This window comes from Cyprinus carpio, chromosome B3, assembly GCF_018340385.1.
Source record: "Cyprinus carpio isolate SPL01 chromosome B3, ASM1834038v1, whole genome shotgun sequence".
Lineage (NCBI taxonomy): Eukaryota > Metazoa > Chordata > Actinopteri > Cypriniformes > Cyprinidae > Cyprinus > Cyprinus carpio.
In genome coordinates, this window is record NC_056599.1 from 20,202,257 (window position 1) to 20,458,786 (window position 256,530).

General features: G+C 37.1%; 9 protein-coding genes across 12 annotated transcripts; 5 read left to right on the forward strand and 4 right to left on the reverse strand.

The window, feature by feature from the left end:
- Positions 1–3,272: 3,272 nt before the first annotated feature.
- On the forward strand, positions 3,273–12,325 carry LOC109107099 (E3 ubiquitin-protein ligase ZNF598-like). Its single transcript, XM_019120376.2, has 12 exons — positions 3,273–3,618; positions 4,787–4,899; positions 5,462–5,591; positions 5,673–5,884; positions 7,076–7,293; positions 7,380–7,497; positions 7,571–7,746; positions 7,827–7,911; positions 8,483–9,309; positions 9,384–9,528; positions 10,574–10,718; positions 11,054–12,325. Exons 1-12 carry the CDS (start codon positions 3,304–3,306, stop codon positions 11,411–11,413), a joined length of 2,844 nt encoding a protein of 947 aa, XP_018975921.2. The 5' UTR covers positions 3,273–3,303; the 3' UTR covers positions 11,414–12,325.
- A 3,124-nt stretch (positions 12,326–15,449) lies between these two features.
- LOC109046572 (synaptogyrin-3-like) lies at positions 15,450–19,054 on the reverse strand. The gene is made up of 4 exons (XM_019064333.2): positions 18,878–19,054; positions 17,323–17,557; positions 16,931–17,076; positions 15,450–15,684 (listed from the first exon to the last, which is right to left on the reverse strand). The coding sequence occupies exons 1-4, from the start codon at positions 18,977–18,979 to the stop codon at positions 15,481–15,483; spliced, it is 687 nt and encodes a 228-aa protein (XP_018919878.1). The 5' UTR covers positions 18,980–19,054; the 3' UTR covers positions 15,450–15,480.
- A 995-nt stretch (positions 19,055–20,049) lies between these two features.
- LOC109046573 (FAD-linked sulfhydryl oxidase ALR-like) lies at positions 20,050–22,262 on the reverse strand. Its single transcript, XM_042720153.1, has 3 exons — positions 21,922–22,262; positions 20,870–21,063; positions 20,050–20,751 (listed from the first exon to the last, which is right to left on the reverse strand). Exons 1-3 carry the CDS (start codon positions 22,129–22,131, stop codon positions 20,589–20,591), a joined length of 567 nt encoding a protein of 188 aa, XP_042576087.1. The 5' UTR covers positions 22,132–22,262; the 3' UTR covers positions 20,050–20,588.
- Positions 22,263–25,188: 2,926 nt separating this feature from the next.
- Positions 25,189–29,489, forward strand: LOC109046924 (developmentally-regulated GTP-binding protein 2). Of its 2 annotated transcripts, none has more exons than XM_042720156.1 (14): positions 25,189–25,271; positions 25,536–25,603; positions 25,842–25,940; positions 26,050–26,210; positions 26,903–26,992; positions 27,109–27,169; positions 27,262–27,352; positions 27,433–27,505; positions 27,750–27,840; positions 27,918–28,015; positions 28,099–28,264; positions 28,772–28,830; positions 29,078–29,131; positions 29,222–29,489. In XM_042720156.1, exons 3-14 carry the CDS (start codon positions 25,877–25,879, stop codon positions 29,306–29,308), a joined length of 1,095 nt encoding a protein of 364 aa, XP_042576090.1. In that variant the 5' UTR covers positions 25,189–25,271; positions 25,536–25,603; positions 25,842–25,876; the 3' UTR covers positions 29,309–29,489. The 2 variants fall into 2 exon arrangements, with proteins under 2 accessions (XP_042576090.1, XP_042576089.1); XM_042720155.1 differs by lacking the exon at positions 25,189–25,271 and adding an exon at positions 25,439–25,457.
- Positions 29,490–34,557: 5,068 nt separating this feature from the next.
- LOC109046925 (unconventional myosin-XV-like) lies at positions 34,558–72,600 on the forward strand. Its single transcript, XM_042720154.1, has 65 exons — positions 34,558–40,906; positions 41,735–41,817; positions 41,948–42,011; positions 42,261–42,370; positions 42,572–42,646; positions 43,190–43,280; positions 43,383–43,388; positions 43,933–44,036; positions 44,239–44,302; positions 44,407–44,520; positions 44,593–44,754; positions 44,875–44,988; positions 48,852–48,910; positions 50,335–50,458; positions 50,569–50,664; positions 50,763–50,894; positions 50,998–51,123; positions 51,224–51,301; positions 51,386–51,540; positions 51,663–51,708; positions 51,796–51,920; positions 51,987–52,104; positions 52,498–52,673; positions 52,751–52,835; positions 52,924–52,977; positions 53,089–53,170; positions 54,487–54,617; positions 54,770–54,865; positions 55,104–55,339; positions 55,422–55,600; positions 57,534–57,606; positions 57,850–58,041; positions 58,617–58,723; positions 58,822–58,910; positions 59,542–59,665; positions 60,437–60,637; positions 60,769–60,827; positions 60,911–61,021; positions 61,714–61,792; positions 61,871–62,012; positions 62,213–62,303; positions 62,422–62,572; positions 62,657–62,772; positions 62,874–62,933; positions 63,651–63,726; positions 63,825–63,940; positions 64,243–64,361; positions 64,461–64,602; positions 64,685–64,796; positions 66,111–66,316; positions 66,412–66,554; positions 66,665–66,737; positions 67,332–67,404; positions 67,516–67,589; positions 67,714–67,796; positions 67,891–68,021; positions 68,107–68,200; positions 68,288–68,366; positions 68,463–68,559; positions 69,184–69,344; positions 69,500–69,633; positions 70,789–70,922; positions 71,013–71,146; positions 71,735–71,875; positions 72,028–72,600. Exons 1-65 carry the CDS (start codon positions 35,372–35,374, stop codon positions 72,127–72,129), a joined length of 12,639 nt encoding a protein of 4,212 aa, XP_042576088.1. The 5' UTR covers positions 34,558–35,371; the 3' UTR covers positions 72,130–72,600.
- Positions 72,601–73,364: 764 nt separating this feature from the next.
- On the forward strand, positions 73,365–112,322 carry LOC109046926 (lethal(2) giant larvae protein homolog 1-like). Its single transcript, XM_042720157.1, has 23 exons — positions 73,365–73,622; positions 75,099–75,196; positions 88,191–88,272; positions 88,409–88,539; positions 88,649–88,792; positions 92,475–92,637; positions 92,964–93,099; positions 97,240–97,294; positions 97,380–97,534; positions 100,259–100,476; positions 101,012–101,079; positions 101,300–101,453; positions 102,234–102,338; positions 103,244–103,536; positions 105,147–105,300; positions 105,432–105,573; positions 107,343–107,626; positions 107,709–107,973; positions 108,072–108,186; positions 109,322–109,401; positions 109,687–109,810; positions 109,891–109,987; positions 111,363–112,322. Exons 1-22 carry the CDS (start codon positions 73,542–73,544, stop codon positions 109,967–109,969), a joined length of 3,126 nt encoding a protein of 1,041 aa, XP_042576091.1. The 5' UTR covers positions 73,365–73,541; the 3' UTR covers positions 109,970–109,987; positions 111,363–112,322.
- A 967-nt stretch (positions 112,323–113,289) lies between these two features.
- Positions 113,290–117,003, reverse strand: LOC109108770 (coiled-coil domain-containing protein 97). Its single transcript, XM_019121878.2, has 6 exons — positions 116,572–117,003; positions 115,718–115,870; positions 115,313–115,640; positions 114,029–114,268; positions 113,819–113,942; positions 113,290–113,604 (listed from the first exon to the last, which is right to left on the reverse strand). The coding sequence occupies exons 1-6, from the start codon at positions 116,668–116,670 to the stop codon at positions 113,478–113,480; spliced, it is 1,071 nt and encodes a 356-aa protein (XP_018977423.1). The 5' UTR covers positions 116,671–117,003; the 3' UTR covers positions 113,290–113,477.
- Positions 117,004–118,818: 1,815 nt separating this feature from the next.
- Positions 118,819–220,257, reverse strand: LOC109108771 (voltage-dependent T-type calcium channel subunit alpha-1H-like). 3 transcript variants are annotated; one of them, XM_042720158.1, is made up of 36 exons: positions 220,105–220,257; positions 219,492–219,650; positions 218,046–218,380; positions 166,723–166,834; positions 165,094–165,227; positions 164,627–164,724; positions 158,906–159,065; positions 157,343–157,655; positions 154,318–154,410; positions 152,827–153,607; positions 150,273–150,628; positions 142,712–142,863; positions 142,015–142,200; positions 141,683–141,800; positions 140,328–140,483; positions 138,763–138,850; positions 138,238–138,446; positions 136,675–137,052; positions 135,053–135,153; positions 134,828–134,945; positions 134,656–134,724; positions 134,382–134,566; positions 133,928–134,054; positions 133,719–133,844; positions 131,525–131,614; positions 131,204–131,417; positions 127,420–127,571; positions 126,885–126,994; positions 125,050–125,183; positions 124,878–124,948; positions 123,990–124,068; positions 123,294–123,415; positions 122,909–123,214; positions 122,099–122,267; positions 121,846–122,000; positions 118,819–121,758 (listed from the first exon to the last, which is right to left on the reverse strand). In XM_042720158.1, the coding sequence occupies exons 3-36, from the start codon at positions 218,354–218,356 to the stop codon at positions 120,769–120,771; spliced, it is 6,963 nt and encodes a 2,320-aa protein (XP_042576092.1). In that variant the 5' UTR covers positions 218,357–218,380; positions 219,492–219,650; positions 220,105–220,257; the 3' UTR covers positions 118,819–120,768. The 3 variants fall into 3 exon arrangements, with proteins under 3 accessions (XP_042576092.1, XP_042576093.1, XP_042576094.1); XM_042720159.1 differs by lacking the exon at positions 220,105–220,257 and having other exon boundaries at positions 131,225–131,417; positions 219,492–219,821; XM_042720160.1 differs by lacking the exons at positions 121,846–122,000; positions 122,099–122,267; positions 220,105–220,257 and having other exon boundaries at positions 219,492–219,824.
- A 27,974-nt stretch (positions 220,258–248,231) lies between these two features.
- Positions 248,232–250,770, forward strand: LOC109108718 (B9 domain-containing protein 1). The gene is made up of 7 exons (XM_019121821.2): positions 248,232–248,455; positions 248,547–248,615; positions 248,827–248,935; positions 249,410–249,506; positions 249,593–249,655; positions 250,163–250,230; positions 250,383–250,770. Exons 1-7 carry the CDS (start codon positions 248,393–248,395, stop codon positions 250,517–250,519), a joined length of 606 nt encoding a protein of 201 aa, XP_018977366.1. The 5' UTR covers positions 248,232–248,392; the 3' UTR covers positions 250,520–250,770.
- The last annotated feature ends 5,760 nt before the right edge of the window (positions 250,771–256,530 follow it).

Genomic DNA, 256,530 nt, shown 5'->3' on the forward strand with positions numbered 1-256,530 from the left:
AATGCTTGTTTGTATAATCTTTCTAATGGTTTTATTGTTGTAGAGTGAGTATTGGACCAGCTTATTAAACAATATGTTATGTGGGATAAAATCATGGAAAAGAAATATAATTTAGCAGCTTCTGTTGACATGAAATCTCTAATGAATCTGAAATTTGCTAGACTGAACTTAATCCTATTTCTAACTTTTTTGATGTGAGTTTTGAAATTGAGATTTGAATCTATGTATAATCCTAAATATTTATTATTCTGTGACGACCTGTAACCTTTCTCCAGATATAAAAATTTCAGGTTCTATATTTATATTGTTTTTAGAAAAAAACATGGTAACTGTTTTAGATATATTCAATTGCAGACAGGATTGTTCAAGCCAGATTGAAATCAGTGACATGGCCTCAGTTTAGAGGCAACTTCCTCTGCAGATTTTCCATAGGCCAAAATAACTGTGTCATCTGCATACATCAAAGTGTCACAGTTCTTACACAAAGATGGTAACTCGTTAATGTATAAACTAAAAAGAATTGGACCTAAAATTGAACCCTGTGGAACACCAGTTGATAATAGTAAGGGGGTGGAATTATATTGGTCAATTCTTACACTTTGTGAACGAGATAAAAGATATGAGTTAATAAGACTAATACATTTTGAAGAAAAATTAAATGCATGAAGTTTGTGCAGTAAAACTGAATGGTTAACTGTATCGAATGCTTTACGAAGATCTAAAAATATTCCTCCCACTATTCCTCCTTTGTCTATATTTGATTTAACCTTTTCCAGAAAATAACATGTTGCTGTCTCTGTAGAATGATAAGCCCTAAATCCAAACTGCATTGAGTGCAAAGGAAAAGAACTGCAATTAAGATGATTGATGATTTGTTTAGCAACCAATTTTTCAAAAACTTTAGATACTGTTGGCAAAATGCTAATCGGTCGGTAATTAGATGTAAGAAGGGAATTGCCACCTTTAAATATAGGAATGACACTAGCAATTTTCCATGACTCAGGAAATTTCCCTTGATCTAGTGACACATTGATGATATGTGTTAATGGACCCTTAATTGATTGACCTATTTGTTTTAGCATGAGTGTATCCATCCCATACACATTCTTTTGCTCTTGAAGACTTAAGCTCTATAATTGCCTTTTCCACATCGGATATAGTTACAGATTTTGGATATAGTGGGGGCTCAATTAACAAATCTGAAGTAATGACAGGTAAGTTGTTATATTTCACAGAGAAACTTTTAGCTATGGTATCCACAGAATCAACAAAATACTCATTTAGTGTCTGTACCACAGCAGATGGATCCTGCAAAAGCATGCCATTATTCTTTAGCTGTATTGAATTATTACTAGAAGAAGTTTTACCTGTTAATTTATTAATCTGATCCCAAGTCGCTTTTGAGTTTCCATGACAATTTTTAATAATTGTGATAAAAAAGTCTGCCTTTGCTTTTCGTAGTTGTCTTATCACTCTATTTCGTAATGAAGCAAATTTTTGTCTCTCACACGATAGTTTTGATTTTATGGCTTTTTTAAGAGCATTGTCTCTATCTTTCATTAACTGTTTAATATCATCACTGAGCCAGGGAAGTGAACACTTTCTATTTTTATGTTTAACTGTCACTGCACAATTCCTTAATTTTTGTTTGTAAGCATTCAGTAAATTTCTGACTAATTATTTCCAATTCATTGTCCAATAATAGAGTGTCCCAGTTCATATTTCTTATTACAGAGTGAAATTGATCCTGTTTGCTCCTAGGAATGCCAATGAACTCCTTTTTTTTTCCGGAATGAGCTACAAATCGCTTACTGGTTAATTTTCTTGTTATAAGCACCATGTTATGATCTGAAAGACCAGTTAACATATTGTACGATTTTGTAATCCGTTCCGGGTGATTGGTGAAGATTAAGTCAATTAAGGTGCTAGAATTGTTTGTAATCCGTGTTGGTCTTTTAACCATCTGGACAAGATTAAATCCATCCACAATTTGCTGCAGTTTTTTCCTTGTACTGTTATCGTCCCAGTGTAAATTAAAATCGCCCATCACTATAACCTCCTTTTTAAAATCACACTGCTTTAACATTTCCTTGAACTTGTCATAAAAATCTATGTTAGCAGATGGTGGTCGATATAAAACTATTAATGTGAGAGACATCTGAGGTGCAAGAGATAAATTTAACCCAACACATTCTAAATCAATTGGGGATTTCCACTGAATTTCACTGCACTGTATACTGTCTCTCACATAGATCATTACCCCTCCCCCTTTAGCATCAGCTCGATCTCTCCTGTAGGAGACGTACCCCGGAACTAAAAGCGCAGCAGTAGGGGAATTTTTATGCAGCCAAGTTTCGGATAGGCAGAAATAATCTATGGTGTTAATAATTTATGGTGTTAGAAAACTATTAGTGGTATCACATGCATATATATATATATATATATATATATATATATATATATATATATATATATATATATATATATATATATATATATATATATAATGTATATATAAGTAGGGGCGAGTTAATTTGGGTTGTTACTGATAAAACAAAGATTTTCTCAATAATGAGTGGTTGAGCCAGGGGACTGCAGTCAATACTACAATTTTTATAAAAATGTGATTACGTGCTGTACAGGAAAAAGTGTAAATGTTGTTACTTGTTCAGTTTCACAGTTTTTAGGAATGCTCTAATTTGTGTTACGAAGAAAAATGATAGAGAGTAACAGAGCTGAGAGTTAAATATTTAATATTATTATTAAATATTCTTTTGGTAATTAAAATGTTTTATTTTCTTGTGAAATTATTTTACTATATAATGCATATCAAGTGAATATATTATTTTTTAAATGATTTTATATTTTTTTATTAGATGAAATAGGCCAAAAGCCGAATTATACCATAATTGTATTATTAGTGATATGTGTAATAAATCATATTGTTTAATAAATTACTTTTGCTTATTAACATTTCATTAAGCCATGTTACTACAGGAATCATATTTTGATATTAATATAATTTACATATTCATATTGTTATTGTTAATACTACATTTATATTTATAATGCATCATATCGTTTATTATATTTGTATTCATCTAATTAAATCGTATTGATATAATAATATTTTAATATTAATATAACTACATGTTTATTAACCTTCATAATAATAATCAATCATATTAATATAATTATTATATTATTATTATCATGTAATCCACGCAAAGCTATGCGGTATAAAAGTCCGGTGTGTCATAATAAAAGCTCTTCCTGTCTACGGCTAGCCCGTCGCTCCCCACAATGCATTGCGCTGAACGATTACGCACACAGGAGCGCGCTTCACCCGGCCTCACCGCCCGTACTGTCGTCTACAACCCGTCCAAATCCCAGCGGATTACAGCGAGAAAACCCCCGCACACACAGCCAGTGCCTTCCAGCAGTATGGGGTCCAGCGCTAAGAGAGACGCGGAGAGCAGCTGCGTGCTGTGCTGCCAGGACATCGACCTGTTCGCGGTGGGGAAGTGCGATCACCCGGTGTGTTACCGCTGCTCCACCAAGATGCGGGTGCTGTGCGAGCAGAAGTACTGCGCCGTGTGCCGGGAGCAGCTCGACAAGGTGCCGCCGCCTCTCCTCCAAGGCCTCGCAGCTTCACACTCACTCACCGCGGCCTGGCTGCACACTCTTCTACAGGGAGCGGCCGTGTTTGTCGCGCCGCTAGCGGTGTGGAGAAGTTGTCAGGAAAAAGTTTAGCTCAGGTGTCATCTTTCACAAGTGAACTCGTGGTAGTTTTGTTTTTAGGACTTCTTCTTTTTGGTTGTAGACACATGTGGAAACCTGTTTTTGTTCAGAAGTGAGCTGGTTTGGTGTAGCAGTTGTGGTTTAGTGCCTGACGTCTCCCTGACAACCAGGCGGCTCACGAGCGTCAGCTGCCCACAGGGCGTCCTGCACGGCGCAGTTTACTGCGCGTGGGTTAACCTATGATTCGATTTATACATCACCTGAGAGGGGAATACATGTGATTTCTATTGATGTATGTGTTTGTTAGGATTGGACAATATTTGGCTGAGATACAACGATTTTCAAATCTGGAAGCTGACGGTGCAAAGAAATCAAAATAGTGAGAAAATCGCCTTTAAAGTTAGAAATGTCCTCAGTAATCCATATTACTAATCAAAAATAAAGTTAGGATACATTTAAAGTAGGAATTTACAAAATATCTACATGGAACATGATCTTTACTTAATATCCTAATGATTTTTGTCATAAAAGAAAAATCGATAATTTTGACCCATACAATGTACTGTTGGCTTTTGCTACAAATATACCTGTGCTACTTGTGACTGGTTTTCAGGGTAACATATATGAGAGGCAAGGGTTTATCAGGAACAAAGTTCAATTATATATACACACACACACACACACACACACACACATATATAATTAGACGTGATTTTGGGACAGCTCAGCTGAATCGTGCGGTTGTGTAATCAGCTTCAGATAACTCTCTCCAGCGAGTCAACGTGTGCTTCCTCTGACAGCCTGTCAACGTGCGACGTCATGTGACTCACGGAGCGCGCGCCTCTCTAGTGTGCCTGTTCAGCACAAGTTACATTAACCAGCGAGTCTGAAATTGAAAACATATAGGGTTAAGTCCTTTTTGCTTAATTGACAATGTTGTTCATGCTCTAGGAGGAGTGTTTCATTCTTAAAAAAATACTTGTTTTTCTTCTCTTCTGTATTTAATATACATATAATATAATTTTTTATTTTTCTGATTTTCCAGGTGGTCTTCATAAAGAAACTTGAACCCTTTGCCGCTCTGAACATTCATCAGTTCCAGTGTGAGAAGAAATATGACGTATACTTTGCAGATGGAAATATATATGCACAGTTCAGGTAGAAACTTTTTTCAGCAAAAATGATCCTTTTGACAATATCCTATATATTAATGTCTTTGCTCAGTATTTGTTTCACCTGAACATTCATTGTAGATTGAAAAGTTTTAATGTAAGAATAAAATGGATGAGAGAGATTCTGTTGAAAATAATCAAGGCAGGATTCCCACGTTTTCTTTTTTTTTTTTTTTTTTTTGAATAGCCACAAATTAAAATGTATTTAAAAACTATGCTTAAATGTTCCAGAACATATTGTATTAAAACAACAATGTAATAATGCACAGTAATGAACTGTGATATTTACCTAAATTTGTTGTGCGAATACTTAAATCTATAAAACAAAATGGCACAGACTTTGAAAACAGACAGTTTTGAATCATCTGATTGAATGTCACAGTGTAAACAACTCTGATGTCATCTTTTGGCAGTTTGTTTTGCCAAATAAAAAGTGCATTTAAGTCTTGACAATATCACATCATTGCAAGTCCTGTTTTCAGCTAAAAACCAACACCATTTGAAATTTGTTCCTTACAAGCTCTTTTTATCTTTTACAACAAATGCAGGAAGATTTTGTTAAATGAATGTCCACAATGCCCAGAACCAAAAGTGTTCTCCAGATTTGAAGAATTGGAGCAGCATATGCGGAAACAACATGAGCTCTTCTGCTGCAAGTTATGTGCAAAGCACCTGAAGGTAGAGTATTGCATTTTAATGAATTATTATTTTGTTCGCACACTCTTTATTCCTTCAGTGAATCGTTTGCTCTGTGTACAGATATTCTCATACGAGCGGAAGTGGTACAGTCGGAAAGACCTGGCCCGACATCGAACGCAAGGGGACCCGGATGATACCTCGCATCGTGGGCATCCACTTTGTAAATTCTGTGACGATCGATACCTGGACAACGATGAGCTGTTGAAGCACCTGCGGCGAGATCATTACTTCTGCCATTTCTGTGACGCTGATGGAGCTCAGGAGTATTACAGGTAAAAGACCAGTTCTGGTTCACTTTTTTTTTTTCTTGTTCATTTGGTTGTTAAACTGGTTTATTTCCAGATGCAACTCACTGTAGCTATGTTTACATGCACCCAAATGATGCCTCAAGTGAACTGAAAAACCTTTCATATAAACCCCTCAATCGTTTTAATTGAGCTCATCTTGAATACTTTTTCAGTCTAATTGAAAGGGGTGGTGTAGACCTGAAATCATCCAAAAAAATGAATAAATAAAATGGAAACATTAAGCATTTAAATGAAAATTAGTGGATGTAAACTTACCTAATATAGGGCCTATATAAAATCTGTTTCGTTTTTCCTCAAATCCTGTTTTCATTTTCTTGATTTTTTTTTTTTTTTTTCAAGGTCCCACTTTGTTTTTTTGTTTTTTTTTTTTGGGTTAAATTATGTATCATTAATTGAAGTAAGGGCCTAAACATTTTAACAACAGTTTTTGAAGGCCCTTTTACTCAAATTCTGTGTTATGAAGTTTCATGTTTTTGAGCATAATTTTTCTGGATTTCATTTTAATGGTTTATTTTTTTTTGATAATAATAATAATAGGCCCATGAGCAAAATGTGTGTATGTATGTATATATATGTGTGTGTGTGTATGTGTATGTATATATATATATGTGTGTGTGTGTGTGTGTGTGTGTGTGTTTTCATTCATAAATTCTGTGATGTCTGTTTAAATTTTTCTAGTTTATGGTATAACACAAAATTATTATCGGTGATAATCAGGCAAATAAGGCCTAAAACATTACCATTTTAATTAGAAATACATTCTGCAGTACATCAGTAATGTATTTCTGCCACTATCTGGTAAAGTTAAAAGCACGTTAAACCACATTTTTACTTTGACAGGTCACCAAAAAGGCCTTTAAGTTTCTGTGTATAACAATATTTTTATTCAGTGAATTGGTGAAATGCTTGTAAAATGATTCTCAGAGCAGCTCTGAAGATGAAGTTTATGTTCTCATATAGTGAGGTGGCAGATACTTTAAAAAAAAAAAAAAAAACACAAGCATCACTCATGCTTTGGTGTGTGTACTAACTAGGGCACTCATTTAGACTGAGACCTGCAGAACGTGCAGACTTCAAAGCAGTCTTTTTGCACTGTAATATTCACAAAATTTAAATGTTAATTCACTTAATTTAAGTATTATTTTTGTCCTATAGCGACTACCAGTACCTCAGCGAGCACTTCAGAGAGAGCCATTATCTCTGCCAGGAGGGCCGCTGCAGTACAGAGCAGTTCACTCACGCTTTCCGCACTGAGATTGACTATAAGGCTCACAAAGCTGCTGCCCACAGCAAAAACCGGGCTGAGGCTCGGCAGAATCGCCAAATCGACATTCAGTTCAACTATGCACCCAGACAACAACGCCGAAATGACGGTAAAGCTGAATTTGCCCTTTCTGTGAGTTGGATATAAATTAGGGGTCACATGCCTTAATCAAGCCCATCTGGATGTCTGTTTTAGGTCAGATAGTTGGTGGCGATGACTATGAGGAAGCGGATCGCTTCAGCAGACAGGGAAGACCAGGAAGAGGACGAGCCCCAGGAGGACAGCAGAATGTCAGGAGCTGGAGATATATTCGGTAGGTCCTCATCAGTGCTGCATTCTGACATATGAGAGAGCTCATGGAAGACTGAGAGAGTTGTTGTCCTCAGAGAGGAAGAGGACCGAGAGATCGCTGCTGCTTTGCGAGCTTCGATAGTCAGCCACCAGGAAGAGAGAAGTCATGTGCAAGAGAGAAGCAGTCAGAAGCCACGCAAAGAGGAAAAGATGGAGCCTGATGACACGAGAAACAACAGAAGCACTGCCAAGCAGACGAACGAAATCCAAGGTATGGCAATCGAAAATGTGGCTGTTTGTTTATTCATTTATTTGAAAGTTAATGAAATTGCATGTTTGAATATATTTCAGCTCGATCAGTGAAGAGTAATGCCTCTTTGGCTGGTCAGGACTTCCCAGTTTTAGGGGCAGCTGCACCTCCAGCCCCAGTTCAAAGGTGTGTTTGTCCTGTTTTTAGTAAGATGGGTCTCTTATGTATTTTTCCCCATGTAGGAATACTAAGATAATTTCTTTTTTAAAGGTGCTTGCTTGCTTGCTTGCATTTATTTTGTCCAGATATGAATTAATTCAGATTTGTTCAGTGACATAAATACACTGCCTTCTGTGATATTTTTAATGACTGTATTGAAATTTAGATTTTTGGGGGACATAGTCAAAAACGTCGGGCTGATATAATTGGGTCTTGCAATTGTTAATTTGAATAAAGCTAAAAAAAATGGTAAATGTTAGAAAAACTTAAACCTAAATGAAAATGAGATGTTGCCTTGGATCTGAAACAAAAAAAAGGTTGTTAATTATATCAAAGCTAAATAAAAGTAAATTTAAAAAAAAACTAATGTATACATTTTATAATAGTATAGAAATAATGCTAAACTAACACTAGCTTAAATAATTATTTCATAAAAATTGCTTGTGGGTATATGCAACATCAAGAAATGTGCTATTAAACATTGAGTTTAATTTAATCAGGTCAGTATTTTACAATGTCTGTCTCCCTATCATTGCAGCAAGATCAAACAAACTTCTGTCTCTCTGAAGGAAGATGATTTTCCAAGCTTGTCTGGCTCAGTAGTTTCCTCTCCAATGACACCTGCATACACAAATCAACCCAGGAAACATTCGTCCTTCCAGGAGGAGGACTTTCCTGCACTGGTCTCCAAGATCAAACCACTGAAGCCTCAATCAAACACAACATCAGCCTGGTCTCAAGCTGGAAGCAAACCTGCGGTGGTTTCCAATAAACCTGTGGTTCTGCCCACCAAAACAGTCTCTTCATCCATACTGTCTGCCAGTGACCCGCTGCCCAGTGGAAGTGTGCCTCAGCCTCTCACTGCCTCCTCATCCCGCCGCAAAAAGAAGCTCACTTCTGCTGAAACCCACAGAGCTCCACCTAAAGTCAGATGTCCGTCCTCATCGGATGACGAGGACCCCCAAACCGGTAAAACGGCTCAGGAAATCCGCACGGTACCGACTATGCTTGACATCTCCACTTTGTTGACAGTAAAAGATGGCTCATCTCAGCCCAACCCTAAAACCAACAAGAAAAAGAAACAAGCCACAGCTTCATCTCTGGGTTCCCCCTCACACACTCTTGAGTTCGTGTCCAAAATGGCTCACAAAGAGAACGTTCCCGAGACGAAGCCACCAGACAACAGTCTCCCCTCCAAAACAAACTCTTTTATAAATGGACTCCCGGAGAAACCAGCAGAAGCACTGTCCCCTACATCATTTCCTGAAAATATTCCTTCCCCATTAAAGCAGCCGGTAGCCGACCAACCTCCTCCACCCAAAGAAGAGGAATTTCCAGCACTTATCTCCAGAAAACCTCCACCTGGTAAGCCGGTTCCTTTCCTTAAAGAGGCAGTGCCTAAAAAGACATTGTTTTTAAGTGCGTACTTGTGTTTTCAGGCTTTAAAAGTGCATTTCCGTTGAAGAGCACTCCGAGTGTGGGGCCACCTCCTCCTCCTGGTCTTGGGCCTGCTGTCAGCAAACCTCCTCCAGGATTCACCGGCATCCCGCTCAACAGTAATGTGGAGGAATCGGATGTTAACAGGTCAGAGACTGTGATGTGTGCTGGTAAACGTGTGCGTGATGTGGGGGGAAGTGGTGTTCCCTGTTTTGAGTCACTGTTGTATTTTGAGTACATGAAAGTTGACTTTATTGATGAGAAACAGTGTTTTTAATAGTCTTAGGCCTGGTATTACAGACAGAGCTTAGGTTAAGTCAGGATTAGGCCATAGTTCAATTAGGACATTTAAGTTATAAACATGCCTTAGATATATAGTGTGCATCTTTAGACAAAACAATGAAACTGACATTTTAAGATCAGTCATTACAAGTTACTTTCAGGTAACTTCCATGTTTTTTTTTTTGTTTTGTTTTTTCTTTCCCCAGTTAAATTTTTAGCAGCTCAGACTTGCATTTTAGTCTGGGACTTGGCTTAAGCCTTGTCTGTGAAACTGAGGGTTATTATTATAAAGCCAGTATCTGAGAGAATGTTGATTTAATGCCTTAATACTTTTTGTGTTAAAGTTGAGGGGAAAAAGGGATGATGGGTTTTTTTTTTTTTTTTTTTGTCCACAGGCCAAAATTTGCTTTTCGGAGCTTTTTCTTGTTTTTTTGCAGTTCTCCTGAAGTGTCATATCAGTGTAGTTACAGTTCAGCTTATGAGGTTCATCTTGTTAGGAACTTTCTTTGACAACCAGACGATGTCCAAATACTGTTAATTACTCTTATTCTTTTCTGTATTGCCCTTTTTGGGTCTGTCATTTTAACATTTGATTTACATTTATTTTTCCTTACACTTCCATTAAATAATAAAAACAAATACAAGATATCACAAGATGATAATCAGAAATATCAGCAAATCCGCTTATCAGAATGATTTCTGAAGGATCATGTGACACTGAAGACTGGAGTAATGATGCTGAAAAAATTCAACTTTGTGTCCCAGAAATAAATTACATCTTAAAATATATTCAGATCTGATGATAGATAATTGTTTAAAAATTCTACTTTAATAATTTATCATCCATTAATGTACAAATAGAAAAGTGATTTAAGTGCTGTATCTCATTAGGCGTTGTGTTTTCTTTCAGAGTGACACCTGCTTTTGGATCCTACCTCATACCCGACAATTTCCAGCAAAGAAACATGGACCTTATTCAGTCTATTAAGAATTATCTTCAGAATGATGAAACCAAGTTCAATGAGTTCAAAAACTATTCAGGCCAATTTAGACAGGTAACTATCAGACCAAGAGCATTCAAATTCAGTTAATATTAGACCCACATAATATTATTATGTATTAGTTCTGCTAGTTTAAGCAAATTGTACCAATTCCTTTGTAATTAGTATGTAGTTCTATGAGCTTGTTAATTGAGACAACATGAAATATTTTTAAATATATTATTTCCAAAATACACTTGTCACATCCTGCATTACCCTTTAAAATGAACTAGTGAAGAAAAAAATCTGTTTAAAAATAGTGGAAACCCTAGAACCTATGATACAAACTCCCTCACACATACATTGTGCCGTTAATGTTTTCATTGATCTCTGATTTTCCTCTTGAGCAGGGTATAATACCTGCTGTCCAGTACTACAAGAGCTGCCAGGAGCTGCTAGGAGAGAATTTCAACAGGGTCTTCAATGAGCTGCTGGTTCTCCTACCAGACACTTGCAAGCAACAGGAGCTTCTCACTGCCCATGGAGACTTTAAGGCTCTTGAGAAACAGCAGCAGGGTTCCAAGCCCAAAAAAAACAAAAAGAAAGCCTGGCAGACAGGCACCTCCAGCAACAGCCTGGAGCTGGACTGCCAAGTGTGTCCCACCTGTAAGCAGGTGCTGGCTCTGAAAGACTTCAACACCCATAAAACCCTACACATCGGCGATGATGACTTCCCCTCTTTACAGGCCATAAGCAAGATCATCAGCTAGCTGCTAGCAGACGCACATCCACGGCTCTCTGTGACACAGGACCTGGTGCTGCACCAGGATAAAGCTGAGATGCTTGTGATAATGTTTACTCTGATTGTTCAGATTCTGATAGTTTTGTTGACACCTTTTATTCAAAGGGGAAAGATCAACCCTAAAAAAAGCAAGTGGAACTGTTACTGTTTTGAAGAGAAACAGGTTTAATCTACTTGAAAGTCGAGTTCTAATGTTGATTCATTTATTACTCCTCCAGTTCATCTTTTCATCAGGTTTTCCAGTGCTGTTAGCATGGTGTTTTTTTTGTTTATAAATTGTAAGGTTGGCTGCCTTTGAAAGATAACCTATTTATTTCAGAATGCTCCTTCCGTTGGATTGAAGTTTATTAATTTCTCATTTCTGTTTACAAACTCTACAGTGCAGAAAAATAAAATGGGTAATATATAACATTTCTTACAGTAAGCTACAGTGATCTGTCTACTGACTTTTGACAAATTTACATTTTTGAATGATTGTTTGTGTAAATAATTTGCAATTAAACAATCAAGCCAGGGAACAAAATGCACGGCTCAACACTCTTTAGGCCACATGTGATTGTCTTTACACGATTAAATCAGTGTGAGGACATTTCACCTGCCTTAAAATATACAGGAAAAACCAGAGGGACATTATGAAAGGTTGTCAGATGGGAACAGACTACGGAATGTTTTGTATAAAATACCAAATTGGTACAGTTGGGTAATATTCTTAGATTTTTGTTAAATACCATAGTGCTTGTGCCTCTTAAATATTTCTTCACACCCCCACAGACTTCAGTACGTCCTCCTTTTCTCATCTCTCTTTCAGGAAGTGCTGTTTGTGCCACAGCCTTGCGATGTGTCAGGACATATCTGCAGAATAAATGCTGGTCAAACATTATCAACCTTTAGATTAAGTTATTCCAGTTTGTGTATTTCATCTGTTTGTTTTGTGCAACATACTCGAAAATGTTAACTACAGAGTTATTCAGAGGAATCGTTCACACGAAAATGAAAATTCTGTCATTTTAAGAAGCCTGTTATTACATGGGATGCAAAAGGAGATATTAGGCTGTTAGGGACTGAGGACGTTATTGAACATTTACTTTCATTTCTCCATTCAGTAAAAGTGAAAGAGAGACTTTCTGTCAAACATCTCCTTTTGTTCCACAGGAGAAAGAAATTCATACAGGTTTGAACAATAGGAGGCTTAGAGGGTCATTTCTGAGTGAGCTACATCTGTCTTATTTGACATATGTTTTGATTGTTAGATTGGATCTTAAGGTATATTACTTTTCACATGCTCAAAGTTTTCTTTTTAAAGATGTTAAGACTTATTAAACTTTGGGATATATCTGTACAATGAACTATTTGATTTGATTAAATTAAAGGAATTGTTCCTAAAATAAATATATGTTTGATGTTTATTTTTTTTACCAGGAGGTCATAGATGTTGTTGTTTTTTTTTTTTTTTGTAGGAGATTTAGAGAAATTTAACATTACATCACTTGCTCACCAATGGATACTCTGCAGTGAATGGGTGCCGTCAGAATGAGAGTCCAAACTGATAATAAAAACATCACAATCAACAAGAAATCCACACAACTCAAGTCCATCAGTTAACATCTTTTATAGTGAAAAGCTGTGTTTTTAATAAGCAGATCCATCATTAAAGTGTTTTAACTTTAAACCATTGTTTCTGGCCAACATAATGAGTACATAATCCAGAATCACTTTTCTTCCTGTGAAAAAGTCTATCTCTGTTTAGTCTATCTTCGTCCTCTCATATCAGTCACCAACATGTTTGTTTAGAACTTTTTTGGACCATTTGAGCATGCATATTTCTCCTGATTCAGATTGAGAAGACTTTTTTTTATTTTATTTTAGCTGAAAGCAGCCGTTTGAAGTTAAAAACATCTTTAAACATGTAGCTTTTTGATTCACACGTCATTAATTCATGACTGGAGTCGTGTGAATTATTTGTGGATTGTGATGTTTTTATCAGCTGTTTGGACTCTCATTCTGACGGCACCCATTCACTGCAAAAGATCCATTTGTGAGCAAGTGATGTAATAAATGAAATTTCTCCAAATCTGTTCTGATGAAGAAACAAACTCTATCTTGGTTAGTTTTCAGCAAATGTTTTTGTGTGAACTATTTCTAATGTAGTAAGTTCAAAATATTACAGCGTCTGGCTTTCAGAACAGAAAGATCTCTTAATGGTGTGAGAGTCATTCAAAGAGCACATTACAGGTGATCCACTCATGAAAAACAGGTCTTTATTTTCATAATGTCTGGCAACTGCAGTCTGAAGACATTCTGACTGACAACGACAAATCTTTTGTGTACATCTTTCAATCACAAGATGGGATATATTGCCTGCAGATACAGTATGGAATATGTATTTAAAAAGAGTCATGGAAAAGGTCAAGGCATTTTTACTGATGCAAATTTTGCACTTTGTTCTTCAATGGGGTACAAATACAAAAACTAAATAAGGCTTTTATTTTCACATCTCTTCATCATCTATAATACTTTTTAGAGGTGCAAATTCTGATCCAGCAAAACATACCTCAGTGAATCACTCCGAAACTGTCCCGTAATATTGGTCCATGAAGCATTTTAACAGGAGTGCAGAGTTAAGTACAGGAAACACAAGACCCTGACCACTTTCACAAACATACTCCATTTACATGTATTGAAGTACTGTACAATCACTATCATTAGTGTATGCTGCCCTATCTCTGAACACAAAAACATGACCAAATCTACCACATATCAGACAAAGCACTGATGATGGTCACCAAACACCAACAGCCAACTGATGAATATCTGAAGGGTGTCCCAAACAAATTACTTTGCAAACCACTGGCATATGCACTGCTGTTTAAAAGCTTGAGGTTGGTAAGGTTTCTTAAGTCTCTTCTGCTCCCCAAGGCTGAATTTATTTGATAAAAAAATACACTAAAAACAGTAATGTTATGAAATATTATTAGGATTTAAAATAACTGCTTTCTATTTTAATGTAATGTAAAATGTAATTTATTCTTGTGATGCAAAGCATCATTACTCCAGTCTTCAGGATTCTTTGATGAATAGAAAGTTCAAAAGAATAGCGCTGATTTGAAATAAAAATCTTTTGTAACATTACCGATATCTTTACTGTCACTTTTGATCAACTGAATGTCTCCTTGCTAAATAAAAGCATTTGTTTCTTTTAAAAATGACACATTGTACTTACTAGCAATTTCTAATATTGAAAACATAGCAAGTGGTGTCATTGTCCGAGTTTGTAACTATATTCATAAACCATTTATATTAAAAGGCAGTTTGTGTTTGTATAACCTTGATTTTAAAATACCAACTGATTGTGGCTCTGATAAAAAACAACAAAAAAAAACAAAACATTTGTTTAAAATCTTTTTAGTGGTATTCATTTAATTTTTATATTCTGATATGGTCAAAAGTATTCACGCACTGTAAGCTACAAAGCTCCTTCCAAAATAAAATCTGACTCTATGTCGTAACACGTTTAGTGGCTTCACTAAATCAAACACTGAGTCAACAAACTTTTGATACATAAGACACCCTTATCTACAGCCGAACTTACCCTCTACTTACTTATCTACTTACCCTCTTTCAGGAAGACCACCTCTCGGAAGCTTTTAGTTGGAGAACATTTAAATGTGTCAAACATGTTTTGGTGATTCCATGTTTCAGATATTGCACTTTATATACAGTACCCGACAGCATTATGGAAACTTAATATATAAGGTATTGTTAGTGATGCATGGCACTTCATAGCTCTCTAAATATAACACATGCAACATAACCTTTTTCATTTATAAACAACACTGATAACCCTCAAACAGTTTCATTCCAGCTGATAAATTAACACGTAATATTCTGAACGAAAGTGAAATCACAGTCAACATATTCTTGTACAGAAGTTCACAGAACGGTACTACCTATGAATATAGTCACACCACTTCAGTTTGAAGACCAGTGCCAGCCATCCACACTGACTCCGACAGTGGACTTCTGCTAGGCACCGTTTCAGTAAATTGGCACCTGGTAGGTTGGGGCGTTGGAGTCCAGGTTTTCGGTGAAGGGTGGGCTCTGGTAAGTGTCATTGGGCTCGGTGCTTGTGACGGTGGGGTAGGGCTGGACGGGCGGGTTGCCGTCCACGTGCTCTGTGGTGAAAAGACTCATGTCGGTCCCTAGCATGTACTTCTGCACCGCTCTCACGGTCAAACCAGCCTGAGATACAGAGAGGATACAAAAATTAGTATCGAACTCTCATTAAAAATAACTACTCTCAACACCGACCACTTGTACTGAAGAAACCAGAGTTTGTTTGTTTTTTAACCTGAAGGCACTGCAGTCTTATTGGTGCCAGATAATTCTAGTACTTGGCATTTAGTTTTGTAGTTTTGTCATATGGCTAAAATTGTATCCTTAGCAAACATGTGGAAACATCACAAAACATTCAAAACATTATATAATTTGAAGGTCTTTTTGACGAAAATATGAGTTGAGTATCTATCATTCAAATTTATGCGGTTTGGAAGAAATTTAAAAAGAAAAATGAAAACTTCTATTCAACAAGAACTCAAGAATTAAATTGATCAAATGTGACAGTGAAGACTTCTATAATGTTGCAAAATATTTTTATTTCAAATAAATGCTGTTCTATTAGTACAACTTAAAATACCTTAATTTTTTAGCTTAGTTTTAATATTAAAATAAAATTTATTCCTGTGATGAAAAGCTGAATTCTGAGCATCATTACTCCAGTCTTCAGTGTCACGTGATCCTTCAGAAATCATTCTCATATTCTGATTTGCTGCACGAGAAACATTTATTATTATTATTATTATTATTATTATAAGTGTTAAAAACAGCTGTGCTACTTTTTTTTAGCATTCTTTGATGTACAGAAAGCTTAAATGAACAGCATTTATTTGAAATAGAAATCTTTTGTAGCATTATAAATGTCTTTACTATCACATTTGATCAATTTAATGGGTCCTTGCTGAATAAATGTCAAAATATACAAATCTTTTTTTTTTTTTAATCTTACCCCAAACCCTTTAAATGGTAGCGTATCATGGTTTACACAAAGACATTACAAATTAATAAATGATTTAAAAAATGGTAGTGCTTGTGTGTATTTCTAAACATGAATCAATGATGTAACAATTGCTAAAGATCAAGACAAGTCATACATTTCACTCTTGTTCAGTAACTGTTCACATCGGGGCACGCCACCAAATACTATTCTCATCCTCATCCACGACGGCAAGGGAAAAGGAAGTAATTCTATTATATGTTCCCACGTCCCCTGAGGGCTGAAACCAGTATGTAGAGCAAGCTAATGTCACTGAGATAGGTCATGATATAACAACTGAAATGCACTGTTCTGCATAACCTGCCGTTTCAGCTTTCACAAGGTGACAATACAATGTGTTTTCATTTCTGTGTAGAGATAGTTATGCTCATTTACCCAGGTGAAGATGGAGAAGAAGGAGAAGGTAATGGCAGCTCTTGCAGCATCCGCTCCCTGGTTTAAGGGCAGCTCATCTGGGGTGGTGCGCTGCCACTGGTTGGCCAAGAAGCAGAAACAAACAAACCACAAAAACGCCCAGAAGCCTGTAATCATGCACAAAACAAAACAATAAGAATATATTACAGCAATAATTTTAATAAAGTTTACTATACTGCCTCCCCCCCATGTTGTTTACATGAATGAATACAAAAAACATCTTAAGGCAATACAGTGCTGCTCAGTTCTGTGGAGATCATGAATCATCGCCAGACCCCTTGAACAACTCACAGCTTAAAAATAGCAGTCACAGAGAGAGTCTCAGTCTGTTTTGGCACGCTCACATTGTTTACCTGAAAACCCAATGTCCAGCATCACTGCCTTCTTCCTGTCTTTAATACTGCTGATTTGTTGGAACTTCATGTCAAGGATAATGAAGAAAATGCATGCTAGAAATGCTATGAGCCCAATGGTGGTTCCATAGTTGCAGGCATTGTTGTTCTTGTTGAAAACGCAATAGAGCCTCTGACTGCCATGGTTGACGTAGCCTTCATTTATTATGGATCCGAACACTACCATTGAGAAGATCTGCAAGGGAAAAAGTTACACCAGTTTTATTGATGCCCTTTTTTAATGCTAACACTGTTAAAACCATTATAAATGACATTACAATAATTCCTATTATTCTATGTTTAGGCAGTTGACATGAAGTGACCAAAGCATCTATCCAGTAAAATCTATCTATCTATTTTTTGGTGAAATAAATATTTCAATTACAAAATGAAAGAGAAATATGAACTTACACAGACACAAGATCCGCTGTATGACCAAAACAATGCTGTTCAATAAACATAATGTATTCTAAATAGACAACAACTCTTCTAAATCAACATTTTTTCCAAATATTGTTCTGTACACTCAGAAAAAAGGTACAAGATGTCATTGGGGCTGTACCTTTTCAAAAGGTACTTATATGTACTTTTAATGTACTGATACTTTTACATTAGGCCTACTGATTACTGAATGAATAAATATTTTTGTATTGTATTTTTGAGAAGATTTTGATGCCTAATTTTACAAGAAACAAAAGCCTTTGACTTCTGAAAGAGAACTGTATTGCACAGAGCTATGCTCCACCTGATGTGTTTGTCTGACGCAAACAACATCAAATGGAAGTAACAGTACATGCGCGTATAGTAACGCATCAACCAATCAGGATCGAGGAGCCGGCCAGAAGCAGACTGTGGCTGCGGCTCAAAACACTAGTGAGCTGCCTAACTAGACAGCACTTCTGAGCGACATACAGAATGATGCTCAACCACACGCGATGCTCAAAATGAGGCGGCGGACTATGCTTTGAGACACACTATAATGATGTTCAAAATGATGTTCAGAATTATTGCATAATAGAGAAACGTTCATCCATGACATTAGATTAACTCGTTTTGCTTTAATATAGGTAACTAGCCTCATATTGAAAACAGCCTATTATCTCTTGTTTCGAAGTCACGCCTAGTGATAGACCCGTGGATAAAAATAATACATAATAACACGCTATAATGGTATGGTAATGGTAATGCCATAATAAACCAAACAACAAAAAGATTCAGGAATGAGCGCGTATGTTTATATACATGCTTTTACGTTATCATTCTAAAAGAAATCACATGAGTGATCGTCACCAGAGGCAAAAACGCTTCATGACTTCAATACGTCAATATTTTAAAATAATTTTACACATAAACGCATATCTACACGAGCGTCATATTTCCCAGTGACATAATTTAATTATTAAATGAGCGCGTGATGAAAATGTTATGATTATAATACGTTCTGGGTTATTCTCACAGACCGCACTTGTCTCTTCTAGGACAGATATGATTATTTGTAGGTAAATAAACGTCTTACCCATGATAATATTCTAAGGATGGTCTGCGGCTGTTGGAGAAAGGCAACAGGGTCGAACGCAGCCCCGGCTCTCCCAGCACCAAATGAACCCACTCCGTCCATTTTCCTTCTACTGTTATTCAGGCTCTGGGCTGTGGGTCGAGGTAGGCACACACACACACACACACACACACACACACACACACACCGCCTGTCGAGGCGTGCGCAATCTCTCTGTGATTCTGTGTATTACATTGTCTCAACAGCAACATCTACCGACGACATCTCGTCCTCAGCTGGGAGAGCGCTAACTTCATACAGTAGGACTTCAGCTTATGGAGCATTTTGGGGAAGCATGCAGAATATTTAGTCAGTTCCATAACCAAAACAATATCACATTAAAAAGATAGTTAGCCAAAATCTATATGACATTATTTCTTCAGTATGAAACAAGATTAAGATATTTATAAACTGCTTATAATTAAAGTCAGTGGGGACACAAAAGAAAGTGTTGAAGAACATTAGGGTCCAAACGACAAACAGGCTTTAGTTCAGGTTTGGAACGACATTGTTGTGACGATCACAACATACTTCAAATGAATGAGTGTAATTCCTAAACAATCGTGCAGTCTGGCTTTATCATTCTCATCATAGTCTTAACACAAATGATAATGCATAGCTAAAATTAATTTTTCATGATAAGGAAAGCAATGTGACTAAGCTATAGCAATCGGGACATAATACTATAGCCTATCCTTGCCACATAAGCATGCAAATGTTTTCTTGATGCAACTGAATATGACCAAAATCATGTTCTTAGCCCTTTTTGAATTTGGATAATTTATCAAGACCTCTAAACCGTTGGTATTCAACTAGGAAACCACATAGCACACTTTCATGGAGACCACAATATGGCTTAAAATGATATAAAATAACACAAACAACATTACTCTTCACTGGAAACAAGTAATATTATAGAGAGAGGACTATTTTTTCCAGTTTGACATGGACGTCTTTATTACAAACATTTTTATTTTTAGTGAAATTGATTTTAATTCTGGAGTGGTGTGGATTATTGTGGTGTTTTTAATCAGCTGTTTGGACTCTTATTCTGACGGCACCCATTCACTGCAGAGGATCCACTGGTGAGCAACCGATTTAAAGCTGAATTTCTCTAAATCTTTTTTAATTAAGAAACAAACTCATCTACATTTTGGATAGCATGATGGTAAATGAATTTTCAGCAATCTTTCATTCTTTAACTATTCCTTTAATTGCCACTCCACGTTTCTGTCAATAACATGTTTTTAAATGAGCAGCTATCTCATTCTAGCAGAAATATCTGGGGGAATATTCAGTTATGGTTTTAAATTAAGGGATCTTGAAGTTAGAAATACTGAGAACCACTGCTCTAAACAAAGCTTTTTTGTTTCCAGCTGTCGCACAGATTTTTATAAAGCTCATCCAGTTGCCTCTGGGCTGTTCACATCCACTGAGAGCTCAATAATTACAAAATAATATGGGCCATACTCTTGTAGACAGCAATGCTTTTGATCAAAAGCACAATACAGAAAACTATACATGTGAATAAATCACTCTATCAATTAGTGCAAAGTCAACATGTATCATGTTTATGCATGACTCCTGAATGGCACTTGCAACGAAAAGGACAGGTCCACAGAATCAGTGTGCGGCTGCTTATTGCTCATGTTCATGATTGTGGTGGAGGTTTTCAGTCACAAGATCCATCTTTCCAGCCATCTCGCCATCGCTCATCCACCTTGCTGCAGTCAAACTCTGGCTTGCCCAATCGGATGTTGATGTCATTATGGAGGCGACACATCCACTGTGAGAGGTTGTGCCGATTGCTAGTGTCTGGTTGATTTGTTTTCAATCTGATAAGAGACAAGATCATTGAAACATATGCAACCAAACACAAATGTTAACTCTGCAACGCTTCTGCGGAAATGCTAAAGGACAAATATAAAAACCTCTACAATAAATGATGACAACCTTGATCTCAGGTCCTCTGCACATTCATCACATGGGAAAACCTTTGAGAAGAGGTTGATGAACTGTGTCATCTCCCCCTGTTGTTCTGTGGTCGGTGCGTCTGGATAATATGCAGCCATAGTGTGAAGAAAAGACCATGAGCTCCTGCCCAGTTCCTCTCTGTCCAGAGGGCATTCCTCCACCGCCCTGCTCTCCTGTTCAAAATATCTCATGACTGTTTACTGTCTAAGCACAACATTATTGTGTAAGAGACATTTACATTTACACACTTATATCTATGCATAAGGTATACATTTAAATCAGACTATGTGTTTCCTAAGAATCAAACCTATGACTCTGGGCTGATGCAATGCTCTGGCAGCGGAGCTATAGCTCTTGAAAAGTAACCATAACCATGATTAGCATTTCTGTTTTTAAACATGATTAGCATCTCTGTTTTTAAACAAATTCTGCAAACTATTTTTCTTAACAGAAATTAGGAGCACTGATTGATATTAATTAACCACAATTGATTCTGTGATGTGTGTACATCCCTAAATGAAAACAATAAAGAAATATGTTTTCAGTTTTCATCTTGATTTTGTATTTGTTCAGCACTTATATATATAAGAATTTATATAAAAGCTTAGTTATTTTATTATTCTATTTATATTTTATTATAATTATTAATTATGTATTAAGGTAATTAATTTAAAGTCATCCTGAGGCCCCCTTGAAAGTATGCTGTGGACCCTGGTTGAGAACCACTGTAACAAACTATGGCATTTTTATATATATATATATATATATATATATATATATATATATATATATATATATATATATATATATATATATATATATATAAACCACAGTAACTAACTACAGAAAAACTATAGAACAATTTTGAAATGTCAAAAAATCCAAACTTTTGCAGATACACTTTTTCAAAGCAAGTTCAGCAACGCTGTTTATTTTATTCAGTCTAATTGTGTTATCACAGATATTTGACTTCTCCTGACTCTGGGATGTGGTAGATTTAAAATGATAGTTGGACTGTCAGATCTGTTCACCTGCACTGAAGCGGAGGACGTCTGTTTCTGCAGCTTCATCCATGATTTAAAATCCGTACAAGCTCGGCACGGTTTCTTCTTCGGCTCTCCGGTAGTGGTCTGATCCTTACTCGTGCTTTCCTCGGGCGGTCTGCCAGCCACGGGGAACGGGAAGCCCTCCATACCCACGGTGTTACGCGTTGAGGACCGCGACCCGGCAGAAGTTGCCATGTTTAAAATCGCACGACGTGTTATGTACTACAAAGGTTGCCAGATCCCCGCTAAAAATAATCCAGCATTATCAAAACAAGCCTGAAACAAACTTCTTCTTCTTACTCGTTTTTATTAACTGATCGCAGTCACAAATTGAGCATTACCGCCATCTACTGAGGCAATGGATCAGAGACTTGAATCCTCTTTTCCCCAGAACAGACCTACCAGCACTCGAGCTTTCCAGTGTTCAGCTCCTCCAGCTACAGCACATGTCCCTCCAGCCCAGAGAAGACGAAGAGCAACAATAATAATAATAATAATGATTTATATTCTATGAATTAACTGAGTTATTTTCAGAAATTTAATTAACAGATATCGCCTCCTTCTGGATTCAAAATCTCTTTTAATGTTAATTGCAGCTCACCGTTCTTCAGGAGGTCATCGATTAGTTTACTTCTTTCCTCCGTATATCTATCACACTGAATAAGTACATGTTCTGCTGTTTCTCTGACTCCGCACCAGTCACACATTCCTGTTGGATGTTTTCCTATTATTTGCAATATTGAATTAAGTCCTGTATGTCCCGAACTTAGTCTTGAAAGAACAAAATTATTCTTTCTTCTCCCTCTTGAATTCCTACCTACCACTGGTTGTATTGAATATAGATACCTGCCCTTTTGCTCATTATCCCAATAAATTTGCTAAATTTTATTTATCCCCTTTTTAATTATTGACTTAAGTTCAGCTTTAATATACTGAATTTGCATATCTATATTTTCCTTTGCCATTACTTGTTTTGCTAATTGGTCCGCTTCCTCACTCCCTGCCATTCCTGTATGTGCCGGAACCCACAAGACCTGAACTAATCATCTTATTTGTATGCTGCAACATAACAACTTAAGGATCTCCAAGACAATATTGTGTTTCAGACTGCTGAGCATCCAGACATAATAAGACTAACCTTGAATCCGAGCATATTAGTGTTTTGTTTATCCCCATTTTATTTTTTTTTTATTCATTGTGATTTATTTATGTTTAGTTTTTTTTTTCAAATATTATCATGTTTTGCCAGAAGTGAGTCCTCTTCAGCATTCTGAATTCCTTCCTTTTCCTTCTAACTGCTACTGCACACTTCTCATTCCACTGGAAAAAAAAATTTCCACTCTCTTTCCTGTACTTTTTGGAATGCATTCACTTGCACCATTATGAATTGCTGACACTAACTCTGTATATATCCTTTCAATTCCTATACCTTCATTCATCCTTATCAATTTCAATCCTTCCTCACACATTATTTTGATGTTTTCCCAATCAGCTTTCTCATACTTCCATTTTCATAAATTTCCATGATTCCTTAACTCATTATTTACAATAGAACTAATTATAGGAAAATGATCACTCCCAATTGTACAATTCTTTAAAACCTCAATTTATAATTCCACCCAACGTATTTGAAACAATTGTTAGGTCTATTGCTGGTTCCCTACCTGTATGGCTGAGGCCAGCCTAAAAAGACAAAAGGGTCTGGCTGCAGACTTGCACTTGCACTCTCAGACTTGCATTCTCAGACTTGCACTCTCAGACTTGCACTCTCAGACACTTGCACTTCCGGTAGTGACATTACTTGCAGTCTTTATTTTATATTTTGTTCTATTTATTTTTTGTTTGAATCTCTCAACATTTTACAACAGCAGCCAGGTGGTGAAGACAAGAAAAAAGAAACTAAATTACGAAGTCACTTGCAATCGCCACTTGCACTCTCAGCTACCTGCGACGTCACTTGCAGTCGACACAAATCGTGCATGTTGCCAATGGAGACAAGACGCTGTGGTGATTAAACGATTAAAACTAAATTAGTAACATCACATACAGGGGTCCTGCAAGAAAAAAAAAGGCCCGCAAATCCGCGGCCACAGAACAGCAGAATATGAATGCAATGCGCAAAGTCTCTCATTAAGCGTTTTCCTCCCGTAGAAAACATAAACACTTAATATGGCTTAATGTATTAAGATGCTATTCAAATATCAAATTCAATATAGTTTATTAATATAACGAATAATGTACAAAACATGGCAAAACAGGCGCAAAACATGGCATAATGTGGCATAATAATAGACTAAGAAGATAAAGAAGAAACTCAATATGCTCCTTTTCATTATTAAAATATACATAAACAATATGTACAGGCAACCAGGTGAGCCCAGAATAAATGCAGCATGCAAAGTTTCGCGTTAAGCGTTTTTCCATATAGAATAACTGTCTACAGCTCTTTTATTTCTTTGTCTTTGTCCATTAAGCTATGTGTTTTATTTATAATGTTTTTCTACGGGAGGAAATGAAACGCTTAACGAGAGACTTTGTGCATTGCGTTCATATTCTGCTGTTCTGTGGCCGCGGATTTGCGGTTTTTTTTTTTTTTTTTTTTCTTGCAGGACCCCTGTATGTGATGTTACTAATTTAGTTTTAATCGTTTAATCACCACAGCGTCTTGTCTCCATTGGCAACACATACGATTTGTGTGGATTGCAAGTGACGTCGCAGGTAGCTGAGAGAGTGCAAGTGACTTCGTAATTTTGTTTCTTTTTTCTTGTCTTCATCACCTGGCTACTGTTGTAAAATGATGAGAGATTCAAACAAAAAGTAATCAATAAATAGAACAAAATAAAAAAGACGGATGTCACTAGCGGAAGCGCAAGTGTCTGAGAATGCAAGTCTGAGAATGCAAGTGCAAGTCTGCAGCCAGACCCTTCTCCAAAAAGACGCTCAGGACAGTCTACAGGCCACTGCTGCGCACCGTCACAAAAGCTTATCATTTGAACGTGTTTTTAAGCCTTGCCCATTATTTTATATTTAAAACTATTTATAACTATTTACAGTTTTGAGATCTTTTTCTGATGCCACTCTGCATCATCTACATAAATATTTTAATACAAGCAGTTTGAGATCTCCATGTTTTGTTGTAAAACCAGGGACTTGGCAACCCTGTGTATTTCCGAGGTGAATGAATCGTTATGTTGAGCCGGATCTTCTGATTGAGCGTGCTAACTTAAGCGATTCACACATCTGATCTGAATTATTCATAAACAGCGACATTTGCCTTCACGTGGCTTTATTAGAACGACCAATGGATAAAATGACGACGTAAATTATGGGCTGAGGTAAAAGAATAATTAAAACGATTCTTTGAAACGACTGTTCGATTGAATCGATTCGTAGAAATGAGTCATAATTGAAATCCATCCGCTGTTATATGTATCATAGGAACGTTTGTTGTAGCGCATGTCAATTATCCACAGTATGTCAACAACGGGTAAACATATTATAACTGGCATCGTACACTAAATTTAAGTACTATATTAAAATATATGCTCAGGAATTAAATATTAAAGAATTGTTTTCACATCGGAGCATTTTCTCCGCAGCACTGTCAGCCAGCGGGGGGGTGACGTCACCAGCAGTCCATGCCGCAGAGTTCGTGCCGCTTAAAACTGTAATTATCAAAACATTCACTTCTATATATGCACGAATGACAGTATCTAATACTTTCTGAAGAGTGGCAGTTATATAAGTAGCCGTTTGGCATAATACAGCTCAATCTGCAATAGTGTTTGTTAAGTTTGATAGAAGTGTCTGCTAGCTTAGCCTACTACTGCCAACGTAGCCAGAGAGCAGATGCTCTGTACAGTGCGACTGACATGCTTCATGTCACACTTCTCTGATGTTCACAGGCTTCACACAAGCAATATATCACACCTGAGTGAAAATGGGGATTCTGGAGAAGATAGCAGAGATAGAGAGAGAGATCTCTCGAACACAGAAGAATAAAGGTAAGCCGAGATTTTTCTTTAAATGTCCCGTCAAGTGCCTTTTTTGTTGGTTTATATGTGTTTACTCCTAACCAATTAAATCCTGAGTGCTTCCAAACTTGTTTTGCAGCAACTGAGTACCATCTGGGTTTATTAAAGGCCAAGCTAGCCAAGTACAGAGCCCAGCTTCTGGAGCCCTCGAAGTCAGCTGGAGCCAAAGGGGAAGGCTTTGATGTTATGAAGTCTGGGGATGCCAGAGTGGCTCTGATCGGGTTCCCCTCAGTTGGCAAGGTAAAAATTACAACATCTGCGCAACATGCTTTTATCTAAAATCTAATCTGGAAAAAATTTGGTACAGGAATATTTTTTCACTAGTAAAGTAAAAGAAGTACCTTTCAAACTAATGTATTTTGCCCTGTCACTGTACTACTGAACAACATTGGAAAAGTATTGTCACATTAATAAATGATAATATCCTGCAAGATAGAACTTTTAAGTTTTAAAGACATTATTTTAGGACACTATGCACGTGACTTTACTGAAGACAATGATAGCTGAGTTATAGATTTAGCTTCTTTGCATATATTATATCCACAAATTTAAGTTCATCAGCAGCAAACCAAATTTTTCTTCTTCGTCTTCTTCTTTTGAAAGAATTTAAAAAGGGTTTTTACACCATTACATCTTCAGTAAACAAGAAAGGAAACAGAATGACTTGAATGCCTTCAGTTTATATAGGCCTACTTTAATTTCTGTATAAATACAGGTCTTGCTTTCATGGTTTTTTTCTTTCTCCCTCCTCTTATTGGTATTTTTCTGTCTTATGCAAATTATTAGCTCTTATTTCTCTCTTTATTCTGTTGACAATGTGTGTACTGTTGTTAAATTTTGTGTAATATCCGCAAACATTTTCTATTATTATGTCAGTACTATATTTTTTGCACTAAAAAAGAGACATGCTCTAATTTATGTTGTTTTTGTAGTCTACATTTCTCAGTTTAATGACATCAACAGAAAGTGAAGCTGCGTCGTATGAATTCACCACCCTGACCTGCATTCCTGGTGTCATTACGGTATTATCTATTCCAAAACATTTTTCTTTTCTCTCTGTTTTTGTGTATATGTTATAAATGTTGTTGTTACATTAACCAACATGATATTGGTTTCATTGTTAAAAATTCAATTCTAGTACAAAGGTGCCAACATACAGCTGCTGGATTTGCCTGGTATCATTGAGGGGGCTGCACAAGGTGTGTGCATTTGTGTTTTAAAGAGTAATGTACATTGTTATGTGTATTGTGGCATATTAAATGTGTCCTTGTTCTGTGTGTTTGTTGTAAAGGTAAGGGCAGAGGTAGACAGGTCATCGCTGTGGCCAGAACTGCAGATGTGGTCATCATGATGTTGGATGCGACTAAAGGAGATGTTCAGAGGTGAGTTGGAGCAGTGGAGAATGTTTGCACTGTTTGCACTCTTGCTCTGTTTGTTTGACGATTCTTGTTTGGTTTTTTAGGGAACTTCTGGAAAAAGAACTTGAATCTGTTGGCATCAGACTCAACCGCCCCAAACCAAATATCTATTTCAAGGTCAGTGTTTCAGGTTTTTTTTTTTTTAATGTCAGAGTTTGTCTATAAACTAAAATGTCTTTTAAGTTCATATTTTAAGTGTCATTTATTAATTTGAATCCATTTTGCTCACTTCAATATAACATTTTTGTCGACAAAAATAACTGAGAAGTTGACAAGGTCCACTAAACAGTTAATTTTAAGTTGATTTTATGGTGTTTTTGAAAGAAATGTATTCCTTACTTGTGAAATATCTGTTTTTCAGCCTAAAAAAGGTGGGGGCCTGTCGTACAATTCAACGGTTCCCCTCACACAATGCTCTGAGAAGCTTGTTCAGCTCATTCTTCATGAGTACAGTATCCTTTGGCATTGTTTATTCACGGTTTCATTGTCTCTAATAATGAGCAACACGTCAACCTTAACCCGACTGCAGAAATCTTCAACGCTGAGGTTTTGTTCAGAGAGGACAGCACTCCTGACGAATTTATTGATGTCATTGTGGGCAACAGAGTGTACATGCCTTGCTTATATGTGAGTGTATATTCCAACCTGATGCAAAGCTTCTCAGTTTCAGCAAATTTAAAAGGATATAATGAATCTCTGTCTTATTACAGGTGTACAACAAAGTGGATCAGATTTCTATAGAGGAAGTGGATCGTCTTGCTCATAGACCTAACAGTGTAGTGATCAGCTGCGGCATGAAGCTGAATCTAGATTATCTCCTGGAGCAGTTATGGGAGGACCTGGCCCTGATCTGCATATACACCAAGAAAAGAGGAGGTAAGCTTTTTTTGCTCCTTAATTTTTATAGTGATTTAAGATGCTTTCCCCCTAAAACAGTGGTTCTCAACCTTTTTGGCCTCCTGTTGTCCAACACAATATAGGTTAATACATTTACGAGATTTCTGCTCTATGACAAAGCTGTTGTTTTGTATTAATACATTTGATTAATTAATTATTTGTTGTTGTTTTTTTTTTTAAAGCATTTTAATTAAGATTAGAGTATTTTAATTTGTTAATGATTTATTAGAGCTTTTAGTATAAACCATGTCTCTTTGGCGTCAAATGGGTTTTTTGGGGTTTTCATCCTGTTGAAAAGTGTTCTGGCGTAAGGTTCACATTTGAATCCATTTGAAATTTAACTCATTTAATTTAATTTGTGGAATTTCCTTTCAGAGATTGTCTTAAAAACTGGAAAAATAAATAAAAAACTGCATATGTTTGAATTTAGTGTTTTTATTCTTTACTCTCTTTTTTTAATTATTATTATTATTTGTATTGTTTTAGAACGCCCAGATTTCGGTGACCCTATAATCATGAGACGAGGAGCATCAGTTGAACATGTGGTATGTCTGCAACTTTGTTTGTGTGTACTTTGTAAATGTATTATGCAGTGGTCAGCCTGTGTTTAAACAGTCTGGATGTATATTCATATATATTCATTTTAGAAAACTATACACAGTAAATGCTGAAGTGTTGTCTAAAAATATATACCTGAACCTGTGTATTTCTATTTTATGTGCTATCTAACTAAATCATATATATATTTAGCCTATCAATCAGATTCATGGTTGTGCTTCTTATTTCTTCCAGTGTCACAGAATCCACAGGACATTAGCTAGCCAGTTCAAGTACGCACTTGTCTGGGTAAGATCCTTCTTCACCTGAAGTGAACTGTATATACTCTTGCTTTTGTTCCATGCTTTTAAATACCACTGCTGTGTTTTTGGGTCACAGGGAACGAGCACAAAGTACAGTCCTCAGCGAGTAGGACTGACACACATCATGGAACATGAGGATGTCATTCAGATTGTGAAGAAATAGAATCCAGTCTTCAGATCCACTACAGTATCAACAGAACATCTGATACATGCCTAACAGAACATTTTTTTGCTTGATGGAACGTCACGGAAAAACCTGTGATCAACAATTAATAAGTGATTATTTTCTTTAAGAAAATCATCTGCCTGGCAAAATTCATTCTAATAAATAATATTCAGATCTTTGTTTTATTTTTGTCGTTTGTAATACGGAAAACGTCTCTTTCTTAATAAACTAAATTGGACATGTACAGTGTTTGAGACTAAATGAAAATTTCAATTGTAGTTAACCGAAAGTGAGGATTTGTCTTAATAAACTGAACTTAAAAATATGAAACCTTATATTTTAGATATTTAATATTCTGCAATTTTATAGGGTGCTAACCAAACTTGTGGACTCTTTTGTGCAGCATAAGCATAACTAGATCGTTCTTAAGATACACAAGAAACAGCGAACGTATATGAAATCACTAGGATCAGATGACAAAGAAGCAATAACCATCATAAAGATGCCACAAAACTATGTTTGCAGATGGATTCCACCAACCCTGGGTTTGCCGTTTTTTACAAGCCTCTTAAACCAACATGTCATAGTCTAAAAAGATCAGAGTTCACTCTTACTTCAAGCACTCCAGTGGATCCATACTAGTTGAGGATAGTTCAAGAAGATACATGATGTTCCTCTAAGGAGCAGCAGCAGCAGCTTGTTGAATTTAAACACTCTACAGTTCTCGCCAGGTATGTTAGTTATTTTATTTTTCTTCGTTTATGGTGTTTTAGTTAATCATTTAAATCATAAAGGGTACGGTTCATCAGTAGTGACCCGGGTGGAGAGCTGAGGTGATGTTTTACTGCACATAACCAAGGGTCATTTACACGTTCACTCACACCGACATGAAACCCAATATATTAAACTTGCTGAGAGAGTTTTAAATGAAGGGTTCCCAGCATGAATCTTTAATTTATGCATAATTGTTTGATAAAATATGGTTATGTGGTGAGGACTTTCTCTGTATATGATTACAGCAGAGCACACTATTAAAGTTCAGCTCACAGCTGAAACATGGGAGGTGACTCAGAAACACTTACATGATGTGAACTGTTAGCTTTCTGTATTCATCTGAAAACCTAGAGCTGCCCACTCTATTCATTACAGAAAACTAGTATAATAGACGACATTAAATATGCATGCTGAGGCACTCGGGCTGTACACACACAACGGACAAGTTTGGACTGGGGAATTATCAAGCCATTGGGAGGCTGTTCCACTTCAGGCTTGATGGGCCTTTGTGTAATTAGCCTACATTTCACAGCGCTAAAATGACGAGCAGGATGACAAGAAACTGTTTTGGAATAACTTGAGGAGTGACGTTTCTACGCTGGAGTTGCTTTGAATGAGCTCGGATGGAAAGATAATGGTAAGAAGGACGAGTGCAGTGCCAATGCGCTACGCTTGTAAACATGACACTTGATGCTGGGGCCATATGGTGAAGTGTGTGTGGGTGTGTGTGTGTATGGCTGCTCTCAGAGCCCGTGCGCTTCAGCTTTTAATTCTCCATTCAGAATCATTTACTGCTTATCTTGAGGTTTTTAGAACCAGAACATAGAAAATAATGTCTTGAGTATTGCAGTCTGACATTGTGAAATGTAGCTTTTATTTAGCATGTTGTAACTTTTATTGAGCAAATGTGTTTTACTACTAGGCTAGTAATAAACTGCACGATCTCTCTTTAAGTTCTTGGTCACAGGAAGTGAAAATTGTGGAGTGTGTGCCTTTATGTAAGGAGTAACAGCAGTAGACCGTTTTGTGAGTTTCTTGTGAGGTCTTTCAAACAGCATTATGTTCTGACTAATATTTTATCATATCTGTAAACTTACAGTGTATTATATTGTCCACACAGTTGCTTTAATCGTGAAGTGGAAAGCATGGAGCAAGAGATTATGTGACACACATGACGTTCATTTCTCGTCTTCTCTAAAGAGCTTTTGCTGCCCCCTGCTGATGTACCAGTGCAATGTCAGGGGAAATGTACAAAATATAGTGGTACAACAGCTTGTCAGTGGAGAAGCACACTCATTCAGAGATACACCTACTATACCTTTAGTGCACCTTTTAGGTTCACCCCAAAATGAAAATTTGCTCAAAATGTACTCACTTTTAAGACCATCCAAGATGTAGATGAGTTTGTTTCTTTTTTAGAACAGATTTGGAGAAATTTAGCATTACATCACTTGCTCACCAGTGGATCCTCTGAAGTGAATGGGTGCCGTCAGAATGAGAGTCCAAACAGCTGGTAAAAACATCACAATAATCTACAAGTGATCCACACATCTCCAGTCCACCAATTAATGTTCTGTGAAAAGCTGTGTTTGTAAGAAACCCTGTTAAAAAACAGCATATGCTGGTTAGGGATGTTTTGAAGCATGGCAGCTGGTTTAAGCTAGTTTAAGGCCCTTAGTTGGTCATGAGCTGGTTTAAGCTGGTCATGTGCTGGTCCTAAACCACCAGACAAAAACATGAAACTTTTCATTTCACAAGACATTATCTGATGGACTGGAGTCGTGTGAATTACTTGTGGATTATTGTCATGTTTTTATCAGCTGTTTGGAATCTCATTCTGACGGCACCCATTCACTGCAGAGGATCCATTGGTGAGCAAGTGATATATTGCTAAATTTCTCCAAATCTGTTCTGATTAAAAAACAAACACATTTACAACATTTACAAAGTTGCAGTTTTTGCACATTTTCTTTCTCTGACATTATACTGATACTATATTGAACAATTATTGACATTACAAATATTGACAGAGAAGGAGCTTTAATAAATGAGTTTTTGTAGATGGACACTTGGTCGCTGCCTATGACGATGCATTTTCATCTTTGAAACTTGGAGGCAAGAACAACATCTCTGCAGCCACTGCCTGTTAGCCATTAGCTTGTAATAGGGGTCAGGGGGTTTGTTTACATACAGAGCCAGACCTTTTGTTTCTAGAATAACAGAAATTGTATACCTGCCGGTTTCTTAGATGTATATAATGCTTTTATGTCATGTAATGCATATTGTCGAAATCAGGAAACACGCAAGTCAGATTACCATTGCTTTTGTTCCACCACAGCACTTTGAGTAGATGACTGTTTGTATGCGGGCAGTTTTTAAATCTGAAAGAGGGCAATTAGAGCGAGGAACCATATAATAGATCAGCCCTTACATGAACATACAATGAGTTAGTCAAGCATAGTTAAATGCAGCACACAGAGAATGGATCTTATATGTCAGAACATTATATTACGATGGATAACTTTGAGCACCTCTTTTTGAAAAGGGTTCGGATGTAATAATTTTTGAAAGCAATTTTTACGGTAAGTGTTACAGCTATTAGCATGATTATGAAAATACTTTTACAAATTATTATGCTTTTATGATGTATATTTCTTGTAAAATGCTAGTTAGGACTACAATTTACTTTACTAAAATATTATAAATATTCATAAAATAAATAAATGGAGATGATTAATTTGATGGTATTATATAAATATCACAAGATTATATTGAAAATAAGTAGCCCTACTTTTTATTTAAAGCATTTATATTTGTATATATACTTATATATTCCTTTCATTATTTCTTTCAATATATGGCCATTTAACAATATATCTTGGACATTTGACCACTTTTCTATAGACCCCAGATGCCCTTTTTAGGATTTCCCTTCATTATTTATTGATTGATGGCTGGCATTGCCAAGCAAGAGGAGGTTCATTACGCTAATCTAACACTTTGTTTGTTTGTGCATGACAAAACTGCACTTGTGTGGTGTAGCTTAATTGTATTAATTTAGATAAATCACTGACACAATAACGAGAATGTATTTTCTTCAGTGATGCTGGAGTCACTTACCACAAAACAAACAATAATTAATTAAACATTAATATGAACAGCAAATAAAAGGTTTGTGGATTGAAAAGTAGATGTGGGCATATTTTAGAGGCTGTCGTTGCAGTCATTTGACATTTCATGTGGAAAAGATGATGTTTGGCATTTATTTGTTTGGTGTGAGACAATGCATAGATTAAGTCACTTAGACAACTTGCTTCTAACCATTTATAACACCACTGAAATTTAATCTAGTCCTCCCCTGAACCTCTTGATTGTAACCTTACCCAGCACTTGGTCTAGGCTTGGATTTAAACAGGTTCATTTAGGGTTTGTGGTATGCATTGCGTCTCGTCAGGGAGACAATAAGCTATGCATCTACACCAATATTTTTTTTTGCTTCCCTTTATATTTACCCTTATATATTAATATGTATTTAGTTCCTAATGAAAGTACTGCTGTATATATCCTTAAAAATTATCTGACTTTCGGAGTGCCATTTAATAATGAAACAAAACAAACCAACTTGTTATACTGATTCTTTATTTTGCATTTTATTACATTGATAGACATAACTGTTGTGCATTGGAAATAGATTGGACAAGCAGCTCATAATCTCTTCTTGGACTTGTTTCAATGCGTAACCGCTGAAAAGCTGACACACTGTAAGAGGCAAAATTACTCAACTTAAATTACACTGATATCCATCTCTTCTAGCAAGGAAAATGACAACCAAATTAAATCATGAAAAAATATGTTTTGCGCAAATATCACCTACATGTAATATCACATACATATGCAATAATTGCATGGGATAGTGAATATATGAAGTTAACAATGAATGGGGTCACTCTATATTTAGAACTTTTCCGATTAATATTTCATTATTTCTTAGTGAACTGAATACAGTCCAGCCATTAAGAATTAATCCCTAGCAGTGTCATGAACTCTGGAATATTAAGTGGTCAGCAGAGAAATAATCATGCATGCAGCTTAGTATGTAAATTTGTGATTCTAGTCCATGATAAAAACTGAATTTTCTAAAACCGGACATATTAAGGTACATATGTATCAGACACATGATAGCATTATAATAATGTATGTTGATACTCGTTTGAATTTTGTCCTGCTCATAAAAATATATTTAGAAGTGCTAATTACTCTCCAAAGTCATCCTGCCAATAAAGTGTAACATAAAACATATATCATGTCTGTCTAAACATGCAAGCTAAATATATATATTTTGTGCATATAATATACTTTTGCTCAATTTTATTTGGTCTAAACTATAAAAAAATTGTTATATCAATTCAGTTCATTCAAATGATTTCCATCTCCAATAGTTCTGTTAGATGGTTGATAATTTTACTTTAAATCAAAATATCATTCTGCAAGTCACTGCTCAATCAAAAAACAGAAAACAAAACTTGTCTGGCACAACAATATAAAATTACAAGCTTTTTATTTGTTTGGTATTCTAATAATATTAAACATTTAACCCACCTCAGATGTGATGGAGGAGACATTCCTCTTCGGTCAGTATCATTACCATACTTAAGTTCTATTTGGAAATGTCCTCAGACACAGTTTAGTAACAGCTCAGCCAACATGCATTATTTATATAGGAATGAGCCAAACAGCTAATGTTACCGTAAGTCAGTGTAGTTGATACATTTAAGGTGCCCTTCGCAACTATCACGGGGAGCCCTCGCATACTTTCGGACACATGCATCTGGAGCTCTTGAAGGACACTACCTGCAAAACTCAAGAGGACAAAAAGTATAACTGGAGTACTTCTCCCAAGGCATGAAAAAGCTTATATTCACGGATGCCCGTTTCGTCTGTGGGAAATCTCTTGCCAAAATTCGCACTACAGCCAAGGACACAACTCTGTCGGACATTTCTGAAATGTGAGGAATTCACCTGTAAGGTAGAGTTCTGAAAAAAGAGCTATCAGCATTTTGGCTTTTGTGTTAAGTGGAAATGCTTTTTCTTATTCTCAAAAGACAAAATTAGACATATAATTAATAACTTTTTTTTTGTGATGTAAGTGATCTACTTGCATTTCAGACTCATTTACGCTATGTTGAAGCTGTATTACACATTTGTATAACAGTTTGAGTTTTCTGTCACTGACCACCCATTTTTGGCACAGTGACATATATTGCATGATTTTTGGAGAAGGACAAAATGCCACCAAAGAAAGCAGACAAAGCTGCACCTAAGAAAGGTGCAAAGGGGGAAGCAAAAGAAGAGACAAAGGCAGCAAAAGATGACAAGAAAGGGGGTAAGGGAGGCAAGGGGAAAGAGGATCCAAAGAAAGGAAAAGGAAAGGGCAAACAAGCTCCTAGTGAGTCTGAGGAGGCCTCAGAGGCGGAAAGGAGTGAGGTTGAGGACAGTGAAGCAGTGGATGAAGAGGATGTGCAAAGTGAGGATGATGGTGGTAAAAAGGGAAAAGGAAAAGCTGCTCTGAAGGGAGCGTCCAAAGCTATGGCAGTAAAGGCTGTAGCTAAGCCAAAGCGTGGCCAGGCAGCAGAGGAAGGTGTTGATCCAAAAACTGGTAAGCGTGCCAATATTAAGGCTGCATCTAAAGCTGTGACAGGATTCCAACCTGAAGAGAAGAAGCCACAACTTCAGCTAGGTAAAATGAAGGACATAAACCTGAAAGGGGCCTCATCAGCTATGATGGGCTTTGCTGTTCAGGGTCAGGAGGATGTTCAAAAGAAAGATGATGCTAAAGCTCATTTAAAAGGTGCTTCTAAAGTTCTCACAGGTCTGACAGGAAAATCCCCATTTTTTTCAAAGCCTGCCCCAAAACAGTCTAAAAAGCTAAAAAGCACATCTAGGCTTTTCATGGGACTATCTGGCAGCAAAAAGAAAAAAGGTATGACACCAAAGGCATTACAAAGTACATCAAAGTTGTTTTCAGGTTTCGGAAAGTCCAAAGCTACAGAAGATGACAAAAATAAAAAAGAGGAGAGTGGCAGAACATTCTTATTACTCAGTATTGGTGGGAAGGCGAATAAAAATGCAGCAGCCACCTCTGGACTGGGAGGCAAATTCAAAGGCTTTTTTGGTAAAAAGAAAACTGGAGCTGCACAATTCAAGAGTAAAGGATGGGCTCTGGGGAAGATAGCAGGAGCAACAAACTGGCTAACTAGCAAATTCATCTCATCCAAAGCATCTAGACGACTAGGTCGCTCTGTTCGTTATGACGGGTCAAGTGTGGGGCGATATCAGGGCTATCAGAATGGAGGTTATGAATATGATGAGGGTGAGTTCAGCTATGAAGAAGATGACTATGTTCAAAGCAGTTATAGCAGAAATAATCCCCGGGGACGATATAGAAGCAGAAATCATGACAGCTATGGTCAGGGGCGCTATAGAGGACCACATCAGTATGACTACTTTGAAGATGACCAGGAGTATTATGATTATCCTGAAGATGAGTATGGATTCTATGATGAGGAGAACGAATACTATGATCCAGTGTATGAGGATGAGTATGGAGATGAGTATCTTGATGAAGATTATTATGATCAGTATCAGTATGATGGAAGACACCCTTATGGTTATTATGATGATAGAATGGACTATGGTTACAGGCACCAGAGAATCGATGAATTTGGATACCCTGTTGATGGTATGGAATACTATGATGAAATGGGTTATGCAATGGAAGATGAATTTGGCTACCTTGGTAATGATGTGGAATATTATGACTATGGATACTATCCAGAACAGTTGGTCTATTATGGTGATCAGCAAAATTATTATACTCACTATGATGGTGTTTCAGATGCCTACATGATGTATCCAGGTTATCAAAATGCATACAATCAAAACCAGTACATGTACAGCGGAGAAAACGCTGCGGTTTACACTGACCCTCAGATGGCTGTTAACCAGCCATTTATGTACACGGTGGAGGACGTCATGGATCCAACAGAACCCCCAGAAATGTACGGTAATGAATATGTTCAAATACCAACCCAGGGAATATTGACTGAGGATTCATTCAGATTTCCAAGACCACAAGTACGACTGTTTGGAAAAGAAAAACTTGAAATTTCAAGTCCAGTTTCTCAGATTCCCAGGAGTGATCTTGAGATGATTCAAGACCAATATGAACACCAGCCATTTGTTTCACCTATGAGCTTTCCTCTATATACGCCACAACAACCAGAAGCTGTACAAAGGTCATTATCTCCAGCCCCTATATTAATTCAGCAAGGACCAGCAACAATTATACCACCTAGTAGTCCCATTTTAACCCGATCACTCCAAATACCATCCTCGCCTGTTCTTCAAGCAAGACCTTTTTCGTCTCCAATACCAGTGTCACCTGTCCTAAGTAGACATTCTTTTGGACCTGTTGGACCCATGCCACTCTCAACACCAGCATCTCCAGTTCTGTCCGCAAGGAGATTCGATCCAACTATGGGTGATCCAGTCTCTCCCCATTTAGTCTATCCAGATCCCATGTTTCAGAGATTTGATTTTCCACATGAAAATATCCAACCAATAACAATGAGACAATTTAACCATCTCCCCTCACCACAGCTCTCCTTAAGACAAAGCAATTTTTCAACTCGAAGCAGTCCTATACCTCGCCAAAGATCTGATATGTATGAGGAAATGAGTCCAAGGTTCTCACCAAGGCAGTCTAGAATGTTTGGCCCACCTTCATACAATAATAATGCACAAAGGCAGTTCTCTCCTATCCAAAGGAGAAAATTTAGTCCCCCTTCTTCTCCACAACCATCCAGAAGAGCACCATCACCAATAGCTTCTTTAAGGGGAAAATCTCCAACCCCCCAGAGAAAGCCATTTGGTTCTAGAGCACCATCTCCTCTTGTTAATGGAAGAGAGAGTCCTCCAATGTCTCCACGAGGCTCAATGAGAAGAAGAAGTCCTCCTTCTTCACCTAGAGCAGCCCTGAGGCAAAGTGCTAGTCCTACCCCTCCAATAAAATCTCGTTTCAGGCCAATTGGTAGAAGCAATCAGGAGTCTTTGATGTCATCAAGATCTATGAGGAAAAGGTCTCTTTCACCACAACCATCATTACGGAGGAGGAGCCCTCCACTGTCTCCAACAATAGGCCAACAGTCACCAGAGGAGAGCTCTCCATACCCACCCCGCAGAGTCACATCTCCCATCCAAAGACCCCTGTCTCCAAGACCAATATCTCCTTTTGCTTCTAGACCTCAGAGACCTCTTTCACCATCACCATCAGCATTTTCTGGCAGAATTCAGCATGACCCACAACATCTGCCTACTCGTTCATCCACACGTAGATTCAGAGGATTTGGTGGGAACAAAGTGCCAATGGGAACAGTTAAGCCATCTCCTGTCAATCCAATTTTTCAAAGAAAAGGTCATCATGGTACTCCTCAAATGCACAATGTCGCTCCATTCAGATCTTCCATCCATAATGCATCCATGGGTTCAGGAGCTTTGAATCAAAGTGCTAGATCCTCCCCCATCATGTTGGCAAGACAAGGTTCCAGACCAGCAGTGTTTCAAGACTCTAAGAGATTTTTTCTACCTGGAACACCAAATCAACAAAGAGTTTTTCATAGACCTGTTGGGAGAGGGCGTCCTGTTGTGAGAGTACCAATAAGTCCTGTTCCTTTCAGGCAATCAATAAGAGGCCAGAGCCATCCCCTTGTAATGAATGCTCAACCACCTTTTCCTCAACGGGTTCCAATAAAACAGCCTGGAGTATCTTCACCACAACTCTCTGTGAGACATGTTCCAACCCCATGTCCATCACCTCAACTTTCAATGAGAGCTGGTTCACCAATGTCTGTACGATCCCCATCGCCGATCCTCTCATCCTCTATACAGAGAAATGCTCTGCATAATGAATTAATCAATCGTGCCTCACTCAGATCACAATTTCCTTCGAGTATCACTCCTCAGCCTCAAGTAATAACTGAATTTGCCCAGACAGTTCAACAAAGGTCATCTCCTCTACTAACAAATGCTTTACAGAACCCAAATCTTGCTGCCGCTTCATTCAGTTCACCTCTTCCAAGGTTTAAATCCCCAATGTCGCAGATCAACCGAAATTTATCTCAGAGCGCTTCTCCAGCCTTAACAAATGCATTGCAAAATCCACTTCTCCGTAATGCCACTTACCACTCACCTTTACAAATGTCTGCATCTCCTCATTCTATAGTGGCACCTCAAGAGGTTCAGGTAACCAGTCAGATTTCTTCTCCAATGCTCTCTAATGCATTGCAAAACCCTTACCTACGTAATGCATCTCTCACTTCCCCACTGCAGAGAAGCACATCTCCTTATTCTCCTGCAGCTACTCAGCAGGAACCGCAAAACATTTTGCAATCATCTTCAGCGCTAACCAATGCACTAAAAAATCCTCAGTTACGCAGTGCCTCATACATCTCACCTCTTCAGCGGAACACATCTTTATATGCTCCAGTGATGTCACAACCCGAACAGCAAGCATCCGTATTATCAAATGCCCTTAAGAATCCTAACTTAAGAAATGCATCCTATTCCTCTCCTTTACAGAAAAATCCTACTCCTTTCCAGCAAGCACAGGATTATTCCTCCCCTTTGTCAAATGCATTAAAGAATCCAAGCCTTCAAGGTGCCTCCTTTCGACTACCTGATACATCAATAATATCTAGGAATTTTGGAGGCCAAAAAGAGGAGACTACTACATCTGTTCTGTCAAATGCTTTGCAAAACCCTAGTCTCCGGAAAGCAACTTACAGGCTCCCAGATGGTACAATAATATCAAGAAATGAGCCAGCACAACCAGCTCCATCTCCCTCACTGTTATCCAATGCTCTTCAGAATCCTAACATTCGAAAAGCAAGTTACAGGCTTCCCGATGGAACACTTGTATCCACTAGCACTGATGAAGCCGCGGACACAACAAATTCCTCACCATACCTAGGAAGTGCTCTACAGAATATTAACCTACGTAAGGCCACCTATAAACTACCTGATGGCTCTCTCTTCTCTCGAAACCAACCAGCAGAACAGTCTTCTTCCCCACTTCTTTCAAGTGCTCTTCTGAATTCAAACCTTCGTAAAGCTTCCTACAGACTTCCTGATGGAACCCTTTTGACTAAGAGTTCTGAACAAGAACCAGAGAAATCAATTTCATCTAATTTGTCAAGTGCACTAAAAAATGTTGGTAAGGCCAACTATCGCCTACCTAGTACCTCTGGCCTGTTTAGAAATCCAAAACAAGAGCAAGCTCCCCCTTCAATGCTGTCCAGTGCCCTTCAGAACCAAAACCTTCGTAAAGCATCTTACAGATTGCCTGATGGATCAATTGTGACAAGAGGTCAACCAGCTCAAAGTGAATCTCCCACATCACCCTTTCTGGGAAATGCCTTGACGAACATTAACTTACGCAAAGCATCCTACAAGTTGCCGTCAACACTGGGACGTTCTCCAGAGGACCCAAGGTACGCAGTAGTGACCCCTCAGATTCAGGGCCAGTCTGGTGAACACTGGGCTCAAAATCAAATACTAGATCTTCATGAGCCAGATGATGTCTGGTCTTCTGAAAGAGTCCTCCCTCATCATACTGTTCAGAACCTCACAAAATGGTCCATGTATAGGGATGAAGAACTGGAGAATTTTGTCATCCCTGTGTTTCCTGGCCAAGAGACAGATAGCACAGAACCTGCATGGCTACCAGATAGAGAAGGCGAACCTCAAGGGAACTGGTATGACAAGGTAACATAACTGGCATATAGTTGCTTTATATAAGAAACTGTTGTTTAGGTTTTTTTTTTTTTTTTTTGTTGCTATCTAGACTTTACCTGTGAAATTGTTGTACACTACAAATAAATACACTAGAAAAATATCTGTGCCACTAGAATGATGCTATATTATGACTGATTTGATGCTTCAGATTAAATGATTAGATTAGAAAGACTGAAATTTAGGTTTAAAACTATGGGTCAAAAACAATGCCAGGAAATGTCAAATATCAAACAAAAATATTATGACTTGTTTATTTAGTGGATATTAGACAATATAGACTATGGATGACTGCATGGATAGATGGATGGATATTTTTTTTTATATAAATAATCAACATAAAATATAAATGACTGGGCAAACTCAAAACAAGAACAATAGCCACAGTGCACCAAAACACACCTGCCACGCCAGCTATATTACAAAAGCATACAGGTATCATTTCAACAGACCTTAGTCAGAGTAGCAGCATATTAAATTTTTTGACAGGAATAAAAACAATGCTGCGAGAGACAGAAATACAGTGTGTTCAATTGATTGTGCATGCCAGTTGTTTATGAAATATTTTACAAAAAATCTTTCAGTAGACAAAAACTCAATAAATCCATGCATGCCCTTGCAAAGACTATAAATCTTGTAAGCCTGTACCTCACAGCTTTATTTAAATCTTTGTAAAATTCAATATGACATCAAACCTGACTAATGTCTGTAAGGAAATATAGTGAGAAATACTGGCCTTATATCATGATTGGTTTACACATTGTTTACACAATATTTGTCTTTTACTTGAATGCTTTTTAGATGTACTCAATTCGAAGTCTGCCCACAATGTTGTACCGTGAATGTGCAGAGGAGGATGGCTTTGAGGACATGACACAGCTTGAGTATGAAATTACTGAATAAGATGAATGCTATTTAACTATACACACACACACATACAGTATATATGATAACTGAGATTCTGTGTTCAAATTTAAAAGAAAATGCTTTCGAAAAGAATAAATCTCTTTCCAGGGAGCTGCACGAAGGTGCTGTGTTACTGAATTTGAAGAAAAGGTTTGAACGCAATTTGATATATGTAAGTAAACTGCAAAGTCCACTGCATATTTGCGCATCTTAGTTATAAAGAAACACATAAATGTACTATTCATGTGTTTCTTTAGACCTAAAAATATGTTTTTTTAAATAAAATAAAAATAGTATTATACTGTAAAATGTTTATTGCTAAAGATTTTGTGAACTTTAAAATGAATAAAACTCTAATTAAATTAATTAATGAACTGTTATCCAAAACAGATTATGAACAAATAATTTTGTTTTCTTCCAAACTTACATTGGAAGCATCCTGGTGTCTGTTAACCCATACAAGATGTTCAACATCTATGGAACAGATATGGTTCTGCAACACAAAGGACATGCGCTTGGAGAGAATCCTCCGTAAGTTCATTCATTCATTCATTCATTCATTCATTCATTCATTCATTCATTCATCCATTCACAATATTAATTGAACAAATTAATTCATTTATATTTTTTGCACCACTTTTATAAAATGACATTTCTTATCAATGCAAGGCTAATTCCTTATAATGTACTTTTTTCTTTAATGTATTGTGCTTCTCCAATTTGTGTCTGCAGACATCTATTTGCTATTGCAAATGCCTCATACACAAAAATGATGGATGCCAAAGAAAACCAGTGCATTATTATCAGGTAGGATTTAGGTACACATTTGATTACTTCACAGAATGTAAGTGAACACTGTTCAACTAACCTAACTCATAATACTGTGGTATGGAAAGATCAAATAAAAGAAAATTTTCAGAATTCAAATGGGCTGATCTATGTCCTGTCACCTCAAGTAGTCTTTTACACTGATGGATCCATCAGTGTCAGTTCTACTTGACACAGCTGATCGCCTGGAACACTTTAAACCTAGCTCTGACGGAGACAGCTGTAAGGAAAGACTACTGATGTCTAGGCCATGATTGCACCAGCAGATCATGTCTCTGTGAAATGCACCCATGGCTGTTCAGAGTTGCTGGAACGACAGTCAAACTCAAGCATTCGATTTCACCTGTGTCTGATGATCAGACACCTAGCTCATTACTTAAGTGCATAGCAAAAGACAAGGAAATCGGTTCCTCACGTGCCAAGCCACTTTCTGTGCCAATTTAAAGTGCAATTAAGTAGTTAAACTGGTAATTTAGGGGGTTACAGTCATCATGTTGTTTGAATGTGCTTATTGCCTTTCAGTGGGGAGAGTGGCTCTGGTAAAACGGAGACCACAAAGCTAGTGCTCCGGTACTTAGCCGCAATACATCACAAACAGAACATCACACAGCAGGTATGAGTTACACTTATAAACTCTTTTAAAACTATTAAAACTGTTCATATACAATTTATAACTCATCTTTTTCTTCTATTTTACTTTTATGCAACAATACAGATTGAGGTATTGTACTTCTGTATGGCCTTCTGTTGTTTGTACCCTATATGTTGCATGGGATGTTGCACTTTGTGATATGCAACATGTGCAAATGTTATAGAGTATTAAAAAAGGATTAACATTGTAACAGAGGTGATGAATCATTTATAGAAATTTAAGTAAAAGGGCAACACAACAGCAAAAAGTGTAATGTTCATATTGTCATCATATGCACATTTTGCTATAGAAACAGTAAATATTAAGACTTGTCAAAGATTGTTTCTTTTAAAAAAGTGTATTTTGTCTTATTGCACGAACAGATTTTTTTGACAGGTTATAAACAAGCTCAAAAATAAGTGAAAAATATCCCCAGAATGCAGTAATACAATATACACTCACATTCAAGATATAATCTAGGAACGCATGTCTCATGCAGTGTTGCTCTTTTGAGTAAATTGATCTTGTTTTAAGTATTTTAGATAGTTTAACAGGATAGTACTTTGCAGTGTTGTACAAATTACAGCAGTTTATTGCTACATCCTTCACACAGTTATGTATTTATGGCTTACAGATTCTTGAAGCAACTCCTCTTTTAGAGTCTTTTGGAAATGCCAAAACCGTACGGAACGATAACTCCAGTCGATTTGGGAAATACATGGAAATATTTATGGAAGAGTAAGTTCATCAATATCAAGTCTCTTTACTGTGTTATGGATACACATAAGAGGAAGCACTTCTTCGGAGTGCATTTACAACTGAAAGAGGACAACAGGGTCAAGATTAACACGAGGCTAGTTAAAAGGCCTGTATGTTGGCGTACATGGGTTAAGTTGCAAATGACATATTAATGCTTGTCTGATTTTCCTGCTTCAAACAGAGGGGTAATCAGTGGTGCCATAACCTCACAGTATCTACTTGAAAAGTCCAGGATTGTGTTTCAGGTATTCTTTATAATGCTCTTATGGACATTTAAAAGTTCATCATTCAATAAACCAATTATTTGCAGAAATCTAAAATGTTAATTTCCTTCATTTTTATCTCTTAGGCCAAAGATGAAAGAAACTATCACATTTTTTATGAGATGCTTGCTGGCCTTCCTTCACAGCAGAAACAGTCTTTATACCTTCAAGACGCAGAGACATATTATTACCTCAATCAAGTAAGATCATTGTAGCAATAAAAGCCTCAAAAATTCAAAAGCGCCGCTGTTTGACTGCTCTTTTTGGTTGCGGGTGGAGACTGTGAGATTGTTGGCAAAAATGATGGGGAGGACTTCCGCAGGCTCCTCAGCGCCATGGAAATACTTCACTTCAGTGCCGAAGACCAGAGCGGTATCTTCAGGATCCTGTCTTCCATCCTCCACTTAGGAAATGTCTTCTTCGAGAGATATGAGGTACAGTGAAACTCAATCTAATGTATCCTGCTCACTTGGATTTCCCTCATGTTGCTGTGTTATGTTGCTCTTTTTCAGTGGTGCCATGAATTAAGTTTTTTTGACTCTATATCTTGGCAGACTGAGTCTCAGGAAGTGGCATCAGTTGTGAGCGCTCAGGAGATCCGAGTGGTGGCTGAAATTCTACAGATTTCCCCTGAGGGTCTACAGAAGTCCATTACTTTCAAAGTCACGGTAAGAAAAAACCTGCTTGGATTCAATGGGTTCAATACTAAACAAAACATTATCACCAGTTACATAACACAGATGCTAGTTTGTGTTTCTGGATATGCTTTATATTTAATTGTAATTTCTGCATGATATCCATTCATCCTTGTCACTAAAAAACTAATGTTAGTTTTTGTTTGATTTTTGTTTTATATTATTGTGTGTGTATGTGGGAATATAATGTGTGTTTTTATATCTTTTGCGTGTGGAGAAATATGTGTGTGTTATATATGTGTGTTTCCTTAGAACTACGAAGTATGTATTTTGAAACCACTGGTTTAATAAAATGAAAATGCTATTATACTGTAAATATTTTATTACTAAGAATTTTATGTGAAAAAATAAATTACATTCTAATTAAATTAATTATTTGAATGAACTGTTCTCAAAAGTTGATAATAAACTTTTGTTTCATTTCAAGACTTGCAATGTCAGTAATAAAACAAAAAACAAAACAAATAAACAATCCAGAACTCACATTTAACCACTTTTACATTTATTTGCCCATGTCATATCTTTACTATTATTTATTGACTGAATACATTTCATAGCATTGGATGATAAAATAAAGCAGGGATAGGCAACTTCGGTCCTGGAGGGCCACTGTCCTGCAGAGTTTAGCTCCAACCCTAATTAAACACACCTGAACAAGGCAATCAGTGTTTTCGGGATTACTAGATAGATACAGGCAGGTGAGTTTTTATGAGGGCTGAAGCTAAACTCTGCAGGATAGTGGCCCTCCAGGACCGGAGTTGCCTATCCCTGTAATGCTAAATTTATTTTTTCTCAGAACTAGCATTATTTTCTGAGCCATTTTTGTGTTAACTTTTACTAGATTTACAGATCATTTTCACTGGATGTAGGAAGTCAGTTTCCCTCAAACACACACAGGCGTGGTTCAGCAAAGGAATATGTTACACTAATATTTGAGAACCACAAAGAATCAATTTTGAACAAATGTTTTGTTTTTAAATGCTCATTTGAAAAGCATGCAGTCTTTCTCTATAACAGATGAACTGTTTTGTCATAATGACATTCATACATTTTAAGTGTGACTTAATGACTTGAGTGTCTAACCGGTTTCATAGACAAGGCTTAAGTCAAGTCCAAGACTAAAATGCATGTCTGGGCTGTTTTAACTGAAAGAACTTGCACTGACTGATCTTAAAATATGTCTGTTCCATTGTTATGTATGAAGATGCACACCAGTAGTGTGTTTATCTAAGGCATGTTTATAAAAGCTAATTGAACTATGGCCTAATCCTGGTTTAACCTAAGCCCTGTCTGTCAAACGGATCCTAAATATTTTTGCAGCCACTGCATATTGTGTTTCACATGAACTGGCACTGTTTGAGATAAACTGGACTCAAGAATATTAACAGGAAGAGTCAGTGACACAGCTCTAGACCTTGCATGACCTCCAGGCAGACCTTACGTCAAGGTCCCATTCCGAGTATCAACATACTGTTAGTAAAGGATTTAAAGTTACATCATTCTTTTCTTGGAAACAAAACTGTCCAAATGCCAAGACTGTTCAATTAGATAGCAACCACAAGACACCAAGAGAAAGCTGTGAATGGTGCGTATAAGCCCTGAATCCCTCAGATAGTATAACATGCCAAGTTGATTATGTAGGCCATATCACTACTGTGGGAACCGGTGTAACCCAGTCAGGGAAACCCTGGGCAGAAACAGACAAGGGGCCCTTGAGACATATCAGCCTCCCATCATAGACCGTGTTACAGTCCTATGTGTAGCAAATACCATCTAAACCTCTGCAGGGGTGCCACCAAGAGGTCTGACGCAGTATTACCCCGCCTGACCAGTCCACCATAAACACATTCAGCTTAGTGCTTGTACAGGAATTACAACATCTCCAAAACCCATAAAGGCTGTTCTACTGTGAATACACTGTGATCAAAAGGGTTGCGTAACAAAGTTTTACTTTCTAGAGTGCAACAGTGCTCACCCACTTTTTCAGCAGACTTAGTTTCAGAAGTATTTTTAGTTACATTGTTTAAAGTTACAAGCCAGGAAACAAGCCGTGCATTACAACATAACAACAATTATAACATAAACTTTGTTTTGAAGCCCAAAAAAAAGTGTTAAAATTGGACAAAAAGACAAAAGTGTAAGACTCTACTACATAGGGAGCATAGGGAAAATGACTCATCATCCATCATTTGCAGTGCTTCATGGGAGTGGGCTGTACAATTTGCTTGTCATGATTCTCTGATTGGTAGAAATTTCCCTGAAGAATCATGGGTAATGTTGTTTTTCACCAGAAATTTTGCTGTTGAACACGATTATTTAAATATTTGTTGAAATAATGTGGGCTAAAGGCTTTAACAAAAGCATGTACTATTGATTACCAACCTTGTTGGTCTTAGTATGTCTGTCTTTAAATGTTTTTAAGTTATCAATCATAGTAAAGGCTCCTATGAAAAAAAAATCAATGGAATTTTAATTTCTGGAGCCCCACTGTTGCACTCTATACACTAAAGAACATCTTAGTATAGATCTAGTAGTTATGGTATTGACCAAGAGGGGCTAACTCAACTATGCTAACTATCAAACCTTGACCTTCTGCATCAGTTAGCTGTTTACATAAGCTGATAAGATGACAGAAAGCAGCTACAATTACATGCTACATAAATATGCTCCTATTTCTTTCTAATTATGTGTATCAACTCATGACAAGACATGGCCCATAGTAAAATCTCTCAGATGTGTCAGTTAAAACAAATAGAGAACATATTTAAGTGACTGTTCCTATTCAAACCTGAGATATGTTTGAAACTATCCAGAGTTCCACACCAACAAAAGGAAAAGTCTTTAAAGTTCCAGCGTTCCTAATCCAGTATAGGGTCTGGAAATTAAGGAGCATCCAGGGTTTTTAAAAGAACAAGTTGTTTCCTTATGAACTCCATATATTATTTTCCATCTGAGGTATCTAGAGTTGATTCCTCAGGCTTCCTCTGATGGAGACCATCAACATATCCGTATTTTGTTTCAGCATCTTTCCTCACATCAGAGCCACATCAGTTCCTGATTTCAGATGTATCATCGAAAAACCTTTCATATGATCCTTCACACAGCATCTTGTTTCAGATCAGCCTTTGTCTCAGTTGGTCTTGGATAGAGCCAGTGCTCATCAATGTTCACAGTCCCATTTCCATGTTGAAATGTGCTAAGTCATTTAGACTACTACTCATGGCTGCTACTGTGACACCTCTGAGGGCTCCTCAAAGTAATTTAGCTAATTCTTTTCATTAGAGAATCAGGTACTACCTATGTAACAGGAGAGGACCATACTCAAAGTCATTTCGCTTTGTGCAACTGAATTGCACGGTGATCTCATGCTACCGGGTTTTCTTATCTGATGAAACCATTAAAGCCCTGCTTTCAGACATCGACACCAGAATTTTATCCTGCTAAGAGACAGATATATCCAAGTAAAGTGAACGAGAAGTGGAATTCTTCTACCACAACGTTAAACTATTTAAGGAAAGATTTTTTATTTAAAGGCCTTAATGTCATCAGTTGAAAGGGATTAGTATTGTCTTGCCACAGATGCCGGGGTGTGTTTACATTTACCGACACTAGCGCTGTAGGCTGCTCCTCTTAAGGGCCATATCAATTTTCACCTGCTTTCTGATGAGAGTGCCTTAGCAACATTTCATCTCAAAGAGATCAGCAACATTTGAATAAAGCTGGTTTCCAATGAAAGTGGCGTGTTTTAATGTAACAGAACATGTAAGTTTACTCCTTTCAGAAACTTTGCTACAAGTATTTCTGATTAATCTATAATTTTTTTTTCTTTTATACAGGAAACAATGAGGGAAAAGATCTTCACCCCCTTGACTGTTGAGAGTGCAATTGATGCCAGGTAGAAAAACCACAATGCATTTCTATATGCTAACCTAGACATTCCTAACTGCCAAAAATAAAGTATTGCTATATTTATTTATTTACTTATTATTTATTAATTATTTGTATATTATCTAAAGCTTTAGCCAAGAAAAAACAGTCCTTACATATTGTACAATCGAATTTATAATGATTTTACAACTTCTGCCAGTCATGGAATAAGCCACGTCCCTCTTTCCATAACCCGCCTCGGCGTATCCGGGTTGCAGTGTTGCCAAGTCCACGGTTTTCCTGCGGAATTGGGCTACTTTAACACTGTTGCTGCAGGTTGTTTTATTATGTCCAGGATTTCTATATTGCCTAAAATATCCAGGTTTTGGCTTTGGTTTCCTGTTTTCATACTTAATGAATGTAATGATTGTTTGACCAATAACATGCAGACATTGTATGTAATTGCCCAATTGTGGTGTGTGATTAGGTGGGATCTACAGAGAACGGTCAAAGCGATGCAAATACGTGTACATATTAGTGTTGGACTTAAAGCAGCACTGAGCATACCGATCGGTGTATGACATCAAAGTACCATGAGAGCGATTCAAAAGCACAAGAAGCCGTCCGCTCTCTAGAGCTCTCACGGTACTTTGTCATACAACAATTTGTATGTTGATGGCATAAAAGTCCAAAACATGGATATTTTAGGCAATATAGAAATCCTGGCCAGGACGTGTCCTGGGAGAATGGCACGTTTGGTCACCCTACAGTTGTGGTTCCAACAAAGTGGTTGCCAACCAACACACAGAAGTAAACAAAGGTGTATGTTTATAGTGTAATTTACAACAGCTTCGAACGTGGCTCAACCAATCAGAATCAAGGACCAGAACTATCCGTTTTATAATATTTATTTTACTTTTAGTTCTCTGTCAGAAAGAAACTCATTTTTATTTTACCCCTGGGAATGCGATTTTTACCAGGGGACCCCCCCCCCCCCGAATGATCCCTCTACAAGCCTTCTGATTGGCTACATGAGACTATAGGGCCATCACAGATAGCATCTCGTGATATGACATGATAATTTTCTGCATAATCACGTAAAGCAACTTTAAGTGAAGTTGTGTGTCAAGGCACACTTACTAAAATGAAATAAAAATGAAAAAGAATGCAATTTAGAGAAAAAAAGTTGTAATAAATAATAAAGGGAATTAATGAATTAATGGCTATGAAGAAATAATAAAAATGGAATTGAATAACTGAGAGAGAGTACTGAACAGATGTATTAGTTTTAAAATCAGTGTCATGAAAAGTTCCATTCAGGCAGACATTCAGAGAGCGTCATGCTTAGAGATGAAATGAAAAAAATTGCATGTAAGGTTCTTCAGAGTGTATTGTCTAACTACTGAGCACTGAGGTAATCAAATTATGGTAATTTTCTCCCTCAAACAACAGAGATGCTGTTGCCAAGATCCTGTATTCCCTTCTGTTCAGCTGGCTAACAGACAGAATAAATAGGCAGGTTTATCCTCGGAATGAAGCGCTTTCTATCTCCATCCTTGATATCTATGGATTTGAGGTATGCCGCTGTAACTGGTTTGCTCACCCCAGTAAAAGGGTTTGCGAATACTCTGTTGCTGTAAAATGTGGATTTCTTTCGACTGAATTCCACTTTTTTGTGCTTTGTAGGACCTTACCTTCAACAGCTTTGAACAGCTTTGCATAAATTATGCAAATGAGTACCTTCAGTTCTTTTTCAACAGGGTCATTTTCAAAGAAGAACAAGTAAGCTGTCTTTATTCACTCTAATCCTCTGAGAACCGTAGATGAGTAAATTGCTTGCGGTATGCATCTGAAAAACTATTTTCTTTTGAATATCAAAGGATGAATATAACCGAGAGCAAATCAGCTGGGAAGAGGTGCCTTTCTCTGACAACCAGGCCTGTATTGACCTCATTGCAGCAAAGCCACATGGGATACTCCGAATTCTTGATGATCAGAGCGGGTTTCCACAGGTGTCATTTCTTCTTAATGTTCAGTCAGTGTTTATTTATTCATCACTACTAGTTTGCATCATTTGCATTTTAATTATCCTGTTTTTGAATGAATTTCCTCTAGGCTACAGACCATACCTTCCTTCAGAAATGCCACTATCACCATGGCAACAATCCACTCTATTCCAAGCCAAAAATGCCTCTCCCTGAATTTACTATCAAGCATTATGCTGGGAAGGTCACTTATCAGGTGCATTTAAACTACTTGCCTTGAGCCATCGAGTATTTGAATTATTCCCTAATAAAGTATAAGTTGAGGAATGGCCCAAACTTTCTGTGATGCTTCACAGGTTCATAAATTTCTGGATAAGAATTACGATCAAGTTCGCCAGGATGTTCTTGACCTTTTTATTCAGAGCAAAAACAAGGTGAGAAAAATGATTTAGCTGCCATTAGCTAGGAATTAAAAGGCCATAATAAACCCTATGAACCTTGTCTCACTGTGGTTTTAGATGGTTGCATATCTCTTTATGAGCTATGCTGAGGCCCTCAACCAACAGAAATCCCATGTTGGGAAGAACAGCACAGTAACGCGGCGCCATCAGGCCTCAACGGTGGCGGCCAAGTTCCAGCTGTCCCTCATGGAGCTCATTGAAAAGATGGAGAGGTAGACCACCTACACTGTGCATTACGCTGTCTACATGAATCTATTCTTGTTGTCTTTGATTGGCTCCAGATCCATGTAAGTTATTCATCACCAAGTACGTCCTTCTACTTTTGTACTGACAGAGCCAACCCATATTTTGTGAGGTGCATAAAGCCAAACCAAAACAAGGTAAGGAACAGCAATCACAGAGGTATTAAGCTGTTTGCATCTTGGCTGGAATTGAAATTGACTGAGAGAATGTGTGTAACCCTGCAGGAGCCTGGTGTGTTTGACATGGAGCTGGTCAGTGCCCAACTTAACTATTCGGGGATTTTGGAAACAATTCGAATCAGGAGAGAGGGCTATCCGATCAGAATGCTATTTGATGTCTTCCTTTTCAGGTAAGAGCTAGAGTTGTCAAAATAAAATGAGGCAGCTTGACTCAAATTGAATTAATTTGTGTTTAGATACAAGTCCCTGCTAGGCCTCAAACAGCCTCCTCCTGCCATTGGTGAAAACTGTGTCATCATGTTGAGGAAGCTTTGTCCTGTTAGACCAGGAGCATTTCAAGTTGGTGTCACCAAGGTGAGCATGATTCTGATAAGCACGCTTGTTACTATTCACCTAGTCTCAGCTGCATCTGAAATCGCATACTTCTCTAGAACTAGTATATAGTAGGCTTAAAACTGTATTTGTTCATGAAACACTGGGCGAAAAGTACCTGGATGACTTACTATTTCTGGTGAGATTCTGAAGTGCATATCTGGTGGAAACTTTAACTTGATGGAGTTATGAATGTCAATGAAGCTGCAAAGTAAGGACTAATTCAGAATAAGTACCTACTCATAAGGGATGCAAATTTGGACAGACCACCCGCAGGTAATTGACCAAGGTGTTTTACAATGTGCACCAGACTGAAAGGTCTGGTTACATGAGGCTACTCTACATGTCTTTGTTTTTTTGCACATTGCACATTAGTTGTTCATGAAAGAGGACATATACTTCCTGTTGGAGAGCAAGAGGGACAGAGTAAGGCATGTAGCTGCCCTGACTCTGCAGCGTTACGTCAGGATGTTCTTTGTGAGAAAACGTTATACGGCCTTCCGCATGAAGATCATACGCCTGCAGGCCCACTGCCGAGGCTTTCTCACAAGGTACAAGCGATCATTTATCACTCAAAATGCTTAGGGCTGCCCCTTTTAAAAATATTAATTTGACCTGCTTTGCACAGGAAACGATATGTGAAAATGAGAGCTAGCCTGGTGAAATTCCGCTCTCTGATCCATATGTACGTTGATCGCAAGAGATACATCAAGGTAAGAACAATGCAGTTTTAGTGCGTAGTGATCAGGCTGAGCAACAATGCCACATTTTATAATTTTACTTCTTTCTCTTTTGTTTTAGCTGAGATATGAGGCCAGGAGAAAGGCAGAAGAGGAGCAAAGGAGAATAGAAATGGTTATAATGAGTGTATTTCTTATGCCTAGAGTATATAAGGGAAACAATATATATAAAACTTATACTGATCAAAATCTGTTCTGAATATTACACTGTATATTTTATTTGCAGGAGCTGTCTAAACGGGAAGTGGTCAACGTCACTCATCTGGTCATTCCAGCTGAACTCGGAGCATTGCTGCAAGCAGCTGCCGGTACTGCATTTTGTCATGCTAATATACATTCATATAATATATATTAAAATAAATTATATTGAACTTTCCGTTTATCAAAGAATCCTAAAAATGTTTCAAGGTTTCCACAAAAAATATTTAACAGCACGAACTGTTTTCAACATTGATAATAATAAGAAATGTTTCTTTAGCATCAAATCAGCAAGTTAGAATGATTTCTTAAAGAGCATGTGACTGTAAAGACTGCAGAAATTATGCAGAAAATTAAGCTTTGCCATCACGTGATTAAATTGCATTTTAAATGTATAAAAATAGAAACAGTTATTTTAAACTGTAATAATATTTCAAATTTAGCTGTTTTTACTGTATTTTTAATCATATAAACAAGGCTTTGTTGAGCATAATACATAAAAAATCTTACAGACTCCAAAATTACAATACTGAACAGTAGTGTGCAGTGTTGGGAAGGTTACTTTGGAAATGTATTAGGTTACAGATTACAAGATACCCTATTTAAAATGTAGTAAAATGTAAAAAAAATATTTTAAATGTTAGAAGTAGTGTAACTATTTCAATTACTTTATTAAAGTCATGTAACTGATTATATTTGATTACTTTCTGATTACTTTTCTACATTTCTAATTAATATTTTCAACTGTTTATCATTTTGAAACATTTAAAGCAGTGAGGGTTAACCTTACAGTAGTACTCAACACTGACTACTGTCAGACTTTCAAAATCTTTCATCAATTGAATTAAGATTATGGTTATGTTTTTTTTTGTAATAGACACTGATTAATCAGACTTTAGCTCCTCTTTTTATTTTGAGATTCTTCTGAGGTTAAAGATAGTTTAATAGCTATGATACAGTTTTTGAAATTAAATCTTTGTAAAGCTACGACAGGAAACACTGGCATCTAACAATGCATTGGGAAAAAAACAGTCAGTCTAAAAAAATAAAGCATATACATACACCTAAACAGAAAATAAAACAGTTATTAAATTAGCATGTGTCCTAAACTCCTGAAACATTGGTTTCTCACCTTTTCGAGCAGTCAATGCAATTTGGCATAGAAATCAATTAAATCTGTGTGTGTTTGTGCAAAAATATTCAGATGTAACTGTTGACCTTTGTAATCGTTGACATTTTCATAAGTAACTGTAATTTAATAATTTAAAAAAAATGGTCAGTAACTGTAACAGATTACAGTTGCATTTATTTTGTAATTAAATTACTTAAAACTGTTACATGTCAGTAGTTTTCCCAACACTGGAAGTGTATATACTGTATATAGCATGCACTGCCTGTCTAATTTCTCACCTCTGTGTTTTTTTAGGTGGTAGAGAGCTCCATTCTGATTGCTTGGCTTTAGTCCAGGCTCCCACAGTTCAGGTGGAGTCACAGCTCACGCTACCTCTTGATATCAACAACTACACCATCTCCAAATTTGTCCAGATTCACTTCAAAGTAAGAGATGCCTAAGTAATATATTCCAAAATCACAAATAAGCTACAATAAGCAGAGAATTAATAAAATAAGCATATATTTTTTTCTGGACTAACTGGATTAACTTATAAACCGCATATTAAGCATGTTTTTATATTTTTATTAATAAATAGGAGGCAAAGTTTGGAATGTTGACTGCACCTTTGAAGACACCTCTAACCCACATTGATGACGATCTTACACATGACGCTCTAGATGTCTTTGTCATGGTACACTGCATTATATTTTGTTGAAGATTTTGCCATTGTCATCTATAATACATGCAGTAAAGCTCAAATGTTAGTTGGATGTGAAAATACCATTTGTTTTCTCTATAGAGAAACAGATTTTTAACAATAACTTATAAACCTTTCAACACACAGACCTACTATAAGCATGAGATTGTTTTGTGCCATATGTAAGAGTGATTTCAACTTTATTAGCAATGTTGTTTCTTTCACTTTGTAGATCTTGAGGTTTATGGGTGACCCACATCTAAATGGTGCTCAGGAGAATTTATTTGGAAACTACATCATCCAGAAGGGGCTTACCAACCCAGGTTTGCGGGATGAAATCTTATGTCAAACTGCCAATCAGGTTTGGAGAAACACCAATCCAGATAACTCAGAGAGAGGCTGGCTGCTGCTGCTAGCCTGCCTGAGTGCTTTTGCACCATCAGCCAAAATGGAGAAATACCTTCTGAAGTAAGCAACACACCATTATCTACATTGAACATGTCACGAGCTACATTTAAGCCTTCATTGCGTTTGGCTTTGTATGTTTTAGGTTTGTCTCAGATCATGCCTATGATGGATTCAAAGCTGTTGGCCAACACAAGCTCATTCAAGCCATGCAAAAGTCCCTGTATGGACCGGAGACAGCAAGGACTTACCCATTGTCCCTTCTGGAATGGACAGCCAATAGGAAGAAAGCAAACATGGTTTTGCAAGTGCACTGTTTTGATGGTGAGTGTCAGTTTCACTTGCATTGTTCCTGCAACTTTGAATCAGTGTTGGCCAGTTAAAACCCTTATCAGTCAAGGTCCAATTCAGTTGCATTTACCTTTAAACCTTAACCAAACCTTAAGTCTTGGACTATTACTCAAAAAAAAATTAAAAAGTTTTTTAATTAATTTAAGTTAAATAAAATCTTGATGAACAAATCCTTGATTGCATCTAATTTAGTCTTTATTGGTGCAACCTACGTTAAGTTTTACTTTTCAAATACACATTTGAGTATTAACAGTCCCTCCTGAAAACAACAAATGAAACCAGCCTGTGGTGGTTACCATTTTAGCTGGTATTACAGCCTAGGTCATAGCTGATTTACAGTAGCAGGCTGGTTTCAGATCACTTCTTTCGATGGTCAGGCTGAAAGACCAGCTGAAACCATAAAATTTTGAGATACCCTTGTTGGAAATGAAAGAGATATGCACACTTATACAGGTGCATCTCAATAAATTAGAATCTCATGGAAAAGTTCATTTATTTCAGTAATTCAACTCAAATTGTGAAACTCGTGTATATAAAATAAATTCAATGCACACAGACTGAAGTAGTTTAAGCCTTTGGTTCTTTTAATTGTGATGATTTTGGCTCACATTTAACAAAAACCCACCAATTCAACAAATTAGAATGTGGTGACATGCCAATCAGCTAATCAACTCAAAACACCTGCAAAGGTTGCAGCCACCAAGGAATTTGGCTACAGTTGTCGTATTCCTCTTGGTAAGCCACTCCTGAGGCGTCTTACCTGGGCTATGGAGAAGAAGAACTGGACTGTTGCCCAGTGGTCCAAAGTCCTCTTTTCAGATGAGAGCAAGTTTTGTATTTCATTTGGAAACCAAGGTCCTAGAGTCTGGAGGAAGGGTGGAGAAGCTCATAGCCCAAGTTGCTTGAAGTCCAGCGTTAAGTTTCCACGGTCTGTGATGATTTGGGGTGCGATGTCATCTGCTGGTGTTGGTCTATTGTGTTTTTTGAAAACCAAAGTCACTGCACCCGTGTAACAAGAAATTTTGGAGCACTTCATGCTTCCTTCTGGTGACCAGCTTTTTGAAGATGCTGATTTCATTTTCCAGCAGGATTTGGCACCTGCCCACACTGCCAAAAGCACAAAAAGTTGGTTAAATGACCATGGTGTTAGTGTGCTTGACTGGCCAGCAAACTCACCAGACCTGAACCCCACAGAGAATCTATGGGATACTATCAAGAGGAAAATGAGAAACAAGAGACCAAAAGATGCAGATGAGCTGAAGGCCACTGTGAAAGAAACCTGGGCTTCCATACCACCTCAGCAGTGCCACAAACTGATCACCTCCATGCCACGCTGAATTGAGGCAGTAATTAAAGCCAAAGGAGCCACTACCAATTATTGAGTACATGTACAGTAAATGAACATACTTTCCAGAAGGCCAACAATTCACTAAATGAATTGAAGTCTTATGAAGTATTCTAATTTGTTGAGATAATGAATTGGTGGGTTTTTGTTAAATGTGAGCCAAAATCATCACAATTAAAAGAACCAAAGACTCAAACTACTTCAGTCTGTGTGCACTGAATTTATTTAATACATGAGTTTTCCAATTTGAGTTGAATTACTAAAATAAATGAACTTTTCCACGACATTCTAATTTATTGAGATGCATCTGTATAAGACAAACTCAATATATAGCTTACAAAACCTGACAGGCTCTTCCATCATCGTAATCCCTTAAATCAGCCAGGCAGGTTCCTTTGTTTCTTCAAACCCTCTAGAGACAATTGTGTAAACCACATCTACAGTTTATCAGGTGATACCTGATCTGTAGTGATGTGCAGAATAGAGCAGTCATTTGTGTGTAGTCTTCACTCATGCATGCCTGTCAAACCACAGCTCTTAAGCGTCATGCTGTATTGACAGGGACATCTTTCCTTTGCCCTGTGCACTCCTGGACGAGTGGGGAGGAGCTGGCTGGAGAGATTCTACAGCATAGGTAAACAAACTATCCTGATAATGTTCCATCTGTTGTTCCACTTTGCTCGGTTTCAGTCAGTGTAGGTGTTGTAATGATACCATCTATTCAAGGAGCTTTTTAAAATGCTGTATGCCATGTCATTAGTGCATGGCTCTTTCTTTCAGGGCATGTTGGGATATGTACAGTCTATAATGAGGCCTTCATTATCTCTGCCATCTGTAATTTGCCTGAAATGAATAGTCCCATTAATTGGATCCACAGGGGTGTGACGGAGGCCTGGAAGGGGTGTTCTGTTATCATGAAGGAGCACGGACAGTGGGCGGAGCTCGCAGGGCATGATTATGTAATGGACTTGATCGCAGATATGGAACTGATGAGAAATTTTCCCAAGCAAAAGTCCTACTTCATCATCTCCGCTGAGAGTCCCACCAGAACTAGGCCCAATGCCAGCCTGTCAGTATCTATATGATATTCTCCCGTGTATATTGTACTTCTGTTTACTTTAGAAATGGATTATGTATGCTAATATGAGACATAATCATAAATATGAATTATATTTTAATAGATCTGTTTTGCATGTAAGTGAAATATAGTGTAATTTCTGGGGCATTAGTGGCTAAAAAATTCAAAAAAGTTGTTTAGTGCCACTAGTAGCACAGAAATTACAAACTTCACCTTTAAGGCACGAAAAGTCAATATTTATATTATGAATATTTTAAATAATTTCTGTTAATGCTTTGCTAGCTAAATGGTCAGTTGTCTTGGACATTATAATGACATCTAGTGGATGGCACTTCCTGCGAAAGCAAAGGTTTTTAGTTACAGATGCCATAGTAGAAATTCAAAGGAATGAGTGATTAATTCTCCTAGTAAAATTATAATTTATTATTAATGAGCAAAACTAACGTTTTTAAAGTATAGTTATAGGCTAAGTAAATGTTTTAAGTATAGTTATTTTCAGGGGAAATATTTTTGCAGTGTTATTGTATTGTTTTCTAATATTCTGTCCTCAATACGAACTTTCACAGGGCTCTGTTTGGAAGCGGGTTTGATTCTGATGATGACAGCTCACTTCTGCTCCCCCAGACAATGCCAAACTCCAGTCTGCCAGATTCAGATGGATATTACAGCCACGGTCAGCTGTTGTTGTTTTTTTTTGGCTAGTTTTTAAGCTGCTTTTACATATTCTGTTCTGATTTCTTTTCCCCCCCAATAACTGTAAAATATATGTAGAATCAGACTTCAGTGAAGCACCAACTCAGAAAGGCATGGACAGATATCTCGACAGCCTGTTTGACCCAGTTCTGTCTGATGGTAATGGGGTAAGTGTCTCTTGTTCATTTATGCCTAATTCAAATAAGTGTAAATATAATAAAAACAATATTATTTGGAAGTTAAATGCAGCTATTTATGGAAAGAAGCTTAAAAATATAACATGAATGCATGAAGAAAACAATTAGCCACTTGATCCTCATAGTGTAAGTGATTGAGTGTATCAAATGTGCTCTGTGGGCGCCAGGTCCCCTGCCCTGGAGGTGATTAAGTTACCACTTTACCGTATTTCTCGCAGCATTGAGCATACTTTATTTTTTCCCTTTAGCTTTATTTTTTGGTTGTTAATATATATATGACCTTTTTTTGGTGGGGGGGGGGGGGGGCATAAAAAGAGAAACTTAGACTGAGGCCACTGGGAATTTTTCAGTCAAAAGGACTAGTTAGTTTAAAAATAATGATTTTTTGCTCACTTAAAGATCCTAGACTGGTAATGATAAACAAGACTCCTGTGGTCTAGGCAAGCATGATTCTCTCTCAGTTGCGTTAGTAAATGGGCCATGCCCCTCTCAGAGAGTATAAGGTACTCCCATGGGGAGATTGATTTCTCGTATGACTGAGCTGGGAATGGTCCAGCCCTGAGTTGAGAGCCTGTTTTGCTTTGCCTTATCTCTTCTGCAGGATTTTGAGAAGCCATCCAGCATGTCCAGCCGTATGAAGGGAGCCGGTGGGATTGGAGGGCAGGATGATGACATAGAGAAGCCCCTCTCCAGCAGGCCTTATCCCCCCGGACTGCAGCCCGGTGGTGAGCTCTGCATCTGTTCTCTTTCTGCTCTCTCCTTACCACACATCAATTATGCATGGGTACCCTAGGGTCAATTGGTACCTGAAAGCAATCAATTGCCGGATAAACATTCAGACTTGCAAATTATTGTAAACCGCACATTTGCAAATGCTTTGCATGATAAATGATCAATGTACCATTTAGACTGATTTAATGCTTTGGTGATTTTAAGTGACTGTGGCTTTTGGTGATTGGGGTTCCATGGGTCATTCTACATGATGGGTGCTATTTGTGTTCCTTAAATGTGTATGTGAAAAAAAAAAACCCCTCTATAAATAGCTGATGGCATCTTTTGCTACATGTACATTTTTCTAATTAAATAAAAAAAAAACAGAAGCTTTATAAACATTAATAAATAAATATATGTAATTATATTTAATTTCTAAACTTAACTACAGTATGTATATTGTTGAGAGTCTGTTTTGTGTGATTGTGTGTGTATATATATATAAACATTTGTGCAACTTAATTTAATTAAAACACCTTTTGAAAAATATTAAAAAATAAGTATTTTAGCACATCCATCCTGTTAATGAACAATGTTACAAGGTGCTCAGTTCACTTTCAGCAATATTGTTCATATTTATTTTATATAGGGGTTGGCACAGCTAACTGGGCTCTGTCTGACCTCAAAACTTTATAGCTAAGCCAATCCTTGCATTAACTCGTTTGATTAAGACATGTTAAAGGGGTAATTGTTTACTGATCATTAGCCATATTTACTATCCTCAGCGGTGCCAGTTCTACCTGTTATGGGAGGAACAATGATGCCACCTATACCTATGCCAGCTATGTCTTCTGTGCCTCATGCACAAGCCCCTACCGCCGTACCTTCAGTACCTTCAATGCCAGCTATGCCTTCTATGCCAGCTTTGCCTGCTATGCCACCTTTGCCGGCTGTGCCTAATTTGCCACCAATGCCTGATATGTCAGGTATGAATGCTGCATAAATGATGCTTTCCGCTGATTTATTCTCTGGGATCATGTGTGGAAGACAGCGCTGTTTATTTCTGTGTTCTAATCACAGTTATTAGAGTACATCTGCTTTATCTCTAAACGTGTAGATCCAGCTGTCTTAGCACAGCAGCAGCAAGCCATCATCAACCAGCAAGCGATTATACTGGTGAGCACATACAGCATGACTTTAAACTTGTATTCGCTACAGCTAAATGCGTTTGACTACTGAGCTAATGTGGTGTACCACAGGCTCAGCAGATGACAATGCAAGCCATGGCCCTCCAGCAGCAGATGTATAATTCAGCGCAGCACACACACAGCGAGCACATGCCAGCTCCCCGCTCCAGCCAGTACAGCCCTGTGAGTATCTCTGAGCACTGATTACAATATAGCTGATAAACAATTGGAAGTTAAGAGTACTCTTTGATTACATTATAATGGCATATACTATAGAAGTCATATTAGCACTAAATTCCCACGTACACTACTGTTCAAAAGTTTGAGGTTGGTAGTAGTTTGTATTATTTTTAAAAGAAGTCTGTTATGGTCACCAAGACTGGATTTATTAAATAAAAAATACTGTAAAACAGCATAATTGTGAACCAAAATTGCAATTTAAAATAACTATTTTCTATTTGATTATAGTTTAAAAGATTTTTTTTTTCTGTGATGGCAAAGCTGAATTTTATGTATCATGATTCCAGGCTTCCGTGTCACATGATCCTTCAGAAATCATTCTAATATGCTGATTTGCTGCACGAGAAACGTTTATTATTATCAATGTTGAAGTCAGCATTTATTTTCAGGATTCTGAATAGAAAGTTAAAAAGAACAGCATTTAGTTGACAAAAAAACCTTTCGTAATATTATAAACTTTTAGTCAGGTAATGCATTCTTGCTAAATAAAAGTATTCTTTTAAAAAAATAACTGACCACAAACTTTTGAACAGTAGGATAGTGTACATTTCTGTTAAAACGTACTGATGAACAGTTAGTATATTCAAAAATCTGTTGTCATCATTTTTAATCATTACATGTCTTTTATGTCTTCGACTAAACAAGAAACTGGACCTGTTTCCTACAAACCAACCCCTGCTTCTCCACCACAGAAATCTTCACAGCGACAGTACAGTATGTCATTACATCAATCTTGCTTAATTTTACTCATTAAAATGACTATTTCATTAGAATGTTGATATGTTTCCAAAGGCCCAACTAGAAGGGATCCACCAGCGGGAGATGTGGTGCGAGCCACCGTCTCAAACTCTGAGCATTTAGAGCCAAGTCACAACATCAAAGACATTATCAAGCAGTACCAGGCAAACCCTGTAAAACCAACAGAGATTGCTAGGTGAGAAATGAACATTTTTAGATCCAAAAGCCAGTTCCACATCTTTAATAATGAATGACCTGAACTGAAAACTGATCCACAGCTAACCAATGTTCTCCTTGACCTTGCAACAAAACATTCATCAAATATTAATCAAAAGAGATCTTTAAATTAAAACGGAACAAAGGCCAAAGCTCTAAATGTGCTGGACTTCAATGCAGGAGGGAAGCTAAAGTGTTTTCGAAGAAACCAGACCCCCATGATGAAGCTATGATGATTCTTAAGGACCAGATGAGTGCTCCACCTCCACAGGTAGATCACTTATAGATTGTTTACAGATAAACTGACAGTGTTGAAGTCATATGAGTTCAAATGCTTTAATGTTACCATTGCGGGTAATGCTTAGTATGTTGGTATCCCACACAACCAGCGAAAGAAAACCTACACTCCAGTCTCTCCCTCATCATCTGCAAAGGAGTATGATTATGATGGTGGGGCACTGAAACCAGCAAAGAGCATCAAGATGCAGCGATCACCTCCTGTGCCAGCTGTTAGTCAGAGATTCCCGGCACCTGCGCCTGGTAAACTCAGCTCATCTACAGTATGCATTTAATTTCCGTTCAATGTAGAGGCCATACTAGCATGGCTGTTATGTTGCATTACAGTATCTAGGGAACTTCCGGTAGAAGAGGAGAATATTCAGACTCAGCTGCACAAGAGGAGCAGTGAAGAGCACTACACCTACACCAATGTACCATGGAAGATCTACTTGAGGAAAGAGGCCAGTGTTATTTGTGTTGTGATGGATCAATGGACACAGTGCCTTTGCGTGAAAATATGGAAGCGATTATGAAACATAAAATTTGTTTCATCTGTTTTTAGGTTTTTTATCCCAAAGACAGCTTCAACCACCCGCTGATGTTAGACCTGTTGTTCAAGCAGGTTTGATATATTTTTTTCAGTTAACTTTTGTATTAGGGCTGTCAATCAATAATGTAAATATTGTAATTTTATAGTTAACAATGAAACATTCAGTTCCTAAAAATTAAATAATAAGTCAATGTGTAAATTTGTTTTGATGGATGAAGTGTGCATGAAACGTGAGGCATAAATTTATGTAACTTGTCTTACAACAATCAATAATACATCAATAGTTCAATAATAAATAATAAAATAACATTCCATAATAAAGTAACAAAACCCACTTTATGGACATCATCTGTATAAAGAGCTGTAACTTTGATATTTAACAGCCATAATTTAAGCGTGCTGCTATTAAAGATATTGGGATCAGTAAATTTTGTTTATGTTTTTGAAAGAAGTCTCTTATGCTCAGCAAGACCTCACTGATCAAAAATACACTAAAACAGTAATTTGTGAAATATTATTGCAATTTTAAATAACTGTTTTCTACTTTAATATATTTTAAAATTTAATTTATTCCTGTGATGGTAAAGCTGAATTTTTTTAAGAAACATTTCTGATTATTATCAATGTTGAAAACAGTTTTTATTTGATCTTTGACTTTACTGTCGCTCAATTTACTTGTTGAATAAAAGTATTAATTTCTTTCAGATTTATTTGACTGTAGTGTATGTAAAGCGATTTGTGTTGGTTTTATTTTTATTAACCATAAGTACAATTAAACTTTCATCTTAGATTGTCCATGACACATTCTCAGAGGCTTGCATTCGGATTACAACAGAAGAGAGGCAGAAGATGAAATCCCTTTTTGGTATGATTTATGTTAATTATCTTACATACACATTTGTCTCATGTAATATGTGAGCACTTCCTATTGAGAGGAACATTTTGTCTTCTGTATTGTGACAGTGGAGCACAACATTGACATGAATGCCACAATCCAGGATGAGAATGTGAAGAAGAAGATTGTGGTTGCTGCAAGAGACACCTGGGAGATCTACTTCTCACGCCTCTTCCCAGCATCTGTAAGGAATCGCTCTCAGATAATCCTTGCTGAAAAACCTATCTAGACCAGCATGCATTTCAGTCCTGGTCCAGGCTGGTTTATGTTGGTCAGAGTTGGTTTAGTGGGTGGCCCAGCATATCATACTGTTCACAAAATATAAATAGTGAAATGACTTATTAAGCATGCTTCTGGTGAAGATGGTTGAAATGAACGAAGTCATGTCTTGCATGTCAGCATCCAAAAACACTGATGTTTTAAGCAGGCATTTGCTGCATCATAATGCTATTTAAAACAAACCCAAGTCAAAATCTTTCTGAACAGGGCAGTGTTGGCACAGGAGTCCAGGTGCTGTCTGTATCTCATAGAGGGATCAAGCTTTTGAAGATGGTCAGGAGCAGTGCAGTAGCTCCAGACTACTTCAGAGTTCTGCGACCCTACAGGTACCAGAGACTTTTAATGACTTCAAGTAATGACACCGCCATCCCACCATGGATGTTTCTAGTTGTGGATGTATTGTGATCATTGTTGACGTCTTACAGCTACACGGACATCATGTTCGTCACCATTCCTTCCAAAAACATGCTGGAGTTCAACCTCACCAATGAGAAACTGATTCTGTTCTCTGCCAAAGCTCCTCAGGTCAAAACCATGATTGACTACTTTATCACAGAGCTGAAAAAGGTCCGTTCTCACACACATTGGTTTGCTTCGGAGATGATCTGGTGCTGTGCGTTAATTGTACTCTCTCTCTCTCTCACTCTAGGACTCAGACTATGTCGTTGCTGTGCGTAATTACATTACAGATGACAGAACGCTGCTGAGTTTCCACAAAGGAGACATCATACGCTTGCAGAAAATGGAAGGCCTAGATGCAGGTGAGACTGCTTTAGACCTGACTGTACTCTTCACATTTGGGGGCTAAAGAGACTAAATGATTAGGACAGCAGCTCTGATAATATAACAGTTGAAGACACACGTGGGTCAATAATGTAATCTATTAATTTAATGAAAAAAAATTCATATATATATATATATATATATGAAATATATATATTCATGAAATAAGTTGAATAATCTGTTATGATGCATTATTTTTATTTTATTTTCTAATTTCTAATTTTTTATTTACTTTTTTATACAAATTTAACATCATTTATAAATTGGAACATGCATTTGCTAGCTAATTACTACATTAATTTTATATAATATTTTTTTATATATTTTATTTTATTTTATATATTATATTATATTATATTATATTATATTATATTATATTATGTTATAATGTTTTAATGTTTGGGTTTTTTGTTTATGTATATATATATTTTAATAAAGTCTCTTTTTAAATAATTGTTTTCTATTTTTAATACATTTTAAAGTTGCATTTATTCCTGTGATGATTAAGCTGAATTTTCAGCATCATTACTCCAGTCTTCAGTGTCACATGATCAGAAAACTTTCCAGTATGCTGATTTGCTGCTCATTATTATGAATGCTGTCGCTTAATATCAGTCATTTCTCATTATTATCAAGGTTGAAAACTGTTGTGCTGATTAATATTTTGTAACAGTTGTGATTCAGATTTTATTCAGGATTCTTTGTTAAAAAGAAAATTCAAAAGAAAAGCATATATGTGAAATAGAATCCTTTCTAATGTCATACATGTCTTTACTGTCACTTTTGGTCAGTTTTGGTCAATTGGATGTGTCCTTGCTGAATAAAAATGTTCAAACTTTTGATCTGTAGTTTATTGATATAGACAAATAGTATACTGGGGATTCAAAATATATTGTATTAGGTACAATAACTTGTTCATCTAAGCTCTGTGGCTGTTTCACAGGCCAGTGTTATGGTTGCATAGTGAAAAAGAAGGTGATTCTCCTGGAGGAATTAAAAAGAGACACACCTGATTTTGGTGGGTCGTGTGTGGACACTTGAATGGAGTGCTGTTTTGTGGTTTCTTTATGTGCTGTTTTGCTGTGCTGCACTTAGCAGTGTCATTGCAGTTGAATTGCTGGTGTGCAGACACTTCTGAAATTCCGTGTCCCTAGTTGCATGTATAGTACCTGTCTTCCTTTCCCAAGCATGATGGTTTCACTGCTGCTTTTTATACATGCACTTCAGTCTAGCCTTAAAATGCCATGCCACTGTCACACACACTTTCACACACCATTTCTTGTATCGTACAGGCTGGAAGTTTGGGGCCATTCATGGGCGATCTGGGGTTTTTCCTGTGGAGTTTGTTCAGCCAGTGGCTGCTCCTGACTTTATTAACATTCCTGTGGACAAGAAAGAGGAACCCAAGAATAAGCAGGGTCGCGTGGCCGCCTCAGCAGCTGTGGCCGTGGCTGTAGGGTCTGCCGCCGCAGCCCATGAACTCGACCGGTCTATTGAGGTATATGTGTTTAACAGGCACATAATCTGAAATTCAGATTTACATGTACCACAGACCCTTCTGAGTGGCGTTGTGTTGGTGCATGTCACCTCTAGGTGGCGTCTCCTGTCAGTGAGTATGCAGAGGCCTACGCAGACATTGCTGTTATGGACATCGACGAGAGAATCTTGCAGGACAGCCAGTACAACATGGTGGAATTTGCAAAGAAATATTTCAGAGGGGCCCAGAGAAAAAATGGGTCAGTTGATTACATCATAAGAGAAACTGCGAGTTTATGTTCTCACAGTTACATAGTTGAATTAAAAGAAAATGTGTAAGTGAAACATTGATATTGCTTATATTTTGCAGTGATTCATATAAGAAAAAGTCAAAGAAAACAAAGGAATCCAGGGAACCATCAGAAATGGTGAAATTTTCCAAGGTATAGAATGCGTACCATACCATCACTTTTATCTAAAAAAAAAAAAAAAAAAAAAAAAAATAGTTGATTTGAAATCAATATTCTGCCATTCTTTACTGAATACTCTATTATAAGGAATGGAGATGGAGGTTTTAAGGACACAAAACGACCACAAAAAAGGGGTCTATACATCTTGTGCACTATATTGCAAGTCTACTGAAGTCATATGACGGCTTTGTTTGAGAAACAAATTGAATTGTAGGTTGTTATTCACAAAATTGATTAATTCAGTGGTAAAGAACCATCTCAAAGAATGAGATTTAGGGTGAATATAATGTTTTTTCTTTCAGTGAATAATGACTTAAATATTGAGCTGATGTCTTATAGATCAGTGTGGCATCAGAAGACTTGGAATATTTTAACACCTTTTATATAATTTTTATTATTATTATTACTACTGAAAAAAGATTTGTTTGGAGTAAATGATGACAAAATATTCATTTTTTGATGAACTATTCCTGTAAGTTTAAAGAAAATCAGCCAAGACCTCTCAAAATTTTCCATATTTCTGATGCATATTCTGATTAATTTTTGCTTTTGTTTTTGGTTATTTAGTCTCCAATTCAAGAGTCCCTAATCGAGTTCACTGATGAAAACATGAACAAAGTAGCTGTAGAGATTTTTCTTGGTAAGCAGAATGTTCAATGTTAACTAACTAAGAGACAGATATTTTTTACTGTAATCTATAAAAATGTTGTGTTCACTATGTAATGCAACTTCAATAATTCTTATCTTGCAGCAATAATGAAGTTTATGGGAGACTACCCTATGAAAGGCCAGACTGAGCAGGAGGTTGTGAGCACCATCCTAAGGGTACGCAGCTCTTCAAATAGCGCCAGAAGAATTCCCATCATGAATTATTAAGATAACCAGACAGGAATGTGCTAAATGTCTTTAATGCCATTGCAATATGCAATATGAATAATCTCTGTTGCAGCTGAGTGGCGAGTATGGACTAATGAGGGATGAAGCGTACTGCCAAGTCCTCAAGCAGATCACAGCGAACACCAGCTCCAAGACGTAAGAGCCTGTTTCTTTCTGAATGATGAAACCATGGAGGACTGATTTTAATGTGCCAGACAGAGTCATAGATGATCTTTTCTGTATTTCACAGGGAGAGTTGTCAGAGGGGCTGGAGGCTGCTGTACATCCTCACTGCATACTACAAGTGTTCAGAGGCGCTTAAACCTTACCTGCTGAAGTACCTCCTAGACGTCTGTGCAAGTCCAGGAGTGCACTTTCAAGGTATACCTCTGCTTTAGCTGCATGTCACAGCTGCTACACAGATAAAATACTGACTGATGATTACACAAACATGATATATTGACAGGTATTTCCAAGGCTTGTGAGCAGAACCTAAGGAAGACGTTCCAGTATGGTGGACGTGTTGAACATCCTAATGGGATGGAATTGAAAGCTATGCTGGTTAGTTGCACATAAACACATTTTAATGCTAATTTTAGTGACATTTTCAGCAATTTCTGCTTAAACATACACAATCCAACATTTTCGGCTGGAAGGAGCTCCAAACGCCAGTTGTTTCTTCTTCCTGGTGGAATTGAACGCCATCTAAAGATCAAAACCTGCTCAGTATGTTGACTCTGTGATATTTAATGCAACTCGATCAATCATGTAATTCATTTAGTAGGAAAAATGTGATTCTAATTCATGTTTGTTACTTTGGAGGTGGCTTTGGATGCCATTGAAGAGCTGTGCTATGAGATGGGTCTACATAAACTTGAAGCCTTGGATGAATATGCTATATTTGTGGTCACAAACAGAGGTGAGATGACAAAAAGGAAAATACATAATCAAAATCTAATATCGGATTGTTTGTCGTAGCTGATATGGTAGTTCACTTATCTTAGGAAACGAAAGGGTCATTTTAACTTAAGAAACAGTTCACCTAAAGATGAAAATTTAATAACCCTCAGGTCATCCAAGAAGTAGATTAATTTGGGAACAGATCATGGGAACAGATTTGGAGAATTTTAGCATTACATCACTTGCTCACCAATGAATGGATGCACTGTAGTGAATGGGTGCCGTCAGAATTAGAGTCCAAACAGCTGATAAAAATGCCACAATAATCCACAATTAATTCACGTGACTTCATCAATGAATGTCTTGTAAAATTAAAAGTTTTTATCAACTCTTATTCTCACTGCACCCATTCACTGCGGAGGATCCACTGGTAAGCCAGTGATGTAATGTTACATTTCTCAAAATCTGTTCTGACAAAGAAACAAACTCATCTACATGAGTACATTTTCACAAAGAAACAAACTCATCTACATGAGTACATTTTCAGCAAATTTTCATTTTTGGGTGAACTCTTCCTCTAAGATGATAAAAGTGTTACAAAGACTGAAAGCTGTTTTCTCATGTGTGGTCACTTTTTCTCCAGGTCAGAATGTTTGCCCTCTAAACAAAAGGGAGTACATCTTGGATGTTGCTACAGAAGCTGAACATGTTGATAGCAACTACAGTCTGTGGTTTCGAAGAGTGATCTGGACGCAGCCACTGAAGTTTGACAATGAGCTCGGAGTCACTATGCATTACAATCAGGTAAATCAGCCAGACTGATTCAATTTCCCAGACATTCCTTTCATGTTCTGTGCTGCTTATTGCGCAAGTTACAAAGATCTGAGGCATTTGTTCTCGATTTGTTCTAAGTTTTCTCTGTTCAGGCTACTAATCTGATCTTCATTCACATTTTACAGGTGTCCCCTGACTACTTGAAAGGGCTGCTCAGTGTTGTCCCACAGGGTAAAGCCAGTGAGCAGCAGCTTCAGCAAGTGTCAAAACTGGCAGCTCTTCAACATCGTGCCAAGGACTCGATCTACCTGCCCACCTTGTAATGCAATTAATCTGACTGACATCATATCCTGAATTTATCAACCAGAGAAAGAACTGACTTATGTATCAATGAAAAGCTTAAAGGGGGTCACATTTACCCCACTGAACCAAATTACCATTGCACTTCATATGTGTGAACAGATTACTATACATTTTAATCCTTATTCACATTTATTATAATTAACCCTTCAAAAGTTTGGGTCTGTAAGATTATTCATTAAGGATGCATTAAATTGATCAAAAGTGAAAGTAAAGACATTTACATTACATTTACATTTAGTCATTTAGCAGATGCTTTTATCCAATCAAAATCAACAAAAGAGCAATGATATACAAGTGCTAATACAAGTCTTAGTTAGCTTAACGTAGTACACGTAGCACGTTTTTTTTAAATTATATAATAAATATGTAGAAAATAGATAGAACAGACAAAGAATAGAGCAAGCTATAAAAGACATTTATAATGTTACAAAAGATTTTTGTTTAAAAATAAATACAGTTCTTTTTATTTTTCTGTTTATCAGAGAAAAAAGTGGTATCCTCAGAAATATTAATATTAAACAGGACATCTGTTTTCAATATTGATAATAATGAGAAATGTTTCTTAAGCACCAAATCAGCATATTAGAATGATTTCTAAAGCATCATTTGACACTTTCAATGACTGGAGTAATGATGCTGATAATTCAGCTTTACCATCACAGGAGTAAATTGCATTTTCTACAATATTATATTATTAATGTATTTTTGATCAAATAAATGCAGCCTTGGTGGGTATATCTTGGGGACTTCTTTCAAAGCCCCAAATCTTTGAACTGTGGTTTGAGACATATATCAAGCTTGGTTGCCATCATTCTGGTCTCTTAATGAGATCGCTAATTGCCTGCTCTTCAAGCAGAAACTTGCAGGAAAATACAATCCCAGGGATCATTACTAGGTATGAGGGAGAAATGAGTCACTTTAAATAGATCTGTCCACATGTTAATTACTGTGCCAATGATTGTATATAGGTCAAATTCACAGTTATAAAAACAGTGTTGTGCTTGTAATTGTTCAGTTGGCCCCTGATGGAGAACAGCACCTGGCTGATGTCCCTCAGCTAATGTAAGTTACCTGTTCTATAGACTAACATTCTCTTGTTCTCTGCCGTCAGCCACGAGGTTCAGGAGTATATCCCCACCCAGCTCTTCGGTCTCCAGCGGCCCCAGCAATGGTTAAACATGGTGACCCAGCACATGCAGCAGGTGCAGGCCCTCACTCCTCATCAGGCCAGAGCACAGTTTCTGGGTGAGGTGCTGACCTGGGAGAACAGCCAGTGTGAAGACGCACTGCCTTTTATTCCAAACACTGATTGTTGTGCTTGTGTCTCTGTTTCAGGGCTCGTGAGTGCTTTTCCCATGTTTGGCTCGTCATTCTTCTACATACAGAGCAGCAGTAATAGTGCTGTCGACACCCCGTGTATACTGGCTGTCAATCAAAATGGTCTGAACTTTCTAAGAAAAGATACTCATGTAAGTTTAACCCCTTCCAATGCTTACTAAAAGCCTAACCTCAGGACTTTTTGGCCAGTGTTTTTAGGCTGTATCTCTAAAACTACAGCATATTTTAAAAAAATAGCTAACCTAAAAATCAAAATTTAGAAAGCCATATGTTTAAAATTACTGGAGGGTGAGTAAATGAGTCTCTTATGCTCATCAAGGCTGCTTTTATTTGATAACAAATACAGTAAGAACAGCAATATTGTAAAATGTTAAATGCAGCCATTACTCCAGTCTTCAATGTCACATGATCCTTCAGATGCCATTTTAATATGCTGATTTGCTGCTTAAGAAACATTTCTTATTATTATCTACATTATTATTATTATTATTATGTTTGTGTGAGATACAGACTTGAATGACATTGTTAGAAGTTTTTTTGTTGTTTAATTTATGCAAACAAAAGTATGCAATGATTCAAATATGTCATCTGCTTTGAAACTGCTAAAGTGTCCATTTGACTGTATATTTCCAAAGATTTGCAAATTTATCTTCATTTCCTCCCATGATATTATATAACAGTCACGTATAGACGTCACAGCTGTTTTCAATGTTCTTCAGGAGCCGATGGTGAAGTTTCCGCTGAAGGAGGTCCAGTCCACCCGTACACAGAGGCCCACAGCTGGCTCCAGTTACCCATATGTGGAGATAATGCTGGGTGACCTGATGTCTCAACGCATTACACAGTTACAGCTGGACCAGGTATGGACTTTGGAATATATGATCGCAAATCATCACATAATCTAATCGTGTAATATCTGCTCATTTTGATGCCCTTTTAAGGTGTGTTGTTAATTTTCACTGGGCCTGTGTGGGCGGAGCTTATTATACTATATTATATATTGTATTTACAGAGTCTTGAGCTGTGCCGTGTTATCGCCATGCATATGGAGAACCTGCTGTCAGTACGAGAGAAGAGACTTACTCTGCCGCCCAGCGAAATCACTCTGCTCTAGCATCCCTTCTCACAGATGATATTTATTATTACTTTTATGGCAATAATTGCAGTCAGACACTATTAAACTCCTACATGTCGAAAGCCAGCTGTCGTTATTGATAGTGCAATATGCCTGTTTGCAATTTCAAAACCAAGTTCCAGGATTAGCTTGTTATGCACAATAATTTGCATGCATTCTGTTAGGTTGAACATATGGGCCTATAATTGAAAACAGCATAGTACTACCTCTAGTTCTGGAGACGTGATCAGCAAGACTTTATTTTTGTATGAGAGAGAGGGAAACACCTTTTAGCCACTAGTTTTAAAGTTCCTCTCTTAAATACTGATTTGCACTATTTGAGACTATTGTATGTTTTAAATATTTCTATATTGTTTGCATTTATGTGTCATGTGGATGTGAATGGGAAATGAACTATATGCACAATGAATGTAGGTTTAATATGAAGTCTTTATTCTAAATAATAAAGAAAATCACAACTGACCTGTGTTTTCATCCAAATGTGTATTATTTATTTACAGTAGACGCAAAATTTGAGGAATCATACATTGAATAATATATTTTAAAAAGCAGCATTATTATTATTGAATAAAACAAAAACTATTAAAAAAAAATTTGTTAATTGAAATAAAGCTTAAATAAATTACAAATCAATATAGAATAAAATACATTAAATAATAAAATAAAACATATAAATATTACAAACTAAAACATTGTAAAGGTCACCTGGAATACATTTAGGCTGAAGCACTGAAATTAGTAGCTGGTAATAAATAAAAGCAACATAAAATACATTTTAAAAGTGAAATAAAACTAAAACTATAAGAATAATTTAAATATTTAATATAATTATAATACATGACAAAACACATAATTAAAAATTAAACTAAATTTAAAAGGAAATGTAAAAATAAAAGTTAATTAAAAATTGTCATAAAAACTTTAATTGTATGCAAATAATACTGAAATAACATGATTTGATTTGTTGTTTTCTCCATGCAAACGAAATCGAATTGCTGCCAGGCAAATAAAACATGTGAGTACTAGAAAAAATGCACTGTAAGTCGCTTTTAAATGCATAAATGTAAATGTAAATGTAAGTAAAGCTAATCCAGCCGAATCCTGATCCGTGTTTTCCACACGCACGCTGGCGGTGGGCGTGGTTTGGCGAATTGGTCACAGATTCTTGCATTCTGATTGGCTCTCCCAAGACGTGAATCCTGTAAACTTGCCCTGTGGTCAAACTGCAGAAACACGGAGCTAAAAACTTGCACGGCTTGTGGAGTGGATACAAAAGAAACTGGAGCTTGCATGAAGAATCACATTGTTTCTCTGCACCGATTCACGCCTAACGGCATTTATATCAATCTGAGACGGCGCGGGCTGTGATACTTCTCTGATTCGGCTTCAGGATGATGAAGTTCAGGTTCAGACGGCAGGGAAACGACCCTCATCGTGAGAAAATCAAACAGGATCTGTTTGCATTCAATAAGGTATGTGGGATACATAGCGTTGGGTCTCCTCTCTCTCTCTCTCTCGAGCATGCATGCGGTTTCGGGTCGCATTGAAAAAGACTGAAAGAACATTTAATTCAAGCAAATGTATTCGCACTTGACTTACTGTGAACGTGTTCTATTTCATTTACTTTCTCTGTATTAACATGCAACTGCTAATATGGCAATGGTTTGCAACTATCATAGCCAGATATGACAATATAAGCGCATGAAAGTTGTTTGAAACAGTAGCTTTTATTTTCGTTAGTGCACAGTTGGACTTTTATGGCTTCAAGAGAATGAGAAATATGTTGCGTTTGCGTGTAATATTCATCTTCATCAATGGAGCTCATTAAATCAGATCGAGCGTGCTGTCTATTGTGAGTGACCTCAAAGTTTTTTCATGTTTGTAACTTTAACCGTTACAAACCACCGATAATCGACTGACTTATATATATATATATATATAATATATAAAATTCACACAGACACACACACATATGTAGTTTATCATTTATGGTTATTTATTTTTAGTATTTTTACTAAAAGCGCTATTTATTTAGCTCAGTGAGTGGTTTATCTTGTTGAAAAATCAATAATGTTTGCTTATTTCTGTTTGTTATTGAGCCTTGAATGTATGCTGCAGTGGTGCTGGCAGCTTCAGGGTGATTGTGAGGATTTGTAGAGCTCTTAAATCATAATGAACATGAAAACTGCTCTCCTGCCAAAAACATAGAAAGTGTTTGATTGTAGGCTCTTTACGGATGACCAAACTCTGGCACCATTACAGCACAATCAAATATTTCTTCCCTCCTCCTCAGTGTAAAGGAAAACAGGAGGAAATGAGAGATCTCATAATATGCATGCTTTTAGAGTAGCCTTTTAAAGTCCCCACTTTTGTTCATTTCTCAAATGCTGCTGATGACATTTATCCACAGATGGTTTAGGAAAAACAGAGCGGCGGTTTCATGCTGATGAAGCGTCATGACACTGTGTGTAATGTTACAGGAAGGTCCTGTTATTTATCATGTCACACTTTGTCAACCTGTGAAAAGAGATCTGCATCATTCGGCCAACTTCAAGCCTGGTTTTGCTTAAATTTGTGTGTTAATTTAAGGGGACATTTTTAGTTTCTGCAAATCGCTTTTGATGGCTTGTGAAGATGAATTTGACATTGTCTGTCAAATCTACTAGAGTTCCTTCCTTGCTATTTTTGGTTCTGCATTGCTTATTTTTGTGCTTTTTTTTTTTTGTAAAAACAAGGAAATCCCCTTCCTGACAAGACTACTGCACTACTGAATAGATCTACTGCATTGTTAATTGTAGCATCAGGGCTCATTAGAGGTCAATGAAGTATGAACAGATTTCTTTTTTAAACTCCGCAGAAAAAGATGGATTTCAAAAGTCTATATGATGCACATTACACGTTAGTTTAAATTCTGAATGTGTGATTTCCTCTTTTCTTCTTTTACTCAGACAGTTGAACATGGATTCCCAAACCAGCCGAGTGCTTTGGCCTATGATCCCAAACTGCAGCTTATGGCCATTGGAACTAAATCAGGGGCCATCAAAATGTATCCTTTTGTGAGTGCTTTCCTCAAATAGAGTGGATGTAGATTCATTATTTTGTTAATATACACTACTGTGTAAATGTTTGGGGTCAGTAAAAGTCACAGTAAAGACGTTTACATTGTTACAAAAAAAGTTGATTTCAAATAATTGCTGTGCAGAATTATCTATTTATCAAAGGATCTTAAAAATGTTTCACAAAAACATGAAGCAGCACTACCGTTTCCAACTGTTATAATAATAGGACATTACTATTATTTTACAATGTCACTGTTTTAATGTGTTTTGGTCAAATAAACGCAGCCTTTCTGAGCAAAAGAGGCTTCATTCAACAACATTAGCTAAATAATCTTACTGACCCCAAACACTTGAACTGGAGTCTATATCTACTCTATAGTGTGTCTAAACTTTTGTAAGAACCACTGGCAGCACCAGCTTCTTAAGTGTTATAATATTAACATTTTTACATCCTTGGTTTGGTAATTTTGATTTAGATCAATGATACAATGCAGTGAGTGAATGTGCTAGTTTGTGGTTCACTGATTGTGATTAATTACTCTGGATGTATGGCTCTGCTGTGCTGGAGACTTGAGTCGTCTGCCTTTGTACACAATGTGACTCATTACATGTTATGCTGGTCCTCTAAAACTTGGTACTTTGAAAGCAAACTTTTCTAAATTGTCATAATTATAGTCGACACTGTCCAGGCCTGAATCTTTGAGTCTGTAGTGGGTAGAAGGAATGTTTAGGAGGATACCATCAGAATAAAGTGTTGAGAGACTCTTCTGGTGAGCTGTTATGATCTAGTCCTTCTGAACCGGACAGGTCAGACAGGCCTAGTATCATGGAATACATCCAACATTCTTCCACAGCCACGCTTGCTTTTTTTTTTTTTTTTTTTTCTGTGATGGAAGCTGAGATACGGGCAGAATCAGTGATGATATAATGATTGTGGTGGTACAGTACAGGTCTTTGAGCTTTAGGAGGCTGGTAGTGTCAGGCACAGCCCAGCTGAGAGACGCTCAGTATGCAGCCTTGACTCACTCGGGGTTGGGTGGGGTGGGGTGGGGGGGGTAGCTCTGGGACGGCCTGATCTGACAACCTGCCACTCACCAGATCTGAGCTAATATCTGTCAGCACTTACAAACTAATGCCTCATCCATCAGATGAGAAAACTTATGATGGAGAGAGGACAGGGACTGGTCGGTGTACATAAAGAGGGTGTTCTGAGGTTGAGTAATGAGAGGTTTGGCTTTGGAAGCATTTCCTCTGATTGGGTGTTGGAGGGGGTGTGATGAGAGATCAAAGTTTGGTTTACCCAGTCTGACTCCATCCTTTTTAAAACTGCATGTCTTTGAATAGCATTTGGGAATATAGTATTAGTTCAGTGTTGGCGAATTTCTCTCTCCTGTCATCAAGAGTTCTCTTTGAGAGACTTTTAAGTTCTGTTCAGACGTTTCCACATTATTTTTTTTTAACAAGGTAATATAAATGACTTGGTGTCATGCTAGCTTGTTTTGAGAAAAAATCTGCGGAATGCATTTAAACATGGTACAGTTATGCTAAAGCATAATCAGATTAGCCAAAATATTGAATAATCCAAGAGATCCCAGAGCTTTTGATTTTAGGACCCTGCTAGAGAGATATGATCAATCTCAAGACCTGCTGAAAATGTTTTACAGTCAAATATGAGTGGGAAAACTAAAGGTAGTTAAATGTTTTTTTTTTATTATTATTTTCCCTGTCATAAGGCTTGTAGTAATCTACGAAAATAAGGATAAACCTGGAGACTTGGCTTTGAGCTATACAGATAAACAGGAAATATATTTTTTCTTTCTTGATGCTGCAGCAGGAGCGGCTTTATGGCTCTATTAAACTAATAAATCATTGACATGGAACTTGCACATCAGTAAGTGAGTCATATGTTGGTTCAGTAGCTGGATTTAGTGAGTTCATTCAAATAAGGATTTGCCAGACTGATTCGAATCACTGACTCTTTTTGAACGCTTCATATTAAATTTGCGATAGATGTTTTCTGTATTTTGAGGTACGTCTGAGTCTAATGGATAAGTTGAGTTTTTCTTTATTTTTATGCATGCTGTGTGTTGATTGATGTATGCATAAACACATAAGTTATGCCCACCAACAAACTAATTAATTTGACGTGAGCTGACATGTACACGTGAACTACTCTCACACTTTGCGTTAAGCGCAATTTAAAAACTGTTGTAATTAAGATTCATGCAATCAGTGGGGGATGTGCACTACATTGTGATATTAAGGTCTTTCCAGTTCTGTGCATATATGCTGAATTGTATGTGTGTTGATTCCATGTTGGCCTGCTTATGTCTTTCTGCACTCCTGTCTTTAATTCAATAAGTGCAGAAGACCCAGGATCTTTTCCTATGGGTCATGCGTAAACTTGGGCTGAATCAATAGCCATATCCTGCTGGATGAAAAAACTAGCAAGTTCTTTATGAACAGCTTATAAATTGAACACAGCATACAGCCGTCCAACATTTTATCAGTTCCTGCTGAGTTATTTGATTAAGCTGTCAGTGCTTCCTTCATTAGTTTCGAGAAAACTGGAACGCTGCTGTGGTTTGATAAGCTCCATTTTATCTGGATTGGTTCCAGCTCCAGATGTGTGGTTTGCACATCAAAGGCTAGATTGCTGTGATGTGCATAGCTCTACAGCCCCGGTCATCTCTATGTCAGACACCAGAACGACCAAGTCTGAGGTGCGTCTGATCAAGGGTGCTGTCATCAGAGTTTGTCATTAGCCATTAACAGAAGCTCTGGATTCATTTATTCTGTGACAAAGCCATTAACCGTACCATTAAAGTACCTGAAGCTGAGGTTTGTACTTGTTTTTTTTTTAATGATTGTATTTTAAGGTCCAGATAGATATTAGCAAGCCATGTGCAGGTAAACATTCCAGTTTAACTAAATAATGGAAATCAGGGTGGGTTATGAAATTAAGTATTTATTTTTATGCCATTACTGTTACAGGCATTTTGAACATAAGCTTTTAAATCCAGACAGTTTTATGAGCCTGTATATCATATATTTTTTTTTAAATAAAACATTTGCTGACCTTTTGAAAGCTTGCATCTAAATGAGATGTTTACAGTTGCCTTTTGTTTCTTGGCCTCAGTTTAGTGAGTAATAGGAGCTTGTCTGATCATAAATGTGTCTCCGCTGCCACCACAAATTGAGGCGCAATGGTGGGTACTATATTTTAAAGCTAAAGGGGAGGACAGACGAGGGGGTTTTAGCAAGGCGAAGTGGAAAGTAATGAGACTGCTGGGACAGAGGAGCTGTTGGAAGTGCGGGGTTCACTCCTAAAGAATGCATGTGGCTGTGCCCTAAGTTCACCCTCTGCTGTAAGAGGACATTCCTCTGCACTTCTGTTGCTGGTCCTCATCTCAAAGACGTCTTTTGAAATGGTTTCCCGGGCCACCGCTGGAGCAGGCTTGTAATCAGGATGTGCTTCAGATTTTAGTAGCGACAGCTTTTGTGATTGACAGTGTCTGGCAGGCTGAGCCATGTAACTGTCAGAAATGCTGCTTCTGTTGTCGGTTTTGGCTGTGCTGAAATGAGGTGCGGTCCTCAAAATGAATTTCTGTCATGTCTATGGCACCCCCCTCATTTGCTCACTCCGTGCACATTAGAGCTCATTAACCTAATCTTAACAGGCTCCATTTATACTCCAATATCACAATTGATATGAATGATCTTCGGCTGCAACAAAAAGAGGTCAAGTGTAAAGCATTTGTTGGTAGAAGATCCCTAAGTAGTGATGTCCAAGTTCTTTCTTTTCTTTTTGGACAGGTAAGGAAAATAATTGTGTAAACCACTCTGTAAAACTCAGTAGTATCAGTGTAAATTACAATTTAAATTGTAATTTAAAATGTGCTGATCCACATCAATAGATGGCAGTGCAGCGTCTAACACCACTGTGGTATCAGTATTTAGAGCACACAAAGAACAGCAATGATAATGCGAGCTAAAAAAAACACAGAGTGCATCTTTAATACAGTAAAATAATTACTTCAAGAAGAGTTTTTTGGCTCAGTAGTTGAAATTATTTTGATATTGGAATAGAATTACATGTTTAGATGTCAGTGTGGTTTTGAAACAATTCCAGTGTCTGTGGTAATATGCTAAACCATAAAATGACTATAAAAAAGATGATTTAAACAACTTTATAGCTCCTATAATTCAAGTTTTAAAAAGTCTTAAAAAATGATACCATTACATTTCAGCCTTTAAACCATTTTCAGTCAAAATTATAAAGCCTTAAATGGAAAAGAAAAGAAAATGGCATTGGAATTTTATTTCTGGAAGACAGTCATTCTTCCCTTTAGAGATGCATTCATATAAATTCCCAGAGTCCTCGTATTTGTATGAATTGGATGGATAGCTTGTTTTAGTGTGAGAATGGCAAATTTTTATGAAAGGCAGTGTATTTGCCAGTATGTTTATTTCTTCAAGCAACAGCTGTAAAGTATTAAATGGTTAGTGTACCAGAAGGGAATTATTAGTCATGAATTTTGTGAAATCTAATCTACGGAGGAGCAGCATATCTACATCCCAGTGTTAACTGACCCTACGCAAAACCCCGCCACGACATTCAACAAGCCATGGTGCTCTCACGCCACACCAATTGTTCTCACACAGTGAAAAATACATCGTGAAGCAAAGAGGAAAGTGACAACATGCAGACAGACAAGACAGAGCAGCTTACTTTTAGCATGAAACAAAGTCTCTGCTTTTAAAACTTTGTCTCTTGCCTGTTAACCGATCATTTCGTCCTCTTTACTAATTATTATAGCACAAAATAAACGTGAATGAACATCAGAAGGTATCTTATTTCAACCACAGAAAGACTCCAATACACACCATTTTCAAGGTCATGTCCACTGACGTTTAATCTACTTTCCTGTCTGGTTTGTTTGTCAGACAAAATGGCAGATTCGGCATTATGATTGGTCGGATCGCCTGTCAATCAAACTCCCTACAAAGAGTGAATTAATCCACCATCCTTTTCTTTTTTCTCTTATAAACTATAGACCAATTTATCAACACAATCTTTTGCAATGTAGATTACTATTTCCTAACTACTCACCCTTACCCTATGCAGCTGCTGAGGTGGGCAGTGTGAATAATGTAAACTATTAAATCTGTATGCATGCCAAATAAATGCAAGCTGCTTTCACATGTGAAACAAGCCCAGGGTCGTCACGACTAGTACCAAAAAACATTAGTGGGAGAATTAATTGACTAGTCAGAACAACCCTTACAGGGTTTTTCTGCCTCCTAATTTAACACATTTCTTTGTATTTGGTATGAATCATCTGCCAGGAATATTACTAAACACACATTAATGTCTAAAGTTGCTCTTCTGTGTTAATTATGCCACTAATGTGCTGTGACTTTTAAAGTGGACTTGATATAATTCTTGGAAGATCTTTAAAATGTCAGTCGTCTTTCCTATCATCTGTCGTCTTCTCGATCAAGTTCAGTAGCTCTGCGTAAGTGGATCTGTATGCATGGAGTCTTATCCTAGAGCGCTAGCTATCCGTTTTTTCTCTCCCGGCGGCATTACTGCAGTTCTCTGATCTGAGCCAGGAAGTTTGCATCTATGCCACTGCAAACACTCAAACATTTGTCTGGTCTAGAGGCATAGCCTTATCACAACTTTTAGTTTGGCAGATTGCCTCATGGAAGACTGATGCTCTCACATTTCACATTCTCGCATAGGGATGTCCTCTCTTCTGATTGAACACAGCTGAGGAAACACTCCAACGCCTCTTCATAGGTTCATTCATAACTGCTCTGTCTGTTGCTGGAGCCGTTCCTTCCCAATAGTTTTAGATGGTGGTGCTGAGGGAAGTTTAAATGTCTCTTTGCACATCTTTTCTCTCATGTGTCTCAGCCTAAAGCCATTAGTATTCTGTTGTGAGCCTCACGGACACACACAGGGAGCTCAAAATCAGTCCCCTTCCCCCCCATAGTGCACTTCAGTGGCCAGTAAGCAATCTATAGACCTTTGGAAACTCGAATAGTGAAGAAGACTCATTGAATTCTGTTTTATGCTCATTGCTGCCAAACCTTTCTACTTAAAGGGCCTCAATTTATTTATGAATTGTGGCAAGTTACTGGATGGGAAAGGGTTTGCTTGTGGCTTCTTTTATAAGGACCTTCGCCTGTTTTGGAAATAAGCAGAACAGGCACAGGAATCTCCTTCCAGTCATTTAATCAGTTGTGACATGAACTGAAAATGGCCATGCACTATGGGTAACACAAAGTTCACGGTTCAGTCTTTGTTGCTAACACTACAGTTTCTAGAACTGCTTGCTAAGCCAAAGTTCAGCTGGAGCTGCTGTATGTCAAACATTTCATCATTTGCTGCCTTTTTTTTTTCTTTTTAGAAGGAATCTCAGATTGCGTTCATGCATCTCAAATCAGATGATACTTTTAAGCAATGTTATACAAGATTAACAAGTGACTTTGTATCTCAGAAATGGTGGATACTGTGTTTTAGCGTAAACAGTCTGGCTTTCGTCCATCATTCAGTGACTCATTCAACAGGCATCACTTGAATTGTTTTTTTTTCTTTTTTAGAGAGAACCTCCATAATTACTTAGGTTTGTCTCTTCAATATAGGACAATGTATGTTTACTGCATTAGACTTCGGACACAGTGTCTGCTGTTTGTCACTATTCAGACCGTGAAATTGCATTATCCTTTGCTAACTAGTTGTTAGCGCTTGAGTGAGTAATTGCCGAGCATTGTTGGGAGTATGTGGAGAGGAGATGGTCGGTGTAGGCCCTCCGAGAGTGTGTTTGGCTTATGTTGTGAGAGCAGTCTGGGGCCCTGGAAGGGAGTTCTGATTGTTACATGACTTTGACATGTTAAAACTCTCTTTTGTGGTAATGGAGAGGGTGGAGAGTAGCTATAGTGTGGCTAAATATTTATATTATTTGGATCATGATGAATTTAAGTAATTTATTTTGAGTGTGTTGTTTCCTATGGGAAATGTATGCCTAATTGCATTGAATGTGCACTTAAATTATAATTAAATTATATGTATTACTTGCAGATAAGATAATGTCAATGTAATAATGTTAATGATATGAAAGGCCGCTTAAGTGTATACTTAAAGAGTGTACTTTCATGACCTCTTTCACTTAAAGTGTTAGTTCACCCAAAAATTTAAATTATGTCATTAATGACTCACCCTCATGTCGTTCCAAACCCGCAAGACCTCTGTTCGTCTTCGGAACACAGTTTAAGATATTTTAGATTTAGTCCAAGAGCTTTCTGTCCCTCCATTGAGAATGTATGTACGGTATACTGTCCACGTCCAGAAAGGTAATAAAAACATATTCAAAGTAGTCCATGTGACATCAGAGGGTCCGTTAGAATTTATTGAAGCATCGAAAATACATTTTGCTCCAAAAATAACAAAAATTACGACTTTATTTAGTATTGTCTTCTCTTCCGGGTCTGTTGTGAACGCGACTGCTGTGACTGTTGACGTACAACGCTGCTGACGTGTTTTCTGGTGCGCCCAACAACAAAGAAAACACGTCAGCAGCGTCGTACGTCAGCGGCATCACTGCAGTGTTGTGAACCCGGTTTTCATCCAAAATATCTTAAATTGTGTTCCGAAGACGAACAAAGCTTTTACGGGTTTGGAACGACATGCGGGTAAGTGATTAATGACAAAATTATCATTTTGGAATGGAGTATCCCTTTTAAATTCTTTTGAGCAGTACTTATTTGTTCAAGTAAGCTAGTTTCATTTTCACAAGAGGTATGCAAAAATAAATTTGTTGTATGCTCACCCTTATGTTATTCTGAACTCTTCGACATTGTTGTAAAACACAAAAGGAGATGTGTTGGGGGAAAAATATTCTATACAATAAAAGTTTCTCTTATATCTCTAAACCCGAACACCTGCTCAGGTACTGGATATCCAGATTAGCAATTTAAAAGGAAAATTTTCAGGTTTGTATAGACTAGGATCTGTTTCTGTTTGCATTACTGTAAACTCTGTCTTCTTTGGCTATAATATTTATAATCTTGATCAAATTAATTTGCATTGCGGAGTCTTATTGGCATCTAATACTAGTTTGACTTTCATGGATTACTTGAGGGGGGGAAAAAAGTGATTTTTACAATGTTTTTGAGCTGTTTTGGATGCCTTCACTAGTTTAAAATTCATGTTCTTTGTGTTGTGAGAATATCAGGTTCTGTTTTTAGTTTCTGCTTGTTACTTCCAATGGAAACACTAGTATTCACGTGAGACGTAGCTAAAGGAAATTAATTCTGAATGCAGAATTCAGAGCCTGTCTGAAAGACGCTATGAGAGAAGATATAAAGGTCTCATATTAGATTGTCTAACACATAAAAGCCTGCATGACAAGGACAGAATTTCTTGTCAAAGTTGTCAAACGGGTCGTGATGAATCTTAAAAAATGGTTCACCACAAACAGGAAATCCCTTTTTTTTTCTTCAACAAACCAAAACAATGCTGTGCCCTGCTCAGAGTGCAGCCATTTCGTGGTTTGTAATCTCTCCGGACCATTAGCAATGCACTGAGGTGGGTTGGCTCAGAAAGGACAGTTTAATTCTTATTTTATTGACTGTAGGGAGAGTTTAAGCGGGGGAAAAAATGACAGGGGCTCTCTGTTCATGTTAATGACCTGGGGAGTAATCACAGCTGAGTGTGAGAGAACTTTACAGATGTTTCTGCTTCTCTGTTTAATTCCCACACTCAACACAGAGGCCTTGCACTCCCAGCATGCTTCACACACCTTTCTGTGCTCTATGCTTGGACCTTCTTTTTTTTTTTCTAACTCACTTATTGTGTCCATTTTCTCCCTTTTGATCATCTCCGCCACTTCTTTCTCTGTCTTCCCTTTTTCTCTGGCTATTGTGCAGGAGCATGACGTAATCCTTAATGGAGAGGAGCTGATCAAAGGGACACATCCTACTTAACTGCCATTCTATGGACTTTCTCCAGTGCAGTCCAATTCATATTGTGTATTGCTTCATCCTTTAGAGGTTGTTTTTGTATTATCCTTTATAATAATTAGGGATCCTCTGATCCACGTTTTTCACCTCAAATACAGATTCCGATACCTAGGGTTCAGTATTGGCCGATACCGTTCCGTGCTATTTGTATTATTATAAAATCCATTCATTAATAACATTCAAGAATGTGTTTATATTTTACTTAATAGCATTTTTTTTAATAAGGCAACAACATATGATAGATACGACAGGACAAAACAAATACAGTGCAGCATGAAGTGCTTACAATCTGCGCATCCGGTGTGTAGAATGATGCGTGCAGAATGATGCATAGTGTATTATATCTGTGCAACAGTTATTAAGACTTACTTTTAACAGTTTTAAATTTCAGTTACTGTGCACGTCTTTTCTATGCCCGTGTTTTGTTCTCACAGACACCCAGTAGCAAGTAACAAAACAACATTAAACTCTGGCAAGAAGATAATGACCTTTTTGCAAAATCATAGAAATGTATTTACAAATCAAGTATGATAATGGGAATACAGAATGATCTTGGAGAGAGCTTTACTGAGCTGACTGACATTACCGAATGTGACCAGGGTTTAAAGGCTGAACGAATGACTGACAGCCACAGCAGAAAAAAGTGTTTGTGTGAACTTTAATGTAAGGACTAAAATATTCATATTTATCTTACATTAAGCTACCGTTTGGCTTCAGAACTAACACAGAATAATTCGCACAATCGAAAAAAAAAAAGAAGAAAAATCTCGGATTTGGTTTGGCCCTCTCTGACCAATACCCGATCCGAGAAAAATGGCAGTATCGGAGCCAATACCGGATATGAATATCAGATCGGCGCATCCCTAATGATAATAATAATAATAATAATAATAATAATAATAATATAAACAGTAGTAGTAATATATTATTATTATTATTATTATTTATTATTATTATTATTATTATTTTAATTATTCATTAGCTCAAGTGCTACTGCATAGTGCTTGCAACACCAACGTCATGGGTTTGATTCCCAGGGAATACAAGAACTGCTGATAAAAGCAAATGCATTAATGGAAATTACAGTAAGAATGAAAATCCTATGGAAAGCAAGCTTTACTTCATGAGTGGATTTATATTATTTATAAAATGTTATACTACTATCTACTTTCTTATTACTATCATTAATTACTCTTACTACTATCACACTCATGTCATTCCAAATCTGTGATTTAAATCCAAGAGCTTTCTGACCCTGCATAGACAGCAATGTGACTACCACGTTCAAGGCCCAGAAAGGAAGTAAGGCCATTGTTAAAATAGCCCATGTGTCATCAGTGATTCAACAGTAACTTTTAGAAGCTACGAGAATACTTTTTGTGTCACATAGACTATTTTAACGATGTTCTTACTATCTTTCTGGGCCTAGAATGTGGTAGTTGTGTTGCTGTCTATGCAGGGTCAGAAAGCTCTCAGATATCAACAAAAATATCTTAATATGTGTTCCGAAGATTAAAAAAGGTTTTACGGGTTTGGAACGACATGAGGAGTAATTAATGATCGAATTTTTCTTTTTGGGTGAACTAACCCTTTTAAAAAAAAACTATGCAAAAACCACATTTGCATTACTTTTTTTCTTTCTGGTAACAAGGTTTTATGCAGGCAAAAATTGTTTAAGATACATAAACCATTTATGACCATTATCTGATGAACAACATTGTCTGAGATGTTAACATGACCTTTCATGTTGTCAGGTTGTTATGCATATTTGGTGTAAGATGTTACATGTTTCCCAGCTTTTGAACTTTTCATTGTGTAGCGTTTTTTTGGGGCATATGCGCCCCTTCTGCAAATAACAATATGCCTGTTCCTGTGTGACATAATCGAGATGCTGCCATGGCAACCAAGGGGACTTCAGAATGGAGCAGTTCGTCTGGGGTGCTGTTTCAAGAGCCTGGTTGTGTAAGACATTATGGGCTTGATTAGGCAGCAGCTGAAGTGGCTCTCAGAGCGCTGTGTGTGAGGTGGCTGGGTGACGTGCGGCAGTGCCACACAGTCTGAGCTTTTGTTCTGGACTCAGTCGAGCTGACAGTGTGTCCTGTGCTCCCCTCGCACCATGACTGCATCTCTTCTCATTAGTCTGAATCAGATGTACCTACCTTGCCTCACGAGCAAGTTTGCAGAGAGAAAAGGCCTGTGTTCAGAATCATGATGTCCAGTCCAACCCTTTCTAAATGAATCCAAAAAACAATGACATTTGGGTCCATATAACGAAAGTGACTGCATGAAAGTATTTATTATTAAATGTAAAAATAAAATAAATATTTTTTTATAAAAATATAGATATTAAATAAGATATATTTATTTAAAAATAAATAAATATTTGGAGGAGGTATGAACCCAGGTCTCTTTACGCACTTAATTAAAATTTCAGTCGTTAAATAGTTTCTTATTTTTCTTGAAGTGAGCCAACATTGCCCCCTCAATAAACAAACAAACAAAAAAGTGCATGAAACTGTTTGAAATGTTTGAAAATGTAATGTTACTGTTATTCAGCATACTTCAGTTCAATATTGTGTGCCAATGTATTTATCTTTTTGCTCTTTGGTCAAATAATAGCACTTGTTAAATGCTTGCAGTTTATTATTCATCAAGCTGGAATATGATGGTCAGGTATGGGGCATTAAATTGTGAAATAGAGTATTTAACACCGCGTTGTTGGGTTGCATACTGCACATTTTTGACACTATAGTTGGTCATCTTGGTAAGTGCATGCTTTGCATGGTACATACTATTAAATGGTATGCAATATGCATAGTTTGCCCTTCCAGACACACTCATGCTCTTATTGAAAAAAAAAAAAGACTTACTTTTAAAGAGCCTTTATCTTTCACCAAGGCCTTCTGAATTTAGTTATTCTGAGGATGTCTCTTTCTTCCTGCAGAGTTTGGATCGTTTTACGTGGATCAGATGTGACCTAGATATCCACTCTTTTGTTATAGAAGTGAAAGGCTGTGTAGTTCGGTAATGAAAAGCAGACTACAATAGCCATCCAGAAATCATTTGAGCAACGGTCTCTTCAAGAAAATCACGATCAGCTTTGCCAGCTGCTGTTGATGTCAAAAATGAAAAAGAGAAGTGGGAGATTTCTGCTTATTCTGGAGACATTTATGATCCGATTGAGTGTGGGCCAATCCTTTTGATTTGATTTTGGCTCAGTTCTTAGTATTTAGCTCAGTGGGCTGTTTAATGAGCATTATATGACTGTAATTAATTCCCTCAGAGAATCCTCTATTTCTTGAGTTTAAGTCATTGCACAGTGTTGCTTCATGATTTTTTTTTTTCCACCGCATTCAAATTTAGCTTTGATTGGCTTGATTTCATTTTGAAAGAAACAAGAATAAAAGTATGGACCTGCATGATATCGTGACCCATTGGAGCTAAGACATGGCAATAAGTGTCTTAAGTAGGGCTGAAACTATTCGATAAAATCAGTAATGAAATTCAAATTACATTTTTTAATTAGTCTCCTGTTGCAAAAACATTACCATTTTGCAAAACCTTTGTCATAACAACAATTAAGTGATTCAAAACCTGTGTTGCCATTAACTTTGAAAACACTGTAGAGCACACACATGTCCCTTAAAACAGAAAAAGAGACTTAAAGACAGTATCCAATGCTAGACATTAAATGTAGGTTTTTAATTAATCTTATGCAAGGCATATTTCTTGTAAACCGTAACTTAAAAATAATTGGAAGTCCCCTACTTCACAATACTTTTACAGTAAAGTCATACGCACAGTGTGCATAGCGAGCATTTCTAAAGACTTCAGTTTGCATGTTGTTTGAAGAGAGTAAGAATGAATATTTGATCAATTGAAAATATAATTGACTCAAAAATCGATTATGAAAGCCTAGTCTGAAGCTTTTTCCCTTGACTGCGCATTAAGATATGGGGCTCCTGGGGTGGAGATGACTGGACTTCATAAAGACACTGCTGCCGTCACTCAGATACACTTTCTCTATGGACAGGTAAGACCATGTTTCAGTCATTGTAGCTTATTAGGAGTCGGTGTGTGTGTGTTTTTGAAGTTGTAGAGGGCTTTTATTTTGAAAGTTGCCATTTGTGTCTTTAAACCATATGAGATGTTTTTTTTTCTGTTTGTAGGGGAGGATTCTTTCTTTGTTGGATGATAACACCATTCACCTATGGGAGATTGTGCAGAGAGAAAACCGATCACATTTGGTGGAGGTTCACAGCTTCAACCTGCCTGGCAGGCCAGGCATCGAGAGCACCAGGTAAGGTTTTGTTCCTTATTCTGGTTGCATTTCCCCACATTTGCTCAGTGATGCCTTTTGTCATCTTGTCCAAACCATGACCTTTATGTTGCTTGCTTCTCTTGTGTAGTGCGACACGTGTGACCGTCATGCTGTTGAAGCTGAGCTGTGATCTTCTTGCTCTGGGCACTGAAGGTGGCGGGGTGCACTTCCTGGAACTGCCCACCCTCACCTTGCTGAACAAGTCGCTGTTCCAGGATGAGATCATGCAGAGGTGAGAGCCGCCCTTCCAGGCTCCATATTGACCTTGTCATGTCATCAGCTCATCCAGATGTTACCACTTTACTATAGCTGCCAGAGTATGAAAAGGCAAGGTTTTTTGGGGGGCTCCGTTCAAATGTGCTTGTGTAAAACTGAAATCTGTTATATTACACCATATTACACAAGATTTTTAAAAGTCTTTTATGCTGTCCAAGGCTTCATTTATTTGATTAAAAAAAAATACAAATAATGTATGGGTCAAAATTATATAAAAAAATTTAGGTAAAAAATCATTAGGATATAAAAGGGTTACTCCACCGCAAAATGATAATTTTGTCATTAATCACTTACCCCCATGTTGTTCCAAACCCGTAAAATATTTTGGATGGAAACCGTGAGGTTTTCTTTAAGTAAAGATCATGTTCCATGACGATATTGTGTAAACTTCCTATCGGTGATATATCAAAACTTGATTTTTGATTAGTAATATGCATTGCTAAGGACTAAATCTGAACAATTTTAAAGGTGATTTTCTCAATATTTTGATTTTTTTTTTTGCACCCTCAGATTCCAGATTTTCAAATAGTTGCATCTCAGCCAAATATTGTCCTATCCTAACAAACTACACATTAATAGAAAGCATATTTGTTCAGCTTTCAGATGTACGTATGAACGTATAAATCTCAATTTCAAAGAATTGACCCTTATGACTGGTTTTGTGGTCCAGGGTCACATATGCTGATTTGCTGCTCAAGCAACATTTCTCATTATTATCCGAAAACAGTTGTGCTGCTTGATATTTTTTATATTTGATAAACTGTAATACATTTTTTCATGATTCTTTGAATAGAATTTTAAAATATTTTGTAAACATATAATGTCTTTATATATCTTCACTTTCATTTTTGATCATTTAAATGCATCCTTGCAGAATAAAAGTATTTATTAGTGTAACCCTAACCCAGTCTGCAACCACTATGAAAAGGATTTTCTGAATGTCTCTCAGGGGACAGCCGGTATTTTTTTAAGCCTCTGTGACTCAGGACGTCTACACTGGACTCTAATAAAGATGGCCGTGCAGACAGATTCCACAGCACTTACCTCATAAAATAAGCATTTGGGGACTCCCACCCCATCTGAGAGGACTGTGCATGAGGTTAATGAAGCTGCAGCAAGACCTTTTGTTTATTTTCTTTCCCTCCGAGCTGCTTTTGTCACCCTTCTCTTATACACTTTGAACTGGGAACGAATCAAAGTTCCTGATGTGCCCCTTGTTGCCCCCAGCTGTGGCTGTCTGTTACTGTCAGTAGGTTATATGCAGCTGGAGCTTTCCTGTCCCATTGCCAAGGCACAGACTTCCCACTGCCACAGTTAGACATTTGGAGTTCAGAAGGGCCTCGATCCTTGTGATCTGATGGGATCTTTAAGCTGCTGCTCTCCATTTGTTATTGTAAGGATAATACACTGTTCGTTAAGAAGAAACCTGTTTTTCCTAAAGGCTGTATTTATGTCTGCTACAAGGCAGGAAATCACACTAACTGTTCATCTTACTCTTTAAAGACGTTATTTAACTTGGAGATAAATTGCAGCTTTCCCAGTGTGCCCTTTTGCAGATATAGCCTGGGTGGCTAAATGTGGAGTTCATCTGCTTCTGAGAGACCTTGAACTGCTCATTAACTGAGCACAATTTAGGGTAATGGGCATCCTATCTGAGCCACTGGTAATAAGTATGTGTCAGCCAAGAAATTACTGAACAAAATGCTTTTGTACCAAGTGCCACATCTCTTGGGCCCCAGCCGAGGAGGTGTTTAAAATGGGGAATATGAGCTTTGCACACTCATCTTTGGGAATCAGCGGGATCTGGAATGCCAGAATATAGTCTGTGGCTCAGTAGGAAAAAACTGTTTTGTAGTGTTTTGTTTTTCTTTAAGACATTGGGGCATCTACAGTAGTCAACATTTGAAGTGGATCAAAAAAGTTAATTAAACTTGTCCTAAGACAAGAACGGGTATTGTTTTGGTTTTTGGACAACTTTGATGAAAGCTTTTGATCCACTTCAAATGTTGACTACTGTAGATTGGCATGTATATGAGTTTTAATGTCTTCAGAATACTTATTATAATTACAAATGGTGTGCTTGCTAGTATGAAACGTAATAGGCATCCACTGTGGTGTGGCCATCCTCTACTAACCTCACTAAAAACTATCTTACAATATCATTCTTCTATTTTTGTAAATTAAGGGTACCTACAATCATGAAAAACCTGGGAATATTAGGGTTTATTATTATAATTATTATTATTATTATTATTATTATTATTATTACTTTTTAGATAATTTAAGATTATTTAACATTTAAAATTATTGTATATAATTTTATATTTCGTAATGATTGTATTATTTAACTTGTATATGTGAAAGTGTGTGTATATGTGTATGTGTGTGTATATATATATATATATATATATATATAAAAATGTAAAATATGAATTATATGATTGATGTAATTATATGACAGTATGGTGATGATGGTTGTTTTATGTAATTTTTAATAAATATGCTCAGCCTTGGAATTGGAATTGGATTTTTTTTTATAGAAATTGCCCTTTATGATTTCAGTCTCTAAAATCCTTATCCAGTAATCATGAATAACTATGATTAATCAGGGTAAGATCATTTGAAAATCATAGTTCAATTCATTAGAACCTTATAGCCTTGTTCTGCACATTTTCAGTTTTTATAAAATTATCTAAGATCTAAAATTGCAAGATCTTCCTTTAACTTTGACAGTGTTCAACTTTCTGAAGTGTTAATGCCATTTCAGTGTTTCCATACTAATTTCTGATTATCATCACTTACTGACTTATAAACAGCAGTATGTCTTTCAAATCTGTTTTTTTTTTATTTCTTTGATTTTCGTGTAAAACCCTTTTGTTGTTTGTGTGAAATTGTTTCTTGTGGCTGTTCTTATCCGAAGCCAAGCCACCAGATGAGTACTCCAGTCCTTCTTTTCCTCTTTCCCTTCATGGCTGCATCTCATCCTGACTCTGTGGGTGTACCATGCACATTCCAGCTCTTGAATCCATGCCACAGCCACGGAGGAATCCCGGACTGTGGCTTTTGATTGGTCATCATTTGTCTGGCTTTCAAACTGAATTTAAGCATGTCAGCGTCTGATAATGTTGTCAACTTGTGCCGTATTATTTTGCATTGAAACCACTGATATATTTTTTTGTTTATTGAACTTTGTGTTTTCTTTCCGTTCATCCCGTTAGACTTTGCAAACATGAATCAAGAGTAATTGTTACCAAATGTTCGATACATTGTTTATTCATCATTCAGTGAACCCCGAGACCTGCACATTTTTCCATGCAAAATGCTTTTCCACACAAGCCTGCATTTGATTCGGTTTTTTTGGTTGAGAAAAAAGTGCCAAGTGAAGTTTTGCAGTAAAGGTTTTCTGTACTTCAGTAGCGCTCTGTGTTTGGGGAGTTAAGTAGTGTGTGCTCAGATTTGGGTTTTTCACCAAATAGAAGTGCAGTTGGGCGGGACTACAAAGAGAATACATCTTCCCAATGTTCCTTGGTGCAGCGTAGTGCTTGGATTTGTCATCAGTCTGTAGGTTTCCTGAATCTTCTGAATAAAATCTTGCTATTTGTAATGTCATTCACATGTCTGATTATTCCCCTTTTCAGCATTCCAGAGGAGTACAAGTGTGGAAAATCATTGGGGCCCGTGGAGTCCCTGCAGCAACATCCACAAGACTCTGATAAAATCCTCATTGGTTACAGCAGAGGTCTGGTTGTACTCTGGGACCTCAACAGTCGGCATGTAGACAACCTCTTCCTGGGAAAGCAGGTGAGTTTGTGCGTGTGTGTGTGTGTGTGTGTGTGTTTATTTGATGTCTCTCAAATGGTTTTCAACACTCTTTGGGGTTGTGGTTGAAATGCATTGAATTGAAATAGAAACGTAGACATCAGTGTTTTAAAGTCTCTGTAAAAATGTCAAATAATTGCACTGCAGAATTTCAAAGTGATCAGGTCAAGAGATCTGTCCATGATTCATAAAAACTCCTTTAATTCCATCTTTAAATCATCAGTGCTTAAAGTTAAGATGTCCAGATGGTTTATCGTCTTTGGTCCTTCTTTGACGCTGTGTATTGTGTGGGACTGTCACTCTTGCAGCAGCTGGAGAGTTTGGTCTGGGAACGGTCCGGAAACAGCTTTGTTAGTTCCCATAGTGATGGCGGATACATGTTGTGGGCTGTCAGCAGCAGCAATCCCTGCACTCATGACCCCATCTCATCCACCATACCATATGGTGAGCCATAACACATGCCAATTACACACCCTTCCCTTTTTCTGTGTTTCTCACACACACACACAGATTGTTTGTTAGCAGTTAGTTTGTGCAGTTACAATGGTCAAGTGGTCAAGTTACATTTTCCATCTGTCTGTCTGAGTGTAAACTATCATTCATAAGTTTGGGCTCAGATTTAAAAAAAAAAAAAAAAAAAAAAAGGATGCATTTAGTTGGTCAAAAGTGACAGTAAAGACATTTTTCAGATAAATGCTGTTCTTTTGAACTTGGAAAAAAATGCATTACAGTTTTCACAAAAAATATTAATCAGCACAACAGTTTTCAACATTGACAATTAGAAATGTTTCTCATGCAGCAAATCATCATATTAGAATGATTTCTGAAGGATCATGTGACGCTGAAGACTGGAGCAATGTTGATGAAAATTCAGATTTGCGTCAGGAATAAATTATATTTTAAAATATTGTTAAATAAGCTATGATTCTTTCACATAATATTTTTGTAATATTTCACATTATTACTGTATTTTTTTTTTTACTGTAGTATAGACATGTGCCGGTATTCGGTAATGCGATATCACGGTAACGAATATGCACGATATTGTTATTGTGGGCACTTCTAAATACTGTGAATACTTATATATTACAAGTTATTCAGAATTTGGAATGCATTTTAAGAATACTATTCCCATCAACTGCTCAAAATGCACAACACAGCTGTATGCTGCTTGAAAGACTGTGTGCTCTGATGTAAACAAGCACGCACGAGAAGCACATGGGGGAACACGTGAAAGACGCGCTGATTGAAAGCACATTCACTCTCTGACAGCAGATGGCGCTAAACTGCAGAAAATGCAGCCCTTACCCTGGAAACCCCATAAATAAAGCAGCTGTGCTACTGTCTAAATCATATTTAAATAAGTTTAAATCGCCATTCAGATTTGTGGATTTGCTATGGTGTTCATCACAGCGCAAAATACTTAAATATTTAGATTTAATAGGCTATTTATTTTCAAAAAAATTTTTTTTTTCTTTTTCATTTTAATCTGGACTACAACATGCCCTAGATATTGTTTGGAAGTGTTCTGATTATTTATTGTTCATTCACACTTTACATTAGGGCTTCATTAGTTAACATTAGTTAATTCATTAGTTAACCCTCTGAAGTCAATTAACGCGTATACGCGTTTTGGGGTATTTTCTCCTGATAACCCCGAAAAGAACTTAAATTACACTTTCAGTTTTGATCGTACAGATAAGAGCAATACATCAATCAAATCTGTAAAGGGTCTACTTTTTTTTGTATACAGACATAATAACAACAAAACTTTGTGCACTTATAAAATAAAGATAACAAACAAGGAGTGCTGTCTGCAGCCTTTGTCTGCGCTTATCTTCAATTACAAACGCGTCATTAAAATGAACTGTAACTCAGTGAATACTCAACACAGAGACATGAGAGAGATATCTATAGAAAGCCTGACATGTCTACTTTTAAACTAAACAAGTGCTGCCGAAAAATATATTCTGTGATAAATATTCTATTGATAAATAATCTGTGATAAAGTAATCCATATGAAAACAATGCGATGTCCGTTTTTCACGTCTCCCTTCATTATCTTCTAATGCGACCACACCCCCGCGCTGAACGCGCTTTTGAGATTCAAATGTTTCACTGAAGCGCGCGGCTTGAATACGCCCACACAACAGAAGACAACGCAGTGAGACTGTTCTTCAAGTTTTTTTTATTTTACTCTTTGCTTCGCGATGAGAGGAATAAGACATAATTCACCCCAAAAAGATGTGATGTGGTTGAGGATTTGAAATTTGGATTTCCTCAGAAAAAAAGAATGAAGCACTTTATTCAGCAGAGATCATAAACATGAGTAAGTCTCTTTTTATTTATTTATATACTTGTACTAGTTTTCACATAACGTGTAAACGTTTTACAAGTTAGACTTTTTCCAAATACTTTTTTCCAAACTATAATTCATGACTAAATGTATAATCAAGTGAAATATTATGAAGTTTTCAATAACAATATACACTACTATACCATTCAAAAGCTTGATGTAAATAATATAAATGTACCAATAAATGTAACTGTAACAAATGTAACAAACAATGCTGTTCTTTCAATTTATCCCCCCTAAAAAAACCTGTAAAAAAACTAAAAAAAAAATATTCTTTGATCTTTTATAATTTTATTGTTAATAATGATAATAATAACAATAAATGTTTTTTTTGTAGAAAATAAGATTGTTAAAAGGATTTCTGAAGGATTGTGTGACTGGAGTAATGATGCAAAAAATTCAGTTTGAAAGTCAGCTTTGATTGTTCCTAATAAACTGTTTAACTGCACTCACAAGTGAATATTAAATTATGTTGTGGGATAATTAAATATATTCTAAATAAACTACAAACATAAAATTATATACATTTATTTTGTCCTCACATTCTTTCTTGTAACTCATCCCTCTCAGTGACACAGCTGACTGAATGGCTCATTATGCAGGCCTTTATCTTCTCAGGTGTGAATTCATGATAGTTGACGCCTACTCGCATATGACTTTTACCAACAATAAGTGTTTTGGATAATTTTGATATTTATTTTGTTTTCTGTAAGTGAGTAAACAAGATGATTTTCACATCATTTAGAAAAAAAAATTCTGGGCTACAAGCTCCAGTTCTCAAAAGTCCCGGGAACCAATGTTCTGTATGTGTTTTATTGACTTATTCAAGTGATTTAACATTTTTAGTTTTTCACTAACCACGCATAACACTTTTTTTTCTCAAAAACACAATCATGTACATACATGCTGCTCACATATTATTATAGCCCAGTTTGTGCTGATTACAGTGAGATTAGACTTTAGCCATTTAGACATTTATAAGAAACTGAAAAAAGCACAAATGTCAGGGCATGACAAAACTTCTCCAGGCCCCAAAAATACCCTTAGACTCCAGAGGGTTAACATAAACTGCCCATGAAAAATTCTTCTGAACATTCATTCATCTTAGGTATTTCAATATTTAATAACACGTTGTTAAAATCGAAAGTTGCAACTGTGTTATTTAATGAGCTAACATGAACTAAGACTTGTATTTTTATTTTTTTTACAAAGATTAATAACTTAATCTTTGTAAAAAAATAAACGAATAACTAGCAAATGTAGCTATTGCTCATTCAGAATGTTAATGTATTAGCTAATATTAACTAATGAGGTCTTATTGTAAAGTGATACCTATTCAACTTTATAGTTTTTTTGCACTTGAATCTGTGTAAAACTTTTAACTTTATATATTTTTCTGTATTGCTTTATTGTATTTTAATGTTCAGTTATTTTTAAGAAAAAAGTTATTTAACCTATATACTATACTATATACTATATACATGATACTATATTATGACCACTTTTTTGAAACTTAATTTCAATACGTATACCGTGATAAAAGCATTAGCAATTAATCGCAACAGGAAAATTTGATACTGGCATATCCCTACTGTACTTTTGATCAAATAAATGGAGCGTTAGTGGGTGTAAGAGCTATCTTTCAGAAACCTTAAGAAAAATCTTACTAACCCAAACTTTTGAGGCTTATTGTCATCCGATTAATGTAAAAACATGTTGGACGAAGCTGAGCTGCAATCACATGCTTCAGGTCAAGTACTATTTCAGTCAGACTAAAGTGTTTAAATTTAAATAAGACTCGCTATTGTTTTATTCTGGCCAAAATTAAACATTTAACATGCTTGTAAAAATGCACTTCATGTTTTGGGCTGTTTTTAATGGAGGTATAATAATTCCAGTAGCCATAAGCTCATCGACGACTGGTCATGCTGCAATGTTTGCTTAACTTGCACAATGCCAGGAAATGTTGTTCTATACCAAAGCTTCAAGTCCGTTCAACTTTTGTAATAGGCCATTAAAATCCTTCTCCAGACCTATTAAAGGGATCGTAAACCTTAAATGCACTCTTCACTATTAGCTGATGGTTTGTTGACGCAAACCGCTTGGGGGAAATACGGACATTTTCCAATTTTTACCATGTACTCTGCCAAGATTTCTGTAGTTTTGGTGGTTTCTCTTAAACTCGGTTTGTCTTTCTGTTTTCCTCATTTTTGTGTTATTCATCTCAGGCCCCTTTCCCTGCAAAGCCGTGAACAAGATCCTGTGGAGGACAACAGAGTCCGGGTGCGTGCTGTAATGTGTGAGAAATGAAATCCCATAATGGCATGTTTGAGTTCTCTCAGGAGGGTCTCCTCTGTTGTGCCTGTAGAGCTCCTCTAGTGCTGTTCAGTGGTGGTATGCCCAGAGCCAGCTATGGAGACAGACACTGCTTGACCATCCTCCAGGACAGCAGCCACGTCACCCTAGACTTCACCTCGCGTGTCATAGACTTCTTCACCATTCACTGCACAGACAAAGATAAGGGTGAGCAGGCCACCCATGGGGCCGGTGCTGTGGCTTAATGTTTAAAGATTTGGGCTGATAACTGAAAAGAAGTGGTTTGACCGAACTCTTATTTTGAGCTCATAATATCAAACGTCAAGATTGATCGTAATATGATTAATTTTGCTGAAAGTTCAACTCCAAACTATTTTGTTATACAACATGATCTATCTAGTGATTTTAGACATCTTTAAGTAATAATAACAGCTATTATTATTATTATTATTATTATTATTATTATTATTATTATTATTATTATTATTATTATTATTATTATTATTCAATAATGGATGGTGGTTGTTGTTGTGGAATAATATATAATTAATATTTATTTAATACTACTACTGCTACTGCTTTATTATTATTATTATTATTATTATTATTATTATTATTATACCGTTACTAATATTATTATTTAATGTAGCAATAATAACAACTTATTATTATTTATTCAATAATGGATGCTGATTATTATTGTTGTTTTACTACCACTACTTTATCATCATCATCATCATCATCGTTGTTATTACTTTTTAATTTTAAAACAACAACAATAATAATTTATTATTATTATTTATTTATTCATTCAGTGGATGGTTGTTGTTGTGGAATGATATATAATTAATATTTATTATTATTATTATTATTAGTATTTATTTATTAGGGATGGTTAATTTTTATTATTGTTGTGAAATAATATAATAATTATAATCTATATATGTGGAATAATATATAATTGATATTTACTACTACTACTACTTATTATTATTATTATTATTTTTATTATTATTATTATTATTATTATTATTATTATTATTGTCGTTTATTCAATAAGACATTATTATTATTATTATTATTAATATTATTATACAATAGTGGCTGGTGATTATTGTTAATGTGGAATAATATATAATAATTATTTACTACTACTATAATTGTTATTATTATTATTATTATTATAATACAATAGTGGCTGGTGATTATTGTTAATGTGGAATAATATATAATAATTATTTACTACTACTATAATTGTTATTATTATTATTATTATTATTATTATCATTATAATACAATAGTGGCTGGTGATTATTGTTAATGTGGAATAATATATAATAATTATTTACTACTACTATTATTGTTATTGTTATTATTATTATTATTATTATTATTATTATTATTATTATTATCATTATTATTATTATTATTATCATTATAATACAATAGTGGCTGGTGATTATTGTTAATGTGGAATAATATATAATAATTATTTACTACTACTATAATAGTTGTTATTATTATTATTATTATTATTATTATTATTATTATTATTGTTATTATTGTCGTTTATTCAATAAGACATTATTATTATTATTATACAATAGTGGCTGGTGATTATTGTTAATGTGGAATAATATATAATAATTATTTACTATAATTGTTGTTGTTTATTATTATTATTATTATTATTATTATTATTATTATTATTATTATTATACAATAGTGGCTGGTGATTATTGTTAATGTGGAATAATATATAATAATATTTACTACTACTATAATTGTTATTATTATTATTATTATTATTATTATTATTATTGTCGTTTATTCAATAAGACATTATTATTATTATTATTATTATTATTATTATTATTATTATTATTATTATTGTCGTTTATTCAATAAGACATTATTATTATTATTATTAATATTATTATACAATAGTGGCTGGTGATTATTGTTAATGTGGAATAATATATAATAATTATTTACTACTACTATAATTGTTATTATTATTATTATTATTATCATTATAATACAATAGTGGCTGGTGATTATTGTTAATGTGGAATAATATATAATAATTATTTACTACTACTATAATTGTTATTATTATTATTATTATTATCATTATAATACAATAGTGGCTGGTGATTATTGTTAATGTGGAATAATATATAATAATTATTTACTACTACTATAATTGTTATTATTATTATTATTATTATCATTATAATACAATAGTGGCTGGTGATTATTGTTAATGTGGAATAATATATAATAATAGTTTACTACTACTATAATTGTTATTATTATTATTATTATTATACAATAGTGGCTGGTGATTATTGTTAATGTGGAATAATATATAATAATTATTTACTAATACTATAACTGTTGTTATTATTATTATTATTATTATTATTATTATTATTATTATTATTATTATTATTATTATTATTATTATTACGATTATGATTATTATTATTATTATTATTGATTATTATTATGCTGTTACTATTATTATTAATCTTGTTGTTTTTATTAATATTTATTGGTTATTTACTTAACTGATGCAAACCAGAATATGATCTTTCAGAACAAATAAATCTGCCATCAATGTGAAGAACAGTCAAATTATGTAAAAGTGTACCATAAATATGCTGTCATATAAATGATCCAGCAGAATCTGTACAGTTTTGACCGTATCATGTCTACCATGGTAAATACCATCATACCGCCCAGTTCAGACTCTTACATGGGCCAGTTACTAAGCTACCACCATTGTGCCCTTGACCCTTGCTTCTGCGGAGCTGTTCCTATAATAAGTGTCCTATAAATCACTGATGCTACATGCGTATGCTAAATGTTTTTTTTTTTTTTTTTTTTTTGCTGTGCATGGACTTCAGTTATTTTTGTGCCTCACAGAATTTGATGACCCATCAGCGCTTGTGGTTCTTTTGGAAGAGGAGCTGGTAGTGATTGATCTTCAGATGGCTGGCTGGCCCACTGTCCCTGCTCCCTATCTGGCTCCTCTGCACTCCTCTGCCATCACCTGTTCATGTCACATCTCAAATGTGCCGCCCAGACTGTGGGAGAGAGTGATCAGTGCGGGCCAGCAGCAGTGTCCTCTGCAGAACTATGAGGTGGCTGAATTAAAAGACCCTACACAGAAACTCAAAACTAGTGCTTTTTCCCCACAAGTCCTCTGTTGGTTTAACAGGAAATTTGGCAGAATGGATTTAAAATCGACTTGCAAATTCTGGAGAATGTGTAAAATGATGTGTTGACATTTGCATAACTGAAATATAGTTGGCTTTCATGCTTTTACATACGTATCGTTTTTCTTTCACTTAAGCAGAATACTAAATATTTGCATTCAGTATAACATCTGTTATGTGTATAACATTAACATCATAAAACAAACACCACCCTTCATTTTTTGTCACTGTTATATAAATTACTTGATTTAATACAGCACGCTCATACTGTATTTTTAGATTTAATAGCTTAGTCTTTCTGAAATGGATTTTATTTAACAACCACCAATAAGACACAAACCAGCATCAAAGTTTTTATTTAATGTTATTTCATTAAACAATTTAAAGTTTGCCAGAATTTTTTTTATTTTTATAAAGTGGCCGCCCTGAGTGTGCTTTTTCCCCCTCTGTGTTTTGACAGAATTGGCCATTATGTGGAGGGAAAAACTTGGCAGCTGATCCAAAACCGAAAGAACTGCTGTTAACTGGGTGAGATTTTATTTTATTTTATTTTATTTTATTTTATTTTATTTTTTTTTATTTTAATCTCTTCCTATCACTAATGAGAAATCAAAATTAAGTTATTTGAACAGCTGCTTACATTTTTCTTCAGTGTTTTGATAAAACGTCCCACAGGCTTGAATGAAAACATTCCTGTTTATTTGGATCAGTTGTCAGGATGATGTGTGCTTGTATTTGTTTTTTTTAGTCATGAGGATGGTACAGTGCGTTTCTGGGATGCGTCAGGAGTGTCGCTCAAACCGCTGTACAAACTGAGCACAGCCAACATCTTTCAGACAGACGGCGACCACAACGACAGCCTGACGCAGGCCGGGGAGGAGGAATGGCCTCCTTTCAGAAAGGTCAGGGATTTATGGGAGATCTGATGATTTCTTTGACTTTTAAAACTAAGCTTAAATCACATCATCTGAACACCGGGACATTATTTTATTTTTTTTACTTTACTCACTGTTTTCTTTCACAACAAGGGAAGCTTTAGCAAGTTTCTTGACCTCTCCTTTCTGTTTTTTTTGTTTTCCTAATCCACCTTTCCCTCTTCTTCAGCTTCTCCATAAAACACCAACTGCAGTCCGGCGCGTGGCCCTCTTTAGCATATGGGATTCACACTGGACTCGATTTGTTTTGCTCCATAATTAAAAGCAGACTGTCTGTCTGATGACTGAAATGCTTTGCTGACGTCTGCTGAAGATGAAGCACATTACTGCTCTGGATGGCACTTCTGCGTTGCTTTTGTTTTACGTTTTTTTTTTTTTTTTTTCATAACATACACATTCCTCTTTTCTTTGTTCTAGTCTTTGTCCGCAGCTGTTTGGCTGGGATCAGATGTTGTTGAGGGTCAATGTGTCTAGAGGGGAAGGAAATGCAGTCTTGTATTGTTACCGATTGCATTATATTGCTCATGACATGTGGAGCTTTATGGCTGAAGCTATTTCTTTAAGGCTGTATAGATGGTATTTGACTTTTCTTGGGCATGTGGAAGATATTTTGTTGGACTTGATTGGCTCAGGTGTGTTTTTGTACTAAACATCCCTCATAAAAGGGATATTGCAGCTCTGTTTGTGCAGCTGTAAGAATCAATGAAGAAGAATAACAGTCCGTGTTTGCTTTTCATTTATTTCCAGGTTGGCTGTTTTGACCCATACAGTGATGATCCCAGACTAGCAATCCAGAAGATCAGCGTCTGTAAATACAGCGGAAAACTGGTGGTGGCTGGAACTGCTGGACAAGTAGGATCACTAGTTTTTAATGATTAATGCAAATATGTTTTCAGTTCAGTAGTTTGTCAGAGATTATCTTACTGTAGGGAGAGGAGAGGGTCTGTATTAATTAATATTGGAGAAAGCGTAACGGCTAACTTGGATGACGTGTCCCTTAATAACCAATCACATTACAGCCTTGACGTCATTTGAATTTCCAGTGAGTTGTGCGACACTCAGTCACCGTTTACGGATGCCATAGGAATGAATGAGAAGTGCCATAAACTGAATCCCACCTGTCGCAAAAAGTCAGTGACTTCTTATAAAATGCCTTTTTTTTTTTTTTTTTTTATGGAAAACTCTAAAAATAGTCCAATCCAAAAGGATTGTTTGGTGTAAAACATGTTGAAGATTAGCAGATAGGATGTCGTTTTAAAATTAAATAAGCAGTTTCCTCTAAAAATCTGCCACCTTCTAGTGGGTTTGACTTTGTTTCAAAAAGCTTAGTTAAGTGGCTTTGCTGTGTGCTGTCTAAAAAGGCTACATCCTAACCATAATGAAACCTTATTACCTCTTCAAGTGACAGTTCACCCAAAAATTTAAATTCTCTAATTAATTTCTCAAACCTGTAAGACCTTAGTTCATCTTTAGAACACAAATGACAATATTTTAGAGGAAATCCGAGAGCTTTTTGATCCTCCAAAGATAGCTACGCAACTACCGTGTTCTGACCCAAGAAGGTAGTAAAGATATCAGTAAAATAGTCCATGTGACATCAGTGTGTGATTTTGTGAAGCTACGAGATTACTTTTTGTATGCAAAGAAAACGACTTTATAACAACTTTTTTTATTTAACTAATGCTCTCTAGGCTTTCAAATGGCTATTGTCTTCTCAAAAATAAGTGATAACGTTGTAACCCATACTCTGTTCACAGGTTATAGTTCTGGTTCTTAGCGATGAGAAGTCTGATCACATGATTGATGTGGCCACAGTGGACCTGCTCCAGGACCGAGAGGGTTTCACGTGGAAGGGTCATGACCGGTTGCCTCCTAAGAGTGGCTCAGTAGTGTTTGCTCCTGGATTCCAGCCGGTTGTCCTGGTGCAGTGCATGCCCCCCGCGGCCGTTACTGCGGTAACCCTGCACGCAGAGTGGAACCTCATTGCCTTTGGCACCAGTCATGGCTTTGGGCTCTTTGACTATCATCGGCGAAGTCCAGTGCTGGCGAGGTAACTCTAGTGCCATCCAAAGCTGCTGTGTTACTTTGCCAAATGCTTGTTAATCAGTGCTTCAATTTGAAAGAGATTTATCTCGTTTGCTATGAAGAGATTAAAGTTATCTGAATTGGGGTTGGCTCGATTTGTTCACTCACTACATTTACAAAATTAATAATTGAAATCTGTCATGTGCAAACCAATCTTCAAATCAAGCAGGGTCTTTCAATGAACAGCTATCTAATAATGACAGAGTTAATAAACACGATTGTCTCAATGAGCATGTCTCATCTGAAGCTGCATTTCCAGCTAAATTTGACAAATATTTCATGACACAAACATTAAAAATAAACAAGAAAATGGAAATGTATTGCATATGAATCCAGTTAATTGTTGTTATAAAATATTTTTGCATACTCAGCATCTGCTTATTATAACCAAGCCAATTATAAATATATTACTATTATTGTTGTTGTTGTTGTTGTTATTAACAACAACAATTATATAATGATGATTATAATACATTTCTTAAAATAAAACAATATTTTTAATACTCTTGTTAAAGTAGTTTAAATGTATTAAATTAAATTATTATTATTATTATTATTATTATTAACAACAACAACAATAAATTAATAATAATAATACAAGTTATTGTTTTAAGGAAATGTATTATAATTATTTAAATTTATTATTATTATTATTATTATTATTATTATTATTATTATTATTATTAACAACAACAATAATATAATTTTATAAATTAAAGTTACTTATAATAAAAGTATTGATAATGATAATTATAATAAAACAAGTTATTGTTTTAAAGAAATGTATTATAATTATTTAAAAATTTATACAAGTATTGTTTTAAATAAATGTATTTATTTAAAAAAATCTTTATTATTATTAATAATGCTTTCATTAATGTAATTTAAATCTATTATTATTATTAACAACAACTATAATAATATAATGATAATTAGAATACAGTTCTTTAAATAATAAATAAATGTTTATGTATTATTTTTTATTATTAATATTTTAAAGTATTTAAATAATTAATAAAATTTATTATTATTATTATTAATAATAATATTTACAACACTAACAACAATTTGATACATTTAAATTACTTTAATAAAAGTTAATAAGTAATACAGAAATGTAGTTTTAAAGAATATTAAATACAAAATATATTTTTATAATTATATTACTATTATTAATACTTTTATTAAAGTAATTTACTGTTAATTTAATTTTATTATTATTATTATTATTATTATTATTATTATTATTTTATTAAGTGAATCAATTAATTAATAAGTGATTATTAATATAGTAATCAGTTTTGTTAGAAGTATTTTTTAATAGTAACTGTATAAAATAACTATATTATAACTATCATTTTAGGAATGTTTATATTTATAGTAACAGTAATGTATTATCCATTTGCGTTCCCTAATTAATGAACACAGTTTGTGTAGGTATGCAATAAACCTTAATCTGAATAAGATTTTCCTTCAGCAGTTACCGTGCAAAATAACCTCATAGGATATAATTAAAAATCTGACATTTGTGTGACTGTACTTTGCTGTAAAGGAAGGTTTTGTGTTTTTCCATAGGTGCACTCTACACCCCAATGACTCTCTGGCTATGGAGGGCCCGCTGTCTCGAGTGAAGTCTCTAAAGAAATCCCTGCGCCAGTCCTTCAGAAGAATCCGGAAGAGCAGAGTCTCAGGAAAGAAACGTGTTGTAGTTAATAGTCCCACCAGTAAAGTGAGTGTCTGGAAATCTCACATACATGCATTACCATCTTACATGTTCCTGTGATTCAAGGGGATGAGGCCGTTGTTTGTGAGTCTGTTGTTTATTAGTTTTCTTTAAGAAGCTGATCTTGTCTTCCTCAGGTGCAGGAGGCTAACGCTCAGTTGGCGGAGCACGATGCTGAGGTGACACCAGTGCAGAGACGGATTGAGCCCCGCTCTGCAGACGACTCTCTGTCTGGAGTGGTGCGCTGCCTCTGCTTCGCTGACACTTTCCTCAGAGATGGTGAGAACTGTGGGGGGGAAGGGTTCAAATATGCTGCAGTTAAGCAGTTCAGGCTCTGTGACTACTTGACTAGTGACTAGTTTCCACGTAACTGAATTAGACATTACGATTCTATATTATATCAAATCCATCCTATAAATTAAATCCAATTTGGATGTTTGGGACTCAATTTTATTGTGATTATTTACTCAAAGTTGAATTAATAGTTTGACTTTATCAGTTGTATACGTTTTCAATTAAATCTTTGTTTTTAATTATCAGGCTGATATCAGATAAGCATAAGCAGTTTTGCTGTTGATCTGATTCCAAATCTGAGTTTTGTCTGTCCTGTGTGAGATGTGTGGGCTTTGCATTGTTTAACCTGATCAAGGCTGCTGTACACTCGCCCACGTTTACGTGTTGAAATGATTTAGGCTGTCACTTTATATGACTTTGTCTGGGTCACAAGCACGAGGAAGCCCCATTTCCCTCATCTTCCAGTATGTGACCTCGTGACTCAAACAGACTCGTGCACAATAGTGATCAGATCATGTTTGGGGAGAGCTGCATTTTCCATGAGGGAGTTCTGAACAAAGTAGTATTGTTTTATTAGTGCAATATATTTAAATGGTTTACAGTCATGGGGGAATAACTTTGCATTTGTACTGTGCAGTTATGAGTGTGAGTGGTTTGCTATTGGAACATAATAATAGGGTCAGGTTAGGTCACTATTGTCTGAAACAACTGTGCTGACTGGATAGGGAGAACTAAAAAATGTGCTCACAAAATACTTAGGCCACCAAATCAGGTCATGGAGAGTGCTACTAATAAGCTGATAAGTTGATCCAGATGTTGAAAAACAGATCCAGAGCTAGGGTGGACACATGGAGCAGGATTGGGAAACGCTTGCTAGAAGATTAAGATTCATATTCTTGCCAAACCTTTTTTTCAAAACAATGCTTGCTTACTCCATAGTTTGAGGTCGGTACAATTTTTTTTTTTTTACATTTTCGAAAGAAGGCTCTTATGCTCACCAAGCATTTATTTGATCATAAATGCAGAACCATAATAAAGTGACTATTGCAATTATAATTTAAAATAAAACATTTGTATTTTAATACATTTAAAATGTTATTTATTCATTTGATGGCAAAGCTGAATGTTTAGTAGCTGTTACGCTACATGATCCTTCAGAAATCATAAAAATAAATTTTTTAACATTATAAATGTCTTTTCTCTGAATGCCTTTTTGATCAATTTTGTGTGTTCTATGAATAAAAGTCTTAATTTCTTTAAAAGAAAATACTGCCTTCAAACATTTAAATGGTAATGCTCTTAATATACTATTGACATGCCCATTCATGCTTAGTCTGTTCAGCTTGCTCTTGCCTTTTTTTACACTACATTAAATACTTGTTCGATTCATTCATTTTCATTTTTGTCATCATCAATAGTAGAGACTGAAAGATGAATTGTAAGACATAGTCCAGTTGTTATTAAATGTGAACTTTTTTGCACTTGTCAGATGTTACTAACTAAATGTAAAAGTTTCACAATCTGTCAACACTTGAACACTGAGATGTACCCCTCAATATAAGAGTATTTCGATGTCAGTGTTTGCTTTTTAAAAAAGACATTAACAAATCAGGATTTGTAAAAGTACGACCAAATCTATGGGACTGGCATCACATCATGCATGTGTTTTGTAAATGAGACTCCAGGATCTTAACATTTATTTTTATGGCTGCAGGCCACCTGGTTGACAGCATTATTTTTCCTCGGTTACTCAGGAACGCATCACGGACCTACAATGTGGGCTGGCACGAACTCTGGCTCCGTGTACGCATATGCTCTGGACGTACCCTCGCAGGAGAAGTTCTCTGAGCAGAGCGTGGAGGCGCTGCTGGGGAAGGAGATCCAGCTCATGCACAGAGCTCCAGTGGTGTCCATCGCTGTGCTGGATGGCCGAGGAAACCCTCTGCCGGAGCCATATGAAGTCTCCAGAGATCTGGCCAAAGCCCCAGACATGCAGGGCAGCCACTCTGTTCTTATTGTTTCTGAGGAGCAGTTTAAGGTTGGGATATTCACAACTAAATAAACCGGATCATTAAACAAAATGGATTGGAAGTGAAAAACCTTTCTTTTGCTTTACGCAGGTTTTCATGCTGCCTAAAGTAAGCGCGAAGACCAAGTTCAAGTTGACTGCTCATGAAGGCTGTCGAGTACGAAAGGTGGCGCTGTCGAACTTCACCAGCGTTAGCTCTGAAGAGTACTCTGAGAACGCTCTAGTGTGTCTTACCAATCTGGGTGACATCCACGTGTTCAGTGTGCCAGCACTGAGACCGCAAGTACGCTACGACTGCATCCGCAAAGAAGACATCAGTGGCATTGCTTCCTGCGTGTTCACGAAGACTGGACAAGGTTAGTAGTTCATTCTCAAACTGCATGTAAATCATTTCTAGCTTTGTGCTTTTCCCCATGAATGAGATTCAACTTTGTTCTCTCTTCAATATTATTAGGGTTCTACCTGATTTCTCCCTCGGAGTACGAGCGCTTCTCGCTGTCGGCTCGTGTGATCACAGAGCCGCTGTGCCGAGTGGATGTGGAGCGACCTCACGATCTCTCTGCTCACAGGTAAACCAGAGAGAGATTAACAGTGTTCTGACCAGCTGCTATGTTGAGTTTCCAGACAACTGCCTTTCAAGTCTGAATGTGAAATTCCTCCAACATCGAAGTTACAGCAAATTAGATATTTGATTTTTAATATTTTGTATCAGGGAGATTTTACTGTTGGTGGAGCTACTCAAGCGATTTCGTAAAACATCATCCCATGGGTAAAATTTATTGTGTAACCTAGACTTTATTTCTCATTCAATTGGGTTTTTTCCTACTTTGGTTTTCGATGATATATGGAATGTGTGTTGGGATTAAGTTAATTGCTTTTACACTGTTTTGAAAACTTTTGTTGAAGTAAAAGTGACAGTTGGAAGACATCATTGCCATTAATGGCAGCAAAATATTAAGAATATACACTAAGATTAACCGTCTATTAAAAAAAATTAAATGGGAAAATTGAATAAAGTCATTAAATTTAATTACATGCATGCATGTTTTGGCAATCAGACCTTAATATTCCTTATTAAAGTAGTATATACAAAGACATTTCCAGAATACTTGTAATCAGCAAGAACACAAAAATTAATCAAAAGTGACAGTGAAGACATTTATAATGTTACTAAAGATTTCTTTTTCAAATAAATGCTTCTCTCTTGAATTTTATATTCATTAAAGAATTCTGGAAAAAAGTATCATGGTTTCCATTATATTTTTTGAAGTTTTCTGGATTGATAATAATAATAATAATAATAATAATAATAATAATAATATTAATAATAATATTATTATTAATAATAATAATAATAAATGTTTCTTGTGCAGCAAATCAGCATATTAGAATGATTTCTGAAGGATCGTGTGACACTGAAGACTGGAGTAATGATGCTGAGAATTCAGCTTTGCATCATAGGAAGAAATCCCATTTTAAATTATATTATAAAAAAAAATTACACACTATGACTGTTTTTACTGTATTTTTGATCAAATAAATGCAGCCTTGGTGAGCAGAAGATACTTCTTTCAAGACAGAGAAAATAAACGTTTGATGGTAGTGTACAGATGGGTAATTTTGGTGGATGATCACGTTGAAGAAATTAATCATGTCCCAGAATTTATAATTCTGTATTTTCAGCACATTTCAATCTGTTTTTAGTGGTTCCAGCACGACGCTCCCACCACAGGCTAATGGAACACACAAGACACAAGCAGAGAGCAAGGCTGTTGAAACTGAAGGTAACATTTCTGATGGAAAATAAATGTCATTCTTCACCCAACTAGCTGAAATTACCAGCATTTGTGCGGTTTTGTTTTCCTGGAAATTAGAATTTTTATGACTGAAGTCTAATTTATGTACTTGATGTTTAATGTCTCATACAGCAGTTCATTTGTCTAAAACTATGATCTCACCCCTTTTGTGACCATACAAATCACACTGTCAGAACATGTTGTATTTCAAGAAATGCAATGAGCTCATTGCTTAGACTGAAAAAAAAGATAAAACAGTGGTCATTCTCTCAGGGCTCTTAGATGAAATGCGGAGCTCCTTGTCCTCGCCCGTCCTGGATTCTCCAAACAGCAGTGCTGACGTCACTCTGGACACCACTGGCGAGCTCACCGTTGAGGACGTCAAAGACTTCTTAATGTGAGCGCTCTTTACTCCTCTATTCTGGTCTAATAGAGTTGCATTTATTTTGGGCTCCCCTCGATGTTTTGCTTCTTTAGGACTGTGGATGAAGCTGAGAATAACTACAGGAACATGACTGAAGAGGACGGGAGGCCTGCTGGAATCCTCATCAACTGAGCCGGCAGACAGCTGGAGGTGAGGAGCATTTACAGCACAAGCAGGCACTGTGGCTTGCTGAGAGTAGACAGGCGTGCATGACTGAGGAAATGGACCCTGCTGAGCCTGGAGGGTATTTAATGTGGAGATGCGTGCTAGACATTTGTTTGCTAAAAGTGTTTAGGATGTGCATTTTGTTTTTGTGAGGAGGAACAAAAAGTACTGGTGAAACCACTCTACATTGATCAATAATGTGACAGCAGATAGGATTTTTTTTTTGTTTTTTGTTAATAATAAACAACATCTGGTAAAGTTATGTCTACTGTATAACTGTCAGAATTTCTCTCTCTCTTCGCAATGTCATTCTTCAGATTTCGGGGTGTTGTATTGTCTTATACCCCCCCCTCCAAGAAAAAAAAAAGTTTTTTTTTTTTTAGTAGTTTTTTTTTTTTTTTTTGCTAAGCAGACAGAGGCTACAACTTTATTTGTCTTGTATGAACTGATATGAATCAGTGTTTCTGGTTAAAATCATTTAGTATTGGGAAGTCTGATCCATTGTAGTCAAGTGAATTAAGTTAAGTAAGTTTAGTTAGTTTTTTTTTTTTTTTTAGCATAGTCTCAAATGAATCAGCTAATGTTAATTAATACATTAATTAATTAATTTATATATTACAGGTTCACTTATATCTCTTAATTTACATGGTTTAGTGTATGATTTCCTTCATGTCCATTAGACCATTTTTTAATTAATTTTTTTTTTATTAGTGATTTATTTGTGTATTCAAGTACATTCAGTTGCTGAGATTTGTATTGTTTTTGAGGCTGATGCCTGAATTGTTTGTAAAAAAGACACAAAACCATGGTGCTTCCAGGCATCTTGTGTGTTTAGTTGCCAGAGATCTGTTTGTTGAGAGAATTCTTCCCCCGCCTTCTGCTTTGTAACTTTCTAGTTTGCTAATGACTTCAGTCAATTTACACTTTACTCACTGGACAAGGTTTTTCACACAGAGCTTGAGGGAATGAACTCTTGTGATTTCTGCAGTCCATATCCTGCAAGCCAATGCTCAGTAGGGCATCTGTCTCTCTTATCTTCCCTCATTAGGCCCAAGGCATTATTATCTGAACTGCTAATATACAGAAAATTAAGAACAGACCACACATTTTCCAGTGTTTTCATGTAGCCTCGGACATTTTACATTGTTTATTGGCAGGGAAAAAGTAGCTCTTTGCCTCCTTGTGGACATGTTTGGCAGTGCAGAATGGTTTGGTTATAAAATCAAACGTGTGTTTGGATGAATGCCTGTGATTATTATTAGTTTTTTATTAATCCTCCTCGTCTCATGTGAGACATAAGGCCGCATTACATGTAACTGCATCAGTATTTAACCCTTAATGATGATGTTGTCTTTTTTAGGAGCAGTTACGGGTGAAGACTCATCAGCTGAACTCGTTCTAACTGGATCTTGACAGAGCAGTTTGTGACTCCGGAAGTTGCACCAAACATTGTTCATGAAGTTTTTACAATGGGAATGTTGCACTTTTTTTCCCTGTGCCAAAAGACTGAATGATTCATTCTATTATCCTCTTTTTCTTCACCTTTCCTCCAGTTTTCTTTTTTTTTCTTTTTTCCTCTCGCCGACAACCGTTGGTTCCTTTGAGGGAGCATAAAATGGTACATTTGAGAGGTGACTTTTAAAGGGATCAGGCACTAAAACAGCCGAGATCTTGTACAATGTTTGTATGCAGTTAGGGGGCTACTTGCACTGAGCCCATGAAGTTTGTTTGTCTTTTAACATTCCTCTTCTCACGCCACATCTCCTCTCACTGTGTGCCATTAATTAGTTTATGCTAAATCAAATCGAAATTCCTACATTTAGAACACACAGCTGCTACAGTCCATGAATCTCTGAGGGTATTTTGGGGCGACCAACTGCACAACAGAAAATAACTATTAAAGCTTATGAAAAAATATACATATATATTAAGTGCCCTGCTCATTTATGAAGGTATATTCTTTCTGTATGAAGTGTTTGCTTTTTTTCCCTCCTGACAGCCTTTTCAACATTATCTATGATACTGTGATGGTTTCTGACCTCAAATCAGGAGTCTATTGAGAAGTTCAAGTTATGGACCCTGTGGGTTTGATAGAGATATTTTCCTCTCATTCAGTCGTCTTTATTATTATTATTTTGAAATAATGTCCCTTAACCACTTGCCATTGTAAGTAATTCAGGCAGTTAACTGTGAAGTGTGTCATTTGAAGGAACATGGTGTGTAACCTTTGAGTATTCGCCGCAGTAATTCTAACCAGTTTTTGGCACAGTATTAACACGGTATGAAGGAGCTAACGACTTTTTCTATTTACACAGTATTATTTAGAAGAATTTTATATGGCTTATAAGGGTTGGTATTTTGTATTTTATAGATATTTCACTGGCATCTAGGTAACTAGGCATTTCTAACATTGCATTTTGTGGGGCAATTATCAACAGTTGTGTAGCATTACAAGAAATGACTAAACTATAGGCATTAGTGTAGCTAATTGAGGGAAAGCGTCATTGAGGGAATAGGACAAGTGTTGCACAGACGTATTTGAATGAGACACAACTAGCTCCTTGGGTCAGATAATGCAGAGGTTAGTCAGTGTGCTTTTAGAAGTAAAGTATGACTTTTAAAATAAAAGGCTCTATTTACATTGTTATTACAAAGAAAACTGCACATAAATACTTTGCTTGGTATTGATGCATTCTTACATTTTCACCCTGCATTTTCTGTTCTTTGTTTTATTGGTTACATGTCAAAGGGACCTCACTAATTCTAGTTGTTTAATTTTTGTTTGTATATTTGCCTTGCATAACCTTTACTTTCCATCCAGCACCTGTCCTGTGAACATGTATTTAATTAGTATTTTTCTTTTTTGTGTTTTTTTTTTTTTTTATATATATGATTGTTGTTTTTATTGTTAATAAAGTATTTACTCCACATTTTATTGAATCTTCGGTGTGGTCTGTTCTCAGATTATTTAAATGCCACAGTTCTTTGAATTAAGTTTTTACTTATTTAATCACGTTACATTTTATTTAAATTGCTGCAGTATATCATATTCATTATTATTAATGGTGCAAATAGTCCATGTAGTCTTTCAGTTAATATGGGATTGATAATTAGGATCACTAAAGACTGCATGCATAGTTATATAGATGAACGTAAAAAAGTGAGTCTGGAACACAGCTGTCATGCCCATTTGTTTTATTATTAACCATTATGAAAAACGGTGATTCTTACATACTGCATGAATTTAAAATATGCTAAACAGCAAAAGCCTTTTAGAATGAAAACACTCAAAAGGAGAATTCTTTAAATGACCACAACATCATCTTGCAAAATAGTACTCTTTTATTAAAGACAACAAAGTGCTGATAATCACATTTAACCTACAGAAACAAATATCAAGCAGTAGATTATGATTAAGAATGTACAAAAATCTAAATTCTTTTTTCTGTTGTGAGAACATTCTATACATTAAGGGCTACTGCATCATATCCTCTTCCTCCTCCTCCTCCTCCTCCTCATCATCATCTTCATCAAAGTAGCGCTCCTCTGCATCATGGCTTACAATATCCAGGTTATCATAATCTGGATTCTCATCCACTTCACTGCAATGAAAATATCAGTTATTGTCACTGTAATACAGATATTTTTATATTACGATACAAGGTTATGTAAGAACTAAAATATGGGCAATTAGCTCTCTGCAGTATAGTTCAATAAATAGCAACAACTGATTTGAAAAGAAATACATCCTGGTAATGCAATATTCATATTTCAGATTGAAAATGAGACGTATGTGAGCAAGCACTATGATCTGACCTGTAGTTGAAGTCATCTTTGCCATCCAGGAAGCGCTGATGCATTTGACTGAGGAACTCCTCTCTCAGCATGGCTTTCTCTTCTGCATTCGGCTCCCACTCTGCCTGTCTGAGCTCGTCACTTTCTAAAACACACAAAAACACATTCATCCATAAAGAAACGACAGACATAAAGAATCTCAGTCTTGAGTCAGTCAGTGGGATCTCGCACCTTCCTCCTCAGACTCCTCCGCTGCACACTGCTCTCTCTCCTGCTCCTCCTCCAGGCGGCTCTGGATCAGTTTCTCCTGGTAGGAGTTGATAAGCAGGTCAGCGAGTCCCCCCGGGCCGCTCTTCATGGCCTCCTCGGAGCGCTGCAGGATCTCCTCTTCGCTGAGGTACTGTCCGATGTACTGCTCGTACAGCAGTGGATCTCGCACACGCATCTGCTCCTCGCTGAAGTACTGGCCCTCTGCCCAGAGACAAAAGTATCAAAGTGCTATTCTTGCAAGTTGAAAGAATCCTGAAGAAAATGTATCACGTTCCCACAAAAATATTAAGCAGCACAATCAGCATATTAAATCAGCATATTAAAATGATTCTGAAGGATAATGCTAGACTGAAGACTGGAGTAATGATGCTGAAAATTCAGCTTTGCATCCCATAAATATATTACATTTTAAAACATATTCAAATACAAAACAGTTCTTTTAAAATCATATTTCACAATATTACTGTTTTTGTAATATTTTAATCAAATAAATGCAGCCTTTGTGATTATAAGAGACTTCTTTCAACAACATAAAAAAAAATCTTACACCAAACTTTTGAACAATAGTGTATATTTTGACATTATTTTTACTAATTCTTCTTTTACTGAATGAAGTATATGACTTTATTAACAAACAAACAATTCTCCAGGTTCATCTGCAATCTTGAATTTTTTTTTCTTGCTGAAATGCATTTTGAGACTGCCTTCTCCGTGAGCGCTGAAACGTTAGAATTTGGCCAAAAAGTATTTTAACAGGAAGTGTCATTTTGTAACTTTCTGGAAGAGACATCAAACAAGCTGTGTCTCACTTCAGAGGCTTGCATACGTCATTGAGGTGGTCTCGTTTTTGTTTTAAAAAGGTTACGGTAATGAAACTGATTGTTACTCCTTTTGAGGTGTAAACTACTCTTAATTTCTTTCTTATTCTACAATCTAACAGTTACTCGATGTATGCAGCCAACAAATGCAACCTCCGAAACAGCCCATCTCTGAATGAGACACGGCCATGTTCTAACAATCATAAAGTACATATTCAATATTCAGCAACTTGTGCCAGTCTAATGAACGACAGTATGAACTATGCTGGTACATGAAAGTTGGCCAATCTGTAAATAACTACGGTCATTAATACATAAAAGCAACAGAAAATACTATTAGAAACTCAAGTGACAAACTGATTTGAAAAACAGTTCACCAGATTAAAACTCCAGCTGGTGTTTGAAAAAACAAAGACACTGTGCTTACCCTTCTGAAGAGCACGGAGAGCTGCATAACGATGGTTACGGACCCGTTTGCGGTCGGCTGTGCTGGATGCCCGTCTCTGAATCTCCCTGCAGTAATACTGCGCTCTGCAGTCACTGCTCAGCTGTGAGAAAGCCTCTATGTGCTCTGGCTTCAGGTGGGCCTGATAGCGCTCCAGAAATACCAAGGGCTTGGATTTGTACTGATCCATTAACACCTCCTTCTTCTCCTCCAGAGTTAAATCTGGCTCTCCCAGCTGCTGGCTTTTCACTGGACTCCCACTGGCTGCTATAGCCGCGATCATTGAGCTGAGACAGCTGGATGGCTCCTCCTGAGGAAAACAAGCAAGCGCCGCATGCTTAGACTCATGTGTAGAATTATACTGCATGAACACAGGGGACACCTCACCTTTTGATTTGGAGAGCTGCTTGTTGTGTTGTGGGCCTCCTTGACATCTGTCTCAGGAGCAGGACGTCTGTCTTGAGCAGCGGGTTCATTGCAGTGGTCTGATGTGTTAGGTTTAGGGCATGGCTCGATTTCACCCCACAATGCTGTCTTCGGCTTTAGAGAGCAGTGTTAACAGAGATTCAAGAAGTTAGTATCCTTTGGTAATGGTAAGAAATGACTAGATATTATCTACATCTAAAGGGAAAAGCTAGCATTTTGTCTTTACTGTCACTTTTCTCTCTCCTTCTGTTTTTTTTAAGTCGTGATGAAAGTTTGATTTTAAGGAAGAGGTGGAGTTTAAGCAGACTGAATGATTGGAAAAGCCTTCCTTCATTCATGGCCAGAGAAAAGTCTGTAATTTCACTGACAGGTCGAGGCATTTGGACTAAAAAATACATTTGATTAAAAAAAAATCTACATATGCATACAGTAGATGAATCATTCACAGTAAGATCAATAGCAGGCTTTTAGAAAAGAGAGTTCCCATTTCATGAAAGTTTTAATTTTACTTAATAAATAATGTTCTAGTTGTGTGTTACGACTTACCCATCTTTATTCAAAGAAGAATTCCTCATTTACAAGCAAATGTTTATCTTTTTACCATGCAATCTAATGATTTGTTTGTCAGTAAGGGACTATCTTGAAGTCTGCACTCTGTTTAAGTACATAGTAAAAAAATAAAATGTTGTCAATTAGATTGAGATGGAGCAATGCAACGTTATTTGTCTGATAGCATGTATCAGACCTTGCAAAACTGTCGCATGAATTGCATAAACCCTTCTGTAACAGATGTGAATGAGCTGAACACATCTCACCTGCACAGGTGCAGAGTCTGTCCATCTCTGTCTTGTCCCATAGCTGCTCATGTCTTCACCCTCCTGTGGTTTGATACGTGGCTCGATTTCTCCCCACATGTCTGTCTTCTACTTCAGATGGCAGTTTTAGCGCTAACTGCTAATGATATATCACCCCGACGTTTCTGTTTACCGTTGTTTTATTCTACCAAAAAATACCAACGCTAACCATACTAAATGTGTACTGTACTGCAACAAGTTAATATTTTTGGCTAAATATGCAGTAGGATATATGACAGACACTCGTATCACTTAATTAATGTAATCATTTTACATATGTCCTTCTACTTATCCTATATTCAAAACAACCACTCAGAAAAACAATAACAACAAGAAGAACGGCGCGTTCGTTGTGTGACCGTCAGTGCAGCCACACTATTAGTTCCGTGTGGAACACTTTCAATGCAATCGGAAAGTTCCGTTTATTCCAAAGTGTGTAAGTTCAGCACTGACCGTTAGATGGCGACAAACGCCAAAACACTGCTCTACTGCTTCTCCGTTTGACCAGTCAGAAACCTAAGCAAAAATAATTATTACAGCGACACAAATGTATGATCATAGGATTTTAGGAGGATTTTTTAAACCTCCATTTCAGGTAAGTAGAGAATAGCGCATCAAAAAAACTAAAACAATATTTGCCGCCAAAATTTCCACAGTGTTGCTGATAATAAATCTGTGGTAACTTGGTTATCTCATATTGTTTTATCATAATTTAAAAATACTTTACTAAGGCAAGCAGCGAATTTCAGTCACCTTATTCTGGCTTTTTTGGAAGAGGTTTATGAGACTTTAATACTTTTATCCGTTGTTATGCTCGACTTAATACATGTAGCCTACTTTACCTTCGACGACTGGAAAGTAACAGTGTAAGTAAATTCTTCAAAACATTCTGATTTGAATCGAGTGAGTGAATCACAAAGCGGTCCATAATATCTGGACAGCTGTCTGTTTTACCCTTCATTCTCATTCATTTTAAAGGCGGTTGCTCGGCTAGCGCAGGATCCCCAGAAGTACCCAATTCATTGTCTTTAATCATGGGCCTTTATGGTTTCTGGACCCCCTGAATAGCATGTTGACTTGGGCCCACCACGATCACGTTCCGGGCCCCTCTCTTATCGAATCGTCCTAACCTTTCCCCGTTATGGCGCCTCAGATCATGGGTGCTCAGTTCTGCAGACATGTTTAATGTATCAGTAACCTCAGACATAAATACCATAATAACAACAAAAACAGTAATACTAATAATAGACTAAACCCTTTAATAGTGACTATCCTAAAATATGTAAGACAGCAGACAGGGTATGTTCATTTCAGCTGGGTACTCTGCTTTAATATGAAATATTTGCAGTCGCAAAATGTTGCTTACATCCATTTTACATGTAATGTAAAATGTAATGTGTCCATGAATATTCAGCCACTTTTGCAAAAAAAAAAAAAAAAAAAAAAGATTGTATTTATTTTGCCAGATGGTGTAGTTACCTACTACATTTGCATCTACAGGGATCCTGACAATGCATGTCTGCATACAGGTGAAATGTGGCAGTCAACAGTTCCTTTACTATGAACATATCCACTGGATGAATTATGATGTAAGGAATACACTGCTTTTGAGTCCAAGTCTCTACTTGTTTCTATTGAGAATATTATTTCAACAGCTGTTTATGAGCTATGCTATAGTTCATAGGTTCACGGCCTCCTGGACACCATTTTAACCATTCATAAAAGATGAATCCCTGTCTAGTCATTATCTGAGATTTGGTTATGGAGATAAAGTTTAGAGTAGTGTAATTTAAGCTTCACTATTTTAAAGCTGGTGGGTCTGAACTGACTCTGCTTTTGACCTTATCTTTACTTGTTTGCCCCCTCGTTAAAAACAAAAGACAAATCGCATCTGATTGAAAACACTTTTTTTAGGGACAGTTTAATATATTAACATACTATTGAACTGTCTATATAAATTTAAAAACAAATTACACATCTTCCTTTTGCTAGAAAATGTTTATCTGTAGATGAGAGAATATCCCTCAGATTGTGTAGAAAGGTAAAAAATGATTGTATATAGCTCTTTAAACACTTCTTCTTTATCAGATAAGTCATATCAAAACCAAAATAATAATAATAATTTCTGACATTTTGCATTACACAAAGAAGTCTTAGTTGTAATAACGAGAGAGAAGGATAGAGAAATGACTATCCTGAAAGCTTGAGGAAAATGCTTTGATTATTTATTGAAGGGTTAAGGACATTAGGCTGCTTGATGGCAAAAGCTCATAAAAAAATAAAAAATAAAACAGCTAAGAATATCCATGTGCCAAAAGTGATTAAAACACTTTAAGCAGTTATATACTACTCCTTCCATACACTTCTATCATTTACTCAATAGCAATTTTTTTTAAAAACTCTCAACAATCCTCTTGCAAAAACATGGATCTAGTATCGTAAGATACACAAAACACTGCAAACATTTATCTCAAAGTCCAATGTTAAATTGATGTCTGATCACTTGTAATCATCCATGATTTTTGCTTACTTCTAAACCTTTTGCACTCATCTCAACATAGGCTATCATAAAATATTGCATTAGACAACAATAAGTGGGTTTACTCATTTCTACAAAGAGGAATACCTTGTAATTACATCTCAGTGCAATTAGATAATAAGTCTACAAATGGAAAATATCTGAAAATTGAAATTTCAAAAACTTTAAAAACATCCAGATGTTTGTATTTCTAAATCTTGCAATAACATGCAACTGATTTTCCCTCTCCATCTTTTGAGGAGACTCATACATGGAGGAAAAAAGTAAATTAGCCCAGCACAAAAGCTGCATCAACTATTTTAAATCTCAGGTGATACATTAATGACACTGGATATGTAGTTGTGTGATATATATCATTTAAAGAGCAGGATTTGCAGGCGTCATTTGCCTGTGATTTGCCAAAAACACCATGGCTTAGTTTAACTATACATAAATCACAATGATCACTTCTAAAAAAAATAAAATTCAAAACATTCCTTTGTATTCCTTTCATTAAACAGTTGTCTCATTGTTGCACAAGGGCACAAACCCAGAGGTGCCATTTCAAAGCAGAGCAGATCAAAAAATAGATCAGACGTGTGCTGATATAAACTCCCTCAGTCTTCTGCTTTGACAGTCATAAAGTTTGAACATCAGGAAAAACAGAACAAGGTCACATTTACATTTGTATTACTCTGTCCTTCACATGCAACTTGTGCCACAGCCAAGGGCCACAAAGTGTTAAAATAGGTTATGTTGTGGTTAAATTAGGTTACAATGTAGAGTGTAGCAGAAATCGTAATATACATTTTGAGATGAACCTGAGCATGGTAAAGGGTTGTGTATGTGAGATGCACGTTACTGGCTATGTTTGCTTAAAAAGTGAGTAACCTTACTGGGTAAACTTACAGAAACATTTATAGTGTATTGCACTCAGGCTACAGATCATTTGTAGTTTGGTTCTCATTGGATCTATATTATACGACACACCCCATCCTCCCAATAGAAAAATAAAAATCATCTTAATATCAGTAGGCCTAAACAGACTAGAATTGATCCCACAGCTATTTGATTAAAAAATGTACATTCACAAGAAGACAACAGAGGACAATTCAAATTGATATGTGCAAAAACATTATAGATCTCTATAAAAAATATGTGCATGTGAATAGAGCTTGTTTCTCCACTAATACAATATGTTCTCTATTTACACGTCATGAGTCAATAAAATACATAACATGTACAGTTCTTATTAGTCTTTTAATCTGTATACTCTGTCTTTACAGAAAACATTACCGATGCTCATGACAAAGAGAGGAGAGACTGACAAATATGATACAGATGATACACAACACTACACATCCTGAACTCAAATCAATGTGATTGAGCACTGGGATTAAAATTAGAACCAGAGTTCCATTTGGAAACCTGAAATTGCATATCCCATGTTCAACACAGTCAGATCAAACACTGTTCCCCGCTAGGATCGCTTGCCATTCCTGGCTGGCTTTCATGATGATATTACATCTGAAAAAGAAATAAAGAAAACTTTGGCTACAGAAAGAGGTCGACATCCCCTGTTCAACTAGTTGCCGCACCCTTGAGTGTGGACGGTAAAATTTGGCTAAAGCCGATGTCCCTCATTGCGCTGTCCTGTTTACAGAGCTGAAGTCTGTGGATTCTTCAAACCGGCTGTCAAAGGGAGGCGGCTGTGTGTTTTCACACAGAATGCCTGCCAGTCCGCCCATTGGGGTGGGGTGCGGCATGGACAGATACTCGGCACAGTGAGAAGGGTGCCGCTCTACTTTGATGAGCGGCTGGGTAGACAGCTGGTTCTCCGGCAAATCCAGAGAGTCCCGCTGCAGGGCTAGGTCATAGGATGGCGTCCTCCTCCGTAGTAGCATGCTGCTCTCCGACAGCTTTTTCATGGATGCGAGAGAAGCGGGAGCCTCCGTTTCAAACGGGGGCTCGATGGAGATACAAGGAGGGCTCATCTTTTTCTTCCGGGGAATGTGCAACGACTGTCCACGCATGGGAACGTGCCTCTTCTCACTGAGTTCTTGACCAAACAGCCCTTCATCTACTGAAGAGCAAATCTCAATCGAGTGCCTCCGATGGTCATCGGTACCATAGGGTTTTTCCAGAAAACCTTCCGTGTCCACGCTGAAGCACTTCTTCGGGTCTTTGACGCTTAAGTTGGCAGCGCTGCTGCAGTTCTTCACGGGGACGGGAAGCAGCATCCCTGAGGTGGTGTAAGGAGAAAGGGAGTGACTCCGGGCTTCTGCCTGAATCCCTACCCACAGCCGTGCTGTACTGTTGATGTGGCGGACCTCCTCGTCGGTCGGATCAGCGGAATCAAACATGGAGCCACTGGGGCTGGTGCTTCTGCTGCTGCTGGCCAGGCTGGAAGGTGGAGAAGGGATATTGTGCTGGCTATGGGGCTGCTGGAAGGTGCAGACACTGGGGGCATGTCCACGTGGGGGCAGCAAGGGTGACCCCTGAGGGATGCTGGGTCCGGCGATCCGAGGAACACGCAGCTTGAAGCTGCCTGTAGTTATTCCTACCTGTCTGTCGGGTTTGTCTTTGAAGTCGAAACTTTGCACGTTGACGGCTTCATTTTTAATTGCCTCCTGAAAAAATAAACATAGGACAACGTAAACTGCAAGCACTGAACAACAGTGAAGCACTTAATACGGATGGGATGAGCGAGAGTATACCTGTCTGCGTAAAGTCCTGCCTATGCTGTGGGTTGGAGAGGGCATGGGAGGGGGAATCTTGGGGAGGTAGTTGAACTGGGAATGGGGAGGAACACCGGGGACTTGGAGCAGGGAATGGCTTTCGCATGGCTGGGAGTGGACTGAGGTGATAGAGCCTACAGGAAAGGTTAATGAAGACTTTTCATAAGTTTTTTTCCCCTTTAGATATCAGTAATTAGTAATAGACAAAGTCATGTACTCTGATTCTTTATACCTAATTCAAGGTACCCTTGACTGGCTTCCACTTCTTCTAGTGGATAAGGAGCACTGGCTGGCCTCACAGGGCGAAACATGTAGCTGTCATTGGGCAAAGAGTGCATCCTTGACACTGACATTTTCCGTGGAGAGAGCAAATTCTCCTGTGTTCTTTGCATCCCCTCATCCTGCGGAAGAGAAATGTATTCTTCTGCTTTTGCCCTCACACATAAACTCACAAACCTATAAACAACTAGAGCCAAGCTTGCCAGGTTCATTCACCAGCTCGCTGCAGCTGACAAAGCAAATACACTCATTGCCAGAGCAGCCCATAAGGGGTAACAAATGTTCCTGGCCTCCCTGCAGAGCCTCACTTCTCACTGTCCACATCCCCTCAGCATATTTTCTGTGTATTGTGACAACTCAGCACCCAATAAAACACAAATGCAATTCTGCTGCCCGCAGCTAACTCGGGCTGCTCCTTATAGAGTTAATGGTGCTCAATTAGTGCAGAACTAAACTAAGAAAACAAATGGGATGAAGTTTCTTACACTATTGCCAGTTCATTATACCCCCAAATATGATGATCCCCCAATGAAAGAACTAAAATATAAAGGCAGATATATATTTTCATGTATAAAGAAAAATATTAAGTGTTATATACCCTAGTACTCTGTTGCAGCCCCCTTGAGTTCCCCAGATCCCAGTTTGAAAACCATTCATTATACTAAAATGCCATAAATACATGGTTTAACTAAAACATTCTTTCTTTTTGACACTGTTTATTAATGACTTCTGAGACATTTGGGGCAAACCGTGGCATGTATACCTGTCCAGGTGAATCTGGGTGTGGTCCTATATAAGTTGCCCTTCCTTCCGGCCCTGAAGAGCTCCCTGCTGAGACGTTGCTGAGACGTCGAGCCATTTCCATCTCCATCTCAATCTCAGCGTCCATTTCTGCATCTTCTTTAGCCTCCTTATTGCTCTCCTCCAGGTGTTTCATCAGTACAGCCACCACCACGTTAACCAGCACAAACTGAGCCATTAGCACAAAGGTGACGAAGTAGATGGGGGAAACCAGGGGCAGATAGCTGAAGCAGTTACTTTCATTTGGAAGGCACTCTCGCAGAGTGTCCTGCAAATATGCAACATGTTAATGCATAAAACTGCACCTATAAAACACTCTCAATACAATTAGAAAAAGCACTGTATACCTTCATTATGCCATTCCAGTTGTCCCCCGTTGATATTCTGAATAACGTTAAAAAGGCCATTCCAAAGTTCTCAAATGTAGCATGTCTGCTTAATCCTTCACATGGGTTGTTGTCATTGCATTCTAGTTAAAATATAGGTAAATAATAGTTTGATGACAGTCAAATACTTTTTATACACAAAAAGTATTGCTAGACTATCACTGAATGTGTTGCTAAAAGTGAAGATAACCTAACAGAGTCTCCTGTGTTACCATTAAAGAAGCAAATGAGCTGTTACCCCCAGACACGTCTGACACAATAATTAGCATTGACTTTAAAGTTGAAGGCTAATGAAAGTAATTAGAGTGCTTGCCCTTTAAGAGAAAGCATAATCCTGTCATTCGTGTTCCAGAGGCCTCTTGCAGGGATATAAGTAACATAGAAATGTCTATTGGAGCCTAGAGGTTATCTTACAAAAATGCTGCCATTGCAGGAACAAGCTCCAAAGATCAACAGAGCTAATTTAGGTTCTTCTCCCATTATGACAGCACTGTATTCTAAGGAGAGCTCTCAAACTGTAAGAGAAGCGTGCCTTTGGGGACCAAATTTAAGCATTTCTGAGTCAAAAATGAGAGTGGCAGCTAAGGTAGAGCAAAGCTGCTAGAACTGTGAAATGGAGAGCTCAGTATAAACAGTGAGCAGGATTGCAGCACTGACCTAGTTTCCCAAAAAGCTCCACACCAAGTGCCGCATAAATGAAGAAGAGGAGCATAAACAGCAAGCCCAGATTTCCCACCTAAAGAGAGGAAGCGCATTATCACAGTATGTTATTAAACAATCAATCATGGGGAGTAACATCATGTTATAGATATTTGATCTCCAACTTTCTCTCTGTCCTCCCCCACGTCTTACATATCCACACAAAGACAAAAAACAAATGCAATTGTGCAGTACATCTATATCTCTTTAAAACAAAATCACACACACAGCATATGGTATACACTATAAAAATGCTTTGTCAGGTAATGTTTTGTTTATAATACGCTGTGCAGTATAGAGTTACTTTAGCTGTTAAAATGTTATTCTCAGTAACACTTAAGTTTAGGGACCAAATCTCACTATCAATTACTTGCTTTTTTGCATGCATATTACTAGCATACTGGCTGTTTATTAGTACTTATAAAAAACACATATTCTGCATGACCATATTCTACACCCCAAAATCTAGCTCAATAAGTAAACTTAAGAACTATTACAGTATTTAGGAGTTTACTGAGGCAAAAGTCATAGTTAAGAGTTACTTAATAGCGAGAATTGGAGCATAAAATAAAATGTGACCTTATTCTCTATATCATAATGTTTTAAAAGTACATTTTTTGCAACCTAATGTACGTATTTGGCAATGTTAAATAATATATAACTATAGACAAAAAATGTCAAACTAAAAAATATTTAAAAAATTTAATTATGTATAAACATAAATGTAATATAACACATATAAATACAATATCACATAACAAATAATATAAATATTTTTATAAAAATAAAAATATATGTATTATTAAATAAATACATGAATGAATAAAAACGCACAACATTAGTTACCTGTGGTAAAGCTTGCATAACTGTGTCTAGCAGGGATCTCATGCCTGTAGCCATCTTCAAAAGCTTCAGTACTGTGGGCAAAAGCACAAAGAGGCACAAATCGAACCCCACAAATCTATTTGTAATAGAACATGCAAATAACTTTTTTGTTAACTAGCCAAAATTAAAGTACCTCTGGCTATTCTCAGCACCCTCATGATGCGGATGATGGTGGGGTTGATTGGCAGTGCTGCGTTCATCTTGATCTCCTCCAGAGTGATGCCCATGATAGAGAGCAGGACTATGGCTAGATCCAGCTGGTTCCATCTGCCATCACATTACAACATCATACAGTTAAAATACCGCATCCAGCAACGAGCATCGTTTAGCTAATCGGTTTTTGAGCATTAGGCAAGCTGAGCAAACAAACCGTACACAGATTTATGAGCATATTGCAAATAGAACAACACACTGTTGATTGCACCTGTACATGTGCTATTGTGGGATTAATGATAAGCAACATGGATCATGACTCCTTTTAATTTAGCACGTTTCATTTAACTGAAACAAATGATTAATCTCGTTCCCTACGCATGATAGATGCCACATATTAAAACATGACTTAATCACACTGTCACGCTTAATTACAAAAGTGTTTTACAATGTGTTACAGAGGATAGTGAAGTTGCCCTGTAATAATATACATAATTCATTTAAGGATATAAATGCTTGATTACGTCCGAACCAAATGCACTGCAATAAGATTCAAGTAACAAGCAATTTGTCTGTCCACACCAGACTCATCTTAGCTACGCGATGCAACAAAATCAATCAACAATCAATCACAGCCAATCAGAAGAGCACATGGGCGGGCTCTCTCTGCAAGCGCACTGCACTTTTAACAAATGAGTGACTGATACCATCTTTGGTATGGAAGTTTATGTTTCCTTTAATTATTTTCAAGATCTGAGGTAAATTATCCACTGTTGCTTTCAGTATGGTAATAAAGGTCACACGAAATGGTGTTCGATCTCATAATTACACCCTTTTAACATTAAATAAAGCACAAAATCAGTACCTCAGATCATCATTGTCAGAGTGTGTATGTTGATCTAGCCACAATGTCGCAAATAAAAATAGAAACCATTTCTAAAATAGAATCTACTGTCGCTCATCGTATATTACCTTCATGGCTGGTTAGGACAAAAACTCTGATTAACATGGAAAAGATACCCTTTATGCACTTCTGAATAGGACAGTCTTTTGTTAATTTCAGTTATATTTATAATATTGCCAAAAGAACAAAAGTCTGAAGCATAAGAGTAATTTACATAATCCTCCTTTTAATCTCTCCCACCCTCTTTTATCCCTTAAGAATAGATATTTTGATTGTAGTTCTCCACTAATTACAGTGAATAATTTTTTCTGTCTGATCTAAGTGAGAGTCAGTCATGCTTTGATCTCATGTCTTTGTTGGCTTGAATAATCAATCAGTGCACAGCATCTCTGAATGAAGATAAAATATAGTATGCTGTACACAAAGCTGATGGGGTCTTTAATTAACTTTATTGGGTTAAGCACTTGGAAATTACTGCATGACTACAGATATCTAAGGATACACATATATCCAATGCACAAAGAGAGCATGAGATAAGGGACAAGGTCACTGAGGGGTTAGGGACAAGACTCCCCATAGACCTTCTTAGAGAGACTTTAGTATCAGGATTAGAATAAGAAGGCTTAGTTAAAAATAAATTGGTAATGAGAATGTAATGTATATAGCAAGTGTAATACCCTAATACCATCTAAAGTGCACAGTAATAAACACTTGTGAATACAGCTTGAATCCGTAATTGTTTTGTAAGTGAATATATAATCATTTTAGCACATTATTTCATAATATCAATATAAAATGGATTTTATTTCCAGAAATGTATTCAGTGCAATATATGTATATTGTTTATTTTATTTACAGTGTATTTACATTCACATTAGACATCTATAGAGCCATACAGTAGGTCAGAATACCTGTCTTTGAAGAATCTCCGAAAACCAAATGCCACAAGCTTGAGTAAAGCCTCAATTATGAAGATGATGGTAAAGACATAGTTACAGTATTTCAGTCCCTCTTCAAGGTACTGTGTGAGATAAAAAAAAATGATTTCAGAGATTTTAATGCTGCAATTTACAGGAAAATAGTATTGTGACGCTTAAACTACTTTTAATAATGGATAAATGTCTTTGCATTATATAAAAATATCAAACTAGGGGCCAGATTTAAGAAAATCTTAAGAATAAGTTCGTAAGGTAATTGTTTTTAATTGTAGAACGATCTTACAGAGAAAGAATATAAGAACATTTATTAGAATGTTTTTGAAATACAAAATATTTGTAACTTTATTCTTAAGAATGTTTTGTGAATCTGGCCCGGGTGTCATTTATTTTAAGAAAGCAAACACTTTTAAAGTTTGTTACTTTAGGTTTCAAATGATGAAATGCAGCTTTATGCAACTGTAGATCCCCAGATCAAACAAATTGAGATTCAAAGTGTTCATAGACTCACGCGAGGCTGATTGAAATGCTCAATAGACATAGTGACCACATTGATGCCGATGATGCAGGTGATGAAGAGGTCCAGGTAGTGGTTGGTACACAGTGTGTGGATGTAGAGCCGGGCTGGAGAGTAATCTGCATAGTACGGCCTCTGTTGGGCCTCTGTTGATACAGTCATACAGACAGACAGCAGAAGAGTCAGTGCAGGGTAAACACAGATAAACCAAATCACTGATGCAGAGGAAAAAGGCTCTGGGTGTGAGGGGACGACTGCTGCAGAGAGGACCGGTACTTATCTTGCCACCATTGGGATATTATTGCTAAACTATCCGTTTATAGTCCTCTCATGCAGCACTTGTGCCTTGGGTTTCAAGCATGCTGCTTTGGTGAACATGCCGTTGTAAACATGGCAGTATGTGGGAGAACCTATGAAAGGACTTCTGTGAGTAGCACAGGTTACGGGAACATATTGAGTGTTTCTCAAGGAGAGCTTAGAGGTGACTGTTTATCGATTAGTTGTACTGTGTGTGACATATTGGACATGACAGCAACCATAAAACTGATTTGAGTTTGAATCCATCTTTCTGAGTCTGCCATAAAAGCATGTTTACAGGTAAATACCATATGCCAAGAGAGAAGCCTCTGAGCTACTGAATATCTGATAGAGATATTAAACATGCAGGTACAACACAAGCATTAAATGAAACATCTCTCCCTAGCTGATAGCACACACATGGCCACCCTGAAAGTCTTACATAGTTGCACACAGAAACAGCCTGTCTTTCAGTATGATGGGATAATGGCAGGCCCAGATGGAATCTGTTAACGTTTTCAACATGTTCTGATGTGAATTTGGGGAATATCTGATTAATTATGTACTCTTAGTAATAGCTGAAAGATTTATTAGCAAATTAGTCCAAATGTTTAATGAATGAGCTCAAGGGTAGAGCATTTTATTTTAATTTTGAGGAAATCCGCTGAGCTTTCTGTGGGTGCAGATTCCGTCTGGGTCTGAATCATGAACAGGTCCACAGATTTGTGATTTGGATATGTTGTGTATATATATAGATATATAGAAATGTTTCTTCAACTTCAGGTACCTTTGTGTCCAAAGGGTTTTTTTTTTGTTTATGTCCCAACTACAATCATCTAAACAAATGTGAAATGAACAGTTGAAGTATTTATTGCATAAAATTTTCTGTTCAAAATTATGTCCCTCACTTATGGCGTCATTTTCGTTTATTGAGTTATGTGTGTCTGTGAGCCTGAAAATTAAGGTTAAGGTCTCCTTATGTTGTTGTAAACAAAATTTTATCATCACAATTTCAACTAGAATACTATTCAGCACAATACACAATCAGAGATGTGATGTGAATTTTCATAAGAATTCTCCTGTTATGTATGACAAATGTGTTTTTTTAATATTAATATTTTCTTAAAGTCCACGTGGCCACGTTTGAAGAAACACCTTTCTATACTAGGGATGTCCCGATCAGGATTTTTGTGGTCTCAATGCGATCTGAGTCAATGAGTATCTGTCGATACCAAGTCCTGATCCGCTACTAATTAAGTTATTAAAATTAACCCAATGTACAGTATACAGAGTTGTGCAGAGAGTAAAAGATATATATATGTGTGTGTGTGTGTGTGTGTGTATACATATATAAGATATATACTCTATGTATATATCTGCACACTGTATAAAGACATTTGTAGAATATGGGACTACTGATGTAAACTTCTTGCATTTTATATATACAATAAACAGAATAATTACAACATAAAGGTAAAAAAGTGGAGATATGGTTAGAAAGCATGAAGCTCGCGTCTTTCAGTCAAATCCGAAGCAAGACGCAACACCTAGCAATGCGTTATGACAACGACATCTCAGATAGTCTGAAGGCACATAAAAGTAAATGATAAATGAATGAGTGATCATTACAAAAGTGCGCGTCAAATATATATTTTTTGGTTTTAATGGCAGCTAAGCACGCACATTTGAGCATCTTCATTTCCTTTTAATGGTGGTTGGCAAATCTACTGTAAAGTGAATACTGCCACCTACTGCACATCACCTACTGATCCCGATCCTTGAGATCAGCTCGGGGCAATCCCTAATTTATACAAATATTTGCCTTCTTTTCTTCCCTGTCTTGCTAAATGCACTCTGCATTGAGGACTGTTTTGTGAGATGTCCTTCGAGCTATCCCAGGTGAATGCATTGAGGGGTTCTTTGAATAGATCCAGGGAAATAAAATAAAACTCAACTGCTATGGACTCGGCTTTGAGCACTATAAGTCACAGTCACATACACGATTAATCCCTTGACTGCTGTAAAGGCTGGAGGAGCCAAGTGTGACAAACGTAGATAAAACTGTCAGCTTTTATGCTAAAGATCATTTATCAGGAAGCTTTGCCCTGGCAGGCGAGGTGCTTAAACAAAGAACACACTTCTTCACATTTATTCGTTTAGTCACTTAAAATCATGGCCGGCATTCTTAGATTCCTTAATGCTCACAACCAGACAACCCTAATAGTGCCCTCAGTGTACCAGACTGATTTAGACAGACAGCCAGACCACAGGCAACTAACCATATGCAGTTTCTCAACTGGATAATATGATGTAACTTTCCTTGATGTAATATTAAATCAATTTTGCAATAGAGTTTGTATCTGTCTGATACTGTCGTTCAAAAGTTTGGGGTGAGTTAGAATTTATTAAGAAACTATATAATTTTATTCAACAAGGAAGCATTAAAGTGAACAAGTCATAGTAAAACCATTTGTTACAAAAGACTTCTATTTAAAATAAATGCTGTTCTTTTGAATCAGGAGAAAATTATTTATCATGGTTTCTACAAAAATATTAAGCAGCACAACTGTTTTCAACACTGATAATAATAATGAATGTTTGTTAAGCAGCAAATCAGCACATTAGAATGATTTCTGAAGGATCATGTGACACTGAAGACTGGAGTAAGGGGATACATCACAGGAATAAATTAAATTTTGTCTTACATTTTATTGTTACTTTATTTTTGATCAAATAAATGCAGCCTTGGTGAGCGTAAGAGACTTTGTTTTTGAGACTTCAAAAACATTAAAAAATCTTACCGACCTAAAACTTTTGAACGGTAGTGTAAACTTGGTGGTCGTTCACAGAGGACGCACTCTTGGTCTAAGTACACATGCAGACTGACATTTTTGGCCATTGTGCCACATATCATGCCATGATCACACATAAAGCATGATAACATATTAAAAGCAACTTTTTCAAGCTTAAAAGTCTTTGAAAACCATTATTACATGCAAGGATAGGCAAACAGCTTTTTGTTGCCTGTTATCAGTAAGTATTTTTTGGCGAGGTGCGTTAATACTTCAACCTTGAATTGCTCTGATGGTAGGAAAATGAACACTTAACTAACACATTAAATAACCAGTCCTAATTAGTACTAGTTCAAACTTCTATTAATTGACCACACTACAGTATATAGAGTATTCATAGCAAAGACACTCTGCTGCTTTAGCCATGATGCTGACCCCATATGTACTTTGCAAACTTCCCCTGTTGGCTTGTCATGCAGCATTTTGTGTTGCGGGCATCTCATGCAGGAACATGCTGCAGTCCATCACAATCCAAGGCTGACATCAGGTCAGTGCCAAATTGTGCATTGTTTTTTAAATTTCATCAGCCTTTTGACTGCTCCTGTCATTTAAAAAAATAAAAAATCTTTCTCTAGCTTTCTCTCTCAGGCTCTGGAAGCAGGCAGTGCTCAGAAAAATAGACTACCGACCAGACACGCTATTCGCCTTACTCCTGCGCTTTTTCTCCAGCAGTCTTTGCCTCTTCTCCTCACGCAGGCGTGCCTCCTCTTCCTCCTGGTCCTGACGACACTTGTGGAAGTTCTCCACCACCACTCCCACAAACATGTTCAGCACAAAGAAGCTGACGATCAGCAGGAAAGAGATGAAGTAGAGGAGCATCCAGGGGTTGTGATTGCGCTCAGGCTGCAGGCGTGAAGGACAGGAAGATAGAGGACACATCCATCATAAAACAAATTAGGAAAGTCATGTGATTAAAGCCATGTGCCAGAATGAGCAAAGCAGATCCAAACCTGCATGTCCACACCAACAGCGTCCAACCCATCATACATTATATTGACCCACCCGTCCTTACAGGAAAGCACGAACAGCGACATGAGAGCCTGCGGAAGAGAGACACGTGCCGCCAAAACCATCATTCATTCAGTGCGGTTATAAAGCTCGTAATGACAATCTGGGAATCATTTCAACCATAATGCTACAGACTACATTTGCTGAAGGTCCTATAAAAATGAAAAAGCAATATGACCTCACTTTTTCACTCAGCTGATCGCTTTATTATGCTTAAAGTGATAGTTCACCCATAAATGAAATTTCTGTCATTAATTACTCACCCTAATGTCGTTTCAAACCCATGAGACCTTTGTTCATCTTTGAAACACAAATTAAGATATTTTTGATGAAATCCAAGAACTTTCTGACCCTCCATAGACAGCAATGCAACTACCACATTCAAGGTCCAGAAAGGTAGTAAGGACATTGTTAAAATAGTCCATGTGACATCAGTGGTTCAGCCTTAATTTTTAGGAAGCTACGAGAATACTTTTGTGGGCAAAGAAAACAAAAACAATGAAGGATGCATGATATGAAAAATTTTAACCGATACCGATAACCGATAATTAAGTCCTTCTCATGGCCGATACCAATACAGATAATGATAACCAATAAGTTAATATTTTTATATTATAATTTTCATATAATCTACAGTTTGTACACCCAGGAGAATAGAAAATCTACTGTAAGAAGCACTGATTAAACTGATATTTTAGTAGCGCTGGCCTAACTATAATGGCAAACATCAGTCTTAACTCTTCAAACGTGTTTATTTATTGTGTAAGTCACCACAATACTCAGTAACAGAAAGAGTTTAACAGAACTATGGTTTACCTGCAATTAACAGCTTATTAAAAGCAAATTTATATTCAAGTATTGTAGTAACATGGTAGATATGGGTTTTTTTAGAATTTTGTTTTTTAGGATGAGGAAGGTATATTGACTTTAAGTTATGTTTTTCAAATACCTAATAAATAAAATGCATTGACATTTGTCAACCTTAAAAAAAAAGAAAAACAAAAGCGCATCCACAAAAGTGCATAGGGCATAGAGATTTCACTTAAATTATATAGTTTAACATAAAATAAATAATAATAAACTTAAAATGATTTCCAGTTTGCACTACTCAACATGTCTTACCCTCCTCTAAAGTATATACAGTATCTTCTCACTTGTCTTTGTTTAATGTCTATTTGTCTTTTCTATTTGTTATGTAAGGGCATTAGTGGGAGATTCTTGATAAACAGAAGCATCTCTGACTTCTCACACTCAATTCTGTGTTTTTTTTTTTTTTGTCATTTGCAGCAGCAGGAAATAAATGCTCACTGTCTGTGCTGGGGCAACGGGCTGACAGGTATTTCCGTGCAAGTGAGGCAAGGTCTGGGAACTGGGATTTATTTAACTTAGGCTTAGCGCTAGTAGCTGCTGCCGCGGCTGCTTTTAGTACAGCTTCGCAGTTTTAAAGCTGCAGTCACTTTCACTCGGAAAGTGGATGAATCTCAAAAAAATCTGACTGATTGATTAATTTACCAGCAAGAGTACTTTATTGGATTTAATTTTCAGATATCATTTATTTATCGGAGCAATAAAAATGACATAATTTTCACCCATATCGCCCAATAATTTATCTGTCCGATAAATATCGTGCATCCGATAAAATTGTTGTATTTTTTAATTTATAGTAAGTTATTTTATATTCCTTGATGTACATTCACAATAGTACCACGATGCATTCCTCTCTTTGCAAACAAGTCTCAGTGCATCCAGTTTCTATGCCAGAACGCTGACTCCTGCATCAGCAGCACTGCATGCATGCATTGTGGTACTTTCATGAACCTGCATAAAAGACTGACAGGGAAGAGAAGAAATTGTTGAATAAAGTTATTTTTATTTTCATTGCCTCAAAAAGTATTCTCATAGCTTCATAATGTTACAGTTGAATTACTGATGTCACATGGACTATTTTAATGACCTCCTTACTACTTTTTTGTGTTACTGTCTAAGCAGGGTCAGAAAGCTCTCAGATTTCATCAAAAATATCTTAATTTGTGTTTCGAAGATGAACGAACGTCTTAGAACTGCATGAGGGTGAGTAATTAATTTTTGGGTGAACTATCACTTTAAAATCTGTCCAAACCAATCAACAACACTTACCTGTCCCAAGTTGTCAAAGTTGTACTTTCTCCGAATCCATTTGTAGTTTGCTTGAAGACAATCAGACTTATTGGTGATGTTTTTGGTGTCGCCACCTTCACAATGGTAAAACTTTCCTTTGAAGAGCTGTAATTGATAATATCGCAACTGCGTTATCTGAAAATCCCTCACATTTCTGTTGAAAAGCATGTAGCATTTGAAGTAATTACCTGAACTCCAAGAATGCCAAAGACAATAAAGAAGGCACAGCAGATCAGCACAATGTTCCCAATGGGTCTCAGGGACGTTATTAGTGTTTCCACCACCAGCTTCAGTCCAGGAGCGCGACTAATCACTCTATTTATGTGAAAAAACAAAGACGCAACCTATTTCACCCTGTTTGAATTCCAGGAACATTTATGTAATGGTACAATTGTCTGGTGCAAACCTTTAAGATCAATAAACCTGCTTAGTTTTACCTCTAAAATAATTCAAGGATAATAGACTTAATTTTGCAACTCTTTAGTTGAATCGGTAAGTGAGAAGGGGTTTTTAGCGTGTAGAGATAATGCAACCACATAATTAACCTTCAGTTCATTCCTTAACTGGAGCAATGACCATGTAGTGGATTTCATTGATTGCTTGAGCCTCAGACAGGCTCATTGTGACCTTTCGCTGGCTCACCTCAGCGGCCGCAGAGTTCTCAGCAGACGAAGAACCCTCAGGATGCCAAGGATTCGGTTTCCACCAGTATAGGCCAGAGAGACCAGAATGTCAATGAGAGAGACAGAGACCAGCACCCCATCCAGAACATTCCAGGTGCTCTGCAGATAACTATGCTTCCCAGCACAGAAGCCGAGGGCCACCACCTTTAACACAAGCCATATCACATCTGTAAGAGGGTTTTGTGGAATGAATACTCCTTATACAGTATATAGAGACAAAACCTGTACCATACCTTCACAGTCATTTCAGCAACAAAAATCACAGTGAAAACATAATTGGAGATACTGAGGAACCTTCGCTCCTGAAATGAAGAACAAAAGGACATACTGTATTATACAACCAGTAAGCATGACAACACCAAATATTAGATGCAAATGGCCATGACTGCACTTAAGCAAACTTACGGATGGCTGAATAGAGGGTCTTTCCAGAGCAATGGTAATGCAGTTTAGGAAGATGAATACCAAGACTACATGATCAAACAACTTGTGCGAAATTAACCTTTGACACATCATCCGAAACCTAGGACAGAATTGTATAACAATATTGCATTTCAAAATTGAATGTGAAACTTTGAAAGCAAAGCAGTGATTGGTAATCAGCTGTTGTTGGAGATGGCAAATGCTTACTTGTTCTGAGGAGAGAACAGGTAAAGGGACCACTCTTCATGATCTTTACACCACTTAGGTTTATATGCCTCAAACGTCCTCTTGAGACGGAACCAGAAGCTCTGTAACCCACAAGAGAGCTGTATAAGCAAATTGAACAAGAACTACAGCTAATTACTACAGCTCTAAACACTAACTACAGCATTGTCAGGAGTTTAAAGTGTTTAGTGTAGATAAGAACCTCGGTTATAAACATTACGCTAATGGTCTCGATTCAATATATCAATAAAGAGGGATTCAAATGGATGCTTGTTTAAATTTGATGAATTACCATTTTGTAGCCTAAACATAACTGTTTATTTTGCAAATGTGTTTTCTGCAATATACATTTTGCACAATTAAAATCCTTTTTGTCTAAATGTCTAATTAAGGCCAGGTACTTGGCTATTAAGATGGATTAACTTGAAGAAATTACACTATCAAGAAGCTGTAATTATGTGGATGGTAATACAATTGTGGGAAATCATTATAATAACATTTCCAACTAACATCCAATTGTTCATTTAAAGCACTAACAATTTTATGCAGTTTTTATGGACTTTTTTCATGTACTAAATTATGTTGTTTCAGTTAACACCATGCAACACCTTTCAAACAACTGAAAGTGTTTTTTTTTTTCTACAGCTCAGTAGTGGCTCCATGATGAATAACTCAAATTTCTTTTGCAAGAAAAAATTATAATAATTTCCGGAACATAAAAGACAACTTTTTTTTTTACTTTTATTCATTTAGCAGATGCTTTTTCCAAAGCGACTTATCATTCATTAGTTTGGAGTTGGTAAGATTTTTTATTTTTTTAAATAAAGTCTCTTATACTCTCATCAAGGATACATTTGATCAAAAATAAACAGTAAAAACAGCAATATTGTGAGATATTATTACAATTTAAAATAAAAATCTACTTTCTATGTTACTTTTCTGTTTTTCAAATATTAAAGCTGACTTTTTAAGCTGTCATTACTCCAGGCTTCAGTGTCACATGGTCCTTCAGAAATCAGCCTAATATGTTCTGATTAATATGCTGCTCAAGAAACATTTCTTATTAATAATTTTGAAAACAGTTGTGCAGCTTAATACTTTTATGGAAACCATAATATAATAATTATTTCAGGATTCTTTGATGAATAGAAACGTCAAAAGAACAGCACAGAACAGAAGTATAAACTTGTATTTATTTTTTTTTCTAAAAAAAAAAAATCAAAACATTTTAAAGATTACTACTATTCTAAAATAAGTAATAATAATAAACAAAAAAGAATAAGTTGTGCATGTCCAGACTTTTGACTGGTTGTTTATGTTAGTTGTATGTAAGCCTGTATTATAGCCCTGTTGGTTTCTGTTTATTTCACAGCACTTGAAACTCAATTTCAAGACGAGGCCAGATATCATCACTCTGACACCAATAAAGGTCACTTTCACCCACCAAGAAAAACAATTACTGCCTTCAGACGACGGTGCTGAATCAATCACAGCATGACAATTAGTCTCCTCACAAGACAAACCCCTGGGAAGACATCTTCGAAAAGCAAGTCATAAGCACTGCCTGACTATAACAAACAACACAGCATTTAACCATAACTTACATCATCCATGTCCTCCTCTGCAATGGAGTCTTCCTTGCTGAGGTTGGCGGACAGGTCAGTGGGCAGGTGCAGGCTTCTTCCATTGCAGTCATGGTAGTCTCCCAGTGAGCTGAAGCTGGGGGTTTGGGGCAGCTCAGGGATATCTAGAGAGCTGGGATGCTGCAGTGAGCTACCACTGATATTGGCCAGCCTCTCCCCCTCCAAGTCTTCGTCCTCAAAGCTGCCCCTGCCGTCCCCAGACAGCAGAGACTCCCTCTCCCCAGACGTGTCCTTCCTTTTCAAACTCGGCGCCCGTCCTAAGCTGTTCCAGCTTGACCTGCGGCTGCCCCAGTTACTGCCTGAGCCCCGGGGGTGGCATGGAGATCTTCTTGGGCTAGTCTGGGATAGTAAAGGAATATGCCTATGTTACACATATTGCTTGTTCCTGTACTACAGTCAGGGGCGTTTCTAGCCTTCCAGTAGTACTGGGGCACATCGAAAAGTGTCCCCATATTTAGAATTTTTTTTTTTTTGACTATGTTTTGTATATAAATTGGCTTTACCTGCAGGAGAGAGTTGTTTATAAGCTGTACACGCAATAAAAAGCTGCTTTGTCACTGACAAATAATAGAAGACATTGGCGAGTTTTGTTTCCTACAGTGGATTTAAGGAACATATCCACCTCATCCATTCTTTGATTGTGTGTTTTCTGTCTTATAAAGTAATCCCTTTAAGGTTTTGGTGAGAGAAACAGTTGCAAATGATTCATTGGATGAGTGAACTGTCCGAACGAATCAAAGTGAATCATGAACAATTGAAACATTTGACTGATTAGATTAAAAGCATCATTCCTGGGTAAAAATGGCATCATTCTGATTCTAAGCAGCTGATAAAAAAGAATACAGTTTTATTAATAATATTTTAATGGGGAACAGCAGTATTTTACTCAGGCTCATGGCCCTGTGTCTAGCAATGCCCCTGACTACAGTAAAATAAATAGCAATAAACAGTTTAAAAACCCCACAAAATGACATTTATGCATTTGACAGACACTTTTAAAGAGACATTACATTAAAGGTATGAGTCAGTGGCAAACAATGAAGAAACAAAAAAATTAAGAAAATAGTTTAAGAACATGTGCCTTGTTTGTAAAAAAAAAAAAATGTGTTCTTCATATTTATGTTGGTTTCATTTTATTTTGAGAAAGCATACCACTTTCAGGAAAGGTTTAAATTTAATGAATATAAAAATATCATGAGGTGCAACTATCAAACAGAAAGTGATGTCATGTTTAATCATGTTTTAAAATATATTTAAAATATATTCTACATTACTTTGTCAAGGTAAAATATTATAGAAAATAAAATATCATGAATTTTTAATTAATAATTTTTTTTTTTTTCGGGGGTGTAGAACATGACATCACGTAGTAACCTGAACTAACCTACGTATGTCATAATGACAAATGAAGATAACACTTCCTGTTTAATGTTCTTTTCACAACTACTGTATGTTAAAGCAATCTATATGTGATGTCACTGTAATGGACACCTGATTGTAATTTAACAGCTGTTTTTTTCTTACCAGGGATTTTTGATCAAAAGCATTTGGATCTATTGAGATGCCACTGCCCCGTCTGGACTCGGTCAAACCAAACACTGACTCGGGGCCGAGCGAGCTCTTCGGAGTGGGCATGGGGGTGGCAGCAGTGCGCATGATGATTGGAGGGGGCAAAGTGCCTCGAAGATCCACATGCCCATTTGCTGACATCATCAGAGAGTACATCTTCAACTCTATTGGTGGAAGTAAAAGAGTTTATTCAAAGAAAGTCATCACCATCCAGTAAATAAAATAAAAAACGATTATCCATGAATGACAAAGTAGTAAATGTAAATGGAAGGAGGACACATACATTTCCTCCAGTAGATTCATATATCTGAAATGGTAATGTGTCTCTAGAGGACCACTGCCCTCTTTAATGGGGTCTGAAATGAACTTAACTATATGCCTGAATGAACAGGCTAAGAATAGGAGAAATCTATGTTGTGTAAAAAGTGTGCATTTTACATGTCAGCCAGCAATAACATTTTATGTGTAAGAGAAAGTAACCTGTAGCTCGTAATTCCCCCAGCTTCTCTTCCTCTTCAAAGTTCATTGAGCGCTTTTCCTCATCCGCATCTGACTTGTTAGCATCTCCCTGCAAAGCACAAGAGCTTTCTGTGGACAGCTCCCAGTATTTCAGTAACCGCTCAGCCCACTAAAGTGTTATTCAGGATGCAGTGAAGCCAAACAGGAGCCGTTCTCTCAGAGGACGTCGGCCTCTGGCATCAACAACAGACTGGCCTTCACTCAGTCACAGCCTGCTGTGCATACAGACAGCTGTGGTGCCCATATTATCAGTACTCTGCTTCCCTGTTAGACCTCGATTGCGGTTAGGGTTGTGCGAAGTTGGTGTTTGTTTTAGCCTTTGCAGGTTTACACCTACTAATAACAAGTTCACAATTCACACAGTCCCCAGCATGACAGATGGGCCAAACACTGCAGCACTGTATCAGCAAAGCAGTTTAACTCCCCAGACTATCTGGAGAAAGCAGCTACTTTGTTTGTGCACAGATCTGCATGCTTAAGAAGCCAAATTCTGTAAATCCCTGAAGCACAAGTTCAACTTGTGTGGCACAGGTTTACCTTCTTCAAGGAGCGACCAAATTTGCATATTAGCTACATATTTAGATTTTGAATTAACATATATAATGTACAGTATGTTAGATTTAATTCCTATTTGATATTTAATTAATTTCTATTTTGTAGATAATATAAACCTTACATGTACAAAACAAGTTGTGAGGACTGTGAAAAATGGCACAAGCGTCTTCATGCTTGTTAAGATAAATCTGAAGTAATGAACACAAAGGCTTACAATTGTTTTTCATTTTAGCTGCAGATTTAGACATGGAGTTGATTTATTGTTTATAAGATGTACTGTAGATTTTGATGTTTTATATTTATTTTTATACATTCGTGTTGTAACAAAAAGCAGTTAATTGGAGCACATTCTTTACTTTTTTTCATTTGATGCTGTATTAATTTATGTATTTAAAATGTCCCAATATTTTGACAGTATTTTGTCAAAATTTATGTTTCGGGTGTTTGGATATAAATTGGCTTTACCTGGATTACAGTTGTTCACTAGCTGCATGTGCAATAAAAAACTGCTTTGTTACTATAACAAACAATAGAAGAGATTTGCGAGTTTTGTTTCCCACAGTGAATTTAAGGTAAATATCCACCTCGTCCAACATTTTTGTCTGTCTTATAAAGTATCCCATTACCATTTGGTGTAAGAAACCAGTGCAAACGATTCAGTGCCTGAGTGAACTGTTCAAATGAATCAAACTGAATCACGAACAATTGTAAAGTTTGACCGATTAAATCGAAAAAGTCATTAATTTGCAAAAATAGTTCTGTTTCATTCTGATTTTCACCAGCTGATAGAAAACACAGGTCTTGACTGCTGAAATATTATTTGGAAGAATGATACTTATTTTTATGTCGACTGCAGTGAGCAATGAGGCTTAACTCCCCAGACTATCTGAAGAAAGCAACCGCTTTGTGCACATATCTTTAGAAAATAAACACTACTGAAACTGAGCCAGCTGAAGTAAATGTTTTGTTACCTCTGCCTGAAATCCCTCCACTAAGATGGCCACCAGTAGGTTAAAGAGCACATAATTCCCAAAAGTCATCAGAGCCACAAAGTAAAGAGCCGCCCATGGGGTGGTGGAAGCCATTCCATTATAGAGGACCACGTTCCAGTCTTCCTGGGTCAGGATCTGAAGTACAAACGTAAGCAGTTTGAGAAACAGATGAGGACAGAGAGAGACAGAGAGTAAATAAAAAATCTGCGATGTATCAATTAAATGTGTAATAGAGTAGTGTTTTGTACATGTAATTTCCTGCATCTGAATTACATAGTGGGGGAAATTAATACAGAATTTGATGCCGGAGGTCCAATTTGAGTAGTTTTTTTGTGATGATACTGTACAAACTATTCAAAGTTACTTACTTAAGTGAAAGTAATTGGCTGTCCCAGTCTAGCAATTAAGTCTTTTTTTAACTGCAAAATAATGTTGTAATAATCTAATGAGAATAGCTGCAGTACAGCATTATACAGATACAGTGCAGGTTCAGCTTCATCAAAGGAAATTGTGCTAATGCAGGAAATAATGCACACAAAGGCCTTCCATTGTAGTCAGCTGCATAGTAGCTACTATATAGCTCAAGATATTGATATGGAGTTTATAAACAGGTTTATGGGATATACAAATATGTATAATATCATAAATAACCCTAACCTGAGAGACATAAGCAATTTATTTATTTATGGCGAGTGTTGGGGAGTAACTAGGTACATAACAGTGTAATGTAATTTGATTACGAAGTAAATGTAATCCATTGCATTTACTGAGAAAAAATGTGTAATTAAATTACAGTTACTTATATGTTAATGATTACAAAGGAGGTTACATCTAATATTTTTTGTAAAAAGTAGGATATTGTTGCTTTGCTGTTTTGATGTGGACAATGTTTTTAAAGGCCATTTAGTGAAGTGATGCTATTCCAATGCTATGGATTGGTTCTCTTGTTTGAATTTGCAGTGCACCACTTCTGCCAGTTATTGTACATCAATGCACAACCCGTCTGAGAGTTGCTTAACTGATTAACAGTTGAAAACATTTGCTAAAAATTTAAAGAAGTAATCAGCTACATACAAAATAATGATTCATATTAAGGACAGGTCTACGCTGTTTGAGGTCTACACAACTTTGAAATCATTTTTCAAAGCTGTAATCAAAAAGATTTTTGGATTAAGTAAAAATTTAGAATTTAATTCAGTGTGTTACTTGCTATTTCTTTGTAATTATTGTGAAATTTACAAGCAATTTCTTAGTGAAAATTGTCTACACCCATTTTTTCTCCCAGTGTATGCATTGCCTAACCCCAGCACAGCCAGCACAGTCTCTCTTCTGACCTGAAACACAGTGACAATGGCCCACAGCAGGGAATCAAAGTTTTTCCTGTCTGGAATGGTGTCTCCATTCTCCATTTTCAGGCTGAATTTGCATCCAAAGAGATGCATTCCAAGAATGCTGTATTGACAGTAAAAGAAAAATGCAATATATAAACATTTGTGCTAATTCCAAAAATATGCTGATGACAAGACAACACATTTTCAGCACATTACTATTCACAAACTCGGATTAATGTTGCACAGTGTTTTCTAAAGTCAAGATTATAGTCTTGGTGACACTGCACACCAAGCTCTGTTCTAATTGCCTGATGAGCTGTGGGTGTGGTCTGCACCTGAATGTGAAGATGAAGAGCATGAGCAGCATGCAGAATGTAGCCACATTGTCCATGGTCTTCATCAGGACCACCAGCTGTCTGCGCAGAGCAGGGAGGAAGCGCACCAGTTTGAGCACACGCAGGAGACGAAACGTCCTCAGCACTGACAGACCCCCATCCGCCTGCCCTATGATCTCCCAAACACTGTCACAGAAACACATGGTTATATTTAATGCATTCCTATATATAAAAGTTCAGATAAAATAAAATAAAAAATCATAACCTCAACAATGCTTACATATGTTTAAATGCATTTTGTATTTAAAAAACAATTCTCACTATCCTTCATAGTAGCTTATGGGTAGCTGATGCATAACATCCATTTTTTTTAATTACTACAATTTTAGGTCATTTTTATAGATTTTTTTAACATTCCATATTTTTCATTTCATAATTGCAATATATATATTGCTATTTTTTTGTTTTGTTTTTTATTTACATATTTGATTATACACTAAATGTTTAGGGCCAAATTGTAATGATTTTACAATATTACTGTTTTTTACTGTATTATTATCCAAATAAACCCAGCTTTGGTTTATTTAAAAAACAATAATGACTTTAATGCAATAATGCATTGTTTATTAAGTAAGTTTAGTATATTAATAATTATTATATAAGATATAGACACATATAGATAAATAACAGGTCTTACCTTATGACTACAATAATCCCATCAAAGATGTTGTAGGGGTTCTTGATATAGCCAAACATGCCAAAGGCCAGTAGTTTGAAGAGCATTTCGAGGACAAACATGCTAGTGAAGACGATGTTGCTAATCTCCAGAATGTTTGTCAGCTCCTCAGGCTGTGAGAGGAAACAGAGCCACACCTCAATACCTTCCAGGCCAAAGTCATGCCAAGATACTGCTGGGAATATAACACATGAGTGACCTTAAGCACTGACCCTCATAATGGCACCTTCACACACCTTTACTCTCACAACATCACATGAAACACCTGAGGGTGGGAGTCAGACTACTGTATATAAACACAGAGAACTGCAGCACACTCGAATTATAAATGAACAGTTTTATGTAACACAATACCTCTGGGCCAAATAATAAAGATATTTCCAAGCAATTACGATTGTTCATCTTCACACAAACAGCTCCAGGGCTGAGGTTAAACAAGCAAAATAAAACCCAAAGCATTATAAGCGCTTTTCTTGAGAGCAAAGCAATGCAGATCAATCCGACAGACATTACCTCTAAAATCTGTCCAGCATGAGCAGTTTCAGGGCCAGAGAATTAGTCTCCTTACATTTGCTGATGCAGACTATACCAGTTGAAGAACTGAAGAATAACTCTTCAGTTCTTTAGCATAGTGCAAATCAATAAACACATTTTAAAGGAAGCATCAATGATATGAGCCTCTTGCTTCTGCTGGCCATTATAAGAGCAGCAACCCTCAGCATTCACCTGGATACGGCTCACCTTAACACACGGTTATAAAATCAATACGTCAGACTGGTAGACAATCACCATCGCTTATGGGCAAGCTGAAAGTGACTGTGTTAAACATGTCAGTTTAGAAAGATAACACCAGTGTACATTTGAGCCTAAAGGGTTTCACTGCTCTTGTCTTATCTGTGCTTTTAAAGACACATAAACCTGCATTAGTGCATTAGATATCATTAAGTAGCCTAACAATTCTTTTACAGTATTTAATAATGTTAATGTAATTTCTACATACACACGTTGTATAAATTAACATTAATGTATTATTAACAAACAAAGAACTTTATTGTAAAATGTTACCAATTAAATATGTTTCTATTACAACAGAAGCTATCTATACTTATCTCATAATTGAAATATATGCCTTGCAGGTATAAACCATATCCAGCAAATAACTGAAGTAAAACTGAGCTGACAGGTCACCACTAGGGGGCTCCACAGCCTCTGCTGCCTGCATTGATCTACATACATTAATCAACGTACTTCATGAATATTTATATGCCACTTCCCCAGACTGCTTGTTACCCAGGAACAACAGATTAGTAATGGATTAGTAAAAGAATAATGAAAACCCTTCATTATACCCTCTTCGGCTGCAATGTTAGATTAGACAAGCATTTTCAGCCTTACGGGCATCAATCTTTGGTTCTAAACAATTTTAGCATCATCAATTTAGTAGGCTATTTGTACAAGCTTTTGAAAGAAAACAAGATAAACCAAACCAGAAAAACATGCTAGCAGTGTCAACATAAAACAGATGGTAGTCACATTTTCAGTGGGCAAACGTCCATTTAAAGCTTACAATTTATGCAACATATATACATAAACAGATGTGCTTGTTTGTGGTGTCCAACAGGTGCTTTGTGAATCATTATTCCAGCAGCGGACACCACCTCAGGTGCCAAGATAGCTAAAGTGTGCTAACTGTAATATGGTTTGAAATAAAAATATGATGCTAATTTGCCAGAACAACTCTGAAGCAACAGATTCAAAAACATACCAGGGGGCAAAAACATTGTTTAGTTTAATTTTCCTCATAAAGTGAGACACATGCCATTGTGCAGTGCCATAGACTGAGCCCAGTCGTGATGAATTCTAAACACAATCTTCCAGCCTGTGAATAATTTTTCCAACAAAATGGCACATTTTTACAGAGGGGATTAGTGCATTTCTGTTTTAGAAAGTTATACAATTGCACAGCAATGTTATGTCTATAATACACCCTAAACAGACAATCTAGCTCATCCTCTCTTCAACAAAACCATGTAGGGATAGTTCACAAACTAACAAACAACCTCACAACCTAAAAACAAAAATTCTGTCATTATCTACTCACCATCATGTCATTTCAAATGTGCATGACTTTTTTCTCCTCCAAAGCTAAATGTGACAGTATTTTGACCACTTTTCCCCAAACTGAAATAAAGGTTCTTTATAGGCATTGTAAACTTTAACATCCATGGAACCTTTCCATTCTAAAAAAGCTTCTTTATACTGGAAAAAAATAAATAAGAACAATCAGCAAATAGGTAAATTTCTATGTTTCTTACACAAATCTATTGTACGAGGTTAGAAGAGGAATATAGTGTATGGACTATTTTTATGATACGTTTATGGTGCTTTTCATTTCATTTTTTATTTTCGACTTTCGCCATTTACACTACACACAAATCGAATATCCATTCCAGCTTTCCTGAACATGGTCCGTCTGAGTGCAAAGCTACAAATTCCCACTGCTGCTGCATAAAGCACATTTGCTGGACAGAGCAATGGAAAAGCAACGACAGTGAAAATGCATGTTGGGACACTGGGCTTTCAGTGACGGCAACATGGCAGACTAAAGGAGAGTGATGTTAGCAGAGAACGGCTGCACTTCTCCAGAGGGAGTCAGCCGCTGCATCCTTTACTGCCCCATTCCTCCATCATATCCCATGATACATAACACACATCCCCCACTTCTTTACGAACCTCTGAAAGCAGAGCAACTCAGAAAAGGCAAAAGGAATGAAAAACAACAAGACTGTCTGTTACTTTCACGGCTATTTGAGATAATGTTCATCGTTTTGCAGCTCTAAACCATTCAATGACCAGCACAATCCGAAGATAAACAGCATGATGTGTTTGATAAAAACATGTATGATTTTGATGAGAATCTGGGTGAAGCTATACACAGATGTGCTTTGTAAATGAGTATTTGATGCATAACATATCAATGAATGTCTATCTTACATCCTGCTGTAATGGGTGAACACTTTAATTATTTATCCCTCTAGTGACATCAAGTTGAATTGCAATATGTCTGAGCTGCCCGACTGTATGGAGTGAATTTTGTGCCAATATTCACCAAACAAACCTGACTTTCAAACAAACGCAAAGTGATTTGCAAATACAAAACTCTATTTTGGAGAAAATGCAGAGGTATGGACAAATATATGTATTGTGTGCGACAACTGTGTGACTCATTTGCCTTTTTAGGAGGAAACTTGACTTGATTTTCTCACAAATGCGTGCAGGAAGATTTTCTCACGAATGTGTGCAGGCAGACTTTCTCACAAATGCATGCAGGAAGATTTTCTCACAAATGCGTGCAGGCAGATTTTCTCACAAATGCGTGCAGGCAGATTTTCTCACAAATGCGTGCAGGAAGATTTTCTCACAAATGCGTGCAGGAAGATTTTCTCACAAATGCAATTGGACAACTTCAAAAACAACTTCTAGGAAATACAGTAGACATGAGTGGGGAACAGGTGAGTTTCTGTCTTACTATCTCTCACAAGTCTGACTTTATATCTCACAAATTCGAGTTTCTCACGATTCTGAGTTTAAAAAAGTCAGAATTGCAAAACATAAACTCGCAATTGCAAGACAAAACATCAGAATTGTGAGATAAAGAGCACTTACCGCAATTACCTTAATTTTTTTATTCAGTGGTGGAAACAGGCTTCCATACTACAGAATACATTATTCACTTGAAATTTGTTTATTATTCAGTTAAATTGATTAGACATAATAAGACTGGCTTAACAAAAAGTCTAAGTTTGGGGCGGGGCTAGTTGTTTAACCAACTAATGAAGAGTAGAAACTAATGAAGTTTGGAAACTTTTTGGTGATACACACTGCACTTTGGCAAAATAATTTTTTAAATGCATAAATATTTGTTGTAGCCTTTCAATTAATATAATAACAGAAAAGCTTCAAGAATAATAATATACAAAAAAATAAAAACTACTGCCATTAAAAACTATCACTTTGCAATTGGTCACAGAAACAAACAGCCCCACCTTAATCTCATGCCATTGGCTGAGCCACTGTTACTATGTTGTGCTGGTCAGGATGCTCAAACAAGCAGAGGAATGTTTTGATAAACTCACAGAGTCGTTGTGTTTACACCTTCTAGAGATCAGTCAACAAATGCCATACAAATGGCTTCAAAATACTTTTAGAAGGAGAATGGTACATCTCACTGCAAGGATGTGTCAACTTCCCAAAAGTATTTCATGTGAGCTATTTAGCCTCAGAGGTAATGACCATGTCTATCATTTATCAAAGTGAAATAACTGTATGTGCAGTGGAGACATGCATGAGTCTTCGGTGATGGGGTGAACAGTGTCGTAGGCTCTGTGAAGTGACTTTGACTGATGCAGTAATGAAGACTGTCAGTGGCCCCATGTAAATCCGATTAGGTGGCTGATTGACTCGAGAGTGCAGACTCTGCTGAGTTGCTGAGCTTTCTCCTGCTATGCTAAGAGCATTCAGTACATAGATCAATGCAGCCAGCCTTATCTCATTACTGTAATCCTCCCTCCATAACTACTATGGCGACAGTGTCTGTCTATCACATTGTGCAAAGTATTAACTGCAGGCAACTTCTTGCAGTTACATTAATTTTTTTCTTTAGAGCTTGTGGACTATGAAAGCCTGTTTCCAAATTTTTCCACAATAAAAAAGTAACTGAGTGAAATAAAGTCACAAATGTGAAATGTAAAGTTATATTGTCAGATATAAAGTAACATTTTGAGATAAAGTTATATTGTAAGATATAAAGCCACACTGGGAAATAATTTATTTTGCAATAACAAGAAATAAAGTCAAAATGTCAGTAAATAAAGTTTCAGTTGTGATATACTGTATAAAGTCGCAATAACCTTTTTGTTTTGCTCTGAAATGGAAACAGCTTGCCATAATGGACCGTATTTGTGACATGCCGACGACAATTTCATACTGGAAACACATTTACAGTAAATAAATATATAATGAAAGACTAGCCAACAAGCAAGCAGCATCACAAATAGATGCTTAAAACTATCAGACATACTAAAAAAAGAATAACCATAACTCAAAATTGCTGTTTACAGGAACTCTGCGAACCTTACCCACAGAAATGATATTGGTAACACAATCACAAGAAGTTCTTCCATCTATAAAAGTAGACTCACCTCAAAAGACACTTTACAGCTTAAATAACAACCATTTTACTGTAGAATTTATGTTAATTCTTTAAAACAGACCTAAGAATTTCTATGCAAGGAGGTCTCCAAATCCCCAAATCACCATAACAAATGTCTGCTAACTATTTTCACCTCTTCTGCTTCTGGAATAAGGATTAAAAGATCCCTATTACGTGTCTTGGCTTAATTAGACAACATGAACTATTCTTTAAAGTAGCATAATGTTTAAAGATTTTACTTCAGAAGCAGACGTGCTATCTAGGACCCACATTGGTATTCAATAAACTATGCTTTAGACAAAGAGCAACCAATCAATCATATATAATCACACATAATTAAATGTAGGATAAAAGGATTTGTTCAGATCTATTATTAGCATACTTTCCTCCAATTGTTAATATTGCTCTTTCAATGATGTAAAGTCAAGTGTGACACCACAAGGTGCAGCTGAACCTCATTTCTACCAGTCAAGTCAAGTCAAGTCACCTTTATTTATATAGCGCTATAAAACAGATTGTGTCAAAGCAACTGAACAACATTAATTAGGAAAACAGTGTGTCAATAATGCAAAATGACAGTTAATGGCAGTTCATCACTGAATTCAGTGATGTCATCATCCAGCTCAGTTCAGTTTAAATAGTTAATACCAGAGCTGCTAAACATTACTTTAACAACAATCGCTCTCCAAATTGCCTTTTCATTCATTTCAAGTACTACCCACAGTGCAGTTATCAAATCTAGTGCAATTTACATTGAGCAGAAATGTTTATTCTGCCAGCCTTGTTGAGCCAGTTTTTTATTTTTTTTTTACCTGTCCTGCCCATTTTCAAGTTGGCCCACCATAAAATATGCATCTGTGTCTGTGTCAAAAATATAGCTTTTTGAACGTTAAAAATATATTAACAATTATATAAATGAATAACAGAAATTTACCACCAATGAAATTCTGATGAGGAATATGTTATGATATGGTGTGTTCTATTGCTTTGTTTCTTTGTTTGCTTTGTTTCCTTACAACTGATTAATTTTGTAAGTTTCTAGTCCGTATATTTAAAAATTCTACAGAGAGAAAATTATAAAAACATTTTACTGGAAACAATGACATATACAGTAGGGCCAGATTTACTATCAGCTTGTGACAGTGCAAACCCTCATTTGGCATTAGTAAAAAACAGTGTTTTTTTAAAGACACACAGTGGGAAATTAGCGCTGAAAAGGCGTGGACAGTTATTTTGCGACTCACCTTATTGAATATGCATTTGTAGGAGTTTCCCTTTTGATCTGTAAATTTATAGGGGGAGCATATTTAAATGGATCACGCAACGTGATTTACTAAGATTTGCGTTTGTCAGTTTACTGGTATTGCAGCATTATTTATAAATATTATTTATAAATATGCAAAAAAAGCATGTTTTAAAGAAGCGGTAATTTGCACTGCTCTTGGTAGATTGTGCTGGTCATTATAGAAATTAGATGTTGTGATACTTCTAAGACTTTGCCAACTCCTTTGACAGCCTCATTTGTGTCAGAAATTTTGATGACATTTAAATGAGCAGAATTTCTAACAATTAGTTCATTACAGAATACCAAATGTTCATGTTTGCAAGACATAAAATGCATGTTACTTGGCACTTGAAGCAACTGGCTGAAATCCTGGATGTAGGCCATCGAGCCATTCTTACTGTTTATCCAAGATTGAGTATTTATTTTATTTATTATACAACAATGTCAGTAAATGTTTAATTTCCCCTCATAAAAAGTATTCAGTTTATACACAAGACTCCTCTACACAATACCAGCAGCAGGAAATATCAGTACTGTAACCACTTTATATGATATCAAGCATCCACACACATTGCTTACTGTGAGACCTCTATCCGATTGGCTAAATGTCAAACCACTGGATTAGGTATGAAACCAAGAGTAGTAACATCGCAACTTGAAACGACATGGCTATAAGAGATAGATATGCAGTCCGAGGCACTGCAGCACAACACAGTTATATAACCAGGAGATCTGTTCACCCAATAAGGCTATGAATCCTCATCACTGTTTATGAATGAAAAATAAATAGCAAGCTAATCCCAGCGCATACCACCAATGAAATTCTGATGAGGAATATGTTATGATATGGTGTGTTCTATTGCTTTGTTTCCTTACAAACAGTCATTATAACAAGCATCCTTTTGTTTTTCCTGACCACCAATCAATATTAAAGTAATATAAGTCCTGTCTGACAGCAGATGAAAAACACATGGATTGTTAGGAAATATCAGGCTATTCATTTAAGAAGCCACACTTGCACTCACCTGCTCATGGTATTCAATCCCCATACTCAAGGTGTTGATGAGGATGGCAATCATAATTCCTCGATTAAAGTATTTGCTATCCACTATGCGTCTCAATCTGTCCCGGAAATCATCCCAGTACTGAGCCAGGCGGTTACGCTCCTCCAGGATTTTATGATGGGATCCACGGCAGGGTTTGAACTCTGCTCCATGGGAGAACTCGTACACCACGTCCCCTTCTGATCTGGAGTACTCTGAATCACCAAGCTCCCCATCCATGGTCTCCAGGGCCCTTGCACAGTACGGGCAGTTCAGGAGCTCAAGAAGCAATGGACTGGGCACCACACCAGCCATCTGCAGCAGCACACGACTGTGGCCTACAAGGGAAAAAACGCAGTTGGTCAACAATTAGTCAATGCAATTAAGAAACCCAAAGTATTGCATTTGCTTTATGATGCATCTTTTGTACAAGGGTCATATCTTACACTGATTTTTTTTTTTTTTACTAAAATGTTAATGAAGCATTTGCCAAATGGTACTTTTGCATAAAAAGTAACATTCCCCAACACTTATTTGTCTGTTTCTCTTGTGCATTACTTCCTTCTGGATTGAGGACATCTCTCAGGAGGGACTGATTGTGCATGATGTCTAAAACATTCACATGAGTTATTCTACCTGGCGTCTAATAGCCACAACCACAATGTTTATTGCAAGGTTGCTTTTTTGAATTATGACACACCTAATTGGTTCCATTTTAGCAGTCGAGCCAATAAAACCAGTTACTTCAGCTAGTTTATTAGTCTAGTTAGTAGCTTACTTATCTTGCCATGGTCATGAAAAATAGGCAGTGCTCTATGTGTTCTGTTCAAGTGCTTCACCCTCTCTTGGTCTATGATCTCACAATCTTAAATAAAACTAATCAGTCTAATCAGAGGATGTCTGTGGCTGTACTCTTATACTAATGTGTTGCTTGAGGACGTAATCATACACAGTGGCCCACTTTAGCCTGTGGTAATGAGCCGAAGTGGAGGTGACTCAAGCTGCAATCAAAAATGACTGTTGGCAGAGGTAGTGAATTTGAAGTAAACATGCAGTACATATTCCTGTTGACAGAAACCCACAAATAGTCATTCTGCAACAGACTGATATAGAAATGAAAACTGGGTTGAGCATGAAAAAAGAAATGCCTTGGTTATCTGGGGCTGAACAAACAACATAACGCAAAACCAAATGCACTAAATTCTACTCATTCATTCCAAACATATACAGTACTGGGACCCTGTGGTATATTTTATCACTGTAATGCCTTGAAGTGTTACACATTTAAAGGGATAATACAGAAAAATTAATTTTCTGTCATCTTTCACAACTTCTGAAGCTTTTATGTGAGAAACAAATTTATGTGTGGAACAGGCCATGTTTTAAAGGGATAATTCACTCAAAAACGAAAATTCGGTCATCATTTATTCATCATCATGACATTCTAAATCTTTATGACTTTTGTTCTTTTGCAGAACATAAAAGAAGAGATTTTGAATTATACTTGAAACTAAATGGTTACCATTTACTTCCATTGTATGGACAATAAAAAAAAAAAACTATATTATAAAATATTTATAATTTTATGTTCCACAGAAGTAAGTCATACAATCTTAGAGCATGAGGTTGAGTAATCGATGAAAAGTTTCTGAGTAAACCATCCTTTACAGTCATATTATCTGCACATCATAATTGGTTACAAAATGCACAAGAGCCAATTGCTATCTCCAACCAAGTTTTTCACATTTTTAAAGCGTATTTCTGAAAATTTGCCTGAAGAATGAGTAAAACAGCTCACATAATGAATGCCACTAGTCGACATACAGTATAACTTCTGACTTTTGAAGTAAAAAAAAAAACTGTTAACTCCTTTTTGTTCTTTGTCCAGCATCTTGCCTCATATTCTGTGCCCAAATAGTCAAAACCCATTGTTTATACATATAGAAATACAATAAAATAAAACACAACTTGAATGTGCATTTTGACTTCTCTGGCATTAAACTCCTGAAAAATTCACCTCAGTCTAGTGGATAAAACTTTGAGAAAATACTTCCATTCAAGTTTTCAAATAAAAAAAAACAGCAAGTGACATCTGGCATCACTGAATTGCAAAGGGGAATTAAATAAAAAAAAGAAGTTATATGGGTTTAGAATAAAGATTTTTATATTTGGGTTTCTGGTTACTGCTTAACTAGAATCCCCAGCAGATGAGATCATTGGAAACCAACTGATATTTTCCCTCCAATCACAGAGTAGGCTTACTGCCTATCCATCTGACAAGAGGAATCAAATGTTGGCATAAGATTTCAAAGTGCTTGATAGCCACAGTCTCTAGTGGAGTACTGGCAGTCGCCTCACTTGTTTGAAGACTGTGTTAATGACTTTAACATTTAAAGTACTGATTTTCTGTCACAATGGTAAAGGGCTGCCTAACAATCACTTCTCAGAACGCCTTTCATTATCCTGAAAAGGGCTATGTGAGGTGACTACAACTGGACCTGATATGAAGTGGAAGCAATGGCTATGAAAAACTCACTATGTTCTCCCATGAGCTGGTGCAGCTTCTCAAAGGGATCAGTCACATCACATCCCATATTTTCATCTGACCCCCTCCTTCCTTTTCCTCCAGAACCGCTGCCTGAATAGCTGCAAATGAGGGAGGGCAAGATGGTCGGATAATTCATCCCGCCGTTTAGTCGCCCGAGTGCCGGCACACCCACCGGGGTGCTCGTTTGCCCTTGCGGGGCCTCCTGAAAGTCACCTTGATAAATGCTGTGCACTGACTGAGTCCTGGAAGAAAGACTGTGCATGGCAGTTGGCTGTGAGGACACGGTCAGTTGTGGCCCTGTTGTGATGGACCTCATTTCCAGAGCCTCACCGGGCCCCGAAGCGGTCACAGGACTGGGGCTGCCATTGCTGAGGTGACAGTGCTGTCGTTGGTGCTGTTGGATGAGGCTGTGGATGGAGCGAAGCCACTGTCCGCCGCCCCTGTGCCTGCTGTGACCATTGACCCCCCCGCCGCCTCCTCCTCCTCCCCCACTCAGCCCGCTGTTGGGGTTCACCTTCTTTCTGCGCTTGCTCTGCCAGCCGCTGTAGATGCGGGAAGCGCGGCGCTTCACCTTGCGGTACAGGTGGCTGATGTACCTGAGCATCTCCTCGTAGCAGCTCCCCGGCTCAGAGTAGCTGGCGAGGGTGCTGTCGTTGGAGAGGTAACGTGCTCGCTGCTCCTGCATCAGCTGGTTCTCACGCTGCTTTGTTTCTGAGAACTGGGTTGCTATTACAACCAGGCACAGGTTGATCATGAAGAAGGAACCCACCTGAGACACACAAAAGCCACTTTAGTTTATCATCCTGAGCTAACATAAGAAGTCTTTAAAGAATCTCTTTAATGCCTGTTTTACACCGTACATGTAATTGCCGCATACTATATACACTACCGTTATATTCTGAAATGTTGTTACAATTTAAAATTTCTGTTTGAAAATATTTTTTAATGTAATACAGCCTAATTAAAAAAATTTATGCAAAGCTGAATTTTCAGCATCGTTACTGAACACACGTCACACGATCTTTAAGAAATCATTCTAACTTGCTAATCAAGAAACATTTCTCATTATTATCAATGTCAAAAACAGGTTTGATGCTTAATATTTTTGTGGAAACCACAATTTTTTTCATGATTCTTTGATGAATAAGAGGTTCAAAAGAACAGTATTAATTTAATATTTTGCAGCAATTTAAATGTCTATATATACTCTATATATACTAAATATATATATACATTTTGTTCCCTTGAATGCCATATCTGTCTGAGGTGTAATTCGTTAATTCCATTTAAATTCCTGAGGGATGTAGCACTTTGTTTCAAACCCATAAACTGAATTATAGAGTGAATTATGTCTAACCCTGATATTAAGTTCACAGAAATTACTCTGCATGTTGCAGTTGCCTGCTGCTCTACTCTACTCGTGTATGCAGTGTGAAACAGGCTTTAAACATTAAATACTTTCAATTAGCGTATACTTACTATAATAAGCAATATAAAATATATAAAATTGTAAAAGGAGTGGGCATCCATAACGTAATACATGATGTCCACCCATCCTTCCAAAGTAATAACCTGCAAAAACAGAAGAGAAATTGAGATCAAATGAAGATAAAATGCTGCGAGACAGAAGATCCAAATGATCATTATCTTGATCTTGGCCAAGAAGAATAGCAGTCTCAGGTGCCTGGCTCACATTTCTAACTGTGCAGATGGCTGGTGGCTCAAACACTGCGTTTTGAGAGTTCGTCTGGGGAATGAAAAGCCTCGCAAGTTTAGCATATTGTTTTTCTGCAGGTTTTTGAATAATAAATGAGTTAAACACATTCAAATGTAGAGCACTGCTAATGCACATTGACCTTTCAATCAATTACCTTAATTTTGACACTCAGATCAAAGGCGTCTCTAATTTGTATCTTGAACACAAAGTGTTAGACACTAAAGCTTTTGTAATTGTACTGTTTCTTCCCATCATCTAGAGATTCTTTTTGAAATGTTTTTAGGAGATAAATACTCTCCAGTGAACACAAAGTGCTAATGACATATAAAGTCTTGCAGTTCATGGCACAGAGTGATGCCAGAGGTCTGATTGTTAGTTTGATCGCAGTAAAAGTAGTAATGCAGGGTTAAGTCTGTTAACATTGAGTCATTTGTTTTGGAAGCTCTGCGCCTGCAGCACTGCATTTCATTCTCATCCAGCTGTATCATTTAGCATTAGACCTCATGTTTGAACCCCAGTTCTTTCTATGCTGTCTACTAGATTCATTGTCTGCTTCTAGAAAATAGACATTTTGGTATTTAAAGAGATCCTTTTCTGTTGTTCACATAAAAACAAAAACATGAGTCTTCTTTTTTCGATTTCCACAGTGCATCCACACAGTTGGCTTTAAAACAGCTGATTCAAAACTTATCCACATTTATATTTTGTAAATGCAACTACTGCTAGACACACATTTTTACATACAGTAATTTATTATGGATTTAGCCTATTTTACAGCCATAACAAGCATAATTTAAAAATATTGCTTAAGAGTCCAGTTGGATTTAGTTTTTAATGGATGTCAGTTGGATTGTTTTCAGCTGGTTACAGCACTAATATTCTTGAATATTTCCTTATGTGGGTGTTTCTTCAGCTACTGGGACTTTTGGCCAAGTGGAATTTTAGAAAATAAACTCTCTCACTAGTTTGTCCACTAAAAAGTCCAACAAACCTGCATCACTGGAGAATTCTGTAACTTTTGTCATGTTTTCTGAAAGCCATGAACATGCCTATCACAGGGCTGTTTCCACCACACCTCAAATAATGCAGTACGCTTTATAGCATTCTATGAAGGAAAACTGAATGATAATGAGAATTTTAACACTTTGAGAATGGCCAGCTCCTGGCTAAGTTTAATTTCATAGTTAGCACTTTATGCATCCAAAATACACACAATTGACCCTTCACAAAGATTTGCCATTTTGTACGAAATTCAAACAATAAATACCATGTGTGGCTCTTTAATGTGTCGTGACAGATCGCTGTAGCTTCTCAGTTCAAGCGGCACGTGAACCGATCATCTCTTCCTCTTTATTAGTTATATCGCGAAATAAACATGAATGAACATTAGAAGGTATCTTGTTTCAACCACAGAAAACCGTTTTTTCAAGTTCTAGACCACCAAAAATGAATCTACTCTTCTGTCTGATTTGTTTGTCGGACAAAAATGGCAGATTTGGCGTTATGATTGGTCAGATCGCCTGTCAATCAAACTCCAGGCGTAGGGTCAATTAACTAATATTTTCAAACTCTTAACATAATTAAAAAAATTACCAGATCTGAAGTGATTCACAAAAATATTCTGCTCAGAAGTGAAATTTACCTTGACTTTAATTCATTTTCTTCACACACAATATCTCATTTCATTTCAAACATGCTTCTCAGCAAGTACATTAACTTCATCAGTGGCAAACTGCTAATAATTTGTGTAAAAGATTATATAAGTCAGTTTTCACCAAAAATTATTGTTTAATCATTAAACCCTTAAATATTATTAACATCATATTTTTTACTCTTTGTTTTAAAATTTAAAAGGCTGTAAAATGGATTATCTTTTTTAAGACTGAAAGTGTGGATCTGGGACAACTTATAAAGGAATCAAAAATAAATGATGGCATGGTATAAAGTTTCCATTTTATAGTAACCACTATAGAACAAAAACAAAAAAAGGTCTATCTGGCCATAAATGTGCCAGAAACATTATTTTAGAATAACCTGTTCCCGGAGGTGTCATCTTATGAGTACAATCCAGGTCCTATTAAGATCTTATGTTGACACAGGTGAAAACCCTTCAGGCCCTTTTTTATAATTGCATATCCTGTACCGTCATTATAACCCAGCCAAAAGGGACACCACGTGACTGACCCATTTGTAACGATCGGACAAATGAGACTGACATTAATTTCCAACAGAATGGAGCACAGGTCTCATTGTATGTTCGTATGACGGGCCCAATGCGCCCTCCAACAAGGGCATGACTGCGCATATTAACTATGCTTAAACAGGGTTTGTGCCACCAGTCTGTCTGTGGTGATTCACTCTGCTGATGAGGATGGATTGAAAGTACAGACAACTTAATATGCGACGGGAAGCTTTTTCTTTTCTGATTTAATTTCCACAGGCTGCGGTATAAGATATCACATTCCCATCGAAAAATCTCATCACTTTGTAGAGCTCCTCCTGAGCAAGGGGCAGAAATGACTAAAACAGACATTTGCTCACAGAAGATTCAATTATTTGGTATGGCTAGAGCGTGCTTAACAAGACTTTGTCCGTTCAAGATGAAAATTGAGTAATAAAAAGTTGTAAAAAGCCTCATCTATCTTTGGAATAACTAGGGCCTTTGACTTTAGGGAAAAGAACAATGACGCTTACTAATGCATTTCCATTCCCACAATGCTCAACAAAAAGACCACCAGCCACATGGAAATGATCTGGATTACAAACAACATTCCAAGAAGAACTAACCTGGAATATCGCAATCCAGGCATATCCAATATTATCGAAGTTCACTGCCCCTTTGTGCGGGTTGAGCTCCCCGGGCTTACACTCATTGTAATACTGGTTCCAGTTAACACAGCTGCTGTTGCCTGTCCCATCCAGGCCAGAGTAGGCATGTCCTGGTGGAGATGCATTTAAAGTGCACTCAACACCCTCCTTGAGGTGGGGCACCTGACTACAGCGCAGCATGCCGTTCTCCTTATTGGCGGAGCAGATGAAGGGGTTGTCCTCACCTTCTTCATTCATGTAGTACGGACTCATGTGTGACAGATTATAAAGGCTGTGGAAACACATGGAAAACAATGTAGAATACATGGCATTTACTTACTAAAACAGACACACATTATATGCTCAGAGACCACACAGCATCTTCCTTATCACCCCCGTGACTGTGTGTCAAGGTCGGGAAGTGTCTTAAAATATCAGATAATTTGACCCTTTTTATGACAAGGCAAGGTTGGTGCAGGTTGTAAAATGTCAAGTGGTGCCACTCCCCTAAAACTGGACATCTATAAATTTATATGAATCTTTTTTTTTTTTAAATAATGATATAGATGTAAACACTCATATGTACTCAAGGCATGAGGAAAATTACAGTTTATTACGGTTACACCACATGACATTATTAGAGTCATTAATTCAAGTTTGAAAATGGTACTCACGTTTTTCAAAACCAAGAAAATATTTTTTAAACTAGTTTTTTAAAGATGTTTCCTTTTCTTTTTCATGGAAACTCTTACTCATGATTGATCCATCCGTCTAATAGGTTATAATCAGGTCAGAATGATGCTTCAGAGGGACATTTCACAACTGAGGTACCTGGAGCCCCCAGGAAAATTAAATTAAATTAAATTAAATTACATTCAAAATAGAACATGAGGGTTAAACATTTTTATTAAAACAACAAATACCACAGAGAGCCACAGAGAGTTTGGGAATATCATGTCACAAATGGTACTGCTAAGTGACACAAAAAATTAAATCAACTGTATGTATGTAAACGCTGATCCAGGTCAATATGATATAATATAATTTTATACTCAATAAAATAACTTTTATAAAAACACTTCAGAATGGGGCATTTCACTGACTCATATTTTTAAATAAGACCTGGCAGGTGAAAATGTTATTGCTCTAGCATCACAACACATGCATTCTGAGAGCAGTAATTTGTCCCATTACATCAAAATATATGACTTATAATTCAACTCATTTTGATGACTGCAGTCTGCACTCATCAAAGCCTCTCAAGGCTTTTTTCTCCATTTAATATGCTTTTATCCATGTACCTTTGTTGGAGGTGTGTGTACCTTCAGTGCTCGGGGACCAATGCTCAGCACTGATTTTATGCCAGGGTGCAATGTTCAGTTTACAAGACTGTCAGCGGCTGAAATGCCATTGCTTCTGGCAACAGTTGGCTGCCACTTTGGATCATATCGGCAGCGCTGACATGCTCCCAGCGGAGAGAGGGTAAAGGAGGAGAAGAGGGGAAGAAGACTGCCAGTTAGATAAGAGCAGGTCTGTACTTACGCTTTCACGTTATCTGGCATGAAACACCGATTCCTAAGAAGTCCAGCCCACAGCTGCACCCCGACTATGCCGAAAATAAAGAAGACAAAAAAGCACAGCAGGAGGACGTTGCCTAACATAGGCAGAGTATCAAGAAGCAGAGTCACCAGTATCCTCATACCTGAAATACAGAAACACAGACGCAACACCGTTTTAGTTGTTGTGTGCTTACTCCATACTGCTTTTAGGGTTTGCATAACATGCTCAATTTTTGGAAGTACCAGTATAAATAGCTGACAGACAAGTAAATGTCAATAAATGAGTCAATATTTTAAGGTTATCATACTCGACTGATAACTGTTGACCAATTACAGTGTTGTATTTATATTAAAATCTACCAACTGCCAAGTTGACATAGACATTTTTCATAATATTTTTGAAGGAATTTTCAGTAAATATTGTGAAAAATAAATGTGCATTTGATTTTAGCCATTTTGATATAAAATTATATCTAATTGTCAAATAGACACATTAATGGTTTTATACATTATTTTAACTAGTGAAGCACTAAACTACACAAGAAAGAAAGAAACCAAAACCATGGATCAGTTTATTTTGTTCCTAACTTAAAATTTGTTGAACAAAAAATCTGTAGTTGCCTTGATGTTGATGTTGTTGTCTGAAGGTGTCATTTTGCATTTAGTGAATGAACAAATTAAAACTGACATAAACTAATCTTACTTAAGGCAAATTTTTACGCCAATAGTTGAGAAAACCTAAAAATCTGAATGCATCATGTTGCATCGACTCTTTAAGTTGTCTTAACAAATATTCCTTTTAACAGTGTATATGGTGAAATGGCAAATCTTAGGTTATACTGTAGAACGACACCTTTAACTTAAATCGGTCCCACTTGTCATAATGCTTGACAGAGCACAGAAATTTCATATTTTAAATGGACTGCTGATGGATCACAGGGAGTGACTGAGTCAGACTTTAATGGAAATAATAAAAATAAGACTTAAACCACTGAACAATTGACCATTCCCATTATCCCTCACTGCAGGTTTCCACTACCACTGATAAAAGCTAACCACCACTCAGAACACCATAGCAACCAAACAGCAAGGCCCTAGCAACCACATAGCGATGTGCTAACAATCACTCTATCAACCACAAAACAAGGCCCTGGCAACACCCTACAGTAGCACTGTGGAAGTGAGGGTCGCACAGGCAAGAAACCCTCACATTTTGAGTGGATACTGAATTCTAGTGTACAACTAAAAGCTACCATAATAGAAAAAGCTTAAGGAATGTATTTCACATGCTAATATAAACTCACATCAGAACTTTCAGGCAGCTAAAAATTATACAATTATAAAGAATACAATCACGGCTGTCAAAGTTATCACAGTAATGTATGTGATTCAATGAATTAGTCTAATGCTGTTATTTTTTAACAGTTAACACATTAAATCTGACTATAACTGCTTTATACGTTTCCGTGTTATTGCTAAAAACAACTGTTTGCACTCTTTTATGTTAGAATATATTAATATTGATAAAGAAATTATTATGAATGGATATAATTTAGTCTCACTTGTATAGTATATTGTCAATGTGAAATGTCAAAAAAATATTCCTGGCGGTAGAAGTGAAATGTCATTCTGACAAAAAATAATGAGAAGACCATCCGAGGCAACCCAGGCTTACTGTAAAAACATGCCTGTGGCAACATTTGTGCAAAATGATATTTCGTTGCTTCTTGAACGCTTCGCAAATATTAAAAAAAAACCTCATCAGCGTTGCCAAAACACAGTTTATCTAAGGGATGAACATCAATCTGGCAGTGTTGTTTGTTTAGAATATTATGGCAGTTCTGAAATGAAATATCCTAATAAAAAGTTATAAAAGGTTAATGCTTTATCACGTTTGAAAATAACATAATAACGTACACTTAACCTACCCTAAACTGGTATTGTTTACAAAAGCAAAAGTGAGATAAAACACATTTGCTGAAGCAACCAGGACATTTTAGCTTGCTTCTACAAGTCTTTGAGCTCTTTTATCAAGTGTCATAACTCATGTTTCACAGGGCTTTTATCTGAATTCATCACAATGCAAGTGTAATGCTGTACCAGGTGGGCTAACGAGCAAGTTTACTACATCAATGTATCAGTTTACAAATTAAATTAAAAGTGTTTTGAGGACATAATAGAGCATTGTGTCAGGAAATAAGTCTTCATTAATTTTTCATCTGTCCTTGTGATCATAATTTGTGTGAAAAGGAATACATGTTGTTGGTGTTTTATTGCCACAAGTGTTTGTTTCAGCTGGAAACTTAGCAAAAATGTAGGCAGAAGCATGTTTTCCAATGAGCCTATGTTGGTAGAGGACAGCAGGAAAGAATTTTTCAAAATTCTATAGAGCATGTGACAGGATGTGGGGAGTCCATAAAGTTATTTTATTATTTAAAGATATACAGATTTTGATTGAATTCAGTGTTTGCATTTCCTGTTTTTTTAATCAGTTTGAAGAAAACAGAATCTGCAACAAAATCGCTGTGCATTTTTGAGATTACATGAAATGCATCACAAAAATATTTTAGTCAATTGACAGTCCTAGAAAACAAAATCAAAGAGCAAAAGAACAGTCATGGATGCATATGTAAATCAGCTGTGTCACTGTCACATGGCCCAGTGATCAAGACAGACAGGTGTGAACTGTGTTCAGTGACACACTAAAACTGTCAGAATGGATAAGCCCGAGAGCATCAGCGTTCAGGATATCTCAAGCAGAATAAATGCCGTGTTACCTACAGATACTCATACTTATTTCAGATGAATCAGTCCTGTCTATCATTCTACTTTCTTGAGATGACACAACAATGGTGAAAAACAGCACAAAGTTACTCCCTGAAAAAGCATAAAAACATCGGCAAACATCAACGTGAGAAGTGCCCCCAGAGAGGAGTGATGCATCCGGTGGATCCGAGTGACTAATGTGCTTGAGGTGGGTGTGTGCAGCTGATGTAATTAAAGTGTATGATATGAAGAGACGAGGCCTTAAATGGGCCTGTCTGAGTGTGGATATCCCCTCGATGGCCTGCAGCCCTCCCACCAAAGACAGTGTGGAGCCACAGCGTCGCTCGGACACTTTAATGAGCTCCCTAGAGATACATGTGGTCACATAGTGGAAGTGGATGAACATGCTAACTCACTCTTGTGTAAACAGATAGATGAGAGATAGAGATTTTCTAGCTTGGTATTTGAATTACAGCTTCAGGTGTGAAACGGCATGTCGGCAATAACAAAATAACATAGATGCACACATACACCCCAACTAACATCCACAATTCACTCCAGAGAATCGTAATATCATTCCATACTAAAAGCACTTCTGCTGGCGGCAACACTCCACTGAGACAAATAAATCACGGTATCTCGTCCTCTATCTGGGCTACAGCAGAGTCATTAAAGCTGATGTGCTGGAGCAGAATTACTCATACTTTAAATCTCCAACGCACTCCAGGGATGTGTCTCAATCCTTCTGGAGTAGTAAGTGCACTAACCAGGGAATCTGCAATTTCTATGGCTGCTGAAATTCAAGTGCACTAAAATGTTTGCTCTCCAAAAATGCTACAAAACAAATGGGAAATTCACTACATACACTTTTATATACACTATCTACATCTACATTTACAAATCTATGTACGTACGTATATTGTGTATGTTTTCAAGAAATTAGTACTTTGATTCAGCAAAGATTCATTAAATTGAACAAAAGAGAGACATTATAAAGACATTTATAATTTTACAAAACATTTAGATTTTAAATATTGGGGACCTTTGTCTGTGTAGAAGTCTGTTAACAGTAATGAGAGGGGACACTATAATATTGTTATATGGCCTTTGACTTATGGGACACGTTAACTCATTGTTTTTCTTATAGACAAGGATCCAGAGATCAAATATAACTGTCAGTCCACCACACAGAGGCTCATTACTGGAAGAAATATGCCTCTCTTAGTTTGTGGGGCATGTTGTGTTGGGTAATTTATGGACTCGTGTGTTCTGTAAGTTGTCTTTCCTGCACACAGGCATAGATCAGGCAGCTGTTTTCTACTTTCATCACAGATGAAAGGACACATAATAACATCTTTGAGTGGCATGCAGCATCCACAACTAAAGATCTCCCTGCTGGAAACATCAGGCCATAGCAGCCTTTAGGTTGCTGAAGCTGTTTGTTTGTTGCCGGTAAGAAGATTTATAGTTGAGAAAAATATTTTCCTGGAAATATACAATTTGAAACATGCCACATTTTAAGCCAATCGAATGAACAGTAAATGCCATGTGACTAAGTGTAAGACTATTCAATGGATCCCCAGCAGCTTAGCCTACGTGACATAGCTGACTTAAAGGGGTCATGAACTGCCTTTGTTTTTTATTTTGTACTGTTCTCTGAGGTCCACTTAAAATGTTATCAGGATTTGTACATCAAAAACATCTTAATTTAAAAGTAATAGGCTATCTTCTGTCCTGTTTTTAACCCCCATCAGAACACTCTGTTTGAACAGGTGTGAAAGATTGTAGACTCAGAAGTAAACACCACTGCTATGATTGGCTAATAGTTTGTGTATGTTTGACAGCCTACATCCTTCACAGATGGGCTGCTGTGATTTAGGTTAAAAACGCATAAATACTCAGTACATATCAAACGATCTGTAAGAACAGAAAAAGCAATAGTGATTATGTAATGATAAAAAGTAACACAAAGCTGTCAGGCGCAACATCGGATCCCATACAGTCAGCACATCATGGTCTTTTAGTTTCAATCTTTCTGAAAATCCTGCAATGAATTGTGCTCTTGTCGTTAACCTACTATGTGTGGTTGTGTGCATATCGGTGGGCGGGGCTAAACAGGCAGTGATTTAGAAGCAGGCGTTGATCTTCTGTCGTTTTGGCTTCAATATAAACTGTTTTTAGACTAACAAGAAAGTTATGAGTTCTGAAACTTACAGAAAGTTTTTATAGCACAACGACCTTCTATATGTCAAAAGATCAAGGGAATTTTGATTTCTCAGTTCATGACCCCTTTAACCTGGTTGATAAATATGTTTAACCCTTGTGCTATGTTGAAAACCCTATAGCACTTTTGTTTTTCCTGGTCAAAAATGACCGGCCTTTTAAAAAAAAAAGCTATTTTTATAGGCTGGTCATTTTTGACTGGGAAGTGTGGCTTTGTTCCATTTTTGCCAAGATAAAAGCATTTCAAAATAAACTTCCTGTTTAAACATTAAAGGAAAATCGTGCGATAAACAGTGCTAATTTTTTAAGATCAATGAGGCCTATGATCAATCCGTTTCTAAAAAGAAATACAAAACCTGTCCTAATTGAAAGAAAACAAGCTGCCAGATCCAAATCCAATATTTGGTGATAATATAACATAATGAGAATTTTATTAACTTTTTTGTACAGTAGGATGGTCATTTTTGATTGTGAACACCACAAGTATAACAAGGTGGAAAAAATATTGGAGAAGTAGTCATACCCTGTGTGAACAAGGTCAGTTTGAGCCAGGTTTTAGCCCAGTGTGATAACATTATTTTTTGGAAAAAGAAAATCCTCTCTGGGTCAAACTGACCTGAAAATCACCAGAAGCTTAAGGCACATAAACCTCAAACCAATTAATCATCATAAATACCCTATTTTATCTGGATTTCCCAGCATGACAGACACTTACTAGGAACTCTGTTGATGGCTCGCAGGGGCCTGAGCACTCGCACAGTCCGGATGGCTGACAGGCTGGCGTTATGACCGTCCAGTGAATACTCCATCATCCTGAAGAAAGCAGAGCACAGGAAACATACTGCAAGCATCAGACACTAAAGGTCAATCTCTATAACCTTTCTTACTGTCAATCTTACATGAGGATAATGAAAGAAAAGAGGTTTTAAAAGAGAAGTCTTCATGCATTCATCACTCTTGTCAATTTAAAGGTCATTTTAAACAACAAGGGGAATGTTTTTTTAAATGGTAAATGAATCAGAGTGCTGGGAAATCTATTTTTCCAATCTAAATCTATCAGTAATTCTATTTCCCAACTCATGGCCTGTAAATCGAGTGGTGGGTCCCTCTTGACCAGCTTTACCGTGGTGATAATGGTTGAATGCATGAGTGACAAGTGAGAAAAAAGGCGGGATTCCTCACCCTGCCATGACAATGAAGAAGTCCAGGCGGTTCCAGGTGTCACCAAGGTAACACTTTGATCCAAAAATCCCCAGGGCTATCATTTTGATGACCATCTCCACAGCAAAGAAGGCGAAGATGCAGTCATCAAACGCCTTTGGACACAGATCACATTCATATAATTACATAGTAGGACAGACATTTTACTACATTTAACAATTATATATCAATAAATGCAATCTTTCGCTCTCTATTGCAAAATAATTTTTACCTGAAAAATTTTTGTGCTGAAAATAATATGTAAATATATAATAATAAATAAATATAAATAATATATAAATTTAGGTTTGGATACTTCTGCAAAAGAGTGCTATGTTTTTCAAGGGAATTAGTCAAAAAGCAGTACTTTTGAGAGAGAACACTAACATTTTGCAAGATATGCTTATTTTTTAGGGTGAATGCAAAATTTTGAGAGAATGCAAAAGCATTGAAGAATAATTTTTCTTCCCTTCTCTTTTTCCCCCCATCACTATGACCTTTTATGGGCTCTGTACAGATTCCTGTTCCTGTCGCTGGAAAAATGGGCAGAGAACTTTAAATGTGTGTGTATAAATTTAGGCAACATCTGAGCAGTTTACAGGGAGAGAGTGAGAAGATCAGCTATGATTCATTTTGTGTAGTATTTTCAGCTCTGGCCTCAGCCGACCCGATCTCCTAAATCCTGCTGATGCTGATGTCAGGCTCTTCTGGACATAAAAAATTTCCCACAGTACCATATATAAAACCCAGTTCACTTTGGTGGGAGCGTGGGCAGGATTACAGAGAATTACAAAACTACAGAAAAAAAGGCCTCAGTTTCCCCTGTGACCCCTAAACCTGTGCGTGCCACAAAACATGGGCGAAACGCCAACTCTGTGCTGAGACAGTCCTAAAAACAGATATTGGACACAAAAATAATACAATAAACAAATAAAATAAAGGGTAAGCAATCATTTTAGGACCAATGGAGATGATGTGAATTCTGATGTACAGAGGCCCCAAAAAAGTACTTAGAGATCTAATCCACACCAATTTTATTTTGTTTTTATTGTGATACAATTATAATTTTTAAATTCATTTTAAAGATTTAATTACTTTTATATTTTCCATTTTAATCAAAGTAATTTAGTTGTTTTTTTATTCTTTTTTTTTTACATCTATATATTTTCTTTTTAATATTTTCCTTTACTTCAGTTAATATTTAATTCATTTCTAGTAACAGAAATGTTTTTATGGTTTTAGTATCAGTTTTACTTAACTATAACAACCGTGATGCACTCTTAAAATGCATGAATGCTATTAGGTTTCAAATTATAAAAAATAAACGTGGATCATAGTGAAACATTTGATGAAGCACGCCTAGTATTCTGCAAGTACACCTGCTTGAACTTCATAAATTCACAAAAGAATCACCTTGAAACTAGTTTGTTTTGAAGTAATGCATCAAAGAAGAGAAGTTAGTACTGAGAAAAGCTCTAGCAGCTTTTGATAGTTTGATGTTATTTAATGCAATGTAATATCTCCAGTTTTAAGTGTCCAAATGCTTTTCTGGAATACTGTATCTTGGAATGTAACAAGCTTTCTCTCGTTGCATAATGGAGTGAGACTTACCTGTAGGACGACACACCACTCAGACTGGCACTTGAGGTCCTCACATGGCTGGAACATGCCCAGAGTCACACAGTTCAACAGAATCACCAGCATGCTCACATGCTCAAACCATGTGCACAAGAGTCAAGGGAAAATATCAGAGATTCAGTGTTTCTGGATTGTGCTCTGTCAATTGCAAAGCACTGTTACATAAAGATACATAAAGATACATAAATAATATTGATTTTGTTGATCCCTTATACTTAGCTCAGAGCAAATGAGTTTAACAATCCGGATGGAGCAAACAAAAAATTCAAGGACATTATTGCAAAACATTCCTTCCTTCTGATTGAATTTTAATTAAACTTCTGAAACACGATTAAGAAGTGCAAAGCCTATTATTCACAGATTAAATGAATTACAATTTACATTTTTCTCTTTTAATTTTAGTTGTTTGGTTTCCTCAAGGCCATAACACAAACACAGAGGTAAAATTAAATGAAAATAAGGTACAAGAAAATGGTTAAAGGTCTGGAGGTGTCTTAAAAGTTTAACAAACCACAGGCACTAATGAAAAGAAATGGTATAAGCTATATTTCAAGAAAAAAATTGCTTGCATTTTAAGAAATCAATGTTACACAGTTTTTGAAAGACAATTCTCATGCTCACCAAAGGTGCATTTAATTAATCAAAAAGTCATTAAAAACATTAATACTGTGAAATATTATTACAATATTATTAAAATAACAATTTTAATATTTACTTTTAAAGGACACAAATTATGAATTAATTTATTCCTGTAATGCAAAGCTGAATTTTCAGCAGTCATTATTCCAATCTGCAGCATCACATGATCCTTCAGAAATCATTCTAATATACTGATTTGCTGCTCATTACACATTTATTTTTATCATCATCAATGTTAAATACAGCTGTAATGCTTAACATTTGTGTGAAGACTATGATAAGTTCAAAATAACACCATTTAAAACTATTACAAATATCTTTCCTTCAATCAATTCAATGCATCCTTGCTAAATTAAAGCATTCATTTCTTTCAAAAACAAACAAATGAAAAAGAAATCGTACTGACCCCATACAGTAGTGTATATGAGACTCATTTGCAAATGAGTAACAGTAAAACTTTCCCATCATTTTATCACCAGTGGAGGACTAATGCTTAAGACAAGACTTCAATAAACTATCCGGCCATAGCAGCCATGTCCAGCATCCAAGCAGGCAAAAAATGTTCTTCTCACTGCTTAACTGCTGAAATATTTAGAGAGTACAACAGGAACAGGGTTATGTCGGTTTCAGCTGCACGACTATTGGTTCCAGCGCTGTCTGAGATGTCAGATGGCATAAGAGCTGTCAGCGATGAGGCCGAAACAAGCATGACCCATTAGCACCTCCGTCGGCGCTGTCCGTTACACTGAAGATCACCACCAAAGTGTCCATCATGACCAGCGGCCGCCACACATCACACACGCCACAAATCAGCACCAACAACACCCACAAACCCTTGCAGATGCCATGTTCTCGAGATCATCTCTAATCATCTGGCCTGACTCATACACTATCTTTAAAACATCTGAGCTTAAACCCTCCAAGAAGACAATCAGCTTTCTTAGGGTTTAAAAATAACAGCCTTGTTACACCAAGGGCTTCGCAACTCATGTTTTATGCAGGTCTGCTCATCTAAATGGGGCAAATGATTGGCACTTGCTATGCGACACACAAATGAGAAATTTGAATAACGCTCATTTCCATAAGCCATGACAGAGCTTTGGATTGTGGGCGTCGTAACACTGTGTTCCCTCACAATGGAGAGGTGACTGAAATCAGGTGCTGATGATGAACCCTGAGGATTCTTAAGTCATCAAGCCTCTGTCGGAGGTTCACAAACAACAGAAAAGGTCTAAAGAAGAAAGAAGGGAAGGAAAAAAAACACTCTTAATCTCTAAAAACACGCTTTGAAGATTTTCTATTTAGCTGGCACACAATGGAGTAAAAATTAGGCTTAGACATGATTTCCCAAGATGGACAGTAGCCACCCTGGGGGCCGTGATAAATCAGGATGTGGAATGCTTTGATTAGTGTTTCTTGGTTTCAGCAGATCCAGGTCCCAAATCCCACTTCACAGGCCTTCCTGACTTGCTCAAAGATGTTTACGCTCTCCAGGGAAAGGCGGGAAATGGAGCGGACTTTGATAAGTTATGCCAGAGGTTAAGAGACCTGAAGGGCACACAGAGCAGTTAGGGTAACTCATGGTGAAAGACACGCTACAGTTCCCACTTACGGTCTACAGTCTGAGCGGCTTAAATTGATAATCTGTCACTTTATAAATAATGGTCTATTTTCATGAAAGGAACTAGCCAGATTTCCAGCTCTATGGTCTATTCATCCTCTTAAAGCAGTGGTCGGCAACAGCAAAAGCCAAAACTGGCCCGCCAGCAATAATATCTGGCCCGCGCCCGCAGTCAGATTATTTAGTGGCTGGTTCTGAAATAGATCTGTCATGACAGCGACAAATACTCACAATCACTTTGTCTTTAGTGATTTTGCCTTCAAAATAAAAGTACAACAAATTTTTTTTGCAGTAATGTTTTATTTTGAGATGAATTGAGAGCTTAAAATAAAACAGTTTGTTAAGAGCATGACTCAAACATGCCATTAATATATATTTTTTTTTGCTCGCCATCTAGTGGCGATTTTTTTTTTTTTGCCAGATGCCAAACTTACTTGACCCCTGCCTTACAGGGTTAGTTCACCCAAAAGTGAAAATTAGGCTGTGTTTTACTCACCCTCAAACCATCCTAGGTGTATATGACTTTCTTCTTTCAAACGAATCCAATCGGAGTTATATTATAAAAATGTTATATATAAAAATATCGGAGGATTTCGATATAAGCCAAGAAGAGACTAGTTTTCCTTTGCTAAAGTAAGGAAACTTTGCTAACTTAAACAAACTCGCGAGACTAGCTTATCTCAGAGGCACGCACATGACGCATACTTCCTACGTCATCCGCTGGAACGCTTCCACAAATGACAGTTAGCAGAAGTGAGAGAAAACTGTTTTTTAAGTTTGAAATATGGATATCTTTCTTACAAAAATGCATTGATTCACTACAGAGGGCCTTTATTCATGCCCCGGAGCCGTGTGAGGCACGTTTTATTATGGATGCGTGCGCTTTATTTAATGTGTTTTGGATTGTTAAACAGAAACACATGCCCACTACAATGATAGAGCTTAGAAGAGCCAGGACAATTTTTAATATAATTCCGATTGGATTTGTCTGAAAGAAGAAAGTCATATACACCTAGGATGGCTTGCGGGTAAGTAAAACACAGGCTAATTTTCATTTTTGAGTGAACTAACCCTTTAAAAGCAAATGCATTACTACTAAAATTAGATTTTTCCAACCACCAATCGAGCCAACTCAAGGGAGGAGGCAAAATGTCATGGAAACCCAACCAGTGTAAAGAATGAAAAGATTATTTTCCTTCCATCAACCTGCTCCTTCAATATTCCACCATTCTTCTCTTTTACTACATTCTTATATTTAAGTCTGTTGTGATCACCAGTGCTGTATTTATTTGATAAAAAAATACAGCAAACCTGTGAAATATAATTTAAAATAACATGCAAAAAAGTTTTCTATTTGCAAATATTTTAAATGCAATTTATTTCTGTGATGCAAAGTTGAATTTTTAGCACTTCAGTCTTTAGTGTCACAATTCTTTAGAAATCATTCTAATATGCTGATTTGATGTTTTTTTTTAACATTTATTTTTGTTATCAATGTTGAAAATTGCTGCTTAATATTATTTGTGGAAACAAATTATTATTTTTTTATGGATTATTTGGTGAATAAAAAGTAAAAAAAATAGTTTATTTTAAATAGATAGCCTTTATTTTAAAATAGCCTTTACTGTCACCTTTAAACAATTTAAAGCTTCCTTGCTGATTGAACGTATGAAATTCTTTAATTCGCCTATTATTAACATATTGACTGTTTATTAGTGCCTATTAAGCACACATTCTGTATGACTATATTCTACATCCCTAATCCTACACAATACCTAGAACTAACAACTACCTTACTAACTATTAATAGGCAGTAATAAAGAGTTTATTGAGGCAAAAGTTAATAGTTTGTTAATAGTGATAATTGGACCTTAAAATAAAGTGTGACCAAAAACTACTGTATATTGCATTCTTACACTAGAGTGCATCTCATCTGACAAATACCTGTGCAGTGCAAGATAACCAAACAATAATTCTGGTCATACTTAATTACTCCAAATAATGTTATTTTGAGTGATTACACTCTTCTATATTATTGGTCTCTACCCACATACAGCAACATGATTGCATTCTAAGTGAGTCTGATTCATTTATCGTTAATCGTTCATCTTGTTCATGATAAGATGCATTACTCACTGCCATATACAGTACAAACACTTTCCCTGAATTTTAGCAGCAAAAACTGATTCCTTGTCAAAATTATTTTTACCATCAACAAATCTCCTATGTGATCATACTTTTAAAAGCTATGGGTATTAGGTCATCCAGCAGCATGAACGCCTACTAGCGACCAACAATACAGCCACCTGGTGACCTGCAGTGATAAAACTGCTATCACTGTGAACGGGGCATTACATTATTTTTACTCGTTCCCTATACAGCAACAACACAGAAAACTTGGTTCGTCTGAGTGTTTTTTTCACCCGAAGCCTCCAGTTATTGTTTTCAGATCAGTTCTAGTAATGGGGCTTATGGCAGTAATTTACTGGGTTTCTGCAACATCACAGGAAAGTTGCGTGACTTTGATGGCTAGATGGAACGGTGTTTGTGCAAGAGATTGTCTGTCCTTGAAGTACTCATCCTGCCAACTAAGTGGGACACAGCCACGGCAGACTGGCTCCTTTATCACGCTCTCTTGTGAACATCTGCCATATGGCTGCATTGCAAAATGTGTCTCTGTGTTAGAACAAACCTTCTGCATCGCTTTTCTGTGGAAGCCGCAGCTACCGCCCTGACTGAAACCCACTAACATGCAAATGCATGACTCACTGGAAAACTATTGAGTTTGGAAATCACACTTTGAACTTAAATCCCTGTTATTCTAGCAGTTGGCATCGTGTCGCTGAATAAATAAGGCATTTAGTTGGCAATTAAAGCAATAGTAATAAGACATAATTAACAGAGGTGTTCATTTACACATTCTAGGTGCTAATGTGGGTTTTTGGCACTGCTGTTCAGATTATCAGCATTTCCTTTATTTCTTTTCTCTGATAGCTGCTGATATTATAACAGCATGACAGTTTGGTAAAAAATACAGAAAAGATTATTCTGGCAGAGTTGAGTAATTTTTGCTTCACTTTTTTGATTTTTCCAGGTGAATCAAATATTTTGAATCTGTTCACAAAAAGAGATTCGTTCAGTGATCTGCATATTACATTATTGCACCAGTAGGTGGTAGGGCTGTCAAAAAAAAATTGAATTTCGAATATTTGTCGAATTTAAAATAAAAATCGACATTCGAATGCAAAAACGTTGCATTTGAATTTTAGATGTGGGTTAAGAAGGCATCCTTATCAGTGGCGCACGAGATGCGATGGCGAAGTAAGTGTCGTTGCATTATAATGTTTCTGTTAGTCTATCCAGTTGAAGCCACTAGATGCAGCGCTGCTGAGTTGTTCACTAAAATATTGCGAAAAAAGAGAACATCAATGCAGAGAAGATCTTGTTATCTTGTCTACATCAAAACTGAAACCGAGCCGTTCACACCGAATGCATATTTCGCACATTTTCTAGATGGATATCTATCACTGTTGCGCTTGCGTCTCGCACAAAGGAGCTGCATGTTTAGAAAGCCATGTAAAACTAATGCAAGTTTAACTTTGAAAAAAAAATATATTGAGACTTTATGGTGGGTTTTTTCCCCATCCCACTGCATCTCATGTTTTTAAATGAAAAATATACTCTGTGTAATTGGCTTTCCGCCCTTTGTATTAAACTATGCATACATACCTGATGCTGTTTTGTTTATAGTTGTTTAAGGAACTTAATTATAATTGGTTTATAAACATTATTTTAAACATTACGCATCCATTCATTCTTTTAACCAAGATGGCGGCGCGTCCACACGCAGCGGCTTCTCTCTGTCCCGACAGAACGGTGTGTTTTCGTGTTTTTTGTCTTGTGAGTCGCAGTGTTTTTGTACCGTCGTCATCGCGTCTATCTGTCTTTAAGCGCGCATACAGTCGTGAGTTTCTGCTGGATGTCGGCAGAGCCGCATTTTTGGAGTTAAACTCCGCGCACGCGGAACTGCTGCGAGATCTCGAACTGCTCCGGAGGCCTACATCATCACCGACCCCCTCTACTGCATCTCGCCCACAGCGGAGGCGCCACAAGCGGCGTGAGAGGAAGCAGAAGAGGGGTAAGCGCGGAGGTATCCGGGCTAGGCTAACGGCTAACCCACACAAGCCATCCATCCCCACCGTCGTACTGGCTAACGTACGCTCTTTGGACAATAAACTGGACTACATCCGATTACTACGTTCAACTCAGAGGACTGTAAGAGACTGTTGTGTGTTTGTATTCACGGAAACATGGCTCAGCGACAGCGTTCCGGACTGCGCCATTCAGCTCGACCAGCTGACGTGCTATCGAGCAGACAGAGCTCGCGTCGCGGGAGGAAAAAGCCGCGGCGGCGGGCTTTGTGTTTACATCAATGACGCGTGGTGCCGCGATGCTGTTGTGGTCTGCAAACACTGCTCACCCCTGGTGGAGTTTATGATTATTAAGTGCCGGCCGTTCTATCTGCCGAGGGAATATACTGCCATACTGCTCGTTTCGGTTTACATTCCCCCGAACAACAGCAACAGCAACAGGAACGATGCACTAAATGAACTGTACCAGCACATCAGTGAGCAGCAGACAGCACACCCCGATGCTTTTCTCATCATAGCTGGGGATTTCAACCATGCTGACTTAAAGAGGGGTTTCCTAAAATACACCAACACATTAACTTTCCAACAAGAGGTAAAAACATTTTAGACTTTGTTTACACCACACAGAGAGGAGCTTACAAAGCCCTCCCCCTCCCCCACCTCGGTGCCTCAGACCACATCACTGTCATGCTAATGCCTGCATACAGACCGCTCGTTAAAGTCGCCAAACCAGTTCAGAAACAGATTCAAGTGTGGCCAGAAGGATCGTCTGAGGCTCTTCAGGACTGCTTTGATACAACTGACTGGAATATGTTTAAGCAGGCTGCCACTTATAATAACTCCACTGACCTCCAGGAGTACTCGGAGACTGTCACTGCCTACATCACCAAGTGTATTGAGGATGTAACAGTCACAAAAACCATTACTGTCCGGGCCAACCAGAAGCCGTGGATGACAGGGGAAGTCTACAGACTCCTGGAGACGCGGAACGCTGCCTTTAGAGCTGGAGACGAGGGGGGCCTGAGAACAGCCAGGGCCAACCTATCCCGCGGCATCAGAGAGGCTAAGAGACAGTACTCCAGGAGGATAGCCCATCAATTCAGCGACAGCAGAGACACTCGGAGCCTGTGGCAGGGGATACAGACCATTACGGACTACAAGCCCCCACAGCGGACCTGTGACAGCAACATCTCTCTGCTGAACGAGCTGAACACCTTCTTCGCTCGCTTTGAGGCACAAAACAGCTCCACTGCACAGAAGACTCCACCTCCTCCCAGTGACCAGGTGATGATGCTGACCCCGGACAGCGTGAGGAGATCCTTCAGCAGGATCAATGCACGCAAAGCTCCGGGTCCTGACAACATTCCTGGGCGTGTACTGAGAGACTGTGCAGCAGAACTCACTGATGTCTTCACAGACATTTTCAACATCTCACTTAGTCAAGCTATTGTTCCCACATGCTTCAAAGCTACCACCATCATTCCAGTCCCGAAAGAAGCCATCTCCATCATGCTTCAATGACTACCGTCCTGTTGCACTTACTCCCATCCTCATGAAGTGCTTCGAACGGCTAGTCATGCACCACATCAAGTCTGCCCTCCCCCCCTCCCTGGACCCATTCCAGTTTGCATATCGGTCCAACCGGTCGACCGATGATGCCATCTCAACTACCCTCCACTCAGCACTCACACATCTAGAGGAAAAAGACTCATACGTCAGAATGCTGTTCATAGACTTCAGTTCAGCATTCAACACAATCATCCCTCAACAGCTCATTCACAAACTGGTCGAGCTGGGGCTCAACACTTCGCTGTGCAACTGGCTGTTGGACTTTCTGACTGGAAGACCTCAGGCAGTACGTGTCGGCAGCAACACATCCAGCACCATCACACTGAACACTGGGGCCCCCCAAGGATGTGTGCTGAGCCCCCTCCTCTTCACTCTGCTGACCCACGACTGCACACCGTCACACAACTCCAACCTCTTTAATAAGTTTTCGGATGACACGACTGTGGTGGGTCTCATTTGCAACAGAGATGAGACAAACTACAGGAGCGAGGTGAGCCGCCTGGCCGGGTGGTGCAGTGACAACAATCTCTCTCTGAACGTGGAGAAGACGAAGGAGATTGTTGTGGACTTCAGGAGAGCGCACACTCAGCATGTTCCTCTGACCATCAACGGTGCGACTGTGGAGAGAGTGAGCAGCACCAAGTTCCTGGGTGTGCACATCACAGAGGACCTCTCCTGGACCGACAACACTGCAGCACTGGCCAAGAAATCACAGCAGCGTCTCTACTTCCTCCGCAAACTGAGGAGAGCCAGAGCCCCACCCCCCATCATGTACACCTTCTACAGAGGCACCATCGAGAGCATTCTGACCAGCTGCATCACTGTGTGGTATGTCGCCTGCAACGCGTCCTGCCGGAAGACTCTGCAACGCATAGTGAGAGCAGCTGAGAAGATCATTGGTGTCTCTCTCCCCTCCCTCCAGGACATTTATGGAACCCGTCTCACTCGAAAAGCCCTCTGCATTGCAGGTGATCCCACTCACCCGTCACACAGCTTCTTCAGTCTGCTGCCATCAGGGAGGAGACTGCGAAGTCTCCAGGCCAGGACCAGCAGACTGAAGGACAGCTTCATCCATCAGGCTGTCAGGAAGCTGAACTCGCTCCCGAACTTACCCCCCCGTCCCTCTTCTGCCTCAGGCACCACTGAACTATGAACCCCCCCTCCCTCTAACATACGAATGTCATGCACCAGTCACTTTGTGCAGCAGTGGTCTGCTCACTACCTCATTCACCATGGATCTGACATCATTCTACCTCCTCATCTGTCAGTTTAATAAAATAACTGCTCTGAGCCCTTTGTCACTTTGTCACTTTTAATCAGACTGAATAAGCTATTTTTTTATGCACTAAAAATCTTTTTATCTGCACTGTTTGTTCACTGGTTTGCACTCTATCTGCCATGTGCCTTGCGCTGCTTTTATTTAACCTTATTTTATTTTATTTTTTCTATTATGTCTTTTTTACGTTCCCTTATTTGTATAGTTTTTTATCTTATATTTTTTATATTTGATCTAGATTTTTAGGCTCTACTGTTAGTGTTATTTGTATGCACCGGGGGTCTGAGAGTAACGCAATTTCGATTCTCTGTATGTATGTACTGTACATGTGGAAGAATTGACAATAAAGCAGACTTGACTTGATTGGGATTTACTTTTTTTCACAGATAGTCATGTTATCTTTGAATAGCTTTGAATAAACGTGCATAAGTAATATTCTGAATGCACACTCTTGTGGCCTCAGAAGAGAAGGCAAAAGCTTTTCTTCACCCTAGCTGAAATTGTGCATTTTAAATTTGAATATAATTAATTTTTTTATAATATTTAAGTACAAAAATCGAATTTAGTTTTTCAGCCATTTTGACAGCCCTAGTAGGTGGCAATAAGCAAGACTGAATTTGGATACATTACTCTTAATGTACATACGCTATTCCAAATTTAGTCTCACATTACAGAAGTAACAGTTTAAATATCATAATGTTTGAATATTTTAAATATCAAAATGTTTGAATATTTGGTTTGTAATATTTGTTGAGTAAAATTAGAATAGATGCAATGTCAGTCAATTTAAAATCTACAAATTAATATGAAGAGAAAATACTGACCAAATAGATTTGTTCCCAACAGAAATACCGGTAGCACTTTATTTTACAGTCCTGTTCCTCGTGTACATACCACTTATTAATGTAATTACAATAACTATGTAATAACTAGGTACTTACCCTGAACCTGCATTACCCCAAATCCCAACCCTACCCCATTTAGTTAACTTATATTACCAGTACTTTCTTAGGTAAGTACACTTTAAGTACACTGTAAGTACATGTACTGTAAAATAAAGTTTTCTATACAGAAAAAAAACATCCTTTTTATTAATAAAAATATCCTACAATGATAAAGCTTGAAAGGAGGTTAGCTTTTCTGTGAAACCCTTCAAAATGACAAATGGGCTTTCTCTGGGCGCTGGTTTCACCTTTACTTGGCACTATCATGATGATTTCAAAAAAAGGACTCTGAGCAACAGAAACGGGAAGCCTCACTGTTCAGTGTCACTGCTAACAATTGGATTATTTGCTTGTTGCTAGCTTAGGAGAAAAGGATTGATGAAGCTATCACATTGATTAAGCCAAGAGGACCATCACAGCCTGCCACCTATACTAATGGCCCCACTGACACAAGGGTGACCGGGTTCTTCTGATTCAGTCAACTCATTACAATGCAAGAGGAGATGCACTTCTCCCCTCCGCTGTGCGTTCATTAGCAGAGAGCAAATTCAATCAAGGCGGTCTGTAATAATATTCTCCAGTAGGGTCAGAGGGTCTAAACCCTAGGGACAGAAACAATATTGTTGCGCTCTTCCTGTTATGCAGTACCTTTTGAACTTTGTGACTTACAGTATATGAATACTAAGAATATGCTTGTGTTGTAATTCTGAGAAGCATATTTATTCAAAAATGTACCAGACAGCATTATTCTCTGGTCAATCTCAGGCACTTAAGGCTTATTAATTATTGAGTTTAACTTGATTTACACAACAGCAAAAACATTGACAGGGTGCCAAACTGGATGTAAATAATGAGCTAAAGTTAAAGAGAATCAGAGTTACAGTAGCTTACACGAGGGTGACAACTGGAAATTAATGTAGATACTTTTTAGCCATTTTTTTTTCATCTTTTTGTCAAACAGGATACCACAAAACATCACAGAATACATTACAATCCATAGCTATATATTTATTCATGTATGAGCTATTGTTTTTCCACCAAACTTGGTCATTTCCTGCAAAATGTCAATACATTCCTGGACTGGATTGTAAATCATACTGAGGAAAAAGGCAACTTGATAACCAATTGGTTATTGTTATTGTTATTGCAATTTCTTTAACAATGTACTAATCAATATTCTATTTATTAAAGTCATGTATGAATCTCATCAAGTTAGTGTTTTTGAATTTACAGATCATCAGTCATCAAAGCACGGTAAATACTGGCCACAGACACAGAGATTTACCTTATATTTCACAAAGCTGATTACTCACTACAACCTCCCACAGATTATGTTTTCATGCCATGTTAAGTCTTACTTTGATGTAACAAAGTGGTTATATTTAAGTCCCTGATATATATATATATATATATATATATATATATATATCCCTATGCCCCTGATATATATATATATATATATATATATATATATATATATATATATATATATATATATATATATATATATATATAATATATATATATACATACACACATATATACGTATATACATATATATATATCACTGTAGAAAATCAAATTAGAGAAATTGTACTGCTCAATTATGGCAGCTGTAGGAATTTTCATTTATGCTAATGGAATGTATGTACTCTGCAAAACTATTTGTCAAGATTACACGTACAGTTTCCATTCAAGTATATATGAGCTGTACATGTATGTCTATTACCTACATAGAAAAAAGGTCATTAGCAAGATGGCTGCTGAGTGAAATGACTTGCCTTAAAGGGACTTTTGGGAGACTTTAATGTAGACAGCAGATCCCATGCCTTAAAAACACTGATTCAGCATACTATTCATGAACTATGACACTATAATGATGGGAGGGAATGGGTCCCAGCCTTGAAATACAATAAAGCCTTCCTGCTTCAATGGATGTTTCAGGCTATGATATTGTAAGCGGCTTCTTAGAAATAAGATAATCTCATTCTCATTTCCTGTGCTCTCCATTCACCACCACTTAACGTCATTAATCCTTTACATTAAATACTGCTGAAGGTCTGACCTCTTTATTATCCGTTTCTCCTGCGGTGGAATTAGCCAACTGCCAGATGTCAGCAGTAACCAGTATAAGCCATCACAACCCAGCATAAACTAGTACAGAAACTCCTTCTAAGCTGGCTCTTTCAGCTTGGCGTGTGATAAGGTACCAGATTTCACAAGCTGAGTGGCTTTTAATGATCATAGACCTGGATAAGTAAAAGGTTTATAGAATGCAGTTGCAAGAGCCGAGGCATTTATCATTGTCAGGTGGCTGAATTCCCACGACAGATCCAGCGGATCTGAGAACAGCACCAGGCCAGCTGTACTGCAAGAAAACCTGCTGATCACATCCAAACCATCATCACTCCTCTTAGTCTCCAGAACATGCCGCTAAATACTTTTATCCGCAGGAACAATAAGGTGAAACGCTCCCAGGAGCAAAGACAAACTCAAATTATCAGCCACTGGTGAACCAGAATCCGTGAATGCTTTTGTGTGCAGAAAATAGAGGTCACCGTGTTTGATTGACAGGCAAAGTCACTCCTAACAGTAAAGTGACACACAAACTCAAGTTTCTTAACAAATTGCACTGATACAGCATGTATTGTGCAGCATGCAATGAGGGCAAAAGGTCAATTCATGCATTATTCGTTAAATGCGGTATTAAAGGATTAATTCGCTCATTAATTAAAATTTCCTGACAATTTGCTCACTCCCATGTCATCCAATATGTCTTTCTTTCTTCAATCGAATAAAAAATTATGTTTTTTGAGGAAAACATTCCAGGATTTTTCTCCATATGGTGGACATCAACAGGGATCAACTGGGTGAAGGTCCAAATTGCAGTTTCAAAGGGCTCTGCACGATTCACAGCCGGGGAATAAGGGTCATGTCTAGCAAAACGATCGGTCATTAAAAAAAATAAATAAATAAAATTAATATACTTTTTAACAACAAATTAAAAATTAACAACAGACTCAAGCATGTGGACTGTGACAGAAAGCGAATGCGAATCTCTATACTCTATCCAGTTTAGCAAGATAGCGACAGTGATTGTAATTTGTACTTGCTTTTGACGCGACGCGACACTCACATTCAGTGCAATCAAGTGTCAAGCCGTTAAGCGACTAAACGCTAGTGGGAGGGGCTTATGTGCCCCTTTATATGCCAAAAGATCAAGGCAGATTTGATTTCTCATGACCCCTTTAAAAACCTTTCATAGGAACCAATGCAAATTTCAGCCAGTGCTGCCTGCTACACACTTTTCAAAAAGTGTGCAGGGTCTATAAATTACAAAAAACCTGGCAACCCCTTAGAAAACGTCTTTAACTAAATAAAAGACCTTCCTATATGGACAAAAACAGATCAATTACCACAGCGCCCATTATTCTTGGAATAACATTTTCAGTCTTTAAAAATCAATTACTGTGGCTCCTATCCAGCATAACAATATCGGAATACAAAAATCATGTTATACTCAAAGGTTGCGCAAAAAGGTCCAGACCATCATTCCCTGAAAGAAGTGCTTTCATTCTACCAAGGAGAACAACTAGCACCTTGTTGTTTCCCTGAAGAAAGATGCAATTTTTTTAGCTGAAACGTTTATCTCAAAACAGATGATGAGTGCTCACATCTTCCATGGTAAAGCATTCAGCTGAATGCAGCGTACATCTGAGAGTCAGGGAATAATATTCACGAAAGGTTCACATTTCTCATTTTTCCAATAGAGAACTGAAATCGTTACGTGCAGTGCTAAAGCTATCATAACGTTCCCTTTGGGCATGTGCTGCTCTACACCTATATACATCATGTGTAGATTCACATTAGTGTGAATGATCTAGAGAGCAGGCCAAGGTGAAAGTCAGAGCACTCAACGCACATGTGTGACGTGTGCTAGAGCCCTGGGCTATCCAGGAATAGTCAAGCATCTGGAATTATAACAGACCCCTAAGTCGACCGCTGGCTTCGCTAACGTACCGGTCGTCCTCTCCGCTAAACCAAAGTCTGTTTACAGAGGACGTGCAGCGGCAATTAAACAAGCCCTGTGTGGTGCCCCTCCACTGTGTCCTTGAGCTGAGATGCCGTTTATTTCAGCTGAACCATCGCAGATGCTGCCAGCTGTGTGCATAGTAATCTGTATTATTACTCCCCTGCCAAACAGGAGAAGAAACAGGCACAACAGTGACGTTAAATAAAAGGTTATCGAGTTTTTCCAATGTTCAAACTTCATGGACATTGTAAGTGGACAGCGGCTGGTGTTTGGCACACAAGTACACTTCTAAAATAACAAATAAAGTGTAGCAGAAGCACAATGCATATCCAACTTCTTAAAGTATTTTTTCTTTATTGTTATATTTAAATTATATGAAACTGTATGTACACTACTATTCAAAAGTCTGGGGTCAGAATTTCTTTGATGTTTTTGCAAAAAGTTTCTTAAGTTCAAAATATATATATTTTTTTGTGTGTGTGTGTGTGTGTGTGTGTATAACACTAACGTAAATAAAATCACCACTAAGTACTAAGTGTTTTTTATTTCTCATTTGGACATGTCTTATCTTTAGGAGTGCCGCCTAATAAAAAAATATTATTTTGTTCAGCAAATGAAAAAGGCTATCAGGAACTAGACAACAGAGACAGCCAACATACTTCTTGTCGATTGCACTGATTACATTGCTTATGAAAAAGGCTTTCCGACGACAACGTTTTATAGTTTTCTGGTTGCTTGGTAACAGCAGGAGCAGCCGTTGACTGGGACAGGCCATCTGCGGTGTGACACACCAACAGAGAAATGATTTATACAGGAACAGAGAGTGGAATCACAGACTGACACTTTATCATTAAAGTCCTAGATCGGCATCTGAGATCCAGCCCACCTAGACTACCACTAGAGAGAGTGAGAAGCTGCAGTGCTATTGTTTTATGTCTTCTGCGCAAGATGAATTTATTGTGTAAATGAATATCGCTGATTGACTAACAAGAGATATATGAAATAAAACTCGAAGTAGTAAGCAGCAAATGGTGTGAGGCACTACCAAAACATCTGTTTTTGGAATGTGTTAAAACGTTTTTGTTGCTTATACAAACATTACAAACATTACATACGTCTGTTTTTGGAACCTTACTTTTGAATGTTCTCTGACATTTTGAAAGAAGTATTCACATTTAAACAAAATGTTCCATGAACAAAGTGTAAATAATTTTTACATTTTTGTGCTAAAGTTTTGAGAACACTATTAAAGACCAAAGTTCTATTAACATTACTGGAGGAATGTTTGTTGATAACATTTAGAAAACCGTTCTCTGGCCCGTTAGCTGAGTTTTTGGCACTGTTAGATTTATTTAAATAGCAAGATTAGTTCAGGAATTATATCATAGTGAGTGAACTCGAAAAAGAAAATCTCTGTCCAACTCTGTAAATAAGAAAATGTATATATTTCTGTCTATTTGACAGTCTATTGTTATCCAATTTAACATTCAAAATCTGCTATTTCAGCTAATGCCAATACAATATATCTATGGTATTTAAAAATAAAAGCCGTGGATATTGTTCAATACTCGCCGTCAGGATTATATTTATAATGAAGTGGTTTTAAAGATGTTCACACAAACATAGACTGTAGCGAACAAGCTGTAAACAGCCAGTAAGTATTGCAACATTAAAAATTTCCTTTGATCTGACTCACTTATCTGCACTTTTAAACATGCCTCAGATTCAGTAATCTCACGCTTTCTGCAGCAAGGAAAAGAATATGGCTGAAATTACCCCCCTCTCATACAAGAGAAGAAAAGATATAAGGAGGAGCCACAGAGAGGGAGCACAGAGAAAAATAATCAAATTTGCTTCCTCTTTGGTTGTCTCCACAGGAACACACTAAGTGTTCAGCTGCTTCCCTTCTTACAAACCCATGCTGTCTAATATTGGATTAGTCTAGACCAAAAAAAACATCCAAGATGGAGAGCTAAACACCTTATGAGATATTACAATGTTCTTGTCTTTAATGTATCTATCTTCTGTTACTCCATTCTAGTATCCATTACACACACATAACTACAAACAGTGCTCTGTATAAGCGCCGTGTGGTTTATGTTGTTTGTTGCATTAAACAAGGGAAACATCCTCCATTATTGGCACCCTCATACCTGCTGGCAGTATTCAACAAGTTCATTGGTTATTTGTCTATTATCATATGCAGACTCTGCAGCTCGCCTGTATTAATAATTAAATCAACAAATTATATCTATACAGTGTAAACAATGGCGTGTGATATCTCCAACGCTGTAATTTCACATAACAGGCCTATAATCTTCTGCACCCTGAGCGCTTTACTGTCTTATGTCCTTCATACTGTTCATCTGTCAGTGCTCTATTCAAAAAGACAATAAATGCAGAGATAAGAATCTCCACAACTGAATAATAGTGCGAGTATAGACATCACCTTTTAAAAAGCGGCAGGGTGGTTTGGCACAACATTTTAAAGGGATATCATCAGGGATGTCATCATTTACACACTTTCATGTTACAAACCTGTATGAATTTCTTGACTTCACTCTGAAGACCATACAGGTCGCTCTTCTCAAGCTTTCAAGCTTCAAAAAAGGATGAAAGCACCATAAAAGTGATATTTCAAGTCCTCTAAAGCTATGCAACCATTTAAGTCATTAATCACTAATAATCTTCCAGTGAGCTGTTAACCTCTGCAACCGGATCACTGAATCACAGTGTTAAACCAGGAATCAGATCAGAATCTGTGAACAAATCATTCAGACCATGTTTTAATTGGAACCCCTGATTTATTGCAAGGATCCATCTCAAATCCACCTATTGTATGACATAAAAGACTTAGAATTTAACACACAAGTCACATGGATTAATATTTTGATACACTTATGGAGGTTTTAAGCGTGTCACCCCCGGTCTTTATTTACTTTAATTACATGGAAAAGCTTGGCTAGAAAATTCCTTAGTCCACATAAATAAATAATTGAATAATCTATGTTATATTTAATAATTAAACAATTTTAACAGCACACAGTGACTTTTTCATTATACAGTCACTTGCGTAAGAAATTAATTGGTGACCAATGTAAATACTCAAATCAGGCGTAGCAGTAGTTCTGACAGGTCATGTCAATCAAGCTTGCATCAGCTGCCTCTCAGCTGATCCACATCTACATAGGATTACTACGCCTATCATGGCATTCCTATATGTGACCCTGGACCACAAAACCAGTCATAAAGGAAAAGAAAAGTAAAGGACGTGTGGCCAAGTATGGTGACCCATACTTGGAATTTGTGCTCTGCAGTGAGTAGTGAACAAACACACACACGCACACACACACCATGAACACACACCCAGAGCAGTGGGCAGCCAATGTTGCGGTGCCCAGGGTTCAGTGCCTTGCTCAAGGGTCTCACCTCAGTCATGGTATTGAAGGTGGAGGGAGCGCTGGATATACTGTACACTCCCCCCACCTACAATCCCTGCCAGACCTGAGACTCGAACCCTTCGGGTTACAAGTCCGACACGTTACCTAATAGGCCACAACTGCCCCGTGCAAGAAGCATGGATATATTTGTAGCAATAGCCAACAATACATTCTATGGTTCCAAATTATAGATTTTCCTTTTATGCCAAAAATCATAAGGATATTAATAAAGATCATGTTCCATTAATATATTTTGTACATTTCCTACAGTAAATAGGCTTAATTTTTGATTAGTAATATACATTGTTAAGAACTTCATTTGGACAACTTTAAAGGCAGTTTTCTCAGTATTTAGTTTTTTTTGCACCCTCAGATTCCAGATTTTCTAACATTTAAATATCCCTTTAAAATGTTGTGCAAGTCAGATTTTCAAATAGTTGTATCTCGGCCGAATATTGTCCTATCCTTACAAACCATACATCAATGGAAAGCTTATTTATTAATAAAAAAAGACCCTTATGACTGGTTTTGTGGTCCTGGGTCACATATAAGGTCTATACAGTATTATCCAGCAGCTTTTCGACTTTGCTCAGCAGTTAATTACCCTCCTCCATCCCCAGTGCCTCCTTTCATCCACAGTCAGGACCTGGCTTTCTCATATTCCTTGTTTCCCCGTGAGGGAATGAGACACTGCGTCCTCTAGTGGACACTATGAGTGACACACTTGAAGGGGAATGGTTCGGGTTATGCATGTAACCATGGTTCTCAGAGAGGGGAACATTAATGATACCTGCTGTTCTGTTTACCCATGATAGGCTGCATGGTTGGGCAGGATGTGTTTACTAAGATCTTTGATAATACTGGTACTGACTCTGACAGAAATAAATTTGTAAAATAATTCATACTTCGTATCTACTTCTGCAACTCCCTGTCTAGTGATTTTGAAGTGAGTGGATAGATTCATAGATTAGCAATAAAATCCAGTGTTGATAAGCTGGCCTATGTGAATGATGCTTATGGCAAGTGATCAAATTTTTTTGCACACTATGATTTCCTCTGCAACCAGCTTCTGTGACTATAAATGTAACCCTTCTGAAAGAGCGAGTGGGATCCATTTTGTGCAGCAGATTGAATTTTAGCCAGACAAAAGATTTGTCACATTCTGGCTTGTGCACTTTAAGAGTCTTTTAAAAGTGGGACAGGCACAACAGTGGTGTAGAAAGTCTGTGGGAGATGAAAGCGCTCTCTATATTTTGTCCCACATCTGTTGACGATAAACAATATTTCCATATGTCCCTTGCCTGATTTGTGTGTGGAAATTAGCAACTTATGTAACATAATTACAAATGGTTCAGAGATGGAAAGGACAGACTAATTATTGTGCACCATTAATTCAAGCATTTCAGAAGCAACATGCCACGGACCAGTTTGCATAATACAGAGTAACACACTACAAATGATGAAAAAAAAGAAGCAGGTGCAGATATCAATCACAGATATTACAACCCACGTACACTAGTAACCCCACATCATCAGCTGACGCTTTCCATAAACAAGCAACATTTAGGGAAAAACGGCACCAAGGGTACTAAAAGCAGGAACAAATGCGCTCTTCAAGTGGAATTGGTATATTCGTAACTACACATGAATGACCAAATTAAGTCATATTTCCAAGTGGGAAACTCAGAATTCTAGATAATACAAGAGTTGCCCATACAGTATGTGTTGTGGAAGAAGCATGTCATTTTGAAACGTGGCGAGAACACTCATCTATAATATAGATGATTTTTATAATATATCTATAATCTATAGAGATCAGTAATCAAAAAGCAAGTCTGTATCGAATTATAATGAATGATTTTGCAAGTTCTTTTAATATTAAGAATTGTTTGTCTAGAAATGCTGAAAACATTTGCTGAAAATTACTATGTACAGTACTTACACTCTGGCAGTTTAAGGTGTAGATGATTTTGTTTCTTCATCAGAACAGATTTGGAGAAATTTAGCATTACATCACTAACTCACCAATGGATCCTATGCAGTGAATGGGTGCCATCAGAATGAGAGTCCAAACAGCTGATAAAAACATCACAATAATCCACAAGTGATCCACACATCTCCAGTCCACCAATTAACATCATAGGAAATGTATCATTTTGACGTGAGTGGACAATAGGAGATGGATTTTATTATGGATTATCCAATGGTGAGCAAGTGATGTAATGCTAAATTTCCCCAAATCTGTTCTGATGAAAAAACAAACATCCCGGCCTCAGGGTGAGTAGATCCTAAGCCAATTTTAATTATTGGCTGAACTATTTCTTTAAAGGAGTGACGTATCAAAACTGCTAACAGACAATAAGACATTCACTTGATTTGCATAATTTGCAAATATTTAGTTTTGATAGCTTACCATATGTAAATAAGTGATGGAAATTAATAGTTTTCAACATTATGAATTCAGATTAATTTATGTTCACAGTTCTACTTCTGCTCATGTTTCCAACTTGGACGAATCACATCAACACTCTTCCATTAACTTTCATGCTTCGCTTCATGCTAAAGGTCATATAAATAAAACATGCATTAATCTTTAAAACCAAGTGCCCCAACAGCTTCTTCAAAAATTTTACTCAGTAAATAAATATTTAAACAGACGCACTCAATCAATACCAGCGCATCTTCAGCTCAGAATCCGATTGGTCCGAGGCTATGTTTGTGCACTAGCGCAGTGGATGGGAATCACATAGACACGCAATTAGCACGACTCCTGGTTGCCATGGAGATATGTGACTTTGCATCTGCTTGAATGAGAAATTCCGTTTCCACAGTCCGTTAAAACGCCCACATATCGTTTGAGCTGTTCGAAAGCTCCCCTGCGTATTTTAGCACCCTGACAGATCCACAAAGTCTGTGTCGCTGCGTCTAACTCCTGCATTTTCACAACTGCAGAACTTGTGGCCGTTCATTCACATATACCTCAAGAGAGAAGAGGATAACGGTTTGTGGAGAATCAGACTGTATTAATCACGAAGCATGGCTTGGGAATTCTCTTCCAATGGATGCACACATGCGTCGATTGCACAGGAGAGACGTTTGGCAGGTGCTGTCACGTCTCACACTCCTCCATACTCTCCAAAATGGTGTCCAGATCTACGACTGTACTTGTACAGATAATGAAACCCAGGCTATGGAGTCTGCCAAAACTTTCTCCTTCATTTCTCCTTCGTTTTACAGCTTTAAGAATGTAATTTGCGCTGATTTGATTTCCTTAATGTACTGCCCCAACATCTGACTTAGCAATGATACACCCTAGATCTAGTTAGGCTAACAAATCCCCTCTCTCTACAGGGAGCTCACACACGTGAAAACACATACACATGTGTATACGGCAGGAAATATGGATGTAAAATGCTGAATTTCCCCCTCCTGAGTGTCTAAGAGCAGCTGTGTTACACAGCTGACACTCTTTATACCGTTCTGCCTTGATGTCCCAGGCAAGATCTCATCCTTTTATGCCTGTCGGGATGAATGGGCTTCTGCGGTCAATCCCAGCTGTAAGCCACACCAGAGGAAGAGAGGACAGAGGAACCGGCGTGGGCTTTCAAATAAAGGCATCATCACCCTGCGTGCTACCCTTTCAGGCTCTGGAGACTGCTGAGGGAGACCGGAGCCCGCAGTGGGTTGAGTTTCAAGCCGAGCTGATAAAAAAGACACCCCACTTGGGCAGAAGCATCATGATCGTTCCAACTGAGAGGGTACGTGCCCCCTCCGATTTCTGAGTGGATTTTGAATGCAGCCTGTGAAAACCCTAAAATGGTATCTTTGATAATTAAGCTGGCTTATGGTAAGAAGTGGTTCTCTAAAACACTGTGGTAGGAATCAACCATTCACTTGTCTAAATTCAATCTAATTCACTCCTTTTCCTACACACCTTTTCATATGGAACACAGAAGTATACTCAGAAATAAAGGTAGAAAAGCGGTCACTGGGGTGGTATCTTTTCAAAAAGTACACTTTTGTACCTATTAGTTTATAATATGTGCACTTTAAGGACAAACATGTACCTTTTGAAAAGGTACCGCCCCAGTGACAGCTTCTGTACCCTTATTTCTGGGAGTGTAGTTATTAAAATGTTGAAGCTGCTGTTTTGCATACAATGACACATAAATCGGTAAAGCAAAGGAAAAAAAGTTTTAAAATTGCAGTCTAAATTTAATGAATTCAATTTAATTAATCTTGATGTTACATGAAGTAACAAGTGTAAACAAGAAAAAAATTAAATATAGGTTTTTTACAAAAAAAGTATAATTTTTATTGGAAGATAGATATATAGATAGATAGATAAATAGATAGATAGATAGATAGATAGATAGATAGATAGATTTCAATATACTTGTTGGAAATATAATTAAAATATATTTAAAAAGGATACATATTTTTATAAACTATCTTTTTACTAACAGTTATTTTATGAATTATTATTTTTTTCAAATTATATATTTGTAAATATATATTATAAATTCACTAATATTATTTGTTTTTTGTAAAGTCACAGGACATCAAATGTCAAATTATCTGATAATTTACGTCATGAGGGTTTTTAGGTGCCCTCTTTATTCTAACTGTATACTAGCTATTTACCAACTCTACTAAAAACTACGAGACTAACATCCTACATACAGTCAACTGCTATGATGTTTTTCCACCTTTAGTCATGTGTTTTCTTGCCTAGGGCACCAACTAAGACAAGACTGCTCCACAAAAAATAAATAAATAAAATAAAAAATCGATCAATCAATAAAAAGTGGGTAAGTAAAAAATAAGTGTGTGCTTGGGTACTCCCTCAGCTTGTGAAACAAATGAAACAAAAAGAAAGGTACCACTGCTTTCTCAAAATGCACACAAGTCTCAGGTCTGGTTCTGTGGGTGGACTATCTGCCGTCTCTTCAGTCAATCTACTGAAGCACAGCTCTGCTGTAATGAGTCTCAGAATGATGTGGGTTCCAAGGCGCCACGAAACAAGGTTAATAAATAACTTACAGCTTTAATAAAAAATTTGTGCTCAAACAGCCTCCAGTACATCATAGATGTGTTTTATCTCCATCTCTTTGCCCAGCCACTTTATCTCAGGTTATTAGTTCATTGCACAAAAGCAGCAATATGATGTGCTAATATGAAGATATGGAATCTGTGTGCAAGTAAAATGTGACTATGATACGTCCCTGTGACTACTGCACAAAGCGTTTACTTTTCTCATGGCCTAGACTGTCACATGACATAGTTACATGCTGGTCACGAATGTGTCATGACTGGAAGATGCTGTCGGCATGTGCGCGAGTGTGTGTTCAGCAACACACTCGTTCTCCTGACGGCGCCACAGAACTTCTCGGCTGTGGACTGGTGGGAGGCGATACACTCCATTAGAACATGATTACATAATTTGTCACGATGTTAAAAGAGACACTTTAAGCTGTCTCAAAAAACAAAGAGAAAGACTAACCGGAAAATGCTGATATTATTAACTCTGTCAGAATGCTGATGAGGTAAAGACTTAAAAGGCAGAGTAGACGAAATCCATGTTCATGCTGAGCTTGTCAGCACAGATACGTCTCTGTCTTTTACTTTGATGCTTGCAATAACATTTTAAACTTGTTTCATCACTGCGTTCAAGTGCTAAAGTGTTTATGATTAGTTAAAAGGCTCGCTCTGCAATTTTTTTTTATTTATGTTGTGCTGATCAATATGGCAGTCATATGACTCTTAAGAGAGTGGATGCATCCTCACATGAACATGAATGTTTTAGTTACTGATTCCATTGTTACATCTATTTACTGTCAGACATGATTAATTTTTTGACCATTTGCAACAAGTTACAGAGTGATAGTCAGACAGTCATGTGATCTTAACATGCTGAGTCAACTTGCTCCATGTACAATAAATTTTTGCACCTTTTTTTAGGCTACTGGTGTGACTAAATATATTTAACCTATATGACATTATGTTGTACATGATTTTAAACAATTTTCAAGGGTACTGTTAAAAAAAAATGCAATCTTGTTTAAGTAAAATAATTATATCAACAAACAAACAAAATGAATGAATTAATTAATATTTATATTAAATTTCTTTAGCTTTATATTGATTAGATTTTTCACTGTTATACACATTATTAAACACCAGGTAGTAACACAGTACTTTCTAATCTAAGTTATGTAATTACTAAACTACTGCTACACATTGCACTGAGCAAAATAAATATTAATTGACACTGATTACATTTAAAAATATTAGTCTACAGGTGTTGCTAAATTATTTATCTATATGATTTTGTATATGACTTTAAAGGGGTCATCGGATGCTACATGCACTTTTACAATCTGTTTGAACTGAAATGTGTGTTGGCAGTGTGTGTACACAACCACCCTATAATAATAAAAATGCACCTAGTGTTTTTTTTAACTACTAAAATCTTTAACCCTTTCTCAAATCGAGCCGATCTCAGATGCCTGTCTGTGTGACATCACAAAAACAGGTCCCTCCCACGATAGTTTGATTGACAGTAGCGTTTCAGCTGAAGACGCAGTGGATTACATTTGTTTCTGAAGGGAATGTGCCCCCGTTCTACATAAATGCATCTATGTTTGCACAAATCGTTCGTGATCCAGCTTCACCAATAGAAGAAGTGAGTGTAAGGTTTATTAATGAATCTTTGCAAATCGCCTTTCCTAATAATGTGCTAATGATCAAGTTTCATGATGAATTCGGCTTAAAGTAAACAGTCCCTCAGAGAGCAGCTCGGAAGAGAGGGGCGGGGTCAGCAGAGCTCATTAACATTTAAAGGAAAATGCTACAAAACTGCGTGCTCTGAAAAGAGCTTTTTTAGACGGGGTAAAAAAAAAGGTGTTTTTAACACTACCATTGAGAAAATTTTAATCAAACAATGTTACAGACTTTTCATTAAGACCCTAAAGAATCATATCAACTTGTGGAAAATGGGCATCCGATGACCCCTTTAAATGCAATTCTCAAGGGTACTGTTAATTTGTAAAAGAAATGAGGTAAAAGCATAAAGAGTATACCTTTTATCTTGCTGTCATAAATATAATTGTTAATAAGTATAATAATTGTTGATTTGAAGGCATGACAGTGTCCGTCTTTGCTTTAAACTGCAGGATATGACACCCATATGTTGGGTTCGCTCATAAAAACAACACATATAATTAATTAATTAATTAATTAGTTAATTTTATATATGAAAACATTTTTTTTTCCAGATATTATTTATATAAAATTTATTCAGATTTATATTGTTTCCGGACAGTTTTACAGTTATAAGACACATTATTAAACCCTAAGCAGCAACACAGCAGTATGTACTTATTAATCTAAGCAATATTACTGCTACACATTGCTCTGGGCAACATTAATTGACACTGATTACATTTTACAAACTAAATTTGCCCGGCTGCTAATTGATAATATTGTTTGTCATCCTTTATTTGACAGCAACGGGCAAGATTATGATTTGATTTCCCCCTTTAGGCACAGATGAAGTAAAGCATTAGCTCTGTGTATGTGGTGTGTTCAGTGGTCTGTGTTTTGTCACATTCTTTCTTATGACAGAGGCCAAGACACATGGGTGTCACATCCTGCAGCTCAAAGCAAAGACAGACACTGCCATGCACTCAAACGGACAGGGTTTCCCCGGGCTCTATTCTTCTGATTACTCTATTGACAGCATTCCAAAAGTGCGTCACTGCAGATTGTCAAGCCCCACTTGATGGACTAACCCACGTTTGCTTGCGACCAAAGCCACTTTTCCAGCATCACACAGGATCTTAAAACTCATTATAGCTGTCACAAAGCAAGCTCGCAAAACACCCTACAAGAGGTGCTCAAGGATTACCATTAACATATTCCTGCGGTCTGAATCACACAAGAGTTTTCATTTGCATTTTAGCAGCAGGAGTCCTCCGGTGTGTAAAACCTTTAAGGCAGACCAATAAACTCATACAGAGTAGATTAAAATTAATCTAGTACAATCGGTTTCTGTACAACAGTTCATAATACACAAAATCCTGCAAACTTCTTCTAAGGCTTATGCAAATTCATGACTGTATGAAACCAGTATACGTTTAAAATAACGCGGCTGTCGCACTGTAATCTCGAATCCTGATAGACACGCTCGTCCTCTGTAGTGACTGCACTGTGGCAGACATTATGCAATGCTAGCACTATGATTTCTGCAGCCAATTAGGAACTTCCTGTACGATGGTGTAACAAAACCTTGTTTTTCCCCTAGACATTGCATCCAATAAAGCCCACACAAAATAGTATGGGTGGTCAAGATTGGTCATGCAGTTTGCAAGGCTAATTATGGGTGTGTGGCACAGCAGCGATGCCAATGCCACCTCCACACTCAGCGGCACCATGCGCAGGACCTGAGATCCAGAGAGGATCACCTGTGGAGATCTGGCACACGGTTAGATAACGCCGCTCTGACACAGAGAAGCTTAGTCTGGGCAGAGAAAAGCGTGTGAATGTGCTGTGCATATCTGTGCTAACCCTGCTAATCTCTTTTGCTCTTTGACTTTCTTATTCAAAAGCTGGCACTGCTTTTTCAGTACTGTCTGCCTCGTGCTCAGTATGTTTTTATCAAGCTGACCAGGTTTCTGAAATGAAAACTGAAGAAATTTTTGTATGCATCTTTTGTATACAAAATGTGGGATGTTTTGGAAAGCAGTAACACTTTTGTTTAGGCGCCAATTCTCACTATTATTTAGTTTCTTATTAGCATGCCCATTATTAACATATTGGCTGTAGTATATATATATATATATATATATATATGCATATATTACTACCATTTGGGCTCTGCAAGATTTATTTTTTTTTATTTATTTGAAAAGACATCTCTAATGCTAACCAAGGCTAAATTTATTTGATTAAAATACAGCAAACCAAAAAATAATGTGAAATATTATTACAATTTAAAATACCCATTTTCTATTTTCAAATGTCTTTAGTATCACATGATCCTTCAGAAATCAAAATGAATATGCTGATTTGGTGTTCAAGAAACATTTATTATCAACGTTGAAAACAGTTGTGGTGCTTTTTATGGAAACCATACTACATTTTTGTCAGGAATAGAGGGTTCAAAAGAAAAGCATTTATTTGAATTAGAAATAATTTTTAACATTTTAAATGTCTAAATTGTTTTCATTTTAAAGACAGAACCTTTGCTGTATAAAAGTATATATTTCTTTAAAAAGTAACAACCCTAGTAAAAAAGTTACATATATTTAAAATACATTTATTTACAGTTCAAACCCATTAACATATTTACTGACATATCTCTTGAGACTTACTGATATAAAAAATATAATTAAACTTATAATTTAATTTATAATTTAAAAAAAAAATGTGTTTTAATTGATGAGGATTGTATGATCTTAGAATGATATCCATCTTTAAATGCAAGATATTTAAAGTGTACCTGAAGTATATTTGCAATAGTTCCACTTTAGCACAATCAAATAAGCTTCAGTATATCTTTAGTTGGACTTCAGCACCAGTGGCGAAGTGCAAAATCACGGGGGTTGGTTGATATGTCATAATATTGAAAATATTTCTGTTTTAAACCATAAAGGCGAGCCAATGGATATCACACAAGTAACGTGCAAACTTTATGCCGATGAACGTCTTAACCTGAGTCAATTCAATATCGCCACTGCTTCCCCACAATTAAAGTGCATTAAGAACAAAATTACTTGTTCCAATATAGCAGACTTTTAAGTATACCAGTTTAGTATACTGAAAGAACAATTGCAGGGTATTTTATTTAGCACTTAAATATGTAAATGTATTTGTAGCATGAAATAAATGTATTTCAAATACATTTTAGTATATTTATTTTTCACTAGGGAATTGATAGTACATAAAAAACAACAACGAAGAAATTTAAATATTTTTGATCCCATATGAGAGTGTATTTATGATATATATTTATTTGTAATTAATTATATATATTTTTTAAATTATGCATATCTGATATATTTGTTTTGGTGAGGTACTGTAGCCAGCTGTGTTGTTCACTGTGCTGGAATAGTAATGGTCATTATATAAGGTGTAGCATCACTGAGCACTAATGTTCCCAGAACCGGTGCAGTGTGTCGTGACATACTCGGATGATGTCTTTGTGTTCTCGATGGTGTGTGTGCTGCACTGAGCCAGCTCTCACAGGTACTCTCAGTTAATCACAGGTACGCAAGCATGTACAGAGCGTGATGGATGCATAGACAGCCCACTCCTCTACCATTTCAGCTGTCACACAAGGACCACATCAGTCTTGACAACATTTACGTTTTCTCTCTTCAACCCCACCCATCTCCCACCCCCCAGCAAATGGACTCCCTGCGGCGCAAAACATCAGTGTAGTACGCTGAAAGGTCAGTCCTGTCAGACCTCCCCAAACAGCTTGTGATTAATCAGAGCGGACACGTCTCTGTGCACCTCTCCAAAAAAAACAAAAAACAAAACAAAGCAGTTCTTTCAAATATGAAACGCTTGTCTGCAGGCCAAGCCATTGCATAATAATTTAACTGTCAAATTAACCTGCTAATTTAGAGTGATTAATCATTTAAAAAAAAATATCTGATAAAAACTAAATGTTTCATGCGCCCTGACCTGTAGATAATTTCTGCAATAATGAATTTTCCTACCACAGGAGCTTTAAGTACCTGCTTAAAGGGGTTATTCATTGCTGGCAAGATGGCATTTTAATAAAACTTGGCTGTCTATGCAGTAAAAAAGCCAAAAACATATAAAATTGGTGCTATGTGAATTCAGAAAATGGAAAAAAATAGCTATGGTGTTCACTTCTGCCAAAACTCCCATAATTCACTTTTGCTAATGGCGCCGCCCTGCTGTTGACCTGAATATTCGTGGGTGGGAAAAAAAAAAAAAGCAAAAGTTTGATCTGTAGTTTTAACAAAAGCTCTGGAGCTCTCAAAAGACAGTGAATGTCGGTGAACTTTTGCTGACAAATAAACGGGCACCTAGGTGAAGATAACATGGAAAAAGAGCACACATTGTTCATTTACAGTATATTTACTACACACACTGTAACAATACTAAGCTGGTTGAAGATCTGCTAATTTATCCTTCAGTGGTTATGCCAGTCTCACCAAAACAAAATTACACAGAGCAGGTCAAACTAAAAAAGTCAATATTTCAGTAACACTTTAATACAGGGACCAATTCTCACTATTAAATAGTTGCTTATTAGCATGCCTATTATTGACATATTGACTGCTTATTAGTACTTATAAAGCATATATTCTGCATGACCATATTCTACATCCCTAATCCTAAAACCTCAATTTAACAACTACCTTACTAATAAGCAGCAAATTAGGTGTTTATTGAGGCAAAAGTCGTAGCATATTTCTCCATTAACAGCCTTTGAAATGTTGCCCTACACCATATTCTGATGAAAATGTATTGCTGTCACGCTATGTTGAGATAAACCCACGAAGAAGGTGAAGACAGATGCAAACACTCTTTTAATAAACCACACGAGGTTTGATACAGGACGGACAGGCAGGATGCACACCTAGGGACCATTCACAATACCGGACAACCAAACAACATTCAAATGATAAATATTTAATTTTATTAAAGTAGACATTTTACCAATGTCCAATTATTTTTGGAGGGTTCTCAAGTGTGAAATGGGCTTACATACTGTAATTCCTAAATTTTCTACTCCTTTTTCGCTCAGCACTGTCGCTAATGAAGAGTTTTTTTACTGATGCCATCAGCCAATCAGTGTTTTCATGACATCATTTGTCCATAGCCCCAGAGTGATTAGTCACATGACACTGATGAGGTTACAAATTCTATGCTTCCAAAGGGGCTACATCTGCCATTGAGATGAATGGAAATTCTCATTTTACACTGCCTTGTTCAGCACCAATAAATATGCATCAACTTATTTTTCTTTTTCAGCCAGCAGTGTACACCATAACACTCACAGTGCAAGACGTATACTGCTGCATTCATTACTCAACAGCTTTACGCTGGCCTAATCATTTCCACTTGACTGCATTTGTTTGTTGTTCCCTTTAGTGCCTTTCTGAAAATATAAAAACATAAATATGTAATTCAATACAAGCAAAAACACAGAAAGCTGCACACTTGATTTTATGGCACTTTTATCGAATAACAAGGGAAAAGCTTGCAACGTGGACCACCATTAAAGGATTAGTTCACTCCTGAATTAAAATTTCCTGATAATTTACATCCTTGATGTTCATGTCATATATTTGAGTTTTTTTGTAGCATATAGGTTGATTGTATGTGTTGCAGCTTTTGGTGGGTCTTAATTTCAGTTTCGGTGAATGGGGGTCTTATCTAGCTAAACGATCGTCCATTTTCTAAAAGAAAATAACTACTGTATGTACTTTTTAACCATAAATGCTCATCTTGCATTAGCCTGACCTCACACATTACGTAATCATGTTGGAAAGGTCACACGTGACGTAAGCGGAAATACCGTCCCTGGGTTTACAGGGCGAAAATGCAAAGAAAGTCAAACGCCCTTTACATAAAAGGCAAAACAAGGATGTTGGATGATTTTGAAAGTTGGAGGAGAAAATGAGATGGAATTTTTTGCCCAACACTAGCTTTTTGAACCGAAGTACACAGACAAAGAACAAACCACGCGTGACCTTTCCTATATGATTTCATAATGCTTGGAGTTGCACATGCGCATTGCAGAACTAGTGCACTTTTTTTTTTAGAAAATGACCAATCGTTTCGCTAGATAAAACCCTTATTCCTTGGCTGGGATCATGCAGAGCCCTTTGAAGCTGGACTGAAACACCTTCAACTCATTGGCTTCCATTGAAGTCCACTATATGGAGAAAAATCCTGAAATGTTTTCCTTAAAAACCTTCATTTCTTTTCGACTGAAGAAAGAAAGACATGAACATCTTGGATGACATGCGGGAGAGTAAATTATCAGGAAATTTTTATTACGGAAGTGAACAAATCCTTTAAAATGATATGACAGCCTGTGAAAGCTGTGAAGTGCTGTAAAAAACGTCTGTCTCAGGGATTGAAACGGGGCCGCTGTTGATTGCTGTGTTCACAGTCCTGATCTTTCACACAACCTTGGGGTCACTTACACTTTTCAAGTGCAAAACGCATCTTGAAGGGCCTGCAGAAAGCTTCATTCTCGGATTCATCCCATCTCTGAGCTGAGGGCTGCCATAGACTTGCAGGGTGTTAATAGTTTGCTGCCGGATCCATTCACAGAGGTTCTGCAAATACATCTCCCTCTGTCAACCAGATTTAACTTGCCAGTGAAGCATTTCAGAGCAGCCCCCATACTTCTCAGAAAGTGATATTTTCTCACTTCCTGTGCTCACGTTGTCCTCCAAGTAAGGTCACAGGCAGATTGAAGAGGATGCTGTGAGGAGCCTCCTCATCCAAAGCTCATTCCTTTAGGACCTAAAACGAAACAGCACTTGAGGAGTTGTTTATGCATATTTCATTTGAGCATGAGCGCTTCCAGAACAAATAGAGACAGGCAGGCCTCTTGGCTGAGATCTGGCGCTTTTTTTCCTTTTATTAGAGGTAAAAGAAAATGTGGCTGATCTGGAGTCTGTGATCCACTGTGAGTTGACTCATTACAGGCTCTTCTCTGGCATGCGTCCACTGCAGACGTGGCGACACACGCTAGTGTACTGCGAACAGCTCTCGATGGTCTGCTTAATCTTGCACGAGCCCAGGTGAACTTCAGTAATGGCCTGCAGTTAAAGCAGAACTCATTACTATCATGGCCAAAGCCGAGTCTGTGTATGCGCTAACTTTTTTCCCAACGTTGCCTTGGTTACGAGCTTTGCAGACTGCGGCAGTAGTGCCGGATTCAGGGTGTTTGAATCAGGGCAGATCTGGCTACTCCTGCCTAGGGTCCAATTAAGGCAGCTTTCTTTGAGGTTCCAGGGGAGCGGAGAATTCCCCCGTCCCCATTAGAGCTGCTGGTGTCCATAGCCTGACAAGCCTGTCAGGGAGTAGCACAGAGCAGCAGCTGGAAGGCACACAGCCTTCCCATGCTACAAGGATAAGGGACTGAGAGTGCTGCAGCTACAATTCAACACATACACACGTGTTATGTTCATTACTACACACTATTACTGCATTATTCAAAGCTGACATACTGAACCATGGACAACGGGATTTTCCCCGCTCTTTAGAAATAAAAGATGTACGACACGACATAGACATACAGTAAATTGAACTTGAATTAGCTCTTATAACAAGCATTAACTTCACAACAATGAGTACATATGACTATCCATATTTACATAACAGCTATAGAATAGAATAGAATAGAATAGAACAGAGTAGAATAGAACAGAGGAAAAATAACATGCTAATTTCAGATTATTTGTTGTTTAACATGTTATAAAAATGGATGCTGCATTAATAATTTTTAATTCCCATAGTAGCTATGCTAATGTATATTCAATATAATATAATATAATATAATATAATATAATATAATATAAATATAATATAATATAATATAATATAATACAATATAATACAATATAATATAATATAATATAATATAATAGAAATAACACTCTAGTTTATGTGAATAATATTTGTTGTTTAACATGATAAAAATAATTAATGTGGCATTTTTTTATTTTTTATATGATTCCTGTCACCTGTGTTTATTAATTATCCATTGTATATAAGTCTGTGCTTTTGCGTTCTATCTCAGTCGGGTCTACTCGTTACGTGGATTTGTTTCCTACTGTCTCCTATTGTTCCTATTGGCTCCTGTTCCCGAGTTTAGCCCATGGAGGGCTCCAAATCCCCAGTTGAGCCCAGGGAGGGCTCCAGTCCCCTGTCATGGCCCATGGTGGGCCTCGGAACCTGTAAGCATCCCCAAGTATTGGGTGTGTGGGGGGGGGGTAGAAGGGCTCCAGCCATAGAGGCTGAGGTGGGAGGTGGGAGCTGGGGCCGCAGCCTCGGAGACTGCTCTGCCATGGCCTCCTGTGTTCGGGGCCGCAGCCTCGGAGACTGCACTGCCTGCACCACCATGGCCATGGTTCCCAGAGCTGCCAGATCGCTCCCGTGTAGGCTCCAGCCCTCAGAGCTTGCTCCTGTGTTGGCTCCAGCCCCATAGCCCGCTCCCGTGTCAGCTCCAGCCCCAGAGCTCGCTCCAGTGTTAGCTCCAGCCCCAGAGCTCGCTCCAGTGTCAGCTCCAGCCCCAGAGCTCGCTCCAGTGTTAGCTCCAGCCCCAGAGCTCGCTCCAGTGTCAGCTCCAGCCCCAGAGCTCGCTCCAGTGTCGGCTCCAGCCCCATAGCTCGCTCCAGTGTTAGCTCCAGCCCCAGAGCTCGCTCCAGTGTTAGCTCCAGCCCCAGAGCTCGCTGCAGTGTCGGCTCCAGCCCCATAGCTCGCTCCAGTGTCGGCTCCAGCCCCAGAGCTCGCTCCAGTGTTAGCTCCAGCCCCAGAGCTCGCTGCAGTGTCGGCTCCAGCCCCAGAGCTCGCTCCAGTGTCGGCTCCAGCCCCATAGCTCGCTCCAGTGTCGGCTCCAGCCCCAGAGCTCGCTCCAGTGTTAGCTCCAGCCCCAGAGCTCGCTCCAGTGTTAGCTCCAGCCCCAGAGCTCGCTCCAGTGTCAGCTCCAGCCCCAGAGCTCGCTCCAGTGCCCAGAGCTCGCCCAGAGCTCGCTCCAGTGTTAGCTCCAGCCCCAGAGCTCGCTCCAGTGTTAGCTCCAGCCCCAGAGCTCGCTGTCCGTCCAGCAGTGCCGGCTCCACTCGCTCCAGTGTCGGCTCCAGCCCCATAGCTCGCTCCAGTGTCGGCTCCAGCCCCAGAGCTCGCTCCAGTGTCAGCTCCAGCCCCAGAGCTTGCTCCTGTGTTGGCTCCAGCCCCATAGCTCGCTCCAGTGTCAGCTCCAGCCCCAGAGCTCGCTCCAGTGTCAGCTCCAGCCCCAGAGCTCGCTCCAGTGTTAGCTCCAGCCCCAGAGCTCGCTCCAGTGTTAGCTCCAGCCCCAGAGCTCGCTCCAGTGAGGGCTTCTGTTCCCGAGTATAGCCCACGGAGGGCTCCTGTTCCAGAGTATATACCCCTCGGAGGGCTCCAGATCCCCAGTTGAGCCCAGGGAGGGCTCCAGATCCCCAGTTAGGCCCCTCAGAGGGCTCCAGATCCCCAGTTGAGCCCAGGGAGGGCTCCAAATCCCCAGTTATTCCCGGTATGTAAATGGATTTTGCTTTGTCAGATAATCAAAACAGAAATCAACTCTTAAAGGTTATTTTAACTAACATGATTAGTGTAGTTATTGGACTTCAAGCGGACAACTAAAATGCTCTGACAGTATAATATGTATTATCTTTACTATACCATCTGAAAAATGTACAAGAATTCATTACTGTAAAATGGCTGTTAGAAAATAAGTAAAATGAGTGTGCATAAGGTGAAAAAGTTATCCAAAAATAAGTTTTAATATCTTATGCAATTTTGCTCTGTGGAAGTCTCAAGTAAATTTTTATCTTGTTTTATAGATAACTTTTTCATTTCTTTTTTTTTTTTTCTTACTGCAAGAATGCAGCACAGAAGTAGGATAAAGAACAGGATTTTTGTAGTGTAATAAATTCCCATTAAATAATTTTTGGGTTTTATTCTAGTGCCTAAATATGGGCTTGAGCAGAATGTTTTCAGGATGTGACTGTTCACAAAACTCTTCAACTTTAATGTCCTTAGAGAGTAAAGATGAAATTACGAGCTGCCTGTGATTTCACTCCACTCCTCGCCTCGACGGACAACAAAAATTAGAGTAAAACGACAAATGAGAATCCCTACAGAGTACTCCTCTCAAGCCCTTTAATGCACAGCAGGAAGTAGTGAGCAGAAGGGCCCTCTGACATTGTGTTGAGTAGCACACAAAACTAAAGGACTATCATGCCATATTTCGTAAAAAAAAAAAATATATCCACATAGGCATTCCAAGTGTTCTCAGCTCAAGTCTTCCAAGCCATTGTGTAGCATTTGGACCAATCAAACACACTATTTTTCATTTGATTTAACAAATCAATTATTCATTAGATTAACAAATGATCACAGACCCCTCTAAACATACTAGGTGCCAGGATGTCTGCAAACGACTCCAGACCCCTGGTTACCATGGCAACCACAACACCTCAGCCAGACCAGATAAGAGACTTTTACGACCTAAGAGTATGTGGAGAGGATCTTCCTCCTACTAAGATCTCTCTGAAACATGCTGCTATAAAAATGGACTCTTCTCTAATTAATTAATAGAAAAACCTCTCTTTGAATGAACACACATATACTTCAGGTCATTGTGTATGCTGTTACTGTTCTTGTATATTGTCTTTTTGTCTTGTATACTGTTTTATGCATGCGTATGATAGAACTGCTCATTCATGTAATTTTATCTATATGTAATCTTACCATGTCTAGTATCTATGAATTCGTATTCTGATGATCTAAACGACAGTGTATATTATATGTTGGTACAAAAGCAACATATTAGTATTCTAAGAATCATGAAGATTCTTCTCCTGAACCCCCACTCGAGTTCCATTTTGCAAATTGCCATGCTTTCACACAAAGGGTTGTAAAACTCTTCATTATTTTCAACGTCCCGCTTGGAATTTCATCAGTGACCTGTCTTTAGTCTGTGATTCTTTTAGATCCTAAGGGAATGAGGAGGATGAGCTAGAACTCTCGTGGACCCCTAAGCATGTGCCAGGCCTTGGTGCTCTTTTCACTTTCCACTGGGAAGAAACTCCCAATCACCATCGAGTCAGGACATCTTTGGATTTCATCACTATTCAAAATCGGAAGAACTTGATCGTGACTCCTACACCACCGAACCTCCAAATCATCAAGATTTGCATCCCGATGCTCGTTCAAGGCCAAGGAAATGCAAGTATCATACATTTAACTAAACGAAACAGAGGTTAAGTATAAGCTATAGACCCCGTTATAAACGGCGCTGATGGTTTTACTCAGGTGGTTAATTGACTCTTTTCATAGATTCATTCTCTGGTTTTCTTGATGGTATCATCCATCAAATCTCATTTGCCCTTTCCGCTGTATGAGTGATTGTATGTTTATTTGTTAGACTAGTTTGCATTAGTGTTTAGTTAATAAAACTCTTGTGCACAAATTACAAGAGTTTCTGATTCTGCCTTGCACATTAAGGTTCCTTACAATTTTGATCCTCGCTATATGCTCTGATGCATTAATACTATTGAAAGTATTTTATGCGGCCACAAAAATATCCTTTCTTAGAATTTAATTCTGCTACAGTTACTACTGGCAGCTCATATAAATAATTGTAATTAATCATAATTAATTGCAATTATTTATATACATTTCCCTTTTGAGTTTCCCTTAAATTTGCTACAGTTGTGACATGTAATGATGCATACATTACAAAAGTCAAATTACCCTCCGAGCAAGGGAAGTTACAACAAACTTGTGTACTTCATTAAACTTACTGAGTCCTCTGGATAATTACAACAACATAAACATAAACAGAACCAAGAGTGGAAATGATGCGACATGTTCATTACCCAACTGGCCTAATCATCAGAAAACAAATGCTTTTGACTACCTGAGCATGAAATAGAGCTGTGAGTGTGTGAGAAGCCATGGCAGCAGAATCTGGCCTCTTAATTACATTTTCTCGGAAGGAGAAATGGTGCTGCTCAGACGTTCCACTGCGCTGCACATTATTATATTAAATAAGGAGTATCTAGGGGTTTCCATCCATTCCTTTGTTCATTTTGGTGCTCCATAAGTGCACCTATCTTTCTTCCCCAAACAACACTTCCATAACCATTACTGGTTGACAATGTGTAAGTCAACACAAAGGCACAGAAATGCAGCCACGATAAAACATAGTCAGTCTTAGGACGACACAAGTGACCGCCGTTCAGCGTTGACACAGTTACAGCTTTGTTTCTGACAGGAGTGTATATCTTATCATAACTGAGGCAGCGTTTAAGATATGAGAGCTTTCACAGAGCAGAGTACTGCACATCATGCTTGGGATGGAACACGGATGAAAGCATTCTGCTCCATGTCTATAGGGAATTTCCATTATCACGTATCCCAATGTTGTACTGTGAGCCATTTGGAAGCCGTTTCTGAATTCCATTACTTGGCAAACCTTATATGGCAGAATTGGGATCTCAATAATGCCAGCATTTTTAATACCTGGAAGAACAGGAAGTGCTGTCTGCTGCTGTCTGTGGAGAAGCGGCTCATTGCTCTGCGTCTAGAGGCACAGGTCATCCCAGAATAGACTAGATTCTTCTTCAGAGCGATAGGCGCTATTTGGAGTATTTTAAGATAAAGGCAGCAGCACCCACAAAACAAAGCGTCTTTGTTGGAGAAACAGTCTAGCGGTAAGTGTATGGGTGATAAAGGTTTGAGTTCAGCTTTAGACATTTTCTGATTTTTTCCCTTCTTGACCCCACATTGTTTCAAATCCTCCTTGTATTCCTATCCTAATACTATATAACTAATTTTTCAAAGGTATCTCTACAGGGTCAAAAATGAATAATTTTGTTACTGCACTAGCATTCAATACTTTTTTTTTTTAATTGAAACTATTCAGCACGGAGGGATTAAATTGACCAAAAGTGAGAAATAATGCAAAATACAGTTTTACGTACATAATCATCTTGGTCTTTTTTCACACACACACACACACACACACACACACACACACACACACACACACACACACACACACACACACACACACACACACACACACACACACACACACACACACACACACACACACAGACTTAAAATGAGCGTGTTTCCATCTCTCTGTGAAATGTACTTGTTACCCATTTCTACAATTCATAAAAATTGTATTTTGTCCTTATAAAATTACAGACAACTGGTGAGTCACTCAGTTTTAGTTACTGATGTCAAAAAATGGCAAGAAGTGCAAGAAAACTATTAAAAAGTCCAAATAGTCTAGGTGAGTAAGCCAATATAGATATCTTTACTTTTAGATCTTGCTCTATGCCTATGTTAAAAAGAGAAAAAACAACTGTAATAAAGATTTTTTTTCATACAGCTTGGCTTTTTTTAGCCCACAGAGAAAGTCTGTACCTGATAAACATCTGTTTTCACAAAGACTGACCTGCTGAATCCTTCTGCACATGCCTCTAACACTATTTTCCCCTTCACCCTAAAGTGCATCTGCTGCTGAGATTCCTTTAAAGACAGGAGTATCGGGAACAATTCATAAAGAGGACGTTCAGAGCAATCCAGGACTATAAGGGGCCGTCTGGGCTACAATCCAGCCGTCACTGTAACTATGAACAATCATTCAACTTCTCATTATTTTTAAAGGATTCAATTACAAGGTAATCAAACTGTGGAGAACGGCTACTCTAAAGTACATAAGGATAAATCTCAGTCCTAATTGTCACTTTTCGCAAACCCTCCCAGCACACAATCCTATCCGTGTAAAACAATACAAATACATAAACATTTGGCCCTAACGGAGAGATTCTTCACAGCGAGGATTAACAAACTGTACTTCACAGGATATAAACACAGTGGGAATGTTCCTCTGTCTTCTCTCATGGAGTTTCACAAGTTTCGAGCGCTGGCCCTCAGATGACTCCTCTCAATCATGTAAGTCTAAACTGAGCATGACATACACTCTAAACTTGAGAGAGCTCTTGAAAGGTAAGTGAATAAGGTGGGCTTAAATCGAGAATCATAAACAACACATGAGGGCACGTCATATTTCAGCAGCTGTGTGAAAGTCGCATGTATGCAGAGCTTCATGGAAACCCCTCATCCTTCCTTCCTTGGCCAGTCTGCCAGAGCGCTTGGGGGAGGAATGCTTACAAACAGTAACACTCTATACTCAGCACAGACAAAGGAATGTGGCGTTTAGAGTAAGGGAAGATTTATTTTCTGATACCTTGCCATTTTACATTTAGAACACGCTAACACGCTCTGATAATTTACCTAATTAGGAATTGAATCCGGACCGTCATGCAAACATCCAGCCGCGCCGAATGAAAAACAACAAACACACGTGTGTAAATACAGCCCTGATGCCGAGCAACTGCAAAACAAGCAGCCTGAACCGTTTGTCTGTTTTTTTCTGAAGCCCCCCGGGTGGTCTCGCTGTAAACCGGGTGAGTTACGCTATAGGGCCGTCTAGTAAGGGTGCCAGCTATGGACCGTCCACCTGTGTGGCCTCTCAGAGTCTTGATTTTAAAGTCAACCTCCATAAATCTCTAAAGTATCTCCCATTCGTCATTAACCTGTGATTATGAATAGGCCAAATGTGAGCTATTTATACATAATGGTAAGGTCATACGCTCTAATTTGGCTGTGGCACACGGAGGTGCAGAAAAAGTTCTGCTAATAATAAGGTAAAGCACAGGGAGGCACAGCAAGCACATCGTTAAATATGAGCAAATATGACAGCTGTATTAAAATAGCTCTCACTGCCATAGGACATTTCTGTTACTCGCACCACTAAGATGAATTGTGACATGGCTTCACAGGGTATTTCTTTCCTGCCCTCATAATCATTTTAACAAACGTCCACTGCTGTGGTGCCACGTGTAACTGATATAATCTGGACACTCTACCATGTAAAACTTGAGTCTCAGATCACATATATAAAGGTTGAAACAAATATTTATTGTAGTTTTGATTTTAGTATGTTTTCCAACATACAACTTTCAAAAAAACTTTCATCTCAGTTACAATAAATCTCGATTTTAAATATCATATCAACATGCAAAGCAGCTAAATTAAATATATTCCTTTTTTCAAAGAGTTCTACCACTAAAAGTTCTGGTTTAATCCCATTTACTCCATGGCCCTGTCCAACATGCACTATGACATAAAATATCATTAAAAATATAAATTCAAACATAAAATTTAATTATATTTAATAGTGTTTCTCTTGGTTTATTTATGTTTTTATGTAAAAGTAACAATTTTGTTATATTTAGTAATTGATTGTCTTGTGGTGATGAGTTTGCTCCTCTACTAAAATTCAAATGTAAGTAAAACTTTAAACATGGGATGAAACGAATAAAACTGAACAATTTAAAATCATGTAAATGAAGGGAACTATTTGCTAAGGACTTTACATTGACACAACTGTCTAAATATTTGTTAATCTAAATAGTTGTTATTTTAATCTAAATAATTGTTATAATTATGGAAGATCATCACAACTTTTGAGATTTTAAGATATCTACTAAAAATTCACTCAAAAAGTATGGAAGCACATTTCCACCACATAAAATAATAATAATAATACATTTTATTAAAAAAAATTATTATGACATACAAAGTAAAAAATTATATATTGAGAAAGTTGAAACTGGCATAAAAAGTCATAATCATTAATTCATTATTAAAAATGTAACTAATGGAATTAATTGACTTTCATCTTCTATAATTATGACTTTGTATGTGATACTTTGACTCATGTCATAATTTCAGCTTTTTTTTTAAATCTCATTATCATGACTTAGTATGCCATAATTTCAACCTTCTAATTTTGACTTTTTATTTCAACTTCGACATAATTATGATTTACCAAAGCATGTTTTTTTTTTCTTTCTTGTGTGTCAGAAATGGGTTTCCATAAAAAAGCCATGCAAATTGTTGCTTTAATTTTTTTAGGTTCCATAAACAACTTCTTTGTACAACAGCACTGTACTTTAAAATACAAGGTAGTAATATCTGATATCCTTAGAGCATAACAAGCAGAGACATATGGCCAAGGGGGTCAGACAGAAATAGTCAAGTTTCCCTTGTTGCATATAATGACGAATCATTAACTTCGGCTGTCTCTCTGAGCTAAACAAAGAGATAGGCGGCACACGGTCAAGACAGGAAGTGTTAGCACTGGACTGACTTCAGGGCCATAAAATGGAACAAACAAGATCAGGGCATAAGCGTAGGTGTCCTGTCAGATAAGCTAATATATGCTCTGTGGCATGTAGCTGTACCTCATGGCTACCCGGAACATTAGCACAGCTCTCTCAAGCGCTTCCACAGATAAGACGACTGCATCTGGCTCTTCAAACATATCGCTATCAGGAACTTAGTAGCCACTTCAGCTAAAATAAGCCATATATTGTACAACCGCTGGTTGTTTTTGGGCCATTTCAAAAAGCTTTTTATCATATACAAGTGGATCATGGTAGAGCGAGCTGGCAAATGTGAGCTCTTTTATACAGTAATAATAAAGCTCCATCTGGCCTAGTGGGAAGGCTAATGAGTATCAACATTTTTTTCATTACATCATTGACATTAGCTAATGTGCTTTTAAATGGCAATTTAAACACCATCGAGTTACCACAAAATGCCAGCCATTACAAGTCTCTCTGTGGGGATGCCTACCCTGCATAAGTGCTGCATTATATTTCATATCTGGCGAGCCAAACTACACAGATTTCTGGCTAAATGTTGTATTTGCTTCACTGAAGCAGCATGCTAATTTACAAGGTCAAAAGCAATTACATGTTGCATTAAAACAACACTTTGGAATGAAAATAAAACTTCAAGAAAAATAATATAATTCTATTTACTACAACACTCTATGATTACTGGGATTACTTTTCAAGATGTAAAGTAATGTAGAGACTTCTTCCCTGGAGTACCCTTCGGTCAAGTGCCCTGCTCAAGGTCAAAATGGGTTTTCTAGCTCAATGACCACTTCATTTGTGGTTTGAACCTGCAACTTGGTTAACAACTCAGATTTTGTTAGCCTCGTTATCTATAAGCTCTGAGCTATCAACATGTCAGAATGCTGCAAGTCTGACTGTAGAGTGTAAAAGTCAAGTTCAACAGTCAACATAAATAGTCCCAATGGCTTTCACTATAAACTTTAAAAAATAAAAGGCGTTAGTTCTCCAAAAATGAGTTTTTACAGTAATGCGATATACAAGAACCATTTGGGGTTCCCCAAATAACCCTTCAGTAAACAGTCCTTAAAAGAACCTTTTTTTTTGAAGAACATTTTAATAATTTTTTCCATCATAAAGAACCTTTGTGGACTGGACAGTTTCCATAGATGTTAAAGGGCTCATACGATGTTGCATTTTGTGTATTTGGTGCAATGCAATGTGTTTATGCGGTTTAAGGTTCAAAAAACAAATTATTACTTTGCAAATAATGTACATTATTGTTGCTCCTCTATGCCCTGCCTTTCTGAAATGCATAAATTTTTACAAAGCTCATCATTCTGAAAAGCGAGGTGTGCTCTGATTGGCCAGCTACCCAGTGCGTTGTGATTGGCCGAATGCCTCAAGCATGTGACAGAAATGTTACAGAAGCGCCAGACTGTCCCTGCAAAGTTGGAATTGCCCCACTTTATAGAAACAGCCTTTGTGCACAGAAGCATTGTAGGCTACTGGTTCAAGAAACAGTCCTCGTCCTCCATACAATGTGCTGCACACATCTGAATTTGGGTTAAACTGTTCTGGAACGGTGTTGTAAATACAACTTAACCATTGATTTCTAGTTGTGTCCCCTTTTGGAAGGCCAAACAAAGTATTTTCGCTTTCAAAATGAAAGAGCGTCTCCACAACATGGTGGTGGCAGCAACAGCGAGAATCAAAGTTACGCCTTCTTTCTTTGCGTGAACATTTGGCTGGTGTTATGCAAATCTTCCCACATGGTGACGTAGAGATGTGGGGGCGTGTTAGAACGAGCCGTTTTAGTGGGGTGTGGTTGGCTTAACTTTTATAAAGAATAACTCTTTGGATTTGAGACTTTAGTCTTTGCAACTTTACAGATCTTCTTTATGCACCAAGAGCTAGTAACACTCCAAAGAGGAAGGAAAAATTTTAATCACAAAACAAAACAAAACAAAACAAAACAAAAACTATTGCAAAACAGCAATGACCTCAAAAACCCATGAAGCGTTTTGAATGTAATCAAGGTTAAACTACTTATATAGTTGTATATTTTAATATTTTGCAATATATTTCAAATACCTTATTTTGTGTATTTGTGTAAGTACATTATTATTTTCAAATACATTATTCTTGAAACAAATGCTTTATTTTTATTTGTATTTTTTTATTTGTACTGTATTTTTGCTCTGAATCAACATTTGTAATGTGATAATTTCAGAACTGGTTGATTTGATGCATGACTTAAACTCTTTATTAAGAAATTACCTGACATCCCTATGGAGAAAATAAATGGGAAAAATACCTCCGGAATCAAGGCTTCTGAAAAAGTGGTAAGTCTAATTTCTGATAACTAGCATTTGGAGTAAAACACCTGATAGCACTTTATCACATCAGTGATTAAACTGAGGTACAGAACACGACTCCAGAGACTTTTTGTGAGCCCTTAAGACTTCAGATCTAAAGGATCTACCGTAGTTTACTGTTTGCTTGACCGACAAAAATGAACAAGGCGGGTATAAATTGGTCCAAATGGAATTTTTATTTTCCATCTTTTCCTCTCCCACCCCAATTCCCCTTTGCCCCCTTTCCACACCATCTCATAAACCAGGTCATTAATAATGTATAATATTGACTCAGCAAAGCCCATGCTTTTGGGATGAAGGGGTGCTGTATTTTCTCTTGAAGTGTGAGGCATGAGCTCGTCTGTTGCCTGGCAACCAGGTTGTTCCTAGTAAGTGCTTCTCCTCAGAGAAATCCCCTCATACTATAATGCAGTGAAAGCCCAAAGTGCCGCCCACATGCCCCTCCCAACTTACCTTTGATGAAACTACCAAATAATTCATTACCAGTGCAAATACTGCGTGCATGCGCAATCTGAAAGTTTTCACTGTGATGGGACGCCCTGAATTTCACGTATAAATGTGTCATCCCATAAAAGCTCTGTTTTAAATTTGATGTAAATACAGAATTAACATTGTCTTTCTGTCATGTGGCAAAACACACTGCTGTGCTGAGAACATGCCTCATAAGCCCCATATAAACTAATGGTCCACATTGCCATGACAACCTCAGTGTGGCGGACCTTGCCGTTAGCACCAGTTTTTGCAATGCAGTTTTTATTTATTCATCAGTTTCTGCTTTCATCTTGCACAGAGAATGCAATGCACAAACTCACATGATTGACAGCCAAGCAGGAGCTATAGCTTACATAAAACAGCAAGACCAGTTGAGGCAGGTGTGAAGATGTGGGGAACGGTGCCCAACAAAGAACATTATTCATACTTTCTATCTGACTACGAAATCACCAGGCTTTTCTTATACGAGTAAGAAAATTTACTTCTTTTCAACCTATGACTTAATTTAAAAGGATATTTCACCCAAAAAAAAAATTACAATTCTGTCATCATTTGTTCACCCTAATGTTGTTTCAAACATATATATTTTGAGGAATGTTTCAATTGTTTTCATCCATACAGTGAAAGCCAATGGGGTCCAAAACAACACTGGACACTTTTGACCCTAGTGAAAAATAAATAAATACATTTATTTCATGCTAAGTATACTACAAACAAATTAACATGTATGTACTTATACAATTGTATTGTTGGTTTACTAAACTGGTAATAGTTTAGTCTGCTAAATTGGAACTGCTAATTTTGTGCTTAACACACTTTAATTGTGCAGAAGTAGTGCTGAAGTCCAACTAAAGATATACTGAATTATATTTGATTGTGTTAAAGTAGAACTATTGCAAGCACACTTTAAATATCTTGCATTCAAAGATCATACGGTCCTCATAAATAGTAAAATTAAAACACATTTTAGGCTTAATATTATGAAATGTGCATTGTGCAAAAGTAGTACTCCAAGTTATTATTATTTTTTTTATCAGTAAGTCTTGAGCGATAAGTCTGTAAATATGTTAATAGATTTGACCTATACTTTGTTTGAAATAAAATTATTTTACTTTTTTACTAGGGGACTTTCACTGATTGAGACATTTTTAAAAAGATCTTCTTTTATGTTTGATATAAGAAAGAAATTTATGCAGGTTTGGAACAACAAGAGGTTGCAAATAAGAGAAAGATGCTAAAGTGCAGATTTGAACGAGACCAATATGTTGCACACCCAGGCAAATCATTCCTTCCCATAAAAGAAATGCAGTAATCGTTAATAATTTAATTTCTGCATAAGGTCAAAGGAAATGATATCAGATGCACAGATATTTCATCACAACAGGAAAGATCAGCATGCACTACTTTTCATCCTGTTTGAACTCTTGATATGTCTAGCAGTAGATTTAATGCAGCACAAAGCGACTCCAAAACATACAGAGACATCTTTAAAAATTCATATTATTTTCATAAGCTTGGCACCATAAGACTGCATATTTAGAACTCAAGTCTCTTAAAGAGATCTCTTGCATAAAAAGGGTATTATTCACTATCTACACAGAAATCCCAAGACAAATAAAAGGAGAAGGACGACAATGTAACAACAAAACTCAATTCACATAAAAATTTACTCTTGAGTGCATTTAACATCTGCTGGACCAGAAACATAAAACAATGCTTTATTGTCATTTTCAATCAACTGAGCCTTGCCCTCCTTGTGTCCAATTGTCACTCTCAATGTACATTTCAAACTCGCATCAACACCTGATCCGCAGCTTTTAACACACTGTCATTTGTGTGTGGTCTACATTCAAAGTGTGAGATGGCAGCTGAATCAACACAATAGTGAAACACTTCTGTCAGAGAGGAGCCCGGCTCGACAGCATGCTGGGATTTGGGAACGAATGCTTCGGAAGTGGCTCCTGTCACAACTGGCATTATAAGCGAGACTCACACAAACTCAAATACAGACACGGTCCCTCAGATAATAAAAAGTAGGAGTGCTATTGAGAAAAGCATGGTTTTGCTTGCTTTTTAAGACTCGCTTTCATTTCCACAGATGGGAAATTTTTCCATGCCACCGTTGGCTCTTTCATGAGCCTGGAATATATCCGTCCCCCTCAAATGGAGTGGGTCCCAGCTGGCCGCCGCTCCCCAGGGAGGTCCATTGCGACCTAAACAGCCACCTCCCACCAGCCACTCAAATATCATCCTTTCAGTTCTCACCTCGTATAAACACTTCACAGAGCCAGGTGGATTTGAGGTTCACCAGAGGGACCGTCCATGGCAACCTTCAAAATCGATTGCCACTTAGTTTTTCAATTATGCCCTTTGCTTCTCTGCCTTTTGTTTATAACCGTCTGTTGAGAATAAATCACACGAGTCTTTTGCACCACACCTTACATGACCAAATCAATAACCGCTGAGATCAACAACACCTTGGAGTCTGTGACATGTAGGATATATACATTGAGTGAATGAGTAGAGAGGATTTTGTCTTGTTGTGGGACCTGGTCGCCCCAGTGCTACAAGCTCACTCATAATATGTTAATATGCAACAGGCTATTAAATACTTAAACGGTTTTACTAGTCATTAGGATTTGCATATTCTCAATCAAGAGGATATATTAAAATCTATATGCTTGAGTCATAAATATTAATTATGTAATGTGATATGCGTCTTGATTTGCTAAAAAGCAGGTAAGGAGATGCTAGTCATAAAAGGGATTGATCTACTTTAGAAAATGCCAGTAAAGTGAACCTTTTTGCTAGATGGTTATTCAGTTCACATCTTATACACAAGAGATTATACAATATCCATAAACATACATAATATAAAAACTGAATGCACAGGTGGACTTTAGGCTTTAAAATACATAAATATGTTTTCATAGTCAACAGGAATTGCATATTTAACCGGAGGTGGAGCAACAAAAAGCGAGGGGAGATATTACTAAACAAAAACATATATGCTTTGCTAATGAATATTAATTATGTGATAGGTGCCATGATTTACTAAAAAGCAGGTAAGTAGGTGCTAGTCATAGCAGGGATTGATCTACTTTTGATGAAAGGCAGAAAAATTACTGGCTGGTTATTTAGTTCTGGCAAACGCATAATATACACCACATTTATATAAAGTATATAAATCGTTTTATAAAATATCCACAACATAAACATCATATTACAATTTACATTGGCATACCCTCATGAAAAGTAGCCATAGTTTTATTATAGTAAAAGTGTAGTAACCATGGTTTTTGGCATATTAATCACCATTTGCATTACCAAAGATTTACTACAAATACCATGGTTAAACTATGGTTAGCATAGCAAAACCATGTTTAATTTGTGTTTACCTTGGTTTAACTATAGTAACCATGCTTTTTTTTTTGGTTTTATTTGTAGTATAAAACCGTGGTTCATTTTCATAAGCGTATAAAAGGAAGCAGATTAACAGCTTAACTTTAGGCTATTAAATACTGAAATATGCTTTCATTGTCAACACGATTTTTATATTTGACAAAGGGTGGACAAAAGGAAAGTTGGAGGCATATAAGCTTGGCTCTTGTTTATTAATCATGTGATGTGATAAGTGCCCTGAATTGATGAAAAACAGGTAAGTTGGTGCTAGTCATGTTAGCATAACCGCTAACATCTTTGTTGATAAACTCAGTTGGCAAAGGCTGTGACTGGGACTCCATTTGTTTCATTGTCTGAGCAAATACAGCTGATTAATCTCTTACAGGAGTGTGTTTGAGTGTGCTAACCAGCTAACAAAGTGATTCAGTGTACCAGCTCTAACTAAAAGCAGTTCTTTTTATGTGTTTCTTTTGTAACTGCTAATGCATTGTTAATATCTTATTTTTTCTCACTTTATTTTCATTGTAAATACAGTTGATTTAAAATCTTTAATTATTATCATGCATCTTTGTCTTTGTTGATGAAATTGATGAGCTCTGATTAGCACTGATTATAGCAGTTTTGCATTTTACTTTGATTAAAATTCTGCACACATATCAATATAGAAAACTGTTGCTAAGATACACGTTTCCTCACATACTCTGTCTCTGATTTTAAATAAAGAAGCTTTAAATCACTTGATGTTCCAGCAAGCAGCATTTCAACAGCAGTTTGAAGCTACAGTATCGGCCATCCTAACCACAACATGTGAAACCTGTCCAAATTGCTTTTGGGGAACAGGCTGCCACCTGCTGTATCATTTGTAATCTTGAAGGCAAGTCTAAACTACACATCCAGATCGTTGCCCCTCAGTGACTTTGGCACGAGTAAGTGTTGTTCTGTCATTGTTAAGCTTGAGACCCATTATCATTATCTAGACGCAAACACACAGCGTCATAAAAATGCCATCCAGAGCTTTTACCACCCCTGAGGATCAGTATGAAAGTTTAAACTTGCATCAATGTTTACATTCGTGACCTGACCCATGAAGCTTGCAAGTGCTGCAGATCCAAAACAGTTCATAAATTTGCGTTGTGTGTACAGGCTGTCCTTTAAAGGTGCAGACGTCCATGCCTTTATCGCTTCTGTACATTTGAAGTCATAAAACAGCGAGAAGATGTCGACAGCAGATTTGTACGGACCCTGTTAGTTCTGTGCCATTGCGCTAAACACTCTGTGAGCCGCAGGCCTAAGGATATACAGAAATCCAGCTGAACTGATATTAATCCTCAAACGCTACTCTAATCAGCATGCTTTGGCTGTGACTGACTCCTTTTCTCCATATGCCCTAGACCAAGAAATCATTCAGCTTCCTTTCCTATAGCTACATTCAAAGTCTAGAGGTTACACAAGCACCGGTTCCCATCAGACTCTACTGTCTTCAACCAAAACTGCATTAGATCTCCAAATGTCCACTCTAATTTCATCCATTAAACACAATGCAGATGCAATATGATCGACCTAAATCAGATCTTACGTTAGGCTTATGACTTGAAGCTATAAGTGCATTTGTTTCTGTCTGTGTTGTGCCCTGAGTGGGGTTTCAAAAACAAGAACATGGTGAGAGACTGTAATCTCTCTCCGTTTTCTCTGTCTCTCACCCCTTCTCTGCTAGCACAGACTTTCTTTGTTTCTTTTGTGATGCACAACCCATGACCTATCCCACAGTGCTGAGCTTCACCGTCAAACCGAATGATCCACACCGTGAACACATGCTTCCATTTAATGGTGAGAAGTTGCTCTAAGGGAAAAAAGATAAAAACCTGCAGCAATACAAGCTGGCTTTGTGCTAGTGTACAGGAAAACATTTCCTGATAATAGAGGAAATGATAGCGATAGCATCATTGTTGTTTCTCTGGTAATCTGCACCTTGTATGATGCTGAGCAAAATCTGGGATTATTTTAACACTATGAACCCTCTTGATGATATTTGTTTCCTCATGAACACGGAAGCTCATGAAATTAATCTAGTTTTAATCCAATTGCACCCAGTTAAACAGGCTTTCTCAATTAGCACATCTTTTCTTAAAGAGACAGTTCATTCAATAACGAAAATTTTGGACCCCGTTGCCTTTTACTGTATAAAACAGTGAAAGCATTATTTAAAAAAATCTTTGCATTCCACAAAAGGAAAAAGGAAAAAGGGATTTGGGATTTAGAACAATAATTTTTATTTTTGATTTTTGTATTGAATTTTATATATTCCCCACCTGAAATTGCATGCTTCCCTACAGTAGGTGATAAGAGCAGTATGTCCGAATTCACAGTATTCATAAAACAGTAGGTGAAAAGTTTCTGTATATAACTTACTAGTTCCTGTAAGATTCTGATTGACACTTTACTATCCCTGTGATGTGATGCAACTGGCACTGGTAGATCACGTGACTAATGCAGTATGTCTGGACTGCATTCGTGCTACACACATACTATGCAGAACATATTTTCAGAAATTCAAAAGAAGTACCTACTCAAGAGAATGTGACTTTGGATGCAGCCATGCACACGCACATGGCAACATGCCTGCTCTGAACAGACTGAATGTTGTCGTTGTGGTCCAGGTATACGTCTTAACAGGATACTCGCATGGCAACATAAACATTGCACACATGATCTATATCTGAATTCACAAAAACACATTTATGCCTTCCTGCTTAAAGGGCAAGTGCCCCTGCAAACAGGAGTGCAAATTCGATTGTGTGTTTTGAGAGCAGCTCTTTTGAACTATTCAGGCTGACACTTTACCCCCCCCCCCCCCAAAAAAAAAAAACTAGGCAATAATGATAATATAAATATGTGGAATCATATTTAATTAATGTAATATTTCAAACCAATTTTTTTTGCAGAAGATTTGGGATCAATTTCAAAAAACGACACACACAGTCCCAGTTATGCCATTGATGTCTACAATATGTCAGAATACCGATTAATCATCACCTCTGTAAATAAGTGTTATGGCCTTGCAACACGTGCCTGAGGGCGGGAAAGCTCATGTATGACTAATCAAAATAAAGATGATGCATACTTTCATCTGACAAGCATGCTTATTTGAAGCCTTCATTCTGCACTGCTACACTAACAGCCACACAAAAAAACTCACTTTTTTTAGTTAGAAGGCTCAGTAAAGCAGAAGAGAGATCGAAAGACAGAAGAATATAAATGACCCAAACTTATGAATAATAAAACAAATAACCAGCAGTTTTAAAAATTTAAATTTCCTTTTGTGCCTTGATGTGGGGTGAGAAATGGCTGATGATCTCAACATTTCAATTTCTGTTGTTCAGTACATTTGTCTAAATAATCAGTGGAATGATGCAGTGAGGCACATTGCCATTTCTATAATGTTGCACACAGAACTGCATGCTTGGTGCATAGATCCTAATGGAGATTATAATAATCCAACAGACATTTGAGCAACGGAAGCTGCAGTTTATGTGCATTATATGCAAAGTGCCCCACCATGAAAAATTAGAGATGCACCGATTGCAATTTTCTTCGCAAAACAATCACGGAAATAATACAAATTGCAGTGAGGTTTTCCATATCCTCCAAATATCCCACAGAGTGCTTTCTGTAGCAGAACCACATGACAACAAATCCATTAAATGTATCCACACTAATCATGAGTCTAATTGCACACTTTACAGCTGTCAGTCAAAAAGTGATGAAATAAATAATGCACTTCAGACCACAATGTGGCCATCATAAATGTAACAAGAAAACAATTACAACCCAAAAGTAATTTGCTTTATGGCTAAGCAGCAAAAAGCAAACCACAAAATGGAAGGAACTGCAGGGCACAAATGAGGCCAGTAAGCCCAATTCATCATTAAAAACTAGAAATCATAAGCGCTGTATATAATCTAGATCATAAAGCAATATCTACAAAGTGCCAGGCTGCATTTTGTGCATCACTTCAGCAGAGAGCTTGAGCCGCCTCTACAGCTAATGAAGCTATTTATAAAATAGTGCTCTTAATTGCAACACTGCCAAAAGGACGCATCTTTGGGAAGCCTTCACCAGTGGGAGAACGAGATCAGCTCTTATTTGCTGAAGTTTCCTGTCAAAATACACACAGGAAGCTGCAAGCTTCCACGGCAACCAGCCAGCCATTCAGCATACACCTACAGATCTTAATTGATACCGAAGTCCTGTCAGGTCCAAGAAAAACAAAATAGGAACTGATCGATTATTGTGCATGATTAATGCCGCAGTCGTTGGCGTACTCTTCAAAAACCACATACTTGACTTCTAAATAGTAGATGGAAAATTATTTAAAGGATATGGGTTGCAAACCATCCTGAGACACCAGCTCCGTGGACGAGTGGTCTGTTTGATGCAGAAGAATACCACAGGGGCGAGCGCCGGGTAGGGGGGCTGCTCCTCCTCATCCGAGACCAAATCCGGAGTGGGGTCCCGGGCCCCGGACCCCTGTGTCTGAGAGCTCTCATGGACGGGGATCCATGTGCTGCTCTTTTCCTCGTCATCTCCGATTTCCTCACTGGGACCGGGCGCCCGGTACAGGGCTGAAATGGGAACTCTTACCTCTCCTCTCTCCAAGTAATGAAAGTGTTCTCTCCCCTCGCCATCAGTCATGATAAAGCGTCTGACAATGGTATCCTACAGTTAACAGAACAAATATGTCCAATGAACAATGACAGTATGGCAAGCTGATTTAACAATTATTCCTTAATACTAACTAGCATCTGTTTTATGTTCCCAGTATTTATTTTGGAATACTAGTAATGATCTAACAGTAACTATTATCTTCTTCAATTTCAGTAGTAACTATTCATTAGATATGGCTACTTATTAGAGTAGCGGCTATTAGCTATTCAGTTAAAAAACAGCAGTTTTTCATTTGCTTGTAGTCACTAACTCAACATAATAAGTAACTATTTCTCTGTAAAATGGTAACAAATGGTTGCCACTGAATTCTAGAGAGATCTATAGTTATGAATGTCAACTATTCATAACTAGTATGTATAACTTTTTTTGCTGGTAACATTTTACTTCTAACTATTAGGTACTAGTATTTATTTGTTGTCATTAGTTTGTTCTAGCTTTACTAGCACACATGTATTTGATACTACTACCTGAAACACTATCATAAGTGTTACTAACATTTCTTGCTTGTCTTATGTGATGACAAGTCAGAGGGTTATGTTACAGTTAAATGTTATAGCAGAACTATATAGTGACCAATTGAACAGATAGTCACTATTGAAATAAGTACTAGTATTTTATAAATAAGTATAGCATCAAATTAATAATTATTAGTGAAATAGGGACTAGTAAAAATCAATAGCAATTAAAAACCAATATATTTAATTAAGTACAAATAAAATATTAGTGCATAGGGTTGAATGTTAAATCGGCTTGCCATAGGATGTATTAAATGAAGGATAGTTGATTGTCACGGTTTTGTACAGTGAAGAGATAAGCGCTTGTTAGATGCATCAGATAGATCAATATCAATCTTTATCACAATTCCCTATAGTTTTACATATACAAAAATAAAAGGGGCCATGAATCAATACATACAGTCATTAAGTTGCCTAAAAACGTTTTGAAAATTGTATCTCAACAAATCTGCGCACAGCTGCCGTGAAAAATAATGCTCTTAAGAATATTTATATCTGCCTACAGTATTTCTATTTTTCTACACAAAAACATACCCTGACGGAAATTGATTTTAAGCACAACTTATAAAACAAAACAAATAAGTTACCTTATAGATAAGGAATTGGAGGTTCCCATAAGCATCTCCTTTACTTTCAGTGTTCCGCAGAAAAATCCGTTCTGGTGAGAGACTGAGACTCGCTGCGATCCATTTGTCTCTTTCAAATGCAGTTTCTGCCTCTTAACGATGAGTAAGTCCTTCGATTTTCTTTAAAATGAACAAATCTTAAGAGATTTATCCCAAAACATGTCAGAGTATCTCAGATGTGTAGCAAGCAAAGCCATTATCCAAAGTAAAAACTGCTAAAGCGTTTGGCGCATCTATGTTGGTCGGGATTCTCCCTTGATGTGACAAGCCAAACTTCTAGTTAGCAGAGCGCGCGAGCACGTGACGCTTCCTTTGGCTTTACCCGCATTACTTCACACCTGATACTCTTTTATCTTTCTTATTAAGACTGGATATCTTTAGACATGCTGAAAACATGCTTAGATGGAAATTAAATCGTGTAATTTTAAATTACATTGATGATAATTGTAGGCTATCCACTAATAAATAGCCACGGTGGTATATGTGAAAAGTTTTATTATTTTGAATAATAATTGTTTTTTATTCATAGAAATTAATTCGGATAAATACGTTCAACATGTTAAGAGATACTCACCTTTGTTTGGGTGCAAGCCTCTGCTTTTCATAAAATGAGTGTTTTTCTCTTGCCAGTCACTCAATATATGTCAACACTGTCAGATACCAAAACTCAATGTCAAATATTTATTTAAAAAAAAAAAACTAGCTTTACGCCAATTAGGCTAATGAATGATTTGAGACTACAGAATGGACTCAAACCGATTTTCAGCTCCACCCATTGAATTGTAACCGCAGTCTGACAATTTTATGTTGGCGACAAAATAACTATATTTTCCCCATCACACATGTATAAAATGCACATTACCATTTTGTTTTATGTTGCTACTAGAATCTATTTAGAGAGGCAAAATAGTAAAATATATATCTATATATGTGTGTGTGTGTGTGTGTGTGTGTGTGTGTGTGTGTGTGTGTTGGAGCTGACAAATCAGCTGAGAAAATTAAATTAAATAACATTTCTTGTTAAAAAAGACATGGTACTTGCTATCAGAAATGATGCTATTATTGCATAAACTACAATAGTTGTACCTTTAGGTGTACAACATCTTGTCACTGAGGCAGTGCACTCAAAGGCATACCTTTGTACTTTCTTTTGGGGTAAAGGTGTCCCTTTGAGGGTACTGCCCCAGTGACAAGATGTTGTACACCTAAAGGTACAATTTTTATAATTTTTTTTTTTTTCTGAGAGTGTTAGTTGGGCACATGTTTTGTCCAGTGTCCCAAGAATAAGTCAATATCCATAAAAAAAACAACAAAAAACTTTAAAAATGATAATAATTTACTATTGACTGTATGAGGATTTTATTGTTTTTAACATTTCATAAGAGTTGGCTATAGGCTGGTGAAATATGGCATTAAAAATGTATTCAAAGTCCTCTTACATTTAATAAATATCTGATAGGTTCATATGTTTCTGCACAGTATCTTTAATAATCCCTGCATGCTTTCCTATGGTTCTGAATAATAAGCCATTGTTTCAGTATAAATCAATACTGCCTCCAAAAGGGTTAGACGTTCTGTAACCCCAATACGTCTTCAAAGAAATCTCTGAGAAAAGCATTGTACAGTACAGTATCACTGTTTCCATAGTATCTCTCAGCAAATTAACTGTCATTTTGAAGAAGATCACTTCCAATAGATCAATTATTTCACACAGATAATCAATACACTGCTCCGAGGAGAATGACCTCTTAAGCTCGGGGTAAGCATGTGCTCCCTACTGATAACAGCACTGGGGTTTTACTGGATTTAGATTGCACATGTGCTGTAAAACAGCAGTGAAATATATATGGACTGAATGCATTATTGAGAGGCAGTGGGCGAGACTACATGCTTTCCTTCCACGCTCAAGTTATCTTGTAAATGAGTACAGCAAAACATAATTTGAAAAAAAAATGCTTATAATGAATATCACATGAGCCCAGCTACTGCAGAAATTCACAATACATTAACATCAGACATAAGAGATGAAGCCAAGGCATCATTTCACGTGCCTATCCAAAAAAAAAGGAGCTTTTTAAGCTATTATGATAAAAATGTTTGTATCTGATTATATGACATTAAAAAATTACACTACATTATATTTACATACTATACATTCTGTGTACGTGTGTGTATATTTCTCATTCTGCATTCTCATTATTAAATATCTCATAGTGTAATAAGGAAGAGTTTGTATTAAGGAACAGTTAATTACTACTCTTTAAGGACTTACTGAGATGTCAAACTCTACACCATCACTTGTTTAAATGAGGAAGATAAAGACCATAGATCTATTGACAAGTCTGGAAACAGGTGTGTGTCTTAAATTACACTAAATTGGATTTGATGATTGCTGGGGCCAAGGGGTTTGCACAGTTTGGTGAGCATCCAACAGTTGTGCTGTGTCAACTAAAGCTGCTCCAGTATCTGTGGTGAGAGAATCTGACACGTGCTCACAGACGGGGGGATGCAAGCAGCACTATCGACCTGTCAATCATCCCTTGGGGGTTTAATTCTGTCCCACCCCCAGTTGCTCCTCCATTCCTTCCCTTTCATCATTGCAAGTCATTCTAAAGGATTCTTGGATTTTAAGGATTCTATTAGTTTTTACTGGTTCATGCACAGTCAGTATTTGCAAGCAGCATCTCTGGTACTGTAACAGGTCTGTTTGTCTTTTCAAGACCTTTTCAGAGAGGAGATTCAGCTTTCCGCCTTCTTCCTACCTCACATTATGCACTCATGCAGGAGGTACTCAAATATTGCTCTTATCCAAATGTTCTATCAGGTGTTCGTCACACTTGGCTCCTTCAGGCTCTCATCACTGCTATCTTCTGAATAGCAGCTGTACATTCCAATCTGTAAAGCTGCTTTAACCCTCTAGTTTCATTTCTCAAGGCTTCCCATCTCATTATTCGGTGGTTGAGGAGCCATCTGGACACGGTCATCACTTCCTGCTGTTGTGCTTACAAATACAGGGAGGTCGACTTAAGACGGTAGATATTTTATTAAAGCCATTGATGGGACGGAAATAAGTAATCCAAAGGGCATCAATTCCTTATTATACAACAGGTTCTGGTTTTCTAATCTGCTTAATCAGGGGTTCTCCAACAGTGCTGATATTTAGTATAACAGCCTGTTTTCTTCTTCCTTAGATGAGGATTGAGCTGCATGTTTTCATTTTCTTTACTGCGACAATTTGAGCATGGCTTGTGGGTCCAGAGCCAGTTTAACACAGATAATAATACTAAGTTACAGTCAGGAAGAGAGACTTCTTTACACAGACATCATGCAGATTTTCTTTTGTTTTGATCTTCCTGAATGCTTTAATCCTCCAGTATAGAAAGAGATAACTGATCTTTCCAGACATATCAACAATAAAGTTGCAACGCCAACATCTGTGGACAGAGTGATTACGTCCAATTTTTTGAGGATGAAAGGGCAGAAACATTTCAAGCATCCATGGGAAGAAAAACAGTGGTAATGAGAATGGCCTTCAGTGATTCACTAACAAGCAGAGGCTGGAATAACAAACTGGAATAAAAGAGTTATTTCAAGAAAAAAATCAAGCTGATATTCATGCACGAGCCACCGCCCCCAGTCAGCATTGTGTAGTCACAAAACCCATAGCCAGTAGTTCTCTAGACAGATGTTTTGCTTTATGAGTCAAATTGACACTGGGCCATCAAGTGACAACCAACCCATATTAATCTAGTCTGGTTTTGTTAAATGTTTGAGGATGAGGGCATGTCACACAACCTATTTATGCTGGCATCTGTATGATTTGGCTGCTTCTACCAAGTGACAGAAAAAAAGACCAAAATACTGAGAGTATGATTGGACGCTGACATCAATAACTTTTTTCCCCTCCTGTTTGTGTTCTATAAAATCCAACTAACCATATAATTACCCAGCAGGCGCAGGATGTCAATATAACATCAGGTTGACATCAGACAGATGTTGCATTTTGGTTGAGAATGAAAATTTGGTTGACGTCAGTATATTTGATGCCAATTTGACGTTGAGCTAACATTGGATTTTGGTTACACAACCTAAAAACAAAACAAATATCAACATCGGTATTGGACATCAAATTGACTTAATTAAATTAATTGATATTAGACATTGAATTGACATTGAATTTTGTTCATCCAACAAAATTTAACCAAATAGCAATGTCTTATTACATTGTTTGCCTGCTGGGCATACATAGCAACATAAAGTCCATATTATTTATCTATATTATATTAAATATATTAGAACAAATCCACCAGTTGTAAATGGGTTTATAGCTGATTTTACCAAGAAATTATTATTATTTATGTATAGGCTTTCATTCATTAGACTCTGATATATCTTTTCTTCAATATTGTGACATACATCCAAGTGAAACGAAAGTTATCAAAAAAGTCAAAATGTAATGTGGTGACTTGGTTCTATCCACTGGTTGCTGACTGGATTTTGAGATGCTGTAATCAATAATGCATGCGAGTTAAAAAATTTAATGTATGCATGGATGAATCATTTCCAATATTTTTATAATTTCATGCTCAAATCTTTTTTCCTTTTAAACCGACTCTTAATATTGCATCATTACCTCAAAATCTTGTAAATATTATTTCCTTTCTTCTTTTTGTTGCAGATAAAGCTGGAGGCTCGGCTGGAACTAATTTTTACAGGATGCTTTTTTTTCAGGTAGAATAGCTAGATATGATGTAATCTGCACTTAAGATCCCAGCTCTTGACCTTTGACATCAGCACCTAATCTCCCCAAAGTACAGGAGGGGCAAAGACTAAACATTCCATAGCAGAGGCATATTTATATCATAAAGCCTATTTCAGATTTTTTGGCACTGCGAGAGCTATCATGAATCTGTGCACAGGGCTCTGGGGGAGCTGTTGGAAACTGATAAGCAGCTGAGGAGCTGTGCAATACACAAGCTATCACCCACTCTTATGATGGAACTAAATCATGAACTGTCATGTAGTAGTAGCAGGACCTGGAATGAGTTCTCCTGGTTTGGGGTGGTCCACTGTTTGTCTGGCCATGAGGACAACTCCATCAAATATACTGCATCACTGTCCTTTTGTAATTTAATGTCCAAACCATAGCAGGAAAGGGTCACCCATGAGTTGCCCTTTAGACTGTCAGTAAGAAGATCAGGAAGAGCTTCTGGACCCTTAATACCACTGTGAATTTGATTACTGGACTGCAATTATAGTCTTGACAAAAGCAATAAAGTGATATTAGTTTGCATAAGCCATATGACCCATTAATTAAATATACATTCAGCATGATTTTACTTTTCTTTTGATAACTGATAATAAGAAGAAATGTTTCTTGAGCAGCAAATCAGCATATTAGAATGATTTCTGAAGGATCATGTGACACTGAAGACTGTTGTAATGATGCTGAAAAATCATCTTTGCCATCTCAGGAATAAATTACATTTTTTTATATTTTTATTTATAATAAGTAAGTATTTCTTACTTACAAATGTTTGAACAAAAGTATATCTTAATGCTTATTTTATTCAAATAAGAGTATAACCATTTACAGTCTCATTTAATAACCAAATTTAAAGTGCCCCATTATAGATTTTTGAAAATTACCTTTCATTCAGTGTGGAACACAGCCCAAAGTGAATGAAAACATCCTGCAAAGTTTTAAATCTGAGTACACCGTGCCTAAAGTATAAAGTCTCTCAAAAGAAAGAGTCGGATCTAAATCATTTAAACGAGTCATTTTTAAAATGAATCTCAAGCATTCTCATGCTGATGTCAACATGAAACATTAGCATATTGCCCGCCCGCTTGTTGCGTGTGCAGACCCGGGAAAACTTGAACCAAAATGTTAATAAAAAATTGTAAAATAAAATAATAATTCAAGTCAGATCTGTATGATTTGAATTTTCTAATGCATTTTTAAATAACTAAATGCAAAAAGTGATTGCCATTTCTGTGGAAGTACAGCTAAATCTATTTAAATTCAATATTATGGGCAAAATATCGACAGCATCTCGCTTAATCATTGTAAAACTAATCTGTCAGAAGACACATGAGTCACCTCTTCCCTCTGTCACAGCAGTTCACACTGCCAGGGTTGGACAGCATTTGCAAATCAGTCACTGTGCTGAGCGGTAATCCAAGGCTTAGAGATCTCCATTGGGGTTTTCTTTGTGAAACATGCTCATTAAACTTGTGTCAGACTGGCCTGACTGTGTTTTACTGAGTTGTTTGCTAAACACAATGTAAAAGGCACCATGCCGTCCTCATGAAACAAACCTCAGAGACCATTCTCTCATATCAGTCTCCGGAAATTGAAACCAAATCATTCTTCTACTGTATGAAAGCTTTTCATTGTATATATATATAAAAAAAAGCCCTGGGACCCATTTTTGAAATCAAAAAAGAAAGTTTGGAACAACATGATGGAGAGAAAATTATACAGGTTTATTTTTATCAGAACTATTCTATAGTTTGAATTTCACCAGCCAATGGCATATTTTATGACAACATTGAATGACACGACACCTGAAAAATAACATGTTATATGTCCACCAGACTGACCAAAATCTGGAGCCACCCTTGTCCCAGGATTTAACTGTCCAAGTTAAGAGGGATCCACAAAGCCGCTATTCATCTCATCTGAATAATGCGCACAAAAGCCTGTCAGCAGACACTGTCTGCCAAGAGTGAGTGATGGCCGTTTCCTGGATTGGGCACGAGTCTAGTGTCTGTGTAATGAGAAAGGACAACACTATACTTCCTTTAAACACTTTACAAGATAATTTTACATCCGGCTCAAATCATGACAAGGAGACGCAGTGATTTATGATGAAGACTTGCAGCTCCATGTAACGCAAACTCGACAGCAGCTTCCAGTGCATGTCTGTAATATGCACCACAGATCAAAAGGGTTTCCCAGACAACTGGCAGGATCCCATGTCAGCTTGTTAAAATCCTCTCCTGATGCAGACGTGAAAAAAAGCATTACTGCAAATGCACTTTTTGTCCTCTAATGGAGCCTCTATGAAGCTGTGTGAATTACCAGAAAACCAGTGACATGCAGAGAAATTGACACATTAAACATATGTGCATGTATGCCAAAATGACAAGCCCTGAGGTCCAGCGCAGGACTTAGTGATAATGAATCCCACAGTGGGGATCTCAGGAAGAGTGACAATTTAAGAATTTGTGAGAGGCAAATTCACTGAACAGCTGCGAACAGCAGCACAAAAATCTATAAGAAGCCAATATCCTGATTAACCAGACACTAAATACTCTGAAACATTTAAGTTAAGGCATTGTCATTCTTTTCATGTAAATTATGCTCATTATAGATTGAAAGCAGGTGTTTGTGTGCATTTCCTAGTCTTCATGGCAACAGTTATTTATTAAATAATATAACCGGCATATATCTAGACAGTAAATGCAGCCAATCACATTCATGGATTTTTAAAGAGGCAATTCAGTATTATGAAAAAAGTATTCCAAATCCACAGTGTCATTTCTGTCACTTCTCATATTATTGTGTGATGGAAATGAGGGGGTGGAAATGACATTTAAAATATTTTAGAATAAAACAACCACTTTGAAAGATATCATTTTATTCAGCAAGGATGCATTAAAAATGATTAACACTAAAGCAATTTGTAATGTGGCAAACATTCAGATTTCTATTTTAAATAAATGCTTATATTCTGAACTTTCAATTGATCAAAGAATATGAAAAAAAAGTGTAATGGTTGTAATTTTTTAACGCTGACAATAATAACATATTTGTTTGTTGAGCACTAAATCAGCATATTAGAATGATTTCTGAAGAACCATGTGACACTAAAACTGGAGTAATGGCTGCTAAAATTTTGCTTTACAATAACGGAAATATTATATAAATATATATTAAAATAGAAATCTGTTATTTAAAATTATTTTAAACTATAATATTTCACAATTTATTATATTTCTTATATTATAAATTATAATAATATTCACAACTGTTTTTTCTGTATTTTGAAGCATGAGACTTCCTCAAACACATGTAAAATATTATCGATATTTATTAGATAAACAAATATGTGAATGGAAAAAGTGTAAATAAAAAAATTAAATAAATAAATAAATAAACAGGGGGGGGGGGGTCAACCCTTGCAACAAAGTTGAATAAACACACAGTTTTCTGAGGAACTGCCATCAAACAATGCAGACAATATGTCCACATAAACTATGCTCTCAGCAAAACATGCAATACAGGTCATTTGTAGAGGTGTACATCCCCATTCTACCTGCTCGTTTAGAGAGCCGTGTCCACCAGAGACACAAAACACTGCGGTCAGCAATGTAACCCAGGGCTGGTAGCTACTTCCAGCAGCAGGGCTTTCTAATGGATTTCTTCAGATCTATAAATCTTCTGATTTCTGGTTATGCACTCAGTGTGTGAAAGCATCACACAAGGTGTAAGTTTCACATGAAAACTACTCGACTGAGTGATGCAATACATTTGCAATGGTGACACACTCATTTAGATGGTGGATGAGTGGAAACTGTATGCATGAGACTACAGCACAGCACGACGGGTAGAACAATGAAGACAATGGGACTTTTATCAGTTTTTATCAGTGTGTTTATGTTTGTGTGTTACTCACGACATACAGGGAGTTGTTGTGTTCACAGGCACACAGGTTTTGAGTCTCGTCTTGCTGGATCACACTGTGATTTAATTCCATAATTTAAATATATTTGTACATTTTTTATTCAATATATTAAAATATATGTGAAATAAATATTTTTAAATAAACTGTTTATTTACAGTTATGGATGCTTGTTAGTCAGACTCACAACATATGGGGAGTTGATGTGCTCGAGGGCACCCAGGTTTGCAATCCCATTCCCACTCCATGTTGCAATCCCATTACTCAGTTGAAATATATTGTGATTCCATTCCTAAATGTAAATATATTTATACAATTTTATTCAGTATTTTATACATATATGTAGGCCTAATAATTATATGTAACTATATGCTTTATGGGACTTGGACGGTTAAATACACACACTTGTATCTGTTTAAATGCACATGTCTGCAGTAACCTAGTAAATACAGTAATTTAGGTATTAAGTGAAAGCCAAGAGCTGAGAAAGAAAACATGTAGTATACTGGATCCGGACAGCTCTTAAAGTGATTAACAACAGAAGTAATTAAACAACAAAATAGAGAACATCTCTCACTCTACACTTTATTTAAAGGTGTCCTTGTTACAGTGTAATTATACATTTAAGTACTGAGTAATATTAATTAACTACATGTATTTACTGTATGGTTAGGGTTAAGATTAGGGTTTGGTTTAGGATTACTTACATATAAATATGCATAATTAAGAGTTATTATAATAGTAAGTACATGTAACATGTGTAACAAGGATACCTTAAAATAAAGTGTTGTCGAATAAATATATATTTAATTCAGACAGTGAAGAATATGCAGGTTTATATATATCTGATTTCTTAATACAATGTATGTAGCATTTCTTTTTTATTTGCTCTACTGTAGTTTTTTTGTCCCATATATGGGACAAATATATAGGATTCTGGAGAGAGAATATATAAATATATAGTAGTTCTTATTTAATCACTGACTGTTTACTTGTCTTCAATGAGTTTGAGTTTTTTTTTTATTTTTTATTTTTTTTTATTTAGGCTAGAATTAGTTTTGTGATATTGACACTGGTGACTAGAATTATGAAATTTCTATGGTAACAAATTTTGATATCATAAAGACCTTATATAAATAAAAAATAACTATATCATGATATATATCATTACAGTGAAATAAAATTTCTCATATCATGATAAGATTTTGGTTATATCGCCTAGCCCTATTTACATTAAGGAGCATTTGCACCTGCAGGTTTCAAGTCTGGCCTGGCCATGTTGAAATCCCATTTCTCACTTTAAATACATATATACTGAGATCCCATTCCTCAATTTAAATATATAAACATATTGAAATTCCATTCAATTTCTATTTAAATATATTTAGAAGTATTTAAAATACTTTTCTGTAATATAATAATATTAAATATATTTAGTGTTGTACATTTAGGGTTATGCTTGTGCGTTACTAATAATCACAAACACACAGGGAGCTGTTGTGCTCACAGGCACCCAGGCTCCACTTTGGGCTGACCGAGTCATGTTGCAATCCCATTCGTAAATACATCAAATAAACCTCTAAAAATGAAGCCAGAATTAAAATAGACCATCTAAAATGTATTAATCCAGCTAAAGTTTTTCTTTTGAGGGCCGTTCTGAAGTGGCGCATTCACTGCGAGGCAGCGACAATGATCATATGTACTAAATGCATCTGTTATGTTGGCAGAGTTAAGCAGGCATCTGGTCTTGCGGTTGGTGTATCAGCTGTTGACTCAGTGGACTGCCCCTGTTTGTGGGCCACTTGCCCAAGAGCGTCCAACAATCGTCATTACAGAGAGATCAAGCATGGCCTATTTGAGCCTCCTCGGAGGATGATCACCAAGATTACCACGGCGTACAGCAGCCGAGAGATTTCTCGTCTCTCTAACGCGCAATAAAACCTGTGGTTTCCTGTTCGTGCATGTGCGCCGTGTCCACTCCGGGTGATTTGAGAGAGGGATACGGCGAACTCTGATCTGCTTTACCTTCCTGAGCTGTCAGGACTTGGAGATTTCACAGACTGTGAGATGTCTGCACAAAGAGATCGTTGAGAAAAAAAACGCATTTCTTTATGTAAACACCGTTTGGCTTGAGCCTTTGGAGGAGGGGAGTATTCAAGCTGTTCTTTGAGTGACAGCTTTTATCTTACTGCATTATCTGCAAGAATAGTTTTGACAGGTTCAACAAATGGGTCGCTTATGATACGTTATCGAAATTTTTGATAAAGCATAATGCTATCTAAAACAATATCATCGCCATTTCTGTTTACGCACTTTCCCTGATGCATTTTGCATCGATTTTTCCATTGCACACGCCATGACCCATCTCGTATGAGCATATGGCTATGCGTAGTGTCAATTTCACAAAATCTACATTTCAATCATAGCCATGAATGCATTTTCACATTTCATATCGAGCTCAGGTGAGGTATGCAAGTACCAGTGCTGGGTAGTAACTGATTTCATGTAATCTAGATTATATAATAAGGTTCCAAAAAATTAAGTACTTATAATTATATTATATTTTAAAATACTCGTAATCAGACTACAGTTACTTTTTTATTGATTACATGACTACATGGCTACATGACATGCAGGTAAACAGGTATAATATATAATTTTTGTGTATTAGCTTAATTATTAGCTTTTTTTTAAACTCACAAACCTCCTACAGTTCCTTCACGAACCCCAGATGTAATATAATGTTTAATGCACTTCATGCTGTTAAAGGGATAGTTCACCTAAAAATTAAAATTCTGTCATTAATTACTCATCCTTGTGTCGTTCCAAACCTGTAAGGCCTTCATTCATCTTCAGAACACAAATTAAGATATTTTTGATGAAATCCAAAACCTCCATAGACAGCAATGTAACTGACACGTTCAAGACACAGAAACACAGTATAAGGATTATTAAAATAGTCCATATGACATCAGTGGTTCAACTGTTATTTTACGAAGCTGCAAGAATACTTTTTGTGCGCAAAGAAAAAAAAAATAATGACTTAATTCATCAATTTCTTCTCTTCCATTACGAAGATGAATGAAGGTCTTACGGGTTTGGTTTTCATTTTTGTTTTCATTTTAAGTTTTGGGTGAACTATCCCTTTAAGAACAACAAATAGAATATATATTCTTTCTCTTTGTATTTTTATATCAATATGGTATGACATTATCCTGTTCAAATCAGTGTGATAAACAAGTTAGGTCAAAAGTAATATAAAAGTAGACTGATATATTACCTGAAAAGTGTAATGTAATGGATTACGTTACTACCTACAATTTTTGTCATGTAATTTGGAATCAGTAACAGACTACAGTTTGTAAGAAATCTACCTAACAAGTACTGTCTGAGCCAACGATCAACAGTGAACATTATCCAGCCCTCAGACCTCTCATAACAAACTCTTATTGGCAAAGGAAGAGGTCAGCCCTCACTAACACACACAGAAAGGTAACCAGTCTCTTTAAAGGCCAGTTCGTGAACTTCATGACCCTGAATGTGATTAGGAAACATAGTTTATTGGCCTGTCTATAATGCGCTCGTCAGAATGCCATTGCCATGAGTAGTTGCCTGTCACCGCACCACAACTGAAGTGAAATATTCTTCACTTTGCTTTAATTAGTATTCTCTGATGTACACGTCTGCAAATCTCCACCGAGCATTATGGGAATACTGCATCGCCACGGAGACTCCTTTCAGCCGATGCTTTGTGTTCAGAAGTGGCCAATCAAATCTGGGTATTTTATATAAACTATCCAGCTTTAAAGTATAGACTCAAGCTGGAAGTGTGTCCTCGACAGAGTGCTGTCTGATCTGCTGTGGACACGAGTGAGCATGGAGTGGTGTGGAGAACGCCGCTCTAATGTCGTTGAGAGTTTAACAGCAGTGAGAGCTTCAGTTACGGGGAGAAAAGGTGCAATAATACTCAGCCAGGCTGCCTGCTAAACTGTGACTGTGCCACGGTGAAGCAGGACAGGTGAAAGCAAAGTTGCTTAGCAACCTTTGTCCTTGATATATCTTTCCTTTTTGCCTGAATTATTATGTTTCGGAATATATACGAAAGGATGTTATATGCTTTCATAAATGGTGTGAAGTGTGTTTACAGGGGCTCCATGCAATAGATGAGTGTGTCAGATAGGCATGTTGGATATAGCAGACAAAGGAAATCAAAGTTTATCAGGATTGCTGTATCCAGGATACAAACAAACTGTCAAAGTGCTACGACAACATGAGCTTGGGTACAATTTTATTCCACATCATAAACCCCCTACAACTGGAAAGTTAGGGGCAACACGGAGAACATTGCTGATAAAATGTCCTCTCAGACTTTGTATTGTACATTACTGTATATTTATTAATGCCAAATGAATTTGGTCACACTTTAGTATAGGGACCAATTATCACCATTAACTAGCTGCTTATTAGCATGCCTATTATTAACATACTGGCTGTTTATTAGTGTTTATGAAGCATACATTTAGATTTAACATCTATTTTTGTGTTTTATTTAAATAGTAATAACAAAAAAAAACTTTATTTATTTTAAATAATTAATCATTGAAAATTAAATATATTAAATTTTTATAATATATTAATACCGATAAGCATTAAATAAATATATTAATATATTTATTTAAATATATTGAATAAAAAGAATATAAATATATAAGAATTTAAAAAGTATTTATCATCAAATTATAGATTATTTATATGTAATATAATTTCTTATATTTAAATGTATTTATAAAATGTTTTTATTTAATATATTTTAATATATTCAATATTAATATATTTGTTTAATATTTTGCATATTGTTATATATTTAAACTTAGTTTTACAAATTGTGACGTGGGAAATACAGAGAAATGTCACTGGCAATACAAAGACCATCAGTCACCAAGCCACCTACACATTTAAACACGTGATATCTGCTGCCAACCTTCCTGTATACAGCTATTGCGCAAGCAAGAGTCCAAAATGGGAGATGCTAGGATGCCAACAAATGCTGCGTTCTCGTTGCACCAACAGAAACATGTCAAAGATCAAATATTTCATCAGATTGTGATGACACAGGTGCACGAGAGCCAGCAATCAGCATGAGTTTGTGCATTTCCACAGGAAATTATTAATTTCCTCCGTACACAATGCTGCCCCTGACTTTTTTTGTTTTACACCAGTCAGACCCAATATGGGTCAGGCAGCCCCCTCCTCGCTCATTCCCACCCCTGCAGCTCCAGCGGCACGTGAGTGCAGCATTTGCTGGAATGCTTAAAGTCTCTCCCTTTCCTCCCGATTGCCATGTGAAGATTCATCTTTTATTTAAACTCCAACTGGGAATGAATATGTGAATACATTTAGCCTGCTCGCTCATCATTACTGCAACTATTTACATAAGCACCAGAAAAAAAGACATATTCCTCTGTACGAACTGCATGCTTTAATAAGAATATCTGGAAATGTACATGAAAACAGATTGATTCCTGATTTTATGGAGAATACAATGGCTCCGTTTATTTACAGGGTTTCCATGGTTTGTGCTTGCAGCAGGAGACAGTGACGGAGAAGGATTCTTATCACAGTGAGAGAAGCCATTGCCTGTCAGATATGAGAAGACAGTGCGTGGGTGTGCTGGGGTTAGAGGCTTGTGAAGCACAGGGCCCTGTTAACACCATCTCTCCCTCCCTTCATTTGTGCCACACTGGAACATCTCTGCCGTTGCAAAACCTCACCCAATGGAGCTCAAAGGAGCAGATGGTGTTCAAAAGACCTTAATGAGATATCAGATGATAAAAGTTGACAGACGCATTGTCATCCCTATGGAACATTACATTGGTAACATGTTGGCAATCTCTTCAGAGAGCAAATATCATTATTACTCTATTTCCTGTAATTGCTTTTCTAGATAACTTAAAGGGATAGTTCACCCAAAAATGTAAATTCTGTCATTAATTACTCACCATCATGTTGTTCCAAAACCATAAGACCTTCATTCATCTTCAGAACACAATAATGATGGTGGACATTCCTGGGAGATTTATTTATTTTTATTTTGTTTTCTTTGCGCACAAAAAGTATTCTCGTAGCTTCATAAAATCAAGGTTGAACCACTGATGTCACATGGATTATTTTAACAATGCCCTTAATACCTTTCTGGGCCTTGAACGTGTCAGTTGCGTTGCTGTCTATGCAGGGTCAGAAAGCTCTCGGATTTCATCAAAAATATCTTAATTTGTGTTCCGAAGATTTGGAACGACATGAGGGTGAGTAACTAATGACTGAATTTTCATTTAGAATTTTGGTTTTCACTATCCCTTTAACAACTAGATGCTGACATCAATGGTACAAAAAATTGAAATTTTGATTCGTTGAGTTTTAATTCTAGAACCAGATCAGACGACTCATTGACAAATCAGTGTTGTTATTGTTAAATCTAATTTTCATTAAGTAAAGACAGATATATAGATAGACAGACAGACAGACAGACAGACAGATAGATAGACAGATAGATAGATAGATAGATAGATTGATAGATAGATAGATAGATAGAGATTTTTTTTGTTTTGTGGCAGTTCTCAGTTCTTCTAAAGCTTGAACGCTTCTTCAAAATAATTCCTTTTGTGTTTCACAGGAAAAAAAGAATGCCAGTGCTTGGAACAACATGAGTAAATAATGCAAGGCTTTTCATTTTTGAGGTGAACTATCCCTTCAAATGTATATCCCTTTACACGCTCCCTAAATAATCATCACTAAAGAAGATAACAGTTGACAGACAAATCATCATCCGCTTCCCTATGGAACATTAAATCAGTAGCTTCTTGTCAATCTCTTGAGAGACCAAACATCAATATTACTTCATTTCCATTAACTAGATAAATCAATGACCGGTACAGGTGCTGAGCTGATATCAAAGGTCCAGAGAGGGCGGTCTGAGGATTTTCTGCTTTTTACAGTGTTACTTAAGGCCACATACAAACCCTGGGTTAGAATGCCAACAACAAACCCTCTTTTATTTATGAACCCGTATGCACTCAAGGTGAAACTGCCTCTCTGAAGATGTTTAAATAGCTGTTGGTTCTGTATACATAAATCATTCGTAAAGAAGATCTGTCAGAATGTAGAGCATGTTGGGCACTTGGATGGAGTTGAAATTTTATTTACGTACAGACATGTTAAAAAGCCAACCGTACAATGATTTCACATTGGAGCCAACGTCACTGCGCTTTCTGTTCTATGCTGTGACCTTACATAATATGACACGCACAGTCAGTGGTGCTTGGAGCTAGCCAAAGGCTGGAAGCCAGACGGTGAGGATCCTGGGCTCGGCACTCTGCAACTAGAGGCGCTGTTGGAGTGGTAGTACACTGTTATCACACGTCTCACTTATTCTGAAATAAATAATGCAAATGAATGGAATCACATGCACAAAATATATTACACAACACCACTTCCATCTGGATTACAGGATCATTTATCTGACAAGGAAGAAGGAAATGACAACACCTGCATATTTATATGCAAGCATTAAGAATAACTGATAGCGTAAGAGGATCAGATTCACTGGCACTGCTATGTACTTGTCATGCTCAGTTAAAGCTGTGCTGTGGAGGATGTGTGTACCGGAGGGGGAGGGTTTGATTGGGTAGAAATGTCCATTTCTGCTCTGAGGTGTGACCTTGTACTGAGTTCACCATAATTAAGTCTATTACCAATCAGTCTTTGTCCAAAACTAGCACTCAAGCCATACACAGACCTAATGCTGTACTAATTACTAATTTATCATTCAGCTCTGGCTTTTATTGTGGCACTACAAAGACTGTGTACATTGTTTCTTACTATTTCACTACTGTAGGACTGTAGGGCAACAGTATATCACAAACTTCTACTGCATTTTGTGTATTAGTATAGTTTGCATAAATCATTTACCTCTTTTGGGATTAATATTTTTGTATGTTTATATTAATATATTGTGTAATAAAACCAAGTCACATTGCCTTGGTTGCAAAGATCTAAAGGGGTCATGAACTGTCTTTGTTTTTTATTTTGTACTGTTCTCTGAGGTCCACTTATAATGTTATCAAGATTTTTACATCAAAAATATAATAATTTAGAAGTAATAAGCTATTTTCTGTTCTGTTTTAAACCCCTCATTAGAACGATCTGTTTGAACGGCTGTGAAAGATTGTAGAGTCGGAAGTAAACGCCCACTGCTATGATGGATTAATAGTTGTGTATGTTTGACAGCCTACATCCTTCATAGATGGACGCTGCTGTGATTTAGGTTAAAATCGCATAAATAGTCACTACATATCAAACAATCTGTAATAACAAACATTACTGGTGGATCCAATATAGTCAGCACAGCATTATCTTTTAGTTTTAATCTTTCTGAAAATCCCACGTTAACTTGTGCCTCGTTTGTAAATGAATCCACATGAAGTGAACAAAGGACCAAGTTCTTACTGACGCGGTCAGGAACTTAATTTAAAATAAAGTTCATCATATAAAGTTTATTATCTGTTTTCTGCGTAGATCTGTGTTTGCTGCTCTTGTCATTTACCTACTACATGTGCAAATCTGTGGGCGGGGTTAAACATGCAGTGATGAAGAAGCAGGCATTGATCATCTTCTGCAGAGGTGGGGTTTATCCACACTATTACATCATAGAGTAGAACATTCCACAAGCTGACGTTTTTCCAGATTGGCTTCGATATAAGCTGTTTTTAAACTAGGAGAAAGCTTTGAGTTCTGAAACTTACAGGAAATTTTTATCATACAATTCCTTTTTTATGTCAAAAGATCAAGGGAATTTTGATTTCTCAGTTCGTGACCCCTTTAAAAGAATGCAGAATGCAAAAATCACTTTTATAAGGTGTTTGAACACAGTTGTGTGGCCGCAGTGTGTGAAAACAACCAGTCTATAATGGTAAAAATCCACCCACTCATTGTTTTATAATCCCAATAAATTATAAACAGTCTCTCCACACGAGCAGTTCCAGATTTCTCACTACTATGATGTCATACTCGGGGAAGTCCCGCCCATTTGTGAAGCTCTCTGTCCTATTAGCATAGACACAGCACTGAGTGAGAAGCAGCAGTCCACCATCACTTTTTTCTTGCTGTAGCTGCTGGAGGTACAATTTTAGCACCAAAGAACCATTACAAGTGTTGTATGTTGGGATGCACCAATGAACATAGGAGTCTCCACAGACCACTGAGGACACAGAGGTTAAATTTAATTTTCGAAGGAAATGTCCGGAAAAGAAACGGAAAAGTCCTATACATTTGTGCTAAAATTTTACTCCGGTCTGCCTCACAAATGAGGGTCAGTTCAGCGCTGGAGTTGTGCAAAGATTGCTTCTGAAAGAGGGATCGATACCAACACTTCCAGGTCCAGACTCCAAACAAAGTAAGTATCATGCGTCATATTTTGTTTTCCAAAAGAAATTCTTGGCTCTCTGTAAGGCTAATGTTGCTAAAGCTACCATTGTCTCTACCCTTTTTCACTGATGCTGCCTTCACGTGCTACCAGAATGATCATAGATAGGAATGTGGTAGTTGAAAATTGCATTTGGAAGCAATGTGAGGATCAGTAACACGGTCACCACCAGTTAAACCGTAACACCGGTGGTATGCCCGCGAGCATGAGTTCTTGAATCTCCGCACTCTTCTGAAAAGTGAGGCGGGAACACCAGCTCATTTTCATTTAAAGGGGACACACCGAAAAACAGTGCGTTTTGGCTCATACCCTAAAAGTGGCAATTTCAACAAGCTATAAAACATTATCTGCGGGGTATTTTGAGATAAATCTTCACACACACACTGAGGAAATCAGAGAACAATTCTGCTGTGCAAAGGCAAAAGACCGTAACTTTAATTTTTTTTCAAAAATTAGTTATTGATATTTTTGGGACATTCAAGACATCCTTTATCGTGTATAAGTATCTTGCGTCAATTTCGTTGTTTTTCCAAGAAAATAATGGGACATCTCAAACATAACTTCGAAAAGCCCCAGAGAAACCAAAGCAGAGCACCGTATAACACCAGTTACCGCTCTTTCACTTTGTTTGGAAAGCTCAAATTGAGTTATGGCGTTCTTCCTTTATTTAGCTGCGCGTCAATATGAAGTTACGGTGCCGGTTTGGAGTTATATGGTGTTCTGCCTTTGTTTTACTGTCCATTAAAGTCTGCCACATTTTAATTACAGTGTAGGCAAATGAATTAGATAGATCATGATCTACCAAACAGCTCCATATAACAGTAAAGACTAGATACCTTCATCAGGCTGTCACTTCTAACTGGATACGTGTGGACTCGAATGCCGTAGCTAGCATGATCAATCATAAAATCAGTAGCCTACTAACAGTTCGCAATTAAATCCATATCCTACCTTTTCTTGTAACCCAATAAAACCAATCCATGTCAATGAACGTCATCGGAGATGTTTAATCTACAAGCATTCTGAGCATTATTCCCATTTGTTGGCGTTCACATCAATCCACAAGTCGTTCTTTTAGGTTAGGCTATTTCATACAAATCAATATAAAAGCAATTATGCTATGTCTAGCATTCTTTTACGTTACTGAGCATAGCAAATAAATTGGTATCCATGGTATCCAATCATGTTTAACTTTTAGTCTGCTTGTTACAATCAAAAAATCAAAAACAAAAACTTAATACAATCACATTACTATGTGCAATATCCTATATGAGGCAGCAGGTGTTACTATAACGATTTTGTATATGGTGATCAGCAACCAAATATTGATAATATGGAAGTTACTGCCTTTTGCCTTGGTGTGACATCTCACGTTTTGCAGACAATGCAAAGGCAGAGTACATTAACTTCACCAAACCTTCTGAATTTTTTTAAACAGATAGATTGAGGTGTTTACTTAAAGGCTTTTCAGTCCAATTGAGCCATCAATCTGATTACTAACCTACTTTTTTGGTCCGTGTAAGAATGCTAGTGCAGAAAAAATGAGTGATTCAGTGAGCGATTTTCTGATTTGTATATGTGTACATACAGATGCTCATATACAGTTATATTGTATATTTTTCTCCTTCTAGTTCTATGACTTTCCCATCTGGGGGAAGCACAAAGTAAGAACTGCCCAAGTCACAAGGACAGTCACCCTGGAGCAACATGGGTGTCTTGCTCAATGACACATGATGATAATATCATGGATTGTCACTTACGGGTTAAACCCAGCACTTTAACCACCAAACTACACCATCCCCGTGAAGTAATATGCAACTCTACAAATGCAATCCATCTAAACTACTCTTCGAAATTATATTTGGAGGTTAAAAGATAGCCTTACACTGGATCACACTGCTGTGTTTCACTTGGCAGAGAAGAACTGTCCTTATTTCCATTCCTGAACATGCTGGATTGAGTAACAAAACCAGTTTGCCAAAAGGAGGTGAATACAATACAAATGCCTCGGCTGATTTAAAACAGCAATTAGAGCAGTGCAGAGTTGCAGTACGCTACACAAACAAGAGGAGTGTAACCCCTGTAGACCTGAAGCTCAACGCGAACCGTATTTACATACGATGTGCTGGTGTACTGCAGTTGCTTAGAAAATGAAGGTAGAGTGCAGAGGATATATTTCCAAATTAGGCCATGGAGGGGGAGGAAAGGAGCATGACAGCGCAACACTGATTATCCCAACATGCAGAATTCATAGCGCTGATGTTCCACTGAGAATCTCAGCAAAGCAAAGTGAAAAAATATCTGGAAGGTTTTTATATCAGTTTAGCTTTGGGTCATGGTAAAAAAGAGAAGTGCTGTTTCTTATCAGCTGTGCAATAAAATCTGAATTCGAAATGGCTGATTTCTCTGTCTTTCCTTCACTGTCCCTCTTTACTGCAGACGCTTATTGGCATTTCTTGTGGAATGCTTTGAAGTGAGCTCTGATGGATTCAATGGGGAAAAAGCCATTGCCAAGTTGAACCAACAATTTTTCTTTCCCACTGAAATTTGTGTAGCAAATGCCATTCAATTCTTCTCTTTAAAGAAAAGCTCTTGGTAAAGATTTTTTTTTTTCAGGTTGTAGTTGAACTAGCATGGGAGGGGGAGGTTGGGGGTAGTCTGATAAGTTAGTTGCTATGCAACAAGACGGTTCTGTATGAAAGCATTAACATCCTCTCTGTAATGGAACCTGGTGCTATGAAAACACTGGCGCTCTAGATCAGCGATCACACAGGCGTTTTGAATCTCTTTACCCTTAAGATTAGCGATTATTTATATGAATCTTGAACGGATCCAAATAAAGAGCGAATATTGGAAGCGTCGTCTAAATCCCAGCTGAAATACGCATCAGAGAAAGCGGTGAAGATGGCAGGCAAGTATGGTTTGTCACAGTTATTTGCTCGTCCCGTGAGAGGACCTTAAGAACTAACAAACACATCCACATCAGACATGTTTCTCTTTTGACAGTCTCCCAAACCACAACATTAACAGATGTGAATCAATAGTTTCGGTGAGCTTTCGCTTCACTTCCTGTTATGATGCAAAAAGACAAGAAAAAGCCTTAGGGGCGAATTCACTGAACTGTTGGGGAAAGTAGAGAAAATCTGAAAGGTGGTGTTATAAACTTTATCAGCTTAGCTTATGCATATTAATTAGGTAGATAATGAGTATTAATTATATTTGTTCACTGAACAAAACCCTGTTTGGAAAGGCTGGTCCTAAATTCATCGTTTTATATAGTCAGCTACAATGTTTTCTAAAATTGCTACGTAATAACAAAATAAAATTGCTACATTGTAAAAATATTAAATATAGCCTATAAAATGTCACAATTTTGATTCCAAAAAGCGCTGGATTGGAATTCAGAAATGTCAAAAAGTTGAGAAATGGTTATGCGTCGTATTCACTAACCATCACCCGCAATTCAGTTGAACCCCATGCTAATGTATTGAAATAGTGCTGCTCCATTAATATTTAAATTAAGTCACTGTCTTTCTGTACAGCACGAACACACCTCCTTTATATGTAAATGTGGCTCATTATAGATTTGCAGTCTCATGCTCAGAAGCCAACCTGCAAGTACAGGAATTGCACCATGCAAATTGCAATAAGCCAAGTTTTTGGTGATGCGTTTCTGTCTTAACCTAATGTCGATAAGTCCTTCAGTGAATCCGGTGCTAAACAACAGAGAGGTTAAAGGGATAGCTCAGAAAAAATATAATAATTACTGATGATACTTTTTCCCTAAAAATTCAATATTGCCACCTTGTAAAATAGTTATGTTTTCCTGTGAGATAGGGTTGGAAAATCAGTGGGGTCCAAACCACTGGAAACTACTGACTTTCATTATGTATGCAAAACAAAAATGAATCCAGTTCACCACACACACAAACACACACACACACACACACACACACACATATATATATATATATATATATATATATATAGACCCCCGCCGTTCTTTCCTCTCTCTCACACACACACACACACTCACTCACACCCACAAATATCTTCATGTTAAAAAGAAAAAAAAAAGTCATACATGAATGACACGAGGGTTAGTAAATGATGACAGTATTTTCATTTTGGTGAAGACATTACCAAGGTCACCAAGTTCTACTGGAAGAACTGAAGGAAAAAAAAACAGGCATTTAATTTCAAGTGAGAGTTAAGACATCTACAAGGGACAGAGATTGATTTCCTTTGTCAACTGCAATACCTTTTCACACAGCCCAGACACTGCAGCTTGGCAGCCTCCAACTCTCTTCATCACACGTCGCGAATATACAACTGTGAATGAAATCTTTGAAATAACAGTCACATGAGTCACACGGCAGAGTTCAATCAAAACACTCTGGCATCAAAACTCCCAGCCCTTCCTCTAGACTCACCTGCCTCCATGTTCTTTTCTGCCGCGATCTGGACGTGTCAAAGCATTGACCCTGTTACCGGCTGTCTGAAATGGACCCGTTATATAACCATTCCACTTGCAAATTCAGTTTTTCAAAAGGATTCCAATCGCTTTCATTTCAAGGCCAATAAGATTGTCCCCTTTAGAAACTATTGTTGTATTTTGAACCACATGTGTCTTTAGATTGTGTTCTGTAAAACTGAGATGTGATGCAGCCTTGTTCCTTTGAAAACAATTATTGGGTTTTCACAGAAATATTTACTCTTCCCTCCTCCCCCCCGTTGTTCACTTTTCATCTTTATTCAATGCTGTTTTTCATGCTGCTTCTATTACGATGATAGCAGCACACCCTTTTTCACGGATCTTCAATAGAATTGTCCAGGTACTATAGGAGATAAACACTGAGTGAGAGATGGATTTGTTTGCAGTGGCTTTTCAGTAACAGCGTGAGGTGTGGAAAAGAGGAGAGGGGTAGATGCTGACAGGGTTTGTTTTCACCAGGGACTATGTTGAAAACATTATTGCTGTGAGAGACACACAAGGATGCACAAAAACAATGCACACTGCCACTATACTACAGCAAAACGATCTGTTTCTTTACAAAACCAGCACTTGCCATTCAGATTAAGGGAGCTATGATTCATTTTCTCTTGCAGATTCTCTTTAAAGGTCTTATCTAACAAAGGCAAAATGCTGCAGGACAGAGCGGTCTGTTTGTGAGTCTCACAAACTCCTCATGCCAGCACTTCACTGTAGAGAATGCTTAATAGCGGCTAGCGCAGTGTACACAGTGTTCAAAACTGGAAAAAACTGAGGCCTGTCTGAGAGCAGAGAAAAATCTAGCAAAAACAACTGCAGCCTCAAAGCGGACTCTCCTTCCTATGAATCCAGGCTTCAAAGTAGACAGGCCATGTTCAGTGTAGGCTCTGCAGTTCCTGAAATATGGATTTCATCACCTATGGGATTCTGCCTACCATTTCTTATATTGTATACTTCTTAAAAACAGGCTACGGTTGTTTCAGCAACTTTAGGGCTAAATATCTGCTGCGGTAATGTTCATTCGTAAGCAACATTTCAATATTAAAAAATGCTTATTGGTACACTTCCACAACAGCATTTTATCAATTTAAATATAGGCTACAAAATAACTTTATAACTATGTATGGGCCATTCTACAGAACTGGTGCAAACTGCTGTCCCACAACCAAAAAACACATTTAAAAAGCATTTAAGTCTTCAAATCTTAGATGTTTATTAAGATCCTCTATTATCTATTGAAACCCACAATAATATTTAGAATATTAGTAAGCTTAATATATATAAAATCATAGACGGAGGGTGAACCAACTCTAGGGTAAGGCTAAAAGCATCCAAATCTATAACTACAAACATCATGAATCCGTCTTTTTAGGTAAGAACCAGCTATGGGTGTCTTGTAGGCTAGGCTAATGCAGGCTAATTACAACTTAATAAAAACATTAGAAATTGATCATTATAATGTTTAATTTCCACGTTAATTAATTTAATTTTATTATGTTTTAGTTGTGTTTTAGTATGAGAGTTAAAATTCTGCAATGTGATGTGGTCGCTACCAAAGCATTACTGTCACTACTAAAATTGTGCTGTCATTACCGAAACATGGGATGTTTTGTCAAAAATAAAGTATACTTAAGTATAAACTAAGATGTTATGATAGTTTTTGGTTCAATGTATATTCAAACTAATGAATCCTTAACTTCAAAATTAGTATGATCAACTTTTTGCCTTTTCCAAAGAAAAATTGGATTCAAAAGAGAACAAATCTTATAAATTACAATTTAAATATTGTTAAAAAAAAAATTGATTTTTATATGATTTTTTTTTTTTAAATTTGGGGAGAGGACAAATATTCCAAAACTTTTTGAAAATACAATATGAGAAGTAAAAAAATTTTTGGGAAAAATATATTTTTTTCAAGATGTTTCCAACTCTGACTTTATACCCATTAGTGCAAAGCACCTCAACTATGATGTCATTAGTATCTAAGGTTAATCTCGGGTCACTGATCACTAATCATTACTAAGAACATAATGTTACTTTTTTGACTGGCCACAGATTATTTAAGTAATCTGCGGTCATATGCACTCCTGGGCAAGTGGTTCAGTAGGCCGAGTATAAATGTCATCAGGAATGGACAGTAAAATTACAGATCAGGCTTTAATTTAAATGGACATCAGTTAAATGAGGTCATGACCACCTACACAGAAATGTGCCGTTGAATTTATTGTGTGGAGTCAGAGGCCTCTTCCCTAACCTTCAAACTGCTCAACATCTTTCTTCATTTTATTAAATGGCACACAGGTTAGTTTCATAGTCACTCCACTTTTCTCATTGCAGACAGTTTCTACAAAGAAAACAAAATAATTACAAAATTTATCTGCATCTCTTACAAGTTTAGCAATAATTGGAAATGTCATCTTTAATGGCACAAAATTGTGTCTGAGAGATTTCTCCTTAGTGGGTAATAGTCTGAGTGGGTAGAAGTCTGAGAGTGTGTAAATTAAGCCAAATTGCACAACTCAAGTAATACTAGGCATCTTATGTCCATAAACTCTCTGATTAAATAATTCAGTCTAAGTCAGTCCAACTGTGGTCCACAAAAGGTTTCCAAATGATTTGTAAATTGATCGGATCGATTTAAACAAAATGAACAAAATAATAATACTTATAAAAATTATAATCTGCAAAAAATAACAAGATGTTAATAATATAACTCACAGCGTGCACAATGTTTGAATCAAATGTAGCTAGCAAACAGTAGGCTTATTAATTAAATCTAGTTGAAATAGCACAAAACACTTTTTTTTTTAGTTCAAATGGTCCTCAACCTCAAATGGTTTCAAAACCACTATCTGAAGCAAACATAGCTTACACCAAGACACCAAGGCTACATCTAATTGCTGAAAAACACAGATAAATCAGTAATAATGTGAAATATGATTACAGTTCAAAAAATATTCAGCATCATTACTCCAGTCTTCAGTGTCATGTGATCCTTCAGAAATCATTCTCATATGCCGATTTGCTGCTCAAGAAACATTAATTATTATTATCAATGTTGAAACAGTTTAATATTTTTGAACTTAATATTTTATGGAAACAACATTTTTGATGATTAAAAGAAATCAATTTTGATTTTGAACTTTTGATCAATTTAATGCATCTGTGTTGTATAAAAGCATTAACTAAATAATAACAATAATTTATTGAGCGTTAGACGTGTTAAGTTCACACCCTTATGCTATTGTTTCCTGTCCAACTTCAGATCAATCCGGGAAAATCAGTAAACATCAGTTACGGTAATGCCCGAGACAAAACCATTTATGTGCTCCCAAAAGAAAATTCATTCTTTTATTATTTATCGAATGGAAAAATTCTAAAAGCATGGGTGGGAAAGATTTATCTTTCATGCAAACTTAGGGAGTGGTCGAAATGAAAGAGCCTTGATTCCTGCCACAAGAGTGGGCCGCTGTAATTTGACACGTGCAGATCCACGGTGACCCTCTCATCTGTCTGACACAGGCCATTATGCTGTCACAGAGCTGCACTCCAGCTAATGGAGGGGCAATATTAATGATTAGCCCTCATAATAAATGGCACTCTGCTTTTGACCATGATTGGAGTTTGGAGGGAAGGACATAAATCGATAACAATTTTACATGACGTACATTCAGGTTGTGTCTCAGCTTAGCTTTCCAGCGAAGTCGGGGAAACTGTGACCTGGTATTTTCAGATGCAGGTCAGGGCCTGACTACTATACAGGATGGCAAGTTCAGTACATAAAAATCTAAAAGTCATTCTATTAAACAATATTATATATTTATGAGCTTTTAGGCCTTTATAACGCAGAGTCATAATGGCATTAAGTGGATGTTTCTTCCACTCCATTATGGTCAGAACCTAATGTCTTCTCTTTACATTCTGAGCGAATAAACATGAATAAAGCAAAGTTCAAATCTATGTGTACCAGGGTCATTATAGTTAACTAAAACTAAAACCATAAAAAGAAACATTTAAGGTGCATAAATGAATAAACATAAATGTAAAATATTACATAAAATATTACATAAACATAACAATAATAGTATCTCAGTGATACTATTTTCAAGAAAGTTTTAGAAAGTTTTTAAATGCATTTATCAAGGTTAACAAAATGTTTTACCAATATAATTAATTATTTATTTAAAAATATAATTTCTGGGAATCAAAATTATAATTTAAAGTTTACTTGAATTTTTATTAAATTCAACTTTTTTTTTTTTAAATAATTTAACTTCGTTTTTTTGTTCCTTTCTATGTTATCACTGCATACCAAAGTTACATTTTAGTATAGATATTAAAAACATGATCTTTATATAAGAGATTAAAGTCACTGCATGTGTGTACTGCATTTTAATGTTGTTGTTTTTTACAGAATTAAAAAGCGCTGTGTCACTGAACCATAAATTGTGTCTGAATAAAGCCAAGCTATTATAAGCTCCTTGTCATCCTCAAGACTAAACAATAAAGAGCACTTGTCTTTAAGAAAACACAAGATCATCTTTCAGACCACCAACCAGACCCTCCAAACTACAGCCCGGGGCACATGACCTTTCCATGACATTTGCTATGGTGTGGACAGTTGCTGCATGTTTTAGTGACACTAGCAAATGTCAACCAAACCAAAAAAATTCAATCAGATGGACACAGCTATTCACAAACCGTCGAGATCAGAAGTACAGAAACAGATTAAATGGAGTTCACAGCTAAGCATTTGTGCAATGCAATTAATGGAGGACAAGACCAATACACTCATTCTAAAAGCCACATGGGTTGGGCATGAAGACAAAAAAAAAAAAAAAAACATGCCCCACGGAAATGACTGAATGAGCCTTTATTTCAGGCCTAAAAAGGGAGACACAGGTCCCGTAGAGGACTTGTAAGTAGTACAGACGTCTATTGCTATAAATAGTGACTGTGAGTCAAAGACCTGGTCCCAGAGAGGGAAAATTGGCAACAGATGAGGACAGCTCAAACTGGGACATCGTTGGGCCAAAAAGTGACAGGCAGGTCTTCATCTAGGTTAAAAAAGCTTCAATCTTGAGTTTACTGAGGTGTAGGACTAAAACCAAAGACTGAGCCCTATATTCGGTTTGTGGATTTATATATTGATTGGCTATAGCATGTCGTCTGTCAGAGGGATCTCAATTTTTGCTTTGTTTCATGGGTATCTCATACATATTTCAGTTTCAAGGTCTTGGTATCTGTTTCGAGGACTCACTTAGCTTCCCTCAAGCTGAGAGCTTTGCACAAGAGAAAACGTTTCAGAACAAAATAACTGATTTAAGTGAGAGTGATTTAATATCTTACCAACTTCTTGAGATGGTTGTCCATTGTGCTCAGGTGAAACATCAGGTTGGTTAGTTTGTTGTTATTTTAGCTGCTGTTGGAAAGACAGTGGCAGACCTCGTAAACAAAAGCAGATGTACCCCTGCACAGGAGACGAGGTGAAAACAAAACTCTTGACCCCATGCCGTAATTATGCACAATTAAATAGTTACGTTCGTCCCTGCTTTACAAACCACAAAGAGTTTCATTTAACATCCAATATGCTCATTCATGCCAGATCCCAGCATGAGCTAACATATTTGTAAGGTGTTTGAATAAGAAAATGGGAACGTGTGGGACAAACACCAGGCGAGGACCTTTCACACAATAAATAATAGGCTACATGGGAAGGTGTAGACATTTCACATGCCTAAATATTATTCATGTGGAAAATAATAATTAATATTGTGTCGTGTACCCATAGTTTTGTAGTGAATCATCGTGTTTAATGTTTATTTGTGATCTGGCGATACAAACCCATGTTTACTGTACAAAGGCCAAAGCTTTTGGAAGCTTTTGTGTCTTGAGAGACAGCGAAAAACAAAGAGCCAATTTCCACACAGGAAAAAGCCGTAAGTCTTCATCCACAAATCCGGAAACCAAATAAGTTCCAATTTCATGTCCACGACAACCACCTAGCGGAGTAGCATTTTAAAAACGCATTTTTACTTCCGCCATTTTGAACCGTATTGCCTGCCGTACTGAAAGCGTCCGTAGCAGCCAAAGGGATGTTAACAACGGGAATCCATTGATTTCACATCTGAACTGATATTTCAGGGCAGCGAGGGGGGTTTGGTGGGATTTAAATGTTTTCCAGGGTGTTAATGGTGTGGAAATGACCTCAAATAACCCAGCGGTTTTTCTTCTCATGGTTAATGGGCAAATCGAAGCAGCCGATGTAAGTTAACTTTGATTTTTCGAAACTGTGTGCAAAGCCTGTTATTAAAGTGAGTTAACTGGATAACTTACATGTCGTATTTTGCCTAAAGTTCCCAGAATATGACGATCTTTACTGCAAGTATTGCTTTGTTTATGGACACGACTGGGCGCCCACATCAGTGAGTGACTTCAACCCTTACAGTAGAGAAATCAGGACTACTGAAATATAATATTAATATATCTGCAACGTGAATAGTAATATAATATTAAAAGTATCTTTAATTATCGTTTAGTTGCCCCTGCTCTCCCGTTTGGGAGACGTGATATATAGGCTATAAGCTTTTGTATATATTCCACAGTAGTAAGTTTGTATCTTTTTCCCACAACCTGGGCTTGGAAGAGGGAATTTCTCAAATAACTTCTAAAGGTAGAGGATCTCAGAGTTTGGTGTGGAACTTCCCATTGGACATCACGTTCAAAAGCACGAACCCATTTGGCTGTAAGTGAACCACGTTTGATTGAGTCAGAATCAACTGTATGGAGTACACTTAAAGGTAAAGCCTTAAAAGTGTCTTAAAAAAAAGAGCAGAAAATCTTAAATTCATGAAGTTAAGGAATTAAATAATCCACTAGCTGATATTTGTTCTTGTTTTAAATATTTTATATTGTTTTAAACTCGGTTCATCAGTTTCACAGAAAACAAGACTTCTTATTCTATGACATTTTTAGAAACTTTAGACACTTAGCATTGGAAAACAAGACAAAAATACTCATCAGAACATTTTTGTATTGCTTAAATTCATTTACTTGGTCTTAAAAATGTAGTGCAAACATCTTAAATTTACCTTCATGAAACCTGCAGAAACCCTGATCTGACGAAGGAATATTATTCTGAAGATTGTAATGCAGCTTAATAGTTGTGCCCACCATTTCTAAGTATCCATCTCTCTTTTTATTTTTTTTCTTTCTTCAGGGCCCCAGATTGTGGTCAGTGTGTATGGCCCTGACACTTTTGGAAATGATGTTGTGAGAGGTTATGGAGCCATACACATCCCGTTTACGCCTGGAAAGTGAGCTACTCTAAGATTGTGTTGTCATAATGCAAGCTTAAAATCTGTGTAAAATGCACAATTACGTATGAATGCTCTCTGTCCAGACACACCAAGACCATTCCTATGTTCGTTCCTGAGTCTACATCAAGACTTCAGAAGTTCACAAGGTTGTAACTAATTTCTAATAATTAATCCAATGTTACCGCATTCATTTGCATTTGTATGTAGACATACAGCAGAACGTTAAAGTTACCCGATGTATAATGCAGCAGCTTTGGGTTATGATCTGAATTTAATTTGCTGTTGCCCTTCCCTTTTGTTCTCAAGACTTGAGTTGAACTATGTTTCAGTTAAATGTGCACTGGTACACTGTAACTGAAGAACATTTATTTTCATCAGACTCATACCCCCTGGTTTCAGGGACAAGGCTTAAGCTAGTCCCAGACTAAAATACATGTTTGAGCTGTCTCAACTGAAAATATCTTGCTCTGACTTCTCTTCAGATATGTCAGTGTCATTGTTCTGTGTCAAGATGCACACCTGTGATGTTTTCTTTTCAAGGCATTTTTGTAAAGGTGGCTTAAATCTCTTAATTTAACTAAGGCCTAGTGGCTTAAGCTAAGCCCTGTTTGTGAAACCAGGCCTATATCTAACATCTTATATCTTGTCCTCAGCTGGCTGATGGGAAGGCATCCAGAATTCACAGATCCCAAGGTTGTTGCCCAAGGAGAGGGAAGAGAAGGTAAGCTTTTATTTAACACTTGACTCAAAATGAAATATGACATTTCAGTGGATGTTTATCACCTCAAGCCAAGGTGTAGGTCCTCAGAAATTATTCTTGTGCAATCAAGTGCATTTACAACCCATAACTGATGCAGTTGTGTCTGTTTGCAGTTACGAGGGTGCGCTCACAAGGTTTTGTTACACTACAGTTCAACATTGTGACTAAAGACATGAAGAAACTGGGTTATGAAACAACATCAGAGCATTCAGCTGCTACAGGACTGACAAGAACATCTCAAAAGCTCTAATAACCACTTTCAGGATATTTTTGTAATCTTAGTCCGTTTTCAAGTCACTTTCATAGTTACTTTATAGCTATACAAATGTGATATTGCTTTATCTGCTTTGTATGTTTTTAAATAAACTGATCTTGTGCATTTATAGAAGTCCATTTGATCTGCATAATTTGAATTCCGATTCTAATCTGCAGATTCCATCTTTGCCCATTTTAAACCTAAACACCAAATATGATTAACCTTTGCCCAGGGGTTTTATATTGTACTAAAACTACAAGTACATTAAAGTTAACTGAAATAAACAACTAAAATGAAATATATAAAAAAGTAAGTTTATTTTATTTCAGCTAATTGTCAAGGCAACTTTTTTCATTTTAACTTGAAGCTAAAATAAAATGAAAAATGTTACTAAACAAACTAATAAAAATCATAAAGCCACAACAAAATTACTAAAACTTAAAAATTAAAAACAGAAAATAGAATTCAAAATATTAATAAAAACTAGGGCTGCAAAATGATTAATCGCATTCAAAATAAAAGTTGATGTTTGCATACTGTGTACACTGTATATTTATGTATAATATAAATACACGTATATACTAAGGGAAAATGTTAGTTAAAATATTTATAAGTTATATACAAGTATAAATATGTATACACAATTTTCTTTTATAATATATACATATTTGTGTTTATATACACACACATTATAAATATACACAGTACACACATATATAGTATGTAAACAAACTTTTATTTTGAATGCGTTTCAGGATTAATAGTTTCGCAGCCCTAATAAGAACTACAACAGTATCTTGATGCTAAAATAACACTGGCTCTGGCGCCACAATAAGATGATGTCTGTGTTTACTGACAGCATGAATAGACAGATCAAAAGTCATTGATACAATTTATTTGTTTTACCACTGCAGCTACAGGTCCTTTATCACTTGCTGCTGTTTAGATGGCAATAAAACATCTCACTCCTCCTGTGACTTTCCTACAAAACCATTACACGGAAATAAGGTACACAACAATATGTTACAATAGAACAGATGATAAATTATATTATACAGTCATAATGCCAACAAGTTGAGCACATATCCATAAAAGCAGCCTGCTCCCAGTAATATGAGACAGTTTGGTAAATACACAGACAATAACATGGAAAAATAAAATGTTATGCACGTTCACAAGGTTAGTCCTCCACAATAAATGCATAATGAGTACATAATAACACAAGAACAGGTGATACACAGAAACAGCCAAACAAGATGGTGGAGACGAAATGAGCTAGATATCATATGGATTCAAAAGTAAAACTAGTCTGCATAATCGAGTACAGTGATGTTCACTAGCAGGGAGTCTTGTTTAGCAGGATCAGTGCCTGCCTTAACCATCACGGCCATCAAAAGCGCATTACACACATCTTAAAGCTGTCTTAGCCACCCCCACCCCCCAAAATGCCTGAGTATGCCTGCAGATTATTGACCATAACACCCAGGCTATGCTACAAGGCTGCACATGGGCAGTACTACCACAATATTTCCAGCAGAGGTCACTAGCTTACAGATGAGAGAAACTGTAAAGTCAGTACTTTAGCCGTAATCAAAAAAGCAGGAATAATAATGATAACTGGGGAACAACTGAAGATTGAGAAATGTGTAGTCAGTTAAAAAATTACCGCAGCTCTGCATTTAAAAAGGACAAGCAATGTCACTTTGGTAACTACTATTGGTGGCAAACATTGCCATCTTGTGCTTAACTGGTTGAATTAAAAGTGTAGACACAGCAAGCCACGTGAAACACCAAAGTCTAGGCGTTCTCGCTTTAAATGGACTGCTAATTGTGATAGACAATTCATAGTCTAGTCTAAGTCTCATTTAATGATAAAACCGTGGCCAAAATCAATTTATGAATACAGAACAATGCAAATCAACCACAGGTTTCTAGCTGTAGAAAGATGCATATGACCCCTAACATACACGTATACCACATATTCAACACACAATCATACAATCTATTACGAGACTCCTCCCACGCTATAACCTGACTAAGCATGTCCACTCATTCTTGTAACACTATAAGCAAGTTAGCCTCGAATACAGAACTGAGGATTTTGTTAACGGCAAGCTCTGATACACGCTTGGCTTTTTTTTCCCGACGTACATGAACAGATTGCATTAGGAAGCAGGGATTAGTGATACAGCTGTCGGTTATAACAGTAAGATGCATTAGGACCTGATGAAGATATAACAACACCCCTTTCCCTCCCGTTTCCCTTTGCTTCTTCCATGCGCACGTATACATAAATTAAAAATAAAAACATTACTGAAGCGATCACATTTCAGATTGTTGGATACACAGAGAGAAGCGGATGAAAACTAATCATTAGTATGGATTAGCTGTCGAATATGGAGCTGCACTGTGCAAATAGTGAGCCATACTGAATTGAAAGAACCTATTTTACCCAATAAACAACGTCTCGGGATTGTGAAGCAGTAAAAAACAGGCTTCGGTATAAAAGTTGAGCTGTATTATGATATGCAAACCAACTCCCCGTCATGCATTACAAAAGAAGAGGAAGAAAGAACAACTCTCCACTTCAGTATGAAGTTCATCTTTCAATGCATCAGGTTTGAAACCATTCACACATGCAGTTCACAGACTCCCTCCTAGTCCTCGGCTTTACTCACGTCTTAGTGAACGGTTTCCCATCGCTTCTCGTGCTAAGGACTAACGGTGGGCCGACAGTCAAAAGAAGACAAATCAGAGCATGTGCAAAATCCCTGCTTAGAACATCAAAATCATTTCCATGTAAACTGATAGAGAGTCCTCTAAACTGTCTACTTAAGCGTACTGTAAATACACATAGTGTATATGCACTGCGTAGAACGTACAGGCTGCTTCGATTAAAAGGGTTAGCTTTATCTAGCACGCTGCTTTCAAAGACTAGAAATTAGAAAAATTAAGAGGAACCAGTACTTCTAGTTTCAAGCCTCTGATAAGAAAAGTAAGCCATCAAAAAAGAAGTTAAAAACAGGAAGGTTGCTCCCGGGAAGAAAATCTCCTAGATGCTGTATCGCTGATGGTTTCTTTTGAGGAAATTTAGAAATGAATACCAAATCATCGTATGGTACCAATTTCTGACAGGAGAGGAAGGGAATCGCCTGCCAGTGTAAAACCTGTAAACACCACTGCTACTCCCAAAAGTCTCAAAATAGCACACAGGTTTGGGGGAACACAACAGACTACATTGTCTATGCTATAGGAATGGGGATGAGAGAGAGATTTGTGTGTTTCGGGGAGGCAAATGTTGTGCCCCACAATAAGAAGGGGTTGGTTGTGCCGCCGGCTTGTGTTGCTGCGCCTGTGGGCGGCAGCCCTCCGCTTATGAGCGGCTGGGGCAGTGACATGGAGGCTGGGATCCCCATGTTTGGCATCTGGCCCATGGGCCCGAGAGGAGCCATGCCAGCCATGGGTACCACTGAGATGGGGCCGGCTGGGGGCATTGAGGACAGAGGCAAGGGCTCGTTGCTTCTCTGGGCCATGCTGAAGCCCTGTCCACTCAGGCCCATCATGGGACTGACTCTCATCTGGTTGAGGGTGGGTGGCTGTGGCTGGTTCACCTGGAAGGGGTTGACCTGAGCTGCAGGAGCTGAAGCTACTCCCGAGACTGAAAACAAGACCAAAGGGAGGTACAGGTGAGTTAATGAGAACAATCAGGGTATCTGCAGGGTTTTTTCAAATCTAATTTAAGTCTTTATAATTAAAATAATACTCTGTCTATTCAGAACAAACCAACACAATCTCATAAGCTGCAAATTTAAAATGCTCAAAATATGTTTTAATAAAAATGTAATAAAATCAGTACCAACATATCAATGCATACAAACAGGTTGAGCAACATTAGATTTAGCTGAGACAGTAATAATGCATTTAAAGAAAGACAGATTACACATTGAGCTGATACTAGTAAAATCTATCTACTGTATGTATATCATGTATATATTTATAGCATATTATGATATGAAAAACTTAAACATTGTCATATTCTTCAGTACAGTACAACAGGGCTGGGCGATATATCAAATATTAGCAATAATTTTTGACGGATGTAAAATTTGAAAATATCGTGAATATCGAATATATTCATATTCAAGCATACTTTCCCCCAAAAGAACGCGCTGAACATCCAGAAACGTAACATGTTACTACTGCGGACTGCTCTACACGCCTGTATTACGCGAGCTTTCACGAGTGCGGTTGCCAGATATCTAGAGATCAAATCCCTGAATCAGGGCTCCGCTGTTACATAGATACATTTTCTTCCTGGTGTTTTGCTTATTTAATGCAATCTGGCAACATGCACATGCAAACGCTCGCACCTCATTGTGGAAGTGCCGCCGCAGATAATCTGAAAAACAAACAAGCTGGAGTTTAGCGATCTAAATGAAAGCATCATTCAGCCCGGTCTGTGTTCTGTCATGAGATCTCGACTGTACTGTTTGCGATTGTGGTCACTGTATTAATGCACAACTCAATCGCTGTTGTGTGAATAGAGAAACATAGGCTATGGCAATGTGGAATTACTAATAGGAATTTCACTGTTATAGTATTTTTCATTTGTTTTACTAGTTTTCATAATATAGACAGAGTGAGTGTATAAGTCTTTGGTATTAATTTATTTATATATAAGAAATACCCATGTGCTTCAGCAACTAGTTCCCCATCTGAGAGGGTTTTTAGTGCCAGTGGGAACATAGTTTTATGCCACAGAGCTTCACCTAAACCAGAGACAGTAGACCGACTTGTGTTCTTAGCTAAAAACCTGTAAAAAAATACTTTTTCCCAGTTTAATTATTTCCCCCAGTTGCACAGTGTAAATAGTAATTCCATGCACTAAAAAGCTGATGCAATGAACTTTCAGTCATAATGCCAACAAGTTGAGCACATATCCATAAAAGCAGCCTGCTCCCAGTAATATGAGACAGTTTGGTAAATACACAGACAATAACATGGAAAAATAAAATGTTATGCACGTTCACAAGGTTAGTCCTCCACAATAAATGCATAATGAGTACATAATAACACAAGAACAGGTGATACACAGAACAGCCAAACAAGATGGTGGAGACGAAATGAGCTAGATATCATATGGATTCAAAAGTAAAAACTAGTCTGCATAATCGAGTACAGTGATGTTCACTAGCAGGGAGTCTTGTTTAGCAGGATCAGTGCCTGCCTTAAACCATCACGGCCATCAAAAGCGCATTACACACATCTTAAAGCTGTCTTAGCCACCCCCACCCCCCAAAATGCCTGAGTATGCCTGCAGATTATTGACCATAACACCCAGGCTATGCTACAAGGCTGCACATGGGCAGTACTACCACAATATTTCCAGCAGAGGTCACTAGCTTACAGATGAGAGAAACTGTAAAGTCAGTACTTTAGCCGTAATCAAAAAAGCAGGAATAATAATGATAACTGGGGAACAACTGAAGATTGAGAAATGTGTAGTCAGTTAAAAATTACCGCAGCTCTGCATTTAAAAAGGACAAGCAATGTCACTTTGGTAACTACTATTGGTGGCAAACATTGCCATCTTGTGCTTAACTGGTTGAATTAAAAGTGTAGACACAGCAAGCCACGTGAAACACCAAAGTCTAGGCGTTCTCGCTTTAAATGGACTGCTAATTGTGATAGACAATTCATAGTCTAGTCTAAGTCTCATTTAATGATAAAACCGTGGCCAAAATCAATTTATGAATACAGAACAATGCAAATCAACCACAGGTTTCTAGCTGTAGAAAGATGCATATGACCCCTAACATACACGTATACCACATATTCAACACACAATCATACAATCTATTACGAGACTCCTCCCACGCTATAACCTGACTAAGCATGTCCACTCATTCTTGTAACACTATAAGCAAGTTAGCCTCGAATACAGAACTGAGGATTTTGTTAACGGCAAGCTCTGATACACGCTTGGCTTTTTTCCCGACGTACAT

What these genes read in the sequence shown, in the direction of transcription:
- LOC109107099 (XM_019120376.2), top strand. Translation starts at nt 3,304, where the DNA reads ATGCATTGCGCTGAACGATTACGCACACAGGAGCGCGCTTCACCCGGC. An exon ending in CCTCCAGCCCCAGTTCAAAG is followed by an intron (nt 7,912 to 8,482) that starts GTGTGTTTGTCC and finishes CTATCATTGCAG; the next exon opens with CAAGATCAAACAAACTTCTG. An exon ending in CTCCAGAAAACCTCCACCTG is followed by an intron (nt 9,310 to 9,383) that starts GTAAGCCGGTTC and finishes TTGTGTTTTCAG; the next exon opens with GCTTTAAAAGTGCATTTCCG.
- LOC109046572 (XM_019064333.2), bottom strand. Translation starts at nt 18,979, where the DNA reads ATGGACGGAGTGGGTTCATTTGGTGCTGGGAGAGCCGGGGCTGCGTTC. An exon ending in GCTGGACATTGGGTTTTCAG is followed by an intron (nt 17,077 to 17,322) that starts GTAAACAATGTG and finishes GCATGATTACAG; the next exon opens with GCTTCTGGGCGTTTTTGTGG. An exon ending in TCTTCTCCATCTTCACCTGG is followed by an intron (nt 15,685 to 16,930) that starts GTAAATGAGCAT and finishes TCTGTATCTCAG; the next exon opens with GCTGGTTTGACCGTGAGAGC.
- LOC109046573 (XM_042720153.1), bottom strand. Translation starts at nt 22,131, where the DNA reads ATGGCAACTTCTGCCGGGTCGCGGTCCTCAACGCGTAACACCGTGGGT. An exon ending in CGTCCTCCGCTTCAGTGCAG is followed by an intron (nt 21,064 to 21,921) that starts GTGAACAGATCT and finishes TATTTTGAACAG; the next exon opens with GAGAGCAGGGCGGTGGAGGA. An exon ending in GCAGAGGACCTGAGATCAAG is followed by an intron (nt 20,752 to 20,869) that starts GTTGTCATCATT and finishes GTCTCTTATCAG; the next exon opens with ATTGAAAACAAATCAACCAG.
- LOC109046924 (XM_042720156.1), top strand. Translation starts at nt 25,877, where the DNA reads ATGGGGATTCTGGAGAAGATAGCAGAGATAGAGAGAGAGATCTCTCGA. An exon ending in CATTGAGGGGGCTGCACAAG is followed by an intron (nt 27,170 to 27,261) that starts GTGTGTGCATTT and finishes TTTGTTGTAAAG; the next exon opens with GTAAGGGCAGAGGTAGACAG. An exon ending in AACCAAATATCTATTTCAAG is followed by an intron (nt 27,506 to 27,749) that starts GTCAGTGTTTCA and finishes TCTGTTTTTCAG; the next exon opens with CCTAAAAAAGGTGGGGGCCT.
- LOC109046925 (XM_042720154.1), top strand. Translation starts at nt 35,372, where the DNA reads ATGCCACCAAAGAAAGCAGACAAAGCTGCACCTAAGAAAGGTGCAAAG. An exon ending in ATGGAAATATTTATGGAAGA is followed by an intron (nt 44,037 to 44,238) that starts GTAAGTTCATCA and finishes TGCTTCAAACAG; the next exon opens with AGGGGTAATCAGTGGTGCCA. An exon ending in ATCTTCACAGCGACAGTACA is followed by an intron (nt 61,793 to 61,870) that starts GTATGTCATTAC and finishes ATGTTTCCAAAG; the next exon opens with GCCCAACTAGAAGGGATCCA.
- LOC109046926 (XM_042720157.1), top strand. Translation starts at nt 73,542, where the DNA reads ATGATGAAGTTCAGGTTCAGACGGCAGGGAAACGACCCTCATCGTGAG. An exon ending in AAATCAGGGGCCATCAAAAT is followed by an intron (nt 75,197 to 88,190) that starts GTATCCTTTTGT and finishes CTGCGCATTAAG; the next exon opens with ATATGGGGCTCCTGGGGTGG. An exon ending in GACGTCAAAGACTTCTTAAT is followed by an intron (nt 109,811 to 109,890) that starts GTGAGCGCTCTT and finishes TTGCTTCTTTAG; the next exon opens with GACTGTGGATGAAGCTGAGA.
- LOC109108770 (XM_019121878.2), bottom strand. Translation starts at nt 116,670, where the DNA reads ATGTGGGGAGAAATCGAGCCACGTATCAAACCACAGGAGGGTGAAGAC. An exon ending in GCAGCTCTCCAAATCAAAAG is followed by an intron (nt 115,641 to 115,717) that starts GTGAGGTGTCCC and finishes TGTTTTCCTCAG; the next exon opens with GAGGAGCCATCCAGCTGTCT. An exon ending in AAAGATGACTTCAACTACAG is followed by an intron (nt 113,605 to 113,818) that starts GTCAGATCATAG and finishes TTTTCATTGCAG; the next exon opens with TGAAGTGGATGAGAATCCAG.
- LOC109108771 (XM_042720158.1), bottom strand. Translation starts at nt 218,356, where the DNA reads ATGACTGATGGCGAGGGGAGAGAACACTTTCATTACTTGGAGAGAGGA. An exon ending in CCAGCTCATGGGAGAACATA is followed by an intron (nt 150,629 to 152,826) that starts GTGAGTTTTTCA and finishes TTTCCCTTGTAG; the next exon opens with GCCACAGTCGTGTGCTGCTG. An exon ending in AGCATTTCAATCAGCCTCGC is followed by an intron (nt 126,995 to 127,419) that starts GTGAGTCTATGA and finishes TATCTCACACAG; the next exon opens with TACCTTGAAGAGGGACTGAA.
- LOC109108718 (XM_019121821.2), top strand. Translation starts at nt 248,393, where the DNA reads ATGACCTCAAATAACCCAGCGGTTTTTCTTCTCATGGTTAATGGGCAA. An exon ending in GGCAAATCGAAGCAGCCGAT is followed by an intron (nt 248,456 to 248,546) that starts GTAAGTTAACTT and finishes TTTTGCCTAAAG; the next exon opens with TTCCCAGAATATGACGATCT. An exon ending in ATCCCGTTTACGCCTGGAAA is followed by an intron (nt 249,507 to 249,592) that starts GTGAGCTACTCT and finishes CTCTCTGTCCAG; the next exon opens with ACACACCAAGACCATTCCTA.